The sequence below is a fragment of the Rattus norvegicus genome, chromosome 1, assembly GCF_021556685.1.
Source record: "Rattus norvegicus strain SHRSP/BbbUtx chromosome 1, alternate assembly SHRSP_T2T, whole genome shotgun sequence".
Classification (NCBI taxonomy): domain Eukaryota; kingdom Metazoa; phylum Chordata; class Mammalia; order Rodentia; family Muridae; genus Rattus; species Rattus norvegicus.
In genome coordinates, this window is record NC_141534.1 from 98,661,240 (window position 1) to 98,947,683 (window position 286,444).

General features: G+C 48.7%; 4 protein-coding genes, 3 long non-coding RNA genes and 1 other non-coding gene across 9 annotated transcripts; 5 read left to right on the plus strand and 3 right to left on the minus strand.

The window, feature by feature from the left end:
- Positions 1–21,523: 21,523 nt before the first annotated feature.
- Positions 21,524–22,011, plus strand: Ndufb4l3 (NADH:ubiquinone oxidoreductase subunit B4 like 3). Its single transcript, NM_001401863.1, is given in 1 exon segment — positions 21,524–22,011. A coding segment is annotated over 1 exon segment (390 nt). The 5' UTR covers positions 21,524–21,561; the 3' UTR covers positions 21,952–22,011.
- A 56,323-nt stretch (positions 22,012–78,334) lies between these two features.
- On the plus strand, positions 78,335–216,921 carry Pepd (peptidase D). Its single transcript, NM_001009641.2, has 15 exons — positions 78,335–78,363; positions 87,068–87,251; positions 89,626–89,753; positions 106,481–106,544; positions 114,690–114,737; positions 117,602–117,663; positions 127,991–128,035; positions 141,945–142,020; positions 143,962–144,008; positions 193,767–193,835; positions 195,009–195,086; positions 204,444–204,592; positions 213,060–213,244; positions 215,913–216,104; positions 216,468–216,921. The coding sequence occupies exons 1-15, from the start codon at positions 78,347–78,349 to the stop codon at positions 216,600–216,602; spliced, it is 1,479 nt and encodes a 492-aa protein (NP_001009641.1). The 5' UTR covers positions 78,335–78,346; the 3' UTR covers positions 216,603–216,921.
- On the minus strand, positions 116,022–116,153 carry LOC120102039 (small nucleolar RNA SNORA17). Its single transcript, XR_015655941.1, has one exon. It is a non-coding gene; the product is annotated as a small nucleolar RNA SNORA17 (small nucleolar RNA).
- A 2,779-nt stretch (positions 216,922–219,700) lies between the features above and the next one.
- On the minus strand, positions 219,701–228,483 carry Cebpg (CCAAT/enhancer binding protein gamma). 2 transcript variants are annotated; one of them, XM_087631998.1, is made up of 3 exons: positions 228,300–228,483; positions 228,179–228,181; positions 219,701–222,974 (listed from the first exon to the last, which is right to left on the minus strand). In XM_087631998.1, the coding sequence occupies exon 3, from the start codon at positions 222,876–222,878 to the stop codon at positions 222,426–222,428; it is 453 nt and encodes a 150-aa protein (XP_087488124.1). In that variant the 5' UTR covers positions 222,879–222,974; positions 228,179–228,181; positions 228,300–228,483; the 3' UTR covers positions 219,701–222,425. The 2 variants fall into 2 exon arrangements, with proteins under 2 accessions (XP_087488124.1, NP_036963.1); NM_012831.1 differs by lacking the exon at positions 228,179–228,181 and having other exon boundaries at positions 221,704–222,974; positions 228,296–228,454.
- On the plus strand, positions 226,926–229,610 carry LOC148007325 (uncharacterized). Its single transcript, XM_087603353.1, has 3 exons — positions 226,926–226,935; positions 227,020–227,113; positions 227,904–229,610. Exons 1-3 carry the CDS (start codon positions 226,926–226,928, stop codon positions 228,502–228,504), a joined length of 705 nt encoding a protein of 234 aa, XP_087459479.1. The 3' UTR covers positions 228,505–229,610.
- Positions 229,611–246,385: 16,775 nt separating this feature from the next.
- Positions 246,386–247,786, minus strand: LOC148007326 (uncharacterized). The gene is made up of 2 exons (XR_015646323.1): positions 247,543–247,786; positions 246,386–247,197 (listed from the first exon to the last, which is right to left on the minus strand). It is a non-coding gene; the product is annotated as an uncharacterized LOC148007326 (long non-coding RNA).
- An 18,903-nt stretch (positions 247,787–266,689) lies between these two features.
- On the plus strand, positions 266,690–271,700 carry LOC148007327 (uncharacterized). The gene is made up of 4 exons (XR_015646324.1): positions 266,690–266,914; positions 269,568–269,646; positions 270,347–270,559; positions 270,884–271,700. It is a non-coding gene; the product is annotated as an uncharacterized LOC148007327 (long non-coding RNA).
- A 3,532-nt stretch (positions 271,701–275,232) lies between these two features.
- Positions 275,233–278,409, plus strand: LOC102555648 (uncharacterized). The gene is made up of 4 exons (XR_015646325.1): positions 275,233–276,031; positions 276,329–276,476; positions 276,913–278,042; positions 278,143–278,409. It is a non-coding gene; the product is annotated as an uncharacterized LOC102555648 (long non-coding RNA).
- Positions 278,410–286,444: the final 8,035 nt, after the last annotated feature.

The window sequence follows — 286,444 nt, forward strand, 5'->3', positions numbered from 1 at the left end:
TTTCTTCCTACCGGTGCCTGTTCACACTGATCCACAGAAACACTTCCCATGCCGTGCACCCCTAACCCTCAGAAGCCCTCCCCTATCAGCCATTCGCTCTTGTCCAGTGTCCTTTGAGCATTTTAGCCTGTGCAATATGTCAAGAAAAAGGTATAGACACAAAGAGGAAAGGAAGGTAATTATTTCAAAGCACTCAATAAATTAAAAAAAAAAGCAGAGAATCAAAAGCAGAGGTGGAACTGAGATCCACCGTTGTCTGTATGCAAATGATAACCAATTAAATATGTTGGGGGAAGGGCTGTTCCATTCACCATAGCAACTAAGACATAAACTATCCAGGAATAATAAAGCAAAAGAAATTTATGGCATCTGAATTTTTAAAAAAAATCTATAAAATGACTGTGGGATACAAAATATGAGCTTCATAAACAGAGAGACATGTTATAGCCTACAGAGACTTGATGGTAAAAATATTTCAAACCCCTCCCTAAACCAATCTCCAACTGTATTTCCAATAAAGGGCCTAGACGGTTCAGAAGGAAGAAGCTGGGAAAAATCAATGAGAAGGAAGCCAATAACTAAGATGAGCTCAGAATTAAAAGGAGGAGGAGGAGGGGGAGGAAGAGGAAGAGGGAGAAGAGGAGGAAAGGAGGGGAGGAGGAGAAAAGGAAGAAGAGTAAGGGGAGGAGGAGGAGAAGAGGAAGAAGAGGAAGAAGAGGGAAGGAGGAGGGAGGAGACTTTGGAGAGATGGTTCAGTGGTTAAACTGCTCTTATAGAGGACCCAAGTTTGGTTCTCAGCACCCATATGTCAGCTCGCAACCATCCATAAGTCTGGTCTCATGGGATCCAGAACCTTCTTCTGGTCTCCTTGGGTTTCTCTATGTGTATATGCACAGACACACACACACACACACACACACACACACACACACACACACGTGTGTGCGCATGCACACACATACATGCACATAAAACACTTTTTTTTAACTTAAAAAGGAACAGTAAAAGTAGATCTGTGCTAGTGGATATCACGGTGTAACAGGAGATGCTCGTTGGAAACAACAATGGATAAATAAATTGGTCCTCTCTCCTGTGTAAAGAGCTGGGGTTGCCAACAACCGTAATGAAAGTTGGCCTAGGGATTTCCACCTGCCAGGCCTGGGGCTAAGGATCTTGTCTATTATCTCACTTAAATCTTGACAATACCCTGTATAATGATCCTGAGCTTACAAAGAAACTAAGGATGCTAATTAACGACCGCACAGAGCATTACAGAATTAGAAGGAAGATAAAGTCACCGAAAAGGGCACGGCGTCATTTAGAGGTTTCTTATCTCACGTACTAAATTGAACCCCAAATGTGGGTGACTGGTATTTTATAAGAAAATTCAAGCCTGGGATGGTGGCATAGATTCCTGCTACTCAGTCGGTTAGGGCTGAAGAGTTGAAAGTTCAAGGTTACCCTGGGCTACGTGGTGAGATCTTGCTTCAAAACAACAAATGGACAGAGATAACTCAGCAGTAGAGCACCTGCTGAGCTGTGTTCAGTCCCCCCAGACCTCATCAACCCCCAAAAATCAGGCATGGTAGACAGTCATAGCAGTTTTATTAGGAATAGCCAGAAACACACGATACAAATTACTACCAACTGACAAATAATTCAAGTGTGGTCTATTCACACCAGGGAATCATATTTGGCCAGGAAAAGTGGATGACATTCTGATATGTGCTTCAACCCAGTAGATCTGGGAGACACCGAGCTAACTGGAAGATGCTGGACCAAGGAAACCAGATGTCCTATGATGCCATTTGCATGAAACCTCGATTTGAGAGAAATCTACCAAGACGCAAGGCAGGCTGTCAAGGGCTGTGGTGGAAAATGGAGAGTGATTGCTTTAGGGGCCCAGGTTTCCCTCTGGGGGTGATAAAAATGTCTCAGGACTAGATAAAGAAGAAATGAATATACTAAATGCTGCAGCATCTATATATGTGTGGTGTGTGCCTGAAGTCATTTCGCTATATAAATTTTACCTAAAAGAGAAATTCTGGATGCCACTGTGAAATGACGGGTTCTAATAATTTAGACTGTGGGTTATTGTAGCAATGGCATCCGATGAATCATACTGCCTTGCCCTGTGCCTGTCTGTCTGCCTGCCTGTCTGTGTGGCTTTGTGACCTTTGTATCAAGGAGTGGACTCCACCTTTGAACTAGAAGGGCTTCCATGCCTGCTTTGACTAACAAAGAACAACCCCTCCCCCACTACTGCCCCTCCCCCCAGCTCCCCGCCCCACACTGTTTGAGTCTTCCCCCTTAAGGGAAATACCATCTTCCACCTCGAGAGACACTGCGGGACACAAGCAGTGCAGAGCGTGCCTGTAATCTCAGGAGGCTGAGCCAGGAGGATTGATGCAAGACCAGCTCCCAAGCTTCGAGTTCCAGGACCAAGGTTAGTTATCCTCCTCTCAAAACAGGGAAAACTCAAGCGAACAAACAAACAAAGAACAAATTGCAACTTTTTTGCTTTGCTAGCCTGGAGCCATCAGACCACCCATTGTGCGGAGGTGGAGCGGTGGAGGGATCCCGAACCACCTGGCAGCCTCATCCTTGTATGTGTTCCGGGTTGAGTCCAACAGAGACGGCAGCCATCCAGATAGTTCTATTAAAAAGTGCGAGGTCATTGTTGTAAGCTACGGTGCTTTCCAGTGAGGATTGATGGGCAGAGATTGAGAACTGATGTATTTAAGCTGTTGGGGGTCCATCCCCGGCTCCAGTGCAAAAATAAGATAAATTAACTATTTGAAAAAATAAGATGTTGATTAGATAAATCACAGGAAAATAAAACCCTTTTAGCCAGTGATATCCATCCTGGGAGGTGTATCAAAACTGCCTGGAAAGCGAAAGTTCTCAGACAGGGCTGTGAGAGAGGTACTGAGGAGCACTGCGGGGGAGTCTGGAGTTTATTAGAAGAATTATCAACACACTTAGGGCTCTCACAGAGTCCTTGGATTCAGTTCTCATCATCCTCATGGCTGTGCTACCAATAATTCCAGCTCCAGGGTATTTAGCGCCCCCTTCTGGCCTCTGTGGGAACTGCACTCATGTGTCATGCCCATACGAATACACAGACACACAAACATGACTTAACAAAATAAATCTGTAAAAAGGAAGCACCAAACAGGTAGTGAACAACATACGGACGCAGGATGTTCATGATCCGTTAAAATAACACAGATGCCAATTAATGGAGATTCATAAAGTCACGGGTATTGAAAGACACTAAAGCAAGTTTCCGAGCATACAGACTCTGATTGGACCCACTTTTGGCAGATATTTATGCCCCATCTGGCAAGGGGTGGGGCGGACCGTAGCATCAGAATATCCCACCGGGCGCCAGGGGCTGAAGATCCAACCGAGCACATCAGCCTCATCAAACCCGAGGCTGATTTTCTCTCCATCTGTCTGATTACTGTATTTTATTTTTCAAAACACGGTGGAGAGAAAAGGGCATTGTTTATCGCACACCTCAAATGCCAACAAACCCCTCATCTTCTCTTCTTCATTCACAATAGGCTTGATTTGATGAACCATTAAGCCCATCGTTTAGCAACCAAAAACCTGGTTACCCTTTCTTTCCTCAAGGGCAGGAAGGGTTCACTATGCAGACCTTCCCAGGAGGGGATGTGAGAGCTTGCATTCGGTCTCTCTGATGCAGCAGGGAGGACAAGAAAAGTCAAAACTAGGAAGTCTTTGTTAAGTAGGCTAGATGTTCTTAGTCTGCTACCTGGCAAACATAAACTTTATTATAAGTACGAAAGCATGGTGGGGGAGCGCAGGCAGGAACCAGAAGGGTGTCCTCTAAGACAGAAGCAGAGGAAGAAGTGATCAAGGGCGTGACAGCAGTCTTCAGAATGGATGAGAACCACGAATCTGGAATCAAGCTGTCAGTCACACCCATTGCCAAACTGGTGAAGAGAAGTGGACAGTCTGAGAAATAGTTTTGCTAAGGTCTGGCTGGGTGTCTCTCTCTGGATTCTGAAAATGTAGAAAACAACAACAGCCAAAAAAGAAACCCCTAAACCCTCACTTTTTAGCCAGGGGTCCTAACAGTGAGGAGGAGGAGGAGGAGGAGGAAGAAGAAGAGGAAGAGGAAGAGGAAGAGGAAGAGGATGGAGGAGGAGGGACGAGGAGAAGGAAGAGGTAGAAGGAGGAGAAGGAGGAGGAGAAGGAGAAAGAAGAGGAGGTGGTGATAGGAGGAAGAGGAAGAAAAGGGAGAAGGAGAGGGAGAAGGAGGAAGAGAGGGAAGAGGAGGAGAAGGAGGTAGGAGGAGGAGGAAGAAGAATAGCTTAAACTCATCAGCTTGAGCTCAACCTGGACAACTGGGTGAAACCCCGAGAGAGAAACTTGTCAACCTAGTTGGATTGAAGATATTGGGGATTGGGAAAACATAGTTTTTCTCAGTCTGTCTATGATGACATCCCTAGGGAGGATTTACTAAGCAAGGAAGACCTACACTGAATATAGGCAGTGCTATCCAATAAACTAGGGGCCAGGGGGAACTGAAGGGTGCAAAGGAGGAAGTCTTGGCATTCTTTCCCTCTCTCTGCTTCCTGTTCACTATAAGGTAAGCAAGGTTCTATATCCACACCCTTCCACCATGGTGTGCCATCTCATCACAACCCAGAAACAAGAAAACCAGCTGGCTGTACTTTGGGCCTCTGAAACCACAGGCTAAAATAAATCTTTTTCACCTTTAAGTTGACTGCCTGGGGTATTCTGTCATAATGATGGATACAACCACGTCAAAGCAAGCCAGAGAGCAAACAAATACATGAACATGGTATTGAGCCTGCTCTGATTGCATGATGTCACGAGATGCACGTTAACAGGCATCGAATTTGGTACCAGAAGTGGGATTGTAAGTAAGCGGTCTCCTTGAAGGACAATGGTCTGACTGGGACAGTATGGGAGCAAGAAAGTTTCCCACCCTACACTGAGACACCTCTCCAATGGATTTACATATTCCAGAAGTAATCATTGGTGCTTGTTGGCTCCTGGCTCCAAGAGTAGGAGCCCACAGAGAGTGAGGCGGTAGGAGGCACCTGTAATCAGGCAAATCAGGTTCTCATTAGAGATGTGTTAGCAGAAAAAGAAAGGAAGAACGAAACCTGGCCAAGAGGAACTTGTGATTCTGAGTCCCTCAGGACATCCGGCTCGCTCTGGGAACCCTCCCCAGGGCTTCTCTGCAGGGTGATCCCACAGGATTTTGGGTAGAGCTTGCTTCCTATGCCCAGCGGAAAACCCCAGGGTCAACAGTTCAACAGAAAAGAATCATGGAAGGGCAAAAACCAACTTGTTCTCTTACTGCCTCATTCTCTCTGGGCAGGAAGTGACGTTACCAGCTTTGGAAAATGAGTAGACTGGAATTCTGTTCTGGAAGGTTCTTTCTTGTGATATTTGGAATTGAATCCAGCGCCTTGGGTATGTTAATTAAGTACTATACTGCTGAGATTACATCTCAGACAATTCCAGAAGCTTCCTCCTCCTCTCTTCCTCTTCAGTACTGGGGATCAAACTCAGCCTCGTGAGATCCTGGGAAAGCATGCTGCCATCAAATTATGCTTCTGTCCCTCGAAGGCTCTTTTTTTTCGGAGCTGGGGACCGAACCCAGGGCCTTGCGCTTCTTAGGCAAGCGCTCTACCACTGAGCTAAATCCCCAACCTCCCTCGAAGGCTCTTAACATAGCTTTTCTTTCTTAAGATTTATTCTAATTTTCTTTAATTTTGTGCATGCGTATGTGGATATGTGCACATGAATGAGAGTGTCCGTGCAGGTCAAAGACATAGAAACCCCTTACAACTGGAATTACAGGAGGTTGTGAGAGGCCCATCGTGGGTGTTCAAAACCAAATCTGACTCCTTTATATGAGTACTACACACTCTTAACCACTGAGTCATCTCTCCTGTCTAACATGACCTTTCTTATAATAAAATTCTCTATGTCCATGAAATATGCTGAGATTTCATTAGAACTCAACCTGTATTTGGCACCATGGAGACCAAGCTCAGAGGAAGTGGGCAAGTATTCCCTCCAAGACAGCAATGAGCTCTATGCCCAGTAGGGTGGTCAGAGATGTGTTTCAGACACTTTCTGTTGACATCAAGTCATAACAGGTGGACAGGCAAGAGGGGACACCCTGCAAGTTTTATACCTCTGGTCCTTGGACTCCCAACACTGACTGCCCTTCTAGAATGGGCTTCAGAATGACTTTCAAAATCATTCCAAAGGGCATCCAGGTTGGGTGTGGTGCCATCTGCCCATAATCCCAGAACTCAGACAACTGAGGGGAGAGGACCACAAAGTCAAGTGTCACACAGTGAAACCTCACACATTGAACAATGCCATTACATTGTTCCTTGTAACTTACAGGGTCTTAGATTTTTGTTTGTTAGTTGTTTGTTTTTTTTTTTTTTCAAGACAGGGTTTCTCTGTGTAGCCCCAGCTGTCTTGGAATTCACTTTGTAGATTAGGCTGGCCTTGAACTCAACATCTGCCTGCCTTTGCCTCCAGGGTGCTGGGATTAAAGGTATGCACTACAATGCCTGGTGAGTCTTAAAGTTTTTAATTAACTCATTTTCACTAAAAGGTAATAATTGAACACCATAAAGAATTAAGGATTCTTTATGAACAACAAATAGGCTTCCTGTCTACACCAGACCCATGACCTATGATGTGTAGGCAAATGCAACTGTCACCTTTATAAATATTTTCAGAAACTGCCCATGCACACAGAATCTCTCTTATGCATGTATGTATGTATGTATGTATGTATGTATGTATGTATGTATGTATGATGTGTGTGTACAGTGTGTGCACGTGTGTGTGTGTGTGTGATATATATGCTTGGTCCAGGGAGTGGCATTATTAGGAGACGTGGCCTTGCTGGAGAAGGTGTCTCACTGTGGGCTTGGGCTTAAGACCCTCATCCTAGCTTCCTGGAAGCAGTCTTCTCCTGTTTGCCTTCAGAACAAAATGTAGATCTCTCAGCTCCTGAAACTCCATGCCTGCCCGGAAACTGCCACACTCCTGCCTTGATGATAATGGACTGAACCTCTGAACCTGTAAGCCAGTCCCAATTAAATGTTGTCTTTATAAGCTTTGCCTTGGTCATGGTGTCTGTCCACAGCAGTAAGACCCTAACTAAGACTGTGTGTGTGTGTGTGTGTGTGTGTGTGTGTATGGTGTGTGTATGTATGGTGTGTGTATATATGTGTGTATGTGTGTATGGTTTGGGTGTGTGTGTATGGTGTGTGTGTATATGTATGTATGTGTGTATGGTTTGTGTGTGTGTATGGTGTGTGTATATATGTTTGTATGTGTGTATGGTTTGGGTGTGTGTGTATGGTGTGTGTGTATATGTATGTATGTGTGTATGGTTTGTGTGTGTGTGTATGGTGTGTGTGTATGTGTATGGTGTGTGTGTGTATGGTGTGTGTATATATGTGTGTATGTGTGTATGGTTTGTGTGTGTGTATGGTGTGTGTGTATATGTGTATGGTGTGTGTGTGTATGGTGTGTGTATATATGTGTGTATGTGTGTGTGTATGGTGTGTGTGTATGGTTTGTGTGTGTGTATGGTGTGTGTGTATATGTGTATGGTGTGTGTGTGTATGGTGTGTGTATATATGTGTGTATGTGTGTGTGTATGGTGTGTGTGTATATGTATGTATGTGTGTATGGTGTGTGTGTGTGTATGTGTGTATGGTGTGTGTGTGTGTGTGTGGTTTGTGTGTATGTATGGTGTGTGTGTATATGTGTATGTGTGTATAGTTTGTGTGTGTATGTGTATATGGTTTGTATGTGTGTATGGTGTGTGTATATATGTATGTGTGCATGGTGTGTGTGTGTGTGTGTGTGTGTGTGTGTGTGTGGTGAGCAGATAACTCATGGGAGTTGGTTCTCTTCCACATGGAGGAAGGAAATCCCTCAGGTGGAACACAGGTCCTCAGGGTAGGTAGCAGGTGCCTTTCCCCACTGAACTACCTCACCATCCATTCTGTAGGTATTTCTTGAAAACAAATAATAGTGGAGAAATGTGACTCACATCTGTAACTGCAGCACTTGGGAGGCTGAAGCAGGAGGATCAAGGTCAGCCTGAGATGCACAGTGAGGTCCAGGCTGGCCCGAGTTATACGGCAGGATCCCGTCTCAAGACACCAACCAACTAAACAAGCAAACAAAAACAAAACAAACAAAAGCAACAGCTCATTAAACCCACTGTTCCGCCCTCTTACTTTCCTTTTTACTTAATAATATCTTGGGGATTATTTCGTGTACTAATTTATTTTTAATTTAAAAATTACACAGATAAATAAACGGCGCTGTGATAATTAACCGTTTATGAAAAAATATTAAATAGATTTTTCCCTTATATCATGTACCAAAATGAGTTTCAAGTAGTGGATTAAAGATCTCATGATAACAAATGGAGATCTCAGAAATAATGCAGGAATCTGTGGGCGGGCAATCCTTGTGCTGCCCAAACTTGGGTGGGAGAAACGTCTTCCAGGTTGACAAATTAAGTTTCCCAAACCCACAGAGATGAACGTGCATGGCTCAGGGGTGTCTGTATTCTAGTTTTTCTCCTTTTAAGTGAAGGGTCTCAGGTCGGGCAGAGCCTCAGACAGAATATCCACAGACAGGGCAGGGCAGGAAAGGGCAAGGAGCCATGCAAGAGTGGGATCCAGCAAAGCTGTCGCTGTCCCCAAGAGGCAAGGGAACTGGGATCTCTTCCCTCTACCTCCAGCTTTCTCTAAGAGGTACCCAGGGGGACCTGAGCTCCAGCCTTCTCCACTCTGCCTCTCAAGAGCAGGGCGATGGTCCTCCTCCCAGGAATTGTAGAGGAGCAAAGACATCTATAAAGCAAGGCACAGGGAGCCTAAGGTTTTCTGGGAACAGAATACGCATGTCCACTGGTGGTGGCTCATTTCTGTAACTCTGGTACCTGGGAGTCAGAAGTGGGAGGCACGTGAGTTTGAGGTCCCCAGTCTGGGTTCCATAGTGAGATGCTATCTGAAAACAGAGTGGGTGGGAGGAAAGGAGCCACCGTAGAATTCACTGTAGGCGGGCTTCTTCATAAAGGTCACAACTGTGGAGGGCTTAACAGGAAAAATTCCTGAGCAGGCAAGCCCAGCAAGTGCCTGCTACCTGCAACTGCCCAGTTCCTCCCAGTGCCCAGAGGCATCCGAGGCTTGACTCTCTCTCTACATTCAAACTGACCTGGAGCGGGTTTACACTTGCGCCAGGCTCTCTCAGGAGAGATCCCCGTGAGGAAGTGATTATGAAAAGAGTGTGTTGAAAGAGATCTCATCCCCCACCCCTTTATCCCCTCCCACCCGGTCCCTGTCTCTCCATCCCCAGCCTTGACCTCTGTCAAAGCTGCCCCAAACAGGAGCAAGAGGCTCGAGCCTTTTGTATTCTCATATAGGGCAGGCAGTCTTTGGAACTGGGGTCACCCTCAGAGGGGTTGTGACCAAGAAGCAATGCTTCTCTGCCCAGTGAGGAAACTCAGCTAGCACCAGATCCAGGATTCTGAGCTGGTCCACCCCAACATCTACCCCACCTATGGGCTGCTGGAGCAGGTGAAGGGGCTGGTCCTGCAGATCCAAAGCTAGAGGATCTCCGTGTCATGGGGCAACAGCAGGATATCTCAGAGGAGCTCCAGTGAGGGTCCAATATTGATGGCGCAGCAGAAGCCAGAGGCCTCGATCCAGACCAATCACTCATTGCAATGAACTTTTGCAAGTAAAGCTGTTTGGACAGAGCTGCCACGGTGAGATGTTTTTGATTGCTTTTTTTGTTTTGTTTTGTTTCATTATTTATTTTCATTTAGTGGGGAGGTGACAAGGGTGGAGGGCGGATATGGAATGATTAGGAAATGGGTAGGATTGGGGTGCGTGATGTGAACTTCACAAAGAATCAACAACAATGAGAGAGAGAGAGAGAGAGAGAGAGAGAGAGAGAGAGAGAGAGAGAGAGAGAGAGAGAGAATATTCCTAGCAACCCCAAGGACAGGACTGTCCGTCAGCCTGTAAATGGAGGACTGCTGCCTGAGGCTGGTCTCCCGCATCGGATCGGATCGGATCGTTGCTATAAAGTACAGAGCCGGGTGGTCAGCCGGACTGAGCAAGATAGATTTCTTCAGGAGAACTCCTTGGCAAAGGAAGGCCCTGGATCACATTTCTTTCTCCAGAACAGACTCACCTGGGGGCAGAAGGACCTGGCTTGGGAGTGTGCTGGGAATCCAGTTCCAGTATCAGAAGAGCAGAGAAAGGGGTCCGGGGATATATATATATAATGAGCCTGTGAGAGGCCAGGGAGTTCATGTCCGGAGTTCTGCAGAACCCAAGCCCCATCTGTCATCTCAACAGCTATTAAATAACTGTATAGACAGCCAGGCCTGGTGACACCTGCCTGTCATCCTAGACACTTGAGAGGCTGAGGGAGAAGGATTATAAGTTCAAGGTCAGCCTGAGCTAGTAGGATTGTACCTCAAAGGGAGGTAGCTCTGTGGTAAAGGGCTCGTTTGCCTTAAGATGAGTAAGGCCTCTAGTACAGCAAGGGTTCATGGGAGATGACTGGAGCTACAGTATTCCACACATGCTACAAATGGGAAACTAAGGTTAAGGGATGTCCTGGGACCCCAGGGAGACAACAAAGGAAGCTAGCACCTCTCTATGCCAAATGGAGCCACAGCTCAGGGTCTGATAGGAATGAACCCCTCAAGAAGTAGGCAGAACAATAAAAGCAACCCTGTGTGGTGGCCATCCCCCCACCCCGCCCAGGGCTGGACCAGAGCCGGGATCTCAGGAGGACTTGGCTTTGGATCTGGTTGCCAGGATACGGCACGGCCATGCCTGAACATCCCTGGAAAGCCGGCTTCCGTGTAACACCCCCAACCAGAATTGGAATGGAAGGGCTGAGCCTCATTATGGGCTGAGCTGATGGTTCTTAACAAATTGTCTTCAGCAGGCTTGACAGACAGGGCAGCTGAGCCATGTGAGATCGGCTAGGTTTAGGGACCTGAGACTCTGGGAGAGGGGCTGGCATCTATCAAGATCAGGGAGGCTGCCATCCTGCAGGATAGATCTGTATTTTTTTTCTCTAGCACTAAACCCAAGAACATCAACCTTGGTTCCTGCCCTGACATTCCTCTCCCCAGCACCCCCTTGACCCCTGTGGAACCAGGGAATGGGAGCTGAATTATGGATCACATCCCAAACCAGGAAGGACAACCAACGACACAGGACAAAGCTGTTTACACTGGTATCGATCGGACCTGGCAGTGACTTAGAGGCCAGAGAGAACCAGAAGGGCTGGCGGGAGGTGAGAGTTTCCTGACTGGTGGGATGTGTACCAATTCAATAAACACGGAAATCTTCCTGAGGACGGCGTGAGTTCCCCTGCTGCTCCACCCTGCTCAGAAAACCACAGAGAGTACCCTTGAAGTTCAAGCCCAGCCCCCAAGAATAAAGGGGTTCCACTAAGGACTCAAGGATCTTGGAAGTGATTTATAGCTTAGGGAGGACCGGTTAGCCAGCCTGGGTACATCCAGGGTTCTGTTCTGGGAGGAGAAGGGAACATAACACCAGAATGTGATACCAGCCATAAATCCCCCAGGTTCCTAATGCTGCGTGCAAACCTACTATGTTCAAGGGTATCTAAGGCACAGATGCAGTTGGCTTTGGGTATATCCACCCTCAGTGCCTTCCCCTCCCATGGCCTGTAGGAAGGTTTCTAGAAGGGAGTCCTGGTCAAGTGGGCTGTTGGGAGTAGGAAGGGGAGGGAGTCTTCCTAATAATTCCAGTGACCTGAATGGATGGGGACAGTTGTGTCTGCCTAGGCAGCAGGTGGGCAGGCTCTGGAGAAAGCAGCAAGCAGTCCTGAAATGAGGCCTCCAGAGGCTGGCCAATATGATAAAGTCTGCGGAAGTAGGCTGGGCAGTGGAGGACAGAGCAGGCTCTCCTGGCCTAGAGGAGTCCTTGCCATTCAGGACTTCTGATCCTTCTGTCCTTCTAACTTCTCCTCCAAAGTCCTGGGGTGTCGTGGTACGAGTGTGTCTGGCCCTCAGTTGCAGAACCTCTTTCTCAAAAGTTATTTTAATTATTTGTATGTGTGTGCGCCCATAGGAGTCTATATGTACTATGTGTACAATAGCCTGAGCAGGCCCGAAGAGGGCGCCAGAGATCCCAGGATCCCACAGCCAGTTGTGAGTCACCATGTGGGTGCTAGGAACTGAGCCGGGAACCTCTACAAAATCAGTAGGCACTGTAACCACTGAGCCACCTTGCCAGTCTCCATCGCATAATCTTTTGAATATGGAGTCTTGTTGGAAGACATAGAGCCATGGGGTAGGAGGCTTATGGGTTATAGTCCTGACCTGAGGTTCCTACTTCTTTTTTAGCCGTGGAGATATGAATAAGCTGTCACAAATAGGCACTCTTGTGGCCACCGCAGCCAGAGGCTACTCTTGCTGCTCTGAATACAACCACAAAACGACAAGCTAAAACAAACTCTTCTTCCCCTACATAGCTTCTGTCGGCGTTTTTCAGTGATGAGAAAATTAAGTAATAAAAGAGGAGGGCCGGGCGAGACCTGGGCTGGGGTGCTGCCATCAGTGGTCATTGGGGGTATTTCCTAGGCAGTGCTGTACCCAGTATGCTCTCTCCATCGCCAGCACGGATTTGCTTTGTCACTTAGGCTGCACATCTCCCTAGCACCTTCCACGGACTTCTTTTTGCAGTGTCTGGGGGTTGCACAGACCAAGGAGTTATTTGAATCCACTGCCCAAAAGCATCTTAATTCCTTTCAGAAACCCACCCTGTAAGAGTCATGTCCAGGAGCCTCCTAGCTATGGCTCCATCCTGTGTCAACCAGCTGTACCTCTCCAGACCATCTGTGTAGACAACGGTGCCTCACTAAGAGGGATTCTACCTCAGATAACCACCCAGGCTGGAAAAAAAATACACAAGTGTCTTTCCTCCTATTTGTTTAGGCTAATGCAGCAGTGACAAGGCTGGCTTCTGTAAACTAGACTCCTGGGACCAACCAGGCAAAGGAGCTTGGAGTTCAAATCCAAAAAATTCCCTCCCTGCCCCAGCTCCAGGCTCGTGTTTTGCTGTTTGCTGCCCAGCAGGTGGCGCTATTCTGGAGGCTATGGCACCTGCAGAAGGTGGGCCTCAGTCACTAGCTGATCAGGCCTCTGGTTTCCTGTCATTCAAGATGTGAGGAACCTAAGCCACGTGCTCCCACCACCATAGATTCTGCCATGCCTCCCCTACCATGATGGACTTGAAACCGTGAGCCAAAACAAAATCTGTACTTTCCTACTTCCATTAGGCATCGGGGCCATAGCATCATTAAATAGCTAGTATAAACTGACATAAATGGTACCCAACACATAAAACATTTGGCAAGAGGCTCCAGCCTGGAGCTTTCCCAGAGTCCTTTGGGGTTGCCGGAGCTGGTGGGAGTGGGGGGGTTCATCGCGGTGTCACTCCCATCCTACTGTGATGGGCGGCGCTGCGTAGTTCACTGAGCAGACAGAATGAGACGCTACCAGTTGTGGGAAGAGCTCTATGGTCACCAAAGTGCAGACTGATGTCTGGCTGTCGCCATGAACCCTCCCTGTGGCTCTCATGGTCATCAGTGTGTAGAGAGAATGATCAACAGCGGAAGAACTGTGACAGAATTGTCACCCTTTCTGAGAGGTGGAGCTGGGTGAAGAAAAGACCATTATAGGCCTTGCTGTAAAGTTCTCAGAGAGCAAACTGAGTTATTCAATTTTTTCCATACAATATATTTGATCAGATCCATCCCCTCCCCCAACTCCTCCCAGCGCCTCCCCCACTTTCCTACCCACCTAGCTTCATGCTCTTTCCCCCTTTCTCTCTCAAAGAAAGAAAGAAAGAACAAACAAAAACCCCTTAAGACAAAAGATACCAAAACAAAATTAAAAGTGTGCACACAAAAGCCATGGGGACCATCCTGTGTTTACCAGCTACTCCTGGGCACAGGCATGCCCTAGAGTGTGGCTGGGAGAAAAAAACCTTATTTCTCCCTTCTCCGTGGGTATCAATTGCAAACAGCTTCTTGGTTAGGGGTGGGACTTTTTTTTTTTTTTTTTTTTGGTTCTTTTTTTTCGGAGCTGGGGACCGAACCCAGGGCCTTGTGCTTCCTAGGTAAGGGCTCTACCACTGAGCTAAATCCCCAGGCCCAGGGGTGGGACTTTATATCTACCTCTCCCTGGGTGCTGGGATTTTTATCTGGCTTGACCTGTGCAGGGGCTCTGTGAGTTCATGCCGGCATCAGTCCTGTTGCGTCTGAAAGATACTGCCTTCCTTGGAGTTATTCATCTGTCTGACTCTAACAATCTTTCTATACACAATCCTGGGGGCTTTGATGAAGACATCCCGCTTACAGCTGAGAGTTCTGAACTCTCTCACTCTCTACACATTGTCCAGCTGTGGGTGTCTGTGTCAATTACCATCGACTATAGGAAGACTCTTCTCCCAAGAGGACGGAGTGAAGCTCTTAGTCTTGTTTTGTGTTTTTGAGTCAGGGTCTTGCTATGTAGATCTGGCTGACCAGGAACTTACTCGCTTGTCCACTCTGGCCTCGAACTCTGCATGCTGGGGTTACAGAATGCACCACTCACCCAAGGGTCTCCTTTCTGTTTTCTTCTGCACTGGCCCTTATGCATATGTATGTATGCATCCATTTCAGGAGCTGGGGACTCCTGGAAGCAACTTCTAGTACACAGTGCAAGGAGTCAGTGGGCCCTGGCATCGGGTGGGAGCCTGGGCTAGATGAGAGGAGAGGTGTGCCCTGGTTAGATGTGGGGGAGAGGTGTGCCCTGGTTAGATGTGGGGGGAGGGGTGCCCTGGCCAGATGTGGGGGAAAGGAGTGCCTAGCAAAACAGCTCCTTCCAGAGGTCAGTAACTCTTCTTTCCCAGTTGACTTGGAGAGGCTGGGCAAGGTATAAGGAGTAAATCACAGAGGTATGAGACAGCGAAGAGGGAAAGAATTAGGCAGAGTCGGTGGCCCGGCCAGAAGGGCCATGAGAGAGCAATTCATCTCCCTCTGTCAGGCTCAGCTCTGTAGGACTCGTGGGTGAGTTATAAGAATTTTGGGTGCATGTGAAGTAGAATGTAGATTGAGGGACACCTGGGTCGTAGCTGTGAGGGGTTGATGTTGCCTGGCTTTCAAGTGTTGTTATCAAAGCCATGCACACACTTGGCCTGGAAATCAAAAGATGTACATGGGGGCAACAGTCCAACTTCTGTATGCCTCGGTACTCCTTATAGACAACTCTCTTTTTTTTTTTTTTCTTTTCTTTTTTTTCCGAGCTGGGGACCGAACCCAGGGCCTTGCACTTGCTAGGCAAGTGCTCTACCACTGAGCTAACTCCCCAACCCCCAGACAGTTCTCTTTTGCACTTCTTTTGGTAGACTGAGTTTTCCAGATTTCTTATCTTTCTGACCCTCTGGGGTCCGAGTCTGAAACTGGTTGTGTGGCTTTCCTCTCAGCCTGCTTATACCAGAAGAAACGGCTAAGTGCTAGCCCAGAGCTTGTGGTGTCTGTATACATGTAGTCTCCTTGTGGGTGTATGTAATGTATATAGTACATCAGTGTGGTTCATGATGTGTGTATGTGGGGTTGATGTGGATGTGTGCATTGTGTGCAGTGTATGTACTGTGTGTATGGTGTATGCATAGTATAGTGATTGTTTTTAGCTTTGTCTATGTCCTTGAATGTGGTGTAATACGTGTGTGTGTGTGTGTGTGTGTGTGTGTGTGTGTGTGTGTTGTAATATGTTTGGGCGTTTTAAGTATGTAGTGATGGGTATGTGTGTATGGCTGTTGTGTGTTTGACTGTGGTGTATATGGATGGATGAATATGTGTATGGATGATGTATATTTGTACACATGGTATGTGGGCATGTGTACAAGTGTACTATGTATGTATAGGTTCAGTGGGCATATGTGTGTGTTTGTATGGATTAAGTATATGTGTGTGAGTGTGACATGTTTTTATAGATGTACCATGTGTGGACATGTGTGGTTTAGTATGAGTATGATGTGCATATATATACATGTGGGGGAGTGGCATGTATATGATTGTGTGAATGTATTGATGTGACCTGTGGGCGTGGTGTGTTTATGTTGTATGTATTGTATGTATACACAATAATAGTATGTGGATGGGGGCGTGGCATGGGTATGGGCACAGTCAGTATATGCGTGGGTTCAGTGGGTGGATGGATGTGTATATGTGGTGTCTTAGTTAGGATTGATATTGCTGTGATGCCTAAAAGCAACTTGGGGAGGAAAGGATTTATTTCATTTACACTTCTGTATACCAGTTTATCATCAAAAACAACAAGGGCAGGAACTCAGACAGTATGGGAACCTGAAGGCGGGAGCTGATGCAGAGGCTGTGGAGGGGTGCTGCTTACTGGCTTCCTCCTCAGGGCTTGCCCAGCCCGCTTTCTTATAGAACCCAGGACCCCAGCCCAGGGGAAATACTACCCACAATGGCCTAGGCCCCCCCTCCCCCATTAGTCACTGGTTAAGAAAACACCCTATAGGTTCGCCTACAGCCTGATCTTACAGGAGGCATTCTCTCAATTAAGGTTCACCTCCTCTCACTTGACTACAGTTTGTGTCAAATTGACATAAAACTAGCCAGAATGGTGTATGCATGTACATAGTGGGTCAGTATGTGGGTATATGTACATAGTGGGCCAGCATGTGTATTTGTGGGTGGGTATGGGGTTGTGTGATGGACGACATCCCATCTCTGGCCAGTTGGAAGTCCGGCCATTCTTGCCATCCACAGGCCTCTCTCCTCTGTCTGATGAGTTGAAGTTCAAGTCCTTGGCTCAATTCCCTAACAAAATGAATCTCTAGCCGTCCATTTCCTGGGTGGAGTGCCAGAAGAGAGGGTTTCCTCAGCCCTTTCATTGTAGCTTTCCTCAGTTCTTGATTTTTTAACTTCCTCTTTTTGCTTTTTAAAATTTTTGGCTAAATGCACACAAACATGAAACTCACCTCTTCCTTCCTTCCTTCCTTCCCTCCTTCCTTCCTTCCTTCCTTTCATTTGTTCTTCCTTTATTGCCTTCCCTCCTCCTCCTCCCCTCCTCCTCTTCTTCCTCCTCCTCCTCCTCATCTTCTTCATCCTCCCCCCTCCTCCTCATCCTCCTCCCCCCTCTTCTTCCTCCTCCTCATCCTCTTCCTCCTTCTCTCCCTCCTCCTCATCCCCCTCATCCCCCTCCTCCCCCTCCTCCTCCCCCTCCTCCTCTTCCTCCTCCCCCTCCTCCTCCTCCTCATTCTCTTCCTCCTCCTCTTCCTCCTCCCCTCCTCCTCCTCATTCTCTTCCTCCTTCTCTTCCTCCTCTTCCTCCTCCTCCCTTCCTCCTCTTCCTCTTCCTCCTCCTCCCTTCCTCCTCTTCCTCTTCCTCCCCCTCACCTTCTCTTCCTCCTCCTCCTCTTCTTCCTCCTCCTCATCCTCTTCCTCCTTCTCTCCCTCCTCCTCATCCCCCTCCTCCCCCTCCTCCCCCTCCTCCTCCCCCTCCTCCTCTTCCTCCTCCCCCTCCTCCTCCTCATTCTCTTCCTCCTCCTCTTCCTCCTCTTCCTCCTCCCCCTCCTCCTCCTCATTCTCTTCCTCCTCCTCTTCCTCCTCTTCCTCCTCCCCCTCCTCCTCCTCATTCTCTTCCTCCTCCTCTTCCTCCTCTTCCTCCTCCCCCTCCTCCTCCTCATTCTCTTCCTCCTCCTCTTCCTCCTCTTCCTCCTCCCCCTCCTCCTCCTCATTCTCTTCCTCCTCCTCTTCCTCCTCCCCCTCCTCCTCCTCATTCTCTTCCTCCTCCTCTTCCTCCTCTTCCTCCTCCCCCTCCTCCTCCTCATTCTCTTCCTCCTCCTCTTCCTCCTCCCCCTCCTCCTCCTCCTCCTCCTCCTTGATTTTGGCTTTTCAAGACAGGGTTTCTCTGTGTAGCCCTGGTGTATGAAGTAGGGATTTTGACATCAGATATATAAAGTGAGGACGTGACCACTCCAAGCTATGGTTGGGGGCAAGGGTTTCATTCTAGATATGAGGAAGAATACACAACCAGGGTCATCTGGAAGAATCCAGAGCAAGGAGAGAAAGTAAACTGGATATGACCAGCAGACCGACTCAGCCCGCCATGAGGGGAGGGCGGAAGGAGCAAGACAGGAGGAGAAGGAAGCAAGAGGTGAAGAAGAGGACCAAGGGAGCCAAGGGCATGCATGGTCAAATGGCAGGGTTCCACGGGAATGAGAAGTTGGAGGAGGGAAGCCTATGGTCTGGAGAAGTTTAGGGTAAGGGACAGGGCAGGAAGAGCTGAGAGGAGCCAGGATGTCGGCATGGTCTGTGTAATAGGTGCTTGCAATGCTGAGGGAGCCTGGAGGCCATCATGGCGACACCATAGTAGCCGTTTGTCCCAGTTTTTAAGGATCTGATCCTTGGTTGTCCTGGAACTCACTCTGTAGACCAGGCTGGCCTCGAACTCACAGAGATCTGCCTGCCACTGCCTCCCAAGGGCTGGGATTAAAGGTGTGTGCCATGGCCATCTGGCTCATTTTCTATTTTTAAAAAGTTTATTGATTCTTTGTGAATTTCACATCATGTACCACATTCCCCCTCGGCTTCCTGTGTCTTTGAATCAGCCCTCTGCCCTTGCAATCTTCCCACAAAATAAAATAAAATAAAATACAAAAACCTTGTTGTGGAAGCCGCGGTGTGTCACGATTGCAATGAGACATTGGTCTGTTTCGAAGCCTCTGGTTTCTGGGACACCATCACTACTGGATCCTCACTGGGACTCTTTGTTCACTGACATCCTGTTGTTGCCCTGTGTCATGGAGATCCTCAGCTTTGGATCTGCAGGCCTGGCCCTTTCATGTACTCCAGCAATTTATAGATGGGGTAGATGTTGGGGTGGGCCAACTCAAGGGCCTGGATCTGGGCCTGGGAGGTAGCTGAGTTGGTCGGCCCTCTAGCTGTCCTGCATCTGCATCACCAGGGTGAGGTCGCCAGCACAGCTGGCCTGGGTCACTCAATGCCGCAGCTGGCCTGGGGCAGGCTCAGCTCTCCCGCTCTCGAGCCTGTGAGGGCAGCTCTCCTGTGTCTTTGCTCTCAGGGCCAGCTAATGAGGGTGGGGCCAGTTCTCTTGCTCTCATGACCTCAGGCCATTTTCTATTTTTAAGTGTACAATTCAGTGGCGTTAAGGGTGCTCTCAATGTTCATAGCCTCCACTCCTATCCATTTCTAGAAAACTGTCATTATCCCACACAATATCTCTGTACCTCCTGAGCACTGAGTGGGGTCCACCTTCGCCTTCTGCTCCTACTCCCTAGAACCTTCTCTGTGTGCTCTAGGTGTTTCCCGGAAGCAGAGTCAGACAACCATATAACATCCCTTCCACGCTTGGCTTCTTACTTACAGAGTCATGCTTCCTGTGTCCGTAGCCTCTGAATTCAGTTACAGGTGAGGTTACGTTCCGCTGTGTGCAGAGCACATTATCTTCATGCATCCATTTATTGATGGAGACCTGGATTGTTTCCACTTTCCCACCGTCCTTGAGTAATTGGCACACAGATATCTACCTCCTTCTCTATTTTCAGACATTTTAGACATACAGTCAAGAACAGAATTGTTGGTCAATATATGGGAACTCGGTTGCTACGCTTAAAAACTTTTTTTTTCATTTTACGTGTATGAGTGTTCGTCCTGCATGCGTGTCTGTGTGCCATGTGTGTGCAGTGCCTGCGGATGCCAGAAGCCATGTTGGATTCCGTGGGACTGGAGTTACAGAGGGTCGTGAGCTGCCGTGTGGGTCCTAGGAATCTAACTCCAGTTCTCTGTATGAGCAGTCAGTACTCTTAACCACTGAACCAACTCTGTGGCCCCTCAACCTTTTTTTGAGGAGGAGAAAATTTTTCCAAATTTATGTTAATGGAAGGAAATGCATTTTTAAAAACAAAAATGAAGCCAAGGATGGTGATAATATGTCTGTGACCTATTGGCGAGACCCATGCTGGAGGATCACAGGTCTGAGGCTAGCCTAAGCTACACGGTAAGCTTGATTAGATGGTTCAGCGAGTAAAGGTGCTTACTGCCTTACCAGGCAAGCTTGACAGCCTCATCTCGCTCCTCAGAACCCCTGTAAAGGTCGAAAAGAGGAGTGATGTCACAAAGTTGACCTCTGACCTCCACATGCATCCCACTCAACAACAACAACAACAATAATAGTAATAAATACATATTTTAAAGAAATAGGTATTAGTAGAGTTGGTGGGATCACTAAGGAAACACATTTAATTTTATGGCATAACCCAGGACACATTAAAACCAGTCATAAATATTCTACAGCTAGTTCAATAGCACAGTTATGGAAGACACCTGAGTGCAAAATGGAGTCTCTTGTGTCAACCCAACCCCTTGCTACCTTTTGGAGTTAGTTAAGTTCCAGACTGGTTCCCACTGGGTTTCACGCTACTGCTTTCCATGTAATGTTCTTCTTAGGAATATCCATGAGGTTTTGCTTTATCTATGCTTCTGCCAACAGTTGTTATTTTTCCATTTTAAAAAACCGAGGCTGGAGAGATGGTTCGGTGGTTAAAAGCACTGGCTGCTCTCGCAGAGGACCTGGGGTCGATTCCCCGCACCCATGTGGTGGCTCACAACCACCTGTAACTTCATATCCAAGTGACCTAATGTCCTCTTCCAGCCTCTGAGAGAGCTGGATGCATGGGATGCATTTGTTTAGTTTATATTTCTCGCCTGCATGTATGTCTACATGAGGGCATCATGTATGTCCACAGGAGGGCATCAGATCCTGGAATTACAGACAGCTGCGAGCTGCCACGTGGGTGCTGGGACTTGACCTTGGGTCCTCTGGAAGAGCAGCCAGTGCTCTTAACCACTGAGCCATCTCTCCAGCCCGGTATATCTCTTTATTAAGATGTTTGTGTCTGACGTTCTTCACAGCATGAGGAAAATAAGCAATAGAAATTGGCTTTTCTGTCACACTTGAATCCTGCGACTGTTCAGCTACAGGGAAGAGTCCTGCACAATTGCTTTGGACAGCTGTTGCCAGCTCAACAAAGGTTTGAGTAAGAGACAGGTCCCTGTGGCTGCCGACACTGTCACTGTCTATGACATCACTCATTTCTCTTGTTGGTCACCTTCTGTAACTTCACTTCTCTCTGTTTGTCTTCCTCCTAACCCTTTCTCTCAGCTCTGGCTTCCAGAACCTTCCTAGCCCTCTGTCAGTGCCTAGGAATCTATGACCAATGTGCTCACACCTCCTGTTCCTCTCTGAGTTACTGCAAATGTCACTTTCTCTGCTCTAGTCAGTCAGACTGCACTCTGCCCTCCTCATCTGCCTTCCGAAGTCCAGCAAAGTCTGTCATTACTGTCCTGACTCATCTGGTCCTTTTCCTGTTAACTTATACCTTTCTTAAAAGACTTGCTTTCGGGAGCCAAGATGTCGTTTTCCAAGTATAAGCCTGCACCCCTGGCCACTCTCCCCAGTACCCTCGACCCTGTCGAGTATGACATGTCTCCGGAGACCCGAAAGGCGCAGGTTGAGCGCATGAGCATAAGGGCCCAACTTAAACGGGAGCATCTGCTTCAGTACAACGATCCCAAACGCCAAACGCATATCAAGGATCCTGCCTTGATTCGTTGGACCTATGCAAGATCAGCAAATGTTTATCCTAATTTCAGACCCACTCCCAAGAACTCACTTTTAGGAGCGGTGGCAGGTTTAGGGCCTCTCATCTTCTGGTATTATGTTATCAAAACAGACAGGGACAAAAAGGAAAGACTTATCCAGGAAGGAAAACTGGACAGAAAATTTAGCATCTCCTACTAAGTTCATCAAGGATGCCTCTGTTCTTGCATCAATAAATCTCCTATTAATTAAAAAAAAAAAAGACTTGCTTTCGTAGTGACAAGATTTGGCAGAGGGGCTATCAGAGATCTATCCCATGTGTCCCTAAAGGGGGTTTGTTTGTTTGTTTGTTTTACCATCGAACATGTTTTTATGTGAGAAACAGCCATTGTGAGAGATTGCTATTATGTTTCTCCATAGACGGGCTCTCACAGTCAGAAGTAGCAGAGTCCTGAGTTTGGAAGGGTTTTGCACATCACTGTGGCCAAGTCATTGCAAGAGGGTCAGCTACGGCCTACATCTCTGGGAAGCTGCTTCAAGATGGGGTGGCTTGGGCTCCTGGACATATCACAGGAGTTCCCGGAATGCTAGCTCTCATGCAGGGCAGAATTCAGTCCCACAGAACTCCGGAGCAGTCTGCCTCTGGGTCTTTTCTCCAAGCAAAAGAACCTTGAACCAAGTGTGTGACTATCAGGTCCCACACAGACGTGGGGGAGACACCTGAGCCTTCTGGGTCCAGGAACGGCTCAGTCTCTTCTCCATCTAATTGCAAGCATGTGCCAATCACTCTCACCTACCGAGGGAAGGCATCTCTTTCTTCTGTCCCTTAGCGTTTAATATTGCGTCTCAGCCCGGCTTATGATCTCAGCTGCTGTCAAAGGACCCACAGCAAAATCCGTTTTTTATTGAGGCAGAAAAGGTCAGCCTTCTTGGACGTCTCCATGGTGAGAATAATAAATGCAACACATTCATACCCTTATGGCATTTAGGCACTCCAGCTGCAGTGACCCCTGGGAAAAGGCATTGGAGATTTTAATTACGTCCCCTGCAGAAGAGATCGAGTAGTGGCCTACTTCCTTCCTGTGTTGGGGAATTCACCCCACTATGTAGCATTTGGCTTAGCCTGGATGAGGTGGCAGCGTGCCGTCTGGCTCCGGAGCATGCCGTACCCATTTGGTGTGTGTGCAGCATCCATTCGGTAAGCATGTGGCACCCATTGGATTTCAAATGGGCCCCCAAGGCAATGTGGCGTGGCCAGCTGAAGCTCCAGAGGACTCACTCGCTGCCTGAGGCAGATAAATAGCCCCAATTTCCTGATGACAGGCCCAAAACAAATGCAGTAAGCAGAGATTAAAAAGCAGAGGAAGCTGCTAAAAGGGCAAGGAGAGGCCACGCCAGCAAAACAGGAACAGAGAGAAGCAGGGAAGGAACCCAAATCCAGACCGTTTTAACACCCGGGAGGTTTGACCATGGGTTGTCTTAGTCCATTTGTGTCACTATAACACAATGCCTGAGACTGGACCATTGTTTCCCCCTCTTCTCCTCTTCTTTCTCCTCTATCCCTCCTTTCTCCATTTCTTCCTCCTCCCACTGAGAGGGTCTCTTAGGATCTCTTTATGTAGCCCCTGCTAGCCACAAATTCACTATCCTCCAGCCTCGGCTTCTTTTTTTTTTTTTTTTTTTCCGGAGCTGGGGACCGAACCCAGGGCCTTGCGCTTCCTAGGCAAGCGCTCTACCACTGAGCTAAATCCCCAACCCCAGCCTCGGCTTCTTAAATGCTGGGATTACAGGGTTGCCCCACCATGCCTTCAGGATTTGGCAATTTACAAGGACTCTAAGTTAATTAGGCTTATGGTTCTAGAGCCACAGCAGGATCAAGATCCTTGTGTTGGCATCTGCTTGTCTCCTAGTCAGTGTCTATATCTTACCACTGCATTGGATAGCCCATGGTAAGACAGGGTTCTTAGGATAGCTCCAGTCTCTCTCTTACTCCCCCAATCATGTGTGTATTTATGTGTGTGCATGGACATGAGCACATGTATGTGCTTATATGTAAAGGCTAGAGGTGGAAATCCGATGCTTTTCTCTATTGTTCCCCACTGTATTTTGGTACAGAGTCTATCACTAAGGCTGGAGCTCACTAATTGAGCCAGACTGGCTGGCCAGCCAGCTCTGGAGATCCTTTAGCATCCATCCACCCCCGACTAGGATTGCAGGTTTATGCCACCACCTCTTGTAGGCTTAGATTCTTTTCAAAACCTACTATAATTAGGGTTCTTAAAAGCTTCAACCTCCTTTCTAGCCCACTGGCTAGAGGTAGCAGAAGATGGTTAATAAGACAAGGGGGGTGTGGGCCTGCTTAGAAGTAGTTCTTTGGGGTGATTCCAATCTTCGTTGTCAGGATATCAGCAATCCAGTCCAAAACATCAAACACGAATCAGTAGCAGAAATCCAGTCCAATTGGCAAACACCAAGCACGAGTCAGTAGCAGCAGTCAATCCAGAAGAAACTGTGAGAAAGGCTCCATGGAATCAGCACAAGTCCGGGAAGGCAGCAAGAAGTGGCCAAAATACCTTGAGAAGTTCTCTGGTGAGTTTTTCTCTACAAAGTCACAACAAGGGAAGATCAGCAAAGACCAGCAAAGCTTGCAAGGTGAACCAATGCCTCTCACTGTGTATATATATATGTGTATATATAATATTTATATTATATTTAATATTTATATTCTTTCTAAACATCACGTATCCTCTCAAGCGTCCACTCTAGCAAAATATCACATGCCCTTTCACAAGACAGCTTTCAAAAATACGTCCTGCGTCTGTCCCAGCAAAACATCCTCTCATCAGACAGCTTCCAGAAAAACTTCACAAGGCACCGCCAAGTCTTCAAACAAACCAGAAATGTATACTTCAACCCCTGCCCCTTCACATCCATGCTGGCGATTCAAACTCAGCTTCTCATTCTTCTTGTGCCACAATCACCTTTCCAGCTGAGCCATCCCACCTGCCCCTTGTCCACTTTTCTAAAGCCACTAATATATGATGTCAGCCCCACCCTCATGACCTCTTCTAATTATTTACCTCCCACAAAGGCTTCTCTCCCAAACAACTTTAACGTGGAATTTGTAGTTAAGTTTATAACACATGCATATGGGGCACACTCAAACCCTAGACGTTTTATTAGTTCTGCGTGTTATTCAGAGGGCTCTGGCAACCTCCAGGTGGAGAGCTGCCTTTAGTTCAACCAAGTTTTCTTCTCTTTATGGTGGATGCTTGCTGCCCCCCACCCCCGCCCGTTATACTATTCTTTATTAGAACTCCTTATCTTAAGCGCAAGGCCATGGTTCGGTCCCCAGCTCCGAAAAAAAGAAAAGAAAAGAAAAAAAAAAGAACTCCTTATCTTGACAGGGTTTCCAATGTTTTCCCTTCAGATGTGTTACCTTCTCCTTACTTCCCTCATCTTTTTGGAGATTTTGAAATGTCAGTGTCCACAAGGCTTTACTATATACTCACAATCAGCAGGATTTTGTGGGCTTTGTTTGTTTTTTGTTGTTGACTTTAAGAACTGTTTAGGAACGAGTGTAACTCAACAGTGCAACGCTTGCCTAGAATCCCCCAGTAAGGAGCTGGGGGCGTGGCTCAGTGGTAGAGCCCCTGCCTAGAATCCCCCAGTAAGGAGCTGGGGGCGTGGCTCAGTGGTAGAGCCCCTGCCTAGAATCCCCCAGTGAGGGGCTGGGGGCGTGGCTCAGTGGTAGAGCACTTGTCTAGAATCCCCCAGTGAGGGGCTGGGGGTGTGGCTCAGTGGTAGAGCCCCTGCCTAGAATCCCCCAGTGAGGAGCTGAGGTGTCACTTAGCAGTTGAGTACCTGTTTAGCACTGCCTGCAGAAGGCCCCTGGGCTCCATCACCATAATGCATGCACACATGTGAAAACACACACACACACACACAAACACACACACACACACACACACACACACACAAACACACACACACACATGGCAGGAGGGGGTAAGGAGGCAGCCTTTTGCATATGAACCTCTTCCCACAAGGAAGCTGCTGGCCCGAGAAGACCAGTATCCTTAGGCTGACTCTGTGGCCAGGTTCTTCTTAGACTCCCCTTTGCACTACATTGAGCTTAAACTGACCTCGGAGTCCTTTCCTGAAAAAGAGGGGAGCAGCCTCACAAATGGCATAGATAATCCACTTTGACGGGCAGAAACCTGAGTAAGAGTAAACTCAGCCATTCAGCACCTGAAGAGAAGGCAGATGGAGCAGAACACTGTGCTACAATAATATTAAGAAAGGAGAAAGAACAAAATTCCAAAAATATTTACTCCAGGGAACAGATTTTGTCATTGTTGTTTTGAGACAGTCTCTCTGGGGAGTTAGGACTGGCCTGGAATTCATCATCCTCCTGCCTCAGCCTGCTGCGTGCTGGTATTACAGGTGTGTTTTACCACACCTGGCAAGACACGGGGTTCTCTTTGTTTTGTGGCATATGGTAATTGACTCTGAAAACCAAAAGACAAAGAGAAGATGAAAACAAGCTGTGATAAAATGAAGCCAGAAGCTGGGTAAATAATCTGAAGAAAAACCGCCGAATTTTGTTATGTTTGCTTTTGTTTTTATTGCTTGTGCTGAAAGGATCAAACTCCGGACTTGAATGCACTAGATGTGAGCTCTTCCACGGAGTTACACCCCAGCCCCTCACTGGGGGATTCTAGGCAGGTGCTCTACCACTGAGCCACACCCCCAGCCCCTCACTGGGGGATTCTAGGCAGGGGCTCTACCACTGAGCCACGCCCCCAGCCCCTCACTGGGGGATTCTAGGCAGGTGCTCTACCACTGAGCCACACCCCCAGCCCCTCACTGGGGGATTCTAGGCAGGGGCTCTACCACTGAGCCACGCCCCCAGCCCCTCACTGGGGGATTCTAGGCAGGTGCTCTACCACTGAGCCTCGCCCCCAGCCCCTCACTGGGGGATTCTAGGCAGGGGCTCTACCACTGAGCCACGCCCCCAGCCCCTCACTGGGGGATTCTAGGCAGGGGCTAACCACTGAGCCACGCCCCCAGCCCCTCACTGGGGGATTCTAGGCAGGTGCTCTACCACTGAGCCATACCCCCAGCCCACCCTTTCTTTTTAGTAAGATACCTGGTCATACTAAGTTGCCTAGAAAAGACATGAACTCACTCTGTAACCCATCTAGGGTTTGAACTTGTGATTCTCTTGTCTAAGCTTCAAGAGAACCTGGGAATACAAGCCTGCCCCATCAACAGCACTGTTACAGACTCTGTTGTATCTAGATCACTTCCCCAAGGTAAGAAAAGATAACACCCATGAATTCCTCAACCTAAGGAAATACCCAGGTCATGGAAACTTTCTATCCCTTCAAGCTAAGGTCAGCTAAGACTATCTATAATCCTGGGGTACTAGCCACTGAAGTCCTTGAAACATAGCAGTTTGTGGCCACATACTTCCCGTGACCATGCTCACTGACTAATCGGGACAAGAAGGGATGTGTGTGGTGTTCCAGCATGTCCTGTCTGCCTGTCCCCAACACCATGCTGCCTCTGGGTAGAGAGGGACCTGGAGCAACTTCAACCAACCATCTCCACTCTGGTGTCTGCTGCCCTGCACCTAGTGAGACTCCTTGAAATCTACCGTTAGAGTTTGTATAAGAAGTGTCCCCAAAAGGCTCGCATACCTGGAGCTCATATATCACTGCTCAGCACTGTCTTAGTTGGTTCTGGAAATGTTGAGAGGCTGGGCCTGGCTGAAGGAAGCAGGTCTTGGTTGTATCTTGACCTTTATCTCTGTCTCTGTCTTGCTCTCATGCTTTACTTCCTGTTTGCCATGAGGTATAGAAGGTCCCCTTGCTATGCATGGGCTTCTAATCCCAGTTCTCAGGCACCATCGGCAGTCGGATCTACATAGATTGAGGCACATATATACATACATACAAACATACATGCATGTGTAGAACCTCCTCTACACAGTGAATTCCAGGATAGCCAGGGCTACATAGAGAGACTTTGTCCTCAAAACAAATGAAACATGACAAAACTTTCTCTGTCACACTCCCATCACCATAGTGTTCTACCCACATGTATGGTGGTTAGCAACCACAGACAGAAGCCTCTGTGAGCCAAAATTCATCTGCACGCACCTCCCCCTCCTCTCTTCTTCTTTTAAGTTGTATGTGTCAAGTATTTTTGGTCACATTCACACAAAAGTAATGTGACTGCAAACTGGAGTCAGTGCTGAAGCTTTCGTCAGGCTTCCAACTTGTTTTCCCCCCAATTATTCTCATTTTGGAGAGGAGAGGAGAGGCCTTTCCTTGACACTACCCTCTTCATTTACACACCTCGCACCTGATAATTGGCACACCCTGTCAGCCATGGCTAAGAAACCTAGTGAGTCATTTTCCCCACTGAGACTTTAGGAAGGGACAAAAATACTTTGTGTGTGTGATAAAAGGCTGATGACATGTTTGGGGAGAGAAGAAGGTTGTCTTGCTCTGAAGACAGGGAAAACAATAGGACATACTTCAGGTTCTCTGGCGGAAAGTAATTAAGAGAGCCTGTGCCTACAAAGCGCTGAGCTCAGTGCCCTGCATGGGGAGATGGGTAAGCAGCTCTTAGGCGTGCTATTTACTCTATGAAAACGATCGCTTTTATTCTGGTTGCAACTCATGCTCTCAGGTCAAATCACATTCTGTAGTTCCAGCAACACGCACAGCAAATCTCTAAAATACAAAAGCGCCCTAAGGTTGGGAATCGTCCTCTTGCCCCATGTTCAGAGCCCAAAGACCTTCGATTATAGACCACTGATCGGTAGGCAAGCCACTACTGAGAGGACAGAGGGACCGCTGGACTGGCTTGGCTTATCCCACCGAGTGAATCTTGTCCCAGACTCTTTTGAGAATAAAGGAAACATACATGTTTGTGGGTGTGTTGTGCAATGATATTTCCTTCCACGACTGACCACGAATGTGACAATGGTCTCCCAAGGTTTTAATGGAACTGGTATTTTCTGTCACCTGAGGATGGTATAACTGTCACATCCACAGCAAGATGTACTGGGCTCCTGACATCTGTGGTCATTTCGGTGTAAACCATTTTTTTTCTTTTCTTTCTTGCGGAGCTGGGGACCGAACCCCAGGGTCTTACACTTGCTAGGTAAGCATTCTACCACTGAGCTAAATCCCCAACCCCATGTGTAAACCATTTTTAAAGAGCCCCTGCCTGCTGTTTAAAAATACGGCAACATGGCGACGTTCGTGACTTTTTCCCCTTTCAAAAACACATCCTTATGTGTTCTGCCTCATGTAGTTCTGTGTACCATGTGCATGTAGTGCTTCCGGGGGTCAGAAGAAGGCCTGTGTGCCCTGGAATCGCTGTTCCAGATGGTTGATAGCTACTATATGGGCACTGGGAATCGAACCTGGGTCCTCTGGAAGAACAGCTAGTGCTCTTAACTGCTAAGCCACGTCTGTAGCCATGTTTTTCTTTTCCTCGTTACTTTTAATTAGCGTGCAAATATGCACACGTAGACATATGTAACATGCACTGTTATTTTTCTCTGAGATGGAGTTCTCATTATGTTATGCAGGCTGGCCATAAACTCCTGGACTCAAGCTATCCTCCTGCCTCAGCTTGTTCATCAGCTAGTCCCACAGGCCCCAGCATTGCACTTGTCTGCCTCCTCTCCTCCATTGCATTCCTGCTGTTCCTTTTGGAGACAGGGTCTTGCTGTGTGGACCAAGCTGGCCTCAAGGTGAGAATCCTCCCCCTGTCTGGGAATACAGGTGTGTACCTCCACATGCGGCTTATTTTATGTATTTTTAAAAAGATTTATTTTTTGTGCAAGCACAAGTAGTTTTAATGTTTTATAGTAAATAAGAGTGAAGTTTAAATCCATTAGGGAGAGATGAAAATTACAAGCATTTCTATAGAAGAAAGTACAATCTCAAGTGTTAAAAGCTTAACATAAACCATCTGCATAAAAAATCACACATTTAGAGCACTCAGAAATAGGAATACTACTAGGGATGAGGAAAATAAAACGAGAGAGATGGGGTGAAGCAAGAAAATGAGACATGAACAGGAACCCTCAAAGGCATTTTAAGAAACCAGAAATCATGGCAAGAGACAGACACAGATCTCACCAGGAATGAGGCCCTGGATGCAACGCCAGAATCGGAATAAAAAGAAAATAAAATAGAATAAAATACTGGGCCATCCAACTCCCCCTTCCCCAAACCCCGTTCTAAAAGACTTAGTCCAGATGTTACCCTTGCCCTGCAGACTCAGGATGAAATGTGAGCCAAATGCAGGCAAGGGCTGTGGACTTTCAGAACTCTTCAGCCCGGAGAGCCAGCGTTGAGAAAACATGTTGTGCACATACCTGTTGACATGCCAAAGTAGCGTGTTAAAGGATTTATGCAAGGTGCGGCTTCAGATGATCAGCAGACCCTCAAGCCTTTCCTAGTCAGTGGATCTTGAAATGACTGGCTTCCCAGCCTCCTGACGCTCTGAGCAGTTTTACCCTGTAGCTCTCAAGCTGCCCTTTTAACGTTTTATTTATTTTTATTGTATGTACATTATATGAGTGTTTTGTCTGCATGTGTGTATGTATGTATGAGTGTGTGTGTGTGTGTGTGTGTGTGTGTGTGTGTGAATGGTGCCCATGGCTGTCAAATCTCATGGAACTAGAGTTATAGAAGTTGTGAGCTGGGGGTTGGGGATTTAGCTCAGCGGTAGAGCGCTTGCCTAGCGAGCGCAAGGCCCTGGGTTCAGTTCCCAGCTCCGAAAAAAAAGAAAAAAAAAAAAAAGAAGTTGTGAGCTGCCATGTGGGTGCTGGGACAGAACCCAGATCCTCTGGACATCTATCCAACCCCCTCGTTTGTATTTTAATCACTATTTTACAATATTCTCCCTTATGTATTAAAAAATGTTTTCTGTAAAACTCTGCAGTGCCAGGCTATGCCAGCTCCATGCATCTCTTGTGCCATTTTCTGTGACCACAAGGAGTGCTAAGTGGACTTAGATCATCTAGACTTGGTGTTTGTGTCACCAAGCCACCAGGTGACACACTTCTTGGAATGTGGTCCCAGTTTTAAAGGCTGCCTGTCTGTGACACACATGCACACATGAAAAGGGATGCCGCTGCCTTCGCGGAGTTCACCTTTAACCTCCACAAGATCCAGCAAGACAGGATTCTCCCTTGGGAGCCAGAGTCAGGCTCTTCTCTTGCTCAGATCCCCAAGTCCCTGAATGCAGCCTCACAACCCACATACAGGCGTTCTTTTCAAAAATTAAAAAAAAAAAGAACTTCCCCCTCAAAAGGACAATTGGCAAATGGGCATTATTTTGGCAGGGGTTCTTCTGCATCCTGTGGATGAGAGGGAAAGAGACAGTGTGTGCTCTTTAGCATCATGGTGGTCCAATGTCTGTATCAGGATGCTACTGCACCATGACAGGTGAGCCCTGATACTCCCTTTTCTATGGGTGTCAGGGACAGCGCCTGCACGTATGCATGTGCATCAAGTGTGTGCCTAGCGCTTACATCCCCACTCCCTATGGGTGTCTGGGTCTACGCCTGCGTGCATGTATGTGCACCATATGTGTGCCTGGTACCCGCGGGCCACACCTTTTCACTTGGCTATGTCCTATCCTCTACTGCACTTCTGCTCTTGTTTTGGGAGGGGCAGGAGAGGAGGGCTGCATGGAGTAGTCACTATGGGCTCGTGTGACTTCAGTGTTGTCTATGCTCTGACCATACCTGGTGAGTGGCTCTAGGCAGCTTCTCAACTTCTCTGAGCTGCCATTTGTGGGTCTGAAAAATGGGTACCTATGGGGAAAGGCATCATGCAGAATCTACTAAGTACCTGCCACTTTCCTGTGGCCCAGTGGCTTGTCTACCTGTCAAATCTTTCCTTTACTTAACTATCTTCATAGATCCTCCTGCTTAATTAAGTCAGGTTTCTCCATGAGGTCTATTCTAGCCCAGTGGTTTGACCTCACCCAATTGGAGTGGCAATTTCCACCCACTGAGTCACCAAATCCACCCAGGCCCCAGCCTCCTCCACCCCTGCCCAATCAGCCTGGAGGAGGGAAGCAGAAGCAGAACTCCAGTTTTTTTGGAAGCCCAAGAAACTTCTAGAGACCCAGTAATGATCCCTGCACTGCACACCTGCCACTAGCCAAACCCCAAGCAAGCCAGTAAGAAGGGAACAGGCACCCGGCTGATGGTAAGTTCCTATCCCACTGTGGGGTCGTATAGTGAGCCCTGGAGTGTGTCCTGTAACAACTGGACACTCTCTGGAGCCACGAGCACAGACTCTCCCCTGATGGTGCCAGCCCTGGAATGTCTGGGCTAGTGTGAGGGATATCAAGAGCAAGATGTCTGCCCTGCTGCCCTGTGGTCACTGACTTCAGTTCACTTCTGGGTTACATTAGTTAAGAAGATGGTTGGTTGTCTTTGGAGAAGGAAACAGGATACATTGTATACATGTAGAAGAATATCTGCAACATGGATATATGCTTACCCAGGTATGCACACCCTCATGTTCACACATATTGCACATATACACCCTGCACACATACCCCTGTGCATGTCCTCTTAAATGCTATGAGCATTCAAATATCTTTCTCGTCCTCAAGTCTCCCCTTGGCCAGGGTGACACCCATCCCCCGACTCTAGTGAGCCCCGATAGCAAGAGCAGGCTCGCTATCATTAGATGCCTGCTTGTACCAGTGCCCTGGGCTTGGCCTGGGCTGTTCCAGGAGGCAGACACTGCTCTTTAATTTCCCATTTTCTTCTCTTCACCAAGGAGACCTAGAAACCTGAGCTGCCTGAGGGCATGAGCTGTGCGTGGAGCTGTATGGGATTCATTTCAGAATCTCCAGCGGTGGTGTCAGACTGCGTCAATTCCGGAGTGTCAGACTTTATTAAAAAATGAAAAACAAAACAAAAAAGCCCCACAGTCTGGTTTGGTATAGACTCTCAGATAAATGCAGGTGCCTGTGCACACACACAAATCTGCCAAGCCACACATCCTTAAAGTCATGCAATACATATCCACCCCAGCATTCCTGTTTACATGTGGAAGATACATACATCGACACACATACACACGCTCACACATGCAAACATGTATACGCATTTCCACAAACGCTAATAAAGAGACACATGTTTGCATGGTACAAACACATGTAGACAGACGTTTGCACACAAAGCATGCACATGTGCATGCATGTGCAGTTATACTCCTGCAGCAAACCGTCATGCATGTAGATTCAGACTCAAGTGGGCTAAGACACTGCTGGCATTCTACAGCTTGCTGGAAATCCCTCTACTCACTCTCCTTCTGAGCCCCTGTTGCAGGAGAGTACTCTGTTACAATTTCTGTTTTGTGGCTATGATAAAATACCCTGACCAAAAGCCACTTAGGGAAGAAAGGGTTTATTTGGCTTACGATTCAAGATTATGGTTGCAGAAAGTCACAGTGGTAGAAGCTTGAAACAATTGGGCCTAACACATCCACAGTGGAAAGCAGAGAGAAAGGAATGCACCCACATTGCCTACCTGCTTGCCTCTAGCAGTCACCTTTTCTAGAGTTCAGGACACCTCCTCCCACCCTGCCCTAAACACACAGAGAATGGTGCCGCCCACCGTGGGATAGATATTCCTACACTAATTAACAACCAGGTCCCCACAGACATGCCCACAGGCTAAGCTGATCTCATCTGAGCTTCCCCTCCCCCACCACCACCGTGGGATTTTCAGTTGTGACAAGTTGACATTTCAAAACTCGCCGCCATAGACCCGAACGGACTTGAGACCTCCAAGGAAAGGGGAGGGGAGCCGACTGAAGGACTGACCTTCTAGTTGCCTGCCGGCCATGTCCCCACCGTCCATCCGTGCTCTGAGCTGCAGAAAGCCCCTCAGTGAGGAGAGACGTCTCCTCAGCTGCACTCCACCTCATCCCAGCCTTCAAACCAATAGCACCCTGACTGGACAGGAAGTCAGCTGTTTGTATTCCATGCTCCCAGAGTGGCTCACCCCCCACCAACTTTTAACTTTCCCCTTTCCTTTCATAGTTCAGGATCAACACAAACTGGGAGTCTATTGTGGGGGGCACTTCAGATTCAAACCACAATACTGTCCTTGTCATGCTGAAGACTCTCGAGACTCGGTTGTGTCTCCCTTGCCTTGACTACGCAGGGAACCCGGCTCAGAGTAAACCCTTTGTGAATAGATGCCAGCAGCACCAAGGTGCAAATACATCCACCACCGCTGTTAAGTCGAAGTTGGTTCTGTTCTGTTTGGAGATGAGGACCTGGACAGTTCTCTCCTCTACGACGCATGGCTTTCTGAATTCAGCCATGTCCCAGGGAGCAGGATCTTCCTAGAGACCTCATTGAGGGAACAGTAACCCCTGTTCATCACAAGCTGCTTCATCTGGAGGCTCCACTTTCTAAGCAAGAGGGAAAAATCAAAGCAGATGTCCTGTGTTCAAGGCTGTGCAACTCAGATAGCCAAAATTGAAACTGTTGTTATCCAGCTGTGGCTCGGATGGGATTTCCAGCTGCAGGAGCATGGGAAAGTTCGGTAATAGAAGAAGCATTCTTGTGGTTGGAGTTACATCCCATAGTCCCCAGAAGCCAAACTGGTGCTTGGTGGGCAAACTATCATTCAAATCACAGGAGCCTTAAAGAACAAACCTCCCTTTCTCACCCTCCACCATGTCCACTCATTCCAATCCAAATACAAGACTCTTGCCTTTTAAGGACAGTTCAGATATTTTTGGGCCTAAGTTCCCACATTTATCATTAAAGCAATTATCAGCTGAAGATTCTCAGCTCCCTAAAACAATGCAATCAGAGAGCAGGAGGGAGTTGAGTTATAAATAACTCCCCACCCCCCGCCCCGCCGCCCCCGCTCATTTGTGGCGCTATATAAATCTTTAGGTGTGTGAATTGCATCATTACTAATGTTCTTTAAAATGTAATACAACTTTTCTCATTAAACGCAGCCAGCCAATCAAAAGACGCCGCACCTCACAGCCCCTCAGGCGGAGGAGTTTGCGGCATTTGCATTGCAGAAAAACTGTAATTTTATTCATGGCTTGGCATCACCTCAGCCCATCAGTAATTAAACACAGAACAGCTGTCACTCTGCGGCATCCTAGGCAGGCAGGATGAAATAATGAGCTAGTATCGATGGGTTCAGTGGCAGGGGGCTGGTATGGCTGGGGGAGTGAGATGTGCTTCGGAGGGACTGGCGTGGGCAGGGGCTGATATGGTGAGGGATTCCTAGGCCTGAGCTCAGGGCCGTCCTTGGCTCATCTGCACCCTCTCCTTAATCCTGTAGAAAGAGTGGCTGATGATGTGTAGAGGGAGATGGGACTCTGAGAAGGGATTTGTTCAAGCAGAAACACGCAGCCTGGAGACCACTTGGGACCTGGTAGAGGTAGGCTTGGGAGGATAGGGGACACTTCCGGCTTCCACTTTGTATTTTTTTGAAACTGGTTGAAGTATGTTAACAAGCAAGTTGGCATTCCCTCTATAACTCAGAAGACTAATTTATTTAAAAAAAAAAATCAGTGTTGGGGACTGAACTCAGAGTCCCGCATATGCTAGGCAAGCACTCTACCGTGGAGTTATATCTCAGACCCTCGTGGAGCTAATTAAAAACTTTTTTTTTGCGTTTCTTTGTGTGTAGACTCGTGGGGGGTGGGGGTGGGGTGCACGCACCCTAGTGTACTCTCGGAGCCCAGAGGACAGTTCGCACGAGCCAGTTCTCTCCTTCCACCATGTGAATCTGCGAGATTGAGCTCAGGGCCTCAGGCTTGACAGCAAGCATCTTCACCTCCTCTGCCATATCCCCAGCCTTAACCCAGAGCTAGTGTTTTAAGACAGTGGCTCTCACCCCGTGGGCCTCTGAGAGTCGAATGACCTTTTCACAGGGGTCACACATCAGCTATCCTGCCTATCAGATGCTTACACTATGGTTCATGACAGTAGCAAAATTACAGTTATGAAGAAGCAACTAAACGAATTTCATGGCTGGGGGCGTCACCGCACTGTGAGGAACTGTATTAAGGAGTCGCGGCATTAGGAAGGTTGAGAGCCACTGTTTTGAAAGGTCTGTGTACTGAGTATCAGGGGCAGAGGGAGGAAGGGGAGCTACTGTTCATTCCCAGGCTTGCAGGGAGGGGGTCTTAAAATATGCTTATCCCAGCCACCATATGCACTAGAGGTCTTGCGAGCTATGGCCAGCAAACTTTTCTCATCGCTGTGGCGGAATGACTGACGAGAAGCAGTTGCAGCAATTGAAAGGAAGAAGAGTTGATTTGGGTTCTTAGTTGGAAGGGTTCAGTCCATCCTGGGTGAAGATTCAGGGCAGCAGGAGCCGGAGGCAGCTGGTCACAGGGCATCTCCAGCCAGGAAGCTCACTTGCCTTCTCCTTTCTACTCAGTCCAGGATGGCAGCCTAGGGAATGCTACCGCCCACAATTAAGGTGAACCCTTCTGCCTCAGCTAACCTAATCTAGGTAATCCCTCATGGCTATGGCTGTACACTTGTCCCCAAGATGACCCTAATCCTATCAGGTTGGCAAAAATATTAAGTATCGCATGACCCAAGACCTCATCTTGCTTATGAGGGGAACTGAGGGTTGAAGAAGGAAGTGACTTGGAGTTATGGTTCAAGAGGCTAGCATGCCCAGGGAGAGGCCTGGGTTCTGGACTCTTGTGGTGGAACCTCAAGCAGACACAACACCTCTGGGCTTCAGTGCCTCCTCCAAACCTGGAGTAGGGAAGGGTGTCTTTAGAAGCATCACCTCAGAGGTCCTAGGAGCAGTCTTCTGGAGTTAACCCATTCATGACCATGGGGCACAAGCCTGACTGTTCTCTGCCTGTCCATCTACCAGCCTCTACCAGCTGGGTACCCATAGGATCTCCCCCAAGCTCCAGACTACAAAAAAGTTATCTGCATGTCAAACTTCCCTCCCTCCCTCTTACTTCTGCCTGCTTCCAGGTTATCTGGACCAGCCCAGTAGCATAAGCAGGGGAAAGGAACAATGTTTCCCAAAGTCCCACATCACGAGTCCAGAAGCAATACCTGGGGGTTCTGTATTCCTGCAAGCATGGGTCTATGACCACCCTTAAGGCCATGATGTAGCAATGTCCCCTTAGAGGACCTTCTGTCCCACCCCAGGCCTCCTGCCCAGAGGAGGGCCAGGGATGTGGTCTTCCTCAGGTAAGCCCCGTGGCCTGTCTGGGCCCTCTAGGTATCTTCTCTGCCTGTCACTCTGGAGTTTGGGAAGGGCATAGCAGCCCTGCTAAGGTTGGGAGAGCCAGGGGTCCCTCAGTGGGGTTGTGTTGGCCCAGTGATGCAAGCATGGTGAGGTTGCCAAGGAGTGCACAGAGTGTGCTTAGGCTACTGCCAAGGTCTAGTAGATCCATGCCCTGTAGCCACAGTGACAATGAGAGGGAGAGACCCTGTGCGATACCACAAGGGATACCACCTGCCCTGAGAGTGCAGATGGTGGGTGTGTCATTTACCTTGTACATCACTGTGATAAAATTCTCCACAGAAAAACTTCAAGGGAGGAAGGGTTTATTTTGGCTCAGGACTGTTTGGGTAGAGAAAGTCTGTTGGAGTTCATGGTGGCACAAACCCAGGGCTGGGCTGCTGCACATCTCAGTGGCTCAGGACACATCAAATGCTGGCTATAGCCCTCAAGATAGCCCCCATCCCATGGCCCATCTCCTACAGAGAGGCCTTTTTAAAGGTTCCACAACCTTCCCAAACAGCTCCATTAGCTGAGGACCAAAGGTTCAAACGCATGAGCCTGTATGACATTCTAGCAGCCAGAAAATAAGTGTCTGGCTCTGTGGGAGGCTAGCTGGAGGGTATCCCAGAGGGAGAAGGTGATGCCTGGTGACCTGTGGGGTCATCATCACTGGGGAAGAGGTATTTAGGCCATTGCTAAAAGACAGTTTGGGATCCTACTCCAAAAGGGAAAGTATGAGTGTGCTCCTCACCCATGACCACCACACACACTGGGGCTATACCAGAGGCTCTCCTGGATCTGTTATCTTCCTGAGACAGGGTTTGTGTCCTGCTGGGTCAGATGTCCTTGCCTAGGCCAGCAAAGGTGGCTGGGCCATCTGTGATCCGATGACAAGATGCTGGAAACCAGAGGCCTTCTTGTGAGGCTCCTGGCGATGGGCAAGGAGACTGTCCTCCTATAGGATAGGTGAGGGTCAATATTTAAAGAAACAATGTATGCTAGGACCTTGATGAGGGGAGAGGGCACAGTCACAAGCAGTGGTTGGTCTCCCAAGCTGGCAATAAACAGTGCCTAGAGTTTGTGGATTCTATGGAATACCATGAAGGGACATGGCCTAGGCTGTTCTATTCTGCCACTGGAAAGAAGAGCAAGCATTTTGAAATGTGTGTCATTGTGCCTACATATTGGTCTGTGCACGTATGAAACTGTATACACATGTGAGAATGTGTGTTCACTTGCATGTGTGCGTACACAGCAGCATGTATGTGCACATGTGTATTGAGAGTGTTTGTGTGTGTGTGATGGTATGTATGAGCGTGACCATAGGTTGGTATGTATATGTGCACCTGTGAGAATGTGCCTGTGTACACTTGAGGGTCATGTGCATGGTGCATGGATATGTGAAAGTGTGTGTATAGGTGAGCATGGGCTTGTATGCATATGTGATTAATGTATTGTGTACATGTGTGTGTACATGCAAATGTATATACATGCATGTGGTGTACATGTATATGTGAGATGTCGCTATGTGTGGCCATGAAAGGATGTGTGTGTATACATATATGTGTGTGTGTATATGCATGTGAGAGTGTACATTTGTATGAAATGTCCATATGTGTGCATATATATGTATGATTGTGCTTATGCACAGGTGAGAGTATATTACTTGCATGTATATATGAATGTATATATGTATATAAAATGCAAGCATGCTGGTATATGCACATGACAGTGTATATGTATACATGTAGGCACATATATAAATGAACAGTGTATTGTGAGCATGTATGCTGTGTATTTGTAAGAGTGTGCATGTGTGTACACATTTGAATGTATGCATATGTGGGTAAGTATGTATGCATATGAGAGTGTACATGTGTACACCTGTGATCTGTGATGGTGTGCATATGTAAGTACATATGTGTACATGCTTCTGTGTCTGCACTAAATCATGTAATCAGGAGGGCTTGGGGCTCTGAGAGCTGACTGAAGTTCTAGCTCTGGCCAGATGGGAGATGTGACAGACAAACTAGTGGAAATAGAGGTATCCTTCCCACATGTGGACAGAGGTGGCTGTCCCTGAGACCTTCATCACCAAGAAGAACAGGGTTTCAAACTAATGAGGCAGCCTTCTTGGGACAGCCCTGTTAGTGGCTTTGACGGATGTGTGGCTTCCACGGATGTGGAAGAGAGCATCTGCTCAGAGCAGTGGGAGTTTGGATGTCTTTCTGGCCCGCTGCGCCTGGTGGTTCTGGGCAGTTGATGGGCACGCAGGCCACACACCACACAGCTGTGTGTGCAGGAGCCCTGGGTATTCGCAGACCGGCGGGCATACAGAACACAGAGTGCAGGGATTGCTAAGGAGGCCCGGGACCTCCCACTGTGACCAAAGCCCCAGAAGGTCCACTATCCAAAGTTAGATCCAAACATGATGGGGTGTACCCCTCTTCCCTCTGCTCCAGGCATTCCTTTTAGCCTGTGCTTTGCACAGAGGATCAATGCCGAATTGACTTGGGCACAGTGAGGGGCCTTGGCTGAGTGCAATCAATAGGCTTAGGCCTGTGGAAAAGTGCTCCTGACCACTGCGGGTCTGATGGGCGGGGCCTCTTCTTGGACTGTGGTATCTCCTGGTGGTTCTTTTTTCCACATCATAACCCATCCCCTATCATTAGTCAGTGCCACTGTTTATTGCGCAGTTCTTCCGATCAAGCCTTGTGCTTGGTGACTTGCACAGGTAACCTCCATGTGCGGCCATTACCACGAGTCCTTTGTCTCTCGCTGTGCTGCTGGAGAAATGGACGGTTGCCCAAGTCACAGCAATAGTGGCTCACGTGGTGACAAAAGCCTCACTTCACCAGGCTGAACTAAAAGGGGGAAGGGTGTTGCCACAACAGCCAAACCTCCAGGTCCCAATGCTCAGATATTCCATTAGGACCTTCTCTGTGCCAGGTCTCTCTGCCTAGCTCTTCTCCATGTCAGCTTCATGTGAGGACAAAATGGCTGACCCTCGTTCCATACTGACATGGATTCAGAAGTAAATGGGACGGAAGAACAGTTCCGTTGTTTTATTGGCTCAGAATGAGTCACATGGTTAGGATTGATCCAATCACCTTGACTGGGGAATGCAATGCTCTGATTGGCTTATCCCAGAGTTGAGTTCCCTACAGCCACCTACAGAACCAGAGAAACTTAATGAGGAAAGGAGGGTGGAGTGAATGCAGTGAAGAGAAAACAAAAGAATCTATGCTGAGTAGAAAAGTACAGACGCCTACCACAAAGGCCAGAGGCCTAGGAGTGTTCCCCAGTGGCCCGTCTTGCCCACAATTATAGCATTTTAGGGTTACTGGGCAGACATGGCTGCCCCGTTTTACTACATGTTCCCAGGAAGGACCCTGACTATGCCTCAGACCTTAGGGCTCTATATCAATCAACATCACTTCTGCTTGAAATGTATGAGAAGCTTGAAGGACACGGAAGATCAGAAGATGAGGGGCCCCCAGCATAGGTCCTTTAAGATAGGGACCCTGGGGAGCCCAACTAAATTGCCACTGCCGTTATATAACTTAAATATATGGGACATAATTATTTTTAAAAATATACCCATAAAATTGTCTCTGATTATTTTAGTCACAATACAAATAGCCTCAATTAGATCAGAAATAGGGCGCGGGTTTATGGCGCCCATGAATCTGTGAGTAACCTTGGCTCCAAGGCAGAAAAAGCCTGCAGCTCCCTGCCTGCCCTGCCATGAATTCTGCGGCAAAATGAATCCACATCTAGCGTGGAGGCGGCAGGCAGAAGGAGTCAAGCGTTTCTGGGTCATTAGTTGTCTGGACTCAGATCTGTCTGTCCATACCTCTGTGGTAGATCAGTGGCCAGAGCCTCTTAGCATACAGACAAAACTCATATGACACAGAATGACTTTTATTTTCTCTTGGGCCTTCAGCCTCCGGTCTGGTCCACACAGCCCTCCTGAAAAACTGGGCTTCCAGGTTCCCTTTTTGAAGACTGTAGTGGCCCTAGCCAAGCTTTCAATGACAAATGAAACCCAAGAGTGGCTGGGAAGCGTGCCTTCCATGTTCTTTCTGGGCTAGGGTAGGGCAGGATCCTTCTGGAGAGGAGCTGCCTTCCCCAGGCTGAGGCACACAGGTCATCAGTACGTAATACATTGATGTGGCCACGCCCCTTAGCCTGGTGGCATCTGCTCTGTCCAATGAACTTCAGCATTTCCTTTCACTCTCCTATGGCAATATTTTTGGGACCTTAAGGATTCGAAATGATAACTTTAAAAATTAGATGCTGATAAATTTATAAAAAGAACTGGTGTCTTCAATAGTGCGATGTTTCAGGACGGGGGGTGGGCAGGCATCTCTTTAATGAGGCACATCTTTTGGACCTTTTAAAGTGGTGTTTGTTAGTTGTTTGCTTTTCTTCAATGTGTCTCAAATTTTTTTGTTACATCTATATGATTTATAGCTTCGTTCTAGTTTCTTCTCTATTGCTGTGGCAAAATACCCTGACCAACAGCAACGGGGAGGATGGAGGGGTAAAAGTGTTTATTTGGCTTAAAGTTTCAGCCTTCGGTCCTTATTGCGGGAATGTGAGACAGGCTGGTCACACCACACTCTACATCAAGGGCAGAGAGAAACAATCCGCCTGCTTGCTCCTCCGTTTGCAATCTCCACTCTCCTACAGCCCTAGGTCCATGACTAACAATCAAGACAACCCCCACAGACATACTCACAGGCCAATCTGATCTACGCGACCCCACACTTAGGCTGTCTTCGTTAGCTTACAGGCGAGTCTGCTAGGCTCCTCCCAGGGACCCAGCAAAGGCTTACGTCATCACGTGTTGTTAATACCTGCCCCCTCCAGATGGGTTTGGGAGCCCCCGCATATAAAAGAACTGCTTGCCACCCCAGTTCTTTCTCTCTATTCCCCATGCGTTTATGGCCAGTCTTATTCTCTCTCTCCTCTCTGTCCTTCTCTGTCCCGGCTTCTCGGCCCTCATGACTCTGCTCCTGTCCGTCTGCCTCTACCCCTTCTCCAGGCCCTCACTCCCCTCTCTTCCCCCAAATAAATTCTCTCTATACCAGTTCTGTTGCATGGCATGATTTCTCAGAGGGACTCCTTGGTATGGGCGCCAGGTAACCCCTCGCCGCCATTATATTTAAGAGCACTCATCTTCTGTGATTCTAGGTTGTGTTAAAATGAACCAGCACTAACTCTATCGGTGTATGAATGACGGTTTTGTTTTCCTTTATAACTAGTAGCCGATACCTCCTCGGCACACGGGGAATCTATGGATCTTTCTGGGTATTATTATTATTATTATTATTATTATTATTATTATTATTATTATTGGTTGGTTGGTTTTTGTTTTGTCGTTGTTTTGGTTTTTTTGAGTCTGCCTTGTTATGTAGCCCAGGGCTGCTCGAAATCCTGACACCTTGGTCTTCCTAAGTTCTAGCATCAAGGCATAAGACGCCCCACCACTAGGGTAATCCTAAGGTACTTTTTCTACCTGATAGTTTTGCAATTAATTCTCTTGGGTTTTCTAAGTAAATATGAACGTGTTATCCGCCAAGAATGATAATTTCCTTTTTGAAATCTTTCTTTTGTGTTTTGTTGTTGTCGTTTTATTTTATTTTTTAGTTTTTAGTTTATCCTGTCTTACTGTACTGGCCCCTCACTTTTGATGTCTGGACAAAGGTGTCACTTGCAATTTCTCAGTGAGGCCTCAGAGATGAGCCCTGAGGGCTCTGGAGTCTTGTCCAAGACTCCCACTGCAACAACCCTGGATATGCCAGCCGCTTCTGTCTGAAGTCCAGGCATGATTCTAGAAGACATCCCAGGACTGCCTTCTATCTTGAGAGAATCCTCCAGAGCTAGGATCTCATTCAGGCTCATGCTGGGGCGGAATATGCTGCCAACTCCTGTTAAGCGATTCCTGCTGCCAGTTGAGGTTTTCTTGGCTTTGTTCTCAAATTCTCCACGTGCCTGTGCGTTTTGTTTTGGCCTTGTTTGTTTACTGATTTGCTCTGAGAGGCTGTGTAGCCAGGGGCTGACCTTGAACTCATGAGCCTCCTGCTTCTGTCTCCTGGGTGCTATGTCACAGCTGTGTACCACCATACTCAGCTCCTAAGGACCTCCATCCTGTGGGTTGTTGCAGCGCTGGCCATAAAAGATGAACCTGTTTTCTGATGTCAGAGCCTAACAAGGGCTGGGAGGAATCTTGGTCCCACTTTGCAGTGCATTCCATTCATCATTCAGCTCACCATTTGCAGCTCCCAGGGCAGCCGCTGAGCCTAAAGACAGAGCAGCCAAGAGTCAGGGAGTCCTACAGCATAGCTGGAGCAGCATAGCCAGATCAGCATAGCCAGATCAGCATGCTCCTATGGGGTCAGGAGAACTGCAGGGGGTGGGGGGAGGTGGGTGCTGAGGCAGAAGTAACCACATCTGCTTTGCTTGTATCATGGCAGAGGCAATGTGAGGGGTGTGTAGATATTTAGGTGGACGTGATGGGAGAGGATGCCTGGTGAGAACCAGGCAGCCTGGAAATTTCATGGAACACCATCCGGGACCCGGGCTCCCAGTGGGACAGAAGTCAAGGGTGAAAAGAAGAGGATACAAGGATAGGAAGGTACAAGTAGAAGGCTCAAATGGTATCTGGAGGGTCTTACACCGAGAGGAAGAAGCATTTCTAGCATGGTGTGGTGGAATGCACCTGTCATCCTAGCAGTCAGGAGGCTGCAGCAAGAGCAGCAAGTTGAGGCCAGCCTGGGCTACATAGTAAGACCTTGTCTCAAAAGACAAATGAGCTGCAGGGAAGTGGCAGTGCAGGGCAGGGGCGGTGCAGGGCAGGGGCAGTGCAGGGCAGGGGCGGTGCAGGGCAGTGGTGGTGCAGGGCAGTGGTGTGCAGGGCAGTGGTGTGCACAGGGCAGGGGCGGTGCAGGGCAGTGGTGTGCAGGGCAGTGGCAGTGCAGGGCAGGGGCGGTGCAGGGGCGGTTCAGGGCAGGGGCAGTGCAGGGCAGGGGCGGTGCAGGGCAGTGGTGTGCAGGGCAGTGGTGTGCACAGGGCAGGGGCGGTGCAGGGCAGTGGTGTGCATGGCAGGGGCAGTGCAGGGCAGTGGCGGTGCAGGGCAGTGGCGGTGCAGGGCAGTGGCAGTGCAGGGCAGTGGTGTGCAGGGCAGTGGTGTGCAGGGCAGTGCTGTTCAGGGCAGTGGTGTGCAGGGCAGTGGTAGTGCAGGGCAGTGGTGTGCAGGGCAGTGGCGTGAAGGGCAGGGGCAGAGCAGGGCAGGGGTGGTGCAGGGGCAGAGCAGGGCAGGGGCAGTGCAGGGGCAGTGCAGGGCAGGGGCAGTGCAGGGCCGTGGCAGTGCAGGGCAGTGTCGGTGCATGCCTTTAATCCCAGCGCCCAGAGGCAGGCCAATCTTTCTGAGTTTGAGGTTAGTCTAGTCTGCAGAGCTAATTTCAGGACAGCCAAGACTGTACCAAGACACCCTGTCTGGGAAAACAAAATAAATACAAATACAAATACAAAAACGGACAAAGAATCATGGTTGTTTCTGGGATGAAGGAGTCATTGGAGCTGGAGTAGGAGGGCATCCTGGGGGCTTATCCCCCCCCTTGACCCCAACCCCAGACAAGGGAGAAAGTGGTCAGCTACTTCCTACTGGTAGACTCCCTGTCTGTGCCATCCCTGTTGTGACTTCATTTGCACCCTGCCTCTAGGCCAGAGGAGGCTGCAGACCAAGAGCCGTATTCTCCTCAGGTAGGTTGTCACTGTGGAACTACACTGTATACTAGTAACATTAAAAGGAAACTGATGGCCCTTTTGGTTTGGGGGGTGGGGTTGAAAGTGAGGTGTACTGGTTACTTTTCTGTCACTGTGATAAAATACCATGACCCAAAGCAACTTCTAAAAGAAGACTTCCTTTGGGCTTATACAACCCAGAGGGAGAGCCCATAATGGTGGGAGGGTCCATAGCGGGGTGGGGAGACAGCAGGTGGCCAGAGAAGGAAGCTGAGTTACCCATACAAACACACAGCAGAGATAGCAAACTGGAAGTAGGGTAGGGCAATAAACATGCAAAGCCCCGCTCCTCCCACCACCCTTCCTCTAACAAGGCTCCACCTCCTAAAGGTTCCATAACCTCCCCAAATTGCGTCACCAACAGAGGACCAAGTGTTTACATGTGTGAGCCTGTTGGGGAACATTTCTCATTCAAACTAGATTTATAGCAGGAATTAGATTCACCTCTTAAAAACGTTTGGGGGTGGGGGGTCTAGGCCATGTGCCACAGAGCACACGTGTAGGCCAGAGGATAACTTGTTGGGATCCGCTCTCTCCTTCCACCATGTGGGACCCAGGTTCAACCTTAGGTCATCGTGCTTCTTGGCAGCCCCTTTACCCACTGAGCTTTCTCGCTGGCCCAATATTCACATTGTAGCAGTTTCCAACAGCGTGCCTACCTTTTGGAGGGAAACCCTTTACTCAAAGCCAGGCCCTGGCTGCCATGCTTGTGACTAAGACCCTGCCAGATGGATTCTCCCAGGGACCACGGCTGATTATACTAGAGGCCATGAGCATGCTCAGAGCCAGGGCATGGAAGAGAAAGATTTCCATCCCTGGGGCCTTCTGACATCTCTGAATTCATCAGTGTTCTCTTCATTTAGAGCATGTGGTGTGAGTTGAATTGGAAATGCCCAGCACTCATCCTTCTAGGGGTCCTGACTCACTCTTGAGAATCTCCACTCCCATGTTGTAGGTGGAGCTGTTCCCCCATAGGCAGCAGCATATTGTTGCTGTAAAATGAATTTTTAAAAGCCTTTTTTTTTTTTTTTACCCCACACTAGATCCGGCTCCATAGTGCCCCAAGATATCTGATAGATATCTTCATCTGAGTCAGCAAAGCGTCTCACCCGCTCTATTCCATCCCATATCACACTGCCGATGGCTTCTCTCTGAGCCTGGCAACAATCTCTCTACCCATCTAGTTCCCAAGGCAGGTTGCCACCATGCCAGAAATACACATCCCAATTCCATGGCGGCCCAGTGTCTCCAGCCACTACATACTCTCTTGAACTTAATTCGCCGCACAAAAGGGCACACACACAATAACCTCTGATCTAATTGATAAGCTATAATCTCCCGCCTAGACATACAAAGCCCTGTACCAATTACATTCATCCCTTAAGAATATTCATAACAACTTGTAGATGTGCAGAGAGGAATCTTAACATCAGCCTCCATGTTCTCTCTGCTGCTTCTCTCCCTCCTCGGTTCCAGTCTCCTCCTCTCTAAAACTTTTCTCCAGCCCATCCTTCCTTCTTGTCCAATGGCAGACCTCGCCTCGTTCTATCTTATACCTGCCTACACCTGCATGATAACATCCTACAGCGTATAACCCAGGGGCCTTGTTCATCACAACATGGCTGTCCTGTGGACATAGTAATTGTACTGAGTATATGACTTCTGGTTAAATGATCAGGCCCTGTTGAAGCTAACTCTGTCTGGGAAACTTGGAAGCAGGATCCAAAATACCCTAAGGATTCCTCACTGGACAGGTGCAGGCAACTAACTCATCGTTGTGTAGAGTGTGGGGACATCATCATCAGAATCTGCCTCAACCTGGAGATTGTGTCTGTATCCAGTGCTGCTTTTACCTAGCCTAGCCTGGTCGGAGTCTCCTTGGCTCAGAGACTATATTCATTTTGAACAAACATTCGACAGAAAGACCTTAAGGCAGGGAAGGTTGGCTTTGGCTCATGTTCCAGAAAGGGTTCAATCCATCATAAAGGAGGAGGCCTAGAAGGGCCAGCAGATTCCTCATATCACTATAACATAGCAGCCGGGACAGAGAGGAAGCAGGTAAGAACGATAAGTGGATATAACTTTCAAAAGCCTGCTCCCAGCATCCTACTTCTGCAAGCCAGGCTCCATGTCCCCAAAATTCCACAACCTTCCAAAACAGAGCAATCAGCTGGGGACCAAATATTGAAGCACACCAGTATGTGGGAGGACATTTCAGTGTTGAAGTGTGGCTTGAATGTTCCTGCTCCCCGCCATTCCGGGAGACCATGCTTACGTCCGTCATTTTCCAAACAAACGGACCCCTTCTCTAAGTGAGCCCAAAGTGGTTTCTCTTACCTGGTGGACCAGGCAGCCTGGTGGTACATGGTCTGTAATCCCAGTTACTTGAAAGTCTGAGACAGGAGAATGGCAGGTTGCAGTGGTTGAGAACAGCTTTTTGACACAATCTGGAGCCGGCCATTCCCTAGAGTCCTGACAGTTCAGGGAGAGATACGTCTGGCATTGGCTCTTTGGGGAAAAGGACAGGAGGTGGGATTTCCTGAAGGAACCCCTATGACAGACCTGGACCATAGAGGGCTAAGTGACTTAAGTCAAGCCTCGGTGGCATTTGGGTGAGAGGTCACACACTGGAAAGGAAAACAAATGGGCCCAGGGTTATGGGAGGATAAAATAAGGAGTTTTAGATCCCTGATTCTAGCCTGGATTAGAGGTGGGTATAGCCTAGTGAGCAGGTTGAGCAGTTCGGACTTGACATCTAGGGTGTATAACGTCTTTGCGATAAGATTTACTTTGGAGCAGAACCTGATAGCTTAGGCCTAAAATTCCAGCTACTCTAAAGGCCGAGACAGGAAGAGTCCAAGTTCACTACACAAGTTTACCATGCAAGTTTAAAGATCTGCCTAGGAAACTTAAGGAGACCCTATCTCACCAAGTAAAAGAGAGGGCTGGTAACATAGCTTGGTGGGAAAGCATTTGCCTGCAATCTACCGGCAAGATCTTTGGGGTATGGCTCAGTGATAGGACATTTGTCTAGGACCCACTGGTAAGGGGCTGGCAGTGTGCCTCAGCTGTATACAGCTTGCCTTGCAACTGCAAGACCCCTAAGTTCAATCCTTAGTACCACAGAGGGGGATAAAAAATGATTTACTTCAGATGGGTGGTCATTGATTTCATTTCTGACAGGTGCACTATTCTGGAACCTGACAAAGAGAAACATTAAATCCAGAAGTCCCCATTCTGCATGGAGCAATCACATTTCTCTCCGCCCAGTCAACTCTCCAGCCCAAGTACTTTTGTCCCCTCGAGGGAGTGAGGATGGATTTGAATTGGCCAGGAAGTTCCTTGATTGCTATTTTAAGACTTCTCTCTGGTACCTGGCCTGACATCATAATTACCTGCCTATGATTTATCTCAGGCAGATTATGAGTGATGATAGGTTTTGGGGTGCTAATTGAGCGGATCCAGCACCTCGCCTCCTCCCACTCATTCACTCTGCAGCAGCTGATGTCCCCCTTGAACACTGGCATGCCCTGCTGCACAGTGGAGAAGGTGACACAATGAGCTTTGCAACTGCAGCTTGCTGTGGCTGGTCCCACAGGTCTTAGCCTTGACACTCAGAAGTCATCCCACAGATACAGTCACAAACCAGATGTTAAACTTGACCTAGTTCTTTAACAGTTAGTGACTGGATCCCACCCACAGCCAACTCTGCTGTGGACACTCATCCAACAGAACAAAAAGTACTCTCCCTATAGCCTGCTCAGCACGGAGGGTGGAGGGGTGGAGTGACCATGACCAAATCAACAGAAAGGGTCACTTCAACAGGGACGACTGGAAGACAGCACAAGAAAGCTAGGCATAATTGATTACAAAGATTGCTCAAGCATGGAATTGAGGAGGTCGCTCTGAGAGGGGCCATTGGGGGTGATAGCAGAATAAGTCACCATGGACAATTCTGGAAAGTCTGGTCCACACAAAGAGCATAGCAGGCAAGGCTCCTAACTTTGCAGAGAGGTGGATGGAATTAGGAAAATGGGCACGGCTCTGACAGGCCCATAGGGAAAGTGAATTCAGAGGGGTCAACACATTGGAGGGGTGCCCTTCCATAGGCTTCCTGTTAGGTTATGTTGTCTCCCTAAAACATTCGCTTGTCTAACAAGAAAAGTTGGCCAGATGTGGTCATGCACACCTGCCATCCCAGTACTCAGGAGGCAGAATTAGCAAGATTGTCACAACCTCTTCTGGGAGTTCTAGTCTAGCCAGGACTGCATAGTATCACCCTGACTTTAAAGAAATTCCCAGGGTCTGGGCTCCGTGACAGACAAATCTTGAGACCGAGCCTATGGCATTGTAATTTGTTTAAATGTGCAGCCATTGCCAGGAAGGTAGAATCAATCTTCTTTAGGGGTGGGCTTCTGGGTGGTTTGATCATGTTCTAGTGGGTAGTGCCACACTGATGCATATGTGTACGAAGTAGAACTTTCTGGTTTCTTCGGAGACTCCGTTGTATCATGTGATGCTTTTCTGCAAGCTGTCTTATGAGAGGATGTTTTGCTGAAGCAGACACTTGAGAGGACACGTGATGTTTGGAAAGAGCGTAAGTGCGACCCAGTAGACAGTGATCATCGCTCTTGCATTGGTTCACCCTGCAACACTCTGCTGGTGTTTGCTGAATCTTCGCTTGTCCTGATTTTGTGGTGAGAAACGTGCTGGGGGAACTTCTCATTGCTTCTTACTGCTTCCGTAAGATTCAGCAAGGCCTCATGGTTTCTTCTGGGTCAAGCCGCTGCTACTGATTCATGTTTGGGTTTTTCCGATTGGACGACCACTACTGATTAATATTTGATGTTTTGGATTGGACTGCTGATATTCCGACAATGAAGATTAGAATCAACCCCTAAAGAACTACTTCTAAGCAGGTCCACACCCCGCATTTCCTATTAACCTTTCTTTAACCCTACTTCTGGTTGGTGGGCTAGAAGGGAAGTCGAAGCATTTAAGAAACCCTGTTAAAGTAGGTTTTGAAAAATCTAAGCCTACACATGTACAGCACCAATTACACTCAGAGGATTATTTTTAAAAATAGGATATGAGGTTGGAAGGGGCATAGGAGGATCTTGGAAGAGTAGAGGAGAGGAAGGGGGTAAATATAGTTGAAATATATTGTATGTGTGTGTGAGATTCTCAAAGAATAAATTTAAAATCACGTATAAAGATATATAGCCAAGGTTGAGTCCGAGTAATGCTGGGCTGCTCTCACTGAGTGTTGGGGAGTAGGGATGGTGAAGAGAGGTTGGGGAATTGGGACATTGAGGTGTCGAGGAGATAAGAACCATAAACCGTGACAACAGCTCTCCAGTTTCGGGTGGAGAGTGGCCACATGGGTAGTTGTTCAGTCCTAACAGGCAGGCCACCTAGAGGTGTCAGGGGACCCTTGAGTTGTCTAGCTGTTCTCTACCTGTGTTGAGTACAGGGATCAATTGTGCATGCCACAGAACTAGAGAGGGCAGGGAGTTAGGGAAAGCAGTACTGACCCCCATGGACATGAGAGGTGCAATGGCAGGAGAATGGGGTCCTTGCTAGAAAGGCGGGAAGGGCACCCAAAGCAGTCTGGGATGGTAAGGTCTATCAGATATGCTGGTTTTTAAAGAAAGTTTAGTTTACTCTGTGTGTGTGCGCGCGCGTGTGCAAAACTGTCACGTGCAAGTCAAAGGACAACTTGAGGGAGTCGGTTCTCTCTTACCAGCGTGTTTGTCCCAGAGACTGAATTCAGACCTTCAGGCTTGCCAGTGAGCACATTTACACAGCGAGTCATCTCACCTGCTCTTGGCTTCTTTCCCCTTCTATTGTAGGACAGGTTAACACTCCTCGTACCAGGGTCTTGCAGTTTAGCTTAGCTGTTCTTCAACTCGCTCTTCCCATCTTAGCCTCCTAGATACTGGTAACATCGCGCCTGGCTCTTCAGTCCCTGAAACCTAAACCAGGATCCTTTTTCTGGGAAATAATGGAACTGACCATTAAAAAGAGGTCATTGAAACCACAGTCGCCGATGACCTCTTAAGCTCGTCTCTAAGGCACACAGGCAGATGGAACAAGTGTATGGGAATGAGGAGGGATACCCTGTGGTAACAGAGGGGTGGTCATGATGGAAGGGACAAATGGAGAGGCTATGGGCTTTTTATCAAACAGCCTTCTCGCCAAACAAGACTTCTGTGATCATCATGAAGACCAGGGTGTGATGTCTATAATCTCAGTAGACTAGAGGCTGAGGCAAAAGGATCATGAGTTTAAGACCACCTGGGTTACAACTACCTTCTCTGAGAGAAGGAAAAAGAGAGAGGTGGGAAGGCAAACATGGTCACTCTGGTTGTCTTAGCACAGGCCACTGGACCCAGGCACCCTCCAGTCCCCTATCTCAGACAGCTACTTACTGCTATCCCTGGTGGATTGTCTTAGTTAGGGTTTTATTGCTGTGAAGACATACCATGATCAAGGCAACTCATAAGGGCAAACATTTCATTGGGGGGTGGCTTACAGGTTTAAAGGCTCAGAGTTTCAGTCCATTGCCATCATGGCAGGAGGTTTAGCAGCATGCAGGCAGACGTGGTGCCAAAGAAGGAGTCCTGCATCTTGATCTAAAGGCCAACTAGAAAGACTGATCTCTGGAGGCATCTAGGAGTAGGGTACACTCCACACTGGGTGGAGCTTGAGCACTAAGAGACCTCAAAGCCCGCCTACACAGTGACACACTTCTTTCCACAAGGCCACACCTATTCCAACGTTATTTCTACTAATACCACTTCCACGGGCCAAGCACAGGCAAAGGATAAAGGGACTGTGCCACCCTAGAGTCGTGACTGGCAGAGGCATAGCATCTCAGCAGCTGAGAATCAGGTGCTGCTAGTGTTGGGATGGGCAGAGTGTTGGGGGCCAACCCCCCCCCCATACCTCCTGGCTCAGCCTGGAGGCAATGTGCTCTTTGAAGGAGTCCTCAACTCCCTTGGGCACTGGCATCCGTTTGGATGAGCTGGGTCATGAGACCTCCACAAGGCACACACGTGTCCCTTTCAAACGCCACTGTTGAATTCACGGAGCTGTCCTGCTAAGCCAGGCTCTACTGGCGCACCCCTCGTCCATTGGTGAAACAAGGCAAAGGCTCAGTGCTGGTCTCCTCTCGTGAGCCTTTCAGCTGCAGAGCTCCTGGGAGCTTGGCTGTGACATCATCAGGTCTCAACCAGAGCCCACAGCTCTCCCTGCCTGATGGCTCCCACTGGTCTCCTTCACAGAAATCACCTCTGATGAACCTGTTAAGTATCTAAATCCATCATCACGGCAGCTTCCTGGGAGGCCTGCAATGAGGAAGAAATGAGAGAACTTGAAAGCGGATACGGAAGTCTAATGAACAACCACTGCACTGGGCTGCCATCCATTCAGAGCAGAGAATGTACTGCCTGGGGTGCTTTCCCTCAGGCAGCCTGAGCTGGGGTGGTCTCTGTGCCACGTGCTGCCCTTTCTTCTGAATGAAAGCTATGGGCCTGCTTGTCCTCAGCTATGACTAGTCCCAGGTTGAAGATTCCCAAACGTGGGTCAAGAAGGGTCCAGCAGCTTCATGGGGAGAGTCACCCACACACACACCACACCAGGCTGGTGTGCCAGTGCCCACAACCTGGCATGATGACAGAAACTCCTGGAGCCTGATGCCCAGGAAGGACACTCTCCGGAAGTGGCCACAGAGTTCCCGAAGACACATAGGCCTTGCTGTGACTCCTACTCTGCCTGGGGAGCCCTGTGTCCCCAAGCCATGGGCTCTGGGGCCCTGTTTGACTGGAAGAGCAAGTTGGGTAGAAGGGTTTGGCTTGTGGGTGCTCATGGTCTTTGCTGAAACAGTAGTGCATTTCTGAACCAACTCTTAGGAAGCTTGAACTCTGCCTGCATTCTGCCACCGGCTTCTTTCCTGTATGACCCTAAGGAAAGTATCCTTGAGACCAGTGAGATGGCTCAACAGATTAAGTCACTACCTGCTGCCAAGCTGACGGTCTAACCCAGAACCCATTTGGTAGAAGGAAAGAATAGATTCCCTCAAGTGGCAGCACATACACACAATCCCAACATTTGGTCAACCGAGGCAAGAGGATTATTAACTTGAGATCAACCTGGGTCTCATAGTAAGACCTTATATCCAAAACAGAAGAGGCATTGTTTGGGCCAAGGAGATGGCTTAGCAGTTTAAAGACACATGCTACACACGCCTGGAGACTTGAGTTTGATCCTTTGAACCCATGTAAATGTGGCAGGGGGTAGGGGAAGGACTGTCTCTACAGAGTGGTCCTCTGACCTCTATTCATGTGCTATGAAGAATCTGGTAGATGAGGTGACAACAAGAAGAAATAAAATAAAATTAATTTTAAAGTAGAAAGAAAGATATCATTAGTTCAGCTCAGCCTCAACATATTTAACTGTAAAATGGGTGTAACACCTCATTGTCACTCCAGAGCTATAGGGAGACGTGTGAAGGACTTGGATCAAGCAGTCACTGGGTTGGATGAGGTTGGAGTCTTGGGTAGATGATTCTAGTGACCTCAGATTTCCATGTGACCTTCTGGTTATAGGAGCAGGGTCATTGAGGATTATGCCAAGTATCAAATAGGAGAATTACAGTTTGGACCAGATAAAAGCATAGGTCCTATTCAACAGACCCTCCAGACCTCTTAGGTGTATTTGAGTGAAAGAAACTAACTCCTCCCCCTCGGTTCTGGGGTGGGACTTGACCCACATCTGGCCAATGAGATGAACCCATTCCCTTAGCTAACTTGAATAGTCTGTGTGCAATGGGCCTGTGGTCTAAGCCAGCTAATCAGGGTCCTGCCTGGGCCTTGGACGATGAGATGCTGTCTTTTATCTGAACTGAGGAGGTGATAGGTAGAGAGTGACGATGGAAATGAATGTGACTGGTCGCCACAGGAAGTCAGTCTTCCTGAGAACGAAGCGGATAACACAAGAAAGTGTCGCCCAAAGGGGTCCTCCTGGCAGTGTGCTGGATCTATCTATTCCTGAAATAAAAACCTATTTGGACTCTCAGTTGTGCAAGTCAATAAATGCTCTCTTTTCTCACTCAACAAATGATACTTTGAACACTTGTTTAAGGCTGGGGAATTTATCAGACTTTGTGAAACAACATGAGGGAAAACAGACATGGTTAAACACTTCGGGAGCGTGCGGGTTGATCAAGAGAGTGTTCCCCCCCAGCCATGAAGCCAACAGGAGTTTGTCAATTGGATCCTTGCAAGGGATGTGAGAAACACAGCAGATGGTGTCTGCCAGTGCAGTTTTAAGAGAAAAGGCAGAGAGAGTCTTCATGTGAACATTTTGTCTATTGATCCTTGGCAGAGGCTGGGAGCAGAAGATGGGGCTTAGCTAAAAAAAAAAAAAACAACAAAAACCCTAGCTCATATGAAAGCTGAGAGTCACAGCGCCCAGTGTGCCTTTCTGGCAGTCTGACTTGAAACAGGAGAAACACTGCTTGGAGCGGCCTTGAATAGTTGGTTTGTCCCCTGAGCAGACAGACGCTCTTGAATGACAATTATCCTAGCGCTCTTGACAGAAGCAACTAGGGAGAGAAATGTTTAGATTTAAAAAAAAAAAAACTAATGCAGACAACAAAAGCACATTAACAAATGTTTGGGAAAAGAGAGAAGACTATGCCTTGGACTCTCAAAACCTTGTACTAGCGTTGTTGAGGTATACAACTTTTCAGTCTACGTACAATGACCTACACGAAGTACGTTTTGTTCTGTTCTTGGCTCACTGGGAATCTGGCGTCACATGTGAGGAAAAGGTGTCCAAGAGAAATAAGAGCCCCATTCTTCTAAGAACTGTGTGACCCTGGACCATTTACTCTTGTCTTTCTGAGCCTCCATTTCCCCAGCTATGAGATGGATGAGACAAGACTGAACCGGTAACAGAAATTAGGCTCCTAACTGAGGCTGAGCACAGACACCATTGGTGGTTTTTCTCAAGGCTGAGGTGCATTAGCTCACAGAAGCTAGTTAACTTCGGAGGATTTTCTGTCAGTTCAAAGGGTACAGTACATCATGGTGGGGAAAGCACGGCAGTCAGAGCAGGTTGTCTTGGGGGCAATGGAAGACTGTGGTGGCTATTCACACCATAATGCCAGACAGGGAGCTGGAAGCTCAGCCAGAAAGAGAAGTAGATATCACCTTCCAGTCCTGGCCCAGATCCTAATTCCTCCAATCTCCCAAAACAGAGCCACCAGTCGCTGGGCCTTTTTGTTTTCCAAGCACTTCTACCTCTATCCACAAACTCTCTAGTGTACAGCCAACTCTGCCATCTTCTCTAACAGAAGAGAATTGTCAGCTTCCCCCCTGAACTTTTTCAAAATAGGATACATGAAAACTATGAAGCAAAGCCAGCAAAACTCCTTCTGGGAGCAAGGCAGGAACCACCCAGTGGCAATGGCTGCTTTTTTGTTAACCTCCTTAAACAACATTGCTAACTGACTTAGTTAGGGTTTCACTGCTGTGAACAGACACCATGACCAAGACAACTCTTATAAGGACAACATTGAATTGGGGCTGGCTTACAGGTTCAGAGTTTCAGTCCATTATCACTGAGGTGGGAACATGGCAGCATCCAAGCAGGCATGGTGCAAGAGGAGCTGAGAGTTCTACATCTTCACCTCAAGGCTGCTAGCAGAATACTGGCTTCTAGGTAGCAAGGAGAGTCTTAAAGCCCACGTCCACAGTGACACAGCTACTCCAACAAGGCCATACCTACTTCAACAGGGTCACACTTTCTAATAGTACCACTCCCTGGGCCAAGCATATACAAACCGTAACACTAACCCATCAAAACCTGCCTTTTCCTCTACTGTGTTAGAAGCAGAGTTAACCATAATGCCTCAGCCACATTGGGTACCACATGCAGGCTTATAGTTTTCAAAACCTACTTTAAAAAGGGTTCTCAAATGCTTTAACCTCCCTTCTAGCCCACCACCCACCAGAGGTAGTGGAAAGGAAAGGATAATGGAGCAAAAGGAGGATGTGGGCTGTTTGGAAATTTTTCTTTGGGGCGATTCCATTCCTCATTGTCAGGATAGCAGCAGCTCAGTTTGCACCGATCAGATCCAGAAAGATCTGCCAGAGTCTGTCATTCAGTCTAAGTCTGAAGAAGCAGTAAGAAGTCACCAGAACACCACCAGAAGTTCTTTGGTGAGTTTCTCTCTGAGAAGTCACAATAAACAATGATCGGCAAAGAAGGCAAGGTGAACCAATGCCGCAGTGTCGTCCACTGTCGGTTGGTCACACTTTCTATCCTCCCCCCCCCCCCCCCAGTTGGGGACCAAACCCAGGGCCTTGCGCTCGCTAGGCAAGTGCTCTACTGCTGAGCTAAATCCCCAACCACTTTCTATCCTTTTTAAACATCACGTGCCCTCTCAAGTGTCTGCTGTAGCAAAACATCACAGGCCCCTTTTTCCAGGCAACTTCTAGAAAGATACTATGTGTCTGTTCTCAGCAAAACATCCTCTCATAAGACTTTCAGAAAAATGTCACATGACTCAACTGAGTCTCCAAAAAACCCAGAAATATTCAATTCAGGTCAAGTTAAGAATAGAGAGGCCCATCTACCAGGGCCTTAGTGTCATCACCAAGCCTGCAGTGTGAGGAGTTGGGGGATGAGACCCAAGTGCTAAACAGCTCGGTGAGAGCTGTATAAACGATTTGGTGGCTTTCGAAGTTACACTGCTCAAAGGATGTAACTCCCACCCAGATTCAGAGATTAAGCCGAGTTTAAAATTAAGTATAAACGACCTGAACTGGTTTACATATTTTTGTTTAGACTTTTTTTTTTCATAACTGGAATGGTACGGTGGCCTATGAGACTCACCATTCAGGTTTATGGATAGGAGAGGAGGGCTCATGGAATCAAAGATCACATCCGTTTTGGTTGTAAGCTTCCTTCACTAGCTGTTTTAACAGTCTTGTTTGAACACTTCCTCAGAAAAGAGAGTGCCGTCTTTATGGTGGTGATCTTCAGGTTGGTATTGATTTTTGTCAGTTATGTTGAAGTTTTGATTTCCAACAGATAAGAAACACAAATCAAATGACAGGGATTGAGGGGTTCGCTTCCCTTCGTGTCGATACATGCCATTGCCTTTTGTAGTCATTGTGGAACTGATGCTTTTTTCCCTATACTGCTTCCCAAACATGGAGGACCCTGTTAGTGCTAGAAGGCAGCTCATACAACATAAAATGTTTCAATGTGGGTCTGTTTGAAAAGTGTAGCTGTGTTTGGCTACTCTGTGGGGCTTTTTTCTTTCACCCTTCTCCACCCTTTTTCCACCCTAACACTAGATAGGAGAGGAAAAAAGGATAGAGGGAAAGGAAAGGGTGCAATGCTATCCTTAGACTACTTCCTGCTGATTAGTGGCATCGAGATCCTTGGGGCAAGTTTGATCTTCTCCATCAGGATATCTAATGTCTTCTTCTTGTTTCTTCTTTGTGCAGGACTTCTTAACAAACTGTTACCAACAGCAACCAAACAATAACCAACAGCCCATCCCACCTGAGTAGGGCTGTTAGGCTGTATGGAGCCTGGAGGTCAGACTGCTGAAGTTGCTTGCACTTGAATAGAGCTGAGAATAAATGTCTGTGGTAAAACCTTGGGACCCTGTTATTGGATGGCGGTTGGGGACTCATTAATTGAAGAAGATGACCTAGGTGGCAGACAAAAGTCAGGAGAGGGAGAGAAATAGGCACACAGAGAAAGAAAGTGGAACAAAAAAGAGGTCTGGTTGTAGCACAGATGTAGAACAGATGACTAGCCCATGCATGGCTCCCCAAGACCAAGTGGAGATAGGAAGGAAGGAAGGAAGGAAGGAAGGAAGGAAGGAAGGAAGGAAAGAAGGAAGCTAAGTAGGTCACAGTGGAAAAGTGCACAGCAGACTCCAAAGGATAAGGAGACTAGGGCCAAGCCAGCCTGGCTCCTCTCCTATGCCTGCCTTCTAGCTCCAAGTTAAGGCTCTTGAAGTTTGCTTCTCAGGTGCAAGCAGGGGAGGGGTGGGTGGACAAGCAGAAGGAAAGAGCCAACGGTATACCAGTGAACAGTTGGCTTTAAGACACTGACCTAGGTTTTCTTCTTTACTGCCTTGGAAAGAAAGAATGCTAAATGTTTCCCTCTCCTTCTTTGTCCCTCTCCTCAAGGGCAGTGGGGCCAAGTATGTCACATGTTCATAAGGATGACATGTGTCCTGAGAAGTGGACACCTGGTAACATACGGCTTTGTGAGTTTCCACAGCTGAATACTCTACAGAAGGATTAGGGTGAGTTAAACTCCCTGCCCTTGATCATGAAAGTCCCTTTGTGCCCCTCTTCTGGCCTCTACGCGCCAAGGGTGGCCATTCTTCTTCTGAATTCAGTAGCTTCCATTATTGTTATCTGTGTCCTTCTTTAACTTTAAATATACAAAATTTCTGAGGGTGGAGGTGCCGGTTTGTAATCCTAGCACTTGGGAGATGGAAAAAGGAGGAACAGATGATCAAGGTTGTCCTCTGCTACATAGTGAGCTGAAGGCTAGCCTGGGCTACATGAGAGAAACAAACAAACAACAGCAATAACAAAACCTATGAGCTAGGGAGATAGGAAGTGGTTAAGACAATTCACTGTTCTTGCAAAGGATTGGAATTCAGCTTCCAGCACTCAATGGTGGGGTGCTCACAATCCCCTCTAACTCCAGCTCCAGAGGATCTGATGCCCTTTTCTGGTTTCCATGGGTAATTGCTCCATGTGTACATACCTCCACATAGACACACAGATAGGCACATAATTAAAAATAAAATCTTGGGCTGGAGAGATGGCTCAATGGTTAATATCACTTACTGTTATTCCAAATTCTATTCCTAGCACCCACATGGTGGCTCACAATACACCCTAACTCTAGTTCCAGGGACTCCATGGGTTCCTACTTTATTAACTGTCTACCACCAATGGTATTTGGGTTATTAATCCCTAAGATGGGAGCAGAAAAACCACTGACCCAAGTCAACATTGATAGGTTTCTCTGCCATTGAAATGAACCTATTAAAGATGAATCAGAAGTACAAACATAGGTTTATTGAGAGGCAGCTCTTGGGCAAGTTCATTGATCTCATAGGTAGTGGTCAGGGAAATCACTTGCCTGGGCTAAAGCAAGAGGGTTCTATGGGTTTTGGAGGTGTGGGGTGATAACCTATGAGCTAGGGGCTGGGATTATGCCCATATAAGGTAGCTGAGTCCCTTGGCAGCACTCATGGGTAGATAGACAGAAACACAGAGACATGGAAAGGTGATATGTTAGCCTGAAGTTTTCTTCTTGTGGGCGAGGTTGGGAGAAGGGCAACTGTTGCTATGGAAGTCTGGAAACTGTTGCTGACCTACTGTCCTTGCCTCAGGCCAGGTTGCAAGGCCTGGACTTGCCTGGACTGACCAGTTCTTGGAAACAGAGATTTAGGCCTAGTCTATTTGAAGCCTGTTATGGAGTCAGCCTAGCCTGTCTCAGCCATGAGGGTTTGAGAGCTGCCCCAATGGAACATGGCAAATTATAACTGTGGGTTATAGGGAAGTAGCCAAAATAGCTTAGAGAGTTGATACCTGCCCAACTCAAGTGCTTTAAAGGCTTATAAATATAAAAGTTGCATATTTTTAGTCTAGAAACTGAATGATCAAAGGTGTGGTAGAAACCCCTGATTGAGATTAATAATTAACACAAGCAAGCTTTTTTTATTCATGTATAGGGCTACCTTCCCCTAAGGTGGAGTTCGAGAGGTCAGCATTGGATGTGAGGAAGTCAAGACTTTTTATAGCTCATTGGAGTTTCCAAATGGGGCATTTGGTGGGCAAAATGGATGGGGTTATAGGAGCAAAACATAAGCATAGCAATTGGTTCCACCTGGGCTACTGAAAGAAAGACATGGTTGCAAGGTGAGTGTGACAACAGGTGGCCATAACAAAGTATCCATGAACAACAACCCCTTTGAAACAAAAGTAGGGTTGCAAGATGGTTACAAGCAACTCTTTTGAAACAAAGACATGATTGCCATTCCTGGAACAGGCAGTACAGAACCACTTGTAGTTAAGGTTACAGGTAGAGCAGGGCCCAATCCTTGAGAAACGGAGGTTTAATCATAAACAGGAATGAACTAGTTTGTCTTTACTATAAGATGGCTTTCAAGCCTAGGGTGGAGGCAGGTTGGTTCTTCCGGGTGCTTTCCGATGTGCTCTTTTGACTGGCTTAAGGGCTCTGTTGCCTATCTCTTGGTAGACACATGCCCACCAGCCTTTTGGATGTATAGCCAAGAGTGGAGTTTGTGGGTTATGCCATGTTCTATTTGAAGGTTGCAAGTGGATGATGGACTTGGGTCTTTGAGTCCTTCAGTCTGCGTGTGAAGTCTATGATGGGATTTGGGTAAGTATTGAAGGGACACAGAGGCCAGGCATGGGAGGGACCTGGAGCAGCTCTCAATGAGACGCTGGTTTTGTGGTTGGTCAAAACTGAGTCTGCCTGTTGGAGCCCCATCTCCTTAAAGCTCCACAGCCTTCAAAAACAGTGCCACAAGTCAAGACCATAGTGAACATTTCTGATTTGTAGAGTTGGTTTGGGCTTAGAGGCAGCCCTGTACCACTCTCCACCAACAAATCTCTTGTGTGAGGTCTGTTGCATGGTGTGACTTTGCGCTGTTCCTTGCCCCCCAACCCCATCAGTCAAAACCTGCCTGGAAACCCTAACACCCAGGGGAGGCTGGTAGTGACACTTTTGGAATTTTGGTTTTTAAAAAGAAACACAGGTATGTACCTGAGCATCTACAGGCATGTACATTTGCACTCGCATGCATAAACATGTGCACCCACACATACAGAGGCACTCACCCACATGCTAATTCATGTACATCACACCCACAAACACATCTCAGAGAGAGAGAGAGAGAGAGAGAGAGAGAGAAAGAGAGAGAGAAAGAGCCGAGCAAGCCCCCCTTCCCCGCCCGCAATGACTACACCCACCCCTTCTCTTTTTTCACTGGCTCTGGCAAAGTGGGGTGGGGGTGGGGAGCCAGTAATAGCCCAGTTGCTTTGGCTGGGGCTGCACTGTGCAGGCTGGACACTCCCGAGTAGACAGACAGTGACCACACATTCCCCTCATTCTCTTCAGTGGACCAGATAGTTTTGCAGATAACACCGGAGCCTCAGAAACAAAGGACCCATAAAGTTCCTAGGTAGGATTGGGAATGACCCAATAATGTCCTTGGCCTCTTCTCTGACCTGTCTCCTTATAGTCTCCCGAATGTTGGAACCCAGGGCTGTCTGGACCCAGGTCTTAGGATTTGAAACATAACAGGGTAAGAGGCTTAGGGCAATGGAAGGATTTGAGGCAATTCTTTCAGCCAGCATACAGTTTAGACAGTGTCCCTCTTGTGGGGGGTCACAGTCAGCAAGCTCTGCCTGTCCCTCAGTGAGTTTCTTTGATGTTGGGTAGCAGCAGGGAGCAGTCTTTCCTGGAGCTCTTCCATTCCCACCCCCCAAAGGGAAGTGAGACGTGTTGGGTACCAGAAAGTCCCCAACACCTCCTGGGAGGGTCTCTAGAGGCTGGGTCAGTGAACGTGTGGAACTGATTCAAAGCTTTTCCCCTCCCCCTCCTCTAGCCACTGGGCCACTCCCTCCTTTATTTCCTCCCCCTTCCCTTGGGACTCAGGTGCTAGGAGCAAATCTCTGAATCCATGGAAACCAAGAGAAGGCAGGAAACCAAGAAGGGGGAGGGGCTGAGAGCTGTCTTGCGAATCTTGGGCAAGGCAGGGAGGACATTCCCTTCTGAAAAGCCAAAAATACCATTTTCTCTCTCATTGGCAGACACCCCACTAAAAGGCTGGCTTCTTTCCTGAGGAGTTAGCAGGCCCTGGCTGGAGAGCAAGATCAGGGGAGAGGCAGGTGTGAAGAGAAGCCCTTGAGAAAATAGAGGGTCACAGACAGTCCTTAGTAGAATGGAGGTGGGCGTCAGAGGTCAAAGTTCAGGAGTTGAGATTAGAGCTGGAGTTAAGATGAGGGGCTCTCTGTAGTGAAGGCTGGTTAGGATTTGGTCGGTGGAGGCAGGAGTGTGAAAGACTGCGAGGGAGGGATAGAGGTCGTTCAGAATGGGTACAGAGGGTCTGAAAGTCCATCCAACAAGGCAGGTCCACTGCTCAGAGCCTCAGCCACCCCGCTGGGATCAGCCAGGAGAGCTGTGTCTACGATTTCTATTAAAATCTTCAACACACAAATCTCTGGACCTCCTCACTCTGGATAGAGTTAGACTATGGAGCCAGGAACTGAGAAAGGACAGGTTGTGGTCAGGGTCCGAAAGGGGTGTCTGGAACAGCTCCATAGATTCTAGGCCCAGTGGACTCCTTCACGATGCCCTCCTATGTCCCTGAAAACAATCCCTTCTGTGAATTTTCTCCTAGACTTTTAAGTGCTTTAAGCACGTAAGCCCATGTCTGTGAAGACTCCCCAGTCGCTTGCTCTGAGGACCCGGCACATACACTTGCCGCATGATTGCCTGTCATGACCACTGTGTAGCCAGTTCTCTTTCGGACACCTGCAGACCTAGGACAGGCCGTTAGGTCTCACCAATGTCCCAAGAGACAGGCAGGAGTTCACTTATCAGAGACACACACGGACTCCATTTTTCCTCCATCACAACCACAAGCTGTTACTTTCAGTCTCCTTGAATGAGGAGGCATTTTTCTACTGGAGATAATGGAATTGAATCACAAGGTCAGAGGTTTAGTGTCTCCATCCCTCCCCCGACCCTCCCTCCCTTCTTTTCTTTTCTTTCACCCACTTTGGCTTCAACAGATAGTCCCAAAATGCCCTTGATCCAGAGTGGCTGTTCTAGTGGATTTCTCCAAGTCCTGACACAATATCCAGTCTCAGTGAACTTTTAATCGGTGCCAGTCTTATGATAGGAGCAGTCCAGTGAGCAGGCTCTAGACAGCAGGAGTTGGGCTCCAGATGTATGTACTCCATATAGCCCTAAATCGGGCCTTCTCTTTTTTGAAATGTATTTAATTTTATATGTATGAGCCTGGGTGTATATATGTGCACGGTGTGCATGTGTGAGCCCTGGGGGGCCAGAGGAACTATAACTCCTGGAGCTGGAGGGACAGGCAGTTGTGAGCCATCATGCAGGTGCTGGCAAATGAACCCAGGTCCTCTGCAAGAACAAGCAGTGCTCTTAACCACTGAGTCACCTCTCCACCCTTAGTCCTGGCTGGCCTTCCTATCTGGAGTATTAGGAAGACATAGGAGACGGTGTAGGAAGATGTCGGATGTAAAGAGTTTCTTCCTGGAGGAAGATAAGGAATTAACTAGAAGGAATAATGAACTTGGAGTTCATGTTCACTGCCCATGCTTCCCCTCTGGAGAAGAAGCCTCAGCAAAATCGTGTCCACAGAGACTCAGAGCACAAGTATGGGCAGTTTCCTGCTGAGACGACATACCCAGAATCTGGTCATACAGTATCCAGGTGCACAGGATGGAGCCCAGCTCTGCCTGTGGGCAACAGGGCTTCGCTCCTCAACAACAGCACCAGAAGGAGCGTGGAACTCTGCTCTCTGGATAGCTTTAGAAAGGGCCCTTCCTCTTCATGCAGTCGTGTGGTTTGAATGTGAACTGTGTCCTTCATGGCATCATGTGCTGAGAGTGCTGAAACTTCAGGAGGCATATCCTAGTTGGAGGTGTACCTCTAAAGGTTATACCTTTTTCTTTCTCTATTTTTTGTAGTATTATAGTAGAAAAGCCCCCAACACACACACACACACACACACACACACACACACACACACACGCACATATGCATACGTACATATATATATGCACACACATATACATGTACACAAACATGCACACGTGTGTGCACAATGCATGCACACATACAAACACACATATGTGCACATAATGCACACATCCACACATGTGTGAGCACACACATGCACACATACATACACACATACACACATACACACCACACACATGCATGCATATACACATTCACAAACATACACATACACACATATACATGTACACAACACATACATACATGCATATACATGCACACACACATGTGCCTGCACACCACACACACATACACACATACATGCCCGCACATACAACATACACATACACATGTACACAACATATACATACACACATGCATGCCTACACATGCGCACACACACACACACACACACACACACACACACACACACACACACACTGAATGTCATGACGATCTTCCACCAAAACATGTTGGGTAAAGCAATCATGGATTAAACTCTGTAAAACTGTGAGCTAAAATAACTTTCCTCCTTATAAGCTATTTCTGTCTGGCATTTGGTCACAGCAACAATAAAAACCCAGACACCAGCACGTGGTCCCTGGTGATAGCACGGCTGAGTTTTGCTCTGGACACAAGAGACAGAAAGTTTTCTGCACTGTGGAGTTCAAGAACATCCACATAGATTAAGTGAGCTCTTCTCAGTCTAACTTTGGCTACCCCCTCCTTTCAAACAGAGGTGCTGTGTGGTAGAGATTTTAGGTCAGTTCCCCCAGGTTCCTGTGAACAAAGACTTGGCTGCCCACCTCCACCACCCTCTGTGCTGGGAGGCTCTGAGAATCCCATTAGTGAAGCAAGAAAGCTTGGAGAGGCCTGGTGCTAAGGTAGACAGCTGGCTCTGCAGGTGGGTTTGTGGTCTGGGCACCATGATCAGATGTCTCTTTGGAGCGCCACCTGTGCTGGGGCACCGGCCTCTGGCCTTCCCACGGTCAGACAAGCTTCAATCCATTCTCCCTCAAGCCCTAAATAGAGAGTGTGATATTGATCTTTGAGATCCGGATAAAATCGTGATTTTCCCACAGGCTGTTTGACCTGAATGTCCAGAAAGAACAAAGAAGGAAGGGAGGATATTGCTAGCTTGCCCTGCAGCCTGTGAACTTGGCTTCTGATTCTGAGACTGTACCGCTGTCTGAACAGAGCTGGGCAGTGGCAACTTCTCAAGTATCTGCTAGCTTTGCTGAGTGATGATTGGCATGTAATAGCTTATATTCTGGGTAGGGTGAAGCCCCACCTACCCCAGCCCCTGGGAAGAGGGAACCTCAGTGGAGTTTCCTCTAGAACCTCTGGGCAAGTCTGAGGGGGCATTTCTTTTTTTTTTTTTCTTTTCTTTTCTTTTTTTCGGAGCTGGGGACCGAACCCAGGGCCTTGCACTTGCTAGGCAAGCGCTCTACCGCTGAGCTAAATCCCCAACCCCTGAGGGGGCATTTCTTGGTTAGGAACATGGACAGTGACACGCCTGAGCAGGTAGGCTGTATAAAAAAGCAGGATGAGGAAGCCACAGAGAGACAGCATTTCTGCATAGCCCCTGCTTTGGCTCCTGGCTCAAGTTCCCTCAGTAATAGCATGCGACAGGGAAATATAAGACATGAATGGATTTTGCACATAGAGTTATCGCAGAAAAAAAAAAGTAACCAGGGGAGTGGCCATTTGGCTCGGTCAAACCTTTGCCGTGGGTCTCAGCTGCAGGGCCCTTATCTTCAATGCAATGGGCATAGCACACCTCTCCCTTGGCTCTGTGCTTGGTCCCCTGTACGCTCTGATCAAGACTAGTCTAGGGATAACCTCTTGATTCCAGTTATCTCCATATTACCCACCCTGGCCACCCACATCGAATCCCCTACAGTTTGGTTTGGATCTGAACCATCAACTGCAGGCCTGTTTTGGACGCTTGGTCCCTAGTTGTTGAGAACCCCACAAGCCTCGTGACTGGCTGGGAGACACATGGGGTGAAGAATGAAACTTGAGTCGGCACCATTTTTTTCAGGTACTGGGTCAACACATCCAGAGACTGACTTGACGGTTTATTCTTTGTACACACTTAAGCTTAGTAAGACTCTGAGGGCAAGGGTTGGGAGTGGGGAAGGTTTCCGCATGACAACTCTCACAACAATACTTGAAGGACATCACAATTCCCTTGCAGAGTAGAAAAGTACCCGTGACCTTTGTGATAAGAATGAGTTTTCCTGGCTGATTAAATACAGCTCAGGGGGGTTGGGGATTTGGCTCAGTGGTAGAGCGCTTGCCTAGCAAGCGCAAGGCCCTGGGTTCGGTCCCCAGCTCCGAAAAAAAGAAAAAAAAATACAGCTCAGGGCTAGGGCCTGGTGACCGCTTACAGGCCGTTCAGATAGGCTCCTCCCAGGAATTAGTCATAAGCCAAGCACTGCCAGATGCACATGGTCTGGCAGCTTAGGAGAGGAGAGCTTGCTATCTTGACTCTCTCACTCTGTTTCTCTCTGTTCTCACGTGTTTCTGACTGGCCTCTCTTCCTCTCTTGCTGTCCTTCTTTCTGTCCTACTTCTGTTCCTACTTCTCTGCTCTCATGGCTCTGCTTCCGTCTGTCTGTCTGTCTCTACCTCTTCTCCAGGTCCTCACTCCCCACCCTTCCCCCAAATCAACCTCCCTTATACCTGGTCTGTCACGTGGTGTGATTTTTTTCAGGGGGTGCCTTGGCATGGGCTCGCCAGGTACCCCCTTCCCCCCACCCACCAACTCATTATATTCCATAACACCTGGAATGGAGGGTCTGTAATAGGCATAAGGACAGATTCCATTAATGGAGGATGCAAAGTACTTGTGACCTCTTTCATTGGGGTGAGTTCTACTCACAGAGACAAATCCCAGGATTAGGACCAAAATGATGCTCAGGATGTTGCGGGGAGGAGGACTCAGGTGGAGGCTGGCTCCTGATGGAATAGCAAAGGATCACCAGGTCCATTGACTACTCTCCCTGGCATTCCCCGTGACCAGGCATCATCCATTTCTCACTCTGAAGAAAATAGCCTGAGTGATTGACACCCCTGGTTCTCCAATGCTTACTCTAAGCCGTGCTTCCTACAGCTAGTTGATGGTGCTCTTTGGGGAGGATCTGGAAACAAGGTCACAAGGTCAACAGACCCCAGAGGGTCTGTTATCTCTATTCTCTCTCTCTCTTACTCTCTGCTTCCTTGTCTATCAGAACCTAACGGTTTAATTCCACATGCTACCACCATTATGACATAAGCAGCTCCACCATGCCTTTCCTTCTACAATGGACTGAAATGCTCTGTGAAAGGAAAGAAATCTTTCATCTATTTTTTTTATTTTTTATTTATTTATTTTTTTTGGTTCTTTTTTTCGGAGCTGGGGACCGAACCCAGGGCCTTGACCTTCCTAGGCAAGCGCTCTACCACTGAGCTAAATCCCCAACCCCTATTTTATTATTATTATTATTATTATTATTATTATTATTATTATTATTATTGCCAGGCACTGTAGTCACAACGCACAAAGCATCTAACGTACGATTGTATACCCCACACCAGTCTTGTTTGTACCCCCTCATCTGTGTAGGTGGAGTCCACACACTTGTCTCTGTGGCTTCTTATGCTTCTCTCTCTCTAACCCAGAGATCATTCAGTCGTAAAACCCTTCTAAGTATCCCCGGTGGTCCCTGGAGTGCTTTTTCTAGAAGCTCACAGAATCCTGATGTGTTTCAAGTCTATTGCCCAGGAAATGCCATTTGGAATGTTCTCTTCCTGAATGGCCACTGCCTGACCCCTATAGTACCACATAGATCTATGTGGGGGTGCTGCCTTCTGGATCCCCCAACATAGCACAACTCTCAAGTGCCTGTGTTAGTTACTTTTACAATCTCTTTGACCTCCAAGGGCGGAATTACTTAATCTGTTCCACTGTCTCGGAGTTCTCAGTCCTTCAGGGAGGGGTGGGCCTGGGGGAGCAGAGTAGTTCCCATCATGGCAGCCAGGCAGCAGAGAAAAGGAAAATGGTACACTAGAGCTTGGCTGGTTTTCTCCTTTCTTCCACACTATGCTCTGGGCTAAGGTCAGAGGAAGAACATACTTTATCCCCAGAGCTGTAGTGACCTGCCCCTCCCTGATTGGTTTTATTGCAAAATAGTCCTTTGCATCATCTAGTCCCAGGAACCTCTCTGGGACAATAGTCTAGGGTCCTTTCTTTCTGATCTGGGTCACATATATTATTCCCTTCTCCATAGAGTGGCTAGATGTCACTCATGAATCTGGAGCCCACTTAGCTGGTCTCCATAGGAGTTATTTATGGCTCCGAGACTGCTGTGGGGTTGCCTGGAGGATAAGTACCTTAAGATGGCCTTGCTCTCTTTTTTTTGGTTTTTTTTGTTTTTTTTTTTTGTTTTTTTTTTTTTTTTTTGGAGCTGGGGACCGAACCCAGGGCCTTGGGCTTCCTAGGTAAGCGCTCTACCACTGAGCTAAATCCCCAGCCCCCCCCCCCAAAAAAAAAGATGGCCTTGCTCTCATGTCTGGTAACCATGTGCATCACCCTCTGTCAGATTAGCTAGGACATCTTCCCATGATTGATGTAGCATGGCTTCCACGCATGGCAAGAGACTAGACCTGACGGGTGAGCACACACTTTCTAAGGCCCCTGCTTTTGCTAACATTTCATTATTTAAAGCATATGCCCGAGTCACTGCTTTCCACAGTCTGGAACTGGTAAAAATAGATGCCATCTTGGGATGAGAGGACCCAGGAAATCAATGCAAGGGCATGGCTACAGCCAAGAAAAAAAACTATGATGTAAACTTTGGAATCTATTCCATGACCTTAACCCTCTTAGAAAGCCAGCTTGGAGACACTCCCTCCCCAAACACAAAACCATGGTTATATAAGTAGCATCCTGTAGACTGAAGCTTCAGGCTGGGATAGATAGAGGTGCAGAAGAAACCCCCACTGCCCCTGAAGTCCTTCAGCATCTCAGGCGAGATTGACATCCCATGGGCTTGCGGGGGGTGGGGGGATGGTTGTGTAGCTCTCAGCCCATTTAATCCCTGAAGGAGCTGTGATCTGGCCACTTTGGTTTAAGGTGGTAGACTTGCCCCTTTCAATCAAGGTTGCTTTGTACATGGACTCAACTGGAGGGGTGGCTTGCTCACTGTGATGAGTAGTTTTAATTATTGACTTGATACAACCTACAATTATCAGAGAAAAGAGTATCAGGGAAGGACTGTCTGAAACAGGTTAGCCTGTGGAATTATTTTCATTAAGTCAGTTGCTGTGGAAAGACTCAGCCCACTGTGAGTGGCATCATTCCCTAGGCAAGGGGTCCCAAAGTGTATAAGAGTGGAAAAATCATGCTGAACACAAGCAAGCCATTACATACATTCGTTCCTCCCTGTTCTTGACTGTAGATGTGACCTGACTGGATGTTGTAAGTTCTGGTCTTGTAGTTGCTTGTATTATAATACTAATTGGGTCGCCCAAAACTATTTGCACAAGTGGGTCTGCACGTAGCTTCTGGGAATCTGCCCCCAGTTAATTTTGATTGGTAAATAAAGATACTAGCAGCCAATAGCTGGGAAGGACAGACATAGGCAGGAGTTTTAGGTTCCCTGGTCTTGAGACCACAAGGGAGGGAGGAAGGATGTTATTGCTATGCCTTAGGAGTATGTGCAGGGGAGGAGAGAAGATAGATGCCATAGAAGGGTAAGAACATGCAGAAGGGAGAACCAGAGCTGCCCCATAAAGAGGCCAAGAGAGCTCGGCCCAGAGGCTGCTTAGTTGGGTCAAAAAGCAGCCAAGATAAAACATAGAAAGTAGTAATAACTAGGAGTTATGGGTGGAAGGTAGATTCTAACAGCATGGAGGTTAGGCAGTTGTCCAGCTATTGTGATGTTTAAGGAATATTGAAATATAAAGGCTGTGTTTTTGTCTTTCATTCGAGAACATAAAGCACTGAGGTAGTAACAACTCCCTCGATGGGATTTATTAAAGTAATAATACTACATTTTCTCCTTGACTTATCCACAATGGTGGACTGCCATCTGACATCGCGAGCTGAAATAAACCCCTTTCTCTCTGAAGTTGCTTTCAGCAGGGTAATATGTCACACAACAGAAATGAAGATAGAGCGCCGCCCTCCCACCTTGAGGATAATATCCTGCTGTCCCCCCACTTCTCAAATGACCATTTACACAACAATGACCTCATCACAGACCTGGGATTGAACTGGAGGATCTTCTGGGACCAGCCAATCTCACTGACCCTCTGAGCTGGAGCCTACCATTTTCATTTTGTTGATGAGAAAATAGGGACTCAGAGAGGTTGGGTACTTTTCCTAACGTTGCACAGTAAGTGAACAGCAAAGCCAGGGATACAAGTCTTTACATTCGTCCTTGTAATAGCTATGTTTGCTGTCAACTTGACTACATGTAGAATGAGCTAAAACCAATGTGACTGGGTAAAACTGTGAGGGATATTTTTTTTTCTCAGTTGAGTTATTTGAAGTAGAAAAACCTACCTGAAATCTAGGTCTTTTGAGGTGAGAAGATCTGTCTCAGATCTGGGTCACACCTCTTTCTGGTGGTGGCCTACGTGAAGGAAGAAGGAAGCACTTGCTCTTTGCTGACTTGCTTCACTGGCATTGGAGCCTGCTTCTTGGGGAGTCTGACACACCCTGAAGACCAGCGGAGACACCCAGCCTTGTAGATTGAGCAGTTGCTGGATTCTTGAATTTTACAAGCCGTTGTTGGACTAGCTGGGCCAAAGTCTATAATAAGTCTAATAAAAATAATAATTCAATATGTATGCCATATATGCTTAATATGTATTTATATATTATATAATATACACATAACATAAAGTACATATAACATTTAATAAATATATTTATACTTATATATTATATACTAATATTTTATGTAAGTCAATAAATATATATTTAATATATATGGGATATATCCAATAAAGAGAGATTTATTATATATTTATAAATAATATTATAAATAAATTAATATACTTATATAATTATACATTTATACATAAATATATTGTATATATGTATTCATTCTATCAGTTCTGTTCCTAATACAATGTTCCTCTTTACTGTACATGTTCTTTCATAATATTTAATATCACACTAAGGAAAAAAATACTCCATTTTTATTGTTTTAAACTATCCCCCAAGAGCCCTGGTATTCAAAACTTTGTCTTACCCTGAGATATTTCCTTCATAGGAAGCAAAGACCACTTGGCCTCAAAACGGGAACCTGAAGACCAGACGTTCCCTGCCTGGACTCAACACAAGTCTGTCAACGCTGTAGTTCACACACTTCTCTCTCACCACAGTTTCGAGTGGGCATTCATGACTGGGGAATCTTTGTCTAGCAGTGATATGGAGACAGAGCCACAGAAAAACTTCACAGCCAATCAAGAGACATGCATGTATCACCACATATAAACTGAAATTAAAAATCATATCAAACTGTGAATCGAGAATCTTGAAATGTAAATAGCTGAGTTTGGGACTTTGTAACTGCAACATTTAGTGTAAGATTACGGGGGAAAGCTCTTCAATATCTTATATGGAGGGGTGCTTGTACCCCAAACTGATCCATCACTGTGCTGTTGGGCTTTGTGCATATCTGTCAACATCTTCTTATTTGGAGACTAGGACACAATGAAGTGCTGTATAGTTCAAATTTGAAATGTCCCCAACATGCTTTCATATACTGAGAGTCCCCAGCTGGGGGCGCTGTATGGGGAGGGCATTTAAAAACAAGGATTCTATGGTCTGCTGGGGATGTAGTTGGTTAGGGTGGGCCCCTTCAGGTATTGTGTCTCCACCCTCCTCCCCCTCCCCCCTCCCCCTCCTCCCCCTCCCCCCTCCCCCTCCTCCTCTTCCTCCTCCTCCCCTCCCCTTCTCTCCTCATCCTCCTCTTCATCTTCTTCTTTTTTTTTTTTTTCTTTTCTTTTTTTCGGAGCTGGGGACCGAACCTAGGGCCTTGCGCTTGCTAGGCAAGCGCTCTACCACTGAGCTAAATCCCCAACCCAATCTTCTTCTTGTTGTTGTTGTTTATTTGAGACAATGTTTCTCTGTAGCCCTGGGTGTCCTGGAACTCACTCTGTAGACCAGTCTTGCCTCAAACTCAGAAATCTGACTGCCTCTGCCTCCTGAGTGCTGGAATTAAAGCCATATGCTACCACCAGTGGCCTCTTCCTCTTTTTTCTCTGTGTTTCACACTCACCACAAGCTGCAGAAGGTTCCTGCCACACTCTGGTGATAATATGTTCTGCCCAAGCAAATGAAGTCAAGCGACTAGGGAGTGAACCCTTTAAAATGATGAGACATTTTTTTTCCTCCTCAAAATGTTTTTTTTTTTCTGTATGTTTGGTCACAGCAATGAGAAAGCTGACAAACAGATGACACATCTGCCCCTCACCTCCATCCTCCCCACAGTGCAATGTTGTACTCAGGGGCAGAGGTGGTGGTAACTGTCTTGGCAGCAGTAACATCTGCTGTGGTCCCAAGAGTCACACTTGGTTATCATCCTTCCTGGGTCCTGTCTGTCCTTCCCTTCATGTGTGTGTGTGCATACGTACATGCGTATGTGTGATGTGTGTGTGATGTGTGTGTGGTGTGTGTGTGTGTGTGTGTGTGTGTGTGTGTGTGTGTGTGATGTGTATAGAGACCAGAGGTCAATATTGGGCAGCCCCCCTCCATCACTCTCTACTTATTTTTGGAGACATGGTCTCTCTGAACCCTGAGCTCACCAATTCCCCTAGGCAGGCCAGGTAATGAGCTATAGAACTCCACCAACCTCAACTTTCTCACTCAGTGCTGGAGTTACAGATAAATACTCCATGCTCGATGTTTACTTGGGTACTAGGTAGGTGTCCCACCAGCGGGGACCCAGTTATTCAGGGTCCCGAAGGGGCGCTACCCTTGGGCCTAAATGGGGGGGCGAGAGAAGAAGGAGACCAAGCAAAGTTCTGTTGTCAAGGTCTTGTTTATTGGAGTGAACGTTACAACTTTTAAGGCTTTCAGGTAGGGGGAGTGACCTTTGTGAAACACAGAGGAGGGGGAGATGAAGATATAGACAGTGATAGCTGGAGGCAGAGGTCAGGCAGTAGACGATGATGAGGTCAGGGGATAGAGACACTGGGTGTTGACTCAAGAGATAACAGGTATCTGCTCGAGCTGAGGCATCCCTTGAATGTTATCTTCCTGTGCCGTAAATTCATGGGAGAGGCCTCTGTCCAACAATCTTAAGACTTATGGCAGTCATCTTAGGGGTGAATATCTGTGGCCAAACAGCCCAGAGTCACCTAGCCACTTTGAGCCATGCAGTCAAAAAGCGGCTAGGCCCAAATCCAATATGGCTCTGTACAGGTAGGGAAGTGAATGTAGGTCCTAGTTCTTACACAGCAAGTATTACCAACTGGGCCATCTCTCCAAGCCCTCCCCATCTCTTTCTTAAATCTCTTCTATGCTATGTGATGTGCCCCTGCCCCTACCAATGCATCCCTCTCCTGAATGGGGGAGCAAATTGAAGGTCTGTTTGCTGTTGAAAATCTCTGAGGAACGTGAGGTCTTGAGATAAGCAGAGATACAGCTACGCGGGCAGGCAGCCAGAGGGCCTTGGTGGTCACACAGGGAAGCCACAGAAGAGATGGGCCATCGAAGGGAGGGGTCATGGAGGCGAAAGGTGGTAGAAGGCAGAAATCATGGAAGGCAGAGATCATGGAAGAAGAAAGAGATCACAAAAGGAAAAGGCCACTGAAAAGGAAGGTCATGGGAAGGAGAGTTCATGAAAGGAAAAGGTCACAGAAGGGAGAAGTCAAGGAAGGCAGAGGTCATGGAAGGGGGAGATCATGGAAGGGAGAGATCCCAAAAGGCAGAGGTCACGGAAGGGGAAGGTCACAGAAAAGAGATGTCATGGCAGAAAAAGATCATGAAAGAGAGTAGTTATGGAGTAGAATAGGTCCTTAAAGACAGAAGAGGTCACAGGGAAGAGAGACAAGCCCTGAGGGGGATGAGTGGATAGTATAAAGGGAGCAGCAACTCCAGCAGGAGAGGGAAAGAGACATGGCTATGACCTCTCCATCTTTATCGTCACCATTGTCTTTACACAGAGCTCTGTAGCTGTGGTGGTTTGAATAAGAATGGTCCCACAGGCTCACATATTTGAATGTTTAGTCATCAGGGAGGGGAACTCTTGAAAAGGATTAGAAGGATTAGGATGTGTAGCCTTGTTGGAGGAAGCATATCACTTGGTGTTGGCTTTGGGGTTTCAAAAAGTCTCTCTCTCTTCTTGCTGCCTACAGATAGGATATACAACTTTCAGCTACTTCTCCAGCCCCATGTCTGCCTGTGTGCCACCACCCTCCCTGCCATGATGACAATGGACCAAGTCTCTGTTAAACAAGCTCCAATTAAATGTTTTCTTTTATAAGAGTTGCCTTGGCCATGGTGTCTCTTCATAGCCACAGAACACTAACTACGTAGTGTAGTCGTCAGTATCCTAGTAGACCAGGTTGGCCTTGAATTTGTGATCCTCCTGCCTCAGCCTCCTGGGTTCTGGGATTACAGGTGTGCCTCACCATCCCTGTGTCATAGATGACCCAGTCTTGATATTGGCACAGATGCAAGGATAAATGACATCTGAGTACACAGTATAGAGGGGCTCTTCCACAGGGTTGCCTTAATGAGAGTCCTCGAATGGGTCACCTTCCAAATACCGCCAGATGCCTACTTATTGTCCAACAAAGGCATCAGTAACCTGGGTCTGGGCAGAGAGATAGCACACCCTTCAGGAGTTTCTCTCCAGCATTCACCCCTGCAGAATGAGGCTCTTCCTACTCCAGAACTTAGCAGTCTTAACTTTTGAAATTAGGAATTACATTTGTCTTTTATTTTTTATCAAGATCTTAAAATAGGATAATGGAGTTTCACCAACGAATAGCCCAGCACAACACGGGCAATGCAACAAAGGGGGAAGAAATAAAAAGTGGACCTCCAGCCCCTCCACACTGATTCAGCTCATTTTAAGAAATAAAAGTAATTATCACCTGTGCAACCCGGTCGGCCAGCTCCGCACATGGGGGAGGAAAACAATTTCAGAACTTTATTTCCTATATTGAATGTCGATAATTGGATGTATTTATAAGTCTCGCTGGAAGAAAGCGGCTTGTGATTTCAAGACGAGAAAACGGTCTTCCAAACACTGAAAAACAATATATTCCCCCATTTTCGCACACACAAAAAGAGCGTGTTTCTTCGAGGTGTTGAAGGGGCTGCCGGAATGATTTGCTTTTCTGAAGCTGCCGTTCCATTTCTCATCTAGAATTGCCTCATAGACCCTGGCAAAGCACCCAGCTGGGACCACTTCATCTGACACAGTGACGGGGGCTTCCCAGGGAAGGCCCCTCGGCTGCTCCCTGCCTCTTTTCTGTAGGAAGATGGATGCCCAGATGAACTGGGCTAGGGAAGGAGGGCAAAAGGATCGGGACGTGATGGAGGGCCTTCCTGGGGCTGAATATGTGGTCCTGGAGAACACTGCAGGCCACATTGGCCTTCGAAATAGCGAAGTTAAGGTTAGCCCAGCCACAAAATGCTAGTATTGTGACAGGACAGCCACCTAAGTAGGTGCTGTGGTTTGAAGGAGAAATGTTCTCTATAGACACGTGTCTGGCCACTTGCTCTCCAGATGATGGTGCTGTTTTGGAAGATTGCTGAACCTTTGGACTGTGGCCTAGTTCACAGGAGCAGGTCTCAGGGGTGGGGGTGTTTGAAGGTGATAACTACTTCTCGTTCTGGCCTGGGCTTTCTGCTTCCTGATTTACTGATATGTTAGGAACTACAGCCCTCTGCTCCTGCTGCTATAGATGGAGCTGTCCTTGGAGTCATGCATCCCTTCTGTGAGGGACTATAGCCCCTTGTTCTAGTTTTATTTCTGGTGTTGTGATGAGTACTCTGGCAGAAAGCAACTTAGTGGAGAAAGGGGCTTTTTTTCTGATAATGACTCTAGGCTGCAATCCACGGCTTTGGGGAAGTCAAGGCAGGAACGAACGTCACAAAGCTAGTGGCATCACATTCACAGTCCAGGGCAGAGAGGCATGAATGCACTCATGTTCACTTGCTCAGTTATGCTTGTGCTCAGTTCTGTATCTCATATAGGTCAGGATCACCTGCCTAGGGGATGGAGCCACCCACAGTAGGCTGGGCCTTCCCACATCAATAAACTTAATTCAGACAATCCCTTCCTGTGAGGCATAACTCAATTTAAACAGTCTCTCCCCGAGACTCTCCAAGTGATTCTGGGTGACAGCTCAAGAGAACCATCACAACCTCTAGAGACAATGGGCCCCACTGAACTGTTCCTCTTTTAAGTTTCTTCTGTCAAGTTTGGGTCCGCAGCGACAGGTAAAGTAACTGGTACTATTCTGTATGTCGCATGCCTTCCTGTCCTATCTGGAAGAAATGAGGATGGAATATATCCTCCTGTCCCCCTATCTAGTCGAACATACGCCATGCTGACCTGAGTCCGTATGAGCCAGAGACCCAGTAGTCAGCAATGTCCTCGGAGCTATAGGGAAGTGGTGGCCTAGGCAATGGGGGTGGGGTGGGTAGGGCAAGGTGGTTTAACATAGTGCCACAGAGAAAGGGAGGACCATGGCTAGGATGGAGCTCCTGCAGGGGTAGCTAGGGCAGGGTACTTCTGGAGAGTAATATTGCATTGGCAACTGGGCTAAAGAAGCAGGTACCTCTCAGTCACCTGTAGGCCATCATGAGGCCAGACCTTGTTTAAGAGGACCCATGACCTTCGAGGTGAGGCACAGTGTGAGGCATGAGCACACTGCCTGGCTCACTTCCTCAGCTGATTTACACACTCCCACGCCGCCGACTCTCTAAAATCAATCTTTCCCCAATTGCCTCCTGGCTCCCAGCAGCGTCTGGGTCTGCCCTGCATGAGTAACTCAAAAAAAAAAAAAAAAAAAATTCTCCCACACCCTGAGCAGCTTCTCCTGGAGTCCCTGTCAGAGCCTCTGGTGGGCAGGAGCAGGGGAGGAGGAGCCTCAGCCTTCCATAGGGAGTTATGATAAGTGGCAGGGGGCATGATGGAGTCAGAGGGAATTTGGTCAGGCTTGCTGGAAAGGGTCTTGAGCAAGTGCGGGGGAGGAGCCGTCATCACACTGGAGCCTCTGAGGGGGAGGAGCAGGGAGAGGCGGCAGGTGTCTGACACACAAAATTACTGTCAGAGCAGACCCTGCCTCAAGGCCCACTGTGCAGATGGGCCTGGGTGGGCAGGAGCCGTGGGCAGTGATTCCCTGTTACAACTACAGAGAGAGTGCTCCGTTCAATGGCTGGGTGTTCTCTGCCTCTCTTTTGTAAATATTTAGAATAATTACTTCTTTTACACATTAATAAGCATTAAGCTGGCAGTTGGCTTAATTTTGACATATTTTATGTCAAAAGAAGTGGGGCTGTGATTAGCTGGGGGCAGGTTTTCCTACTACAAACTGACACGAATAGCTCTCTGCACATCCTCTGCTATTTTTAAAAAGTGTCCCTCATTAGGGAGTCGAGACTCTTTAGTAGCTGAAGATGGAGCTCTCTCTCTCTCTCTCTCTCTCTCTCTCTTTCTCTCTCTCTCTCTCTCTCTCTCTCTCTCTCTCTCTCTCTGTGTGTGTGTGTGTGTGTGTGTGTGTGTGTGTGTGTGTTTCCAAGTTCTCAAGAACCTGTGAACTCGTGTGAGCTCAGGCATTTTACTTACGCTTCAGAGCCTTGGTATCCTCCTCTGTAAAATGGTGCTAAGACAGTTCCTACCTCATGAGACCTCTGTGAGCAGTAGTGCTAACATCTGCAAAGCATTTGAACCAGTGCCTACAAGTGCTGAGAGTAGGGAGTGAGACGTCTGCCTTCTGATGCTCCTTTCTCTGTAGGACTTTCCCCTATCACCAGGGTTCAGCTCTGCTATTTCCCACCTCATCCTCCCCTTTCCCCTCCGCCTCCACCCCAGCCTTTCTTTCTTCAGTCCTTCCATTCTGCACCTGAGGAGGCTTGGACTAGATTCTATTAGATTTAACTCCCCAGCTTACATACAAAGCCCTAAAGGTCTTGCTTATCTCTCAGCCAGAGACTTTCTCCCCAGATTCCCTTTCCTGAATGCTGGAGGCTTCTATTACTCCAGTTGTCCCAGCTCTCTGTCATCCTTGGCAATCCTCCTCATGGTTTCTTTATTCCTGTATGTTTTTCCGTGGGTGGGCTACTACATACACATAAGGTCAGGGGCTAACCTAGAATCAATTGATCACCTATCTCAGGACACTTCTTCCCGAGAAGTAAAGCCTTCTGGGTTGCTGCTCAGGTTCCTCCTAGCTCCTTGCGGAAACCTGAAATGCCAGCGCAGATCCTAATCTGCTCCAAGGCTACTCCACTTATGGGTGTGTAATCCGGAGCCGGAGTGGGAGGGACCGAAGCCGCTCCGCCCATTTAAAATCCCGCCCCTGGACCGCCCCGTCCGCCTCAGAGGAACCCTGGCAGGTTCAGCTGACGCCGCACTCCACGTGACGCTAGGGCCGAGTGAACATGGCGTCTACCGTGCGGTGAGTCTGAGCTTGTCCCTTGTGCTGCCCGCGCCCCGCGTAGAGGTTGCTTGCTTTGGTGTTCCTGGTTAAATAGTGTGTGACAGCCCCCGAGCTCTGACTGGAGTTGCTGTGTGGCCGCGGGCCGCGCGCTTCTTGTCCGGGGCACCGGAACCGAGAGCCAGGTCGGGCGAGTGGTACTTGCAGAGACCCTGCACGCTCGCGGATGCCCACTGGCCCTGGGGCGACTTCTCAGGAGCCCAGGGTGGGGGGGCCTCACTGTGTGTGAGCCCGGTGGGAGCCTGACAAACCTGTTCACTGCCACGCCCCTCCGGTGAGTTGGCCAGCCTGACCTGGACGCCAGATTTCCAGGCACTTCCCCAAAAGTGAGGGAAAGTATGGGCAGTATTTAGAGTGGCCGTGGAATACCCGTTAATCAAGCCAGTACTTTCTTGATTCTTTCCTGGCCCAAGTGTCAGATCCTTCAAGACACCTTCCCTTAACTATCTGATCAACTCTAATACTGCCTGATTTTCTGTGTGTCAGTTGTCTCCTCTCTAGCTCCAGTGCAGGCTTCATGCAGGGCTTCAGTAGTAGCTCAGTGCATTGCTCAGTTTAGGCTTGTCATAATTCTGTATAATTAAAGGGTCGGTGGTCCTGTTGGGAGGAAGTTTAGATAGATGGACTCTGTTCAGTGTTGCAGAAGGACAGTTGATCAAAGGTTAAGAGATAAAAGACTGAGAGAGTAGGGTATCCCTGAGCTAGTAGGTATGGCGCTCAGTGACCTCTCTAGACTTTGTCCTGGAGGAGCAAGAAGGATTGTTACCTGGAATCTGCTTTTTAGGAATTTTTAGACAGGGTCTCACTATGTAGCACAGACCAGCCTGAACCCTTTTGCTTTGCCCTTCAGAGTGCGGACATTACAGGCATAATAGCACTACACCCTGCTTGGGAATTTGTGCCGCCCCCGGGCCTCCGGACAGGGTTTCTCTATAGCCCTGACTGTCCTGGAACTCACTCTGTAGTCCAGACTGGCCTTAAATTTGGAGATCCACCTACCTCTGCCTACCGAGTGCTGGGATTAAAGGTGTGTGTCACTACTGCTTGGCTTCTTAAGGAGCCCGATAGCATGAGCTCAGTGGGAGAAGGTGTTAGGAAGAATAGGGGTGATGAGAGCAGTTCTCCACATCCTGAGTTAGGAGCTGAGAAAAGTGCGTTGAAATTAATGGAGCAAATGCATCTCTCTATAAAATGAAGGCCGTGGAATCATAGTGCCATCGTAGTTGGCTTCCAAGGTTGGGAGAGTTTTGAGCACAGCAATCCTTTACTGGCTGCCTGCAGTTTTCTAGGAACAACACTTGGCCCTTAAGGCTGATGGACAGGTGGGATTCTGTCATCTAACTCTGTGCCATCTAATTCTGTCATCTTCTAACTCAGATCTTGGTCTGTGCCAACAAGAGGCGTGTGCTCTAGGATCATGGGATGGTCTTTGTCCTGGGAGACCTTTGTGCTTGGGGTGAACTTTAAACATTGAGACACACTTAGGGTGGAGAACTGTGCAGGCAAAGCCTTGGTAGGTCTCCAGGAGGCCAAGACCAGCCTTTGACCCTCTGTTAAGAAGCACAGTAAGCAGTAAGTGTGGGCAGGTATCTGTCTGTAGGGTATCATCTGTCCATCTGGGCTGGCCAGGTGGTCACAGATAGTTCCAGCAGCTGTGTTTGGATTTGAGACTCCAGACTGGCTCAAGGCTTGCTTCTTTCTGGAAGATTTCCAGTCTGGGATAGGAACTAGTCAGATCCTCAAAGGAAGCCTCTTGTAGCCAAACTGATTCTCTGGGGTCAATCACACAAGATAATTGAAAAGTAACACAAATCTTGGGGAGGCATATTTATTAAGAAAGCTGAGTGGAGTCCTCTAAGGCCTTAAGGGGACAAGAGATTGGAGGAAGTTTCATAGAAAGCTTGGCTCCCTGCTGCTGCCTTCATGTGACAGATCAGCATGTCAATTGTCTTCTATATGGGGGAAGTGCTTAGGTTACCAGGACTTGCTTGTGACAAGCCAAGTGTTCTCCCACTGAACTGTATTCCCAGATTTCTTTTTAATCCAGTCTTTTCAGATAAGGATTTGCCCTATGTGGGTCTTGAACTCATGATCCTTCTGCATAAGCCTCCAGGGTAATGGGATTACAGGCCTACACCACCGTGTCCAACTAAGAGTGTCTGGTATAATGAGCCTCAACTCATAGCCATGGGCTTCCAAGGAATCTGAGTTGTTTTCTTACAGAGTCCTAGTAAAACCTGGGAACAGGAGGCTCGTGAGAATCTCAGATGTACCCCATAAGGAATTGGGGAGCAGTAGGAACCCTAAGTAGCATCTCAGACTCACAGTGAGAGACTCCTCTAATTCTGTGTACTGGTGGAAGGTAGTCCCTGCTTTTTCCTTGAGTTTTCTATGTACAGGGGCTGAAGGCTCTTGGCTATAGCTGGACCCGTCTGCCTTTGATGCCCTTTGTTATCCTTGTCCCAGAGCTAGCTCAGCTGATGGCCCTGGGATGCTCTTGTCCTCTAACGTGATTAAAAGATTGTTCACAGATTTGCAGGTCCAGCCCAGATGGCTCCTCCTCCCATAAACAGGCCCCCCATTGAAGGGCTTCTGCTCAAACCCCTAGAGAACCCCAATTAGCACACGTCTTCACCGCTCCCCACCGTGAACAGCTGAGGGCTCGGTTTCTCTCATCCCTTTCCTGGCATCTCTGGAGCCCGGGGAGCTATTTGGTTTGTATCCATGAGGCCACCGACCTGATGTGAAATGGTACCATTCAAATGACGGAGACATTAACCATATGAATTATTCCAGAATCCTGGGCTGCATTCTTGGGAGACAGCAGTGGCCAAAGGAGAGGGGGTTGTGGATGGGAAGGGGCACAGAATTCCAAAGAGTAGGATGAAGGACCGTTCCTCATTCTTCATCTGAGCCACTGCCCACCACCGAGGAGCACCACGCAAGCTGCCCTGGGCGTGCGTCTGACCAGCCACCTGCCGTTGCTGGAATAAGCATTCCGAACACAAAATGCTGTCAGGGTCAAAAGCTGTCACACCCTTATGTGAACCTTGTGCTTCTGGGCCAAGTCCTCATGTTCACCCAGGAAAATGGGTGAGTCTGTGGAAGCCAGGCTGGCCCAGGTGTCCTTAGGGCACTCTGGTTCTTCCCTAGGCTTGGTCCTCTCTCTACTTAGTCTTTGTCCCTAGGTGTGTCCTTGTTCTCCAGTCCTCAGGAGGGAGGGAAGTGGCTATGTGGCACTTTCCCCCTGCCCAAAGCCCCTCCAGTCAGGGATATCTTCCTGTAGTTCAGCTAGTGGCTACTGAACGTCTCAATGCCTGGTCCTTCTTGGCTGGCCTCTTTCTCTGGGAGCTTATCTGTGTGTCTTCCCATGGTAGAGCAGGGATCTCCTGGGCCTTGCAGCTTGTGAGCATTGGTGAAGTCTATATCTTGTCTTAATCTGTTCCCTGATGCTGTACCTGAATACCCAAGGCTGGTACCTTATAAAGGAACTAGTTTTATTTTGTCTCACAGTTCCGGAAGCTACGTTAGCTGACAGCATCTGGTAAGAACCTCACTTGATGTTAGAACTTGGTGGATGACATTGCATGGAAGGAATACATATGAAAGGGACTTGGTCATAAAAGAGAGGTCCCGTGGCAAGATAGCCACCTTGTGACAAATCTCTGCTTCAGTAACTGTAACAAGTCCCATGAGACCTAACTTGTTCCCTTGAGACATTATTAATTCCTAATCATCTCCCAGAAAGCCCCAGACCCTTTAAAGGTCCACCACTAAAGTTACGCTGTAGACTAAGCCTCTTCATGAACCTTAGCAACAGACCAAAGCAACATCCTCCTTTAATGCCATTTATTTGTTAGCTTAGTATATGCAAAGGATTGCAATTGTGTAGCCCAGACTGGCCTTTGAATTTTAATCCTCCTGCCTCAACCTCCCCTAGTGCTAGGATGTCGCCACCATGCTGCTGGGTGTAATGGTTTTTAAAACCATTAAATAAATAAGGGATCACAAGGAAAACAAATTGTATGGAAACGAAGCCGGCAAGATGTTAAGTGAATCTGCGACGTGGTCATGCACGCTCTTATTGACACCTTAATTAGATAAGAGGAGCCCGGAGCAGGTCTAACAGGCACCTTGATTTTGAAGTCTTGACAGATAGGAAAGTGTTCCAGCAATGCTGTGAAGTAAAAACACTGGTGAGCGCTGTGGGAGGCAGAGTCCTGGGCGTGGCCGATACTTAGCCTAGTTGTTTGCACCAATAGTGAATCGAATATAAATTTGAATTATAACTTAGAGAAAACAAATTATTTCTCATCAAGAAGATGAGGCGTTAATATTCCATGCACGGCTTTTCATCTGCCTGTAGCCTTCGATCAGAGACCTACAGGTGGCCATTGAGGGTAAAGGAGAGGGTGGTTATGCTGGCTAGTTTTAGGTCAATTTGACAGGAGCTAGAGTCATTTTGGAAGAGGGTGCCTCATTAGAGAAAATGACCGCACCAGATTTGTCTGTAGGCCAGCCTGTGGTGCATTTTCTTGATTGATAATTGATGCGGGAGGGCCCAACTCTCTTTGGATGGTTCCACCCTGGGCTGGTGGTCTTGGGTGGTATAAGAAAGCAGGCTGAGTGATCCATGGAGAACAAGCCAGTAAACGGCACGCCCCCATGGCCTCTGCATCAGCTCCTGCCTCCAGGTTCCTGCCCTGCTTACATTCCTGTCCTGGGTGTTGAACAATGATATGGAAGTGTAAGCCAAATAAACCCTTTCCTCTCCAACTTGCCTTTTGGTCATGGTCTTTATCACAGTAATAGAGACCCTGAGACAATGGCTCAGGGAGTTTGGGGTAGGGGTGGGCTGCAGGAGCTGTGGCATCCATCGCACACTCCCTGGGGTCTGGCTCTGTTATTAGTTTGCTATTGGCCCCGGGCTGCCTTCTGGGTGTTGGTCGTTGGCCTGGGAGGGTCTCTGTCCTGTGCATGCCTTTAGCCCTGAGCTGGTCTACTGGCCACTTTGTTCTTCTGAAACACATCTATGCCCTGACTGCGTGCAGTGGATTGTACTTTGTTCCGGGACTCAAGAATGACATGCTTGTGGATTTGGAATTCCAAGGGTCAGTTAACAGCCAACCAACCAAGGAACAAACAAACCCCTTCACCAGAAGTTAGTTGGACAGCCAGGCCTAGAGGAAGCCTCAGGAGTCTGAGCAGGAGGATTGCAAGTTCAAGAACTTCCTGGCTGACAGAGCAAGTTCAAGACCAGTCTGTCTCAAAATAAAATGTTAAAAAGGGGGATGCCTGGGGCTATAGCTCAGGGGTGGGGTGCTTGTCTAGGATGTGCCAGACACTGGGTTCAATTCCCAGAATCACAAAAGAAGTGAGCCAAGGACGTTTCATTGGAACTACATTAGACGGATTTACAGAGAGAAGTCACTTTTTGCTTTGGCCCTGACTATCCCTCGGAGGATTTGGTATCTCTGTAATCTTTGATCCTGAGAGTGTCCTGGAGTACTTAGGGTCTGGGGCCCATGACCTTGCCTGCTGGCTCAGGCTGAACTGGCTTTCTTTAACCCAGATAAGGCGGGTGGTGATGTGATCGAGCCCAGGGGAGGGGTAAGCAAGTATTTCAGGGGCTTGTCCAAGGAGCCCCCTCAAATACCAACATGCTCAGATGCTCAAGTCTCTTATATGAAATAGGCAGTAGGCCCCAAGTCTGGGTGTCCAAAGGAACTATGTGACAGTTTTGGATAAGAGGCGGAGAACCTTCTAGATGGGATGATCACATGCCAGGGACAGTGTCACTTGTTAGGCTTAAAGAGGTGGGTCACATAGAGGGGAGCTGTAGGAGGCAAGGAAGCTCAGTGGAGCATTTCAGCCAGTGGTACTGTGGGTGGGGGGACTTGGTCCGAGCCCACCCATCACAGGAGTCCTTATGCATTTGCTCACGAGTCCCCCTCCTGTGCTGTGCTCACCCCCTTCCATGGGTGTAACGGAGTGGGTAGGAAGGGGTTGGGAGTTCCCTGAGTGTGGGTTGCTGGAGGGTGCACTTTCGGTTCCTGTCAGCCAGGCCAGCTGGGAGCCACACTTAGAAGCTGTTACTAGGCTACTCCTGCCCTTTCATCCTCACAGCTGAGAACGGCAGATATCAACCGCAGCTTTGTGGAGGCCCTGGCTACTTGTGCCCACCAAACCTCCCACTCAGTCTCCTGGGAGGAAGGAAGGGCGGGTGCTGGGGGGTAGGAGTGGGCACTTAGACCGCCAGTATGTAGAGGGGCTCATTCCTCCACTCTTCCTGCCTCCCAGCTGATGGATGGAGCTGATGTGGCACCTTCCAATCTGCACAGTTGGCGTGTGGCCCCAAAAGCACTTTCGGTGTGTCAGACATTGTGCTAGTCACAGGGCACAGTGACTCAGACAGATCTAGGTCTGTCTCCTGGAGGGCCGGCCAGTTAGGGCCCTGGTTGGTACCAGGAGTTTGCTGCAACAGTGGTTTTACAGAACCACAGGAATGGAAAAAGAACCTGAAGGAGAGGAAGTTTCGGCTCTGCTTTGAGAGACTGACACAGGCCATTTAGTTTAGTGGCTTGCCATGGAAGGGGTAGAGGGAGCTCTATGCTCATGTTTTACTCCTTCCCCTCCCCCACCTCTCACACCTCTCATAGGCTCAGCCTACCTGGAATCGGAGCCTGGGGGCAGGCCAACAGACCTACGAAACTCACAGTCTTAGGTCCAATGTACTGTGGGTGGGCTGGATCTGGAGGGCAAGTGGGGAGACTGGCTTAGTGCTATGTGGGGTGAATGATGGTGGTGGTGGTGGTGGTGGTGGTGGTGGTGGTGGTGGTGGTGGTGGTGAAGAAATGAGTCTAGGAATGCTTACTAGGTGGCACTGGGACCGAGGTATATAGGAGGTATGTGTAGGGTGTGAGAGTCACTTCTTCATGGCTCCCCTGCAGTGTGAAGGGAGGCTTATCATGGCCCTCGTTCGGAGCCTATGCTGTTGGGGTAGCTCTGGCTTAAGCCTGCTCCTCTTGAACTCTTGCTACTTCCCCTGACTGGAGACGTCAGGGGCTCCCTGTTGCAAACCCACCCTTGTCTGACTTCTAGCTGCTTTGCTTGGTCTGCCTGCCTTCTAGACATTGGTCCAGTTCTGTCTTTGTCTTGCCACGTCTCATGTTGCCTACAACAAATTAAGTCTGTGCTTTGCACAGAGGAGGAGGCTGCTAAAGGGTGGGGAGTTAAGACCAAGAAAGCGGTGGAGAGTTTCTTAAAGTTGTTGAGATGGAGGTGGATCTGGGTCACTTGGGCTAGTCCCCTGATAGGTATGCGAGGGTGATGGAGCAGAGGTGGAATGAGAAGGCAGGGATGGCTTGAGCGCCATCAGAGTACAGCTCCCTCTAGTGGTAGGAGGAGGCAAGGCTCAGGTCTTTGTCATGCTAAGTCAGAGGGCCAAGGGCCTCTGCATGTAGAGGGACATCATTGGCCTGTAGCAATAGCTGGTACTTAACGCTGAAGCATTGAATCCACTCAGCTGTGCCCAGTGGAAGGAAGAGTATGGACCTAATCCTGGGGTTCCAGTACAAGGCTGGCTTGGAAATGATGGGGAAACAGGATGGAGGGACCATATCAGGTGGAGTTCAGCAGTATTGTGTACCAGTGTCATGGCTACAGAAAGGCCTGGTGAGGACTAGATCAGGACCCAGTGTGCATTTAGGAGCATAGGATCATTGTGGTCAGATGTACTGTGTTTGCTTAGGCGAGCGATGTGTAGGCCTTGGGCTAAACTGCGAGCATGTATTGTCAGGAGTGCCAGAGCCTTGGTTTCTCTTTAGAGTATTAACCGCACAGTGGAGGAAGAAATGGATTGCTGAGAGGACTGAAAGTAGTTTTCCCTTTTTTAGGGTCAGGTTATTATATGTCTGGATATTGAAGGTGCTCCAGCAGGGGAGAAACTTGTTGCAGAAGCAATCTGTGAATGGCCATGGGGTGGGGAGGCTGTGCACAATCTGGCACGGGACTTGGGCTTAAGCTATCTAAGAAACCTAGGGAGGCACATCTCCCAGTGAAGCCAGACCTGGCCCTTCCCAGCTCCAGTAGACTTTCCAGAACACCAGCCTTGCCATCCTTGAAGTCCGTCCGCCCTGTACAGTTGCTGGTCACAGGGGCATGGTGCCGTGGGGCTGCACTGTTGGTGTATACTAAGGGGTTGAGCATTGTTGAGCACGGGAACTACTAATTCAGGCTGTAAGGCTGGGAATGGATGTGAAAGGGGGCGGAATGGTGAGTGCATGGTAGTGCTGGCCAGTGCTGTCGGGTCAGATCTCGCCTTTCCCACCTGTCCTTGAAAATGCAAAGCAGATACAGACCCTGAAGGGTGGCACATGAGGGCTGTCTCCCCTGCAGAGGCTGTCCCACATAAGCCTTGCCTGCCTGCCTGCCAGCCAAGTAGGTACAGTAAGCCACCTAAGCCAGGCACTCAGGATGAGTAGAGAGTATGGTGGACAAGCCTCTATAGCCTTGGTTGGCTCAGTGGAGGACTGTCTCGGGGTCCTAACAGGTTAAGCGTAGGCTGGCTTACTACAAGTTGACCAGAGTCCCTCTGCAGGCCCAGACCACAGGTAACGGACACATGCGGGTAGGTGCTAACCGGCCTGTGCCCATGTCTCTGCAGCCCTTCCTTCTCCCTGGGGAATGAGACCCTGAAGGTGCCGCTGGCACTGTTCGCCCTGAACAGGCAGCGCCTGTGTGAGAGGCTGAGGAAGAATGGAGCTGTGCAGGCCGGCTCAGCTGTCGTGTTGCAGGGCGGGGAAGAGATGCAACGATACTGCACCGATACCTCCATCATCTTCCGCCAGGTGAGCAGCCGCACCTCGCCTTCACAGCCTGCCAGGCGTGGGGCGCAGGGCTGGGCAGGGCTTGGTTCCAAAGGCCCCAGAGGCAGCATGGAGGCAGGGATCCACATCTGGGGTAAGAACCTCCAGCCTCACCTGTTGGGCAGAGAAGTCAGGATACAGAAAGGTATCCTTGTAGGCTCAAGCAGGCTGGGCTTCTTGGAGGAGTTGGTGTTCGGAGTGAGCCTGGGTGAATTTGGACAAGCAAGAAGGCAGTTTGCAGAGGAGAGGGTAGGGTGGTCTGGGCCACTGGCTACAGTTTAGGGGGACAGCAGAAAGTGAAGCTACAGACGAGGGGTTGAGTTCCTGGGAGCAGATGCTGGCAGGGAGGAGAACTGCAAGGGTTGTGTGACCTGCCTGTCCAGAAGTCTCAGCCTTCATTTGGTTTGGCCAGTGCTCACCTTTGGCGCCCTAACTGGGCCTTGGTCATGTCCTCTTCTCCCAGCCCCGTATACATATTAGAAGCTCATTGAGGTTCTAGAGCTCCAGTGTACAGCCTAGACCCTGTACTTAGCTGAGAATTACTGCAACACAAAGTCCTCAGGAGGAACAACACTTGCCCAGGATGCTACAGTGACCCAGAGTTGGGCTTATGCTCATTGATGCATCATACCCACTTTACAGAGGAGGAAACTGAGGCCTGGGGGAACCAGATTGTCAGGAGATAGACCTGGAATTAGAACCCTGTCTTCTAGCTGGACCTGGTGAAGACCTGTAATCCCAGTACTTGAGAGAGGCTTAATTAGATCACTAGTTCAAAGCCAGCCTGGGAAACTTAAGGAGACCCTACCTTGGAAAGAAAGAAAGAAAGAAGGAAAGAAAGAAAGAAAGAAAGAAAGAAAGAAAGGAAGGAAGGAAGGAAGGAAGAAAGAAAGGAAAAGAAAAGAAAAAAAGAACTGAGAATGTTCTGTTCAGTGTTAGAGACCCTGCCTCAAAGCTATCAGTGAGCAGTGGGGGCATGGCTCAATGGTAGAGCCCCTGCCTAGAATCCTCTAGTGAGGGACTGGGGACATAGCTCAGTGGTAGAGCACCTGCCTAGCACATAGTAGGCTCTAGCTTCAATCTCTAGTACAACTATCACAGGTGCACACACACACACGCACACACACATGCACACGCACACATACACATGTACACATACACACACATACACACATATGCACATGCACACACACATACACATGCACACATACACACACATGCACACACACGTACACATTCACACATGCACATGCACACATACTCACACATACATATACATACACAAACTCATACACATGCACACACATATATGCACATACACATGCACACACGCACACACGCACACGCACACGAACATGTGCACACCTATGCACTCACACACTCCCAGCTATTTTTCTTTGGGTTGTTTTCTCTCTCCGCCCCCAGACCTAGAACTGTGGCCAGAACCTTTCTTAGAGTGGAAGGTGGGGCACAGAGGAATGTGAAGGGGCAGGTTGTATGGAAAGGAAGAGGCAAGGTCTGGCTGCCAGACCCCAGCCACTGCAGCAGAACACAATTTTCTATGATCCTCTTGCTCATGGCCCCATTGTCCTTAGAGCCTCAGGCTTGCCGTCCCCAGCTGCTAAGTTTCGTGGAGGTCTTCTTTTGCCTCATCTTGAAGCTTCTAGAACTTTATATATTTGTAGCTTAAAAATCACTTTCCTAAATTCAGCTGTGGGCTCCCCGATTGATGTCATTCTGGGGTCGTCTGAGAAGAGCCCCTCCCCCACTTCATACCGTGGTGACACCAGCCCAGTGCTTACTGCTGAGCGTGGGGGTAGGAGGGGGAGAGTCCCCACTTGGGTAAAGGTATTCTGTGTGGGTTTCTGCATTGAGCTTGTGCTCGGTGCTGTTGGCTGCTGGCTGCCATGGTTCTAGGAGGTGACCTGCAGGTGATGAGGCAGGGACATGCAGGAAACCTGAATCGTTAAAAATAGAAGGCACGAGTTAGGCCAGGAAAATAGCTCAACGGCTAAAAGTACTCGCTGTGAGGCTGGACAACCTGAATTCTCCCCGGGAGCCATAAGGTAGAAGGGTTAACCTCTTACATCCATGAGTGCTGTGACACACAGAGACATAGACGGTAATTAGATCAGTGTAATAGAGAGGGGTAGGAGGCAGGGTCGGAGGGGCCCCTGCCTGCTCTGGACAAACAGCAGCATGACAGGATGGACGACTGGCAGCTGGACTGGGAATCAGGCTGTGGCCATTTCCTAAGAGGACGCCTGAGTCTAGGAGGGAGGCCTCAGTCTCTGCCTCCAGAACCTCATGCTTCTGGCTGGTCATTGGGTAATGATGTCCCTTGCTCCCTCCACAGGAGTCCTTCTTTCACTGGGCCTTCGGTGTCATCGAGTCAGGCTGCTATGGTGTCATTGACGTGGACACTGGAAAGTCAACCCTGTTTGTGCCCAGGCTTCCTGCCAGCTATGCCACCTGGATGGGAAAGTAAGGAGTGGTCCCTGCCTTGGTGCCAAGCCTGCTGAGGGAGAGGATGGGCTGGGGACAGGAGGAAGGGCCTTTGCTGGCAAGCTCTGAGTCACGTCCCTGAACCTCAGTTGAGAGGAGGGGTCAGAGCAAACCTATAGGTTGGAGGCATGGTGTATCGGAAAGCCCAGATTCCCTGAATATTAAAAATACCTGTGGGTTGGGGATTTAGCTCAGTGGTAGAGCGCTTGCCTAGGAAGCACAAGGCCCTGGGTTCGGTCCCCAGCTCCGAAAAAAAAGAACCAAAAAAAAAAAAAAAAGAAAAGAAAAAGAAAAGAAAAAAAAAAAGAAAAATACCTGTGGCCTTTAGACTTCTGCGTGGGCTTGCTGGAGGAGTGTGTGCTGTCTGGGCCCCCTTTCTGAGGCTTGTTACTTACATTTAGAGGTATTACTAATGCCTACCCCTGGCCACAGATGGTCTGTCCATCCCTGACCTCTCTGTGAGGATTGGGGCTGTCCATGTGAGGAGTTTGGGACCAGAGGCGGGCTGTAAGCTCCCTGGGAGAGACTGGCCCACTTCTGTTCTCCAAGATACCTGGCAGCGCTCCTACCTCCTCACAGCACCGAGGCGTACACTGTATAACCAGGGATGCTTTGAAGTGAAGAGAGAATCTTGTCTTCCAGTCTGTCATTTCTGCCTGGAGAGTGATTATTCCAGACTAATGTGTAAATTACAGCCCTTGCTACTTGGTGCCCCATCGCGCTCATTACCAGGAGGGCTGCTGAGTCTGTGGCTGTTTTGAGTGACGTGGCACCTGGCTGGCACAGGGACTCTGAGCTCTTTGTAGAGGGCCAGGGCCCCTAAAGGGTTGTCCTCCATACTCCCTCTGCTTCATGTGCTGTCCCTCCTGCTCCAACCAGACAGCACAGCATCCGTCGCTGGTCCTGGCATCTCACTCTCCGCTGCCTCTGGAGGTGGAGGTCAGCTCCACAAATTGGCATCAGTTCTGCTTCTGGGTCACTTGCAGCATCCCAGGCTGGCCTTGGGCCATCAGCTGTGCTGTGGAAATGCAGCCCAGGCAGAGTTGGCAGCAGGAGAGATGCAAGCTCTGGTCACCCTGTGAAGTTTTCTTGGCTTGACCCTTGGGAGGGACCAAGGCAGGGTGGGGGAGTTGACATGTCTTGCTTAGCTGCCTTTGGAGTAGAGAGCTGGGCTGCTGGGGAGAGGCCATGCTGGATCCCCCCTCCCTACCTCATATTCCATATGCAGCCAGATCCTTGCCACTCCCCTGCTTTAAAGAGGAAACAGGTTCAGCGTGCTAGGGAGATTACCTGTCCAGCACTCCAGTCTATTCTGTAGGAGCTCTGATTAGAAGTAAGGCTTGTCTGCAGTCTGTCATGGCCTCTACATGATGGCATGGAGCACCAGTGAGGAGTCTAGCCACTGCTCTAATTCCTTCCAGGATCCACAGTGCCATTGCAGTGGTGTGTTGGTGGGTTGGTTACATCGGAGAGGCCAGCATGAGGTGATGATGTTGCTAGGCGTGCTTATATTGTCCCTGAATGGCTGATCTGGAAGTCACTGTGCTGTCCCAGGTTGGCAGTGAGCTTGTAATCTTCTATCTGGCTAGAGTGGTGGAATCTTCTTCAGTCCTGCTTGACCCTGGTCAGTACCACAATACGGGATGTTGATGCGGTTCTCTCTCGTGGGATGCTCTACCCAGGAACACAGCTGCCCTACCATGAGGGAGACACACCCACCTGTGTGGAGAGCCTCTGCTGGTGCAGCACCAGCCATAAGCCTGAATGAGCTTCAGATGACTCAAGGCTTCTGCTGAGGTCGCAGAGTCACGGAGTGGAGGTCAGCAGTGCTGCCTGCCTAAGCTCTGTCTCACTTCCTGACCTTGAGAGTTCACACATTAGTGACCCTTCTCATTTCAACAAAATTCCTGACAGAAGCACCCTAAGGGAGGAAGGACGCATGTTGGCTTAGTGTCTCAGAAGGCATGGCTCATCACGGTAGGGAAGGCATGACGTGACAACAGGCAGGAGTGTGACGTCATGTCATGGCAGCAGTCAGGAAGCAGAGATTGGGACCAAACATGTGGTCAGGCTTTAACTCTCACAGCTTGCCCCCAGTGTACAGCTAATAAAAGTTCTGCCACTTTCCAGAATAGTCCTTAGTTGGGGACTGGTTGGTCAATCACGTGGACCTCTGGGGGACAACTCAGATTCAAACCACAGCAAGGATAAATAGTTTTTAGCTTTTGTTCCACTCAGTTTTAGGGTTGAGTACTACTCAACTGTAGTATAAAAGTCATGTTTTCACTGCTATGACAAAGTACCTGAGAGAAACGAGTTAAAAAGAAGAACGGTTGGGGCTGGGGATTTAGCTCAGTGGTAGAGCGCTTACCTAGGAAGCGCAAGGCCCTGGGTTCGGTCCCCAGCTCCAAAAAAAAAAAAAAAAAAAGAAGAACGGTTTATTTTGGCTCATGATTTTAGACGTTTCACTCTGTGGTTTGCAGGCTTCATCACTGTGGATCTGACAGGAGACAGCATACTCTAGTAGTGGGAGCATGGTGTATAGCTACCCTCATAGTAGCTAGAAAAGAAGGGGTGGGGGAAGACAGATGGACAGATGGATGGATGGATGAACAAGGGCTCTAAAATACTGTTTTAAGGATATATCTCCTAGCGCCTTACTTATCCAGTTAGGCTTGGGCTCCTAAAAGCCCACTGACCTATTAGTCTGTCAATAGTTAATCTGTTGATGAAGCCAATACTATAATAAGTCTGAGCATTGCCTCACAGGGGAGTAAGCCTTCAACATACATGTCTTTGTGGGACCCTTCTTATCAAAACCATAACACCTAGAAACTGAACCAGCCTTGAGGAAGTGTTATATCTCATCTCCATAAGATGCTCCCAGAATGCCTCCTGCACCCCAAGCTGTCCTCGTGAACAGAACTGTGGCCGTTTGAATGAAAATGGCCCTCATAGGCTCCAGGGAGTAGCACTATGGCCTTGTTGGAGTAGCTGTGACCTTATTGGAGGAAGTGTGTCTCTGGGGGGGTGGGCTCAAGCCAGGTCCAGTGTCTCACTCTCTTCCTGCTGTCTGCTGATCTAGCACCACGTCTGCCTGCATGCCGCCATGCTTCCTGCCGCGATGATAACGGGCCAAACCTCTAAAGTTTAAGTCGGCCCCAATTAAATGTTTTTCTTGATAAAAGTTGCTGTGGTCATGATGTTTCTTCACAGTGATGGAAACCCTAACTAAGACAGAGGTTGGTACCAGAGACTCAGTGGGGTATTGTTGTGATAGGCCTGGCCATGCTTCTTCCTGGAGGAATATAGAACACTTTGGGACTTTGGACTAGAAGTGTGATTGGACACTTTAACCAGGGCTTAATGGGCCATCCTAGTAGAAGAGTGAAAGACAGTGATATTGAGGGTGATTTGAACTGTGGGGGCCTGGCTCAAGAGGCTTCAGAGGAGAATATTATTAATACGTGGCCTGGAGATCAAGTCTTGTGATATTTTGGTGAAGAATGTGGCTGTTTTCTTGCCCCTCCGAGTGATGGGCAGAGGAGATTTCAAAAAGCCTAGTGTTGACGAGTGGCCAGTCTCATGGAGATCTATAATGAAAAGGCACAGATTGAGCAAGGAAAAATTCAGAATGTATAGTTGGTGGAGAAAAGGGACACCAGGAGGTGTAAACAGATTAAAGGAAAACCTGCTGCCAACTGGAGTAAAGGGAGAGGTGACCTCAGAGCAAGACCCTACCCAGCAAGACTCGCAGCCTGTGAGAAGGAATTAAAGAAAAACTTAATAGCAAATGCCTTTAATCCCAGCACTCTGGAGGCAGAGGCAGGCGGATCTCTGAGTGTGAGGCCAGTCTGTTCTACAGAGCGAGTTGCAGGACAGCCAGAATTAGGTGGTCAAGGAAACCACGAAAACCAGAAAGCCGGCGAAAGTATTTGAATGAGGGTGCCCTGTTCCAGCCCTAGGGAGCTGAAGAACTTGGCAGCTTCGGCCACATAGTTCTGGCTTTAGAGTCGAGAATAGAAAAGGGGGTTTATGAAATCTCCCTCTGTGACTAAGGAGGGTCTCTGAGGTCAGACCTGTGGCAGGGGTGTCCCTGAAGGGAGGCCCAGAGAGGTCATTGGATGAAGCTGTGAAGGTGAAGCCTGGATTGCTTTGGAGACCCCAAGATGTTAAGAGTTGCCAGAGTCGTGGGATACCTGCCGAGGAGAGCTCAGACGGGTGCGGAACCAGCCCAAAAGAGAGAGAAGTGTGTGTGTTGCAGTCAACAAAGCTGAAAGATGTTGGAGATCCGAAGGGTGTTTAGATATTAGACTTAGGGATGTAGAGCTTGGAGTTTGCCCAGCTGATTTTCAGTCTTGCGTTGGTCCAGTATTTCCCCACCACGTCCCCTTTCCTCCCTTTTGGAATGGTAATGTGTATCCTGCACCATTGCATGTTAGAAGTATGGGATCTGCTTTTTCATTTGATTTTTACATGGGTTACAGTCAGGAGATTGCCCTGAGTCTCAGAAGAGTCTTGAAGTCTAGACTGTATTAGTGTGGAGACAGTGATGGACTATGGATGCAGACTTTCGAAGTTGGACTGAATGCATTTTGCATTATGATATGGCTATATTATGATGTGACCTATGGGGATCCAGGAGTGGAAGGTGGTAGTTTGAATAAAAATGGCCTCCATAGGCCCACAGGGAGTGGCATTGTTAGGAGGTGTGGCTGTGTTGAAGGAAGGGTGACACTGGGGATGGCAGATTCAAATGTTCAAGCCATACCCACTGTTTCACTCTCTTCTTGCTGCCTGCAAATCCAGCACGGTGTTGGCCTGGACACTGCCATGCTTCCTGCCCTGATGATAATGGACTAAACCTCTGAAACTCTAAGCCAGCCCCAATGAAATGTTTCCTTTATTAAGAGTTGCTGTGGTCCAACAGAAACCAAGACTACATGGCATCATTGGAGCCCAATTCTCCCACCAAAGCAAACACGGAATATCCAAACACACCAGAAAAGCAAGATCTGGTTTCAAAATCATATTTGATCATGATGCTGGAGGACTTCAAGAAAGACGTGAAGAACTCCCTTAGAGAACAAGTAGAAGCCTACAGAGAGGAATCGCAAAAATCCCTGAAAGAATTCCAGGAAAACACAATCAAACAGTTGAAGGAATTAAAAATGGAAATAGAAGCAATCAAGAAAGAACACATGGAAACAACCCTGGATATAGAAAACCAAAAGAAGAGACAAGGAGCTGTAGATACGAGCTTCACCAACAGAATACAAGAGATGGAAGAGAGAATCTCAGGAGCAGAAGATTCCATAGAAATCATTGACTCAGCTGTCAAAAGATAATGTAAAGCGGAAAAAGCTACTGGTCCAAAACATACAGGAAATCCAGGACTCAATGAGAAGATCAAACCTAAGGATAATAGGTATAGAAGAGAGTGAAGACTCCTAGCTCAAAGACCAGTAAATATCTTCAACAAAATCATAGAAGAAAACTTCCCTAACCTAAAAAAAGAGATACCCATAGGCATACAAGAAGCCTACAGAACTCCAAATAGATTGGACCAGAAAAGAAACACCTCCCGTCACATAATAGTCAAAACACCAAACACACAAAATAAAGAAAGAATATTAAAAGCAGTAAGGGAAAAAGGTCAAGTAACATATAAAGGCAGACCTATCAGAATCACACCAGACTTTTCGCCAGAAACTATGAAGGCCAGAAGATCCTGGACTGATGTCATACAGACCCTAAGAGAACACAAATGCCAGCCCAGGTTACTGTATCCTGCAAAACTCTCAATTAACATAGATGGAGAAACCAAGATATTCCATGACAAAACCAAATTTACACAATATCTTTCTACAAATCCAGCACTACAAAGGATAATAAATGGTAAAGCCCAACATAAGGAGGCAAGCTATACCCTAGAAGAAGCAAGAAACTAATCGTCTTGGCAACAAAACAAAGAGAAGAAAAGCACACAAACATAACCTCATATCCAAATATGAATATAATAGGAAGCAATAATCACTATTCCTTAATATCTCTCAACATCAATGGCCTCAACTCCCCAATAAAAAGACATAGATTAACAAACTGGATACGCAACGAGGACCCTGCATTCTGCTGCCTACAGGAAACACACCTCAGAGACAAAGACAGACACTACCTCAGAGTGAAAGGCTGGAAAACAACTTTCCAAGCAAATGGTCGGAAGAAGCAAGCTGGAGTAGCCATTCTAATATCAAATAAAATCAATTTTCAACTAAAATTCATCAAAAAAGATAAGGAAGGATACTTCATATTCATCAAAGGAAAAATCCACCAAGATGAACTCTCAATCCTAAATATCTATGCCCCAAATACAAGGGCACCTACATACATAAAAGAAACCTTACTAAAGCTCAAAACACACATTGCACCTCACACAATAATAGTAGGAGATTTCAACACCCCACTCTCATCAATGGACAGATCATGGAAACAGAAATTAAACAAAGACGTAGACAGACTAAGAGAAGTCATGAGCCAAATGGACTTAACAGATATTTATAGAACATTCTATCCTAAAGCAAAAGGATATACCTTCTTCTCAGCTCCTCATGGTACTTTCTCCAAAATTGACCATATAATTGGTCAAACAACGGGCCTCAACAGGTACAGAAAGATAGAAATAATCCCATGCGTGCTATCAGACCACCACGGCCTAAAACTGGTCTTCAATAATAATAAGGGAAGAATGCCCACATATACGTGGAAATTGAACAATGCTCTACTCAATGATAACCTGGTCAAGGAAGAAATAAAGAAAGAAATTAAAGACTTTTTAGAATTTAATGAAAATGAAGGTACAACATACCCAAACTTATGGGACACAATGAAAGCTGTGCTAAGAGGAAAACTCATAGCGCTGAGTGCCTGCAGAAAGAAACAGGAAAGAGCATATGTCAGCAGCTTGACAGCACACCTAAAAGCTCTAGAACAAAAAGAAGCAAATACACCCAGGAGGAGTAGAAGGCAGGAAATAATCAAACTCAGAGCTGAAATCAACCAAGTAGAAACAAAAAGGACCATAGAAAGAATCAACAGAACCAAAAGTTGGTTCTTTGAGAAAATCAACAAGATAGATAAACCCTTAGCCAGACTAACGAGAGGACACAGAGAGTGTGTCCAAACAAAATCAGAAATGAAAAGGGAGACATAACTACAGATTCAGAGGAAATTCAAAAGATCATCAGATCTTACTATAAAAGCCTATATTCAACAAAACTTGAAAATCTGCAGGAAATGGACAATTTCCTAGACAGATACCAGGTACCGAAGTTAAATCAGGAACAGATAAACCAGTTAAACAACCCCATAACTCCTAAGGAAATAGAAGCAGTCATTAAAGGTCTCCCAACCAAAAAGAGCCCAGGTCCAGACGGGTTTAGTGCAGAATTCTATCACACCTTCATAGAAGACCTCATACCAATATTATCCAAACTATTCCACAAAATTGAAACAGATGGAGCACTACCCAATTCCTTCTATGAAGCCACAATTACTCTTATACCTAAACCACACAAAGACCCAACAAAGAAAGAGAACTTCAGACCAATTTCCCTTATGAATATCGACGCAAAAATACTCAATAAAATTCTGGCAAACCGAATCCAAGAGCACATCAAAACAATCATCCACCATGATCAAGTAGGCTTCATCCCAGGCATGCAGGGATGGTTTAATATACGGAAAACCATCAACGTGATCCATTATATAAACAAACTGAAAGAACAAAACCACATGATCATTTCATTAGATGCTGAGAAAGCATTTGACAAAATTCAACACCCCTTCATGATAAAAGTCCTGGAAAGAATAGGAATTCAAGGCCAATACCTAAACATAGTAAAAGCATATACAGCAAACCAGTTGCTAACATTAAACTAAATGGAGAGAAACTTGAAGCAATCCCACTAAAATCAGGGACTAGACAAGGCTGACCACTCTCTTCCTTCTTATTCAATATAGTGCTTGAAGTTCTAGCCAGAGCAATCAGACAACAAAAGGAGGTCAAGGGGATACAGATCGGAAAAGAAGAGGTCAAAATATCACTATTTGCAGATGATATGATAGTATATTTAAGTGATCCCAAAAGTTCCACCAGAGAACTACTAAAGCTAATAAACAACTTCAGCAAAGTGGCTGGGTATAAAATTAACTCAAATAAATCAGTAGCCTTCCTCTACACAAAAGAGAAACAAGCCGAGAAAGAAATTAGGGAAACGACACCCTTCATAATAGACCCAAATAATATAAAGTACCTCGGTGTGACTTTAACCAAGCAAGTAAAAGATCTGTACAATAAGAACTTCAAGACTCTGAAGAAAGAAATTGAAGACGACCTCAGAAGATGGAAAGATCTCCCATGCTCATGGATTGGCAGGATTAATATAGTAAAAATGGCCATTTTACCAAAAGCGTTCTACAGATTCAATGCAATCCCCATCAAAATACCAATCCAATTCTTCAAAGAGTTAGACAGAACAATTTGCAAATTCATCTGGAATAACAAAAACCCAGGATAGCTAAAACTATCCTCAACAATAAAAGGACTTCAGGGGGAATCACTATCCCTGAACTCAAGCAGTATTACAGAGCAATAGTTATAAAAACTGCATGGTATTGGTACAGAGACAGACAGATAGACCAATGGAACAGAATTGAAGACCCAGAAATGAACCCACACACCTATGGGCACTTGATTTTTGCCAAAGGAGCCAAAACCATCAAATGGAAAAAAGACAGCATTTTCAGCAAATGGTGCTGGTTCAACTGGAGGTCAACATGTAGAAGAATGCAGATCAATCCATGCTTATCACCCTGTACAATGCTTAAGTCCAAGTGAATCAAAGACCTCCACATGAAACCAGATACACTCAAACTAATAGAAGAAAAACTAGGGAAGCATCTGGAACACATGGGCACTGGAAAAAATTTCCTGAACAAAACACCAATGGCTTATGCTCTAAGATCAAGAATCGACAAATGGGATCTCATAAAACTGCAAAGCTTCTGTAAGGCAAAGGACACTGTGGTTAGGACAAAACAGCAACCAACAGATTGGGAAAAGATCTTTACCAATCCTACAACAGATAGAGGCCTTATATCCAAAATATACAAAGAACTCAAGAAGTTAGACCGCAGGGAGACAAATAACCCTATTAAAAAATGGGGTTCAGAGCTAAACAAAGAATTCACAGCTGAGGAATGCCAAATGGCTGAGATACACCTAAAGAAATGTTCAGGGTTGGGGATTTAGCACAGTGGTAGAGCGTTTGCCTAGCAAGCGCGAGGCCCTGGGTTCGGTCCCCAGCTCCGAAAAAAAGAACAAAAAAAAAAAAAATGTTCAACATCTTTAGTCATAAGGGAAATGCAAATCAAAATAACCCTGAGATTTCACCTCACACCAGTGAGAATGGCTAAGATCAAAAACTCAAATAACAGCAAATGCTGGCGAGGATGTGGAGAAAGAGGAACACTCCTCCATTGTTGGTGGGATTGCATACTGGTACAACCATTCCGGAAATCAGTCTGGAGGTTCCTCAGAAAATTGGACATTCAACTGCCCGAGGATCCAGCTATACCTCTCTTGGGCATATACCCAAAAGTTGCCCCAACATACAACAAAGAGACATGCTCCACCTTGTTCATAGCAGCCTTATTTATAATAGCCAGAAGCTGGACAGAACCCATATGCCCTTCAACAGAGGAATGGATACAGAAAATGTGGTACATCTACACAATGGAATCTTACTCAGCTATCAAAAACAATGACTTTATGAAATTTGTAGGCAAATGGTTGGAACTGGAAAATATCATCCTGAGTGAGGTAACCCAATCACAGAGAAACACACATAGTATGCATTCATTGATAAGTGGCTATTAGCCCAAATGCTTGAATTACCCAAGATGCCTAGAACAAATGAAACTCAAGACGGATGATCAAAATGTGAATGCTTCACTCTTTCTTTAAAAGGGGAACAAAAGGGGGCTGGAGAGATGGCTCAGTGGTTAAGAGCACCGACTGCTCTTCCTGAGGTCCTGAGTTCAAATCCTAGCAACCACATGGTGGCTCACAACCATCTGTAATGAGATCTGATGCCCTCTTCTGGTGTGTCTGAAGGCAGCTACAGTGTACTCATATACATAAAATAAAATCTTAAAAAAATAAATTTATAAAAGGGGAACAAGAATACCCTTGGCAGGGAATAGAGAGGCAAAGATTAAAACAGACACAGAAGCAACACCCATTCAGAGCCTGCCCCACATGTGGCCCATAGATATACAGCCACCCAATTAGACAAGATGGATGAAGCAAAGAAGTGCAGGCTGACAGGAGCCGGATGTAGATCTCTCCTGAGAGACACAGCCAGAATACAGCAAATACAGAGGCGAATGCCAGCAGCAAACCACTGGACTGAGAATAGGACCCCCGTTGAAGGAATCAGAGAAAGAACTGGAAGAGCTTGAAGGGGCTCGAGACCCCATATGTACAACAATCTCAAGCAACCAGAGCTTCCAGGGACTAAGCCACTACCTAAAGACTATACATGGACTGACCCTGGACTCTGACCTCATAGGTAGCATTGAATATCCTAGTAAGAGCACCAGTGGAAGGGGAAGCCCTGGGTCCTGCTAAGACTGAACCCCCAGTGAACTAGATTGTTGGGGGGAGGGCGGCAATGGGGGGAGGATGGGGAGGGGAACACCCATAAAGAAGGGGAGGGGGAGGGATTAGGGGGATGTTTGCCCGGAAACCGGAAAGGGAATAACACTCGAAATGTAAATAAGAAATACTCACGTTAATAAAAAAAAAAAAAAAAAGAGTTGCTGTGGTCTTGGTGTCTTTTCACAGCAATAGAAATCCGACCTAAGACACTGTTCTTTCAACATCCCCTTGGCCCTGCCTCCTCACTCAGACCGAACTTGCTGAGATGAGAGACAGCTCAGAAGCTGGCAGATGCTTTCAACTGTGAGCTGTAGGGATGGACAGTGGAGGTCCAGGTCCGGGTCAGCTGGCTCCAGCTTGTGCTCACTTCTTCCCTCCTCCCTCTCCCTCTCCCTTTCCCTGTCCCTGTCCCTCTCCTCCTCCCTCTTGAGATAAAATGTCACTATGTAGCCTAGGCTGGCCTCAGACTCATATCTACCTGTCTCCTCCCCAAGTGCTGGGATTGCAGGTGGCCATTACCGTGCCCCGCCAACAGAATTATTTGGGTAATTGTATGTATGCAGAGAGGGGTGTGTGTGTGTGTGTGTGTGTGTGTGTGTGTGTGTGTGTGTGTGTGTGTATTTTGCTGGGGTTGCATAACCTAGGCAAGAGAATTATTTGGGTAATTGCATGTATGCAGAGGTGTGTGTGTGTTTTGCTGGGGTTGCATAACCTAGGCAAGCACTCTACCACTGATCTGTTCACCTAGATATTTCCTTATAAAGAACTGGCTCTGGCAAGAAAGGACTGATGCTGTCTCGGAGCTGACAGCAGACATCTGCAGCTGGTCCACTGGAGGACTGTGCTTGGCTAAGGGACTCTACCCCAGTTGCTGAACCCTCAAAAACTCCCCGTGTCTTCTACAGTTACATCCTGGGGATTAATTGCCCTTGACTGAAGGGCTTAGAGCCCAGGACCTTGATTGGTCAGGTATCAGCTGTTAGCAGTCTGCTTTTCTCATGCACTTATAGTCTTCAAGAATACAGGAACTCCACAGCTGGCCTGAGACTATTAAAGCACTCTTTTAGTCTGGCCCTGCTTTGCTGAGGCAGCTCATTGTCTGGTGCAGAAGAGAGCCTCGAGTAACCTTGAGGGTAGATTCGTGTCTGCAGGGTTGGTCCCCCTGGTGTTCGAGGCTGTGTGTGCTGTGCAGGTCAGGCCCAGCAGCTGTGGTCTCAAGGGAGACTGACATCACAGCCGAGACAGTTTCCCCAGCAGACCTTTCCTTTCTGTGCTCTGGGCTGACTCACTGTCTCTCTGCAGCTGAGTGTTTGGGAGGGAAGGCCTGGTTGGAACGGGCAGGTGACAAAGGGGCCAGTTGTCTGGGCTTGAGCTGGGAAGCAGCCAGATCTGATGTGCACGGCTGCTTCCAGACGCTGCGGTAATCAATAGGGCACCGGGAGCAAGGCTGATGGGATTACCTGGCCTTTGCAATCAAAACCCACCAGACTGAACATTTGACCTTAAGCTCCTCAGCTTCCTTTGGAGTCTCTATCTGATGGCTTTTGAAAATCCATCTGGCAGGTTCTACAATCCAAAGTCACTCAGGGAACCTGAGGTCTGTTGTAGGATCCACAGCTGTGGGCACAGACTTGCCGTCAGGGTCACAGATTCTGGGGGAGGAGATGGGAAGCTCAGGGCAGGCCTGTGCCTCACCCTACACTCTTACCGAAGCAGGAGGGTGGGAGCATCTGATGTGTTTGGAGTCTCTCCAGAAGAAAATTAGCTGACCGTGGCCCTGGCCTGGGCATCTGGAAGTTTCTTCTGTGACATACCGTACCAAGTAGCTTCAGGGACATGGAAAGTAGGCAGCTTGGGGTATGGATAGGGGATCCTCTACATTCCTTTCTGTCCCTGACCAAACCGAAAGGACGGATAGTGTGCCTGGCCTAGGTTTGCAGGGAGGTGGTGATTGGCCTCTCTAGGACCTGTCTGGCCCCAGACTACCCAGGAATGTCTGTCTGGTGGAAGAGTGCACATGGGGTGATTTGCGATGTTTGAGACAGGCTCTTGCAATGTAGCTTGCGATGACCGTGTATCCGAGATCCTTCTCTCTCAGCTTCCTGAATACTGGAGTCATGGCGTGTGCCATTGCACTTGGTTTTATGTGGGCTGTTTGTGACATGAGATATGGTATGGGGGAGGTGGTCTCTTGCATGGCACTGCCCCATCCCCCCCTTGAGTCACAAGGAGGGAGGGCTTCCTGAGCGTCTGGGGCAGGACTGTGACTCCTGCTGTCATCAGGAGGAAGGATGGGCTCTTTGAGGGAAGCGGTCTGGAGGAGGAGCTAATGGGTTCTTTATGGCTCCTCCTAAGCGCCTGCACCTGACTCCCAGCTCTAGGGATTAGCCAGAGCCCCTAGCTTTCATGGGTGCATGGGCAGGTTTGTCTCAATCACTGAACCTCGCAGTGTGGCTGTCCTCTGCCTGGCTTTCCTGTGTGGAGATCATCCCAGAGGCTGCACTGTAGCGGCCCCAGCTCACACATAGGAGCGGTCTGCGGGCTCAGACACTACTCTGATTTGCAGAGGGCTACCTCCCTCTTTGACGACTTAATGACATCTTGACATGGTTGCTGACTTGGGCTCTGCACGCACTGTGTTGTGCCAGTAGCAGAATAAAAGGCAGCCACATTGTTTGGAGCTGAAGGCAGGCGCCCGGCGCTGGAAACGGATGGCGGTTGCTGTCATTTGGCCTTTTTTACTTATTCATTAGCCACACACAGGTGGTCAGCTAGCCACTAAGACCTGCCCTTTAAAATTCCATTTTCTGGAGGGTTCCATCATGTCTGCATCATGTGGCATTAATTTAATGGCTCCTTCTCACCCAAGGGCTTACACAGGGCTTTGGGGCCCATGGTACTGTGACCAAGCATCACTCACTCTGACTCTGGGCTTGTGCTTGGGCCCAGCTGCTGGCAGAGCACAAATCCCGGGTACAGGGTGGGTATCCTGTCAAGGGAGACAACCTCTGTCTTCTGCCGGAACCGCACCGTGCACTGGAACGAGGAGTATCCAAGTGAGCTCAGCTCCTCTCCCGATTTGTCCCTTTAGTCTGGTTCTTTCCATCTGGATCTCCCATGTGATGGGGCCAGGCATGAGCTGTGCCTGCTCCTCACCACATGCCAGCAGGATGTAGATCCTCTAAGAAGCCACTGTGTACCCTATCAGCACCCCCGCCACCCCAGTGCATCCAGAGATTCCCAGTGACCCTCCCCGCCAGGAGACATGTTACTCCTTTTCCCATCAGCTCCACTAAGTTGTGGCTGCCAAGAGTTCCATGGCTGGTTTGATCTTGCCGCCTGGCATATACGTCCCTCCAGGTAACGTCTAAATGATTTTACTGTAATTAACTCACAAACACAAAAAAAAAAAAGCAAGTACTGTTCAAACTTAATTATCTCTGCCCTTTCTAAGAATGTAATGTGCAGAGTACCCGACAAAATGCCCACAGCTCTTCGTATTTTATACCTTGGCGGTTATTTCTGGCAAGACGACGCATGGGAGGTGCATTAAGACCCAGTTTGCACTCAGTCTAGACTGTGGCATCTGCCTCTGTGAGGAGAGCAAGTGCTGGGCAAAGGCCTCCCTTTGCTCCACCTTGCCATCCAGAGACAGTTTGAATGTCGGTTGTCCTCCGTAAGGTCATGTATTGAATGCTTGGTTTTCCTACCTGATGGTGCTGTTAGGAAGGAAGACTTCAGAGGAAATGGATCACTGGATGTGTCCTCCGGGGTGCCATCTCGTCTCAGGCCCCTCATCTCCGCTGTCAGCTGCCCATCCACTGCAAATGGAACAGCCTTTGCTGTACATGGCCTCCACCATAGCGCCCTGCCTCCCCCATTCACTCAGGCGTAGTGGAGCCAAGCAACCCTACACTGAGCCTCTGAAACCAAGAACCCCGAGAAGTGAATAGTTCCTTTCTTACGTTGCCCGGCAAGGCACGTCTTCGTACTGATGTAAACGTGAGTTGGATAAGCACCATGTGGGAGTTTGGAGGTGAGCATGCAGGAGGGACACCCAGTGTTCGCAGCTCACTGCTATCACCTCCTTTTTGCTGCCACTTCCCTTGGCTTCATAGGATCAAGCCTGGGGATCACTGCTTCCAGATTTCACCTGTCTTCTCTGGCCTGGCAAGTCTCTGATAAATCCTAACTTGTAAGACTCCAGAAGAGGACAGGCAGATGTTTCCTAGCGGCTTCTTCTAAAGGACACTTTTTTTGGAAAGAGGCTTCAGGTACCCTATGGCAGTGGATATGAAAAGGTTAGGGCCCCCACTTTAGTGGCTGGCCTGACCCCTGTGCAGAGCCCTGGAGGCTGAATCAGATCTTTGTGCTTCTGAATCTGTAGGGAGTTTGCTTTTCATGCCTGTCACAACCCATGTTGACAAAGTGACTGGGGCTGGAGGTAGGGCGGGGCTGTGCTGGCACAGCTGGAGAGCAAGTGACAGCTAGCAGCTGTCTTGATGGTCTCCCTGCCCCTCGCTTTCCCAGTCTGCACCTGGGACTCCCAGGATCCAGTTGAAGTGACACTTCCTGCCTCAGCTCTTGAGGCCTTTTGCTAAGAGGTGTCAGATCTTGGCCGGTTAACTTTTGAGCCCTGTCTCATGGCAGAAGCTAATGTGACTGAATTGTGCAAATTTAATTTAATGGCAAGACCTTGATGCCCAGTGAGTTTTTCAGAGGTCAAAGGGAGGTGGGTCGGGGGGCAGAGAGCATTCCATGAAACCACAGTGAGATCAGCGTTTCTCAGACTAAAGTGGGGTTTCTACCTGGACTGTGACACTCTCTCTCTCTCTCTCTCTCTCTCTCTCTCTCTCTCTCTCTCTCTCTCTCTTTCTCTCTCTCTCTCTCTCTCTCTCTCTTTCTCTCTCTGCTGGTTCCATTACCCTCCACTATCCCCTGATTCTCTAGTCTGAACCTCTGATAACAAGCTTTACCTGTTTGGGTGGAAAGAGATTGATACTGGGCCAGAGAGCTGTGGACTGCAGTTCCCAAGCAGTGCTGTGCTATGACACATGGGCCTTGGAGCTCTGAGGACCTCCTGGTTCCATCCCCAGATGAATTCCCACACATCCCTCATGGCCCTGGTAGATATAAAGACCACCTGTTGTCCGGTTCTGAGACCTGTGGGATGGTGCACCTGCCGTGAGACAACAGTAGGACGGGAAGGGGTGGGTCTGTCCCCTTACTTTCCAGGTGTGCGGTAAGTAGTGCCCATGGCATGCATATATATATATATATATATATATATATATATATATATATATATATATATATATGTGTGTGTGTGTGTGTGTGTGTCACTGGATGTGGCACTTGACAGTGACCTCACCCCCCCATGTGGTGACTGTTCTTCCATATGGGAGCCCACTGCCCCCACCAGCGTTGACTCATCTGGGGTGGCACTGCAGCCTGCTGAATCCAGGGAAAGCATCCACAGTCAGGCAAGGGCTGTCTCACCTCATCTACTCCATGCTTTCTCCTTGGCTAATTGTTTTAGAGTTGATGACTAAGCTTAAATTCTTCTCCTCACATTGAGAAATACTGATATTGACTTCTTTAAAGCGTTCACGTATTAACCTTCCTTTAAAGAGGTACAGCTGGGAAGTCACTTACTCCGTGCCCCTAAAGGCGAGGCACACAGGCTGACTGCCTAGAGGGTTAGTGTGGGGGAGGGAACGAATGGAAGCAGGGACCGTATTCTCCCACTGTTTGCTGCCCGCAACCAGGGGCGTAGTGGACTGAATCAGAGGTCCCAGGGTGGCAGGCGTAGTTCAGCGGCTTTGACACCCTTTCATCAACTGCTGGGTGTATATGCTTGGTGCTGGGTCATCACACTGTATCAGGGATGGACCAGAGCTTCATGGCTTGGATTTGGTAGGCAGAAGGTGACCAGGCTGGGGCATTGCCAGGCCCTGACCATGGTTTCGTTGTGCTTTCTTTTCAGGATCCATTCCAAGGAGCATTTCAAGGAGAAGTACGCAGTGGACGATGTCCAGTACGCGGATGAGGTGCGTAGCTGAAGTGGCACTGAGGCATAAGCAACCTGGGTTATGCTGACCCGTGAGGTTCCTCCGAAAGGATGTCTCTGAGAAGCGACCTGCCTGCAAATGGTACCCCGCTCCAGTCAAAAGTGCGGTGGGTCCGGCCTGGGCCCTTGTGTGTTGAGGGGTCTATTTGTAAGGAGAGCCCCAGGTTGTGAATGGCTAGTGCGTGTACGTACAGGAATTGGGGAGTGCCCTGACTTAAATCAGCCTTCCAGCCTGGTCACCCAGCCAGTGTTGGGTAGTGTGGGTGGATGTGTCTGTGTCCTCCCGAGGCTGTGAATCCGACCCTTGTCCACGCTGATGAGAGGGGCTCTTTCAACCTCCACTGCCGACAGTGGCTAAGCAGAGTTGGGCGCACATCTCAGAGCTACACGGTCCGAGTGAGCAAAGTCCTCCAATACCGTGGCTACTGCCTGGCACACAAGAGGCCACTCTGTTCCATCCCTGGATGCTGTCACGGCTCCAGGTTCTAATCCCACCCCACTCTTTATCATCCCCATCCATCAAGGCCTTGCCATGCTCTCCAAGTCAGAGCTGGATGGAAGTCAGCATCTGCCACTGGCAATCCAACCTGGGCCTGGCTGGAGCAGCTGGACAGGGCTCCACGACCGCATTGCCCTAGACAGAGCTCGAAAGCGCACACATGCTAAGAGCTGGGGCTGCCAGGCTTTGGAAGCAGCTTAGATGCCTGTCGATGGATGAATGGAGAGAAGAAATGTGCTGTATGTCTGCAGCAGACTGTCAGTCATTCATGAAGTCATTTGCAGGAGAATGGATGGCACTGGGGATCTTCATGTGACTGGAAAGCAGCCAGGTGCCCCGAGTTTGCCCTCATGTGGAGTCTAGATAAACCTGCCCATCTGCCTGTCTGCCTGTGTGCAGGGTGAAAGCAGAGGCACTGTTGGGAAAGTGGGAGGGGAGGAGGAAGGGGAGGAGGGAGAATAAGATCAGAGGCCTTCGAGGTCATACGTGAATACCTCATATGGAAGCACAACCTTGAGCTATGCTTGTACGATACTAATTTCTTTGGAGAGACCTTGAAGCAGAAGACGTAGTGACAGGAGAGGAGAAGAGCCTTGAGGCCCAGGACTGGGATTGCAGGGTAGAGGTGGTTATAAGATCCGTCCAGTGGAGATCAAGCAAAAATCTGTTCCTCTGGACAGGACATAGCTATGCTGGGGTAACAGCACCAGGTGAAGAAGCAGGTTTTGAGGGACTCTGGTCAATTACATTGCATGGTGAGGAGCCTGCCTGTCTCTGCTCAGTGTTCCGTGCCTGGCCTACTGGCTCTGGGATAGACAGTTCTCCTTGACCTTGGGCAGACCAGCTTTGGCCTCATCCTGTACAGGGGCAGAATGGTCCTGCCTTGAGTTCTGTAGCCTGGAGTGCTAAGACCCCTCCTCCCCCACTCTTTATCAACCATGGAGGCCTTGCACTGGTCCACACTGGTGCTCTCCGGATAGCGTGTGAACATCAGCTGGCCTCCGCTCTGCACCCGACGTTGTCCCGTCGCCATCTTGAGAACCTGATTGTTTGCCTTGCCACGTCTCTCCTGCATTCTCCGTTCTAGTCCCAGAGATGTGCAGGATATCAGAGGTGTTCAGATCCACAGCTCCACCTAGCAGCACAGGGTGTGGGCCAGCACAGGAAGTGAATTCATGGGCGAAGTCAGTGAAGCAAAGTAGAACCCTGTCAGGTTCCCAGGAAAACCTCAGTGAAGGCAAATGCTCGCAAACCTGTACCTGAGTCTATGTCTTCTGTATCTTCTGTCCTGTTGGGCCAGGGGGAGGTAGGTAATGTGTTAATTTTTTTCTGAAAGGTTTAAAATAATTATTAGCGTATGTGTTTAAAAGGTATAATTTATAAGTATATGTAGATGTCTGTGTGTATGGGCATGTGCATGCAGTACCTATGGAGGCCAGAAGAGGGCATCGGATTTCCTGGGGTTATGAGTTACAGGGGGTTGTGACTGCCCAATGCGGATACTGGGGACTGTACCCTGGTCCTCTGAAAGAACAGCAAGTGTAATTAACCACAGAACCGTCTCTCCAGCCCCGTAGTGTATGTACATTATAGAGAAGAATAAGCTTCCTTCTTATGTTTTTATGTGCGCACTGTGCACTATGATGGTAAAACCATGTTTGTCCTGCCCAACACTGACCTTCTTCTCCTCATGTAGTTCCCCTTCTACTTCCTACTCTTTATTTTTTTTCAACTGTAGATTCTGCAGATGAGAGGAAACACACCATGTTTGCCTTTCTGAGTCTGGCTTAGCCAGATGATCTCTGCTGGAGAGGACACACTCTTCATTCCTTGTGTGGCTAGATAACACCCAATTGTGTGTACGTACCACACCTCCATTCTCCATTTGTCTGTTGATGAGCACCAGACTGATTGCACGTCACTGGTGTGAATTGTACCACAGTAAGTGTGGGTCTGAAGCGCGTCTCTGCCCTAAGCTGATTTAGCTGCTTTGGGCCGTATACCTAAGACTGGTGTAGCAGGCTCATACATAATTTTGTGGAGACCTTCATACTGATTTCCATGATGGATGCACACATTTAAAGTCCTACTTGTAGTGTATAGGGTTCCTTTTCTCATACATTGAGAAGCCGCTTTTGATGGATCCTCTTGTCATGTGGCTTCCAGTTTTAAGAGAGACTGAATGTTTACGTGCCCCTAATGAGGCCATTCGCTTGCTACATTGTATCTTTAAGCATTAGAGGAGATCTGTTCATCCTTCTCCCTGACTTTGGTGCTGATGCTGTCCTTTGGCCAATGTATCTCCATTACCCTTGCACACTATATCATGCATCTCAGTGTCATTGCTCTATTGGGCCTTGACCTCGGCACCTCCCATCCTCAAACCGGGAGAGAGAGCTAGCATAGTCTCTGTTTCAGGGTTTTGAGAGTCCTGCATTTGGCTGGGCTTTACCTGCTGCTGAGTATGATCCCTTTCTGGGCTGTAGCCTCAAGAATTGTCATTACTGGAGGGAGGGGAGAATTCAGCTCCCATTTACCCTATGATTTCTTGGGGAAGAAAGCAGCCCTCCAGATGTGGGACATTAGAGGACATATTGGGGCAGGAAGTCCTTAGTGAAGGGTTAGACAGACCAGCTTGCTCTTAACCTTTGAAGGCAGAATGTTAAATGAAGGCATCACTAGAGGTCAAAGGGCAGAGCCCCTTTAGGGTTCTGGAGTCCTCTGTCGGAGCAAGATACTCATTACCATCGTTGATCAGATCTGTTGATCACAGGGCCTTGGACGTGCCAGGCAGTACCACTGAACCACACCCTAGCTTTACTGCTGTCCTAGGTAAAGTAGGTGCTTCACTCTGGGGCTAGTCGCTGTAGGAGGCTACCCTGTCCTCCAGTGAACCACAGGTCCAACCCTATTTATAGACCAGGAGGTCAAGTCTGAGAGGCAGAAGACCTCATCCATGGCCCCACAGCCAGGGCGTGGCAATATTGTGACTCGAAGACTTCCAGGTTCCAGAGGCTGCCTCCGTCTCTACACTTGCCTACCAGTAGCAGAAGGCTGGCTTGTGGGAGGCTTGCGTGTGCAGAGGTGACCCAGGCTTTCAAGTCCCTGTGATCTCCTGAAGCTGGGAATGAATCCCACCAAAAGGAGCAAACTGCTGCTTCAAGCCCCATGGGCTGGAAGCATTTTCTGATGTGGGCAGCACCATGCACAGTCCATCATGGAAAGTGACAGGGAGCTCCTTAGGCAGGTAATCCCAGGCCAGTTCTACAGTGCTCAGCCCTGCCCAGCCTTGGCCATCCTTGCCCATCTTCATGAACCAGACAGCTAGCTGCAGGTGCGAGCTTGCGCTGAAGGAGAGTGGGAGTGGCCTGGGGCACAGCTGATCCCTTGATGTCTTATATGCATTTATATGTAAAATGCGTGTGTGTGTGTGTGTGTGTGTGTGTGTGTGTGTGTGTGTGTGTGTAAAATGCATGTATCAGAGGACGGCATGCAGGAAACCCCGAGTTCAATGCCCAGAACCAAATTAATGAAGCACGCCTGTAATCCTAGCCTGTAGAGGGGGGAGGCAGGAGGCTCGGAAGATCGAGATCATCCTCAGTTATTTAATGCTTTCAAAGGCCTGGGCTACATGAGACCTTGTCTAAAAACCTGCAGATGTCTGAGATGACAGGCCTGGTTTCCCTCCTACTCCTAACAGGAGAGCCAGAGCTTAATTACTGAAAAGGGGTCACTCAGGGGACCCCTGGGAGGGGGCTCCACAACACTGCTGTGTATACGTGGTGTAGAAGCTAGTGTCTAACTAACTGGGAGCTGGCAGGGCAGAGGATGACTTTTGTATTTGCTTTATGGCAGATGTTTCAAGGTTCCAGGGTCAGTTAGCCAGGCAGAATGTAAGAGCTGTCCTGTGTGTGTGTGTGTGTGTGTGTGTGTGTGTGTGTGTGTGTGTGTGTGTGTGTGTGGCTTCAGGAAGAGGGGTCTTTGATAGGACCTTGCCCTGAAGGGGCTGTGTACTCTGATTGCTCAAGAATAGTCAGACAGCCATATTGTTGGTGCTATTTTGATTTTAAAAGCAGATTCAAAAACTTAAGGGCATTTCAGGCCACTGGTGTGTATGCACCGGTGTCTTGGGAAACTGTCATGGATAATGGCTTGTTTTCTAGAGTTTCAATGCTGGTCGGGCAGAGCCCTGCACACTGGGGCCACATGGGCTTTCCTCAGCAACAGAGTTGAAGCGTGTCTAATTCCTTTGTTAAGAGTGACTCACTGGCTTGGTCAGAGTTCTGGTTAGGAGCCTCTGTAAAGTTCCCTTGGGCAACTCCTGGATTGTCCCCTGGGCAGGATCTGGGCCCACAGGGCTCTGATAATTCTTCTGGCCTGTCCACCTAGTCAAGGCTGCCTGGGAGATGGATGCTGGCTATGGCCTGCAGCAAGACAGGAACATTTAACAGCCCCACTAGGGAGAGCAGATGGGTCCCCTGTGGCTGTGCTCCTGGAAAGTAGGCCCGGGGTTGTTAAAGCTGTGCTGTCTAGTCCTGGGGCTACATTCAGAGCCAGCGACACAAAACCGAATCTTGTTCCCTTAATTTTTGAGGCACAGCCTCCAATCGGTGTGCTGATGAGTGTAGCACTAATGGGTCTCCACGGGGAAGGCAGATGGAGCCGCTGGGCTGGGAGAGGTTCTGCAGCCATAGAGGTAACCAGGGCCCACTCAAGCAGCTGTGATCAATAAAAGATGTTACTCTGCCAGGACTCACGACGCCTGGCCGGCTCTATCGGGCCTCCATGCATCTGAGCGGCAGGCTTACAGCGAGGGGGGTGGGGGGCTTCCCCTCCATTATTCCTAACCAGCATGTCCAGAGAGTCATTGTGGAGAGAAAAACCATCAGCCCACACATTTGTTATCCAGCTCCTCTCTCCTAAGGACAATAGCAGATACAATCCCCAAGTGCCTCCTCGCTCTCTGATTCTGCCGCTGTAATTGACGGCATCGGTGTGTGCTGATGAATGTAGACCCTTCATGTCAACGAAACAACACACCCAGGGCCTGACACACTCTGCTCTGTTGGTTTTAATGAGCCTCTCTCCCCTCCAGGAGGGGCAGGCTGGGCAGGCAGGAGGAGGGGACGACGCATGCCTTCATTTGTGAAACACAGAGGGGCTCAGTCATTCTCCAGTTACTGAGCAGGGAAGGAGAGAGGCTGCTCCTGGAGAGCCAGTGCCTCAGCCCTCTTGGCTAGACCATGGTGTGGAATACTGGCCTTTGACTCCGTATTCAACTAGGTCACTTCATTCATAATTTTTTTCTTTTTATTATTACCCCTTCCCCCTTTGTTCTTTCCTTCCTTTTAAGGACGGGTCCTGGGGACTCTGTGCTGGCCCTGATCCTCCCACTTACGCCTTCCAAGTTCTGGGGAAATAGGCACATACTATGCCCCTGCTCATTTAATTTTCTTTTAAAGTAAACTCCCCCCCCACCTTAGGAAATAGGGTTTCATTGTGTATTCCAGACTAACCTTTCCATTCTTTTTTTTTCTTTTTTTTTCTTTTTTTCAGAGCTGAGGACTGAACCCAGGGCCTTGAGCTTACCAGGCAAGCGGTCTACCACTGAGCTAAATCCCCAACCCCCCAAACTAACCTTAAACTCACAATTCTCCTAGCTGAACTTCCCAAATGCTGGAATTATAGGTGTGAGGCACCACACTGTACCAGGAAACAAATCCTTAATATATAAATATATAAAAAACTATGTAGACCAGGATGCTCACACAGCATTATTTGTAATAATTCATCATTAGAAATGATTTACATGTCCAGAAAAGGGAAGGATCAAGTAAATGACATGTAGTCCATTAAGACTTTTCTATAACCACGTGTTAAAACTGGGCTTTGCTACTTCTTTTTAAAGGTAGGTGTCTGTGTGTGTGTGTGTGTGTGTGTGTGTGTGTGTGTGTATGCTCATGGAGGCCATGAGAGGGTGTTGAATTATAGGTGGTTGTAAGGCAACAGATATGGGTTTTAGAGACCAACTTGGACCTCCCAGAAGAGCAGTCAGAGCTCTTACGCCTTGTGCTGTCTGCCTCTTCTGTCCTGGCTTTGCTATTCCTTAGCTGTGCTTTTAGGCAGGTTCTGCAACCCTCACGCAAGCTGTTTTATCTGTGAGTTCCGGATGTCTGTGCCTTTATGGGTGGTTAAATGAGGTGATGTGTGTAAGATGACTGACGCAGGCCATAATCAAAGACTTATTGAACGTTTACCCTCCCCAGCAGTAGTGACTGCTAAAAATTACGTGTTTGAAGAATATTTAATGACAGGAAATAAGCGAAGCATGTAATTTCATATGATCCAAATGTCATTACAGTTCTGTTTCTGTCTCTGGGGATGGGATGGCAGGTGTATTTTCTCTTTCATGGCTTCCAGTGTGTTCCAGCTTTTCTCCAGAAACGTTTTAGTATTGAAGAGTGTGTATATGCTACGTCAAAACCTATCAAAATATCCACCTTAAATGCGTACGGCGTGGAGTGTCTCAGCAGTAGCTCAGCCAGCCCGTTGGCACAGCCCACCCTCCTCTCCTGTGTTGAGGGTATCAGAGAGCTTAGGGCGGGGATGGGGAGCATGACAGACAGTCAGCCCAAGGATCAAATTGCTCCTAGCAATGGTCAGCACTCTGGAGTGCAGGTTTCCTAGCTGGTGTATGATGTCAGGGGATGGATGGCAGCCGGCTGGGGGTGGGGGGAGAGAAGGGAGTGACTGAATCTGCTTGCAGGCTGGGGTTCAGACCCAGGTAGGATGTGATAGACTAGTCAAGATGGTGGGAAGATGATCCAGCCGTAGGTGAGAGTGAGCAGAGGTGTGGGCAGGCGAGCCTAAGTCTGCTCACACAAGGTACTGGGGAGGAAGCATTCAGCATGTAGGGACAGGAGACGTAGCCGGCCAGGGTGGAAGCCAGTGAGTGAAGTTGAGTAAAGCTCACTCCTTTCGGTTTAGCCAAGGAGATCGGTGTCAGTAGGGAGAGAGGCATCTGCTCTGAGGATGGGCAGCACTGGGGCTTGTGCCTGACAGAACCAGACCTTTCAGGAAGAGCAGGAAACCACACACACAGATGCTGGCCTTGGAGAGTGGGCAGGTCTGGCTCTTGGGAGCCAGGGATCTTTGAGGCGCCTGGAGGCAGGCCACATGGTGAGGAGGGTGCTGGTTTATGCCCTCTACTGTAGGGCTTCCTGGAGTCCTTCCACCTCCCGGAGCCTGTTTCCTCATCTTAAGGGCAGGGTGGCAGTGGTATCTCCTGTCTTGAGAACCTGCTCCCTCCTGTACCCATGAGGTTGTGATTGTGTATCATCTCCATTCCACTCCTCTGCTGGGTTAGTCACTGGATGAGAAAGGAAACGCTTCAGTCCACAGTGGGTGCAGTTCGAGATGGCAGGAGCTTGTGGTGGAGCAAAAGGGCACCCATCACAGCAGACCAGGATCAAGGCAGAGATCAGGGACTGCCAGGCCCTACCTCCTAAAGGATGTGCAGCCTTCAAAATAGCCACAAACTGGCCACGTCATACCTCAGTCTGTCTGAGACATTTCAAATTCAAACCGTAACTCTGCTCTAAACTGGGTTTCCCTTTTGATTTTCAGATTGCCAGTGTCCTGACTTCACGGAACCCCTCTGTCCTCCTCACTTTGGTAAGTGACCGGTCTCGGGAGCCACGCAGTACTTGGCACCCTGCAGCACAAGAGGGTTGATTAAAAAAGAGGCTGAAAAGAAGTTAGGCATAGAGGAATGCAGACTTGGGATGCTGAGGCAGGAAAATGGCAGTTAGAGGCTAGCCTGAGCTACATAAGTGAATGAAAAAGAGAAACTGAGAACCGGTCACCTGTGGTGAGTAGGGACACCTGTTTTGTGTGCTAATGACTAACCGTGGAATGTGCTGTGTCTGGTCTTGTGGCCACAGTGGGTAAGGTACTACCAGCAGTCTGGGCTTAAAACCAGACTTGGACATAGAACTGTGTCCACCTTAAGCTCGTGGCATTTCACTCTTTATTAGCTCTTTAGATTGTCACTCTCTATTCTCATCTGAATGCCCTATGATAATACAATTTGGAAATCAGACTCTCCAAATCAGACCTTAAGGGGGTGCACAGCCTGGGGTGAGGCAGGGGTGTAGGGACTGGGCTATTGTACTCTTCTGCCTTGCCCACTCTCTCTGTCTCTGTCTCTGTCTCTCACATACACACAGACACACACACACGCACACACACACAGACACACAAACACAGACACACACACAGAGACACACAAACACACACACACACACACACACACACACACACACACACACACACACACCCCACACGGAGCCCTTCATCCTTCCAGAATGTCCCTTCTCTCCTTTGTTACTGACTTACATGGGAATAGCTCTCTTCTCACTGGCCCAGGTTTTTGTTTTGTTTTTTACCTTTTATTGGTTCTTTGTGAATTTCACTTCACGCACCCTAATCCCACTCATCTTCACCTCCCCTCATGCCTGCCCTCCACCCTTGGGGGACAGCCCAGATCAGGGATGTCCACCTTTGGTGGTAACAGACTCCCATTGCTGCAAGGCCACAGACCCACATGTGGCCCCAGTGGCAGCACAGGCCAGGACCCCACCATGGCCCCAGGTGGCATCCCCGGCTACTCACATCAGGCTGTTCCTCACTGCCCTACCGCTCGTCATTGTGCCCACACCCTCTGTTTCTCTTCCCCTTCTATCTTTCCACCACTTCCTTGCTCCTCTTAGTAGCACCAGGGGTCACTCAGTGTCTAGGGTTGTCTCAGACGTGACCTCAGGAGTGGTGCATTATGCCTCAGGGCAGGGGTCATCTCCGACCTGTGCTGCACTAGACTGGTGGTCACCTCAGGCTAGCCCCCTGTCCCGGCCCCCTGGTGCTGGACTGGTGGTCACCTCATGCTCACCTTTTTCAGGGAACGTTAGGCTATTAATCATTCAGATGTCCACAGGTCAGAACACTGAGCATAGCCATAGCCTCTCTCCTCTCTGCCACCTACTGACGCACGTGTGTCACAGCAGCCACCCCTGCCGTGCCTCTAGGGACAGGATGGCCCAGTGTGTCTTAGCTAGGATTAAAGTAGGGATCAGCCTGAGATTCTTGAGGAAGCTGTGGCTGCTGAGAGTGCCTTCCCTCTCTGAGGTGGCTCTCTTTTCTCTGAACCCCTAGTTTAATGTATGACTGAGTTTCCCGTTGGAGAAGGATGGAGACAGATGGAGGCTGAATCTATAGTTGTCCCTGGGTATCCATGGAGGGTTGGTTTCCAGACCCCTGGGGATCCCAAAAGTACAGATTCAGGAGTCCCTTTTATTACATCAACCCATGCACACCTTCCCATACCCAGCAAATCACCTGCAGGTTACCTGTAGCACTACAGTGCTAAGTGCCTGTGCTTAGGGTTTCTGTTGCTGCGATAAACACCATGACCTAAAGTTATGTGGGTAAGAAAGGGTTTATTTTGTCTTATCCCTTGTGGTCCATCATCCAGGGAAGTCAGAGCAGGAACTCAAGCAAGAACAGGGAGCTGATGCAGAGGCTGCGAAGGGGTGCTGTTTGCTAGCTTGCTCCCCAGCTTCCTTATGCCATACAGAAACCCTGCCCTGGGATGGCTCCACCCACAATGGGCTGGACCTTTCCCCCTCAGTCTCATAATCAAGAAGATGCCCTACATCTTTACCTACAAGTTAGTCTGGTGGGAGCATTTTCTCAACCATGGTCCCCTCCTCTCAGACGACTCTAACTTGTGTCAAGTTGACGTGATACTACTTCTCTGTGTGTAATAACACACTGTCTTCGTTAGGAGATGATGATAAGAAAAAAAAAATCTGCAGCTGTAATTGTCTCTTGGTTCAGGGATTTTGTTGTTTTCTTTTTTCAAATGTTTTTGATCCGTGATGGCTGGTTCTGTGGTTACAGAATGGTAGTGTGAAGGGCAGGCTACATTCCTCTGGACCTCACACTAGTGGCAGTGTGTGTGTGTATGTGTAAGATAAAAGATAAGGAGCCTGGAGAGGGCAGGTGGGGGCGGGCAGAGAGTACATCATGTATGTGTGGGTGGAGAAGATATCTCAGGTCCTTGATTTTCTTGCCCAGCCCCTGCCTGGACCTGAGTGTTTGAGCAGTGTGAGCTCTGGTCCATTCATATCCGCCCTTTGCTGTGTACCCAGGATGCTGCAGCAGACCTGCCCCTTGCTGTGTCCCTTGCTCTGACCCAACCAGGCTATTCTTGAACTGGTGATTTCCGCTTCCTCAGTCTTCCCAGTGCTAGAATCACCAGCATGTGCCACTGTAGCTAGATCTCTCTGCTTTTCACATTGCACTAGGGGGGAAAAAAACCTTCTGGGGCCCAGCTTAGAGCCACCTGAGGAAAGGGCATACTGGGCTGTGGCTCCATTGGAGTCCTATCTGGAAGAGGCAGATCCTCCTAGGTAGGCTCTGGGGATGCTTGTGGCCCTTGTGTGACACACCTCTTCTCACACCTCCTCTTCTCTCCACAGCGCGGTGTCAACACAGACAGTGGCAATGTCTGCAGGGAGGCTTCCTTCGAGGGCATTAGCAAGTGAGTCTGCCCTCAACCCACTTCTACCTTTCCCAACTGATCTTTCCCAGGCCGGCCGTACAAGACATGAAATATGGGAGTGTGCTGTGGATAGGTTGAATCAACTGTGTAGTGAAATAATTTGTCGAAAATCACTTCCCCTTTTACTTTAAGGAAGACACCCTTCCGTGTTGGGCTCCCTCTCAGAAGAGCCCTGGGGCCCTGGCCACTGTGGGGCAAGAGTAGCTGTTTTCTTTGTTTGTATTTTGTTGTCTTTTGCATTGGCTGATTGATTTTGTGTGTGTATGTGGAGGGGGGGGGGTGAGTGTACATGCCATGGTGTGTGTGGAGGTCAGAGGACAACCTTTGGGGGCTGTTCTGTTCTCTCCTTCCACTGGGTAGATCCTGGGAATCGAACTGAGGTTGGCGGGCTTGGTGCAGAGCAAGTTTACATTCTTCACATTGTTCACATAACTAGCCTTGTTTTTCATTTCCGATTTAGCCCAGGCTGTCCTAGGAATGGCCTTTGCATTGACTAGTTTTTCTGAGACCAGTTTTGTTTTTTAAGTCAACACCAACCCCTCCTCCCCGACCCTTCAGACCCCACTAGTCCTGGCCCAGCCCAGTTCTCATGATCTCTCTGTGTCTCCATTAGCCTAGTCTTTTGCTCACTACCTAGTTAAGCTCTGGGTTTGAGTCCCTTAATCCCTACTCAGGAAATTAGTCCCCTCTCTGGGCAGGACGGTAATAGGTCTGTCTCCTTGTCATCCATGCCCCCAGAGAACACTGCCTGCTAGCTGTGGCCAGGCCAGGCTGTGTCCTGGGAGGTCTGCTGGAGTGATTGGACAGCCCTCAACCATGCTCCTGCACCTGGGGCACAGTGACAGATTCCCCACCACAGATTCTCTGTGGGCACTTTGTCCTCTGTTGTCTTTTTGTAGGCCAAGGTGGTACCACTGGAAGAGACTCCTTATAATTATGTATGAGTCGGGCCCCAGGAGGGAGGGAACCCGTGTTTGTGCGGCAGAAGGGTGATTAGAAAGGATTATGAGCTCATGAATATGTATCATTTCCCCAGTGATAAGAGCTGTGGGGCAGGGAGATGGGGTATCTATATCTAGTTTGGTTCTTTCATGGCACAAACTGCTGTATCCTTTTGGAATTTCTCCCTAAGCAGCCTGGTGATGACCAACCCAGCTTGCTGAAATGTCGCCTGCTAAGTTTGTTTTCTTCTCCCAGTTCCCCAGCACTGCCAGGTGCCTGTTCCCCAACACCCTCTTCACCTTTCTCAACCCATACCATCTGCAGCCTCCGCGTGGGTTTCAGCCACGTTGAAGTGGGTGTCTTGGAGGGCACCTCACTGACTGACTCTGTGATGACTTTGGTCACCACCACTAATGTGCAGCACTGCTTGGGTGGTGGGGACCAAAGGAGACGGTCTGTGGCCAGAGCCTGCACAGTAGCTGGCTGCCTGCTACAGATCCTGCTCAAATCTGTTACCCGTGAGCCTTGGTCTCCCCATCTGTGCTGTAGCCAAGTGAAGCCAGCATGGTCAGTGGCCAGATTCATGCATAGGTATAAGCTGTGGCATCTGTTTCTGCCACAGAGGATGCTGAGTTTCTCCTAGAATGGGATCCTGTGGATTATGTGACTGGTGAGGTCCTGGAGTGAAGCTGCTGAGGCCAATCTCTGCTACACTGGGAAAGTTTACTGGGAAAGGCCATCAGTGGCCACTGGGAACCAGAAGTGGAAGCCTTATCCTGCCTCACTAAGAGGACTCTGGGCTGTAAACTCCAACCTTGCTCTCCTCTGAGCAGATCCCAGCCTCTGCCCCTGCTCCTCCCCTGAGTCTTCTCAGGCCTTCTCAGGACCCCAGTGAGCTTGTACCCTGCGGTTCTCCACCGAGTTGACATCTTGGGACTCATCTTTCTGGTTTTGTTTTTGAGACAAGATCTTGCTCTATAGCCTAGGCAGGCCTGGAACTCACAGGTCTCCCATTACAGGTGTGTACCAACATGTCCAGCATGGAACCCTTTTCTTGAGACCGAGGAACTGTCTTCCACAGTTTGTCTCACTCATGGGATGTATATATATGGTAGGGGACTACTATGGTGCTCCCCAGGCCTATGGCAGCTGAGCTGGGCTGGGACCAGCTCTCCATGCTGGGTGTGGGCTGGCTTTGTTTCTGCACGTATGTGATAGCTAGAGTCTGACTCCTCACCTCTGCTTTGGAATATCTGACCTATATGTGGGACCCCTCGTTGGTCCAAGGTCGGTTTGTCCCTCACTCTCCTCCTCTCTGGGCCTCATCTCTCATTCTGTCATCCTTTGTGTAATTTCCTGGTGTTCTATGCTAGGACAAGAGCCATCATCAGGTGTCCTACCATACTATCAGTGAACACTCACTTGGGGTCCCGGCCATCGGCTCAAATGTCCCTAGTTCCTCCCTGTTAAAGCCATGTCTGTGTTCTTGGGCTCTAGGCTGCAAACACCTCAGGACTTGGTGCCAAGCTGGGGAGAAACCTTGTCCTCAAGGGCCACCATGACACAGGACTGCACTTACCTGCCTGCCGAGAGACTCCTGCTGGTTGCTGGTTAATAATAGCCTTTTTCCTAAGCAAGATGAATCTTTCTGTTGTCCTAGTTTCCAGTGTGTAACTGATCTGTCCCCGGTCACCTTTCACTGCCCAGATGAAGCTCCACATTCCTGGGACGTTTGCTTTTGGCCCCTTTAAATGTCTCAGAAATGCCTCAATTTTGGATCTCTGTTCTACCTAGATTGATACATAGATTTAGCCCTGTCTGTCTGTACTGAGGACCTCCCAGGCTGCCTTCTCCCCTTGGCCCACATGAAGAGGGGCTGGCAATGGCCTCAGTAGCCTACCCATTCCAGACCCTCTGAACTGTGGTCCAGCCAGGTCGTTAGTTGGTTTGTGGCTTCATAGAATTACCACTCTGGTGTACTGTCCCATATGTGTGGGGCCTTAGCCTCAGACCAGAGCCACAGCAAGGTGTGCACCAGGTCAGAGAGTGGTGGGGGCAGTAGAGGAGCAGAGAAGAGAGAGGTGGAGGCAAGGGAGCTGATAGACAGATGCCAGAGAGATCTTGCTGGAGCCATAGGCCACTGGGTTTCCGAGAGACTAAGTCTTCTGATTACATTGTGATGTTGTGTTGAGCGAGAGATCTTGCCCAGCCTAAGGTGCCACATTAGGCCTGTTGCATCAGACACACATTCTAAGAACATTTAGAAGAAGGCCTCTCCATAGACTCTGGTAGGCCTATGGTGGATGGGAGCAGGGGTCAGGTTCCCATGGCCAGGCTCTGCTGTGGGTACAAGGGCTGCTCTGTAGGCTGGAGCTGGGAGAAGCAGAGATAGGGAGGGTAGACCTGCAGCAAAGAGGACTTGAAACCTGCCTTCTGGACACCGGTGCCCAGAGCCCCTCTAAGCAAACTTGTCTCCAGTACATGACCAAGCCAGGAGCCATGCATCTTCGTTAGTGCCTGAGGAAGTAGATCTTAGGGCAGAGTGTCCTGAAGTAGGGAAGCTGACCACGAAGGCTCTATGAAATGGGCCTGTGGCCTAAGCTGAGAGCCACCCATCCATCAGAATTGAAAGAGAGGTAGTGGGGATGTGTCCCTGTACCAGACCAGTCCCTTCCAGTCGGGCAGGACCTGTGTGTATGAATTCTGGGTGGAGACAGCCAATTACAGAGTCCACCGTTTCACGCCATCATCTGAGAGAGAAATATGGTCCTTATTCCACATCAGCTGGCTATTGAGAACAAGCATATTTCTTATCTTTTGGCATTTAGTTAAATTGCCTTGCATATTTGAAGACAATTGGTTACAAATTAATTCCATTTAAATAAGCAGTTAAATATGAAATGCTGAATTTGGGACTTGCTAATGCAAGGATATTAATATTCAACGATGTGAATTTTAAAACCTAGGAAGTTAGAGGGACATTATTAAAACTTGACGATTTACAGCAAAATGCCAATTTGTGGTTTGGGGACCATGACTTTTGGGTAACGGTTAACTCGCACATCAAGTTAATATTTAGGATTGAGCTTCAAATTATGGCCCATGGAAATCTCCATGAAGGGACAACCTTCCCCAACGCCCTGTTAGGAAGTGTGTGTGTGTGTGTGTGTGTGTGTGCGCACATGCATGTCCTTTAGTGGATTAGAAACTCCAGACCCATGGTGTAGGGTGAGAGAGGCCTGCCTCAGAGGCTAGCCTGCCCTGTTCACTCTTCCAGTTTCTACCTTCCACTCCTAGGGTATCCTCTCACCCCCACAGACATGGTAGCGTTTTGTTGTCTTTGCATAATGAATAGATTCTTATCCTCGAAAGAGCTACTAGTACCCAGGCCACAGTGTGGAGTAGCAGAATGTCATTACTTAAGAGTTGAGCCCATCCAAAGTCCTTCGAACTCTTCTGTGAGTGTCTGAGTTTCTCTGTTTGGAATTCTGTGTGTCTCTGGGCCTATGCCTTGGTCTATGTGTGTCATTTGTGTCTGTGTGTCCTTATTTGTGTCCTGTGGGTCTTTGTGTGTGTGTGTGTGTGTGTGTGTGTGTGTGTGTGTGTGTGTGTGTGTGTGTGTGCTGGCTGTCTGGATATGTGTACATGTATGGATGACCTTGTACCTTGTAAGCGCATGTGCTACAAATGTCTTTCGGTATCTGGGCAAGTAGAATAATCCCTCCTTTGCAGTTTTGACTTTTACCATCTCACTCACAGTCAACCACAATCTGAAAGCATTACCTGGAAAATTCTAGAAATGTGTAACTCATAAGGAACCCAAGTCAGTACTTAATAGCATTCAAGATAGAACCCCCTTTGAAGGCTCCTGTCCCAGCAGAGGAGCCCCTGAAAACTGTACAGTGAGGCAAGAGAGTGGGAGGTGAGGCCCAGGCAAAGGAGGCTCAGGGGTATAGACACGGGAAGGGATGGGAATGTTAGGCACAGGCCAGGCACTCCAAAGCACATGTCCCACCACTGAACTCTGTTCCCAGCCCTCACTCACACCCTGCAGTTTTGAGATAGGGTCTCACTTTGTAGTCCAGGCTTGCTTGTCCTCTTACTCCAGCCCCCTGCATGGCTGAAGTTGCATGCATTACCATGCATGTCCAGTTCATGAGTTCACGCTGTTCTTCAAAGCATCATCCCAACTTGTATCATTTACTTGAGTCACAAATTATCCGTGGCACACTCACCTATTAGTTTCTCAGTAGCCATCTCTCTTATCAAATCAGCCATGTGGTATCCCAGTACTTGTGTTTAGATAGCCTTTCTTTTACTTAATAATTAATTTTTTTCAAAGCATGAGTCTAGTGATGCAATTTTACTATAGCATGTTGTAATTGTTCTATTTTATTATTACTTATTACTAGCTTCCTACTGTGCCTAATTTATAAATTAAATTTTACCATACTATTCATGCTTGGTGAGAGAACCATGGTATCCCCAATGTTCAGTACTGTGTCCTCAGGCACCCATTGTGGGGGTCTAGGAACGTGTCCTTCCTAGAACATAGGTGACATCTCTGTCCATTTGTGTGTGTCTCTGGTGTCTCTTATGCGCACGTCTGTATGTTTTCTGTCCAGTCTGCTGTCTTTGTATGTGTGTGTTTCTACAGCTGTGTCTGTATGCCATCATATTAACCCCGTTTCTCCTTCTGCATGTGTGTGTGTGTTGCGTATTATGTGAAATGAGATGCAGCCAGCTGTTGAGTAGCTAGGCCAGTGCTTTCTCCAAGGTCATAGTGACAGCTGGCAAGATGGGAGAGTCTTGCTTTATGTGAACTGCTGCTCTGGTCTTTGTTCTGGGCCACATCGGCTGTCTCTAATCTCTTTGATACATCACAGGTAGGACTTTGACTCTTTCGTTCGTAGATTTGTTTATTTTTATTTTATGTCTGTGACTGTTTGTTTGCATGTATGTCTGTGTACCACATGCAAGCAGTGCCCTCGGAGGCCAGAAGAGAGCCCTGGATCCCAAACACAAATGATTGTGTGTTTATAGGTGCTGGGAACTGAACCCAGGCCCTCCGTAAGAGCAGCGAGTGACTTAACCACTGAGCCATCGCTCCAGCCCCATTCTGACTCTAAAGTATTTAAGTTGATTTAGAACCAAGAAGCTTGTTTGTGTACTTCAGAATCTTCAATGCTTCAGAGATGAAGCCTCTAAGAAAGCTGGTACCTTTTTGTAAAAGTATCTTTTATTTGCCTGATTTAATTTTCTCCTTCAAGGCTCACTGCCTCCATCTGCTGAGCTAGGCCTAGTCCTGGAAGCTTCTAGACTCTGTACAACCTAATCTAGGCCTTCAATGTTTTCAGCCTCTGAGACTCACTGCTGAATAAGCTCACCTTTCCGAGCTCTTTCTGAACTCTGGCTCCCCCCACCCCCCTCTCTGAGTGAATTGTTCTGCTTGGCCTCAAACTTACTCTAGCAACCTGTTCAAATCTTCTGGCTCCTTCTTCTCTGGCCCGTTCTGTCTTCACCTGTGTCTGGCTTGTTTTCTCTTCAACCTGTCTCTGTAAAACTCTCCCAGTCAAACTGACTGAACAGAACTGACTAGCAGTCAGAGATCTGCATGCCCGTCTCCTGAGTGCTGGGATTAAAGGTGTATACGCCCACCCCTGGACCTAAGCTTCTTTTTTTAACCTGAAACTTGCTCTATACCAGGCTGGCTTTGAACTCAGAGATTTGCTTGCCTCTGTTTCCTGGGATTAAAGGCATGTCTGGATTCCAGCCAGATCACATAGACCTAGAAGGTCTTTGGATGTAATCTCTTGCCAGAGCAGCCACGTTCCGAATTAAAATTACTCTACCCCTTTTCCTGACCACCCCGTTCCTTGATTAAAGTAAGTGGCCCTACAACCATGACATTGGATCAGTTCAAACTCCAGGAGATGTGTGACATCAGGAGCTCATAGCTCTACCTGAGTCTCCATGGAGAGATCATAGGATCCAGAGGGTCAAGGGCTTACCCAAGGCTTCTGTTGGTTCTCGTAAACAGGGTTGTTGGTATGCTCACTGAGTTGTATAACCACCCGTCATTATCAGTTTGGGAACATTTTTATCACCGAAAAGAAGGCAGTGCTGTTTCTCCAGGCCCCTCACCCTACACAGTCCCTAACCGCCTCTGTCTTTCTGTTCACCTGATACTTGATGTCAGGTCATTTGTGGGCATTTGCATCTGGCTTCTTTCTCTTGTCAGTGTGTGTGTGTGTGTGTGTGTGTGTGTGTGTGTGTGTGTGTACACAAGTATGTGTGCATGCACATTCACGTGTGTATGTGTGCATATGTCTGTTGGTAATTTTTCAGGACTTATAAGCAAAAGCTATATTTCCACTGTCTCCATATTTGACCATATGGTCATCTTTACTAGTGCCCACCCCTCTCAAGATTTATTTTTCTTCATATTGATATGTATGTCTGTGTGAGCGTATACATGTGTGTTCAGTGCCTGCAGAGGCCAGAAGAGAGCATTAGATTCCCTGGAACTGGAATTACAGGAAGCTATGAGTCACCCAAAATGGGTACTGGGAATTAAATTCCTTTCTTCTGGAAGAGCAATACACAATCTTAACCCCTAGGCATTTCTGTAGCACCAAACACTGCCTTTGAAAAAACAAACAAACAAACAAACAAACAAACAAAAAACCCTCACTTTTTTACATTTGTGTGTGTGTGTGTGTGTGTGTGTGTGTGTGTGTGTGTGTGCGCACACATTCATGGTGTACATGTTGAGGTCTGAGGACAACTTGCAAGAGTTGGTTCTCTTCCACAATGTGGGTCCCAGGAATCAAGCTTGAGCAGGTCTCAGGTAATCACTCGTACAGCAAATGCCTTTACCCCTGAGCCATCTCCCTAGCCCATCGGTGCCTGTTTCTTCATTTGGCTCACATTTGGAACTGTAGTGCCAGTTCAGTCTGAAGAAATTCTTTGTGGGGTAAGTTTGCTAGCAATGATTCCCTCATATTTTGTTTGTCTGTGGAATTTTAATTTTCCTTCATGTTCTTAGCAATACAAGGAAACTGTCTGTTTTGGAAGGATTTTGCCATATCCATAGTGAGCACACTCCAAGCAGCTGTCTGTTCTTTTTCTGCATCCCTGTCTTTGTAGGAATTGATGCCTACTTCTTTGTGATTTTTCTCTAGGACAACCATATCCTCTGGCCTCAGAGAACTTACCTCTTCCGTGTCCTTACCCTGATACCAATGCATAAAAGTCCCCTTAGCATACATCAAGTCAAACTTGTGGTCCATACAGGCCCAGCCCTCAACAACAGCAGCCATGTTGCTCAGAATACTCATGGCACATTACATGCTGTACCTTGGCCAGATGCCTAAGCACCACACTGGGAGGCAAGTAATTGATAACAACCTGAGGCCCATGGGCTAGACACCAGTCCACAAAGGCTGTTCTTGGTCTTGATGGCAGTGATGGCAGCATTCACATCCCTGTGTGGCACATTTCCACAATACATGGGACAGCAGGACATACACTTGGCTATGCTGGGGATCACACTTTCCATCTAATTGGAAGGCTCAATTGGAGCAGCTTGGTTAATCCCTACCATCAACAGTCCTTATGGCAGGCCTTCTCTGCAGAGATGACTGGGGCATAGGTGGCCAAGGGGAGGGAGACAAAAGGGCAGGCCAGAAAGTTGGTCTAGAACGCTGTCAGGTTCATGCCTGAGGCCCTTTGGAAGAGCAGAATAGCTGTGTTAGAGGAGGCGGTTTGAGGGATGGGGCGACTGAGACTGGTTTCGGTTGAGCGTCGGAGGTCATCTATGGCCTCATTGTCCTCCATGAAGAAGGCACAGTCTGAGTGCTCCAGAGTGGGGCGGGTGATCCACAGCTGTAAGCACTTGGGGCACTGCATAGGTCAAGGACCGCAGTCAGACATCTTGCCACACTCAATAGAGACTGCTCCATCAGCAATGATGTGGAGCCAGAGTCCTCTCCAAAGCTGTGGAAACCCAGGAAGCCCCGAGTCCAAGCTGGCTAGGTGACCTTCTTGGCAGTGACGGAGTTACCACTGACACAGTTGTCAGTGGCACCCTTTGGGTCGGAGAGCTGGCAGTTTGGGTCATTTCAGATCTCACCGATTACTGTGGCTCCAGATCCACAGAGGCTTCCTGTGACTCTGATTTCTGGCACCAGTTTCTATCAGGCTAAATCCTGTGTCTGACAGTCAGACTCACAGCAGTCTTACCCATCCGGACATCTGAACTGAGAGACATTCACACCTGATGAACCCTGGTGGTGCCTTTCCCATCGTCGGGGTCATAGGTCACAGTGGGACCCTTTCCCTTCATTTTTGAAGCTTTGTTGGAACTTTGGGTTCTCAAATTTTTTGTTTGTTTGTTTGTTTCAATCCGGTGTACATTATCCCATCGCCCTCTGGTTGGCGTAGTTTCTGATGCAGAATTGGCCCCTGATGAGAGCTTACCAGGAGCACACCCCGTGTGGGTGCTGAATTGAGTGCTTCTCGATGCTTGCAAGATGTAGAAGCTCCTTCATTGATCGATGTGCTATATCTCAGTCAGCCTTTTGTAAGGTTAGAAAGTGAAGGTTGAACCTCTCAGGTGTGGATCCCCTCATCACACCACAGTCAGAAGACTGAAAAGACCCAAACCCCCCATTGTGAGTTCAGGACCACTGGCCCATGCACTGCTGTCTGGCGGTTTGGCTGTGGCAAGTCTTCAGATTTGTGCTACTTAGAGACTATGGAGCTTTAAGGGGCTGGAGAGATGGCTCAGTGGTTAAGGTCACTGGCTGCTCTTCCAGAGGATCTAGGTTCGACTCCCAGCATCCACATGGTGGCTCACAGCTGTCTGTGATGTAGAGGATCCAGCACTGTCTTCTGACCTCTGCAGACCACTAGGCACGCACGTGGGGCAAAGATAATACATGCAGGCAAAATACCCATGCACATAAGATGGATTTGTTCTCTAAAAAGGATGTGTAGAGTTTTGGTTTTCATCAAATTAGTGAAACATTCACTAGCTTCCTCCAAATATTTTTCTTTCTCCCCGATTTCTGGTACTCCTGTTGTGTGTTAATGCACTAGATAAAGAGTCTGCCTCTTGGGGAAGAAGGAGTGAGCGTTTTACAGTCAGCGTGCTTGCCCTCCAACTGAGGTTAGAGGTGGCATCCCAGGCCTCCAGGCCTGAACGAGGGAGGACACAGTAGCTTTTCCTGGGCCAGGGAGCCAGGAATTTCAAAGGTGGGGGACACTCTTCGTCATGGCATGTTTGTGTTGAACGAGATGCTTCTAGCTGGGACGTGATAGGCCATGCATCTAACGCCATTGGTGTGCCTTCTCTTTCCAGGTTCACTGTCAACAACACGATTCTTCACCCAGAGATCGTGGAATGGTGAGTGCATGGCTTGCGCCTACCTCTTGCTAATTGCACTCAGCTCGTGGAGGAGGAGACAGTTCCTTCCACAGTCCGTGCTCTGAGTGCCTGCAACTCTTCCCTAGACAGCTCTTAAATACAGCACAGCTGCTTTGTCGGTGGCTTTGAGGTGAAACTTCTCAGCCTGGGGTAGGCTTCTGTGTGCCATCACTTTTCTTCCCAGGCCACAGAGCTGCTCTTTGATGGTGGCAGAACAGTTTTTCTTTGTTGAGTGGCTTCACTTACTGTGGAGGTAGGAGAGAGCCTCGGCAGAGCCTATGCTGGCTCAGACTCCATGGGGAGGCAGGCAGAAGGCTTCTCACTTCTGGGCCTGAGTCTGTGTGCAGACACTTTCCAGCCTAGTTGAAAACCATGGGACTACTGTGTCCTAAATACAACAGAGGTGGGGCTGGGCCAAGATGAGGTGGGGTCAAGGAACAAGGGCTAAGGAATCCCTGTTCAAGGACATCAGGGAAAAGGGCGGTGGCCTTGGGTGGCTCTTTGAAGCCAGGGAAGTGGATCCTGGGTGACCTGAGGGGCATCTTTGCTTGTCAGCTTTTTCAGCTTTCTCCTCAGAGGGAAAAAAAAGAAAGACCCAGGAAACTTTTGAAGGACTTAGGAGAGTACAGATCACATTTGTATTCCCAAAACCTATTTTAACCTCTAACTAGAGTCTCAGCTAGAGGCAGGAGTGGGAACCAATGCCGCTCCAAGAGCTTGGTGACCATGGAAACAGCAGGGTGACAGCCAGGGGGCCATGGAGACTGACAAAACCAAGAGCAACAGATCTGAGATTTAACCATGTACTGAGTCAGAGGCAGGCGCCTGTGGGAGACAGGTAGAGATCCAAGAGCTGCTGACAGGCGTTGGTAGTACCACTGCCAGGTACAGCCGCACTCTGGGGATGGAGACTGTGTCCTTCAGGTTCATGGCACCTCTTCTTGTTTGTGTCAAGGAACCAAGGGCCGCCTCTGTAGTTCACTCAGCAGGACAAGCCCCGAGTACTGGGAATTGGCCCGTGTTCACCATCTCCTGCACCGTGACTTTCCCCTGGGGTCATTACAGTGGGGACTGTGTTGGAGACCACAGCTGGCTTGTGAGCTCCAGCATCTCCCTGAGGGACGAGCCATTAGTTCGTCACTTTCGAGCAGGCTCACTTTAATTCCAGTGACATTTGCAAGGCTCCGAGGTGGAGTCTGCGTTCATAAGCATACCTCTCAGCTTTATTAAAGTGAGCAGCAAAAAGGACTTATTTGGCATTTGATGGCAGTAGAACAATTTCAGAAATGTCACATTGTCCTTGCCGCCTCAGGGGTGTGTTTTAATAGCACAGGGCCCAGTCTCTGCAGTGATACAGTTGATCTTGGCAGATCCATCATAGCCACAATTATTGCCCTCCTTGCCGGAGCCCAAGGAGGGGCTCTGGGTGCGACAGCGGCGGACCCTTCATCTCCCAAAGCAGTGGACTTCCTGTGATATTAAATTACCACTTGGTGGTACATCTCTGAGAGTTCCTGGGTTTTGCTTACATGTTTGGTGGCGGTGGCGATTGGTCTCGGTTGGTCTTGGTTGGTCTCAAGCTTGAACTGCTCCTACCTTTTCATCCCAGATGCTGGGGTTGTAGGCACATCGCGCAACTCTCAGCTCCCCCCAGGTCTCGAATGCCCTGGCTGCCAGTTCTCTCCCTCTCCACCCCGTGGAGGGTATCTGCCCAGGGGAGACTGTCCCCTCAGGCATAGACTAGCCCCAGTCTCTGTCTCTTCCAAGACCTCTGACCTTCTGTCACTGTTGCTGTCTGTGAGGCAGCTGTGTTCAGACCCAACGTACGGTGAGAACGGTGAGAACGGAGGGATTTGCCAAGCATGTGACTGGTACAGTGACGGAAGTCAGTTGCTGGATGTCTTAGTAACGCTGGCCCTACCAGGACTCTGCCTGTGAGGCCCGCGCTAATGAGCACTCGCCTGCCTCTCTGCTTAAAGAGCTTGCTGTTGTCGTGTATAAGGCAGCTTCTCTAGTTATCCCCATGCTACAGATAAGGAAACTGAGGCACAGAGTTAGCCACTCACCCAAGGAAAAGCCAGGAGGAGTCCAAGCTGTTGGCTCCACAGTCTTCCATAGCCTCTTGTAGCTCAGCAGAGCACTCTGGAGTCAGGAACCTGTCCCTGTGCCAGCCTCCTCAGCTCACTCCTAGCCCTTCTGCAATGCCGGCTGACTGCAGTCCTCGGAGTAGGTCTCGGGTCAGGTACCACAGGGCTCAGAGCAGGGGCTGTGTAAGGTGTCCCCTGGCATCCACACAATACCCCAGGCCCAGATTAGCATCCTGGGGCATGTGGGGCCCTTTTAGGACCAGTCTGATTGGGAGGCAGAGGGCAGCCTCTTTCCACATGGGGAGCTGGCGCTCTCAGGTTTTTTTTTTCTTGGGGTTTGGTTTTGGGTAGCATTCATTTTCTTTGTGTGACTGTTTTATTGTTTTGCACCCTCTCAGGCAGCGCCTTTTGTGATTTCCTGTAAATTCCTCCGTAATTGTACTTTCCCACAAACACAAGATCATAAACTGCACATTTCTGTGCTTGTGCTTCAGTATTGGCGGCTGGAACGCGCAGGTCAGAAGTTGAAACTTACTAAGAGCAGGCATGTCACTGCCATAATTCAGCCCGGGCCCCGGCTCTGCTGTTTTGTAGAGGATGAAATTGATCTGGAGGTAGGGTAGGAAATAAAAGAAGATGCCTTCATCCCGCCCCACAGCTCCATGCCGGGGCACAGCATCGTGGAAGAGTGAGTGCGTCCGCGGCTGCTGTGCTTCTCCCCGGGTTCTAAGTGAGACTGTTCGCTCCTCTGAGTCAGAGGCCAGTTTTAGAACTGTTAATTACGCGGAGTGAAAGTGGCCTGCATGCATTAAAACGCAGGCTGTGGGTAATGTAGCTACTTCTACTCCCCTGCCAGCAGCCAGCACAGGAGGTAAGGTGCAGAGAGAGGGCTTCAGGACAGAGGTGCACCCGACCCAACATTTTGGGTACCAAATCCCAAATTTAAAAATGTGTCCAGAATTAAAAAAACACAATGACCTAGATTGTTGGCCTACGGGAAGTGCTGCCGCCTGTCGTGCGCTGAGCAGTCCTGGCACGCTTCACGTAGTGACGGGGGATTCCCAAGGCAGAGAGAGAACTTGGTTCCTACACACCAGAAGGCAGGAGACGGGATGGGGGAGTTGTCACTGTTCCCAGAGTCCCGTGCCAGGCACCTGACCCAACGAATGAGGTCTGGTCACCGACCTCAGAAACCAAGTGGAAAGGGGTATAGTCACCATGGCTGTCTGTATTGGGAAGGTGGAGAGCAAGAGGCCAGCCATTGGTGGGCGTTGGCATGAGTTTTAGGGAGGGCAGGGCAGGACAGAGAAATCTACACAGTTGAACAGTCTGGGTCAGCTTGTGGTCTGGCTGGCCCTGTCTCAGCTTGTGGTTCTGGCCGGTGACTCCAGAAAGTCTTACTGTCTGCGCCTCATGAGATGTCTGTTCCTGTTTTGGGGGAGGGGAGACACTTCCTTTCTAAGTTTTGTCAGTCTTTGAGGTACTTTCCCCCATTCTCCAGTCTGAGAGGCTGCTGTTCCCGGAATGCGAAGTGACTGCAGGTTTAGAACAGTAATTGGAGATACTAAATGTCTTTGGAGGGTGTCTTTTTTTTGGTTCTTTTTTTCCGGAGCTGGGGACCAAACCCAGGGCCTTGCGCTTCCTAGGCAAGCGCTCTACCACTGAGCTAAATCCCCAACCCCTGGAGGGTGTCTTAATTAGGTTTTTACTGCTTTGATAAAACCCCATGACCAAGGTAACCTGGGGAGGCAAGAGTGGACTTGGCCATACTTCCACAGCACAGCCCATCACTGAGGGAAGCCAGGGCAGGAACTGAAGCAGATCATGGAAGAAAGCTGCTTACATGGCTTGCTCCCGTGACTTGCTCCATTTGCTTTGTTATGTAACCCAGGACCACCTGCTTAGGGACTGCATCACCCACAGTGGGCTGGTCCCTTCCTCGGCAGTCATCAGTGAAAGCAATACCCCAAGACTTGTTTACAAACCAACCTTATGGAGACAGTTTCTCCGTTAAAATTTCCTTTACCCAGGTATGTGTAGGTTTATGTCAAGTTGGCAGAAAACAACCAGCACGGGGGGGGGGGGGGTCAGAGTAGGATGTTGTAAAGCTCACAGGACCTTACCTTAGTTACCTTTAGTTTTGTTTTTGAGACCAAGTGTCACTATGTAGCCCACATTGGAAACTTGAGCTTCCTGCTCCCTTGAATCTAAATATCTTAGTTACTCTTTATGCTCTCAGCCTTGAGGAGTGAATGAAATAGGTCAGGTTTCATTCTAGACAATCAGATTTTAGACGAACATTCCTGCAGTCGCTAACAGTGTGTGGCCTTGAATAGGAGTCTGACCCAGAACAAGAGCAGAGACGCCAAGCTTCCTCCTGCTCCAAGTTTGCAGAGACGCCCAAATGAGGAGTCTGCAAAACCCTGAGTACCTGCTCTGTCTGCACCGTGGCATGCACAATCAGGCCCTGTTTCGGTTATAGAGTGGACTTCCCCTGACACCCGCCTGTCCCCATAACCTCTCTAGGGGCCGAGCTTGGCTCTGGTTTATTTATGGACTTCTGGTAGAGCCTCCAAGGATATGTAACTCCATGCAGCCCTTTCTTGCCCCTCCATTACTGTGTGGTTTTCTTCCTACACTCAGTCTCCAGTGTGGAGGGGATGTTGGGGGCAGGGCCTAGGGAGTTCTTTGGTTTTGAACTCTTGCCCACCTGGCTACCGCAGAGACATTGCCTGTGCTCTGGGAGAGCTTTGGGAGAGATGGAGTTCCTGGCCCTTTAAATGGATTTTATTCAACAAGCTGGCACCTTGATGCTTAGAGACTGATCTGGGAAATACTTCATCCTGTCTTGCTACTATTTTAATCAGTGCTGCATTCAGACCTCAGTTAATTGATGTCTTAATCCTGGGTTTAATACCTAGAGGCAGTTTTGTGACCTGTGAATATTTAAGGGGAAGAAAAAGATTGTTGCACAAAGAACTCTCTGCCTAGTGTAGTTTCTGTCATTTCAGGCCTATGGCGGAGACTCTGGTTTCTGGCTCCAGAGTGAGGCCTGCGATCCTCATCTTCTCACACACGTTAGTGCCTCTGTCTGTATGGGAGAAGGGGCACATGTATGTGTGTGCACAGCTACTCTAACTACCAAGCTTCATATCCAGCCATTGGGTTTTTGCTATGCCCAGGCTGGCTTCAGACTCATGATCCTCCTGCCTCTACCTCCTGAGTGCTCAGGTTCCAGCCCTGGTCTGCTCCTGCCTGTCATTGGAGCGGCCCCCTGAGTATAATGATGCTCACGGCCATCACCAAAGGCCAAACAGCACCCACGTCTCCCAGCACACATCACCTGTACCCTGTTGCCCATCTGAGAACTAGAGCTGCCTACCGCCCTTCCCCGGCTTCATAAGGAGCTCATGTTGTTCTACCCTGAGCCCTGCTCCTTGGTTTCTGCCCATAGGAGGTGGCTTTGACCTCCCGTGGTGATACCAAACTGGTGGGTGGATTATATATTTTCAGTAGCCATCTCATGCTTCCTTGGACAGATCAGAATCCTTCCCTTTGGTTCAGTAACCTACAAAGTACAGAGAACCCCCTTTCCTTGCTGAGACATAGTAGAAGTGATCTCATCACCTACAGAGAAGCCGTGCAACCTGCTGAACAGACCAAGTGTTGTCTGTAGTATCTGGGCTTGTGGTTTGGAATTAACAAACCAGGTAGGATAGGCCCTGTCTCCCTGGCATCTAGGAAAACCCACAGACCAAGAGCACCCAGGGGCTACATAATTGGTTACATTGGTCTATGCAGATATCTGCTTTAGCTTAGATTAAGTCGGAGGGGACCAACTAGGCCTCTGAGTACTGCCTTTCAAGGATAATTTGCCTATGTTCTGCTTTTCTTTGTTTGGTTTTGGTTTTGTCTATTTGTTTTTCAAAACTCCAGGTAGCTCAGTCTGCCCTCAGATTCCACTTCCCTGCCCCAGACTCCTGAATGCTGGGGTTATAGGATGGTTCACTACTCCAGCTAGAGATCCAATGGCAGGGCTGAGTCTCCAGCCCCACTGGCTACACATGAGCATAGTTTCTGCCTAGGAGAGCATTCTGTGGGTCTGTTCTTCTTTCTCTCGCCATGGGAATGGTAGGCCACTGTAGGGAGAGCCCAGGGATGAGTGTGGGGAGGGAGTGATGTAGGGAGAGCCCAGGAATGAGTGTGGGGAGGGAGTGAAGGTGACAAGGGCTCTAACCTGGGTCTCCTCCAGGGATGAATAAGGGCTCCAGTGGGGAGTAAGTGCTCTGGGGTTCGGGGTGGTTTCTAGCCTGGGCCTCTTCTCTATGGCCCAGCAGCAGTTCCCAGGAGGCTGTGCTGCTGGACTCCTCCTGTTCTTATTGGGACTGAAGAGGTGCCTGGCTAGAACTAGGAAGGCAGTGACTCTGCCCCACTCCCCCTCCAACCCCTGTGCAGCCCAGGCTAGCTCCAAATTCATGCTCCTCCTGCCCAAGCCTCTTAGATCCTGGGAGTACAGCTGCATGTTTATGCCTGCCACCTCTCTTTTTCCTGAGAGTGAGCTGTCCAGCCCATGTGCTGCCTGCCTGTCTGTCTGTCTTCTCCAGTGGTCGTGAGCAGCACACTCCTCGGCTCTGCTCCCAGCCACAGATGTCTGTCCCGTGGCTCCCTGCTCTTTCTGATCCATTCAGCCTTTTGAAAGACACTTAGATTTTCAGTGCATTCATTCAGGGACTAAAGGGGGGGCTCTCCAACCTTGAAAACGCTGTTTTCTGGTATCTGGGGGCCAGTGAGCCAGATGAAAGGGCAGAGAGAGGAGGGAGGAGGCTGTGGGGGAGGCTGCATGCGGGTTGTGGGTGGGAAGCAGAATCGTGTATTTTCCCTCATCTAGAGGATACCTAAGGTTACTGGAAGCCAGAAGTCAGAGTGTTGCCCTGCCTTACCATGACCCCAGGTGCTACGAGAAGCAGGCAGAGCTGGAGATAGACAAAGGGAGAGTCTGGGGAAGTTCTGCCTGTGAGGGGCAGCCTGGAGCCATGGGTTGAATGTGGGCTACCAGTGGACCAGAGGGAGAGGTGCCAGGTATTTGCCTTGATCAGCAGGAGGGTTGTAGAGACCAGAACACGGTGGGAATTTTTGCATGCTAGGTCCTAGGTACTGGGGACCTTCAACAGGAGATCAAGTCCAGAGGCCTATGCCAGAGACTGGGGGCGGGTAGAGAGGGCAAAGTGAGGGCCAGGAGGGCAAAAACGGATGGGCCGTGCGCGCATCCACTAGTGAGCCCTAGGTTCCAGGAGCAGGTGAGAGGAAGGTTGGCAGAAGGGTGAGGGTACAGGATAGCCAGAAGGCAGAGGGAGGGGAGGAGGGGAGGTTTGGAGCGAATGAAGAAGCTGCTTTTGAGGAGCTTAGCTGCAAGAGAGTGGAGTGAGTACAGGACGTTTTGCTGCAAGGGAGTCCAGTTACAGTGGCCCTAGAGCTGCAGTGAGAGGCATGTGGGCAGCTGGTGTGGTGCGTGCCCATAGCCCCAAACTCCTGCCAAGTCAGTAAGATCTAGAGTCCAAAGCTAGCCTGGGCTACATGGTAAATTTAAGGTCACCTTGAACTGTAGAGTAAGATCTTGCATCATAAAAAAACAAAAACGAAGAGGATAAAGGAGTTGGCAGGTGGGGTTGGGGATTTAGCTCAGTGGTAGAGCGCTTGCCTAGGAAGTGCAAGGCCCTGGGTTCGGTCCCCAGCTCCGAAAAAAAAGAACCAAAAAAAAAAAAAAAAAGAAAAGAAAAGAAAGGACTTGGCAGGTAGAGAAGTAAGCCATCAACAGGAGAAAGGGGAATACGTGTCTGGAAGCACAAAACTTGGCAACATCGGAAGGAGAGGCAGAGTGGCCCGCCCCCTAGCTTGGTGTTTTGTTGTTCATCTGCTGAAAGAAGCCTGTGCAGAGAGGTAGAGTAGGGAGGAAGAAACTCAGAGTCTACCTCTTCTGAATGCTTCCCCAGAGATGAGGACCAGATAGTAAGCAGGTGAGGCAGGTGGCTGCAGCTTCCCTGCCAACTGCCCCTCCTGGTCCTGTGCTCTGCCCTGAACTCAGCAGCAAACAAGGTGGGGCCCTGTGGATGGGTGGACACAGCCTGAGGGAGTGTGACATACAAGCAGGAACAATGGTGACAGTCTCAGCCCAGTAGAAGGGCCACAAGCCAGAGACACCTATGTCCGATTTAGTTGTGGCTTCACTCATCACTGCATCCAAGAGATGCCTGCAGTCTGTGAAGGGGGGCAGTAAGGAGTGAGATGCAGCAGTCACAAGGTTATCCTGCTTGTAATTGTGGACCTCCAGTTACCTGGGGCTGCTTCTCTGAGTCCCACCTTTTTTCCGGACCTGCTCCTCAGAGGTGGGGGTAGGAGAAATTCCAGCAAGCATTCTGGTCCCTGCTGTGGAATCAGAGGTCCCTCCGACAGGCAGACAGACCCGACAGTGCAGCTGGACTTCAGGAAAGGAAGGGTGTCTATCTGGGAGCAGTCTCCCAAGCTGGGATTGTTCTGCCCACCTCACTCTGAAGGAAGGCTGTAAAGCCTGTGGAAGGCAGTAGCATGCTGCAGGGCCTTCCTCATTTCATGGTAACGAGTGGCTTGCTGACCCAGATGTAGAGTGCATCATGGAGACACAGCTGCTTCAGTGCTGTCCTGAGGGCTGGCTGTCTCTGATGAGTCTGAGAAATGACTGAGTTCACAGCAGCCAGAGCCCTCCTGTTCCTCCCCCTGGCTCTCTCTTGTGGGTAGCAGAGGACAGGTGGGTGACTCATAGGTCTCCCTGGGCAGAGACACAGGCGCTGACTGGAGGGTGCTGACTGGCCTCTCCAACTGGCTGATCTTGAAGGTGCCTGATTGTTGCTTGTTTAGAGGGAACAGTGAGGTGCCCAGCCTTCTGCAAAGGAGCTGAACTGGCCATTAAACAATGTGCAAAGGACCCTCAGCCTGTTCTCCAGTCTCCTCTGCCCAGTCTGCAGGTCTTGCTGTGGGAGGACTCCCCCTGGGTGCATTGGGAGGAGTCTGGATCCTTTCTGTCATCTCCTCCTGCAGAACCCAGACCTTCCCATGATATACTATGTTATAATTGCCTTTTCTCTCTCCTGAGTCCCCAGGTTTTGAGAGAGGGACATTTTTAACTTCCTAACTGGGAATGTCAGGTCGGCACATCCTTACTAGCAAGGTGAATGCACATTTACCATGGGCGCCCCCATTAAAGGTTTAAAAGTGTTGTCCGAGCAGTATGTGTACCTTGTCAGAAAACTCGGCTGGCTTTTTTGATAGATAGCCATTCTGGTGGAGTGAGGTGGAATCCTACTGCATTTCCCTGATGGCAGAGGTTGCTGAAGGGTTTTCTCACGTGCTTATGACCATTTTGTGTTACATCCTTTCAGAACATGCATTTGCCCATTTATTGATTGAGCCATTTGTCCTTTCAGTCTTGATTTTATTTATTTATTTTTTTTAAAGAATATTCTGGGTAGTAATCCTTTGCCAGGTGGTTTTTCTGCCCCTCTATAGGCCATCTCCATTGGTGGGAATGTAAACTTGTAAAGCTCCTATGGGAGTCAGTATGGAGGTTCCTCAAAAACTCAAATAGAACTACCATATAATCTAGCTGTACCACCCCCAGTAAATTCTCCCCAAAGAGAATGCTACAGTCGGAATACTACAGACACACTTGTGCACCCGTGTTTATTGCTGTACCTTTCACAACAGCCGTGACATAGAATTAGCCCACCAACAGCTGAGAAAAGAAACCTGGTGTATGCACACTTAGGAGTTTGGGTCACTGCAGTGAAACATTGTCATTTGCAGTAAAATTGATGGAACTAGAGACCATCATGTTACGTGACGTTACGTGCAGTAGGCAAGGCTCAGAAAGGGAAATAACACACCACACGTTCCCCCTCATGTGTAGATTTTAGATTAAAACTCTGTGTGTGTGTGTGTGTGTGTGTGTGTGTGTGTGTGTGTGTGTGTAAGGGAGACTATTTAGGAAGATGAGGTGGTTCAGCATGAGGGCAGGAAAGGAATGTGGAAAAGTCAGCATGTCAAAGCACATTACACACATGCATAAATAAAACGAGGTATGATGAACATGCTTTTGATCTGGTCACCTAGGAGTCTAAGTCAATCAGAGATTCATGAGTTCAAGGCTGGCCTGCACTACTATTAAAAAAAAGTACAAAAAGGTCAAAATGAAACCCATTATTTTGTATAATTAATGTATGCTAATAAATCATATTAAAAAAAGAGAGAGGTTCCCATAATGCAAAATAGTGTAGGGACTGTGATCAAATCCTGCCCCCATCCCTCACAGGACGCTTTAGTGCTGTGGTTCCTTTGCTCTTCCCTGGGTTTCCTTTGCCAGTTGCCACACAAGGGATTGCTGATGGCCTGTTCTGCGCACTTTCTGCACCGTCTTCCTCCCGCTAGCAGGCTGAGGCTGCAGGACCCCACATCACCTCCCACACCGCACACTGCTGTCCCCGCCGCTGTCCTCACTGCCAACTTGCATCACAGTTTTTTGGGTTTTGGGGGTCAGGATTCTTACCATTTCATCTGCTCTTTATTGAGCAGTAAATCTTCCATGTTTTGGGAGTGAGGAGGTAACTGTAAAAGGTAAAAATAAAAATGAAAAAGCTATAAAATTGGGTTTGCATCGACATTGCTATGGTTGTGGTCCATGCCCACGTCAGGAATGTTCCCCGGAGACAGCGCCTTCCTGTCCTAACATCACCATCCAGCCTTCCCCAGGGCAGGCCTCTAGTAGCAAAGCAAAAAGATTTTTTTCCCCTTACATAACCGCCAGCTGCAGACCTCCAGCTTGCATGCGGCTCTGCAGTAGACGCCTAACCCACAGGAGGCCCTTGGGCCCATTCCCAGGACCACAAAGAATTACTCCATATTTTATACCCCTTTGGTATATCTTTTTTGGAAAATAAAAACCCTTTTTTAGGGTAAAAGTAGCATTTGTATACTTTTAAAAGTTAAAAAATATAACCAGAGTGTGGAAGGAATGTGTGGAAAGATGGAGAGAGTGGCTAAGAGGCACAGGGGTGCAGTTGAGTAGATGTGATTGCTACCAATTAGTTGAATAGTTGGAACTAGCTACTGGGGAGGAGTTTTGAATGTTTTTAATATAAAGGAATGATATATAGCTACACATGCTAGTACATACCTGTGACCATAGCACTTTAGGACCAGAGTCAAGGAGATTGCAAGTTCAAAGCTAGCCTGGGATACATAAAGAATTGAAGGCCAGCAGAGTCTACATAGTAAGACTCTGTCTCAAAAGAAAAGAGGAAAAAATTATGCCTGAGGTGATAATACTGTTAGGATCATTAAAAAATGGAAATGCACTGGGCAGTGGTGGCGGCGCATGCCATTAATCCCAGCACTTGGGACGAAGAGGTAGAGGCAGGCATATTTCTATGAGATCAAGGCTAGCCTGATGCACAGACCGAGTTCCAGGACAGCCAGGGCTGAGAGAGAAACCTCCCGTGTGTGTGTGTGTGTGTGTGTGTGTGTGTGTGTGTGTGTGTGTGTGTTCACGTGCACGCACACGCATGTATTTTGCTATACCCATAAAGTCTACATGTCCATGTAAATGATACATTTACACTAATAGGGAGGGGCTGGAGAGATGGCTCAGCCGTAAAGAGCACTTGCTGCTACTCGTGCTGGCTAATTTTATGTCATCTTGACACTAGCCAGAGTCATTTTAGAAGAGGGAAATTCAATTGAGAAAGAAAATCTCTGGCCCTGTGATCAAGCATGTGGTACATTTTTAAAATTGGCGATTCATGTGGGATAGCCCAGGTCACTGTGGGTGGTGCCATCCCTGGGCTGGTGGTCCTGGGTGTTATAAGAAAGCAGGCTGAGCAACCCATGGGGAGCAAGTCAGTAAGCAGCTCACCTTTATGGCCTGTGCATCAACTCCTGCCTCCAGGTTCCTACCTTGAGTTCTCTGGATGCTGGAGTTAAAGCGGTAAGGTGAAATAAACCCTTCCCTCCCCACATTGCTTCTGGTCCCAGTGTTCTATCTCAGCAATACAAACCCCCAAACCTTGTTCTTACCGAAAACCTGGGCTCAGTTCCTAGCACCCATGTCAGGTGTAAGCGCCTGTAACTCCAGATCCAGGAGGTCCAACACCATAGCCAGGGTTCCACAGGCACGTGCACACATGTGAGACACAGACATATGCTCAGGCACATATACACACACACATAAATACGTCTGTAAAACATGTTAATGAGGAAGTCTATTTTTTTAAGTTAGAAAACAATTATAAACAGGAATCCCCCAGTTGTCCTCAGCACATTCAGTGTGTTCCCTGGATACGGTGACAGTTTCTTACCAATGATCAATGCCCCTGTAACAAAATCCCTGAGACATCCAGCATAGCTGAGGGAAGGCCCCTCTACAGGGACAGCTAAGGTCTGGATGGCAGCCCTGACCTCTGAGAAGGGTGGTAGAGCATTCTAGCTTCTGGATTTGTGTTGGAGCATTTCGTGGGCCCCTTCACATCCATGTCTCCCGCTGACTGTGTGCAGCATATGAGCCATCACAGGTGGCACACGTTGCTTACTGCACTCCATTAGGATGCAAACAGTTCTGATTTGTCCTCCCCTGCTCATGATGCTAAATCCACCATGAGACTCCAGCTCCCCCTTGCACAGGAAGGAGATGTGTGCCCTGGCCTCAATGCCTGGCAAGTCACTGCAGCTCCTATTTAGTCCTGAGATTCATTCGCCTTTTTCCTCTCTTATGGATAGGAGGACTTCACGCCTCATCTACCACATCATTGAGCATTCTTAAGTATCCCGAGTGTCTGTGTGGAAATGAACCCATCCGATTCTTGTGGATGTTCTCAAAGCCACATACTTTGAACACCGGTTTTTACAGTTTATTTCCTTGACTTGCTGGCTGCTTCACCTTCTGCTGCTTTTAATTACTTCCAGACCAATGCCACCTCCTAAAAATATCCCAGGGGAGATGTGGAGAGATGGCTCAGTGGTCAAGGATGTGTCCTATTCTTGCAGAGGACCTGAGTTCCCGGCAGCCACGTGGTGGTTCGCATCTACCCGTGACTCCAACCAGGTGGATCCAGCATCCGTTACTGGTCTCCGTCTGCAGTGACACATGCACAAACTCACACACGGACATTCTGAGGATTTAAAAATAATAAAAATAAATCTTAAAGCTATCCCATTATACCCGTTCATTACCTTTTTTTGGCTGGCCTATGCCTGGAACTATTTCTTTCATCCCTGAGCTTTTGAATGGTTGACTGTGACCCTCTGCTATTGGATTTGATCAGTAGTTTGGGTGTAGAGTTCTGGTTTTGTGTGGAGTGTTAAGGACAGGGGAGCGGTTGAAGCACAGTGGGCCATGCAGCCTGCCTTTGATATTGTTTTGGCTAAGACTCAGTTTGCCTGACTGCAAAATGGGAATGAAGATGCCTTTACAGGCTGTGTTCCCTGAGAAGCAGGCCTAGCTGGGCTGCAGACACACTGTACAGGAGTTGGTCCCACCAGTAACATCCTAATGACGTACGGAGTCAGCCAGACGCCTGGAGAGAACTGGCTGGCTACCAATTGTCTCAGATCTTGAGAAATGAGCGCCTTGGTACCTGAGGAGGTGAGTTAAGGCAAAGCAGCCAATATCTGTTGGGCTTCTCTGGCCTAGTCCCCAGGGGCGGTGATCAGTCTCCCTGGGGAAGTCTTCTCAGCCCTGCCAGATCACTGAGTTGGCCCTGTCTTTCTCTTCTCTGCAGCCGAGTGTTCAAGACAGACATGGAGCTGGAGGTTTTGCGCTACACAAATCGGATCTCCAGTGAGGCCCACCGTGAGGTGAGTTGGGCAGTAGTACATTAGTGACTTTGCAAATTGCTGTGATCTAGCGCCTGACAGGAAGTGACCTCAGAGAGGAGGGATTTGTTTTGGCTTACACTCTGTCATGGCGGAGTGACGGGCGGCTCTTTGGAGGCAGGAGCATGCAGAGATTACTCATACCTCAGCCCACCAAGAAGCAAAGAGACTGGGGTGGAAGTGTGGCTGGCTGGGCTGCAGCCCTCAGTGCCAGCTCCCCAGCACCCGGCTTCCCCCAGCTAGGCCTCCCCTCCTAAAGGTGCTACAGCCTCCACCAAGCAGCACCCCCCACTGGAGCCCAACTGTTCAAACACACTAGTCTGTGGGGACATGGCTTTAGGCAGGGTGAGAGAACTGTAAGGAAGATAAATGCACATGGAAAATGAAGGTGTGAATCCTCTCTCTCTCTCTCTCTCTCTCTCTCTCTCTCTCTCTCTCTCTCTCTCTGTACCTGTGGATGCAGGGCACAGATGGAAACTCTCTGCTCCCTCTTTTCATCCTAAGGTACCCACCTTCCCACCTTCATGAGGGCCATGATCCCAGTCCTCTCGAACTGTCCAACTAAATGGCCCCACTTCCAAGAGAGCAGGACTTCCCTGACATCCTGGACTTCCCAGCGCCTGTTAAAGCATCTTCCATCTGTAACTGTAATTCCAGCTCCTGCTGCTGCCTGTCTTGGTGCTCTATAGCTGTGAAGGGACACCATGACCACGGCAACTCTTACAAAAGAAAGCATTTAGTTGGGGCTGGCTTACAGTTTCAGAGGCTCAGTCCGTTGTCTTCATGGCAGGAGCATGACGGCACGCAGGCGGATGTGATTGATGCTGGAGAAGTTGAGAGTTCTGCATCCATATCTGTAGACAGCAGGAAGAGTGAGACCGGGCTTGGCTTGGGCTTCTGTAACCTCAGAGCCTATCCCAGCGGCACAGTTCCTCTGACAAGGCCATATCTCCTAATCCTTTCAAATTGCCACTTTCTGGGGACCAAACATTCAAATCTATGATTATATGAAGCCATTCTGTTTCAAAGCACACCAACTGTCATTTTTCTTTTAATTGAAATTATTGTTTATTTGTGTCTGTGTGCATTTGCATGTGTGTCTGTCTATGTATATGTGAGTACACTACCCCTGGAGGCCAGAAGAGGGCATTGAATCCTTTGGAGCTGGAGTTCCAGACAGTTGTGAGCCCAGTATGAGTGCTGGGACCCAAACTCCAGTCCTCATGAATGAGCCGCAGGCATTCTTTAATCATTCAGCCATTTTTTTCTTTTCTTTCTTTTTGTTCTTAAAGACAACATCTTGCTATATATCCCAGGATGGTCTTGAGCTCATTATAGCCCAGGCTATCTCAAAGCTATGATCCTACCACCTCTACCCCGCAAGTTCCAGCATTGCAGGTGTGCTTTACCAAGTCTGCCCATCCCCCCCCTTCCTAAGACAGCTCCACATGCGAGTAAAGGAGCCAGTATTTTAAAGGCCACTCAAGGTGCCTGCTCAGGGACCGTCACAGTTTAGTGTTACAGATGACACCCATAGTCAAAAGGCCATGTAATCTCTTGTTCCGGCTAATTTCTCTGTTTATATGAAAATTAGGTAAAAGTAAGTAAATAAATAAGACCCTCTCTTAATATTCAGGATCCGCCAAATGTTTCGGTCAGACCTTTTATCTTTAGGTTTCTGGCCACCAGCACGCCATGGTAGCATGGTGTATCAGCCTCTGGACAAGGCAATGGGCCACGGAACCTCTGTGGGTCTCGGAGCTGTCACAGAGGTCCGTCACTTTCCTGTGCCACTGTGCGCAGATCACCCCCCTCCCTTTTCCCTTTAAAGAGGAGCTTTTGAAAAAGTGTCATACATTATTTATAAGGCCGTGTTACTTATCTGCTTAATACAAATGTCTTTGCTTAATGCCCGTCCTCTAGGTGATGAAGGCTGTAAAAGTGGGGATGAAGGAATACGAGATGGAAAGGTAAGCTGTGCGCCTCGGGGTAAAAATTAAGATGTAAAAAAAGACCCAGCAATTTATGTTCCCCAAGCAAGTAACAGATGAGGGGCTGGTGCAGCACATGCGATCAGGTGGGGATTATACGCGGCCTTGGGATCCCAGGCAGAGATTATGGTCCCTCTGGTGGCCGCCACCTCCCTGGCTCCTGGCAGAGTGTTTGATGGTAATGGGCCTTGATAACTTTCCAGGCTGCTTTAGTGGCCCATCATTCCACTCCCAGACTTTGTTTCTGCAATTTGTGGGGGAAACTTTACCCAACGGCCACTATTGTGCCTCCAGAAGCCACCAGTAAAACAGCTTGCTATTTTTATGTGTAAACATCACCATTATGTCTGCTGTGCTCGGGCGACTGGGTCGAGGGATGGTTAAGTGGCTCCTAACGCTCCCCGGAGAGCCCCATCCGCCTCCAGCTCCAATTAGGCTTGCCGCTGGCTCGCAGGTCCACAGGTCGGCATGCCCAGGTGCTTCCTAAGGAAGCCTAGCTCTGCTCTAGGACCCAGACCAGATACCCCACCCCATCCGGGGTCTCCCATCAGTGACCACACGGTGACCCACAGCACTTGTCGCCATTCCCATCCCAAGTTCCTTTTCCTACCTGGATGTGTATGTGCTTGACAACTGTTACCCCATCTCCCATGCTGACAGCCCCCAGCCCCTCTTGGTGGCCGTCAGACCTGCCCTGTGCCAGGGGAAGCCGATTCTTTTCCGCTGTGTCTTCCAAGGGCTCCTGTCCCTGAAAGGACATTGAAGCTGGCTCCACAATGTGGTGATGTGACTAGAGTTGGGCCTTTGAGATGGGGCTCTATCGAGAGGCCCTCGTGTCACTGGGAGTCCTGTACTCAGAAGTAGTTCTTGTGAAAGGATTGCTGTAAGAAGGGCCAACCCAGCCACACCCAGATCTCTGACTTCTTAAGTGGCCAAACAAGCGAGCCTCATCTTGAACTTTTAGCTTCCAAAATTATAAGCTATACAAAACTCTTTTCTCATAAAATAGCCCATCTTGGATATTTTATTACAATAGCAGAGAAAGGACTATTATGCTGTCCCAACCCTCATGGCCTACATCAGTGTAGATGCACACTGAGGCACACAGGCGGGGCCAGCAGCAGCCAGCATGACACGTGTGTTCACGGTGGAAACAGAGGCCTTTTTCAGAGTTTAACCCTGAACGGCGAGCTGAGTATCTAGAGTCCTCTTCCTACCCTGAAGGACACAGAATTGTTAAAATGGCTTTCCTCAGCTCCTATGATATCCCAGGAGGGGGCATGTAACCAACTGTCTATCAAAGCCGAGGGAGCCTCTGTCTCACCAAGGACACTGGGGAAGGGCGTGCACAGCCTCTTTGATTACAGTTTGCACAACATCCCCCCTCCCCCTCAAGGATCTGAGATGAGAGCTATCAGGCTAGCCCAGGGTGGAAGGCGGAGCAGCGAGCCCCTCAGACTGGCACTGGCCCAGAAACCTGTTCCCAATTGAGTTGACTCATAGTGACCCATAACAGATGCCTCAAACAAAAATAACCAAGAAATCAGAGCAAGAATAGCACATCGCAGCATGGGGCCCCCATCACCTCTGCCTGTCAGTCAGCTGTGCCCTGTGTTGTAGGAGGTTGTCCCTTGAAGGGACCCTAAGATACTCTTTCCTCAGCCCTGACCCTAACCCTGCTGCCACTCATAGGCAGAGCTACATGGGCTTTGGGTCTGGAGCAAGGAATGCCTTGGTAGAATGGAGGGGTTTTATTTTTCAGAAATAAAAAGGTGTTCTTATAGCATAATGAACCCCGAGGTCCTCATCCATGGTTGTTTAGTGCTGTGTTTGTGTTTTGGTTTGCTGGCGTATGTGAACAGCCCAGACATCATGCCATTTCTCATGTAAATATTTCAGGAGATGTCTCAGGCAGTGAGACGTTTCCCTTTCTATAACTACCCTGCCATTATCCCATCTAACCATATAAATAAACAATACAGGCAGATTTCTGTACGTGAGCATCCTGCATCACGGATTCAGCCAACCATGGCACTGACTTTTATTTAACTTGAGTCAGTAACTGAACACTCATGAGCCATTCCTTGTCCTTCTCCTGCAGGCCGCACAGTGCAGCCCCTGTGGACATCGTGTTGGGCCTTATAAGTAACCTCCAGTTGGTTTGAAATGTTAGGGGACGAGGTGTGGGTACGAGCGGCTTGGGTGTCTGGGAAGGCTTCTTGGTATCCACAGGGTCCTTAGAGTCAGTCCCTTCTTCTGCGAGGACTGACTGGGACTTCTCAAAGTTAGTTAGTGTAGTACGTGTGTGTGGGCACACACATACCTAAGCATGCCTATGGAGGTCAGAAGATTATCTCTTCTTGCTCTTGAGTCCCAAGGATCAAACTCAGGTTGTCGGGTTTGGAGGCAAATCATGTTGTCAGCTCTCTCTTATGGATGTTTGTGTGTGTGCATGCGCGTGTGTGTGTGTGTGTGTGTGTGTGTGTGTGTGTGTGTGCGCGCGCGCGTGCACATGTTAGTTTATGTGTACCATGTGTATGCAGGTGCCTGAGGAGGGCAGTGGATCACTGAAACAGGAGTGACAAGCAGTAACTCCACCTGATGTAGGTGCTGGGAACCAAATCTGGGTCCTCTGGAAGATCACTAAATGCTTTTGACCCCCAAGCCCTCCCTCCAGTGACCCGACTATAATTTCTTAGCATTATCCTTTGTCTACACTGATGTAAGTGTCTTTCCTTTTTGGATTCCTTGGTTTCCTTAAACCAAGATTCAAACAGAGGCCATGTATTACACTGGGCTGCTAGGTATCCTGGGGAGAGCTCGGTGACTGGATCTCTGAGTTATGGGCACAACAGTCTGAAACTTCGCCAGCACGCTAGACATCGTGTTGGGCCTTGGCAGTACAGAGAGTGCCAAGTGCAAAGATCTGGAATGATGACCAGCTAGTTTTCTCATGTATACCATGTATGCCACATCTGCCTATGGCCCATAATAGAAGTTAGATGGCTAGATTCTAGAGCAGTGATTCTCAACCTGTGGGTCTCATCCCCTCTGGGATTGCATATCAGATGTCCTACATATCAGATACTTATATTACAGTTCATTATAGTAGCACAATTACAGTTATGAATTAGCATCAAGATACCTTTATGATTTGGGGGTCACTACAACATGGGGATCTGTTTTAAGAAGGTTAAGAATCACTGCTGTAGGGGTTAGGGATTTAGCTCAGCGGTAGAGCACTTAAGCCCTGGGTTTGGTCCTCAGCTCGGGGGGTAGGGGGAGAATCACTGCTGTAGAGGATATTGCATCTGGCTATGGGCCTCAGCCAGTGGGAGCACCCGATCACTGGGTCCCTGAGAACTTAGCATAAAGGGGCTGGCGAGAGTGGGCATACAGGGGAGAGTGGAAGAGGTGCTAACAGGAATGGGATGCAAAGTCTGCTCCTGGACATAGTGGAAAGACAGTGGTCCGTGGATGTCATCACATCTGAAGATGTCTCCACCCAGGTTTCAAGCGGGCACTCCCCTGCCCCTTAGACATCTGTGGCCATGAACTAGGTCGACTCTTAGTCCCAAGCTCTCTTTCCACAGGCAGGCCTGTCTGTCACTGCCTGGGCCACTTCCTGGCACCACTGCAGTCTATGTCCATGAGAACCTGGAGGTGTCGCAGGAATTGTGTCTCATCTTTATTCAGTCACTGGTATGAGGAAAAATATCTGGGTTGGATGGATGGGTAGATGGATGGACAGATGTGTGGAAGAGAGAAAAAAGGGATTTGAGCTATTTTCCTAACATCCTGCATGCCACTGGAGACTTGAGGATTATTCTCAAGTTGAAATCAGAGCCTAGAAGCAGGTGTTGTTGGCGACCCAAGGCATGTGGCCCTTTTAGCACAGACTGGACCGCTGGGTAGACATATCGGTCAAGGTAGCCCTAGTGTGATGTGGGCTGTGGACTCGTGGGGGCAAAAGGAAGCAAGCTTCCTTTTCCAGTGTGCTGATAGTGCTCTGCACTGATGGCAGGCATCCTTCAAACCTGCAGGGCAGGGATGGGGCAGGAAGACTCCCAGCCAGGACTGGAAGCTGGGGTGGAAGCCGGGCAGCACCAGACAAACAGCTTTACCCTCTCAGGGATACCAGCTAGGGACCTCAGTCTAAGCCCTGCCTCCCTCCCCCTTTTTTAATTATCAGAGATTTATTATACAATCTTGAGGGCATGTTAAAAAGGCGTAAGCTAGCTGATGTCGTTTATGAAGACACTGCCTTCTCCTCTGTGCTACGCCTGCCAGCAAGGAAATGAAAATCATTTTCCAAAATCGAGGTGTAGTAAATTGTGTTAAACCAATAAGACGTTAATGTTTGAACAAATCGGGCTCGCCCAGCATCTGACTCCGGGCCCAATCAGGCGGTCCGTTTTACCACCTCATATTATTTAATGTTAGTGGCGTAACTGGCTTGTAGCTGGCTGGCATGGGGCTGGCAGCTGAATCAATTACCTGCAAACACTAATTTAGAGCATGCTCAATTGGCTGTGTAAGCAGGTCCCGGTTCACATTTACTACAAGGAGATTAATAACTTGAGGACATTGACAGCCTGGGACCTTAATTGGGATTGCTGTCTCCCTCACTCCCATCTGTGAAGGGGCGATTTGGGGCCCTCATGGCAGCTTGTGAGGGTGGGTACTATGTGGAACTTAAAAGACAGGTTCTGTGGGTGTAACCATGTCCCATGGCCTTACCCCCCACCCCATTCTCCCCAGTGAAGAAATCTGTCTTGACAGTCTTCAACCCTCCTGGAACCGCCCCACTAGGGCTGGGTTTTTCTGGGTTCCTGTCACAGGCAATTGCCCACAGTGGTAGCCTCCTGTTTTCTTTTAGTGTTTCCAGTGTTAATGAAGAACTTGCCCAGCTGCGCGTTTTTAAAATGAAAGGTCTTATTGCTTTTTCCTGCACTTTGGACAAATGGAATGAGTCATGTGTCTGTTGTCTTCAGGGTGCCTGTTATGTCCAGATTGGGGAGGTGGGGGAGGGACACAGCCTGAGGGACTTCCTCTCTGTATTACATGGATGTCACACCTTTACACACTATGCACTGATGCCTGCCACACACATCCCTACACCCCCATGCTCCTGTATACACCGCACACACACGTCTTCTGTGCGCCCACCATGTTGCACACTGTGCACACATCACACTTCACACTCACTAGCACGCTCACACCACACATCTCAGAGATACACATAAACCTCTAGTAACCCCCCTGAACTCACCCCAACCTGGATACTCCATCCGAGTCTCCAGGTGCTGGGACCTCCAGTGTACCAAGCTCTCAGGTTGCAAAACCCTAGCCATGTTTACTTTAAGCAGGCCAGGTTCTTTTTGTCTTTAAGGGATTAAAAACTTTAGCTCCAGTAAGGATGGAGGGAGGCTAAGGAGGTCAGAGCTGCAGGGAAGCAGGCAGTCTGCAGAACATGGGCACTGTGGGCCCTTGGCTGCACCCCTCACTCTGGGTAGGCGAGCACTGGCTGCTCTGGCAATCTGCTGGAGCTGATTCCAGATCTCTGGAGTCATGATTCTCAGGCTTCCCTTCTCCCTCCTCATCTTCCTCCTTCTCTCCCTTCTTTCCTCTTCCTCCTCCTTTTCCTCCTCTTTTCCCCTTCTCTTCCTTCTCCTCTCCCTCCTCCCTTTCCTTCTTTCCCTCCTCTTCTTCCCCATCTTTTCCCTCTCCTTCTTCTTCCTCATCCTTCCTTCCTTACCTTCCTCCTGTCCTTTTCTCATGGAGATGAAACAGGACTGAGCACACAGACAAAACACTGACATGGCCCTCAAAGTCTGACATGAAACTCAAGAGCTTTGCTTTGTTTGTCTGGTTTTAGACGAGATCCTCCCTTCCTTGTTCACCCGTCCCTCTAGGCACCCTGTCATCTCTGAAGAATGACCTCTGTGTCCACACTGCCCTCCTCTTGTTCTGTGGCTTTCCCAGATGCCTTGTTTACTGGCCATGAGGTCAGACCCAGCCTTGTATGTCCATAGCCAGGGTCGGAACTCCTCCTGAGTCATTCAACAAGATTGGTGGTAGTGTGGTGGTGGTGGTGGTGATGGCCGTCACTCAGGGGTCTGTTTTCTTCCTAGAAGACTCTGGAGATGCCCAGTTTCCAGCTAAGGGACATTCTGACCTGATCTGGCTCCAGCCTGGGCATAGCTGGACATCAGTGAGGCTGTTCCTAGTTTACTTGACTGCCCCTTGTAAAGGATACTTGGGTTTTGTAGAGAAGGAGGTATTGGGGACAGATTTGGAGTGCAGACTGTCTCAGACCTGGTCACCGGGTAAGAGTTGATTAATGTCCCTTCTCTGTGAGCCTGGTTATATTGCCCACAGGTGGTTCCAGTACTTTCCATATCAGACATAGCTGCTGCATTCAGCCAGAGGTGAGGGGTGAGAGCTGTGTGTAGTACAGCTCATTCAAAAGGGATGGTAGTCCACCGGGAGCCCACATCTGGGTTCGGAAAACCCTTTATGGCCTTGGTGGCCTGATGTTGGTTCCTTGCCAGCACTTCCTTGGTAATCCACCAAGACAAAGGTCAGAAACACCCCCACCCTACCTTCACCCCAAGTGCACTCATGAGTGTGCAAGCATGTGCTCTCTGTAAAGGTGTAGTCAGGTAATGAACTGGTCCACGCTGTAGAGTCGACACCATATAAAGCAGGCATTCTCTCCAATGCCAGAGGTGTCAGAACCACAGGAGGGACCCTGTGGGTGCTTTTGTGGATCTGTGCTGTTTCAACACTAAGGGGGTTCTGTTTATTTCAGATAATAGATAATGTTTATCATAAGTTTAAGGAAGCCGTCTTCCTGGCTTGCTTGGAGATTGTATCAGGAAAGGATGCAGAATGCTATCAGCTGCCTTTTAAGCTTCTTCCTTGGCTGAGGAGGGAGGGAGGGAGGGGGGGGTAGGGAGGGAGGGAGGGAGGGAAGGAGAGAGAGAGAGAGAGACAGAGACAGAGACACAGAGACAGACAGAGACAGAGAGACAGAAACAGAGACCAAGACAGAGAGATTGAGAGATTCAGAAAGTTTTCATTTTTTTAAATGTCTTTAACATTTTTTATAAATTTATTTTTTAAGATTTTATTTTATTGTATAAGTACACTGTCGCTGCCTTCAGACACACCAGAAGAGGGCATCAGATCTCATTACACATGGTTGTGAGCCACCATGTGGTTGCTGGGATTTGAACTCAGGACCTCAGGAAGAGCAGTCGGTGCTCTTAACCGCTGAGCCATCTCTCCAGCCCCCTGTCTTTAACATTTTTATCTTCTCTATTTATGAGTGACTATGTGTGAGTGCATGCCAAGTCTGGAGTGTCCCCTGGAGCTGCACTTAGAGATGGTTGTGAATCACCTGAATCGGGGCCTGGGAACCAAACTTAGGTCTTCTGCAGGAGCAGGAAGGGCTTTCAAGTGTGGGTAGAGAGAGCTGGGAGCATAGGAGAGCGTTGTTGGCACACTGCATCAGCTTCACCTTTGCTAAGATTGCTGTGGAAGGTTTGGTCCCTCAGGAGCAACACTGATAGCTGGTTGCTGTTATCCGATCTGCTCTGGTTTCTCAGCTTTCACCCAGTGTCTTCTCCTGGCTGAGGAGACCCTACGGAATCTAGTTGTTCTGTGTCCCAGTGCTCCCCTGAGCTGCGGCAGTCCCTCGGCCTGCCCCTGTTTGTGATGACCTTGACAGTTGTAATGAGCCAGGCTCAGGTGATGGAAGGGCATCTATCTCCCCATTTCAGCTCCTCAGGCTTACTCTGGGCTTATGTGATACTTGGAGGAAGTACCATTGTCATCAGAAAATAGCGAGGCCGTACGTAGCTGTCGCTTGATGTATGCCTGTCGGTGTGGACCTGGTCACCTGCCAAGGTTTGCTTTGGCTTGTTTGGTTTCTGCTGTGAGGTGACTCCCACCCTTCCCTTCCCATTAGTTCGCTCTGCTAGAGGGCACCGTGCACAGGCTGCACATAGGCATGGGGCGGGGGTGGGGGTCAGTTCCACCTCCTTGAGGGGGACCTGAATGCCTTACTTATGAAGTCTAGGCGCACGGTGCTCTCTTCTCTCCTGGTTATTTACTCAATGTTTTATACTCATTTCTATTTAGACTCTCGGATGCTTAGTTTAGATTTTGGATTGCGATCTGGGCTGAGGCCATTCATCTCAATGCTCCAGTCGTTCTAACTCGGGGAGCCGAAGTCTCTTTCATTTGGCTCTTGTGTCTCTTTGATAAACACCTGTCATTTTGCCTTGCAAGCACTCCCCTGGCTTTCTCTCTGATTGCAAGCTGCTCCAGGCTCATTGTGTATGTTCTTTGTTCAAGCCCCCGAGGGAGACATTTCTCTAAGGCATGCCAGTTGCTGTTACTGGAGAATCATGTCAGAAACCAGGACTGGGGGCTAGAGAGGTGGATCAGCCAGTAAGAACAGCCGCTACCCTTGCAGAGGACCTGGGTTTGGTTCCCAGCACCCACGTGGTGGCTCACAACTGTAATTCCAGTTCTAGGGGATTCAATACCGTCTTCTGGTATCTGTGGGCCCCTGCACACCTGAGGTATACATATGATTACATATAAGTAATGTCTATGTTTTTTTAAGAAAAGAACCAAGGTTTAGAAGTAAGCATGCCTCAGGTGATTGACAGTAAACTTTTGCCACAGAGCCAGAATAGCATCCCAGTACACATTCTGTTCTGCTGGGTACATTGCTGTGTTTAATAAGCTGAAAATGTGTGGGGGGTGTGAGTGCGTGCACATGCGTATGTGCGCGCGCGCGCGCGCGCGCGTGTGTGTGTGTGTGTGTGTGTGTGTGTGTGTGTGTGTGTGTGGGTGTGGGTGTGTCTGAGTGTGTGTGTATGTGTGTGTGGTTGTGTGTGTGGGGATGGGGTGGGTTGTGTGTGTGTATATGTGTATGTGAAGTGTGTGTGTGTGTGTCTGAGTGTGTCTGTGGGGGAGTAGGAGGGTTGTCTTGTAGTGTTGTGGTTAGAATTCCTAGAGATGAGTGTTCTGGATTTGGGTCCCAGCTCTGCCACTTAACCAGCTGTGTAACCAGGCAGGCTGATAACATTGTACCTCCGATTCCTCATCTGAGATCTTTGTTACCAACCCTTCATGGCCTGGTTGAGCGGATTCAGTGAGTGTAGACATCGGTACTGTGACTACCACCATTCTGATCCACCATTATGGGGTTGGCTTATTAGCATTCTCCATTCACATTTTATATAGTCTTAGAACTCCAACCCTTAGCCACATTTAAGGTCGTAGTATAGTTAGGGCAAGCCCACCTCCACCCCCAATTTTCTCTTCTGGAGAACAATACAGAAAGCATAAAAGGCTGGCATCCTGTGATACTGTCGGACTCTGTGTTGCAGATGGGCTTCCTACAGAGCTGAGCCTCTCACTCTGAGGGACAGCTTAGGATGGCTTCTTGGAAAGGTTTTACTTTCACCAAGGACTTTAAATTACCCGTTTTATGCTCCCGTTTTTAAAGTCTCTCCTTCATATCCTCAGGTATATTTCTTTTCACTTTCCTGCTATGAATCCATGTTATTCCTCTATAGATCAGTTTGTAACAGTTGGGTCTGCTTTATTGATCTCTGCGTACAGTCAATCCGTTCCTAAATTTCTTTTCTGGGTCCGTTGTTTGTTTGACTCATAGATTTCCAATTTCATCCTTAACTCCTTTCTTTTCTTTTCTCGATGCTTCCTTTGAATATCCATGTTTAAGCCTGTTTGAATGAATTTTAACTCTCTTCTCAGATAATAAATTGATTTGGGCTAATTTGCTATTGAGCACCCTCAGTCATATTTTAGTAAGTTTTGATTGATTTGGTTTTTGACCAAAATGAACTAATTCGTTCCAGATTGATGTGTTTGGATTTTTCTTGGTTAACTTTTTGTTATTAGTCACTGCGTTAGTCACCATTTGTGTTAAAAGAAAGAAAGAAAGAAAGAAAGAAAGAAAGAAAGAGAGAAATGAAAAGAAAAATCACTTTGAGATTTTTCTTTGTGGCTTATTTTATAGTATTTTTGTCAGTGTTTTGTAGAGTACTAAACTTGTTTAGTTTTTTTTTTTTCTTTTTTCTTTTTTTCGGAGCTGGGGACCGAACCCAGGGCCTTGCACTCGCTAGGCAAGCGCTCTACTGCTGAGCTAAATCCCCAACCCCTAGTTTTTAATTTAGAGTAAATATTTCAGTGCACACCCATCGGGTTCTGGCCCCATCTCTTCTCCTTCCTCTTCTCTCCTTGCGTTTGCTCTCAGACAGGGAGATGTACTTATGGGCGCCCCTCATGAGTGGCGGGGTTTGTTACATCCGTTCCTGGCTAGTGGTTTGAGGGGTGCAGGCTGCTGGCTGGTAAGTGTTTACCATGGTTGACCTTTTCACATGCTACAAGAAATCTCTGTTAACTATTTGATCAGAGTCCTGAATTTTATTTGTATCTGATTTTGTTAGTGGTGTTATGCTTCCCTTGTGTTCTGTTTCCTGCCGTCTTTGTTTCTGTTTGTTTGTTGTTCGTTTTTTGGTTTTTGCTTTCTCGACTTTTTGAGACAAGATCTTGTTATGTAGCCCTAGTTGGCTCTCCTGCCTCTGTTTTCTGAGGGCTGGGATAGAAGGCAGGCGTCACCACATCTGGGTTGGTTTTTCAGATTTGTTTGTCTGTTTGTTTTTATGTGTGTGCAAGTTTGGCCTGCTTGGAAGTGTACCACATGCATACAGTGCTTGTGGACACCAGACGAAGGCGTTGGCTCTTCTGGAACTAGTTTAGCTAGTTGTGAGCTGCCCTTTTGGTGCTGGAAACTGAACCCAGATCCTCCTCTGTGAGGGCAGCGAGTGATTTATTTTATTTATTTATTTATTTATTTATTTATTTATTTATTTATTTATTTATTATATTTATATGAGTGCACTGTAGCTGTCTTCAGACACACCAGAAGAGGGCATCAGATCCCATCCCAGATGGATGTGAGCCACCATGTGTTTGCTGGGATTTGAACTCAGGACCTCTGGAAGAGCAGTGCTCTTAACCACTGAGCCATACCTCCAGCAGTGAGTGTTTTTAACTGCTAAGCAATCACTCCAGCCCCATGTTTCCTTGCTTGCTTATTAGTTGTCATTTATTTTGTGGTGCTGGGGATAGATCCCAAGAACCTTGTACCACTGAGCCACACCCCTGCCAGACCTTTTTTATTTTATTTTTGAATGATCTTCTCATTGTCCTGCAACTCACTGTAAATGCTAGTTGGCCAGCAAGCCCTGGGTCCACTTGGCTCCTCCTCCCCAGCTCTAGTCGTATAGAAAATGCCACGCCTGGGTGCTTTTGTTTGTTTGTTTAATATAGATGGGTTCTGGGAATTGAACTCAGGCCCTCATGCTTGTAAGGCAAGCACTTACTTCTAAATCAGAGTTTATCCGAAATAGAAGGGTCTTATTGTGTAGCAAAGCCATTCACATTACCGTAATGGGCTGGGGTGTAGGTCTGTGGTAGAAAAGCTTCCCTGTGAGTCAGAAGAATGTGGGGTCAGATACAGAGGTCAAGGCACCAGGCCGTTAGTGATAACCCAGGGTCCTTTTGGCCCTAGGCTTGCTCCATAGTAACTGTGCTTTGCTCTGTCAAGGTCAAACAGGCTGCCAGATCTTTAACACAAATGGGCCTCTTCAGAGACTTTCAGTTTGTGTAAAACCCCGTTCCTACACCGGTGGAGAGTTCCAGGTTCACTTCCTATAACCTTCTTCCCCCTGGTCTACGGCTCCTGAATTGCCGACAGTTTGTAACCGAACCCCTCCCAGTTCGAGCCCCACTGTGACTGTGCTCCCACATGCTAACTGCCCACCTCACACTCACCACCAGTGTGGCACAGAGAAACAGGAGAGTAGAGGCAAGTAACCTGCTAAGGCAAGTTCCCTTCACAAAAGAGACTCATTAGGATCCGAACCTGCGGAGCAAGTACAGGAGGTGTGGAGTTCACTTCCTTTTCCTCCAGCGCAGCCGGGACTCTCAGCCCCACTGGTGGGAGCTGGACCTCAGAGTCTGGCACAACTGGCTGATTCGTAACAGGCATGAGGGGCAAGGTATGATAGCACATCAGGTCTCAGGAGTGTTCAGGGTCACCACAGAGTTTTACAAGATGGAGGAGGTTACGGGAATATTTGTCCTCAGCAGTCTCTATCTTTGATAGGAAAAAAAATTTCTCACATGCTGAAGGCTGTCTAAACTTCCTCCCACTTCGACTAAAACCCTGAGGACGGCTACACTAGAAACAACTGATCTGGGCTTACAGTTTGGGAGATTTCAGTCTGCGATCCACTGAGCCTTGCTTCCGGGCCATGGTGGAAGTTTGTGGAGGAACACGGCTATCCACGTATGGAAGCCAGGAAGGGGAGCCCAGGGGAAACAAGGGCAGGCTCTCTGCACAGACTTCCTTCCTCCAGCTAGCTCCCACCTCCTCCTCATTGCCCAGCCATGAGCTCACCAGTGACAACGTTAATGTCCTATATCAGCAGGGCCTGCTGGGAGCAGAGCCCACAACACTTGAGTTTTGGGGGAGACGTTTCTTATTTTACCACAACAGACATTGTGGCTCTGGCTCCATCCACTCAGCTGACCGAGAACTGTCAGATGGGCTCAGGATGCCTTCTGGAAGTGCTCAGGTACAGAAGGGGGGTAGGGGTGTGGAAATTTAAGATTGTGGGGAGTGACCCCAAAGAGCTAAGAAGTGGGGTGTGAGCTGCCCGCATACCTCCTCTCCTCAGACATCTTCACCAGCTGGGGTTGGCTTTGCCTGCCTTTTCTTTAGGGCAGCTGTAAAGGTAGTTTGGCTCCTGTGGGCCAACCTCTGAGGGAGGGTGGTTACCTAGGGGTCTTCACACCTTGTTGGTACCCTCCTGCTAAGCCACACCCCTGCTCCTCCTGCTAAGCCACACCCCTGCTCCTCCTGCTAAGCCACACCCCTGCTCCTCTGTTTACTTTTTTGTTTGTTTTCCGGGACAAGATTTCTCTATGTAGCCCTGGCTGTCCTAGAGCTCTCTCTGTAGACCAGGCCTCTGCCTCCTAGGGTCTCACTAAGCTGTCCAGACCGTTCTCTCTCTTATTCCTTAGCTCAGGTAGGCCTTGAATGTGCTACCCTCCTGCTTCTTCCTCCTCAGTAACTGAAGTGAGTGATAGGCCTTTACCACCACGACAACCCCACGAGGGATCTTTTATCACAGCAAAGGCCAGAGTTTATATTTTGGTAGCCTCTGGGTTCTCCTTAGTAGACATCCTCAGTTTGGTCCATACAATGTCTTTTTTTTAAATAGTAATTTTTAGGGTTTTTTTGAAATTGTAATTATGTCACTTCAGCCGGTCATGGTGGCGAACACCTTTACTCTCAGCACTCAGCAGTGGTGACAGGACATGGCCTTCCCCTACTCTTCCCTCTACCAACCCCCAATCTTTTCCTCCCCAAGTCCCTTCCCACCTTTCTTCCCCCAACCCCTCCACCCCCCACCCCTGGACTTTCTGTCACACTAAGAATGTTGATTCTCTCCTAGGTAAAAAAAAAAAAAAATTTCATTCCAATGTCTCTATTAAGAAGAACCAAAAAAAAAAAAAAAAAAAAAGAAGGGGTTGGGGGGGACTAAAGGAGCACACATTTTAAAAAAGAAAAGGGCAGTGCTATGGGCGAAAAATAAAAAGGCTTTGTGTTTTATGCCTAAATGCCTGGTGGGCTCTGCTCCTGCCAGGGCCCTCTGGGCCTCTGAGTGAGCCTGCTCCCACCCCAGGAGCCCACCCTTCCTAACACACTCCCAAAGAAGTCCCCTGGTAGGTCAGAGGGGTGCGGAGATCCCAAGCCCTTCTCAGAGTGGTCCTCCCTCGGTGGTGTCAGGAGCCATTGTGGGACCGTGGGGGGTCTGAGGAGGACTGTCCCAGAGGAGAGGTGATGTCAGCTTGGCTCCTGGCGCAGGCAGACAGTTACGATTAGCCGCCAGTTTCCTTGACGATTTTAGAGAATTCTCATCCAGACCTTGTACACGCCAGTGCAAAACGACGTTCCCTGTGGGAGCAATTATTCTGGGCTGGGAGTTTTTTCCCTCCCAGCTCTGAATTCTGTGGATGTCATGATGGGTTTAACCCTGGAACTTTGAAAGGCGTTTCCATATCCACCAGTAGACACATCTGCTCCTGAAACCTGGAATCGGTTTTTGTGGCACACAGGGCAGGGCGGGAAAAGGATTCCTCCAGCCCACAGTAGCCACTGCCCTGCCCACGGGTCAGGGTGTGTTTGGCTTGGCTCGGTAAAGGGGCATAGGCGGTGAATGTTGGGGGCCCTCTGGGTTCTTACAGCATCTGTCCAAGAGCATGTCATAGTGTGGGACCCAGACTCCCATGGCTACCCTAGAGCAAGTAGATGAAGAATGCCTGTGGCAGCCAGTCAGCATGTCAGACCACCTCCCTTGTTTAGACACAGCTGCTGTGCCTGCAGCTGCCACACAGTGACTCCCCACTCACTGACTCTGACACCCGAGGGAGCCAGCTGCTGATGGTGGTGGATGGTACCCAGTGATGTTCAGACGCCTCCAGCCAGGTACTGCACTATCAGGATCCTGTCCTGCCTGCAGGATAATGTGTTTGTCAGGTATCCTAGGTTGTAGCAACATCAGGAGCCTGGTAGGGGGTTGGGTAGAGAACAGGGCCTGTAGCAGTTACCTGCTGCTTGCAGACCTAGCCAGCTACCTTCACACAAATTCTACAGTCTTTGACAATCTGGTTCTGTGGAGAAAGTCATGACCTCACCTCTGCATCCCTACCTGGTCCTGCATACACACACACACACACACACACACACACACACACACTCTCATTCATACACTCACACTCATTCATATAGACTCACACATACTCATGCACACTTATATACACACTCACTCATACACTTATACACACTCCCACACAATCACACACCCATATACATTTATACACACACTACCTCACACACTCTCATGCATACCTCTTAGCACTCATTCTGTAGACATGGAGTCTCTATAACAGCACTCTAATAGCATTCTGTCTGTCTTTTCGATTTATGAGGGGCAAGGCCTGGCCTTCTGTGTCTGCCCTGGGTTGGAGCGGTTCCTAGGTCACTGTGGCTGTTCAGGGCCTTCTCTGGGCCATCCTATCTAGGAACAGGAGTGTGTGCCCTCCCAGTATGAAGTTCCTGGAGCTGCTTGGGAGAAGGCTCTTCATTTCCTCCCTGCCCCCAGGCATGGCAGGGGCCTGGGTGGCAGAACCTGGCTGTTATTCTCTACCGGTTCATCAGGCAAGAGAAGCAGATTCAGTTCCTTCCTAGACAGCTGATGGCAGTGGAGAAAACTGTGTGGCCTCTAATAGGTGAGGAAGCCCAAGTAGGACTGTGAAGGAAGGAGGCAGAAGTCTGTCTGCAGAGTCTCAACCCCTGGACAGGACGAGCAGCTGAACATGCCCTGTGGTGGGCCGAGGGCTTGCTCTCTAGGCAACTGGGTGCTAGCAGCAGGACTGGAGAGAAGGTTCCTTTTGGATACAGTCTGCAAACGGGTGCCTCCTCCCTCCCTCCCTCTAACCACAGTCAGTTGGCACATGCCCTGAGATTGTCGGTGGCACTGTGCAGGAGGCACAGGGGCTTGGCCACGCAAGGTGCACAGGCCTCATCAGTCTACACCTGAGAACACTGCAGAGAGCGTGTAGCTTCGGCCAGAGCGGCAGTGGCAGGCAGTGTGCTAGCCAGCGCTGGTCTCCCTTATGCTGGCTTATGCAGAAGCAGCCTTTACAGTCTATATATTTCTAGCAACAGCCAGAGTCTTTGAATCATTTATCTCAGCAGCTCGTCTTAAAGCCAGAGAAAGGTGGAAATTCATCTGGGTTCAGAGAAAAGCACCTGGAAGAAAAAAGTGTCTGGTGGCTGCCGTGATGGGTGGCACGCCTGGAGATAGCGCTGGTGGCTGGGAGATCAAACAGCTGAGGAATGGTTTTGTTGGAAGAACCTGGGGAATTCTAAGTAGATAATGAGGAGTGACTCTCTCTTGATTCATGGCGAGGCTTGGCAATCAATCTCAAATGCTTTGAAGAGGAAAGGAGCAAATCCAACAGGCTCAAAACCTGGCTGGGACCAGTAGTCTTTGCAGGGTGGAGTGGTCAGAACCCCCGCTGGGGACGAACAGGTCCTCTCCTCTCTCCTAAAGATCCAGGTCTCCCCTCCACACTATGTCAGGGACTGACCTGGACCAGAGGGCTCCTCTGCCTTTTTTTCCGACTCCTGTTAAATAAGATGTTAACTTTGACCCAGGTATATTTTAAGTTTAGAATTCAAGTGAGGGTGATTCAGGCCCCTGTGGTTTGTGGCCACAGCCTACCTGATGTATCTGGGGACCCTTCTGTCACCCCTCTGGCTTATAGGTACAGACAGGCATTTTTCAGCTCAGAGTTCAATAATAAAATACCATAGACTGGGAGATTTAACAACAAAAATTTATTTCTCATGACTCTGGAAGCTGGCAGTCTAGAATCAAGGTGTCAAGCCATGTCCAGTTTTTTATTGTGGTCCTGAAATCTGAACTCAGGGCCTCATGTTTACAAAAGCAAGTACTCTTACCCACTGATCTATCTCTCTAGCCCCATGTCTGTGCTTCTTCAAATACAGTCATATTCTGGGATCTGGGACTCCCCATGTGTGAATCCAGGAGGATCTCTATTCATTATTCGACAGTGTCTCTGCCACCTGCAGAAACCTGCATGGGAGCATGGTCACTGCTCCACACTGCTGGCTCAGCACCCTCTACCTTCTAAGAGATTTACTTTACAAAAAATCATGTGTATGCATGTATGCATGTGGAGTTAAACTCAGGTCCTCAGCAAGAACAGTAGGCATTCTTAACCACTGAGCCATCTCTCCAGCCCTCAGTATCATCTGCTTTCTTCAAGGCTGGCCTTTGAGGCTGGGCACACAGATGACATCCAGAAGGATGACATAGGGAGAATGTCTTAGTCACTTTTCTCTTGCTGTGAAGAGACACCACAACCAAGGCAACTCTTATTAAAGAAAGCATTTAAATGGGGGCTTGCTTATAGTTTCAGAGGGTTAGTTCGTTATAATCGTCCCAGGGAACGTGGCTCTGGAACAGTAGCTGAGAGCTGTGTCTTGATCTGTAGGGGAAGGGAAGCTTTTGGAACTTTGGTTGAGCTTTTGGAGCTCAACCCCCCTCCCCTGCTCCAGTGATACACTTCCTCCAACAAGGCCACACCTCTTGATCCTTCTCAAACAGTGCTATTCTCTAGTGGCTATGCATTCAAATGTATGAGCCCGTGGGGTTCATTCTCTTTCCAACCATCACAGAAGGAGAATGTGCAGAGTGAAAAACATCTCTGTCTGAGGAATCGAGGAGCCGGCTCTGTAGTGCCACAGGATGGGAAGGTGAGCAGCTAAAGGAGTGAGTGAGGCCTTATGGGGAAGGGAGGCAAGGGCAGCAGAGCCAGTTCTCAGTTCCTCCCACAGCGAAGAGGACTGCAATCCCATCAGCTGGGGTTGGGCTCTTGGGTTGCCGGCAAATGGAAGGATGGTGATGAGGGGGCTGGTGAGTGTGTCTGTGCAAGCTGAGCATTCCCCTCAGACATGGCTTGGGTGCTGGGGTGAGAAAAAAGGAAGAATGGTAGTGAGTCCCACTGCCAGGTAGTAACAGTCCAGCTGTCAGGTGGTGGCCTTGCTGGTGAGCATGACCTGTCCCTTACCAGAAAAGGTGACCCAGGAAGTCCTGGGCACCTGCCCTTGTTTGACTTGATCCCCTGCCTCCTATGAAAATCAGAGGCTCTGCCTTCCCACTTTACCTTTATGAGCCTCACGCATGTGGACACACACAGGCGCGCGCGCACACACACACACACACACACACACACACACACACACACACACGGTGGTGGTGCATATCTATGACAATGCTCATGAAACATACTCTGTGTCTGCCCTACTCTCAAGTCAAACCATGCTGCTTCCAGCCCCACTTATTAGCCTTGCAAACATTTATTGATCACTCCGATGTATGGGATACTGTTCCAAAGTCCAGGGATATGGTCCTGGAGAAAGGGTCTTGCCCAGTAGAGCACGGTTACACCGGTTGCTTTTTCCATCTATATGACAGGTAGAAACCACTTCAAGGAGGAAAGGTTTATTTTGGCACACAGTTTAGATGTGACAAAGATCTGTGGCTGCTTCATATTATGATAAATCAGGAAGCAAAGAGCTTGGGCAGGAAGCAGAGATAGATACCTTTCAAGGACCACCCCCAGTGAGCTAGATACCTTGTTCCAAAGGTCCCAAAACATCCCCCAAACAGTGCCAATGGCTAGGGACTTGGTGTTCAAATACTTGAGCCTAATGGGGGAACATTCCAGACTCCATAGCAGCAGTTCTTGGGACTTCCAGTGGACATTGCCGAAGACCTGCTTACAGGCCAGCTCTGGTCTGGACCCCATATGTGTCTCATTAAATGAGGGTGTGATCCATCAAATCCTCAATCGGCCCTGAGAGCACGGTGGCCGTTTTAAGCTGCTTTAATGGGTGAGGAACAAAGAAGCTGAGTAATTTGTCCACGTTCATGCCAGGGGCAAAGTGGGGAACCAGGATTAGGAGATTGGCTTGTCAGCCCCAGGGCCTACCGCAGGGCCTCTGGTGAGGCCTGCCACCCAGTGGGTAGCCTGTAAGCACTCCTATGAAGAGAAGGAGTGAGGCTGCATGGGGAGTGAGACCCACAGCTCCCCACCAGACACCAGGGCAGGGGCAGGGGTGGCTACTCAGGGGACATCAGATCTGGATCATGATCATCACCTGGGTCTCTGTGCCCTCCAGCAGCCATGCTTCCTGGGGATGTGGTTGTCACAGCCCAGTGGTTATCGAGGAATCAGGTCCACAGTGCTGGGATGGCAGATAAAGGGCATGTTGTTGGTGTTGCAATGAGGTATGTGTGCCAGTTGGTCCCTCTGGGTTAGACAGAGGCCGCAGCCTCACCAGAAAGATGTTAAATGCCTGCATGTGCTTCTGCAGACACTGTCTCAGGAAGTCTCCAGGCTAATGTCTCTGGGCTTCCCAGAAACAAAAGAAGCCACGGGGTTCATTTTTTCTTCAAGAGCAGTGGGGAGAGTCTGTCTGTCTGAGACTGGGTCATGCTCTGTAGTCAGATAGTCCAGGCTAACCTCAGACTCCCAAGCTTCCTGCCTGTGAGTCCTGAGTACTGGGTTTATAAGCGACTACCATACCTGCCCACACTAGGAGTGTTCAGGATTGTTTCCACCGACCCTAGGTGACCCCAAAATTGGCCAGGAATTACATCCAAGGCTGTCTGTTTCAGAAAGCAGCCCGTCTGGTTCCTACTGCCTGTGCTGGTTTGTTAGATCACAGACACTTACTGTGTAATGACAAGTGTTAGGCCCTCTTCTGGGAGCTGGGGGGACAGAAGCAAGGAAACTCTATCTGAAGATAAATCAAGTAAACAAGTCAAATATGGCATGTATTTGGTGTCAAATTAATTCAGTGCCAAAAACTGAAGTTGGGGAAGGCAATGAGGGGAATATTGGGAGACGTTTGCCATTAGTTTTAAGAGGGTGGTTGCCTTAGCGTGCTGTCCCTGGAACAGTCCCGAGGTGACCAGCCTGGAAGGAAGAAGGTTGTTTTGGTTCACGGATAGACTGTTCTAGTCCACAGTCTAGTGGTTACATTGCTTTGGGCCTGTGACAAGGCAACATTATGGTAGGAGCTTGGGGCAGAACAAACATGTCCACCCTGTGGCTAGGAAGCCACAAAGAAAAGAGACAGGTGTCTCACTGTCCCCACTAAGTCCATATGCCCAGCAACCTGAAGGTCTCCAGCCAGGCCTACCTCCAAAAGGTTCCATCACCAAAGGGACCAAACTTTATCTTGTGGGCCTTAAGTGGTGCTAAGGGCCTTCTGTAGGGGTGTGAGTCCAGTGAGACCTGAAGTGGGTAGGAGGCCCCAGGCTATCAGAACAGAAAGGAAGGTTAAGGATAGGAGACCAGGGCGGAGGCACAGGTTACAGAGCAAAGACTTGGTGAGGCTAGAGCAGGGGCAAAAGTCAAAGCATAGAGTTTGTGGAGGGGCCTAGAACCAAGATGGCAGAGATGAGGATGGTTCAGTGTCGGCGCCTGCACCGACACGGTAGCGAGAATCGGGCGAAAGCCTGAGGGATTAAAGAAGCACGCATACACACACACACACACACACACACAACACACACACACACACACACAACACACACACACACACACACACACACACACACACACACACACAGGTTATTCGTGTCAAGCCAGAAGAGGAAGGCCTCCCCTAACTTTATTCACCAAACTATATACCCCAAGTACACCAGTTAGCAGGTATCTGTGAAGCACAGTTGGAAACCCTGGGTTCGAGACTTCGGTAACAAAAGACTATGAGACCTGAATAAATTAGGGAAATAACCAGGAAGGCCAGCCTAAATCTGACTCAGGTGTGAAGTACCAGGCCTGACTGCTCCTGGTAAGGAACAAAAGGCTTCCACATGCATCAGCAGGGCTCAGCAGGGGTCAAACCCTGCAGGAGACCCAGAAGAGTCTTGTTCGGGCTGGAAGCATTCTGTGATTGTAATCTTCTTGTGCTGTAAATTCATGGGAGAGGCTTTTTGTCCAACAATCTCAAGACTTATGGCAGTAATCTTAACTGTGGCCATACAGTCACAAAGCGGCCAAGCCCAAATCCAATACGGCTCCCGACAGTTCAGGGGCTGAGGGTAGGTAAGCAACCCTACCCTTTCTCTCAAGGTCTCGAAGACACACCGAAGGAGGATTTCACCCTTACCAGACACACAAGTGCGGGTGAACCGAAAGCTCACCCAGCATAGATGGTCACTTCCCTTAGCCTCACAGAGACAGCCCTCTAACGCCTGTCATCCCCAACATTATACACTCTAGCACTTCCCAGAGACCCAAGGCATGTGCAGGTATGCAAAAATGGGTGGGAGGAATTGCTGGATAGCCAATACTCCAGTGCCCCTCCCCACACCCTGCTTCTCAGAAGGAGTGCTGTGGTTCACAGGCTCAGTCTTGGTGGACGTTCCCAAGCAGGCACAGCCGATCTCACGAAGCTGTCCGTACGTAGTTTGGCTCTCAGCGCCTTGTAACAGCTGTCAGGGTGGAGAGGAGAAATGGGGGTGGGGCCAGCTTTTCGGATGACTGAACAGCTGCACGTGTCCGCAGCTGCTGAAGGAAGGAAGAAGGGGCCCAACACCTCCCTATTGAGGCAGCAAAGGAGAGACCTGGAGAACATACAGTGGAAAGGTTTATTTCCAGCCTAAGGTACCACCCATGCCACACCACATGGGATTTCACTGAGAAGGACTGCATGACCCAGTGCTGGGCCTGAGGGGAAGACAATGGTGAATTTGTATTTCAGAACATTTCTGGGGGCCAGTGAGTGGTTCGGCAGATAAAGGTACCTGCCACCAAGCCTGATGACTCCAGTTCAGTCCCCACATGGTAGAGAGCTGACTCCACAAAGTGTCCTCTGACCTCCACACATGTGCTATAGTGGGCACACACACACACACGCACACACACACACACACACACACACACACACACACACTCACACACAAAATAAATAAAATTATTCTTTTAAAAAGGCATTTCTTGGAACTAATGTTTGCCATTCAAACCAGAGGGTTTGTGGGAGGCTCACAGGTAGTAGCACCTTCAAGGTTGTGACTTGACTTAATCACAAGACCCTTTACAAGGCAGGGATAGTCTGGCAAGAACAGCACTGCTTATTGGATCCGTGGTTACTTGAGGATCTGTCTGTGGTGGACTTTGGTTTTTCTAGAGCTTTTCTTAGTTGCGTGTATTGGGAGGAGAAGGGTTCCGTGTGTACATGGTACAGCTAGGTGTCCTTGGAAGCCAGAACAAGGCATTGGATGTCCCCGCGGCTGGAATTACAGACACTTGTGAACTGCCCAGTGTGCCTGCTGGGAACGGAATTCAGAGCTTCCATAAGAGCAGTATTTGATCTTAGCCAGCAAGCCATCTCTGCAGGCCCTGTGGTGGGCTTTTGGCTTGGTTCTTCTTTTTTTTTCCTTTTCTTTTTTTCGGAGCTGGGGACTGAACCCAGGGCCTTGCGCTTGCTAGGCAAGCGCTCTACCACTGAGCTAAATCCCCAACCCCAGGCTTGGTTCTTCTTAATGAGAGATTTCCTTCCCAACAAGCTAAGATGGGGCTGGGCCTAGTGGTACATTTCTGTTATCTCAGCACTTGGAGATATAAGCAGGAGGATTGAGAGTTCAAGATCAGCCTGGGATGTGTATTCAGACCTGGTCTCAAAGAATACTAGTTATCGGTATTTAGTCTTTTTCCATCACGCGAGGGAGGATCCTTTGACTTTCTTCACTGGTCCTACAAACACCATTTTTTAACAACCACAAAGTCCAGGCATGGGCCTAGGAGAGGAAGCAGCCCATTCACTGCGTTGGCCTGTAGCTGAGCAGTATTGTAGATGGGCGAGCTTTCTTCTGCTGAATGGGTACAATGTGATCCCAGTGAAAGTTGGGTCATAGAGGGCAGAGGGCATCTTTACTCACGCCCAGCACAGTGAGCAGAGTCTTCCCTAGTTCTTGACACTCCTCAAGTCTCCTTGTCCGTGTACATTGGTAACATCCTTTAGGCCTGTGTCTGGGCACTGGGTCAGCCTCAGGAGTTTGGGAGTGACCTCCAGTCATCAGGGGGTCACCCACTGCTTCCAGGCCTCCTTCCTCATCCACCTTCACATACTTCACCTTACTGTTCTCCTGCCATTTCTTTTTCTGCCCTTTCCTTGACTCTACTGGGCCTTGGCCATTTCTGGGAACAGGGTAGTGTGGAAGGAAGGCCACGTGATGGGAAGTGGTAACAGTCAGTGAGAAAGCAGACCCTCAAGCACATGTGCCATGTGACGACGCCTCACGCCTGAGAAGCTTCCCATTCACCTGCAGTGGGCAGCTCGGCTGGGTTTATGCCAACAGGCTCCTCGCTCAGCAGTTAAGAAAGATATTTGTCATTTTGCTATAAAACATCAGCCTGCCATGACCTAAACGATTATGACAGCAGAGGGTTCAACTACAGTCTAAAATTTCAGCTTTATTTATGATGCTTGGAGGTCTGGTGCCTACAGTGTCTCCTTAATCCAGTCTACATCCAGAGTACTGTCTCCTGGGCTTGCCCATGTGTCTCCCAGGGCTGTTAATAACCGCTCCTCCAGGCGCCCTGTTTGCCGACGGAAAATCCATCTGAGGTTTTACATGTCACGTGGCTGTTAAAAATTGACATCTCCTTATTGATGTCACCAGTTCCTGCCAGATACTCAGGGACAAATAAAAGTGGCCGGACTCAGAGACAAGCAGAAAACCATTTGTTCATGAAATTGCCAGCCAATTGATGTTGGCAGTTAAACAAGCCATCATTTAAAAGAATCTTGAAAGGAAAAAGTTGACAGTTGTGAGACAAGATTGTTCACAGTTCTGAGCCAGGCCCAGGTGATGATGCCTTTCTGTGGGTCCAGTGAGCCTGGAGGCCTGTTTTCAGGGTGTGTGTGTGTGTGTGTGTGTGTGTGTGTGTGTGTGTGTGTGTGTTTTGATACGGTCTTACTGTAGTAAACCAGGCTGGTCTCAAACTCAGAGATCTGCCTACTAAGTGCTAGGATTAAAGGTATGTGCCACCATGCCTGGCCCAGGCTGCATTTTTTTTTTCTTTTCTTTCTTTTTTTTTTTTTTTTTTTGAGGACCCCTGGTATGATCTCTGCTTCTCTGATACACCTCTGGATTCCCATTTGCTAGTCCTTCTGAAAGTGTCACCAAATCCAGGGGCTTCCCTCAAGGCCCGTCCCGTGGCTGTGTTCTCCCTGCACATAGCTCCTGTCTTGTGATGTTTCCCATCCATGTGGAAGGATTCTCTTCCACAGCCTCAGAACATGGGGTTTCCATGTTGACATCGTATTGTGTGGCTGGCACATCGTAGGTGTACAGCTGGCTTGACTACACACTTGACAGATGAGCCACAGCGTCTCATGCAGAGTGCGGCGTGAGAGCTATCAGCCACAGCTTCCCTCTTGGGATCTGCTGAGATGTCCCTACCCCTGCTCCACTCTGGGAATGCTGGCCAGGTTCAGCCGTCCTCCATAGTGATTGCTGAAGGCAGGCAAGTGTAGGAGGAAGGCACGAGTCTTACAGCCAGTTTTACCACACGGTGTAGCTTGCAGTGGAAGAGCCCTCCTGGTACTACCCCAGCCCTACTCCCCCGTGAGCTCTGGTCGTCTGGAAGAAGACAAAGGATATATTGGGTGAGAGTTGCCTGAGTTGCCCATAGAGTCTGGGCCTGTGGCCCAGGGCCACACATAGTGAGGCAGTTGACTCTTCAGCCTAGCGTGTCTGTAACAATCCTGGACAGGCAGAAGAATCCTGGTCTGGACCGATAGAAGATGCTGATGTGATGTGCTCGGGGCCATTGTTCTTGTTTCCTTTTTCCTTCTTTCTTCCCCATCCCCTCGTCTCTGTTCCCTTTCCCTCCACCCTCGTCCCCCCCACCCCCTATCACCCTATCACACTTCTCATCTCAGTCAGAAGTGGTGAGGTGGCCATTCTGTAGAAGCTCGGGCCCAGTGTTGAGTGTAAGTGGGTGTGGGGCCTTTATCAGGGCGTGGCTTATTCTCCGAGAGTGAGCTCTGACTCCTGTGGGGCACAACTGGTTCATATGGGAAAGGCTGTTACGAAGTGTGTCTGGTATCTCTCTCAGGCTCACTCTTACCCATGTTCCTGCCATGTGATGTCATCTACTATGTTGAAATGCAGCGAGGCCCTCACCAAAAGCAGCCAGTGTCTTCTTCGGCTTCCAGACAATGAAATAAATCTCTTTGCTTTTTGGGACAGTGCAGAAAGGTGGTTAGATGTGTGGCATGGTGTGAGGGCCTGTGTGACACAGTATGCCTGCAGCCTTTAACAGTTCCCACTCAGGATCCTGTGAGACTTCAGGGCCATCCAAGTGGACAGCCTGGAGGCACACAGCCCGTAGTGACAACCCAAGAGCACTAGTGTTCTTACTGACAAGGCAGCTTGTCACTGAAGTCACTAGGACATGCTTGAAGATCTAGGGCCCCACCACCCGAACAGCCATATCCAAAACCAAGGAAGGGAGTGGGTTCCAGGGCAATTGGGAAGTAATTCAGGAGCCCCAGACAAACTGGATCCCCCAAGACTCTTGTTCTTGGCTTTAGCTTACAGAGTGGCTTGTCTCCTGCTGACCCCCTATCCGCTGTGAGGGGCTAAGTGGTGGGAGTGACAGGAGCTCACCCACCAGCTCACTTGTCCTGGGGCTTCCGCTTGGCTCCAAAATTCTGGTTTCCATTATACTAATTACATTTATTCATAAACTGCCGAAACTGGCTTCTGGGGCCCCAGTTTCCCAGGCCCCAGGCTGTCACAGCCCAGGCTCCTCTGTGTCCGCTTGCCAAGGGTCCCTTATGGTTTTGGGTCAGGATCAGACATTTGCATAGCCAAGGGGGCCTTGGAGTTTGGAAATGAAAACAAAGGATGGGCCCCTCTTAGCAGCTTCTGCAGCCACTGCAGAGGGTGCCTGGAAATGCTGGCTGGGTGAGGAGGGCCACCCCTACCCATTCTCACCCAGCCTCATCCTAGTCCACTCCTGCCTTTGATCATCTTTTTCCCCTAAATTTTGGGTTTTAAAAGTTTTGGAGCAGTGATGGAACGCAGGGCCTTGCGCATGCTTGGTAAGCTCTCTCGCTACCCCTACACTGCACCCTCAACCTCTGTGACTTTGATCTTCTGAGTCTTTGGGCCTGGACCCAGTCTCCAGAGCTCTGTGGAAGCTAGCATCCATTTCACATCCTTCCCTCCAGGCTGTCCTCAGATGTTTGTAACTGTCCCACCCCATGGATGCTGTATCTGCTTTTTGTTCTCAAAGCCAAAGGGCTCAGGTCTGGGTAGGCAGGCCTCACAAATGATTTGCTGGGCTTTCTGAAGCTCCTTCTGGCTTCTTTCTAACCCTGTTCCCAAGGTCCTTGGACCACTCACTGGGCATGACCTTGCCCCCTGCTGGCAGCTCTGACTTCCTATTGAACTTTGTGAGAATCTGCTCAACCACAGGGAAACATAAACAACTACTGACTCTTTGCAAGGCCTCAAGACAATACAAGGATAGGTCCCATTGAGGTTCACCCTGGGGAGCCAGTGAGCTTACTGGGCTTAGCACCACACAGAGCTTGGGTGATGGGAGGGACCACGTAGGGGAGAGTGAGGAACCTCCGGAAGTATTTCACTGCAAAGTCTTTCCCCAGGGTGAGAGATGGAGTTTTTCTTCTGTACCTAGTGTCTCACAGGTCTGCAAGGCCAGTTAGACAATCCTGCAGTCAAGGTAGAACTGCATACAAATGACTCAGAGAATCAGCTGGAATCTCAGAGCCCAGTGACCTAACCACCCCTTCCTTTTCTAATGGTCAACAGGCCTGACCTTAGGGGCCTCTTGCAAATGATCCTAGAGTATGTTATGTGTGTGCTCTCCCCCGACCCCCAAGATTCCATTTCTATGAAGCCTCTACTTGTAGAAAAATCCCTGCCAAGAGAGAGTCGCCTGCTCCACCATCCTGTTTCCGCCTGGTGTAAGGAAGACAGCAGTAGGAATCCCGTGGAAACGAGCAGTCCCCAAGCATGGTGAACCCCACTGACACCTTGCATTCCAGGGCAGGCCCCAGGTTCATGCAAGTGATGGATATGAAGGTTTAGTTTCTGTCAAGGGAGAAAGCAAACAGGAAATAGAGGTTCTGGAAGTTTTGCTGAGAAACAGCTGTCAGCAGCTACTGAAACTGAGCATCACCCCATGTCTGACGCCCCAACAACCCCAGCGAGCAGACAGCACCTAAAAAGAATGTGTAAGCACACTGGTCGCACAGACCAGGATAGGTCTGAAAGTGGGCAAAGCTCGGGCCTGTTGTTGATGGGTAGAATAAGCATGCTACAGTCACACCATGGAGACCCAGGCCTGGAGAGCAAACAGATTGCTGCTATGCACAAGAAGGTGGATAGACGACTCTCGGGAGGGTAATATCAAGTGACAGAAGGCTGGACTCAAAACAGGCCTCTGTATAAAACAGGTCTCATGCAGGTAAAACCCTTGTAAATGAGGAGCAGGGATCATAGGGGAGGGGACAGCAGGGCGCCCCCAGGAGACCAGAAATGCCCCTGGTCTGGGCCTCAGAGAAAGGCTGTAGAACTTTCTGTCTGGACACCTGAGATGCTTGGGCACTGAAGGAGTTGGTGAGCATTTCAGCAACTGAACTACAAAGCAGTGCCTTCCTCTGACTCACAGGCTGAAAGGCAGCCACATCCTTCGCCCTGAGTGGTCCTCATAACATCCAGACTCACAGGTGTCCTCCAGAATTACAGGCTGACACAGCGAAACGACCGCTTGACCACTGTCTGAATTAGTCTGCTGACCCACACAGAAGACGTAAAGTTAAATGCAATCGAGGGAAGCAAGCGCTGCCCCTGCTGTCTGCTAAGGCCAGGGCCTGGACACCAAGTCTATTAGAAGCAATTATGAAAGGGACAGCATTTCTTAATGTTTCTCATTTGACACGAGGCTTCTTTAAATATGTGGCATTAGTTAATAAAAAGTCCCCAGAAGCCCAATATAATATATTACCTAATTCCTTACAGCTCATAGCCACTGGAATAGGTAAAAGGGGGATGTAAAATTAATATATAGTTATTATTAAAATTGCCTTATAAATTAGTTAAGACCCCTAGAGGGACAAAGTAGCCATCATTATTCTAGGATCGTCTCAAGGGCTTCTCTATGCCCTGAGTGTTTGCAGAGTGGGACTTCCTCCTGTGCAGGGTGGGGCAGGCTGGGCCCTGTGGCCTAAGGTTGAAATACTTGCTCCCACTGTGGAACCGGCAGCCAGGGTGTAAGCACTCCCTAACAGGAGCTCTTCCTTGGTTATTGAGGTTTCTAGGGGAGCACACACTCTGGCTATCATCCAGCAGATTCTATGCTGGAGGCAAGGGCTGGGCATGGCCAGAGTGTGTTTGTGTAGCTCTTAGGGTCTCGGGGACCCACTGACTTATCTCAGACCTGGTAAGGTGGAAACAGGTTCCTGAAAGGATGCCCCAGTCACAGGTAGTATGGGAAGGAAAGCCTGCATTTAAGCCAGCGCACCTACAAGATGCTATGGCTGAAAAAATTGAGACTGCCCCAAAAAACAAGACAAAGACAAAACCAAAACCAAAACGAGAAGAATCTGTAGGTGAGACTTAGGTCATACCCTGGCCACTGCCTTCAGGCCAATGCCTGAGAGCCTGGCTGGGATCCTGGATCTCCCAAGCTTTGCCATGCAACCATCCATGCATTTAATTGGGGTGTGCGGGGGTGGGAGGGGTGGGGGGGTGTTAGAGGTTGGGACTGGAAATCCTTCCAGATCGGGCTGTTTGCTGAATCTCAGCTTTCTGTCCCAGAGGATTTGACCATGTGATGATACTCTGTACAATTGAGGTGTTTTGCCTAGACTGGTTGAATCTGCCTTGGTAGCAAGCTGGAGTCCACAGAGTGGCCTGGTCCTCCTGGTGGCTGGTGGCCACTTCAAATGTACTCACCAGAAAGCCAAAGAGCAGTGTCATCCCTAGAGACAGGGTAGGGTGCCTGTCTTTAGGCAGAAGTGCTACCAAGTATGTGTAATAAGAGGCTACAAGGAGAGTCTCTGAGGATTCTGTCCATCCTGGGCAATTTCCATGCCCAGGAGACGAAACCTGGTCAAAATGGAGACCATGAAAGAGGCTTTGAGAATATACATTCTGAAGAGTGCCCCTGAGGAAAGTCTCTGTGTAACTCCTGGGATGATGAGCCTGGGACCCCAGTGCTAGCCCCCAGGGGCCTTCAGCATCTCCAGGTTTCCTAATTTGGAGTCACGTCAGATGTAGGCCTGGACTGCATAAGTTTTGTCGGTAAAGCTCGTCTAGAAAGCAGATGGTCCTCACTGTTAACCTACAGGTATTTTCAAGGTGCTCCCAGCTGGAGGCTGATGGTGTGCACGAGCGACCCCTTGTGGCAGCCTCAAAAAGTCATCCCGGCTCTGGGGAGGGACTCACTGCTGGCCAGTTTTCCTCACTCTCTGGAAAGTGTTCAGCAGTGAAAATAGCTTTACTCTGATAGCGAGGTAAAACCTCTGCCTGTCTGTCGGCCGGAACACTGTAAACTAGATTATGGGAAAGCGGCCGCCCCGAAGCTCACCCTCTGAGCAGGATCTCAGTGAGAGGACATGTCCTTCCTTCCTTTCAGACCTGGGCACTCTGAAGGAATCCACGTAGCCCACCGTCCAGTCCTTTGCCCAGACAGTTAGGTAATTGCCAGTGGGACTGAAACTGTAATGTCTTCAGCTTCCGCGATTTCATGAGGGAGCCTAACTGGTGGCTGTTTTGGGGTGGATTCCTACAGTGAAGTTTCGGGGACTATTCCAAAGCACAGAGAACAACTGCCTTTCAGAAAAGCTGCCCTACCCACAGCGGCAGCTGGCAGCAGTGCTGGTGGGCAGCTGCTGGGGCACTGGGATCTTCACTAACCCAGTGAGGGGCGAGCAGCAGCCACTCTGCCTAGTGAGACGCAAACCGCAAACCGGGAGGAGCCAGGTGAGCCTTCTCCAGAGGCACCGTCCCCACCACCAGGTTGGCCATTCTAGGTATGGCCATGTGCCCACGAGACCTCAGGAGTTAGGATGCTGTCCCTATGCTGATTCTTCTTCCCCCTGACTAATAAGTGTTTCCTGCCATCTTAGTGGAACTGCTGGGGAAGTTCATCTCTGCCCCATAGCGCTTTTCTCCCAGCCTTGTCCACTCTCTGCCCTGTTTGCTAGGGGAACTGTACAGGAGACAGGCTGATCTGCAAGAACACCATACAGTAGTAGGGTGGGGGCCTCACGTTTTGCCTATATTTTGAAAATATGTTTCACAGTGTGATATCAAGAAATTTTACATGTCAACTTTGAGACAGATCCTCTCCTGTGTTAATTCACACCTCTGCTTAATCACATTTGCACTGTTACTGTTTGCACTACCGCAGTACAACGTGTGTGTGTGTGTGTGTGTGTGTGTTCCAGTCCTGACAGTTTTATTTAAAGATTTAAGTTTGTTATTTATATATGAAATTGTATTCAAATACTATGTCATATACTACAGCACATGGACTTACTTTCGTTGTTTAAGACAAGGTCTTGCTATCTAGCATAGACTGACCTTTAATTTCAAGTTTGTGGATTCATTCATTTGACGTGTATGATTGTTTTTGAATATTTTGCTTGTATTATGTATTTGTATTATGTATGTGGAGGTTAGAGGAAAGGTTTCGCACACTGGAACTAGGGTTTTGAATGGTGGTAAGCTTCCATGTAGGTGCTGGGACCTGAGCATATAACCCCCATAAGAGCAACAAGTGCTTTTAACCACTGGCCGTCTCTCCAGCCCCTGGCCTGGGATTTTTAATCATCCTTCCTCGGCATCCAAAGCACTGGGATCGCAGGTGTGCACTACCATGCCCAGCAGTTTTACATTCTAATATTGAGCTCTCCATCCAAAACCTCACTTAATTACAGGCTGGGGAAATGGCTCACTGAGCAGTGTATTCTCTCTGCAAGCATGAGAGCATGCATTTGGTCTCACAGCCCACATACAGAAGCTGGATGTGTGGTCACAGTTGTACTCCGCGCACACTGGGGGTGGGGGAGGTGGATCCCTGGGCTCGCCGGGCAGCCAGCCTGGCCCACTTGGTGAGCACCAGGCCAGTGAGTGACAGGTGCTTCTGTCCCAGAGCTTCAGAGCTTGGTTCCCAGCACCCCCGCATCAGACGGCTCACAACCACCTATGACTCCTGCTACAGGGGTTCCAGTGCCCTCTTCTAGCCTGCTTGGGTGTCACCTTGTGGCATACATACCCACAGACACAAAAATAAGGACAGATTCTGAGGAATTACACTTGAGGTTGGCCTCTGGCATTCACATGCATGTACACATACATAAACATGCATACCCGCGCATGCGCTCACATCACACACACACACACACACACACACACACACACACACACACACACCATGTGTAAACAAGGGTCTGGCTGTTTTGCCTTAAGAAAATGGCCAACTGGCCCACTGTCGTTTGGATAATGTGTCTGCCCAGTTGGTTTAAAACTCTACCTGTTCTAAATGTGCATCTCCTAGTCAGCAGAGAACAGCCTTTGCTGAGTTAACAACAAAAAACAGCTTTCATATGGCTTAGCACAGTCAAGGCTTATGCCTTGCTCCTGTTGCTGCCTGCAGCTGGCATGTGACTGTTCCCAGCAGAGATTCCAAGCTGCTGCCGTTTCCTACCTGTGCCTACTCTGAGCGCAGGAGGGAGAGCATGGCATACATACCCCTGCTCTTAAAAACCACATGTTCTGGAATTTCTCTTCGTATTTCTGCTGGAAAGAAACACTCACATGATCTCCACTTAACAGCAGAGAGGCTCAGAACCGGGCCCAGAAAGGGAAAGGAGGGCTGGATGGCCCATCACTGCTCGGGTGGAACTTAAAGTGTACAGGGGTGAGCACACACATGATTGTATGCAAAGGTTCTGTGCTGGTCGTTATGCTTGGTAAGGCCAGGTCTTCCTGCCCTCTGCGGTCCTGTCATCACATGCTTTCTGAGGACCTGTTTACTCATCCTTGTGCCAGCCCTGGCTGGGTACAGCTGGTGTGACCCTGCATTTAGGAACCAATCCGGAAAGATACCAGTGCTGTGGTCAGCTTCATGCCAGGTTGAGAGCTCCTTGGAGTAGAAGTGGAGCTGAGCTCAGCCATGCAGGGCTTTCTGTGCGACAGGAGGGAAGGGGTGTCTGAGAGGAGAGAGGCCACATGAGGAAACCCAGGGAAGTCTCTAGAGAGGGTAGTCGGGCCTGGTATATGGAGGGACACAGGGCAGGTGATCTTGGTGATGAATAAGAGGTGAAGGTACTCAGCTCCCAAAGACTTCGAGCCAAGTAGCTTATGCTGAGAAGCCACTGAGACCCTCCACCCACCACCTCCTGGGTGCAGTAGGCCAGAAGGGATATAGTTAAGATTGGGAGATTACCACGATGGGGTGCTGGTGGCAGCTGGGTTTTGAGTTGTTCACTGAGGGAGAGCTCGGGCATGCTGGACAAGTATGCGGATGTGTGTACTTCCCACCCTGACTGAGCACAGCAGATGGGAAAGCGGGCCTTCCATGGTGTGACCTCTGCACCCTCCAAGCCCTCCTTTATGCTTTACAAACTTATCAATTTTGATACCTTGTGTGGCTTGTTCTGCTGAGGGCTTACAGGCCAAGCAGCAGCAAATTCCAGGGATATCTTGCTCTGTGGCTCTAAGGAGGGCTCTAGGGAGGGACATCATGGCTGCTCCCGCCTTAGAGAGCGACTCCGTAGACAGCAGGAGAGCTGACTTCAGTCCCTGTCTGTAAGGAAGGGGTACACTTAGGCACCCCCTACCACTCCACAGGCCACTGAGATGGGATTTTATGCATGGAAGAAATCCTTCCAGTGTCTACTGGCTTCAGTGAGCAGTGTTATTAACATAAAGAAAGAATGTTTAACTTTGCATCGATAGGCAAAGAATAATTAAAATGTAATTAAAAGCATGAAATCTTCTAATTATTGGCTTTGTATAATGTGTATTTAAAAACAAGACATCTGCAAATGCTTCCTTTTGAATACATCCAGAAACAAGAGAAGGTAGCATTTTAATTAAAAATGGATTATTTCAAAAACAGTTTAATCATCCTGTCATCAAAAGATGTAGGCCTTATTAATTAGCTATTGATATGCAGGCCTAAGTTACCAGAAATTTAAATTCTTGGGGGGTTGTCTCTGATAACCTCTCTTGGAAGAATTTTTTCAGATCTATTCTGTGTCTTTTGGATGTCAGCAGGAGAAAGGTCTGGGTCACATGGTTCTGACTCCCCTTTCCTAACCTTACGGACCCCAGTAGACGTCCCCGGACAGGGAAAGATGGGGAACACCATGTGGCAATCCCACCATCCCCACCTGCCTCTGGTCGGCATGAGTTGGTGCCAAGGTCCTGGAAGGCGGCATCTGCCCACAAAATGTATCCCCCCTACCTGAACCTGGCCTGAGGCCCCTCTGACAGGTACAGAATGTGCTGGAAAACACTAGCCCTGCAAGTCCTAAACCCCACTGAACCGTGGCCAGTAACATCCCCTCTTTCACAGAGCTGATCTTTCTGTAGGGGCAGGGTGAACGCAGCCCCCATCCATCATCCTAAGTGGCTAAAGACTTACAGGATGATAAATACTATTTGTGTTGCTCCCTTGGCCTGCTGTGGCTAATCTAATGCTCAGAAGTCACGCAGAGCCATGAGCAGGGGTGACACAACAGGAAGGCTCAGAACAGCTCTTGCCTGTCCACACTCAGCACGCCAGCACATTGCTACCACACAGCCCCATTCAGGGTGGAAAGAGGCCCCTCCCAGGACTCACCAGGGTCTGGCCCTGTACATCAGCCTCCCTTCCCTGAGGTCCTGGGTCTGTCTTGGGCTTTAGAGGTCCCAGGTACTTTAAGGAATTTCTCAAGGGAGACACACTTTCACAGGTGTGTGGAAGCTGGCCTTCTTGGCCCTGGCTCTTATTTCCTGAAGGTGACAGGGGACTTGACCTGCTCCTTGCAGGTCCCTCCAAGCTGGCACGGCCTCTTGATACTCACTCCACTGACCACTGGGCTCCCACTGACTCCGGGGTGACTAGATTCTTATTTTCAGTCCTGTACTTAATAGTGTCTCTGGTGACTCGTGTCTCTGCCTGCCTGCAGGTTAACTGAGGCTGCTTCCCCCTGTGACCCCTTCAGTACTCTTTGCAGAGTTGTGTGGGCTTGGAACCCGGGAGGTAGATCAGAGTGTGGGGGGCTGCAGAGTGAGAGCTTGGGGTGACGTGTGCAAGACCGTGCCTCAGGAAGGCATTCTTCCAAAACGACGTTTCCTCAGAGAAATAACTCACAGGTTTTCACATTTATAAAATATTCTAGATAATAAGGCTGAGAAAGGAATTGACTGTCTAGAAATAAAGTGTCACTGGAGTCTTTTAAAATGAAACGAACGCCCTAGAGGAGTTCACAAGGCAAACGCTTTCTTCCCTAACAGGGGTGATTTGGGTTTGTTGTCCCACCGCCCCAGCTGGAACTCGGTGTTCCGGTATTTCGGAAACATCTGTCTGCCAGAGGATCTCCGGTTTCATTCCCAAAGAGAAAACACAGAGTTGGGGAGCCCTGAAGGATTCCCCCAGTGGAGTAAACAGCCACTGGGCACTAGTGTGCTTTATAGCCTTGGAACCACAGCCTGATAAGCCCGATGATTGATGCTTTGCCCAGGCCCTGTCTAGTGACCCGATCTCGCGGCGTTGAATAAAGCAGATGCAGCATTGCCAGGCGTGACTCCTGCCAGCACTCTGGGCTGAGGGAGGCACCTGTGCCAAGCCTCGTTAGCAGAGCAAGTCATCCTCGTAAGGATTTGGCTCCTGCTTACACAGAGCTCTCAGCCTCCAGGTTTGCTCAGAGATGACTTCAATCCCTGACATCCCTCAGCTCCGCAGGCCCAAGGATGAAGAGGCCTGTTTGGCCTCTGTCCTCTCTGGCCTACTGTCCCATGCCAGCTGAGCCAGGCAAAGGTGCAGGCTCAGACACTGGGGTGAACTTGGAGTTCATCCCACAGCTGCCAGATGGAAACTTGAGAGCACTGGAAAAGGGTCCAGACCCAACCCTCTCCTGTAGAAGCAAAGCCAGGTTTTTCTTCCACGACACCTCAGAGCAGAGCAGCCCGGCCCTGGCCAGTTGCTTGACATTTTCTCCATTTCAGCCAACTTCACATCCCACATCTACTATTTGCTATTTCCTGGTTTTCTTTAAATTGTTTTCCCTGTCAGTGTGCTGTTTAAAGATCTAGTTTTGTTTATACGTATGTGTGTGTCATGGTTTTGTACACCACATACATGCAGCTGCTCCTGGAGGCCAGGAGAGGGCAGCAGATCCCCTGGACCTAGACTTAGAGGCAGCTGTGAGCCTTGATATGAGAACCATCAGCAGGCTGCACGCCCATCTTCCTTCCCGGCTGCTGTCCAAAGCGGGTGCTCTCCTGCTCTGGGCGCCCTCCTGCTCTGGGCGCCCTCCTGCTCTGGGCGCCCTCCTGCTCTGGGCGCCCTCCTGCTCTGGGCGCCCTCCTGCTCTGGGCGCCCTCCTGCTCTGGGCGCCCTCCTGCTCTGGGCGCCCTCCTGCTCTGGGCGCCCTCCTGCTCTGGGCGCCCTCCTGCTCTGGGCGCCCTCCTGCTCTGGGCGCCCTCCTGCTCTGGGCGCCCTCCTGCTCTGGGCGCCTGTCCCCAGATGGATTCTCAGACCTGGAATTTCCCACCTGAGCCGTATACTATGGGCTTGGAGCTTCTGCCTCCTGTGTGTTGTCACCCGATTGCTGTCATATGTGTCCCATCACTCTGAAAATCATCAAAAAGAATACTGGAGAAAGTCAGTGTGTGCTGTGCCAGCTGCATGGGGAGAGGGTGGTACTTACCCTGCAAGTCCCTGTGAGGACAGGAGACCGTCCTTGCACTCAAGCACAGACAGTTGATGGAGGGGCTGAGTGCACACACAGGCACACACACATACACACATGAGTGTGTAAAGAACTCGTCTTTTAACAAGATAATGAACTGGGTCACTATGCGAGGACAATTTGTGAGAGAAAACAACCGGGTACAGTTATGGTTTGGATCTGAAACTTCACGTTTTAGATGTGCTGCCCCTGGGGATACATCGGTGGGTCTGGCTGAGGGCAGTGGGTAAGTCGAGGCATCCTTGGAAGAGTCTTATCTGCCCCTGGCTCCTGCCTGCTCAGTCTGCTTCCTGGTCCACAGCCATGTGAACAAGCCTCGACCTCAACCTGCCCCCGCTACCACCACCATAGCACACCACCTCCCTTCACTCCACAACAGGCCAAAGCTCTCAGCACATTGTCCAGATTAGCCTACCTCCCTCAGCTGTTTTGTCAGATGTGTGGACACAGCAACATTAAGATGGCTCACTGGGCCCTTCCTCAGAACCTTAGTCCAGTAAACTCAAGGCTGGCTGAGAAAGTAAGTAGGGAAACAGAAGCCAGCACACCCCGCGAAAAGGGAGAGTTTATGTAATTGCAGGGAGAAGATAGAACAGTCTTAAATATGATGCCAAAGGAAAAGGCCATAAAGAAAAAGATCAACACCAGACCAATAAAAATGTAAATGATCTGTCCAGAAATACCGTAAAGAAGATTAAAGAGCGGAGGAGAGAATGTTACATGGATGAGAGGCTGCAACCATCGCCTAGAACCCTCCATATATAAATCCCGTAAGGATCAATAAGAAGATGAACGCCCGCATTTTTCAAAAAAGGAGCAAACCATTCACAAGTGAAGAAATACGAGGACTAAGCACTTCAGAGTCACCAGTTTCTTACTAAAGTACCTGGCGTTCTGACGACCAGAAGCCCAGTCCTGTGAGCAGACAAGGCCCCAAGGTGTGCCGCCGTTGATTGGGACCTGGAGAGTCTTTTCTGAGTGTCCAGGGAACTGTTCACAAGACGCCCTCTGAGACTAAACGCCATACATGGGCTCAGTAACTCCACGGCTAGGAACGGAGACTGTGCCAATGAAAAGGCCGGTGTCCAGGAGCGTCCATCATAACCCAGGTGGACGCCCGACAGCATGCGGCTGGCAGTGTAAATCGTACACTGCGCACTGCCAGCTCCACTATTCACATTGTAACTCAGTCACTCTTCAGACATAGAGCCCAGATATCGTATGTGCTATGCACTATGTGAGGTCAGACTGCAGTGAACAAAACATAAACCCCAGCCCATAGCAGGTGAGGGAGGGAGGATGAATGGTGGATGGATGGGCAGACCAGTGGTAAGTGGGTGGATGTATGATGTGAAGATTAAAGCAGAAATGAGATACCCTTTACCCAGACTCAGGACTGGTTTCCTGGGAATGAGTCATTAGAAATGATCCCTAGAGGGGTTGGGGATTTAGCTCTGTGGTAGAGTGCTTGCCTAGCAAGCGCAAGGCCCTGGGTTCCGTCCCCAGCTCCAAAAAAAAGAAAAAAGGAAAAAAAAAAGAAAATAAATGATCCCTAGAGAAGGCAAGAATCCATACCAAGGATTTCTGAAGGCTCTCTGCACAGACCATGGGCCATACCCAGTGGCCCAGAGGCAAAGGTCACTTGGCAGTATCAGGAACAAGGAGGAAAACTAAGAAAATGAAAGGAACTAGGACGTGGCGTTGTGCTGGCAGGCGCTGCTGCAGTGTCAGGGAGAGCGTGACGGCAGAGTTGGGCTGCAAATGTTGGATTTAAGCAGAGGAGCCCTGTGGTATCCTCAAGGAAAGGAGCAGAAGGTGACCAGGAAGGTCACCAGTGACAGGCAAGAGGGGAAGGTGCCTGCAGGGGAGGGGCAGTGACAGGTGGAGAAACAGTCGGTCCTAGGCACGTGGCATTCAGAACGGAACTGGACGGCATAGACATAGGACTCCTGACAAGGAGCAGAGGTTTGACATCCTTGGGTGCTCAGCCAGACCAGGCAGGCTGTTTGTCTGGAGACCTGTCTGGATCAGATTGGCTCCCTGCACAGGTGGGAATTGGAAGGAAAATCAGAGGCTCCACGCAGGTGGCTATCTGGAGAACCTCTTACTCTTTCTCTATTAAAGCTGAACCCACACAGGACCCTGTGACATCATACTTCTACTCCCAGATGTCAGCTTAACAGAGGAGCACGTACAAGGTCCCAAAAGACTAGACGGCTCCTACGGTAGCAGCATTCATAATGGCTGTGATGTGGGAGCAGCCGGAAGACCCACAGCTAGAGTGGAAAAATACACTGGGCTCCACTCAGCCAGAGACCTGACCGAGATGGTTGTTTTTAAAGATGTATTTATTTTATCTTATGTGTTTGAGTGTTTTGCCAGCATGTATGTATGTGTGCCACATGTGTGCCTGGTGACCATGGAGGCTGGAAGATCCTCTGGGACAGGAATTCAGGGATGGTTGTGAGATACCTTGTGTGTAGCTAGGAACGAAAACCAGATCCTGTGCAAGAGCAGTCAGTGCTCTTAACCACTGAGCCATCTCTCTGTCTGGCCCCAGTGATTATTCTTTTAAATGTGTGCCCGTGTGTGTGTGTGTGTGTGTGTGTGTGTGTGTGTGTGTGTGTGTGTTCGTTCATAGAATGTGTAATAGCATGCATGCCTATGTGTGAATATGGCTCTACATATACAATGGCTCAGGTGTTTAGGTCAAACAAAGGACAACCTTGAATATCATTCCTAGCTGTGTTGATACAGAGTCTCTTTGTGGCTTTTGGATGTACACACTAGGCTCCCTGGCCCTTGGGTTTCCTGGGGTTCTTTCTCCACATCGTCTCCCTGAAGGAGTGCAGGGATCATGCATACTTCTGGGTTTTTTTGTTTTGTTTTGTTTTGTTTTGTTTTGTTTTGTTTTTTTGTGGGTTCTGGGAATTCTAACTCAGGTCTTCACGTATGGATGGCAAGGAATTTTACCTGCTGAGCCATGTCTCCAGCCCTCTAGTGGTTAATCTCAACTGTCAGCTTAGATGAATTAAGAAAGCTGCAGATTAGTGAAGCCCACCTCTGGGTATGTCTGTGATGGCGTGACTAGAAACAGTCAGATCACCAGGGCTCCAGCCTCTTGATGGTGTCATTGTGTTGCTTTTGCTGGGAGGCATTGAGAGATGGGAGTTGGGCCGACATAGAGGAAGTACTCACTGGGGCCAGGTCACTCGGGGTCTGCTTGGGACAGCCTCTTGCCCTGGCCTCTTCCTGTGTGCTCTTTCTCTTTGCTTGTCCACACTTTAAAGGCTCCCGAGCCCTACCTGCCAACCTCCACCATGATGTTCTGCCCGGGTCATGGGACCAAGCAACCAAAATAAACCCTTCAGCACTTACAGTGCTGGTGTCCCGTGGCTAAGTTCCAGTGATTCCAAAGCTACAGTAAAATGCAGGCGTGACAGGACAGACAAGAGCTCCCGCCACCCACACACCTCACGCTCAGGATGCTGGGTGGCAAGAGACGCCAGACGCTGAGGAGAGCGTGCCGCCTGAGCCTACTTTCAGCAAGCTCAGAAACCAGCAAACCCAGTCTGCAGTGTCAGGAGTCAGACCGCGCGTGGGCAGGACCGGCCGACGAGGGAAAGGGGCACTTACGTGGTGCTAGTTCATTATGCTGCCTCCGTAGGATCTGAATCCCGCTACGTGGATGTCATATTTCAGTAAAACACTTGACAGCTAATTATATTTTTAAACCTGCGTTTATGCATCTTAAAAATGCCTAGAAGGATGCTCAAAATATTTAATAGAGGTTATCACTGGCTGATAATATTGTGTGTGTGTTGAGTCTCACTATGAAGCTTTTGTGAGCCTGAGCTCTCTGTGTAGACCAGGCTGGCCTCAAACTCACAGAGCTCTGCCTGCCTCAGCCTCCTGAGTGCTGGGAGTAAAGGCGTGTGCTGCCATGCCAAACAATGTATTCAAATTTTTAACAAGGTTTACTTTAGTTTAAGAGTATGGGCATTTTGACTGCATGTATTGCAAGTGGACCACATGCATGAAGGCCAGAAGAAGGCTTCAGGTACCCCTGGAACTGGAGTTACAGATGCGAGTTGACACATGGGTGCTGGGAACTGAACCCACATTTTCTGGAAGAGCAAGTGCTCCTAACCACTGAGCCATCTCTTCAACTCCCACTGTGCATAATTTGTCTAAAAGTTAAGAATGTCTTAAGAAGTTCTAAGATAATGTGTTTGTGTGTGTGTGTGTGTGTGTGTGTGTGTGTGTGTGTGTGTGTGTGTATGAGAGAGAGAGAGAGAGAGAGAGAGAGAGAGAGAGAGAGAGAGAGAGAGGAGAATTTTAGTAGTGTACTGCAGCCAGGGCTTTGACAAATTAAAGCAACCCGTTGAGCTCAGTTTGGCATATTTTTTTTTCTTCTTCCAATAACTGATACGGACAAAGTCAGAAACTCAGCTTAATCAAGCATGTCGAGAATAAAGGGGATGATTTGTTAATTGAATGTCATGTTATGTCCTCGGTTATGCTTAGTAGAAGATAGGCAATTTAGAATTCCCAATTATCCAATTAAAATGCTAATTATCCCGTACCTTGATAAGGCCTTTCCAATTGAGGGGAGTTGCTACACAGTCACCGTTCACCTTCCTGCCTTCCGCCATGACCACTGCAGACTCCGAGACTGCCCTTGCCTCTGGTTAGTGAGTCTGGTCCTCTGGGGTTCCCACATCCCAGCTGCTACTTTGCACCAGCCACCTGGTGTCTCTTCCCCCCCTAGACTGGGTGGAGCCGTAAGTCCTCGAAGACCCTGAGCACAGATGTAGAGGGTGTCATCATAACACCTTCTGCCACCAGGATTTATGCAACACAAAGTCCTTCCCTGCATGAGCTCATTCAGTCTTCCCAGGAAGGGTCTGCAGAAGGTGCCATCCCAACCCGCACATCTGACAGGTCTGAGGCTTTGAAAGCATTCAAATCTGAAACTCTGCAGACACCAAACCGGAACCCACTGGCCTCTATTCTTCTAGGATAGGACCTTAGATTGCAAGTATCAGGGTTAATCTTCACTAATATCTTGACTGGAGTTAGGATCACACAGGGTGTATCCGTGAGGGTTTCACCAGAAACAGTTATCCAAGGGAAGAAGTCCCATCCTGAGTGCGGACAGCACTGTTCCATGGGCTGGAGTTCTAGATGGAAAGGAGAAAAAGGCCAGCCCAATGCTAAGATTGCCCCATTTGTGAATGAGCTAGCTCTCAGCCCTGCCGCCACCATGATGAACTGCACCCTCACATCTGAGGCAAAATAAGGCCTTCCTTCCTACTGCTGCTGCTTATTGGGTGTTTGGTCACAGTAGCAAGAAAAGTGGCCAATGCCCAGAGCTAGCATACCCATCAGGAGCAGAGAAGTTAGGACAATGGCTGAGGTCTATTCAAGCCCAAGACGGATGCCCTACCCATAGCCTGTGGTAAGATTGGCAGGACCTTTGTGAAGTTGAGCTAGGAAGGCATTTCCATAGTCCTCTTGACAAGTACTGGGGGCTTGGGGGTTGGTGGGAGGAAGGATTATGGAGCTTTGGGGAGCCCCAAGATACAGAAGAGGTTGCTAAAGGCCGAGATACCACCACTGTCATTGCAGCCACATCAGTGCAGCGTGTGCTGTGATGCTGCCAGGCCCTCTCCTAGTTAGTACTGGTTTCACTAATAATGCGTTGCTGACTTTCGCCTAAGGCTTTACACCAGACCCTTCTTGGCAACATACTGTGAATTCCACTTGATCATTAAAACATACACAGAACCTAGGATGCGCAAGGCCCTGGGTTCGGTCCCCAGCTCCGAAAAAAAAAAAAAAAAAAAAAAAAAAAACATACACAGAGCCCTGGCGGAGGCCAATCTGTCCCTAGCCTTCTCTGGGTCTGTCCTCATCTGGAGTCTGGAGGCAGAGGAGACCTAGGGCAGTACCCCAGTTCACTTGTCCCAGTGTCTGTCCTACAAAAGACCACAGAAAATGTGTGCTGAGGAGCTGGAACCTGTAGGCAGTGGCCACAAGGAGGTAGAGCCTTCTGATGACCCTTGCTCACCTCAGAAGAAAGGAGCACAGGGCTGCTTCCACTGTCCCACAGGGAAGAGGTTTCCCTTCTGCAGACATACTGTGACCTAATGTCCCATACAAACAACTCAGAAGGAATGTGTTTGGATTCACAGTTCAGTCCACGGTGACAGCAGCATGTGGAAGAGTTTCTTCTTCAATTCTGAGCTGTAGTAGAACCACTGTAAGCTTACAAATATATAAGATTCAGACTATGCTTATTTTATTTGGCTTTGACAACTATTGGGGGTTAACCCCTAATCTACCGTCCTGACTGCTGGCCTGACTTCCTCTCCAGCGGTGTACCCCAGATACTTGCTGGTTCTGGCCGTGTGCTCATTTACCCTCCATCTCCCCTCATAGCGGCTTCCTCCTCTCTTCTTGTTCTTCCTCCTCTCCACCTCATTTCTCCTCTTGCCTTTCTCTTCTCCACCCACAACCAGAAAACCTAAATCCCACCTACCTTTAATCCCTCCAGTAATTGGCTATAGTCAATTTTATTTAACCAGTATTTTTAAATCAAAAAACCAAGGTTTGCACAACAAAAGAGTGAAAATGTAAATATTTACTCCTGAGCCTAGGCTTTCCCTTCATGTATAAAACTTAACATTAGAAATGTAACAACAGACCAAACCTCAACCCTGGTTGCCTGGGACCCACCCATGGGGTAGGCCCAGCCACCGTCAGGAAGGGCTGTTTTTCCCACAGCAGACCCTCCCTGGCACACACCATCCAGTTTCCTAAACGATCCTGAATGAGGTTAACTGACAGTGAAGATTGGCCACACACATTTCAGCTCCTTGAAGCTGCTGCTTACACGTGAGGAAACAGGAAACACTCCGGTGTCTTTTGAGATGCATCTTAAGGCTCTTCTGTGATGGACTGACTGTGTCTCTCAGACTCTGAAAAGGTCTCCCCTTCTTACATGAAAAGGGCTTCATTTAGTATAACACATTTGTATGTAAAGCCTTTCTTACTTTGAACACACCATAGCCAATATATAATATAAATATGAATTAAAAGTTAGTAACTTGGGTTGGTGAGCCAGCTTAGGGCAAAGTGTTTGCCACTCAAACCCGATGAGCTAAGTTTGACCCCTGAAATCCCTTTAAAGGTAGGAAGAGAACCCATAAAGTTGCCCTGACTTCCACATACACACATTAGAGCACTGCCCCGTCATATACACAGTAATAAAAATAAAGTGTGTTAAAGATGAAGCAGCCAAGCCCGGGGGCCTGACGAATATTCCAGGGACCCACAGAAGAGAACCGACTCCTGCAAGCTGTCCACACACACAGAGTGAATGAGTAAATGTTTTAAGATGTTAAATAACTTGGTGCTGACACAGATACAACACCATTGTTACACACACACACACACACACACACACACACACACACACACAATATAAAACATGACACCTCACATTTCCCTCTCTTCCCTGGGACTCTTGGATCAACCCTACCAGAGGCCATCATGAAGGGTCAGGAAGCCCTTCCGTGAGCATAAGTCCTGGGGCTGTGTGAAGCCACACATTGCCTCCTCCGTGTATGTTGGCCTGTATGGGGGTGGGAGTGGGGGTTGCTGTGGCAACACTGATGCAGGAATGGGTGTGGGTCTGTGCAGGTTTTCTTTGGTTCTTGGGAAATGGCCAAGGCCAAGGGATTTCAGGGGTCAAACTTAGCTCATCGGGTTTGAGTGGCAAACACTTTGCCCTAAGCTGGCTCAGGCATGGTGGTGCATATCTTTAATCCCTGCTCTCCAGAATCGGTGAGTTCAAGGCCAGCCTGATTCACATAGCAAGCAAGTTCCGGGTCAGTCGGGGCTGTATAGCAAGACTGTATGCACATGTCCAGGTCTGTTTCTCAAAGCCCAGTGTTAGATGGCCACAGACTTTCCATTTCTCACAGGAGAGGGATCTACCCTGTGAGCTCCCCCTAATACTTGGGGTGGGAGACTCCTCAGGCCACACACTTTTGCCTCTACCCAGCTTTACAGCCATTGTCCAGAGCATTCACTCTCCTAGCCCTTCTGCGTGGCCTTGTGGCCTGCATCTCCCCTGCTATCTTCCCTCCATGTGCCTGCTCATGCCATTCTCCAAGTCTTGATGTTCATCAAAGACCAGCCTGGGGGATGGTGTAGCCAGAGATATCTCCTTAAGCTGCCTCTGCTGACCTCCAAGGCCCCAGCCTCAAGAGCTGCCAGTCTGGGTTTAAAAACAAGCTCGGCTGACTTTCGCTGCTAGGCCGCGCCTTCTGCTGTTCTCTTAGTCAACTGGTGCATTTTCCAGGACTGCTTCTCCTCTCCGAGAACCAGAGCAGGACCACAGGCCCAGGCGCACTCCCAAGGCCAGAGAGGCAGGCCCAGAATGCTCTCCCCGGGGACACAGTCTATACAGACACAGGCCTGGGCATTTGCTGGATTTTGCCCCATTAGTCATCTCCAGACACTGACAAATGGCCCTGAGTCCATTCTGTCACCGCAGTGACTCCATCCACCTTGTGATTCACTGCACAGATTCTCCCAGGTTACCTTAGGTTCTCATTTATGCCTGGATACAGTGCAAGTCTTAGCTGAGGCTGGCTTGGGGAAAAATTATGGCAAGGCTATTGGAGGAATGGCCAAGCAGACAAGAGCCTCAGGAGCCCAGGCGGTAGGGGTGGGTGGGCAGTAGGGACGGGTGGGTAGCTGGGACATTGGCAGCCCCTTTGCAGTCAGAAAGCCCTTTGGTCGGCACCCTAGTGCCTAGTCAGGATGCCTGTCTTAGTCACTGTCCTACTGCTCTCCTAAGAGAGAGCATTTGGTTGGGGCTCACTTGCCCTTTTAGTCTGTTAATCGCGGGAAGCATGGTGGTGAAGGCAGGCCCTGGAGCAGTAGCTGAGAGTCCAAACTGATCTGTAGGCAGAGTGAGAGTCTGGGCCTGGCCTGGGCTTTGGAACCTCAAAGTCCCGCTCTCCCACCACCACCAAGAGTGACACACTTCCCCCAACAAGGCCACACTTCCTAATCCTTCTCAAACAGTGCCACTCCCTGTGACAAAGCATTCAAATCTGTGAGCCTGTGGGGGACATTCCCACTCAAACCTGCACGGTGCCCCATTCTTGATGCCTCCAGGAGAGCCAGAGGAAACAGGATTAGCAGCGGAATCCAGCACCATCCCTGTTGTGTGTGCAAATCACAGATTTACAGGTTTCCCCATGACTGTTGTACTGTCTGTCATCCTCTAGTGGGAAGACTGGTCACTTCCAGTTCTTTCCATTCTGTCCATTTGGTTGTTTGTTTGTTTTTTTTCCCAAAGTTTCTCTGTATAACAGTCCTGGCTGTCCTAGAGTTTGCTTGGCCTTGAACTCACAGAAATCCACCTGCCTCTGCCTCCAGTGCTGGGATTAAAGGCATGTGCTCTATGCTGTCCTTTTAGGTATGACTTATACCCTATGTGTTTAGGTCTCAGGTATTGTTTTTGGAAATCCTTGGGTTGGGGAAGGTCTCAACCTGCTCTTTGTCATATGTGAAAATTTTGTAGCATTGGTCATTTTGGGTGTGTGAGTTCATAGTGCGCACAGGGCGTGGCAAGTGTGTTAATCCACAGTGGTTGTAGGGGTGTATTATGGGTGTGTGAGTTCATGGTAGTGGGGTTGGGATGTGATGGGAATGTGAGTCTAATGTGGGGGAGGGGGCATGATGTGTGCGTGCCGAGTCCATAATGGGTAAGGCATAGTAAGTCTGTGAGCTCATAGTGGTGGGGTTTAATATATATTTATTGTGTATGAGCATCACAGGTGTGTATATGGCCTATGCCGTGTACTCTCCTGGTATCTAGAGTATGCCGTGTGTAGTATGTATGGTGGGTATGTGTGTGTCATGAGCAGGTGACTGTATATGTGTGATATGTGTATGGTGTGCATATGTGAGAACTGAACTGTGGTTTGTCTATGATGTGTGTGATATGTAGGAATGCTGTGTGTGGTACGTATATGATGTGTATAAAAGCCTGTGCTGTGCATGCCTATGTGGTGTATGAGTGTGATGTATGTGATGTGCTGGGTGCCTAAGGGTGACAGATGTATATATAAGGCCTGTGCTGTGACTGGACCTGTAGTCCTTGGCTGGCCCTCTTGAGGCTGTGCAGTTTGGATCCGTGTGCCCTCCTGCTAATGACTCCATCAGAGGCTTGGGTAACCCTGAAGATCATTCCCATTTGAACAGGGAAACGGGGGCAAACGAGCCTGCATTTGAATCCTGAGATACACGTGCCTTGCATAGCCCAGCAGGCATCCAGCTGCTCGCTTTGTTACCTGGTCGCTTCACACCCTGCCTTTGTGTGTGTGTCACCATGCAGGCCCAGCTCAGCGTGTGGACACCCTCACAGATCTAAGCCTCTGCATCTTGTGCGCCCACGTTGTACTTCAGCTGAAGCTTCCGTGTGCCCAGGCTGACCGTCTGGCCTGCACACCTTGCTTTCTGCCCCACCTGTTGTGTTTCTTTTTTTTTTTTTAAGATTCATTTATTCTATGCATATGAGTACATTGTCCCTGTCTTCAGACACACCAGAAGAGGGCATCAGATCCCATTACAGATGGTTGTGAGCCGCCATGTGGTTGCTGGGAATTGAACTCAGACCTCTGGAAGAGCAGCCAGTGCTCGTAACCACTGAGCCTTCGCTCCAGCCCCATGTGTTGTGTTTCATGCTGCACCTCAGTGTGGGAAGCTGCAAGGTTTCTAGCAGCAGCTCTCCATCAGTTTGCATACTGCACTGCCATAGGGGCAGCTGGCAGCCTATGGCAGATCATGACCATGGGCTTGGACCGTGTGATCAACTGAGCAGTTGCCTTTCCATTACTCAGTGAACTAGACCCTTCCCTGCCTCCCAGTTGACCTCTTTTCCCTGAAGCTTCAGAGAGGCCTTTCTGAAGTGCCCTAGCATATGATATGGGGGTCAGGTTGCTCTGCCCTCTGGCCCATGTTTGCTCATCAGCTCTGTCTGCTGAGCTCAGACCAACCCGCACCGAGCCTTGCATTCTCCATGTGGCAACTATGGCTCGGTTCAAAGCAGTTGCCTCTCAGTACTTACCCCTTACAGACCATGAGCACAGCATATTTCACCAGGCCCCTGCCTCACCCTCGCTTACCTTAGAACTTGGGCACCTTTACCCATCACAGCCCCGGCTAGAAGCCTGCTTCCACCCGTGCGTCCATGTTCTTCTATCAGGAAAAAAAATCCGAATACCAAGTAGTGAAGCCTCAAACGTATAAGGGCTGGATCGTGCATTGGCTGCTTTTCTTATGACTGTGACAGCATAGCTGATTGAAGCAGCCTAATGGAGGAAGGCTAGAGCCCAGTGTGACAGAAAAGATTGCGACAAGAACAGCTCCGGCTGTGGCCTCGGGAGGCATCCTTCTCATCCTGGAGGATCAGCAGGTGGAGAACTGGACTCAGAGTAGGGTGGGCTACCTCAGGCCCACTCCCAGTTAGCCCGTATCCACCAGCAGGCCGTGTTCAAAGGTTCCATGGCCTCCCAAAATACTAGCAGCAGCTAGCAACCAGGTGTCCAGACAGTCATTTAGAACACAGCATGTCGCTGTCCAGTGTGAAGTCCAGCTTTAGGGTGGATGTTCAGCATGGGGTGGGGGGTGATTCTCCTCCCTGGATCTCCTGGTGTGGGACTGTGGTGTCATACATGTGGCTAGAAGATGGCCAATGTTGGGCTGAGGCTTACCGCCGAAAACTGGGTCTTCGTTACCTTTCTGTTAGACACTGCCATAAACCAGGCCTCGCATTGGGTGTTGCTTTTTTTCTTCCACAGAAGCCAAGGATACAAGGAAGGTTGGTTGTCTCTGCTGAGATTAGGCCTCCAGGCTCCACCTGGTAAAATATGTTTGCCGCCTGTTCATGTATGCCAGTGGCATGGCTGTCCCTCTGCCTATCCTTTCTGAAGCCAGACAATCCCAGTAGCACCTGTGGTCATGTCTGGGTCACCTGTCTCCACCCGCCGTGAACATAGCCATGTGACCCCCTGATGTTTGCGGAAGGACCAAGGCTCCGAAAGCTGAGGAGCATTGAAGTTCCATGGGTGCCTTAGAAGCTTGCTGTACAGAGGGGGAGCTATTTTTGAGGCTGCCTGTCAGGGATTTGTAGCGGGAGGCTGACTGCCCAGGGCAGGTAGAGTCCTAGGGGTGAGCTCTCTGGCTAAGGTCCGACTGTTCATGGCTTATATGCTCCCACTGTGACTATGGGACCAGCTAAGGGAAGGAGTGAGTGTCTCCCCACCCTCCCACAGCTCCTCAAATTCTTTGTGTTGGGGAACATTTCACTTGTAAGACACCCAATTATCCTAGGAGGTTTTTCGAGGCAAGTCTGAAAGCCGATCGAATCCAGTGGAACCATTTCTGCATAACAACTACTTAATACCCAATCATAACAATTACACATAATTTGTGTTTACGGTGCCTAGAAGATTAAACTCCTCCGCGTAGACACTTTCCAAAAACAGTCTAGAACGTGCAGGGCAGGCAGGGCTGCCTCTGGTACTCTGCAGGTGACAGGAGGCAGGAGAAGTCCTAGGCTTGCTTTTTGGGGCGGGGTTGAGTCAGGAACCAGCAGGGAGAATGTGCTGGGGCCTCTGGGATGGAGTGAAGGCAGCTGCACACCATCATCCCCTTACCAGCTAGGTTCTGCAGAGGCCGGACATGTTGTGTCCTGATGCTGAGGTCCAAGGCCTGAGGTGGGGCATTCTAAAGCTCTGAGCAGTGCAGCCTCCCTAGGATTCAGCTTTCTTTATTTAAAAAAAAAAAAAAGAAGTCAGGCTGGCGGAGCTTGCCTTCAGTCTCAACACTCAGGAGGTAGAGGCAGGGAGATCTCTGTGAGTTCAAGGCCAGCCTGGTTTAGAGTTCCAGACCAGCCAAGACTTCATAGTGAGGAGCTGTCAAGGGGAGGGTGATAATTATTTTTATGTATGTATATGAGTGTTTTGCCTGCCTGCCTGCGTGTATGTATGTGTATCACGTGCATGCCTGGCGCCCGTGGAGGTCAGATGAAGGTGTCTGTCTCCTGAAGTGGAAGTTTCAGACAGTTTTGAGCCTTCTAACGTGGATGCTGGATTTACTGTGAAAACAACTTGCTGCCCCATCTGAGCCTTCTCCCCAGCCCTAGCTTTCTTGTGTTTGTTCTTGTTTGGTTGGTTTTGGGTTTTTGAAGACAGGATTTTGACATGTATCCCAAGCTTATTTTGAACTCAAAGCAATCGTCCTGCTTCAGTGTCCCAGGGGCTGGGATTCCAGGTGTCTGCCACTGTGCCCTTCTGATACGACGGGTCTGGTCCATCCTCATGCGGACAGCCTCCTGAGTCTGTCCAGGGAGTCCCAATGTGAGGAGGCAGCTCACCGCCCCTCCCCCAACACACATGTTCTCAGTGCTGAGCCTTCTAGAAGACCGGGCCACTTCTTGGCCTCCTTGTCACTATGCACACTCTAATGATAGCCCACTCTCCCAAAGGCATCCCCCTTGGCACTGGGGTCAGGCCCATCTGTCCTTTCAGCCCTACATGTTAGACCTACATGTTTTAAGGTGTATTTCCTGAAGCCCAGCTCCTCAACTCCCTAGAGATTGCCCTGCCTTGCCCACTCGCACCAGCCCCGCTATCCCATCTGCACAGCCCTCTCTCCGATCACAGATTCACAGGGAGACCCCTGCAGCACCAAGAAGTGCGTCCCTCGTCACAGCTTGTCTCTCAAGGGTCAAGCTCCAATGTGCTTGCCCAGGAGTCCTGACAGTGTAGCTGCCAAGTTCCCCGAGCAAGGGTCTGTGCTCACACTCACTGGAAAGCTCAGCAAATCCATGTAGGGGATCTGCATCCAAAGAGCAAGGCTGTACAGACTCCAGTAACATCCCCGCCATGTCTCTCTCTCTCTCTCTCTCTCCACAGCCTGTTCCAGCACTATTGTTACTCTAAAGGTGGCATGCGCCACACCTCTTACACCTGTATCTGCTGCAGGTAAGTCTTGGGCCCAGGACTCATGGGAGGACATGCAGTGGGGAGCACTCCTTCCTCTAACCCCTAGCTCAGGGGCACTTGCTCACTCCCATGCCCCAACCAGTGCCTAGAAGTCATCTTGCCCTCTACTCTTGGCACTCTATGCTCCATCACATGTGTGCACCATAGCAAAAGACAAACAGGGTAGCCTACAGGTAGCATGCAGCAAATGGGTGGATTGTAGTAGGGGATAAAACATGAATGGAGCTGTATCAGTAGAGGGACTGTAGTGTTGAGTTCTTTTACAGGAACGCGTGCATGGTGGGAGGCAGATGCTGGGCTCTGCGTAGGTGGGGCACATTGGAGCTGTCACCTGCACATGACAGGATATGCTTTAGTGTGTATATGTTGTAGAACTAACCGTGGCCATAGGGACCGCCATTGGCTCTGACTGCATTGGTGCGGTCTCGGGGCATGCATAGCCGTATGAGCGGCTGGTTGCAAGTGTGATTGTATCTGTACAAACAGATTGCTCGTCTGCCCGAGCCTCTCTCATCACAGGCGTAGGCGGCCTCTGTGTCTGGGCTGGCACAAGCTCGCCTCCCAAGCTCTGCCCTTCCAGCCTGGTCCCTGTGCAGCCTGGACAGAGGCGGGTGCTCTTGCTGATACGAGTGAGCATCCTCGCACATGAATAATACATCCAGGCACCTCAGTCCCTGGAAATGTGCTCCTCTGGTGGATAGCGAGAAAAATCATTATTTCTACTTTTATGATTCCTGAGACTCCCGAATGGAGCCATAAATATTACACCCAGGTGGGTCGGGCCCTCCTCCCCCCCAAGACAGACTTGTAAATTCTTCCTAAAGGGTAGCTCATTAGGGCAGCTACACGGGACAGGGAACAAGGAGCTATTGGCCCCGGATAGGACCAAGATGTTCCAGAGACCGCCAGCACTCTTCCTGTGAAACGTCCCTGCCTTTAGCCCTTCTCCAGGCCCATGGGCCTTTCTCTGATCTTTGCATGTGCTGACTACACCCTCAGCCCAGAAGGCAGCTGTCAGACCCAGGGAGCTGCTCCCAGCTCTCTGTCAGGCAGGGACACCATGTTCCTCTACTCCTGGCTGCGGGCCTGGGCCAGCCTCCGGGGCCTGCTGGGTGACAGTGACCTCCTCACCACCCTCTGTGCTCTTTACAGCGGTGAGAACGCAGCCGTGCTGCACTACGGCCATGCCGGGGCCCCCAATGACCGGACGATCAAGGATGGAGATATTTGGTAAGTGTGGCTGAGCTGCTGTCACCCCACTGTGTGTGTGAATAGCCAGGACAAAGGTAGACGCTCCACACTGGGTCAGCCAGAGGCCTCTGAGCCCCTGTCCCAAGAGGCTTAGCTCCAGCAAAGCCTTGGGCCTGTGTTCAGCCCAGGCTTCTCTACTGTAGCTGTCAGCCTGAAGGCTGACTTCTTCAGGCCTAATACCTGCACCCTGTAAGTAAACAGTTGCCTGTAGAGTGGGAGTGGGAAGGGGAGCTTTTTTTTTTTAAAAAAACTATCTCCCAGCTTCTTCTAGGCTGTCCTTTCCAACCATTAAGTTTCCCGTGTTTGGTGCTCCCCATCCTAACGCCTATTATCCTTGACCCCCGTCTCCTCGTCACACACAGCCATTGCTTCGGCTGCCGTACCCTCAGTTCCTCACAAGGCCACATAGGGCAGACGTGAGCAGAGCATCCTTGGGCTTGGAGGGCTCTGTGCTCACTGATACAGCTGTTCCTGTCTCTCCATGATCCCCACCAGACATTGACCAGGGCTAGCTCAGGCCACACCGGGCTGCAGAGGGCTACCTTGTCGTCTGCAGCTTGATCACGAGCCATACAGCCTTCCTGCCTTAGCCATCAGAGGTGATGTGAGCACCAACTGACCAGAAGGGCTCCTGTCCTGCTGGTTCTTAAACGTCTGTCTGTGTTTGTTTTGTTTTGTTGATAGACGGTCTAGCTAGAGCTGGCCAAGAACTTAGCAGTCCTCCTGCCTCTACCTCCCATGTGCTGGGATTACAGGCATAAACCCTGCCTGGCTGGTTCCTAGACGTCCTTTGGGCTCCTTGGCAGTAGCATAGTCTACTCTTGGGTTGGCTGGGGGTGCCCGGCTGGACCATCAGTTTCCTTCTCAGCCATTTGCCATACTCATCCCCTGGCCTTGGGTTCCTGTGATAGCCGCTCACTGTGTACCCTGCTGCAGGTCTGTGGGAGCCCATGTCTACCTAGGGGGAGCACACATGCATGGACAGACAGATAACTAGCTGTAGAGAAAGACTCCATGCTTTGAGTAGTGACCACCAAATATGAGACAAGCACCCAATCCCAGGGTCCATGCTGGCACATGACTGGCCGGTCTGCCCACAAGGCTCAGCAAAGCAACTAAGACTTCTCTCTCTGCCTCGGTTTACCTATCTGTGATAACATACACATGCCAGGACTCCCATGATGATGGCAGAAAGGGACTATGAGGAGCAGGGTGTCTGATAGAGACCTCTGCCTGGGGCCCAAGCCAATAAGCCAAGTGGGAGCCATGAAGAGAGGAGACAAGAGGTGTAGGACCTCAGTCAGTGTGAGTCTCCCTGTCTTGTCTCTTGTAACACAAGCCCACAAAACAGATGTCTGCACAGAGCCTTGGAACAGTGGCCTGTGTGTAGGCCTGTGAGCTGGGAGAGCTGCCTGGAGGAGGCAGGCTCGATTGGGTGCTGGCTGGGGCTGGAGTGGCTGAGATACAGCAGGGCGCTGGGCTCATGTATGGTGCCGTAGGGATTGGGGATAGGATTGGCTGCCTCAGATTTGGCTCAGTGTTGACGAGGAAGAGACAAATAGGCCCTCCCTTGTAGGCCATGGTGGAGCCAAAGGCAGCTAGAGAGGTTACTTGGTCTCTTCAGGCTCTGTGATTGCCCCAAGCTTCCCCTTCTCTGACTTCCTCTACCCCTCACCCTGGCCTCACGGCACTCCCTAGTACCTGGAGCCTTAAGCATGTTTGGCAAGTACTCTAGTGTTGAGCCGTACCTATGCCAGCCCTCTTCTCGCTTGTTATTTTGGGACAGTCTTACTAAGTCTTCCAGACTCAATCCTCCTGCCTCAGCCTCCAAGGAGCTGACACCTTGGCCATACCACAAATTCCCACTGCTTTTCCAAGAGCTTTTCCAATGCTCTCTGGGTTTGGCCTATGCTGGCTAAGACTAGAGGACAGGGCGCTAGAATTCAGTCCTGGGGGAGCTCCAGTTGGAGCCCACCTTGGCCCTGGATTTGACTCTTCCTGAGCTGAGCACACCCCAGGGGAAGCAGCTACTTCCCCTTCTACTTTACCTGTCCAAAAGGGGGTTCTTGCCCTGTAAGGCAGCCAGCCCTACTGCATTTCTGGGAATCCCAGAGATGGGCAGGAGCCAGCCAGGGCCTACATACCTTGGGCCTCTACGTGGTCTAACGGCTGTGGCCTCAGCTCTCATGGGCAGCAGGTGGCACCTGCATCTCCTGATACAGCTGTGGACAGGAGTGATGTGAGGAAACCCAGGGACTCCATGCCAAACTCAAATTGGCGATTTTGTTTCTCTAGTGCTAACTTTGAAATGCAGCCAGTGGAATCATTATGAGTTTATTATAGTCAATTTATTATGCAGCATTTAGAACATGTTTTGTTGATTACTGCTACCGCCAGATTGCTGGCGGCATTTATAATCCATTGTTTTATTGAAATTGATCTGCCAAGCACCTAGCGCGTTTGGTAAATAATAAATCACACTGTTATCCTAACACAAAGCCGTGATACTTCATTGTGAGGTAGGAGACCAGAATATGTGTATAAACTGGAGGCCGTCCCAAGGCCCCTGGGACAGGGCATGTGGTCCAGGCACCGGGCACAGGGACGGGCTCTGCGTTCTACCTAGCTTTCTGACAAGAAAGATGTTAACAGTAATGGGGCTCTTGTGGGGAGTCAGAGCTGGTTCAGAGCCATGAGGGGGGAGGTGCTGAGTGACAGCCCCTTCAGTCTCTCACTCAGGACTGAGTGCATGCACAGCACTCAGCACATACCCACACCAGAAGCCAGAGGCTCCTCCCTCCCTCCTCAGGTTTTCTGTCTGTCTGTGGGGTCCCGGCTCCAAGGGGTCAGAGTTCATAAAAGCAGAGGCAGAACGGCAAAGCTTCTGCTTTCTGTGTCTCTCAAGTGTATTTTCCAGCCCCAGGCTAGGGTAGGACACAAATCAGGCCTACTTTATTTGGACATTTTTTTTTAACAGTTTAACTAGGGTCTCACACTGTAGCCCAGGCTGGCCTTAATTTATAGCAGCACCCGCCCCACCCCCAGCACCCCGTGGCCTCCCAAGTGCTCGGATTACAGGCACGCACCACTGTGCCTGCTCATGTAAACCTTACGTGGAGCCAGGAGTCAGCTAAGGCCACTTAGCTGTGGGCCACATCCGTCATGCGTGAGGTCTAGATGCTGCTCAGGCTGGTCTGTGCTGCAGATCAAGTTTGTCAGCCAAGAGCTTCAGGCCATCCCACATCCCAGCCAGTGGCTCCCCGGTCCCTTCCTGTTTCTCTAGGCCAGATCCCATACCCAGCTGCTCTGTGTGGGTCCCAGGGAAGGCATGGAGATACGCGTGGCTTCAGAGTCTGGGCCTCTTGTCAGCTCAGCTCAGTGCCATGAGGCCTGTGCATGGCCTGTGGCTGCTGTTTAAGCCTCTCAGAGTTTTCCTGTTGGCTCCCAGAGTCCCTTCCAGCTGTGTCCCTGGAGTTCCCCCTGAACCCGCTGGTCGGGTCACTGTCCCGCAGGAAGCATCGGCTGCATCTTGTTTTCTTTTTCAAGGCGGGCAGGCAGGGCCGCAATGACCTGGCTTGCCAAGTGTGGCAGTCGGTCTTGTTGGTTGGGGCTTCCAGCTTGTTCAAATGAAGGATGGTGCTGACAAGGTCACAGGAGGCCCTTCCGACACGGGAGGCCACAGAAGATGCTCCACATTGCATCTAGCTCCAGGCAAGTGGGTGCGAACACATCTGGCCTAGAGAAGCAGGGAAGGAGACATGGCCCACTGGCTCTGGGTAAGGAGTGGTCCTCAGATACTCCTCTGAGCCCTCCACAGCCAGCACCTAAGCCCACAGACAAAAGCTGCATCTTGGCCAACAGGACAAGTACCGTCTGTGCCTAAACCCACCAGGAAGCAGGGCATCCCAGGTTGAGTCACTCTTGTGCAAGACTCTTCCACCTCCTTCTCCTGACTCCTATGCAAATTCACCCCCAATGGCAGACGATGTCTCCTCAGTGGAGGCTCTAATTTGGGAAGCAGGCGGGTATGTCCCCTCAGCTGCCTGCCTGCCACCCTATAGAATAAGAGGTTCCATGACCCATCCCTAAACCTATTAAATAAAGCACACATGCTCTGGCTGGTGGTGTACAGGGCTTTCCGGCACTGGCCAGAAGAGGGCAGTGTAGCCTCAGGACTTGGCCAGGTCTTCTGGGTTGTGGTTTGTTGTGCTGACCTGGGTGTGGGAGGTGGGCCTGCAGTCCACCTAGGGACAGGCCTTTCCTAGCCCTGCACTTAGCAGTTTGCCAGTGCCCCCTCCCTATTCATCCCTGCCGCGGCCTCCGGTCTCATCTGTCTCCCTGCTCTGGTAATGGCCATGTATCAGAGGTCACCACAACCCAGGGAAATGAGGGTAGTTTCATCCCAGAACAGTTAAGGGCACCCAGAACTATGCCACTGTCACTCCGTCTGGGTCACAGCTGGAGCCAGGGTGTCATACAGGCTGTCTTGCAGAACTGTTGCCATCACAGGCATGCCGACTCTCAGCCCTGGGCTGCATGCAGATCCAAGGGCTTCAGCAAAACCCTGCAACTCATGAGCCCTGCACTGGGTAAGATGATTGTGCCTGTTCCAGTTCTGTGTCTTGCTGCCAATTGTGGCCCCAGGCAGAGTGAGCCTGTGCCCCAGACTCTTCCCCTGCTGCAGAAGGCCTGAAAGGGGCGTGGGGTGGTGGGGATCCAAGGTCATCTTCTCTGTGCCTTGTATTCCAGTAGACTTTAGAGAATGGCATGCCGGGCTAGCTGCCTGCTGCTGCCAGGCTCAACTCCTACCGTCCAATGCCCTCCCCACCCCACCCCCGCCCCCCAGCCTGGTTATTTATAAAAAGATGTTTGGTGACCACTAGGGGGCCCCTCCCAGAGCTTTTCCTAGGGAGAAGATAAGTGGGTGAGAGAATTCTCCTACAAACACAAGGACCTGTCTGGATGAGTTGGCTGAGGCCTCCAGCGTCCTATCCCAGAAGACTGTTAGCCTTCACACTAGGGCTCATATTTGCAAATATGCCTTCTGGCCATAAGCAGAGGCCCTTCTCAAGTGCTCTCTGTCCCTTCTGTTTACTTTTGTCACTGTTTTGTGGCCTTGCCCACTCCATTGACGTCACAACCCCTGGTTTAAAAAGCGCTAGTCTAGACAGTGCTCACAGACATCACAAGACACTGGTCACCCAAAAAGTGAACCGAAGCATGTGAAGCATGTGCTGTCTGCGTGATGATGACTGCTAGCCTCCTCCTTCCCCTCCCCCCCACTTACTACAGCCACAGCCCTGGTGCCCAACCCTGGGCCCACAGGGCTGAGGCAGGCAGCAGCTGATCTGGGCCACAGTATGGTGCTCTCCTTGGACTTGACCTGGCCCCAGTGCAGGTTCTCTGCAGACATAGGTGGACCCGCCATGGTACTGTTCTCATTAGATTCTACACTGGGGAGTTGGGGGTAGGGATGCGCTGCTGGCATGGAGGACCATCCCTGCCTACCTAGTCCCTGAGGAGCTCTGTAGGAAGAGGTTCCCTCCACGGGTCTACCTGTAACCAAGGGGAGTACTCGAGGGATGGCTCTGCTGCTGGTGGTGGCCATCCCTGAGGGCTGGCATGCGCAGAGGCCTGGAAGGGAGCTCGGGGTGGGCAGCTGACCTGTGAACTGGAGAAGCAGGTGCCACTGTGGCCAGCCTGGGGCGCATGCACTGCTGCAGAGACAAAGTGACCAGCTGAGGACTGAGCATTTTCCCGCTGTTCAGAACCCCACCTCTCTCCCTCCTCCAGCCTGGGCTGCAGACTGGGAGTCTGCACAAAGCAAGCATGCTTAACACACGTGCATGTAAGATGTCAGTCTTGGGTGAGAAGCAACCGAGTGTGTGCTGCATACTAAGATTAAAATGAAGCTACAAACTGAGTACAAAGTGGCCCTTGTCTAAACACTGCCGAGTTTCCCTTGGAGCCCTCCTGCCTGTGGGCTGGCTGGCCCATGCACAGGGCCTAAGGGAGTTAAGCAGGACCTGAACAGGGTCTGGGTGGGCCAGTGGTGGCAGGTAGCCCAGGCCTGGAGCTGCCCCGTGAAGAGCCAGCAGAAGACAGGATCATCCGTCCCAGCCAGAACCACAGCCATAGGAACACATGTGGGGAAAGAGACGCCAGCACATTGCTTGAAGACATGTCATCTCCCAGATGTCTCAGATTATCACACAGACCCACTCGGCTAGTGATGGAGGTGTCCCTGGTGGGTGTCCCTACACAGCCAGGAAGGGGAGATCTCGCATTCTCGATGGAGCCAAGAGTGACTGAATTCCCTATCATAGTTGTGCCTGGAAAGGGCAGGCACAAGAGACAGAAGACTGGAGGGAGGTGATTTATAAAAGTGACGGCTTTCTTCTCTGGATTCCAAATGGCTTGAATTGGAATCACTTATGCATGGAAAAGCACTGAGGGAGGATTTAAAAACAATAAACAACAACAGAAAAAAAGGCAGAAAATATGGGGAACTGAGAACACAAAAATAGACTCAAGCCCGTGCCCAAGCGTCGCCGGGCAGGATGGAGCTAGCTGGCTGGGTGTGCACTTCCTTCTCCAGAAAGTGGATGAATTTAACAAAATACAAACAAACAAACAAAAAGAGGTGAAGTCTTTAGAAGCTTGAGAAGAAAGCCTGGTTGGCTGAAGGACCAGCTCTACCTCTGTCCTAGGGAAGGTTTGGAGAGCTTGGTTCAGTCTGCTGTGCCCCAGAGAATCTTGTTTGTCCCATTCTAGATGACTCTAGCATTTCATGTCATCTTGTGAGCTTCCTGGTTTTTAAAAATAGCTCATTTCTGTTTTCCCTTTAGGCCAGCACCAGTAGACTCTTCTTCCCCAGGGGCGATTGCAGGTCACCCTTTATGTGGCACCTCCCAGGATTGAGTGTCCCCACGTGCCTGGCCCTGGCCTGTCTGAATCCATCAAACCATGAAGCACTGTCTCCCTTACTGACTCCAGAAAGCCCACATAAAAGTGTTGTTTCCCTTCAGCAGCAGGAGACTGGGACACCATGTATCTCACTGCAGCCTGCTCTGCCTTACACACCTGCAGCCTGCAAGAGACAAGTTCCCACTTCAAAGATGGGAAAATGAGGTCAACACAATGTAACTGAGATGTTTACCCTCCTCAGCTGAGGGCTTTGCTAGGTCTATTCACAGACCTCCCCCTGAGGCTTCACTGCCCAGTCTGAGGATGAGTGTACCCGCACAGACGTAATCCTGCAGGCAGTTTCCAGCCCTAAGGGCCACAGTGCGCCCCAGGGAGCAGACCCTGGGTGTGTCTCCAGTGCCTGGTGTTCCGAGGCCCTCTTGTAACTAAGTTGGGTGGGTCCTCCTGAAGTGAGGCCCAGGTCCCTTGAATCTACACTACACAGGGTCCTCCCCAGAGACTTTGACCCAAGCCAATGTTCCCAGTCATGCTGGGGTGAGGGGAGTGGAGGGCGGCTCCCCAGGAGTCACCTGAGATATTATCTGCGCTTTGCCTTCCGTACTGTTGACCCCGTTTATGGTGTTTTGCAACCAGAAGAGTCAGGAGATTAAAAAGCGCCTCATTGAGGACTTTGGATTCCAGTATGGTGTCCAAGCACATTGAGCACTTTAAAATCAGCAGCTGCCATGCAATGGCCAGTGCTGTCTGGCAAGCCATGTGGGTGCAGTCCATGCTCTACTGCAGGGCAAGGGGCCCACCCTGCTCCCTTGCTCTGTCTCTCAATACAAGCACACAGGCAGCTTCTGGAATGTTTGTGGTTACCGTTAGAGTGGAATTTGGGTGAGAGGCTCTCTCATAAAGGAAGCCAGATATGCCCTGGGCTCAGGCTAGACAGCATGTGTGTGGCTACAGATGGATAGAGCCGTCACAACCACCACACTGCACAGAGCTCCACTGATGCAGAAAGACTGGGGCGTGGTCCCTCAGCCAGTTTCATTGGGATTGTCTGGACCCTCCTGTGAGTGCTAAAGGGGAAGGGGTCGGGAAAGGGTGCCCTATGTTTATACCCTTTTGCCTTAGTCACACCAGCCTTCTGAGGTGACCCTTACCGTGGGAGACTGATCCATGTCCTGAAAGCCAGGCCTGGACCCCCAAGCCTTCTTTTGCCCCATCCCAGATATTGCACAGGGCAGGGTTCTCTGCCCACAGTGTTGAGCCCCATGGTCTGATAGGTGGGCTCTGCTGTACAGTGATGTCTCCATTCTCCTGACCCAGCAGGCCTGGCTGTTTTCCACCATTATCCAACTCCACTGGCTCTCAGGGCCTCTGGGCCTCTGCTTCCTCTCCTGCAAGACCTCTCTGTCATCTCAGCCTGCACGGCCACCCACATGGGGATCGTGTGGCAGCACCCTCTGTCCAGGCCCCAGGAAAGCACTGCTAACTAGGGGGCCACTCTGATGACTCCTCTGTGGCCCTCTTGGGTGTTGCTGAGACCTGTGTCCTACCTACCTGAGCAGGGAAGGATGACAGCAGGCAGTGGAGCAGAGCCAGAGGCACCAACCACTTGCTGCTTCCTCCTGAACTTGGTGGGCCTAACAGAAAGGCTTGGTGCAGCTCACCCCACTGACGAATATGGCAAACATATCCTGGGCACAAGCAGGGTCCCCACCTTGAGAGACTCTCTAGACAAGCTCATATGGAAGGCGTGACATATGGGGATCTGGAGACCTAGCTATCCTGCGAGTCCTCCCCTATCCTGAATCGGTCCCCACAGCTAAGGCCATGCTTCTTCCTTGGCTTTCCCTGGACTGGCTGGGCCAGCTCTTGCTCTTTCCCTCACTCTCCTCTTCCCGTCTCTCTTTCCTTCTGTGGTTCTGGAGGCTGAGCCTAGGATTTCATATTGCTAGGCTAGCACCATCTACTAAGGAACATCCCCCGTGCTCTTTCTACTTTTTTCCTGAAATGAGGGTCTCACAAAATTTCCAGACTGGCTTCAAACTTGCTCTGTAGCCCAGGCAGATCTTGAAATTGTTTCCCCCACCCCCTGCCTTGCTCTGTAGACTAGGTTGGCCCTGAACTCAGGGATCTGCCTGTTTCTGCTTCCTGGGTGCTGGAATTAAAGTCATGGGCCACTATACCCAGCTCAGTTTTAAAAGTTTCAATCCTCCTGCCTCCACCTCTCAAGTCACTGAGGTGATGGACCAGCACCACTGGGTCTAGCTCCCTACACTGGTCCCTTCTGGTAAGGAACATCTGATGTGACCTCAGCTCCCTGCTGCAGCCAGCCCCCAGCTGAAAGAATGAAGGGGGCTTGGGGGCTGGCACCTCTGAACAGCTGCCCACCCGCCTCACAATGCCCTGTCCCCACAGCCTGTTCGACATGGGTGGAGAGTACTACTGCTTCGCTTCTGACATCACCTGCTCCTTCCCTGCCAATGGCAAGTTCACAGACGACCAGAAGGCCATCTACGAAGCAGTGCTCAGAAGCTGCAGAACGGTCATGAGCACTATGAAGCCAGGTGAGGGGCAGGAGGGTCAGCTGAGGACCTGGCTGGTAGATGTGGGGAGCATGGGACACAGACCCTGACTGAGGGGCACCCACAGGAAGCAGATCCTGAAGTCTGCTTGGCCAGTTAGATTCCAGGTGATGTGACATCCCCAGAGCACCCTAAGGACACAGCGTTGACCAGGGGGCTGGATCTGGAAGTTCAACCCCTGGTGACCCCGTGTCCTATCCAGTCACATCTCCGTACACATCCCTCCACCCACACTGGTCATTGGAACATCAAAATGTCCCCTGCCTTATCCCAAAACAGAGTTCACCTGAGGACAGGACAGGCCAGCTTTGGATACTGGCATCTGGTTGAACTCCAGAGGAAGCTCTAACCCCACTCAGAGGCCACGACCTTGAGTCATGAAGCAGCTCCTTGGGCTCGGTTTCTGCCTGCATGTGGGGAGACAGCACTCCATAAAATCTAAGCTGAATGTTAGGAAGTACTTGAGACTTCCAAGCCAGAGTTAGCCTCTGTTATGGTCACTGTCCCTGGTGTCCTCTCATCATCCAACTAGCTTCTCCCCACTTCATTGTATGGCTGCCATGTATGGTCTTTCCTGTGCACCTTCATACAGCTCTACCCCATGACATCTCACTGCGTGACAGTTCTCTGTGGGGAAGCAGTGACACCAACTTTATAGCCTTCCTTCTGGTCCTAGTTCAACAACTGGTGGACCACGGGAGGCCTGATGAGTCTACCTTCCTCCCCAGTGTTGAGATGTGGGATCAGGCACCCACAGCATCGAGTTACAACTCTGGCATTGGCTGTTTCAGCCTGCCTCAACTAGGAGCATCAGGGAGTCTGCCTTTTATAAGTACCTCAGAGGAAAGGGGAGCATTTAGGGCTGTGTAGGGCTCTACTGGATTCTCACTTTGAGCCCACCCTGTGTACATCCTAAATACAGCTTTTTTTTTTTAAGATTTATTTAATTATTTATTTTATATATATGAGTACACTGTTGCTGTCTTCAGACATTCCAGAAGAGGGCATCAGATCCCATTACAGATGGTTGTGAGCCACCATGTGGTTGCTGGGAATTGAACTCAGGACCTCTGGAAGAGCAGTCAGTTCTCTTGACCACTGAGCCATCTCTCCAACCCCTAAATACAGCTTTTAAGCGCCAGTCACCCCCAGGCCAGGCCCTCTAGGGACACATGGCTACTAGACACTACCTAAAAGTCTGTTTGCTGCAGCCAGGCTTTCTCTGGCCATGGGGCAGCTTGCCCTGTCTGTCTCCTACCTGGTGATTCACCCACACCACCCCTGGCATAGATGTCCCACTGAAGCATTGGCCTCTGCTGCCTTTGCCTGTAAGCAGCAGGGTTAGGTCATTGGGTGGTCACAGGCCCAAAGAGGTAATAGCCTGCCCAGGCCATCCTTAACCCAGCTTCCTTCTACATGAGGCCCCCGTGAGGGCTGAAGGTGGAAACTTGTGGTGCTAGCTCAAGGTATTGTGCTACCCAAAGCCTGCTTCCCTGCCCCCATCTCATCTCAGAGAAGCAGCTGGCCCTATGACAGTCCAAACTTCCCTGGAGGGGGTATCCCAGACATCTCACCAACACATTGGGGTCCAAGGCACCCAGAATGCAAGCCCCAGCCCCAGCCCAGTGGCATGCTTGTTGCAAGCTGGGCTTTAGCCCTGTGGTTTCCTTGTACCCCAACCAGCAGGGTAGTTCCTGTCCTACTGCAGAGTCCACTCTAGGGCAGACTCTGCCAGCTCTGGTCCTAAGCATCCACACTCTTCTGAAGGGCCAGGGAGCTGGCTGCAGCCATCCAACTCTTCTGTGATCTGGAGGTGCTTTGCGTCTGTGGTGGACCAGGGGAGGCCTGAAAGCTGGATTTTCACAGTATCTCTAAGGACTTAGTGGCCAGACTTGCACATCCCATGGTGCCCTGATTTAAAAAAAAAAAAAAAAAAAAAAGGAAAGAAAGAAAAGCAAAAATGACTGTAAAAGCCCCAGGATGTGGTGTGACATCCACAGCTTGCACCAGAACTTGGTGGTTCAGCATTTGGCTAAATAGTCCCCTGTGGCCTCATTTCCCATTGTTGGGATGATTTACATTGTGATCTCGGGGCCCTGTTCAGTAGTGGTGGGACCTCAATATCAGCCATTTTCAGAGCACCCATTTTGAGAACAGCCCTTCAGTGTGGACTAGCATTCAGGGCTCCCATCAGAGGCCAGGAGCTGCAGGCATCTGTGGTGGCAGGAGGACACCGGAGCCAGGAGTCAACCCTACAGCCCCGCACCCTCACTCAGCATGCAGAACCAGAGCTCGACAGATGGACGAGTCCAGGACAGAAGGTCAATATGCCCTAAAAGGAAGACAAGGAAGATCTGAGAGCAGAGCCTTATGAGGGCATCAGGACTGACTGGCTCACCTGGGCTTTGCAGGGCGTGGCAGCTCAAAAGCAGCCATGTCTCTCTGGATTAGATAGAGCAGTGCTGGGGCACAGAAGTGTGGCCCTCGCAGCCCCTTGACTCAGGACAGTCCGGGAACGTGGGTTCTTATTTGTGGTAAGGAGCCCTGGAGGGACTTGGAGCTGGAGACTTTCTTTCCTATGTCCCTTTTAAAACTGAAGTCAGGGGACGGTTACCTAAGGGGCACAGAGTCTTCTGTCTTTACACCACAGGCAAGCATTTTTGCTCGTTCTGCTCATTATTTAAGTGATTGGTATTTCAGAGGATATAGTTTTGGCTGAGAAGTGGGGTAGAAGGTTGTCTGCCGTGATGTGTAACTACGGCCACTCTACCAAGGACTGGGCAGTCTCCCCACTGAGGGCTCTCCACTGGGCAGAGCCCCTAGGATGAGCGCTGGGGCCTCTGCCAGCCAGTGTCTGACACTAAGCTCAAGCCACTCTGCAGACAGCTATGTCGTGACGGGCCTGAGCTGGCAGTGGCCCTGTCGTGTCAGGTGCCATCTTCAAACCCCTGCAGGCAGCAGTGAAGTGTGGGTGTTGGGCCAGGAAAAGCTGCTCCCGCTAGTCAGAGCAGAGCCTGCTGCTGCTTAACAGCCCCAAGGCAAACCTGAGCCCAGCCAGCCTCACGTCATGATGAAGCAGTGGTCATCGTGGGAGCATGGAGCAGGTTCTTCAGACCTCCACACAGGAAGGAAGGGCACAGAATTGTCTTCCATATGCCACAGTGGAGGCTGGAGGAGAGGCTAGACCTCAGGAGCATGGACACAAGCAGGGGCAAATTAAGAGAGGAGTCCCACTTGTGAGCGCAGCAGTGTGTCTCCATCTGCTCACCCAGGAGCACCAAGGTTCCGCCCCTCTAAGCTACTGAGTCTTCGCCACAGCAAAGCCTGCTGGCACTACCAGCTCAGCCTACCCCAGTTGTCCACAAAGTGGCCAGGCTTACAAAGCCAAGCCCCACTTGCACTCAGGGAAGCTTTTGGCTGGATACCCACACCCACCTGGCCACCTTTCCTCCTTATAGACGACTTGGGGCAGTCACTAGGCTAGATCATCCAGACTCAGCTCCTGTGGGGACCACATGAGGCAGAGCTGCCCTACAGACCTACTCTTGTCGATGCTGGGCTATTGTAGGCACAGAGTTGGCCTAGGAGAGCTCACACTGGGGGGCTTGAAGCTTCCCTGTGGGAAGGTAGAACAGAGCCCCCAGCTGTTCCATAGATATGACACTCCGAGGGTCTGCAAGGGCAAAGCTGGACTTGTCTGGTCACACAGTGTAGCCCTGGCCTGCAGGGCTCAATGTCCTGTGTTTACAGAGAGCTGCTCAGCAGATGGGGACAGACCACCTCACCATAATAGTGAATTGGCAGTGGCTAAGTCAGCCCCCTGCCCATCTCAGTGGAATTGCCCCTGGTTTGTGGGTTCAGCTCCTGAGCCAAGACAAACGCCCTGCTGAGACTGCCCGGCTGCTTCCTGAGACCTTCCAAAGAAGAATAAATAAAGACAGGCAGGAAATCACACAACGACGCCCAGGGGAAAGGCAGGAACGAGAATGATCAGAACACACTTGGACCAGCAGCTGCAGCCCCGGGGGATTGAAGAATGCAGGCCTTGGCTCCTTGTCCCGAGCCAGGAGGAGGAGCAGGGAGCAGGCTCTGTCACTCAGAGCAAGGGTAGGGTGAGCTTCACCAGGAGGTCACCGGAGAGTCTGCAGGAGTGTGGGCAGGGTGGGCAGGCCACTCCAACACCTGGGAGAATACTGTTCCGAGTGACTCTGGTGTCTTCAGGGCCAGCAGCCCATACTGCTGCCGTGCAGACTGCCCACCTTGAGATTAGCGGCGTGAGCCACCATACCCAGCTGGCTCCTGAAGTTTTGGTCCTCCTATCAGGCACTGGTGTAGGCACTTCCCAGGAGCCGGCCTTTCTCCTTATCCTGTGCAGTCCCGCTTGAGCTGCTGTTGGTGAGAGCTGCTGTGGTCCTAAATGTGTGTGTGTGTGTATGTACACAGAGGGTAACATGAAGCTGAGAGGACTGTAGGTGATGAGCAGGTAGGGTAGAGAAGAACACAGGGCAGTGTCCACAACAGCTGACTCCATATGTCAGAAGTGTTGACCGTTGTATGGGAAGAGAGACAGACTCCCTCCTACCTGGACAGGTAGGGCGAAACAAAGTGGCTAGATTTCCTATCGTTCCTTGTCCTTAGAGATGGCGAGGAATATGGAGATTGTGCCATTAGTGGTACAGGGACCTCGTGTTACCCTGGGGTGCCCTTTGCAGGAGCCAGACCTGGAAGGGCCTCCTGGGGCCCACTGTCCACCGCTCACACACTGGTTGCAGGATGGAGAGCAAGCCCCCTGCTCTCTGCCTATCTCCCAGCACTTGCATGTGCTCTCAGACTGCACAGGCAAGAGCTTCAGGAAGTATGCATACAAGGGCCCCGCCTCCGTCTCAGCAGCAGCATCGAGGCGCCTGCCGCCTGGACACATGCTGCTTCCTGCCCCTCTAAGGGGTAAATGAGTCCCCAAGGTCCTGAAGCAGACCCTGCAGGGTGGGCTGGGCTAGAGGCCCTGGGCCTGACGCCAGCTTGGCTTGACATGCAGCTAGCTCACTGCAGCTCCCGGGGCTGCCCTGAGACCTGGGCTGTATGCCTTTGCTCCCACACCCCACAGGCCTGGCTCTCACATCAACCATCCCGTGAGGGCCATTGTCCACATATGAAGTGAACTCTTTGTCTGACCAACTCGCCTGGGGGCAGGAGAGGGAGATCTGCTGCCTTCCTAGCTTGGCTTGGGAGCCCCCCCCAGGGCTGTCACACTCCGGGCAGGAAGCCTGTGGCTGTGATGGATGCTGCTGAAGCTCTTAGAGGCTTCCCTGGCTCCAGCAGCAGCAGGCGCCAGGCCCACTGGAGTGCTAGTAAGGAAGCCAGGTGGGGCAGGGAGCCAGCAGAAACCATCCTGGAGCCTGGGCACAGGACCCATCACCTCTGGGATCTTGTCATTATTAGGTGGTGTGGTGCTAACCTCCAGGATAGGCTTCCCACCCTGCGCTCTCATCTCAGGAGGGAGTACAGGTCACTTACGTATTTCTGGTCGGTGAAAAGCCATTGGGCAAGGCTAGTGCTTTGCTTACTCTCCACACATAGTGTCAGACACAGAGCAAGGCTCAAACCAACCCCACCCTCTCAGGACCAGGCTTTGCTGCTGGGCTGTCAAAGATTGGCTTTGGTAGGCCAGGAAGGACTTCCTGGAGAAAGCCTCAACTAGAAGCTCAAGATGAGGAATAGGAGCTTGAAGAGGCATCTCAACCATGGGGCCTCCAGGTGGGAAGATAGGTGAGACCACAGGAGGGATACAAGTTTGTCTGTTGGCCCACCAGTCTCCGCATGCCTCTGAGCAGTACCCAGGGATGTAAACAGTACTGCTGTTTCTAGAAAGCCAGGGTGAGATTTAGTAGCACTAATGGGATGAGGTAGGAGAGCAAGTTAGCACCCCCAATCCATAAAGGGTACTATAATGTCTAGAATGGGCCTGTTGGAACCCAGGGATGCCCCCCAGCTCAGGACCTGGGCCTTCAAGGTGCCTAAAGGCTGTAAAGGTGGAGGGAGAGCAGGAGTGGTTTGTGCCCAGCCACAGTCTTGCCTGAGGAAGGCAACCTTCACATACTTCAGGGGCCCCGCCCCAGCCATGGGTGTCATAACTACCACCCATGTCAAACGCTGAGGCCAAGTTGCTGGAGGTTTAATCACTGTCACAACCTAACTACACAGGCACAAAGAAAGCCCCCACTTACAGCCAAGAGAGTTATGCTCTGCATCTGAGGATGTGCAAGCAAGGAAGATGGAACCCAGTGGCCCAGGCCCTATGTCTGGCAAGTGCCAACACCCACTCCCCCTTAGGAGCCACCATGAAGCATGGGTCTACCTGATGCCCCTTCTCACTTGAGGCTCAGCCAGGCATAAGCCAGGCTCCGAGGCAGACTATTTCCTGGGGCTCTCCTTTGGTTCTTCCCACTCGGGGAAACCGTTCTCTAGGATCCCTGTGTGGGGCTGCCTTGGGGCTGAGTAAGCACAGCTCTTTAGATACTTGTAGGACCTGAACTCAGAGCATATGGACCTGAGGAGCACATGCTCTGCCAAGCCAAGTCCTGGAGCATCACAGGGAACACCACCATTCTGGTGAGAACACCTGAGAAGCAGCTTAGCAGATGTTATCAGGGAGTGTACAGCAGCACTGGGGATGAGGGCTGCCTTCAGAGAGGCAACTTGGATGCTGGGACATCACCACCCCACAAGGATAGCTTAACCAAGGCCACGGCCCCCTGTAACATGTGCTTCTAGAGCAAACGTCAACCTGGTCTCTGAAGAATCCTCCACGAGTGGGGCCAGTGGGGAGGGCAGAACTATCCAGGCCTGGCCACTTGGGTCCTAGGAAAGAGCAGCACCCAGAGGTAGTGGCGAGTGCCCTGGAAACGAGACTGGAGCCGGCTCTCTGGGGCCAGTTTTGTGGCTCTTGGACAGAGGCAGCACCTGTGAGTCAAGGAATCAGGAAAGCATCCTAGGTCACAGCACAAACAGCAGCTAGGTTCCAGTTACCTAGCCTCCACTCATGAGTTCCAGCCACTGGAGAAAGACCTTGTCCACAAGGGTACAGACTGGGTCAGCCAAGAAGCTATGTATGTCCAGGAGGCCCCAGATGTGAGAAACAGCTCAGGGCTGCCTGGTAGCAGCCTATCTAGACCTAGGAAGGCTAGTCCAGCCTAGAGACAAGGAACTCCCGCCTCTCAACACATACAACCTGGGCCATGCGTCACATAGCACTGTGAAGTAGCCCTGCAGCCACACCACCTGCTCAAGACCCCATACTGTCAGCCTTGCGGGGGGACCATCTCTGGCCCTCTGGACAGTGTACTGCTGTGACCTAAGCTCAGCCTTTGAGTTTAAGACTTCCCTAGCCTAGGGTCTTGTCTGGTCTCCCCTAGAGCAGAGTAGCTGAAGCCGCTCTCCACAGCAGGCAGGCAGGGCAGCCCTATACTGCCTGAAGCCCTACAGGGACCTCCCTATTAGTGCAAGCCGTGATTTCTGTTCTTAAGCCTTAGACCCACAGAGCCCATCTGTGTCTGGAAGGTGTCTTAGTTAGGGTTTCTCTGGCTGTGATGAAGCACTATGGCCAACTTGGGAAGAAAGGGGTTTATTTGGTTTATAGAGAAGTTTGTTGAGAGAAGCCAAGGCAGGAACCCAGAGGCAAGAACTGATGCAGAGCCCATGGAGGAGTTCTGCTTACTGGCTTGTTTCTTTCTTTTTTTTTTTTTTTTCTGGCGCTGAGGACCGAACCCAGGGCCTGCTCTACCACTGAGCTAAATCCTCAACCCCTACTGGTTTGTTTCTTACAGCCTGCTTTCTTATGGAACCCAGGACCATAGGCCCAGAGGTGGCCCCACCCACAGTGGTCTGGGCCCTCCCCCATCAATCACTAAGAAAATGTCCTATAGGCATGCCTACAGCCTGATCTTATGGAGACATTTTGTTGATTAACTGCAGCCTGTGCTAAGTTGGCATACAGCTGGCCGGCACAGGAGACTCCACAGTGACCTTTGCCCCAGAAACATGGGGTAGGGATGAATTTGATTAGTAGCCTGGGCTTAGACATCCAGGCCCACCAGAGGGTGAGCCATGCCAGCTGTACCTTCACCCAGAAACCTTTGCCCACAGCAGCTTCCAGACTGAGTCAGCCATTCCCGAGTGTGCAGGGTGCCTTCTCCCGGGCCCCAGCCCTTTCCTGCCCCACCTCCAACAGCAAAGCCTCAGATGAATCTCTGAAGCTTCCTTTGAGCCTGAGCCACTCATATCTGCTTTTGAGTGGACAGAACCAGACCCCCTGGCTTTGAGGGGAAGAAACTTGGTCCCCACAGTGTGATGATGCAGTCTCAGGACCCTGAGCTTCAAAGGCAGCCTGGGCTACAGCACTCACCCCTTTGTCTCTGGAGCCCTGGCTTACCATAGCCTCCTTAAACCGCAGGTGTCTGGTGGCCTGATATGCACCGGCTGGCTGACCGCATCCACCTGGAGGAACTGACACGCATTGGCCTCCTGAGTGGCAGCGTGGATGCAATGCTCCAGGTCCACCTGGGAGCAGTATTCATGCCACATGGACTCGGCCACTTTCTGGGCCTAGATGTGCATGATGTGGGAGGCTACCCTGAGGTAGGTGTGCACGGTGGCCTCACTAAGCCTGGCTGGCCCTCACTGGAGTAAAGAGGATTTGTTTGGAGGATTTAGGAGGGGGAAGGTTGCTGGGGATATAATTTCCCTATACACACAATTGGGGTTCTGGACACCACAGGGTGGATCAATGAGTGAAGTTCCCCAGTAGCTGCACAGGCCTCAGGCTTGGAGGCGGATGCCTCTCCCTACAAGGTCCCAAGACATGTTTCGTGGTAAGTTCTGTGCACGGGTTCCCCAGTTAAACCAAACCGTGTACGTCCTTCCCTTAAACTTACCTCAGTCTGCAGAAGCTCAGTAGCAGACCCCTTTCCTGCTCCCTTCCAGGCCACTGGAAGAAGGTTTAAAGGGCATCTTTCGACAGGGCTTCCTCTCCCTCTCTTACCACCAGCTCTCAAAGGACCACCCAGTGGGTGCCTGAGGGCTCCTGAGAAGCCCTACTGGGCAGGTGGCTTTAGCCCCTCAGGGCCTGTCCCTGCTGCCCAGCCTGGCCCAGTGCCTACAGTGTAGGGGGCTGATTGTGCAACTGGTGCACGCCCTGGGGCCCACCAGCCAGTTAGCCAAGACTAGACCCAGCCTCTTGGCTGTGGGGTATTTTGAAAGCACTGAGAATGACTTGGGGGGAGGGGGAGATTGCTCAAGAGAAGCATTATTATTCAATTATTTTTTCTCAAGTGTAAACAGTTAAATTTGGAGAAACAAAATCAGTTTTAATTTCCTAATTTCTGTCCATCCTATTGTGTGCAGGGAGCCAAGAGCAGGCCCTTCCAGACATTGTTAGTTGAGGTTCCTTATTCATTAGTCGCCAAAGTCCTTTTTTTCCACCAAAGAAAATTGGCAGCAAACTGTTTTCATCTTTTCCAGTAAGCAGCCTTTGTGCTCGGTCTATTCTTCTGACAGATAAACACTGTGGAAAAAATATGGCTTTTCCTATAAAAGTCATTTGTTTTATTTCAGGCCTACAGACAGACACATCTGGGTCTCTTCTCAAGAGTCCAGTACAAGTTGAGGCCGCAATGAGCTCTCTGCCCAGGCAGAGAAGCAGGCATGGCCACCCCTAGCAGAGCTGGTATCCCTGACCAAGAGGAGAGAACCCACACTGTCCCCGTCCTGGGCATGTAGTCACTTGAACTGGCTCACCATCGTCTTCTGCTGTCTGTTGAAGGCTAGTCTGTAACCCCCAACCTAGCAGACCCTTTAGTCCTCACTGCAAACTCTTTACATCATCCCCATCCCAACTGGAATAATTGGTCCTAAACTTTCCTGGGTGGCAGGAAGCTGTGCCCTACACACCCATGGAACAGGGTGGAATGGGCCCACTGGGTTTAAGGTCAGTGGCAAAGCATTTAAGTAGCATGCTCAAAACCCTAGTTCCAGCACCAAAACAAACCAAACTAAAAACCCAAGCCTGACCATGACCTGGGTCAGGCCTTGCAGGCTTGCACAGCCGTGGCTTACAAAGAGGAACGAACACTTAAGGTGTAACATGAAGGAAAGGGACAGGAATGAGGTGCCTAGGAAGGTACAGGCTCTCGGGGCAACTGGAAAAGTCTGGAGCAAAAGCCTAGTACAGCACAGACAGGAAGCAGGCTCCTGCCTTTGATAGGAGCACCTCTCTCACCTGAGCACAAGCCTGGGGCCTTCTGAAGAGCATCCACCTCCCCCAGAGCCTTCAAGCTTGCTGGCCCAGAAGTGTTACAAGGCACCAGCCAGGGTTCTTTCCAGAGCATGACCCACAAGAAGCATGGTGCTTTGTGTCCTATCACTACCTCCACACCAGGCCATAGTGGCCATCCCTGCCCTCATGAAATCCCAGCCAGCCTTCCTTACTGTGCGCAGCCTTGGAGGCTGAGCCAGCCTGTTGCTGGTCACCTTACATGAACCCACTAATTGAAGTCTGATGTTCTTGGCCCCCAAACAGTCATAAATGACAGCTCCGTTTCCAGCAGCTGGGGGAGAAGCAGAGCCTCAGCAGAAAGCAATGACCACTGTTCCTTCAATGGCCATAGAGCTGTTGCTCAGGGCCCAGGTGTAGGCTAAACACAAGCAGGTACTTACAGGCCAGTACTGGTGGTAACAGGCCAGTCCTGATGTCAGCACCTGTCCCTTTCTCTATGGAAAAGGTTGACTTCACTAGGACCAGCCATTTCCACTTGAGTTGACTTGAAGAAAAAAGAAGGAAGTTCCTGCAGGCCCTGCAGCCTCCTAAGAGCTTTCCTGGCTTCTGTGGTTTGGCTTCCTACCTGCAGAAGGGCTGGAGCAGCCAGACACCCAGCCAGTCGTTGGCCTCCCGGGGCAGCTTGCCCTGCATGTGTGCATTATCAATGTCCTTAGGCAGATCTGAGGGTAGCCAGGTTCAAAACGCCGAATACAGAGGTGTCTGCAGAAGGCAGAGGGTTTGGGTGGCCCACACCAACAGCATTAGACTGGGCTGGAGCCAATCCTGTCCGGCTGCCTCTCAATAAGGCAGTGACCCTGGTAGCCACCCCTGGGACTATCAGTTAAGTTCCCCCACCTTGGGGTTGGGGATTTAGCTCAGTGGTAGAGTGCTTGCCTAGGAAGCGCAAGGCCCTGGGTTCGGTCCCCAGCTCCAAAAAAAGAACCAAAAAAAAAAAAAAAAAAAGTTCCCCCACCTTTCTTCTCTCCACAGGGTGTAGAGCGCATCGATGAACCTGGCTTGCGAAGCCTGCGTACAGCAAGGCACCTGGAGCCAGGCATGGTGCTGACTGTGGAGCCAGGCATCTACTTCATTGACCACCTCCTGGACCAGGCCCTGGCAGACCCGGCCCAAGCCTGCTTCTTTAACCAAGAGGTCCTACAGCGTTTTCGCAACTTTGGTGGGGTGAGTACCTGGGTGCCCCACGTTCTTATTTCCAGAATGTCCAGCACCGCACAGCTTGTCACCTTTGCCACAGGAAAAGGTGAACAGACAGCACTGTGTGCTTAAGGCCTGGCCAGCCCCTGTATGTGGGCTGTCACCAAACAGGTGCTTGCCTGTCAATAGGCAGAGATTCTAAGCTTGTACTACAAGCAACAGTCCTTGTCTTCCCCAGAGGCCCCGAGACCAGTCTGTGTTGTCACAAAAGACTAGTCCTATCCCTCGGAAAGCTTCTCCAGGTGGCATGGTCAGGCTGGAGCAGGTTGGCATCATTAATGTGGCAAATTAAGCCAGTGCTGATAATGGCATCCTGTCTGTCTGGCCCAGGTCCGTATTGAGGAAGACGTTGTCGTGACCGACAGTGGCATGGAGCTGCTGACATGTGTACCCCGGACTGTGGAAGAAATTGAAGCATGCATGGCAGGCTGTGACAAGGCCCTTGCACCCTCTGGCCCAAAATAGAGTCAGCTGGGACACTGGGCCCTGACCTTGTAAGCTTCCTGTAATGTTAGCCTGCCCATGGCACCCCAACAGCAAGATCCTGAAGCTCAAGTTTGATCCTAACAAAACCACCGCTGCTGCGGTTTCTGGGAGAAGCAAGCATTTATTCACCTGCAAGATCACATCCCTAACCTTGACTTTGCTTAAGAGTGCTGAATGAAGATCCTGTCCCTAAATCATAACTCAATTCTTTTGCTCAAGGAAAATGCACTTGTCTTCTTCCAAAAAAAAAAAATCAATATGCAAAATGGAATTTGAAATAAAAGCTTTTCTAAAAATGGCCCTTTGTACCCAGCCTCCTCTTTACTCCCTCATAGAAGAGAGCATAGCGCTGTGGCCCAAGATGGCGGCTCACCAAGTGTCAGCCTTGAGTCTGTGCCCAGGAACAGCATGTTAGCACAGGCCCTGTGCCTTCTGTTTCTTCCTTAGACTGGCCTGGGAGAGCCAGGGGAGTCCTCTACCACAAGCTCTCACTGAGCTCCAGGAATTCCCCAAAGTTAGTGCAATACTGTTACCTGCTGTCAGGATTCCCATACAGACAGGAACCAGAACCACTGGAGCATTCGGTAAGAGGTTCTGGGACCTTCATCTTATTTTTATACTAGCAAAAATAGCTAGCACGTGTCAGCAGCACAGCCTAAAGCAACAGTGTGGCAAAGAAGGGCCTACTTCACAATCTGTCAGTCCCCCATCCTATACAGCCCAGAAGTCTATTGCCCCAATTCCATTAGCTATGCCCATGTGAGCCACCTGTCCTCCTCTCTGCTTAACAGCGTGTCTGATGCTCCTAGATACTTCCTAGCCCCAGAGCTGGCTTATAAACATCTGACAAAGTTCCAGGTTTCTTTACTGGGAGATGAAGAGCAAGTGAGAAAGGTTCCACCAGCATGTGACTCAATAGGGTTCCTTCCTAGCACAGACATGCCTGTTATCCCAGGACTTGGGAGGCTTGAGGAGGAGGATCAGGAATCCAACATCATCCTTGGCTATACAGTGAATTTACCAGCCTGGGACATGAGACCCTATCTCAGAGGCAGGCCCAAGCAAGTTCCAGGCCAGCTAGGGCTACAAAGAGATACTGTTAGGAAGGAAGGAAGGAAGGAAGGAAGGAAGGAAGGAAGGAAGGAAGGAAGGAAGGAAGGAAGGATAGACGGACGGACGGACGGACGGACGGGGAGGGGAAGGGAGGGGAGGGGAGGAAGGGAGGGAGGACGAACCGTAATAAGAGAAAAAAACCTGGTCCAAGCTAGAGACTTCAAGCAACCACTGAAGGGTTTATTTACTACAAATTGGCTTCTTCCTATGCTATGGCAATGACAAAAAGTGCTTATGATGTGGCCACATGAAAATAAAAGCCACCAAAAAACAAATGCCAAAACAAAAAGTCCCAAAACACCATTTATCTCATTTACTTCTTAGGTTTACAACACCCATTCTTAGGGTTCTTGCTGGTACAGATGAGCCCATCCCCTCAGCTACCCACCAGAGACACAGCAGTCTGAGTAAACACAGGCTCACTCTAGCCCATGTTCCCGAACCTGTATCCATTTCCTCCAACCTCCACAGAAGTTTGTATAGCTTCAAAGATGGATTAGAGACTTTTCCAGAAAGTTCTACAGTGCTAAAGCCTTCCCCACACCCTAGAAAGGCCGGTATTGAGTATCTACTTCATGAGATATGAGCACAATCTGACAGGAATGACCTTGTACTAGACTTGTTTAGACCAAGACTAAACCAAGAACGGTCTGAAGTGAAAAGCAAGACGTTGCACTCCAAGCAGAAAGACTGCCAAAGGGAGCAGGGAGAAGGGAGCAGGAGGGTCTAGAGAGCATGGAACACACTGACCCAGGAAGAACCACAGGCACCAAGTGCATGCAGGAGAGGAGGGGGGCTCTGAGGGAGGCAGGACTGGCTGCTAGGTCCACTGAGGTAAAACTTGAACTTGGTGCTGTAGAAAAGCACCTGACAGCTACTTCAAAGGGAGAGGCTATGAGGGACTGGCTGGGGCAAGGACAGTCTAGGGGTGAGGGTTTTCTTTTTTTTTTTAATGCACAAAATAGTTACAAACTCTTCAGACATGTGCAAGCACTTCAAAGAACTAGTCATTCTAAAATATTTTTTATTAAGACCTGATTTTGTCACAAAGTATAAAATTTTCTAATACAAGTTATTAGGAATAAACTAACTAGAGCAGGAGATAGAGCTCTGTTGATAGCATGCTCACCTAGCACACACAAAGCCCCAGATTCGAGCCCCCGTGTCATATAAAAGCAGATGTAGGGTACATACCTGTAATCCTTTCACTTGAGAGGTAGAGGCAGGAAGGCCAGAAGTTCAAAGTCATAAACTGCATCTCAAGTTGAAGGCTAGCGCTGGCTACAAGACCATCTAACTCAAACTGAAAAACAGACAGTTACAACTAACGCAAAGGAGTAGGGCAGAACATACACAGAAATCATTACTTTTTTTTTCCCTCCATTTTTAAGACAGGGTCTCAATGGTACTCAAACTACCCTCAAACTCAACCTTCATCTCTGTAATGCTGAGGTTACACACATGCACCACCATACTCAGCCACACAAATTCACAACCACGTAACAAATTCAGAAACTAAAAGGACCAGAGAAAAGCACCTAAATGGCCTTTCTCCCCAGAAACACACAATTCAGACTGGTTTCTTAGACTCCCAGTATTTCTGAAATCAGCCAATGTACTTCCAGACCCAGGCATATACCCTATATAAGTAAAGATGGTGTTCATACTCTAATAGGATACGCCTCAAGTGGAAACCACAGGCTAGGAACCAGGACACGGGCAGCCCCTTCCATCGTGCCCCCGACACCAGGATGCAGCTTTAAGCTAGACCAAACTGCAACCAACCTAAGCTGCATCCCAAGTTTCCCCGTCCACTCAGGGAAATCCAAACCGGCACAAAGCACCCTGCTGTCTACACTCCAGCCTAGACAGCAGCAAGAGGCACCTTGCAGGCTCTTTGGGGCCAACTACAAGTGAACTTCTTGCTCATGTCCAAGATAAAGAAACCCACAAAGAAAAAGTCATTGTTCCAAAGGTGTTTTTTATTTTTAAATTTGTTGAAAGAAATAAAATTATATTTTAAAAAAATAGAGTAATCTCGCAAACTGAAGGCCAGGAACAAATAGAACAAGTTAGTATTTTTCCTGAGGCAGATCTGATTAGCTGTGGAATGGAATCTTCCCCAGCCTGTTACACAAACAGGCTCTTTCTGATTTCTAAGGCATCAGGAACACTCTAAGCGTTCCATGGGTTGTCCAGGCACGAAACTTCCCTGGAAAGGAGCGGGAGGGGTTAAGAAACATCAAAAGCAGCTGTATCCCTTTCTTATCAAACTGTACATGTTTCTACTTCCATAAATTGAGAACTGTAAAAAAACTAAATGGGCTCATGACCTGGATTTCAAACACCCAGTCATATTTTAGTTAAATCCTTTCTGAGATTCCAAAGTCACCTGTGACTAAGGCCAGACACAGAGGGCAGCTCCGATCCCTCCTCTGTGCTCAGAACTAGTCAAAGGGCAGCCATCCCAGGAGACACACATGGCTAATCCACACTACAGTTTGACTCCTAAGCCACCAACCTGTCTGTCCACAAGGCAGATCAAACTCTAAAGTTCCCCAGTAACAAGACTTTCAAAAGTCACTCTACAATTCCCAAAGCCTTTAGTTTACCCATTTCCCAAACCTAGTTCCCCAACTTTACAGAGAATCTATGGAGCTAAACACCATTCTCACATGAGTAATAAACTCCAAACACCAATTAACATCTGCGCTCAATGTGGAACAACTGGGGCTAACAAGCTCATTTACAAAGGTAAGAGCAAAGCTGGAATTCACTTATACATTCTGATTTCGAACATTGAGCACTGACTTCCCCACAGCTTTTTAAAGTCCTAGCACTAGAAACCACAAATTCCACAAGAACATCCATTTGTGAAAGCTGGGGTTCAGAAGTAGGAGTTTCCAAAGTCTGCCTAACCTCAGGTACATACACATTCAAGTGGGACCTAACTGCATCACCAATTAAATTCATTACATAATTATCAATTGGCTGGTGAAGATTAGATGTATGGGCGTGCCCTTGTTAGCCAAACCATCTCTCAATCTTTATGAGCAGATGGCTATTCCAACCAAGGCAAACTGGTGCTGAGCCCTAATTTCTAAAACCCCACTCATTTCTTGGCTCCTCAAGAACAATTTTGGCTCCTGTCTTCAGCTCTGCTGAGCTCCAGGACCCTGACAGCTTCTGCCCAGAACAGTCAGCAACTTCCTGCCTTGCTAAGTAGCAATCTGAGTGACACTGGGGTTACCAAGTCCTAGTTGGAAACAGGGCCAGAAATGACCATATTCAAACAAGATTCCCAGAAACCCAACCTTTGATCACACAAGACCCGTGTTTAGTGACCATCTCAGGAACCAACAGACTGGCTCTGGAACTGTGCGCAAACCATGAGTTACCAGATGCACTAAGAACAACAGTGATAAGTGCAGACCCTACTAACACCCAGCTCTCCCGTTTCACAACAAAGAGTCACTATCCTGAGTTTTACCAGCATTCCCTCTCTAAAATAATTTACACAGAACAGAAAAGCAAACTAATGGAAGCAACAGCACATGAAGGCCAGGAGAACAGCCCACTATGCTAGAGAAAATTCCCCAAAGAAAGAAAATAGATTGAGGAAATAAATTAAAGATTCAAATCTCATACTTTCAAGTTTTCTTTGACTAGTCTTTTGAGAGATGGCATGATGTTAAATCATTTTTCTAATAATCGTTTAGTTGAGATCAAACACCAAAAGGTGCCTCTTCACACAAGCACACACACAAAAACTTTACCTTTAAAAATCATGGCCCCCGTTGAAAGTTATTCTGAACAAACACGAGAAGCCAAACGAATCTGCAGTACTGTGACTCATGGTCTGTGCCATCAAGCCAAGGCATCTGACTTACTACCTTGGCGGACAAAAAATGCTTTCTCCCCCAAACCAAACGCTGCCTTTACTTGCATCCACAGGAACTAAAATGTCAGTACACGGTGGCTACTGTCTTTTAGGATACAGATAATGCTCATCCAATAAGCAGAAGGCCCCCCAAAGTTCAATCACACTCTATGCCCTTTAAAACAAACAAGGGGGAAAAGCACAAAACCACCTCTTTCCTTCCTAAACACAACTTGTATTTTTAACCACCTCTCGACGTGACCTGATGGGATTTCTTTACTTCACCTAAGGTCATTTTTTAAAATGTGTATGTGTTGGAAAAAACGATGCTGATTATGCTAACACAGGTTTATACATCTATAAAATTGGGCCAAATTATTATGGCTGGTTTCTATAGCCCTAGAATTTATCATACACAATTTAGAATAAAATCACAAATTGAAGAACACAGATGGAATTCAGCTTTTCCTAGTCCAAGGTATTATCTCATTAGAACCCAGAACCTTCAATATGACCTTCCATTTTCCCCTTCCTACAAAAGAAGCATTTCTGGGGAAGTGAGGATTTATTAAGAATATTAAAGGCCAGGAATTTTATTTTAACCATAAACCCTAAGTTTTCTTTTAGTGCTTCAAAAATCCATTATCATTTAAGACCAGATAAATTACATGGCTAACCAGCTGTCCAGTGCTGAGCCTAAAAAATAACCTCCAATGGAACAAGACCGAGCTCAGCCACTGAACCAAGGGGTGCAGGGTGGTCACACCTCTCATGTTCAAGTCACAAGGCTGTGGCGCCTGGAAGGAGATCTACTGCCCTGTGTTATCAGAATTTGCCACCGTAGTTTCCGTGCTGATGGGCTGCACATTGTCTGCGAGGTTGTGCGCATGCTCAAGAAACAAGTCTTTCAGTACACTTAATTCCTTTGTCAGCAACTTAATTTTGGCTTCCAGCCGCTCGTTCTCCTCCTTGAGCTGGTTTACTCTCTGCAGTGTATCTTGAGCTTTCTGCTTGCTTTTTAACCGGCTCTTTTTCACAGCCATATTGTTCCGCTCTCTGCGCTGGCGGTACTCATCGCTATTTCGATCCATGGGTGAGCTCTTCTTGCTTTGCTTGCTTGGAGGCACAGCTTTGCCTCCTCCCCCAGGCCCAGCGGGCACCAGCTGAGGAACCTGCTGTAAGCCGCTGGCATGTGCCTGAGTGTGAATGACACTGATCCCGTTCACTCCTGCAGTCGAGGCTGGCTGCGACAGCTTGCTCATTTGGGCCCGTTCCTCCACCAACACAGAACACGTAGAAATCAGAGCAGTGTGATCCGAGAAGGCCACACTCAACTGCCAAAAAATCTTCACATGTACCTAGTTAGAAAATAAGTTGCATTAAAATATTTGAAATGATAGGATCAAGTCAGATTAAACCTGCATGGACTTAACACAGTAGGCAACCTACTGGTTTGCTGACAAGAGCAACTGCAAATTGTACCAAAGTTTCCAAACTTGAAAAGGTAACCTGGTTCAGAAGCATCATAAGCCGACCAGTCCACCTGTAACTATCAAAAAGGGAAGGGAAAACCCAAAGCATAGCAGGAAATACTAGGTAGCACGTGTGAGCTAATATCGCTGGACAATCTGCCAGGGAGAAATCTGAGCTGTTTAGGGTAAGCATGGAAAACAAGTTCAATTATTGCAGAATAGACACTTGCATTTGGGGTGTGGGAAGAGCATTTCAAGTCAGGTTAGACTGCTGGATCAGAACGCTCAGTCTGCAGAATCCATGAGGGGTCTAGATGTGCCTAAGATCCTGGCAAGTTCCTTATTTAATATCCAAGAAGAATTAGCAATGCCTTCACCTATTATGTTTTTTTGTTTTTGTTTTTTTTTTAAAGATGGGGTTTCTCTGCTTAGCTCTGCCTATCCTAGAACTCACTCTGTAGAGCAAGCCTCCAACTCAAACAGATCCTCCTGGATGCTGGGATTAAAAGCGTGGGCCGCCACCACCACCTGGTCTGTGGGTTATTTTGCATTGATTAGTTGATTGGCATTTTTACATTCTAGTGACCTACGACAAACTAAACAGCTGAACCAACTGTCTCCTTAGGAGACTCAGCACCCTTAGAAATGTAGAAAGTGGGGCTGGGGATTTAGCTCAGTGGTAGAGCGCTTACCTAGGAAGCGCAAGGCCCTGGGTTCGGTCCCCAGCTCCGAAAAAAAGAACCAAAAAAAAAAAAAAAGAAATGTAGAAAGTATTGTTACAAACCACAAAACTATCCTGTTCTCTTTTCCCAGAACTGCTAAAATGCCCTTAGTGGACAAAGTTAGGGAAGTTAGTTAGAGTTAGGAAAATGCCCCCGATGAGCACACCCTTGGTTATTAAGAGAAGTTCAGTCAGTAAACATCAACAACTTTGGCCAACCCAAACTTTGGCCAAGTCTTTCTTCAAGCATGCTTATTAAGTTGGCTTTTTTATTATTTATTACTATTAATCTTTGTTTTTAAATATCCATATATCATTACTTTGGTTTTAAAAGCCACTCGGCCAGCCCTGAGCGAGTGGGACATCTGTTCTTGCTCCAGCACTAAGGGAAGACAGAAAGCTTCCTCCCAAGCCATGATGGATATGGACGCTGAGTTACGCTCACAATGGATATTTCACAACTTCCCTTGAAAATGATTATGTGGCCTAATTTTTCTCCCACTTAAAAGGTGGTTGTTCAAAATAACGAAAGTGAACAAATTAATTAAAAAATAAGAGTTGGCCATTCAATATTAATTTAAGCCATCCGGACTGGCATTTAACACTGGAGCTTATCAAGTTGGTATAGTGTATGTAACCCAATTTTAAGAACTTGTATAATTCAATACCTCTCCTGGGATTGCCTCAAAAATCATGTTCATCTTAGTTGCCTATTTCCTTGTATTCTTACTCTTCAAAACTAATCTCTACAGTCAATTTAGCCAAGCTCAAAGATGGCAATGATCCAAAGAAGTACAGGCTAGAAGCAAGATCAAATTTTTCCTTGGCATTGGCTCCCTCAGTTTTATAAAACCTAGACACATCCCTTCCCTCCTGTGAGCTTCGGCTTCATCTGTACAGAAGGGATGTGGAAATGATATGATACACCAACTCACAAACTACCAGGAGCTCTAGTCACTAACAACCCCCAACTCACAAACTACCAGGAGCTCTAGTCACTAACAACCTAACAGGCTCCAGATTCAGGATATTCTGCCTGTTTCTGAACCCAAAGATAACAGGAGTGGGGTAAGGTTCTAACTAACTCTGCTAAGTCAGTAACCAGAACAAAGGATAGGTTTTGGGTGAGCCTTTTGGCTAGAAAAACAAGACCATTTTTTACTGAACCTACAAACTTGCAAGAAAAAAAGGAGAGTAAAAAATAATTATTTTTTTAAAAGTAGGTTGGTCAATAGTGGTGCATGCATTTAAAGCCAGCCTTGGGAGGTGGAGTCAGGTGGATCTCTGTGAGCTTGAGGCTAGCCTGGTCTACATATCGAGTTCTAAGATAACCAGGGCTATGTAGAGACCCTGTCTAAAAAAGAAAGATTGAGAGACAGAGGAGAGGGAGGATCAAGGAGTTAACAAGCTTCAAACAGAACAATTTTGGTTTTGCACTGAACAAAGAAAGACGCTTGTCATCTATGCTTTTGTTCCTTTCCACAAACATTTGCTGAGTTCTACAACAAAGCAATCTTGATTTAACTCTAAATCAAGGTCTGGTTCCTGGATGGACTAATATACTCCAAAGTTCAATCTACAGGAAGCAGGGTGGTGCCTTTTTCCTCCTGCTTGTCAATCACCCAAGAAGAGGAAAGCTGAGGGCAGCTATTCCCAAAGTGGTTCCTGGACCAACACCAGCAATTTTTACAAGTCCCAACTCTCTGGCTGCCAGTCTGAGGAACAAGTTTTGGATGTGGGCTTTCAGTCTTGTTTTAGGGGAGCCCCCAAAAAGATTTGGACGACTCAATGGAGAACCTTGGCTGCATATAAACAATGGATTTTAGGAATATGAGGCTATGTTTAAAGAGTAAAACTTTCTTCAAATGCAAATTTATTAACTAAAGTAATAATGTTCATTCAAAAGAATAAAACAATGAAACTCTGGAATGTTAGAATAGTAAAATAGAACTTGTCTAAATTTTTACTTGGAACAATAAACCTGTACAGAACTTCCCTAGCTTGTCACTTTTTTCCATAAACCTAGATAGAACCATGTATCCCTCCATTAGCCCCCCAAAATCAAATCTTCACTCAATTTCCTTAATGAAGGTTGAGTCTTCAGGTTTACAAACAAAAATATCCCACATCTCTTGTCGTTCCTAATGCCACAGAAATTACCTCAGGTTGACATCATCTCCCAGGAGCCCTAGCCTCTGGTGTAGCAGCCTGAGCTCCCTCCAAGCACCCACTATCTAGATTATCTAGAGCAATAGTTAACCTTCTTGATGTTTTGACCCTTTAATACAGGTTCTTCATGCTGTGGCAACCCCCAGCCATAGTTATTTTCGTTGCTACTACATAGCTGTAATTTTGCTATGGTTATGAATCATGATATAAATATCTGTTTTCGGATGGTCTTAGGTGACCCCTATAAAAGGATCAGTCATTTGACCTCAAAGAGTTTGGTACCTGCAAGTCAAGCAGTCTTCCATTCAAACCTAACAATGTCACATCTTGCTACTAAAAATCAATGTCTGTGACTACAGGATCAAAGCCAAGATCCTAACCCTCTCTACAAGTTCTGCTCCCTAAAGCATTCTAAATGGTCTCTGTTTTCTCTTTGTGCCTTTTGTTCAATCTGCTCCCCCAGTCTCTTTGGCAATCCCAGCTCCCTGGAGACTGTAGGAGGCAGAGTCCATGAAGGAGAGGAGACTCCTTCAAGGAGTTCAGTGTAAGTGGTCCACTGGAGTTGTGAAGAAAACATAAGCTTGTTTGGATGTTATCCTTTACATCTATTTATAGTACTATTTAGCACATTCAAAAATACATTGTTTATAACTATATTTATTAGGAGTTCCTGTTCACTTTTTTCCCTCTCTTTAATGGCAGGGCACAGCAATGGACTAGAGAGAGGACCAATAAACTTGCTAGTGTAAGAACCTATGCAACCACCCCTCTGAGGGAAACCTAAAATTGCTACAGTACTCATTATTGTGACTGTGGCAACTGTCAACCAGGTCCTGTGTGTCTTCCCATGATCTCAGAAGGGAATGCTCCCAGGGACTTTCCTAGGGAGCATTTAATTCGCTAGGGATGAAAGGACCTCTCCAAGATCACAGAGCTGGCTGGCAATCATGACGTGGTGTGAGAATTTAAAGGATATTGGGGGAGGGGGAGGGAAGTCTGCTCCCACCTATTTGTTTCTGATAGGTCATAAAAATAACTGAGTCAGTCGGGCATGCCCATCGGACTCAGGAAACAGACTCAAGTATTTCTTCAGCTCAGTAGCGTCCTGCCATTATCTACAGTTTTTCAGGAACAGGTAAGAACCGCAGGGATAGCTTATTAATACTACTCAAATGACAACAGCTGAACGGACCTTAGAGCGCTCTGAAGGCTAGGGATGCGGCTCAGAGGTAGAGTGGCTTGCCTACCATGCTCTGAATTCTTCTATGTTGAATTTCTCAGTAAAGACAGGGTGCTTTATTTCAAAATTTCCTCTGTGAGACAGGTATGCATTCAATGATAATATATTCAAGTAAGGATTCAAGCGGGTGGAAACTCCAGAGACACAGGCCCCAGCTGTTGTGCAACTCACAAAGGTTAAAACCTTTCTAAATTTGATACATCTTATGAGGCGGCTTACAAAGAAACAAACAAAATACAACAAAGAGCAGAGCAAAACTAAGCATGCCAGCCTTCTTAAGACCAGAAATACACAAGCGCACTTAGAAAGAGAAACAATCCTCACGCACGCCGCCCAACTTCTCCACCTGTATTCGTCTGCTGGCTCTTTTCCCGAGTTCCCTCCAGGCGAGCTAAGGAAAGGCTTCATGGCTTGACCTTCTGCGTCTAGTGAACCGGTGCGCTATCTAGGATGTCCTTCCCCTCCCAATGAACTACAAGACACGCGGCCGCGTCCCAAAAAACAAACGAAATCTCCCTCTTGCAGCGCTAAGTGTTTAAAAAATCAAGTGCCTTCCCTAGATGACCACTAGGTTATTAACTCCAAATAGGACCCGGGCCCTCCTCCCCCAGACCGAGCCGTTTGGGAAGCGACAGAAGAGTCCTAGGTGGCTCCAAAGTAAGATTCGGTCCATCTTCTATTCTAGAAACTCTCCATTCCCAGGGGCCAATGCGCGCCAGGCTTGTCACGCTGCACGTCGCCGGGGAGCAGGTTCTGGAGGGGCCACCTGGTACTCCATCCCTTCCCCGACTGTGGTGAGGGGGCGCCTGGGGGAGCGCGGGGGTCGGCGCCCTGCGCGGCGGCGCTGGGCCGCGGCCAGGGATGAGCTCAGCCCCGCCGGGTGTTGCCCGCAGGTTGCATCAGACGCCGCTCCCGGTCCCCGCCCGCGCCGCCAAGCCGCCGGGGGCCTTCCGGGCCAACCTGCTGATTCCGGCAGGGCCGGGTCTCCTCGAGCCCGGCCGGTGCCTACGCGAGCGGCGGGCTCCGCTGCGGCCTCCTCCCCCAACCCCTCCGAGCTAGAACCCGCGGCCTCCTTACCTGCGCCTCCGGCCGGCCCGCCCGCCCCCAGACGGCCTCCACTCCGAGCGGCCCCGCGCGGCGCGGTCCGACCCTACCCAGGCCTCGCAGCCTGCGAGTCGGCGAGGAGGAGCGACGGTTACGAAACCGGCAGCCTCCGCCCGTTCCGCCACCGCGGCCACCGGCTTTCCCCTCCTCTTCGGGTCCGCGCGCTGCCGCCGCAGCCGTGACCAATAGAAGCGCTGCTCGGAGAACGACGCGCTCGCTTCTCAAGACCGGCAGCTCCACCAGCCAATCACAGCCAGGGTGGCAGCAAGAGGCGGACTTACGGCGGAGCGGGCGTGGTGGGCGTGGTAGCACCGGCGCTGGCTGGAGGCGCGCTCCGCGGTTTCCCCCTTAGGCTGTCCGTGGTGGCGGGCGGCGGCCCTGAGCGATGGGAGTGACCGGTAGCGAGAAAAGTTCTGTCATAGTAATGAGAGTCTCACCTGCCTTAGGGAAATGGCATTTCCTCGGGTGGATTTTTGAGTTAGTGATTTTGATTTTTTTTGTTTTGTTTAGGCCTCGCGGCCCTAGGGCGTCTGCAAACTTCATTTTGACAAAAGCACGTTAAGGAAAAACTGTCCAGTGCTAGGGTTAGCACTTGTCACACTCTTGAGAACAGTAGACTGTGGCTCTCAGACAAATCACGATTTCCAAAGTGTGCTCGTCTCTGTGAGAGCGGATGATGGACCTGAGGTGCTGTCTTAAAAGTGACAAGCAGTCCAGCCTGGTTCTCCCAAACAGTTCACAAAAGAATCAAAAAGCTGGTTTTGTTGGGTTTTGTTTGTTTGTTTGTTTGTTTTTGTTTTTTGAAGTACAGGAAGCAGCGTGCTGGGTGGAGGGCAGAGCCTGAGAGATAGGTTTGATTGCTTCCTCTTTAGCAATGCTTATCATTCAAAACTCACTGGCTTTCAAAAAGAAATGTTTCTTCATCCGCGCCAAGGCCAGGAGAGCAGCTCTCCACTTAAGACTTCCAGGAATCCCTGAGAGATGAGAATACCTACAAAAAAAGAAAAAAACAAAAAAACAAAAAAACAAAAAACAAAAAACAAAAAACAGGCAAACACAGAGAATGACTCCTGATAACCCTATGCACATTTGGGGAGCTGTCTCAAAACCAGTATGTTTCTTTAGGTTTGGATCGCTGTGTTAAGAGCCATTTTTTTTTCATGACTCTTAGCACTATCAAAGATGAACTGTGCTTTGTTTCTCACAAAATAATCATGATCTTATCCCTAATATTTTCTAATCATATAAAAACTATAGAAAATAAAAATATCCTTGTATGTCATATGTACATTGAGGTAGACTCTCTTTTTGCCAGCTACCCTCCCTGACAGCTGCATTCTGTGTTGGTTCTTGGCAAGCCTCCCACAGCCAGCAGTCAATGCCCAGGGGTCTTGAGATTTCCTCTTTAATTGATAGCCTGTGATTCTTTTGCTGTTTACAAACATGGACCAGCTATGTGGTGTGGACTAGGAGTCAGCAATGAAGAAGACGAACTTGCTGTCCCTGCCCACAGGGAGCTTACTCTGAGAACCAAAGAGACATGATTCAAGCCCCATTTTCACAGACGCTTAGGGAAAGAAGTCCAAGATGCTAGGAGAGATTGTAAGAAGGCGACCAGACCTGATCATCAGAGAAGGCGTCTGAGAAGGCTTAAAAGACGAGGAGGGTTTGGCTTTGCCTAGAGGCCCTGCGATGGCTGGAACATAAGGTCACTGGCTGAGGCAAGAAGCTCCAGTGGGGTAGTGAGCCCAACAATGATTCTGATGGGGGGCAGGCCATTGAGCACAGGGGATAGGCACACGCAGGATAACACTCCTCTACCACTGAGTCAAAACCCAGCCCTAGAGGACCTTTTTTTTTTTTTTTTTTTTTTAACCATCAGCAATTGGAAACATTCAGCATAAGGACATGAGAACCCGGTGAAGACTCTGCCTCTAGGTTGAGGAAATCTAGGTTGTTTTTTGCAAGTCACAAAGACTCAAGCCATCCCTATAAAGGGGAGTGTCCTGTGTATATCTGTGCCCTGCTAATGTCCAAATATATTCTAGAAACCCAAAGAAGTCGTAATCCAGCAGTATAATAAAACCTTCCTCAAGGGACTAGAGAAGGAGGAGATCCTGTTGGCTGAATAATTTAGCCACTTGACAGCTGCTGTGACTAACCACACGGATTGCCAAAGTGCTGTGGTCCCAATCCTTACATCAGTGGTTCTCAACCTTCCGCCACTGTGACCCTTTTAACGGTTCCTCGTGTTCTGGTGACCCCCGACAAGAAAATCACATTGCCACTACTTCATAACTGTAATTTTGCTGTTATGAGTCAAAATGTAAATATCTATGTTTCCCAATAGTCCTAGGTCACGCTGGCGAAAGGGTCCCTCAACTCCCCGAAAGGGATGGGGAACCCCAGATTGAGAACCACTGTCCTGCATAGACGTGTGACCTTATGCAAATCCCTTAACCTCTGTGTCATCTGGAGTGGGGAAGACAACAACAGTGTTACTGTAAGGTCTGAAAGAATATGTTGGGTCCCTGCCTCATACATGGCGAGAGCTGTTCATTTGAAGTATTGGATAGCATTCACACGATGCGAGCATGTAAAAGAACACACTAGGGGCTGGAGAGGTGGCTCAGCGGTTAAGAGCACCGACTGCTCTTCCCGAGGTCCTGAGTTCAAATCCCAGCACCCACATGGTGGCTCAAGACCATCTGTAATGAGATCCGATGCCCTCTTCTGGTGTGTCTGAGGACAGAGACAGTGCACTCATATAAATAAAATAAATACATCTTAAAAAAAAAAAAAGAACACACTAACAGAAGTTGAGCGGACTGCAAACAGCTCAAAGTTAGGTCACACTCGCCTTGCTCTGATGACTCAGTCGCTCAAATACATACAATATTGAAGAGGTTGATACGTGCCCCATCAGGGTTTTTTTTAACAGTAAGTTTAATTATCATATCTTCATTTGTTTCCATAAAATAAGAACAGGGATGGGGGGCTTTTTTTTTAATGTATTTTCCTTTTAAGATACATTTTTCACTTAGATGTTTACGTCTGCATGTTGGCACACAGTACCAACCGAGTACAGTAACTGGGGAGTCCAGAAGAGGTCATTAAATTCACCTGGAGCTGAAGTTACAAAAACTGTGATCCACACAACCTGGATGCTGGGAATCGAACTCCCAGACCCCTGCAAACACAGTAAAGCATTCTTAACCACTGAGCCATCTCAACAGCCACTATTTGCTTGTTTTTAAATTGTACTTTTATCTATCAATTCATGTATCACATATATGAGTGTTTTGCCTGCATGCAGGTGTACAATGTGTGCCCAGTGCCTGCAGAGGCCAGAAGAGGGCGTCAGATCTCTTGGAACTGGAGTAACAGTTGAGACCAGCTATGTGGGTGCTAAGAACTGAAACCTGGTCTGCTGACAGAGCAGTAATTTTTCTGGGTCACTGATTTTCTCTCAAGCCCATTTTTTTGTTTTAGATATGACCTCACATTATAGCTCAGGCTGATCTAAAACTATGTATTTCAAGCTAGCATTGAACTCACCAGAATCACCTTTCATTCCCCTACGCACTGGTTTTACAAGCATGCACCCCCAAACCCTGCTTGAAACCTCTGAAATCCAGATGACGACCACCAAGAACAGCTGCAGTACGGTCAACCAGAGCCTAGAGTGCTACAGAGGGCAGAGCTGGAGATGTGATCCAAACCCTTTGGAGGAGCCTGGAAAGTCATGTGTAGATCCCAGACATTGGAACAAGAAGCTGTAAGGCTGACGTTTCCTTGGATACCCCACTCCCACTCCTGGTACAAACTTCTATCTTAGTTAGGGTTTCCATTGGTTTCCATTGCTGTGGAGAGACACCATGACCAAAGCAACTCTTACAAAGGACAACATTTAACTGGGGCTGGCTTACGGGTTCTGAGGTTCAGTTCTTTATCATCATGGAGGGAAGCATGGCAGTATCCAAGCAGGCATAGTGCTGGAGGAGCTGAGAGTTCTACATCTTATTCTGAAGACTGGCTTCCAGGCAACTAAGATGAAGGTTATTTATTTATTTTATGTATGTGAGTACATTGTCTCTCTCTTCAGACAGACCAGAAGAGGGCATCAGATCCCATTACAGATGATTGTGAGCCACCATGTGGCTGCTGGGAATTGAACTCAGAACCTCTGGAAGAGCAGACTTAGCACTGAGCCATCCCTCCAGCCCCTAGGATGAAGGCCTTAAAGCCCATCCCCACAGTGACACACTTCCTCCAACAAGGCCACACCCCCTAATAGTGCCACTCCCTGGGCCAAGCATATTCAAACCACCACATACCACTCCCTGGCTCCCCATAGGCTTGTTCACACACATGAGTCTATAGAGGCCACACCTAGCAACAGCATAATGAAAAATACATTTAGTCCAACTTCAAAAGTCTCATAGTCTGTAACAGTTTTAACAATGTTAAAAGTCCAAAGTTCAAAGTCTCTTCTGAGATTGGTGTAATCTCTTAACTGTAATCCCTCATAAAATCAAAAGCAAAAGGTAGATCGATTACCTCCAATATCACAAGATATACATCATTCCCAAATACCATAGTGAGGAAATACTGGACCAAAGTTGCTTAGAAATTAATACAACAAGCCATCTCAGCTGGTGGACTGTCTGTCATACACTGAGAACTGAGGGGCCTCGAGTCTTGGCACATCTTATCTGTACTTTATTACCACAATTTGAGATATTAATTGGGCATTGAATAGGGATCTTTTGATTAGAAATAAATTGGTTAGTTGGGTTTTTTTAAAAATTTGGTTTCTGTTTGAGGGTTTTGTTTTTTTGTTTGGATTTTAAATTTTGTTTTGTTTTGCTTTTTTAGGATCAATCTATACAACCTGGACCTGGAGCTTACTCTGTAGACCAGGCTGACCTCAAACTCAGAGATTCACCTGCCTTTCCCTCCTATGCCCTGAGTTTTTTGCTTTGTTTTTATACTGACTTTCTATTAGAGCTCTGTGGCATCAAAGTTTCAATCTTCCTCCATTCACCTACATAGTACTAGGGGTAGAGACTTTACCACCCATGCCCAGAACCTGGCCTCTTAAACAAACAAAGAAACAAAAAAGCATTTGAGCAGTGGTGGCTCATGCTTTTAATCCCAACACTTGAGAAACAGAGGCAGGTGGTCTACAGAATGAGTACCAGGACAGCCAGGGCTATACAGAGAATTGTCTCGGGAACAAACAAACAAAAACCACCTGCAGTGGGGCTTGATGTTGCTCATCTCTAATCTTAGCATTCAGAAGACAGGTGTAGGCCTTTGTAAGTTGGAAGCCAAGGGGGTATACAAAGAGAGTCCCAAGTCAGGTAAGGCTACACAGTGAGACCCTGTCTAAGTGTGTGCATATGGGGGTCAGTTAATCAAAAATCGTGCTCTTCATTAAATACCCAGATCATGTCAGAACCAAAACCAATCTCTCTCTCTCTCTCTCTCTCTCTCTCTCTCTCTCTCTCTCTCTCCCTCCCTCTCCCTCTCTCTCCCTTTCTCTCTCCCTCTTTGCACAACCCCCCCACTCCCGACCCCTTTCTCTTCTTTCTTCTCTCCTCCCTCTCTTCCTCTCCCTCTCCCCCTCCTCCCTTTCTCTCCCCCTTTTATTTTTCTGCTTGCACTTATGCTGGCTACTGGCAACTTTGATGTTAACAGCCCCAGTAGTAAAGAAACATTTTAGAGTTCTTGTTCTATGAATTCCAGGCAAGGTCTCTGAGATTGGCCCAGCTGGGTTAAGTGCTCCTCCATTCATAATTGAATGGCCAAGAACTAACATGGCAGCTCTGGAGAAGATGGAGTAACTGTTCTCAGTGGAAACAAGGGGGCACTGAGCCAACAAACCCATAAATACCATTTGAAATGGCAGGTCTTTCTGTTGGATGCTTTAGTCAATCTCACTGACTGGTAGGTATGTTCTTTCTCCTGACACATGGTCCCCATCTCTTTAAGTTACAATTTTATTGCTGTGAACAGATACCACGGCCAAGGCAACTCTTATAAAGAAAAACATTTAATTGGAGACTAGCTTACAGTTTCAGAGGTTTAGTCCATTGTCATCGTAGTGGGGAGCAAAGCAGTGTGAAGGCAGACATGGTGTTGGAGCTGCCGAGAGTTCTGCATCTCCATCTAGGAGCAGCAAGGAGGAGACAGGCTTCTGTTGGCAGCCATGAGGAAGGTCTCTTCCACACAGAGTGGAGCTTGAGCACTAGGAGATCTCAAAGCCCTCCAGCACACTTCCTCTAACAAGGCCACACCTCCTCCACTAAGGCTAAACATCCTAATAGTGCCACTTCCAACGGGTTAAGCATTCAAACACATGAACCTATGGGGCCAAACCTTTTCAAACCACCACATCATCTTTGAGGTTTCATCCCTGGGGTAAAATCTCTAGAGTTCTAAAAGCTATTATTGCTTAGGTCAGCCTCAACTTCATACATGAATGCCATGCAGAACATAGAAAAAGCCAGCAATGCAAGCTCCAGCAACTGGCAAGCATTATCAACATGTATGAAAAATCACTTTCCCACATGCCAAATATCATCTTATGCAGTAGGATGTCATCTGCACACAGAGGGCCGACGCGTGCCATGTGAGCGCATCTGAGCCTGTTGTCTTTGCACATGAGGATAAATGCTTGCCACCTGTGCACATAAGGGAAGAGGTAATGACATCTCTGTCCATTAGGACTGATACCCCACTCCTGATACCAACTTCTAAAATACCATGACCAAAGTGACTTATGGAAGAAAATGTTTATTTTGGCTTACGGTCCCAAAGGGATTGTCCCTCATAATGGGGGAGGGGGTGGGGCACATGGCAGCAGGCTGCCAGAGCAGAAAACTGAACAACCATATTTACACCCACAGGGATGGATCAGAGAGGGAACTGGAAGTGAAGTGGGGCTCTAAATTCTTAAAGTCAGTGTCATACTTCTCCAGCAAAGCTATATTTCCTAAAGATCCCATGACCTTCCCAAATAGCACCACCAACTGGAGGACAAATCACCAAATACCTAAGCCTATGGGGGACATTTTCCAGGCAAAACACCACAATCCATTCCAAGGCCCCCCTAACCTCATGGTCATATCATAATGCAAAATGCATTCAGTTCAGACTTTAAAAACCCTCAAAAAATGTATTCCTTATGGATCTGAGAGGCTCTCATTTTGTGTCTTCCCCTCACAGAATAAGCACAATCCTCTGTCCCATAATGATTATGAGGTAAATTACCACAGCATCCGTGACGTGTATTAGCAGTAAAACGGAAGATAAGCAGAATTTTGTCGGTCTGTGCTGTATGAGATACCAGTGTCCATCATAGAGGTGGGATGGGTTTGGAGACAGAACTGGGCAGTGCTGGCCATCATTTAACCCAGCCAAACCTCTCTGCCTATCTGTAGAGTGGACAGTCACCCTGAGGGTTAGGACAACAGACACGGAAGGAGCTAGTGACTGCCCGCAGAAGGCCCAGAATAACTACCTATTTGCTGGAAAGTGTCAGTTCCCAATTACCACTCTCCAATAAAAGGAACCATGTTCGTCAGAGAAGTTCCTGATGCTAGGAGTAGGGTAAGAAACGTAAGTGTGTAGCTTGTACAGACAGACGGGAAGAGCTCAAAAACAAATCAGTGAGGATGTGTCTCTGGGTGCGTGCAAAAACAACAACGCAAGCTGCTGGCTTAAGTAAGACAAGTTAATTTCTCAATATCTGATTGCTGGGAGGCCCCTGAGACTAAAGTGTTGACCTTTTGCTGTTTGGCTTTATTATGTTGTAGGTTATTAGGGGTTTTGATGTTGTGTTTATTTTTATTTTTAGGTTTGTTATTTGTGTATGTGCGTGAGTGTGGATGTACTTGTGACATCCATGGGCATGACATTAATGTGAAGGTCAGAAAACTTTCAGGAACCAGTCTCCTCCTTGCACCATTTGGCTCCTGGGGATTTAAACTCCGGTCATCAGACTTGAGGACACGCACTTTTACTAGCAGGGCCATCTCTCCAGTCGGATTTCTATTTTAATGTGTATGAGTGCTTTATATGCATGTATGTATGTGCACCACGTACATGCCTAAGTCTCATAGAGATCAGTAGATATCAGATGCCCTGGAACTTGAGTTAGGGGTGGTAATGAGCCACTATGTGGAACCCAGGATCCAAACTTGGGTTCTCTGCACGATCCAACTCTCCAGTCCCTGGTTTGTTTAATTTTTTGTTTTTGTTGTTGTTGTTTTGTTTTTGTTGTTGTTGTTGTTTTGGTTTTTTTTTTGTTTGTTTTTGAGACTATCTTTCTCTATAGCCAAGGCAGAGACCCCCTTGCCTCAGCCTCAGAGTTCTGGGGTTGGCAGGCATGTGGTCCCACTGTGGTAGACATAATCTTGAGACATGTTTCTCTTCGTTTCTCAGTGGCTACCAATTCCTCGTGAGGCTATATGACCTCTGTATACAGGTTGGGGAGAAGTTACAGGACATCAGAGGGCAAATTCCTCCACATCTCTCCTCATAGGGGCACTAACCTATCAAGCAGGCACAGCGTCATGGTGCCGTCAGATCCTCCTTAGCTACCAGCATATTGCAGGTTAGACTGTCGGCTTGCATGCAGGTAGGGACCAGCATTCCCACAGTGTGTCAAAGGGTCACAGGACCCAGGGAAAGAGCTTTCTCTGTCCAAGGCTGAGATGGCTTGAGGCAAAATAAAGAAGGTAGTACTGGATTGTAAACTGGAATATAAAACTAATAGCCATGAGTCTGTACAATTAGCAAACGATTGCATAAATGGCAAAGAGGAACTAAATCTGCTATGTGAAATTCCTTATAATCTACTTAACTCTGGATTCTCAGGAGCCAGACTAACTCCTCTGTGCATGCATACATGGGAACATGTGTGGGAGCGTGCGTGTGTGCATGCATGTGCTTGTGTGTGCATGCATGTGCTTGTGTGTGTGAGGGTGCATGCGTGTGTGTGTGTGTGTGTGTGTGTGTGTGAAGTATGTGGGGCTCTGATGACAACTTGTGAGAGTCCACTCTTTCCTACCACAATATGGGCCCCAGATGACTAGTCAGATTACATCAGGTCCTCAGTCTTGGCAGCAGGAACTCACACCCCATGAGCTCTCTCTCCAGCCCTGCCCCCCAATTAAAATAAATAAAGAGAGAAAACAAGACAGGTGGCAGAGTGTGGTAGCACACACCTTTAATCGGAGCACTTGGGGAGCAGAGGCAGGCTGGTCTGTGTAAGTTTGAGGTCAGCCTGGTCTGCATTGTAATTGCCAGGCCAACTAGAGCTAGGGAGTGAAATCCTGTCTCAAAAAACAAACAAACAAATGAAAAAAAAAAAAAAAAAAACAACCCACCTACCCACCCCCAAAAAACAAAGATAAAAAATGAGGTAGGGCGGGAGGGAAGGAAGGAAGGAAGGAAGGAAGGAAAGAGAGAGAGAGAGAGAGAGAGAGAGAGAGAGAGAGTTGTTTTGCAAAATTAAAAACCCGCACCTGGGGGTTGGGGATTTAGCTCAGTGGTAGAGTGCTTGCCTACCAAGCACAAGGCCCTGGGTTCGGTCCCCAGCTCTGAAAAAAAGAAAAGAAAAAAAAAAAAAAAAAAAAAAAAACCCGCACCTGGAAAGAACACGGTTTAGAAAATGAAAACACCGGGGTGTTAGGAGAAGCCCCGGACAAAAGTAGCCCTACTGTGGCAAAGCCTGGCAAGCACAGGAGCTAGGGTGTCAGAGTCAACAGCAAAACTCATAAATCACGGTGGTACCCATGAACTTGACAGGATCCGATAAGAGACCCTCAGCTTCCTTGTTGTCCAAGCCGTGGCAACCTCAGTGTTACCTTGGTAAAAGCTGGCTGAACTTCGGAGGGAAGCATTCCACAAGGCTCCCAAGCACCCCTCACAACCATCAAGACCACCATGGGGAAAGCCAGGAGTGCCCCAGTTCCTGGCGTCCGCAGATGTGACCTGGATCAGAAAACAAGCAAGCAAACCGGAGGACACCATGCAAAAATTCAGGAAGGACAAATAGAGTAGGGACGTGGGTGAATTATAAGGCATCGAGCCGAGTGTCCTGCGCTAACCAGGAAGGTTGACCGGACTAAGTTGGATGTGAGTGAGCGAGCGCAAACTGCTCATAACCTTCTTGATCTGTCAATTGGAAATCATTTGGTGTGGTCTAAGGGTTATTCATTTTTCTGTTATTTTGTGTTTTTGTCTGCATGTGTGCATATGCAGCAGGTCTGTACTTGGTGCTCTAAGGCCAGAAGAGGGTGTCGAAGCCTCTGCAACTGGAGTTACCAGTGTTTGTGAGTTGTTTTATAGGTACTGGGATTTGAACTCGGTCTTCTGATAGAGCAAGTGCTCTTAACCACTGAACCATCCCTTCGGACCTCTAAAGTGGTGGATTTTTAAAACTATTGGAACGTCCTGCAGTTTGTTTGTTTTGTTCTGTTGTTTGTTTATCTTTTTCATTTGTCTCAAACTTGAGCTCCCCCTGACTATTCCCTCCCCTAACCCCAGTGCTGGATGACAGCCATGTACACGACCACCCCACCCCTCACCCCTTGCACTCCACTTCACCCACCTAACACAAAGAGAATCATGCCCAACCCTACTGCAGTTTTAGCATTAACTGAATCACTTTAAAAAAAAAAAACATTAATGAGTCTCAGGACTAGAGATGACTCAGTGGTTAAGAGTGCTGCTTCCTGCTTCCCCAGACAACTAGAGTTCCATTCTCAACACCCACATCATATGGCTCGCAATAGCCTGTAACTCCAGCTCTAAGAGATCCAGTGCAAAAGTTAATGGATCTGACCTGAAGCCCAGAATTTCACCAGTAAAATTGAACTCAGCCAATGAGCTAAGGCTGAGTCCCATTTCCTTGCATGAGCCACTAGTAGTGGCTGTGTTGACAAGGAAAAGAATGGAGAGAGCAGAAGGGTAAAACAGGACAGGAGGAAAAGAAAGTGGAGAGGAGGAAGAAGCTGAAGAAGCTGTGGGATGAGGCCACAGTGGAGCTGCAGGATGAGGGGGAGCACAGGCAGCCATCTTTGTGCTGGGGAAGCCAGTCCTTACCCAAAGCTTCAAGGCTGAAGTGGAAGGACTGAACTGGAGGCTAGCTTGGGCTATGTGGTGAGACACAGTCTGGTGAAAAGGGGTCCTACTTCCTAGGCAGAGGAAGATGGGTGGAAGCTGTCCCGTTTCTCATTCTGCCCACCACCGCAGAAGCTGCCTCCCCCACCCCCGTCATCATTTAAATCTGTCTCAATCGATAGATGTTTGTTGAATTTCCACCTCACCACACACTGTCCCAAGTCCTGAGGATCATAAAGGAACAAGGTCTGGACTCTGAAGTTGGGGAGCTGTTACTCAATGCATATAAATAAGGTCACGGAAGCTGCCAAGTTTAATGGGCTTGTGGGACAGAAGTCCTGGGCATGGAGCCAGCTAGGACTTTGCGTTCCCTTCTATGCTTTTGTCATTGCTTCTTCCCCCTTCCGGTTTATTTTTTCTTCTTCTTTTGAGATTCTACAGTAACCATGGGTTCCTACGTGAGCCTGAACTGAGGGCTGGATGTGCTTGGGCTTGGAGAGTGGGGCCATGAGCATTTATTAGGGTAAATGTTGGTTGGGATGAAGGCTACAATAGCGGGGGTGGGAGGACTGACATTTTCTTTTTCTCAGAAAAGTGTTCTTGGGAGAAGTCTGAGTTGGGCTGGAATTGGGGGGCGGGATGATGAGGGCTGCTTGCAGTCATTACAGGGAGTGACGTTTCCCTCATTTCTATGACCCCAATGGGAAGAAAGATGAATACAGAGTCCCTTCAGTGTCTTCAGGACCCGGTGTTTGTAAAACCCAGGAACCCACGCCTTAGCATCTGCTCTGTGAAGTTAAGTAGGAAGTTGATGGGGGCTGTCCTAAGAGACTTAGAGAGCCAAAGATGTTAATGGTACCTTGTCAGTACCTAGAAATAGACAAAGCACCATTCAAGGCTACACTCTGAGATATTGGGAGGCTGGAGCATTGTCCTGTGACTGGTAGACCAGTCGTCCCGGTAATGAAGAGTCAGGCCCACAGTTGTGGTTTGAATAAGAAAGGTTTCCTACAGACTCACATGGACATCGGAAGCGGATCATGAGGACGGAGGTTATAAAGGCATGTCTTTGGCTCCCCCTTACCCCATTACAGGCCTACCCCTGCCAAACACACCTCTTCTGCAACCTCCCTCCTCAGCCCATTCATCAGTTAAGTTCTGCCCCTCCCCACTGCACAGGCAGTCTATCTCCTGGTGATCTCAGTCTGGGTTCTGTGAGCCACTGTGGAGACATTTCCCTTCTCACTTCCTCCTCTGGGGTCTCACTTCCTAGTGCTACCAGATTGTCTGGCTTCTCCCATCTCCAACCCCCAGGGCTCCTCCTTCCCACCATGCAAGTTGCCAGTTCCTTTAGGAACTTGACACCTCATTTCTCAGTGCTCTCAGGGATGCACTCTCCTGCCTGACCCCATGGGCTTCCCTCCCGGCTACACACCCAGCTCCCTAGCCCTCCTGTCCCTCACCTCCTGAGCTCAAACAAGGTCGAGAAGCAGACTCTATAGCTCTATAGCAAGGCAGCTCTATGGTCTTGGCAGAGGAGAGGGCCAGCGAGGCTGTGCTGAGCCAAGAGTAATGTCTGTTCCTGAAGACCACAGTGTACTCTCAAAGGAAGACCAGAGCTACAACCTGTAACCTCGATATCAGTTCCACCAAAAGAGACATCCTAGCCCTCTTACAACCCAAGGCCCTCCAGAACCTCGGTACACACCTATACTGAAAGGAGAAAGGCGATTTTAGCAAAGAGAAAGATGCAACTGGCAGGAAGGTATTTTTCCTATGCCCCCTTCCTGTCTTCCTCCCTACTTCCTCGCTAATTTTAGATGAGCAACTTGGACAGCCTCCTGTCTCTATGATGTTCGGTTTCCTCACAGGCCCATAGCAACGGAGCCAGCTGACCGTGAACTGAAACTGTGAGCCCAGACAAACTCCCCTCCGTTAGGTTGTTTCTTTGAGACGTTTGTCATAGCAACCCAAGGGCCAGAATGGAAGTCAATGTCTTGGCTTCGCAATGGATGAAAGCAATTGTGACTGCATCCAGAATGGCTTCTGAGATGGGACTGTGTCTAGGTCAGAAAGGAATGGGGGACAGGTGGGGAGAAGAAAAGCTATAAGGGTCCACCAACAGGCTGGAGGGACGGCTCTGTGGTTAAGAGTACTTGCTGCTCTTGCAGAGGACCAAGTGTGGTTCCAAACACACCCACAGGGCCGCTCACAGCCAGCTATAGCTCTAGTTCCACGGAGTCTGATCGCCCTCTTCCCAGCTCCATGGCTACCAGGCACATATGTAGAACATGTGCATGAATGCAGGAAACACTCCCAAATGTTAAATGAAAATCAATAAACCGAAACAAAAATAGAAATATCTACTGAATTTTAATGGACGGGCTGGTGGGCCGTTCCCGCCCAGTTCCCACGTGTCCAGACTCTTTCCTATTCCTTGGTCCTCTGCCTTCATCTAAGAGGAAGCCACACCTCTGCACTGTGCCCATGGAAGACGAAGGGCACATGTGTGCCAGCTAGGGTTTCTTTTATTTTTTTAAAGATTTATTTATTTATTATATTTAACTACACTGTCACCGTCTTCAGACACACCAGAAGAGGGCATCAGATCTCATTACAGATGGTTGTGAGCCACCATGTGGTTGCTGGGATTTGAACTCAGCACCTCTGGAAATGCAGTCGGTGTTCTTAACCACTGAGCCATCTCTCCAGCCCCCAGCTAGGGTTTCTATTGCTGGTGGCCAGAAGCAGCTTGAGGAGGAAAGGGTTTGTTATGCTTATACCTCTCCATCACTGTCTGTTATCTATGGAAGTCAGGGCAGAAACTCAAGGCAGGAATTTGAAGGCAGGAACTGAGGCAGAGGCCACGGAGGAGCACTGCTTACTGACTTGCTCAGCCTGCTTTCTTATAGGACCCAGGACGACCAGCCCAAGGGTGGCCCCACCCACAATGGGCTTGGCCCTCCTGCATCAGTTACTAATTAAGAAAATGCACACAGGTTCACAGGCCAGTTCCAGGAAGACATTTCTCAACCAAGGTTCCCTTTTCTTGGACAACTCCAGCTTGCGTCAAGTTGATAAAACAACAACAGCAAACAAACAAACAAAACAAGACAATATGACCCAGGGAATGAATGAATGTCCCCACCCTGACTGGGGGCCTGAAGGATCCATCCACCATGACATCTTCAGCAGCCTAGCTTTGCCTTGCCCTGCTTGGAAAGTTAGCTACTCTGTGAATAGCTTCTCTGGGTTTCAAGATGGCCTCCTGTGTGCATTAGAAAGACTTCATGTCACTGTGACAAAACAAACAACGGACCAAAAAAAAAAAAAAAGTGATCTTGGGAGGGACATTTTTATTTTAGCTCACAGTTCTAAAAGTGCCAGTCCATCAGGGGATGGGAGGCAGAGCAGAGAGGAGCAGCTTACATCATGGCAGCCAGGAAACAGAGAGAGATGTGTGCATTTGTTCTCTCTCTCTCTCTCTCTCTCTCTCTCTCTCTCTCTCTCTCTCTCTCTCTTTTGAGAAAGAGTCTCACTATGTCACCCTACCTGGTCTGGAACTCATTTTGTGGACCAGGCTGGCCCATAATCTACAGAGATCCACTTGCCTCTGTGTCTGTAGTGCTGGGACTAAAGATGTGTGCCACTGTGCTGGGCCATGCCTACATCAGTCCGCCCCTGCCTGCAGCTCATTGGATGGTGCCAAGCACATGCATTAATGAACCCTCTTTGAAAACACCCTCGTGGGGCTGGAGAGATGGCTCAGAGGTTAAGAGCACTGACTGCTCTTCCAGAGGTCCTGAGTTCAAATCCCAGCAACCACATGGTGGCTCACAACCATCTGTAATGAGATCTGATGCCCTCTTCTGGTGTGTCTGAAGACAGCGACAGTGTACTCATATAAAATAAAACGTTTAAAAAAAAAAAAAGAAAGAAAAGAAAACACCCTCGGTCATGACCCCTAGAAGGATGCTTTGCTCTCCTCCTGAGCGTCTCTCAACCCAACCAAGCTGTCGATCCATGCATCATCACATGTCCCTTCTAGAGAAACGTGGGAGACGAAAGCCAAGGGGTGAACTGCAGTCCAAATGGAACAGTGGCCCCTGTCACCATCTGCATCTATACAGTCTACAGCCCCTCCGCCCTGGCCAGCTTTCTAGTCTAAGTTGTTCACCAAGTTGGGTGAAACACTCCAGAAAGCCTGGAAGACGTCTCTGTTTCCTTACTATGTCCTTCTTGGGCCTTGGCTGTTGCATATACCTCAGTGTTGAGAAGGGCATTGTGAAGGCAAGAGAAACGCAGCTCCTCAGCCACAAGGAAAACATGCATCGAAACTACACTGAGGGCTGAAAAGGTGGCTCATCAGGCAAAGGCACTTACCACCACACCTAGCAATTTGAGTCTGATTCCCCAGGCCTGCGTGGTGAAATGGGAGAACTGACATCTGAAAGCTGTCCTCTGACCTCCATGTTCTGAGTTACATGAAATCTTACACACACACACACACACACACACACACACACACACACACACACACACAGAGCAAATAAAAAAAACTAAATCTAAATAATTTAAGGCTTTAAATCTAATTAAAGCCTGCCAAAGTTGTCATCTAAAAGTGAGAAAAGTGGATGGTTGTGCTTCCTCAAACAGGATGGGTGTGTGCTCAGAGTTTTGATGTGTTATTATGATTTAGTAATGGCACCAAAACTTAGAAAGCCAGAAAGTATAGACATAAGGGTGCGTGTGGTGTTACATGTTTGCAATCCCAGCACTAGGGAAGTGGAGGCAAGAAGATCAGGAGTTTAAGGTTAACCTCAATGATACAGTATGTTTGAGGCTAACCTGGGCTACATAAATCTCTGTCTGGCCAGATATAATAGTTCATGCCTTTAATCCCAGTAGTCAGGAGGCAGAGGCAGGCTGATCTCTGAGTTCAAGGCCAGCCTGGTCCACAGAGTAAGTTTCAGCACAGCCAGGTCTACATAGTGAGACCTCAGTCTACACAGTAAGACTTCATCTCAAGAACACCCCCCCAAATAAAGTAAAAGGCCTTATCTGAAAAAACATAAGTAAACAGCGAATAAACAAGTTACAAACCCAAGGGAAATGCATACCAAAGCCGTTTTATTTTCTCACGATACTTCAACATGCTTCTCATTCATTCACATGAGTGAAATGTTTTTAAAGGGCACAGAGCTGAAGGGGCCAAGATGGGTGAGAGACCACCAGAAAGTTCCAAGCTCTTATAAGCATACACAAAGATCTAAAGAAAACTGTGCTTAAAGAGTTAAAGAGGGCCAACTAGATGGCTTAGCACATCGAGGTGCTTGACACCAAGCCCAGTGCAGAGTTTGATCCCTGAGAAAACTAAAACTGTTATCTGACCTCCACACATGCACCATGGCAGATGCACCTATGCTCTGTCTCTCTCTCTCTCTCTCTCTCTCTCTCTCTCTCTCTCTCTCTCTCTCTCTTTCTCACACACACACACACACTTTTACACACACATACACACTCACACATACACACACTCTCTTAACACTCACACATACACAAACTCTTACACCCATACACACTCACACATACACACACACACACAAACACACACACACAGTAAAACAGAACACAATGAAAACGTGGTTGAAAGAGTTCGAAGAGCATTGAAGGAGACGACAGCATTACTTCGGATAAAGACTATCCATGCATTGAAATTATTTCATTAGAAACACAGAGGAATCTGAAAGTGAAATAGACCAGATGTGGTAGTGCACACCTTTAATCCTACCACACAGGAGGCAGAGGCAAGTGAACTCTGTGAGTTCGAGACCAGCCTGAGAACTATATAGTAAGTTCACAGCCAACGAGTACTACATACTGAGACTTTGTGTGTAGAGTCTCATTTTTTCAAAGGGGTGGGGGAATAATCCAAATTGAAATTTCAGTAGAAAAACTTAAGCAGAAGATTTCACAATTTCACAAATATGGCAAGTGGAATTGAACACAGGTCAGTGTTGATCGTCGTCCAATTGTTTTTCTGGCTGTGATAAAATACCTGCTGCCAGATGGTGGTGGTACACGCCTTTAACCCCAGCGCTTGGGAAGCAAAGGCAGCTGCGATTTGAGTTCAAGGCCAGCTTGGATTGCAGAATGAGTTCTAGGACAGCCACGGCTACACAGAGGAAACCCTGTCTCAAAACTTCAACCCAAACCAACCCCATATACCTACTAAGCCAAGTTAAGGACGAGTTACTTCGGCTCCTGATCCAGGGTTCTATGCTCCATTGCTATGGAGAAGCCCTGGTAGCGGGAAAATTTACAGCCAGGAAGCAGACAGAGATGAGTGTTGGTTCCCCACGCTGCCTCCTCATCTGGTTCAAACTCCAGCCTTTGGAGGGATGCCCGCCTGCCCTTACTCAGAATGAGTCTTCCCACCTCAACCCAAACCAGAGACTTTCTCAGACGTGCCCAAAGGCTTGCTTCTAAGGTGGTTCTAAATCCCATCCAGTTGACAAGATTAAATACAATTATGTGGCCAGAAGTACAAAGCCTAGTGAGAGGGGACAGAAAGGAACATTAAAAGTATATTTTAAAAGGATCTTTAAAAAGAATCACAGTGTTTGAAATTTCCCAGATTCAAGCTGGCCACAGCGCTAACACTTATAATCCTAGCACTTTGGGAGCAGACACAGAGTGAAAAGCTCTCAGGGAGAACTTTCCCTCGGGATGGAGACCCTCCAACTCCAAAGACCAGACCGAGACACCACAGGATGTAATCAGCAAGAGGATTTGGTTTATTGTCGGGATACACAGGCACAGGCACCTGCGGGCGCTTCAGTCACTCGGGGGACTGGCGCGCCCCATGGAACCAAGGATGGGCTTTTATAGGATTTTGGGGAGCAGAAGCAAGCATACAGAAGCAGATTCATGGTTACAGGGATATAATTGGTGGATTCTAATATGGCAAGGGTTTAGCCCGGGGGCAAGTTTCCTAGCTACCTTCTAGAAACATAACGGCTGACTCGGCCCCCCAAGGGTTCAGCCCGGGGGCAAGTTTCTTAGCTACCTTCTTGGAACATAACGACTGACTCGGCCCCCCACCAGGGTGTGGGACCTCTCCTGGGGCTTTTTTTCATTGTCAGGTGCTCAACCGAAGTCGTCCTGTTGCCAGGCCTTCAACCAAACATATCTTGCTTGGCAGCCGCTGTGTACTCAGTGTTCTAACCTTTCCCTGAACCAGTCATCTTAAGTACAGCCTTGCAAAATGGCGTTACTGCTGCTAAGCTGGGGTCTTTCATTCCCCCATTTTTCTTGTTAACTTTGAGTGAAATCTTTCACTCGACTTGGTCAAGAAATTTCTGTCTGGTGGGGGCTTATTCCCCCACTGACTCTAGGCCACAAAAGGGCTAGGAGGAGCCACGTAGGAGTTTTAACTTTAAGGGGTTTGGAGTGCGCTGAACTCTCCATGTCTGGGGTGTAGTGTTGTGATTAGTCAATTCCTCAGACCGGACTGTCTTGACGTGTGGTGTGTGGATCTCAGGAGGACGGTGTAGGGTCCTTTCCACCGTGGCTCGAGATTCTTGGTCTGGTGTCTGTGCACCCACACGGTGTCTCCAATCTGGAACGGGTGTGGCACCACCGGATGCTCAAGCTTGTCCTGGTAAGCAGCGGCCAAAGGTCTCCAGACGTCTCTCTGCACAATCTGTAGGGCCTGTAAATGGGCCCTCAGAGAAGGGCTGTCAGCAAAATCAGCAATGTTTGAATCAAAGAAATGGACAAATGGGGGTGGTGTTCCATATATTATTTCAAAAGGAGTTAGACCATGGGGGCCCGGGGTATTCCGGGCCCGATAGAGAACTAGGGGAAGGAGGGCCACCCAATCCTTTGAGCCAGTTGCAAGCGTAAGTTTGGATAAAGTCTCCTTAATTGTTCTATTCATGTGTTCTACCTGACCTGAACTCTGGGGTCTATAGGCACAATGTAATTTCCAATCAATCCCCAGCAATTTGGCCACCAACTGACTTACTTGGGAGACAAAAGCGGGCCCGTTGTCCGACCCCAACGCTTGAGGCATGTCATACCTGGGAAAGATTTCCTCGAGGAGCTTCTTGGTGACCATTTTTGTAGTCTCGTGTTTTGTGGGGAAGGCTTCGACCCATCCTGAGAAGGTGTCTACAAACACTAGGAGATACTTGTATCCATATATACCTGGTTTAATTTCAGTAAAATCAATTTCTCAATGGATGTCGGGACGGTGTCCCCTAGGACGAACTCCTTGTCCAATCATGGTCCTTTCCGGGTTAACCTGAGCGCACGCTTTGTAATTCTCAGTCACCTTTTGTATCGATTTGTCCCAATTAAAAAAAAACACAGATTTATCTCTTCTCGATCTAGTAAGGTTTTTATCTTCTTATGTAAAAAGGAGATCAATTCAAAAGTCCTTTGTAGACCCACTGTTTTAGTTGAGGGTGGTAGATGGCCCCCATTTTTTCTAGGAGCTCTATGTCCTCATGGGCATAAACCCAACTGGTTTGTCCCACTGGTGGGGGCGTGGGTTGGTCTGGGCTATTTAAGGGCAAGATTTATTTGCTCATGGCCACTTCTCGAGCCGTGGCATCGGCCAGCCGGTTTCTTCGTGCCTCTGGGTTGTGCCCTTTCTGGTGTCCTGGACAATGTATAATACTCAGTCTTTTGGGCAAGAATAGGGCTTCTAAGAGGGCCAGAATTTTAGCCTTATTTTTAATATCTTTATCTTTAGATGTGAGCAGCCCCCGCCTCCGGTAGATCTCCCCGTGGATGTGTGCCGTGGCAAAGGCATAACGGCTGTCTGTATATATATTTAGCCTCTTACCTTTTGTCATCTTGAGCGCCTGAGTCAAGGCGATGAGTTCAGCCCGTTGTGTGGAGGTACCAGCAGGCAGGGCTCTCGCCCAAATCACTTTGTCCTCCGTAGTGACCGCAGCTCCAGCCTTTCACTCTCCCTCTGCCAAGAAGCTGTTGTCATCCGTGTACCATGTGTGGTCAGCATTCTGAAGAGGCTGGTCCGATAGGTCCGGCCTGGTTCCATGTACTTCTGCGAGGATTTGTAGGCAGTCATGCTGTTTTGCCTCCTCTGGTAGAGGAAGCAAGGTGGCAGGATTGAGGGCGACTACGGGCCCAAACTGAACCCGTTCTGTATCCAGTAACAAGGCTTGGTGCGAGAATTAGAGAGCCAGCGGTCTGGGGGCTGCTTTACCAAGGCCTCCACTGCGTGGGGTGTTAGGATGGTGAGTGGCTGTCCCAAAGTCAATTTTCCAGTGTCCTTGATCAGGACAGCAATAGCAGCCACCATCCTTAGGCACGGTGGCCAGCCGGAGGCCACAGGGTCCAATTTCTTAGACAGGTAGGCCACAGGGCGTTTTCAGGGTCCCAACCTTTGTGTTAGGACCCCTTTAGCATACCCCTGTTTCTCATCGATGAACAGTTACTGAGCAAATTGTAAGGGTTTGGAACAGTCGGATGAATATCTTCTATCCTCTTGTTGACCTTTCTCAAGTCTTGTACTGGCCTATAATCTCCAGTGTCGGGTTTCTTAACAGGCAGAAGAGGCGTATTCCAAGGCGACCGGCAGGGGATTAGGATGCCTTGATCTAGAAGCCTCCTAATGTGAGGCCTTATACCTTGATAAGCTTCATGTGACAGGGGGTATTGTTTTATGGAGACTGGAGTTGTAGTGGCCTTTAACTGTGTAATTAAGGGGGGCTGTTGGAGTGCCAACCCCATCCCACCAGTCTCTGCCCAAGCCAGTGGAAAATTCGTGACCCAAGTGTCTATTTCTAGGGATTGTGGCTTGTCCTGTCCCAGTTCATATAGTCTATATTCATAGAAATTGAAGGGGAGTTCCGTGGGGGCCAGTTATTTGGGCCCCTCCTTTCTCAAAATGAATTTGTGCTTTTAGTTTGGTGAGAAGATCATGGCCCAGCAGAGGGTACGGGCAGTCTGGAACATGTAAGAAGGAATGGGTCACCTTACCAGTAGCCAGCTGAACCCGGCGGTCCGTAGTCCATCGGTATTGTTTCTCACCAGTAGCTCTTTGTACCCAGGCCGTCCGGTCGCTGAGTTGTCCTGAAGCTTGGGTGAAGACTGAATGCTGGGCTCCTGTGTCTACCAGGAAAGTAACCGGCTGCCCCCCAACTTTAAGCGTTACCCTGGGCTCAGGGGGGGGGCTCCTGGCCCTGACCTCCCTAATCTTTATCTAGAGCCAAGAGGGAGGTTTGTGGTCGAGGCTTTCGGGGTCCGCCAGGCTTCTTGGGGCACTCTCTGGCCCAGTGTCCTTTTTCTTTGTAATAGGCACATTGATCTTTATCTAGCTTCAGCCCCTTTCGAGCTCCCCCCCATCTCCCTTCCTTTTTTGGCCCTGAACTACGGCGGCCAAGATTCGACTCAATTCTCTCTCTTATTAAAAATCTTTTTAGCTTCTTTAAGTAAATCCTGTAATGTATAGCCCTGCAAATTTTCTAACCTCTGTAACTTAGTCCTGATATCTGGAGCAGCCTGCCAGATGAAGGACATAGAGACACTCGTCATTTGTCTTGGGTCATCTGGGTCATAGGGAGTGTACATACGGTAGGCCTCCTTAAGTCTCTCTAGAAAGGCGGAGGGAGTTTCCCCTGCTTCCTGTAATACCTGTTTTACCTGAGCCAAATTAGTAGGGCGTCATATAGCCCCTTGGAGACCCGCTAGAAGCAACTGGCGATAAAGGCGTAGGTGTCCCTTACCTTCAGCTGTATTAAAATCCCAGTTTGGTCTCTTAAGTGGGAATGCAGCATCAATTTTTTTAGGCAGCTGGGTGGGACGCCCATCATCTCCCAGAACATGCTTTCTGGCCTCTAGGAACACTCTTTGTTTTTTTTTTTCTGAGGTTAAGAGGGCCTGTAAGAGCTGTTGGCAGTCATCCCAAGTAGGCTGGTGGGTAAGTAAAACAGATTCTATTAGGTCGGTGAGTGCCACCGGATCTTTGGAGAAAGAAGGGTTGTGTTGTTTCCAATTGTAAATGTCAGCTGCTGAAAACGGCCAGTATTGGGTCTGGCCACCGGTTCCCTGTCTAAGTGGGAAAGCCTGGGAGGTTGAATCTGGCATCACCTCGCCCTTATTGCGCAATCTCCCTGCGACAGGGGAGAAACCCTTATCAGACTGTGGCCCGGCAACTGATCTGGCCGGCGGCTCTGCCTCCTCCGTTTCAGCCGGGCCTGTCAGAGAGAAGATCTATGAGAGGGGAGTTTGGGTCTGCCGGGAGGACAGGTTTCTTAGAAGGCTCTGATTTCACAAAGGTAGAGAGAGGAAGACGTGGCCGGCGGACCGGACGGGGCCGAGGGGACAGGCTGGGGGTTGAGGGGAGGCCAATTCGGGTCCACGAAGGGTTCCGCCCGGGGGGGGGTGGTTAAGGCGAGACTCTCTCAAGTGATAATATAAGGAACCTGGTCAGGATGTCCGTGGACGACCCGATCTTTAACCTGTAAAATAATGATCTTATTAAATGTGCCATTCACTGGCCATCCCGCTCCGAGTCTGTCATTTTCCTTTTTTTTTTTTTTAAACCTCGACGGACTGGTTGTGTGCCCGGTCGTGGACGTCTTTCTAATGATCAAGAGTGAGACTTAGGGGCGTTGTTAGGGACTGTCCCATGTTAGTTCTAAGGAAGATTAGAACACAGAGAAAACAAACAACACCAACAGTCAAACAAACAACAGACAGGCGTGCTGCACGGCTTTGGTACCAAACTGAAAGCAAAAAGTCAGATGGAGGTGGCAAAGGTCCGGGGCCCTCTGAAAGCCAAAAATACAGACAGAGGTGCCGTTAGTCCGGATCTTTCTCCTCTCCCAGATTGGGCCCCGAAAAGTCGGGCCCCAACACCCTTGGAACGTCTTCCAGGGCTGCGGGGCGAGAAGTCCGAGCTAGTCAGCTCCTTCTTCGTCCCGCCCAAATTCCAAACAACCTGGCTGAGCGCTCACAGAACAGACCTGGCTGAGCACTCACAGAACAGACCTGGCTGAGCGCTCACAGAACAGACCTGGCTGAGCGCTCACAGAACAGACAGAATAAGGCAGAACGAGACAAAATCAGACAGACAGACAGACGCCGGCCGGCTTACCTCCCAGTGGGTGGTCGGTGGTCCCTGGGTGGAGGATCTCCTTTCCCGGCCAACGCACCAAATGAAAAGCTCTCAGGGAGAACTTTCCCTCGGGATGGAGACCCTCCAACTCCAAAGACCAGACCGAGACACCACAGGATGTAATCAGCAAGAGGATTTGGTTTATTGTCGGGATACACAGGCACAGGCACCTGCGGGCGCTTCAGTCACTCGGGGGACTGGCGCGCCCCATGGAACCAAGGATGGGCTTTTATAGGATTTTGGGGAGCAGAAGCAAGCATACAGAAGCAGATGCATGGTTACAGGGATATAATTGGTGGATTCTAATATGGCAAGGGTTTAGCCCGGGGGCAAGTTTCCTAGCTACCTTCTAGAAACATAACGGCTGACTCGGCCCCCCAAGGGTTCAGCCCGGGGGCAAGTTTCTTAGCTACCTTCTTGGAACATAACGACTGACTCGGCCCCCCACCAGGGTGTGGGACCTCTCCTGGGGCTTTTTTTCATTGTCAGGTGCTCAACCGAAGTCGTCCTGTTGCCAGGCCTTCAACCAAACATATCTTGCTTGGCAGCCGCTGTGTACTCAGTGTTCTAACCTTTCCCTGAACCAGTCATCTTAAGTACAGCCTTGCAAAATGGCGTTACTGCTGCTAAGCTGGGGTCTTTCAAGAGGATTTCAAATTCTACCCAGGCCACCCTGGTTGTCTACACAAAATGACTCTCTCTGTGTGTGTGTGTGTGTGTGTGTGTGTGTGTGTGTGTGTGTGTGTGTACATACATACACACAGAGACAGAGAGACAGAAGAGATGGACTCATGGTTAAGAGCACTGGCTGCTCTTCCTGAGGACCCAGGTTCAATTCCCAGCACTAACATAGCTGCATCACAACCATCTGTTGTAACTCTAGTCCCAGGAGATCAGACACCCTTTTCTGACTTCCTGAGGCACCAGGCACGTGTGCTGCATAAACATGCATGCAAGCAAAGTACACACATAAAATAATAATAAAAAAATAAATGTAAGGAAAAGAATTGAAGTCAAGGGGTAGGGCTGGTAAGATGGTTCAGTTGGTAAAGGGCTTGGTGCACACGCATGTAGATGTCACTTAGATTCCAGACTCCACGTTAAAAAGCCCAGAGGAGGGGGCTGGAGAGATGGCTCAGCAGTTAAGAACACTGCCTGCTCTTCCAGAGGACCCAGGTTCAATTCCTAGTACCCACGTGGCAGCTCACAACTGTCTGTAATTTCAGCACCACACACACTCACACAGATATACCTCAGGCAAAACACCAATCACTGCTGATAAAATAAAAATATATTATTTTTAAAAAAAGCCCAGGGGAGGGTGGTTTGCGCCTTCAACCCAGTGCTGGAGAGACAGACACAGCTGCTTGGTGGGGCTTGCTGGCCACCAGCCTAACCTGTTTGGTGAGCTCCAGGCTCCTGTCTCAAATACTTAGAAGAGATGATTCACTGGTTACTGTACTTGCTGCCCCTGTTCAGGACCCTGGTTCAGTTCCCAGCACTTACATTGGGTGACTCACAACCATCTATAATTCTAATTCCAGGGGATCCAAAGTCCCCTCCTGGCCTCCACCGGCACTTGCATGCACACATGCACATACATAGACCGAGACACACACACGTAGACTAAACTAAGTGCAACCAAATAAAACTTTTAAAAGCAAATAAAATAAGATTTTAACTTTAAAATAAACCATACGCATATGTCTATTAGCATAGTAAATACTTTAAAAATGTAGTGGTTTGGGGTTGGGGATTTAGCTCAGTGGTAGAGCGCTTGCCTAGCAAGCGCAAGGCCCTGGGTTCGGTCCCCAGCTCCAAAAAAAAAAAAAAAAAAAAAAAAAAAAATGTGGTGGTTTGAAGGAAACTGTTCCCCACAAGTTCACAGGGACTGGCACTATTGGGGGGTGTGGCCTTGTTGGAGGAAATGTGTCACTGGGGTGGGGAGGGAGCTTTGAAGTCTCAGAAGCTCCAGCCAGGCCTAGAGGCTCACTCTCTCTGCCTGCTGCTTGCCAATCTGAGTGTAGAACACACAGCTCCTCCTGTACCATACCTGCCTGGATGCTGCCGTGCTTCCTGCCATGATGATAATGGACTGAACCTCCGAAACTGTGAGCCAGCCCCAGTTAAATGTTGTCCTTAAAAGAGTTGCCTTGGTCACGGTGTCTGTTCGCAGCAATGGAAGCCTCAGCTGGGACAAGCAAGTTGTATTCAAATAGTAAATGTTCTGCCAGCCAAGGAACGTACATTCTTTTCCAACATTCATGAAACATTCAGTTAAACTGATTTCATGTTGGGCAGCAAGAGAAATGCAAATCTATTCCAAAAGAATTCAAATCCCAACGATCTACAATAAAACCAGATGTAAAAGAAAAAGGGTCAGAAAACAATCAAGTAACTGACCAACCAAAAGAAAAATAATCTTTTTTTTTTTTTTTGGTGTGGTGCCATTGAAGGAAAAACAGTATTTTAAAATAGGTGCATATGTTTTATGGATGTGTTTTTAAAAAGGCAAGTTTAGTTGTAATTAGAAAATAAGAATGAGAAGAAAATGAATTAACTTTTGGAGCCGTGGGCCAGGCAAGACAGCACACGCCTTTAATCCCAGTCTTTGATCAGGAGTCAGAGACAGAGTAGGCTGCTCGAAACCTAAGGCCAGCCTGGTCAACATAGTGAGTTCCAGGCTAGCCAGGACAACACAATGAAAAACTATCTTTTTAAAAAAGAAAAAGAAAAAGAAAAAGAAATTGGGGGCCTAGAGTCAAAGCTTAGTTGACTGCTGACCCACAGGGGAGCCATTTTGTATAACATTCAACCACTTTAAAGGGTCACTCTCTTGGGCCATGGGGTGAGTCACAGGACACACTCAAAGCTACAAGGCTTGGATACAACAGTGTGTGACAGTCATACTGACAGCTCGAGTCACAAGCACAGCCAATGACTTAGGTGGATGAGACAACCCTCACACAAACTACAGCTGTAGACAGGAAACCAATGGATGCAGGGGCTTGGCAGCAAATGGAGATGCTGAGAAGACTGATGACAAAGCCAGGCGTCACATCTCAACTGCCTGTCAAGCAGCTGCCATCTGTTTCTTAAAGTGTGAGATCAATCTGACACTTTTGTTAGACTCTTCTAAGCCCTCCAGGTAGAGACCTGATTGTATCTTTTCTCACCCGTTTACTTAAATTGGTTTCTTCTCCTTGTTTGCTGTTGTTCTGTTTTGTTTTTAAAATCAGAGTCTCACTGTATAGCCCTTGGCCACACCCAGCATTTTATGTGGGCCAGGACTCTGGGCTCAGGCTGGTGTGCTAGTGGAGCAAATCCTCAGCCTTGGCTACAGTCATCTGGGAAGAGGGGTTCTCAGTCCTGACAATGCCTCCAATAAGATTGGCCTGTAGTCAAAGTCTATCAAGCATTTTCCTGATGAATGATTGATGTGTGAGGGCCCAGCACACTGTGGGTGGGGCCAACCCTGGGGAGGTGGTCCTGGGTTTTATAAGAAAGCAGGCCGAGCAAGCCATGGGGAGCAAGCCAGTAAGGAGGCCTCCTAAGCGCATACTGGTGATATTCTTCATCCTGAAATAAAGTTATATGTCACTTAGTCTTTTAGTGATCTCTCTCTCTCTCTCTCTCTCTCTCTCTCTCTCTCTCTCTCTCTCTCTCTTTCTCAATTAAGGCAGGGCTTTACTATATGGCCCTGGGTAGCCTGGAACAAATCACTTTTTAGCCCAGGCTGGCCTCAAATCCAGTCTTCCTGCCTCTGCCTCCCAAATGCTGGGATTCCAGGTACACACCACCACAAACTATAGCAATGAGTCCTTTAATGTGACTTCCCTTTTCTGGTGGCAAAGATAGGGAGCAAAGGAGATGAAGGCCTTTGGGATTGGTGAGCTGACTCGTAAATGGAGTTAGTACCGTTCCCTCCGGTAAGGGTCCCCATTAGAAGGGCCAGGTGCTCCTCAGAGGAGGGGCCATGATGTGGAAAGGGCAGCCTTGCCAGGTCACAGGCCTTCCTGCTGCGCCTATCCTCAAACCTCATATCTAAACACTGATCTCTCCTGAGTCACCAAGGAAAACCATGTCAGTCTATGCTATACCAAAACAATACAGGCCAGGTAGTTTAGAAAGAAGAGTTTATATAGCTCATGGTTCTGGGAAGCCCAAGCACGCAGCGGTGGCATCTGCCCAGCTGTTGCTGAGGGCCTCTGGGTGGGTCATAGCACCGTGAGAGAAAGGGAGGTGAGGTGGGCAAGGGGGGTGTGAGCCGACTTGCTTTCTAACACCCTGTTCAGTTACCAACCCGTCCAGTCAAGAACCCACTCGCCCTGGCAAGAACAGCATTACTCACTCAAGCATAGAATCCCTAAGACCTAAATACCTCTTCCAGTTCCTCTTAGGGGGAACTTGAGGGGAACTGGGGACCACATCCCAATGCAAAGTTTGCTGGGGTTCTCTGTATTACTGTATTTAGTGTGTATGTGTGTATATGTGTGTATGTATGTGTGTATGTGTGTATGTGTATGTGTGTGTATGTGTGTATGTATGTGTGTGTATGTGTGTATGTGTGTATGTGTGTGTATGTGTGTATGTGTGTATGTGTGTATGTATGTGTATGTGTGTATGTGTATGTTTGTATGTGTGTCTATATGTGTATGTGTGTGTATGTATGTGTGTATGTATGTGTGTGCATATGTATGTGTGTATGTATGTGTGTGTATGTGTGTATGTATGTGTATGTGTGTATGTGTATGTATGTGTGTATGTATGTGTGTATATATGTGTGTATGTGTGTATGTATGTGTGTGTATGTGTGTGTGTGTGTGTGTATGTGGTGTGTGTGCATACTCGTGTATGCACAACTTGTGGAAGTTCGTTTTCTCTTCTACTATGAGACCCAGGGATTGAACTCAGACTAGATTGAAGACTCAGGTCCTCACACTGGGCAGCAAGTTCCTCTCCCCCACTAAGCCATGTCACTGGCTCTAATGTAAGGTTGTTTTGTTTTGTTTTTTGGGCTTTTTATTTTGTTGTTGCTGCTGCTGTCATTGGTTGGTTGGTTGGTTGGTTGGTTGGTTGGGTTATTTTGCTTGTTTGTTTGTTCGTTGAGTTTTTTGCTTGTTTTTTTTTTTCAAGACAGGGTTTCTCTGTGTAGCCCTGGATGTCCTAGAACTTGCTTTGTAGATCAGGCTGGCCTTAAGCTCGGAGATCCACCTGTCTCTACCTCCCAAGTGCTGGGGTTAAAGGCATTCGCCACCACTGCTCAGTTTACATTTAAGCTTTAAGAGGTGCAAACTATAGGAATAATTAAGTGGAAATCAATCATTTGTTTGATTTATTGTTTTGGTTTGATTTGCTTTTTGTTTGACTGGGTTTTTTGTTGTTCGTTTGTTTGTTTCGATTTTTTTTTAGACAAGGTCAGCTCTGTAGCCCAGGCTGAAACATACAATTCCTCTGTCTGTGTCTCTAGATTTACCGGCAAGCGCCATCACACCCAGGCTGTGGAAATCAACATTTTGGCCTGTTCCGTCCAACTTTTCTGTTCAGATCCCTCCTTCAGCTGCTCAGTTCTCTTTTCTGAGAGTCAGAGACTTCCAGTCCTGTGGGAAAGGGGCCTGGGAGGTGCAACATGGGTGACGGTACCCATGCCTCCCAGCGCCGGCTCTCCTGCCTTTTAGGAACCATGTGAGTCACATGATGAACGCCTCCGAGCTGCTGGCTGCCAGTATCGGTGTCCCGGGTCGGGATTGACAGGCATTTGTTTCCTTGGAGCTGCACATTCCAACTCCGGTGCCAAAGAAAAGACCTGTTTGATGCACACACAGCGTGCCCAGGCCCGCTCCAAGCTTATTTTTGTTTTTGTGTTCCAGAACTACGTACCACTTCTCAGCGCGGCTCCGATAAGGCACGTGGTATTTTCTCTCTTCCTTTCTTTTCTCATTTTTAAAAATGGTTGGTTGGTTTTTGGCTTGGTTTGGTTTGGTTTGAGACAGAGAGGGTCTCACCACATAGCGCCGGCTAGCCTATGGAGACCAGGCTGGCCTCAGACTCACCAAGATCCACTGGCTCTGGCTCTTGACTACCAAGACTAATCGTGTGTCCCACCATGCTTGGCCTTATATGTGACATTTTCTAAAAGTGGCCACAGCGTGTTATGGACAGCGAATAAGGGGCGGGGGGGTGCCTATACTGACAGAAGTGTGATTGCTGTAGTACCTTTTGCCTTCCTGCAGGCGATCTAAGGGTCTTTACTGAGAAAGAATGGGAGATCAAGTAATGGTCTCTCTTATCCTATTTTTCAAGTTTACCCGTATGTGGGCAGAAAGTGTGTGTGTGTGTGTGTGTGTGTGTGTGTCTGTGTGTGTGTGTGTGTGTGTATAATGTACATATAGACTATATACATATATAGACTGTGCACATATATAGACTATATATAAACATATATACAGAGACTATATATAGTCTCTATATATTCCCTGTTATATTCCCTCTAGGGGCTGGAGAGATGACTCAGTGGTTAAGAGCATTGACTGCCCTTCCAAAGGTCCTGAGTTCAATTCCCAGCAACCACTTGGTGGCTCACAACCATCTGTAATGGAATCGATGCCCTCTTCTGATGTGTCTTAACACAGGGACAATGTACTCATATATTCCTCTCTATATAGAAAAATATTTTTGTTTTATGGGTATTTGCTTGCATTTTGTAAACACACATATTTATGTAAAGACACATAGAGAGAGAATATCATGTATCCCAGGCTGGCCTCGAACTCCTGATCCCCTTGCTTCAGTTTATCATATGCTGGGATTACCACACCTGGCTCAGAAAGTAAATTCTATTTAGTGAATTTCATGTTTAAGTCAGACATTATGCTTGTTATTCTAGCTTACTTATTCTGTTCCATGTTTTAGACAAGGCTTTACCTTGTAGTTCAACTGACCTTGAACTCTTTAAAATATTTTTTTTAAACCTTTTTTTTTTTTTCCCGGAGCTAGGGACCGAACCCAGGGCCTTGCGTTTGCTAGGCAAGCGCTCTACCACTGAGCTAAATCCCCAACCCCCTAAGATATTTTTAAAATTGTGTATATGTATGTGTGTACACACGCTTGTGTGTCTGTGTGTGCACATCTCACATACATGTACATGCATGAGCATGTGAGGGTGGGTACCACCCAAAGGCCAGAAGAGGGCATCCTGTTCCCCAGAGCTGGATACAGGCAGTTGGGAGCCACCTCACATGGTTGCTGGGAACTGAAGTTGTATCCACTGAAAAAGCACCAAGTGCTCTTAACCCCATCCAGCATGTCTCCAGCCCCTGACCTTGAACTCTTGATCTTCCAGCTTTAGCCTCTGGAATGTTGAGATTACAAATGTATACCATGGTCACTGGCTTTCTGTGTCCATCTTGTGCTTGTGTAGGTGTTCATGTGTACATGTCTGTGTGTCTGCCCATGTGTGTGAACGAGTGTGTGGAGGCCAGAGGTTCTGTCTGGTATCTTTCTCTCCACCTTGTGTTTTTTAGACAGGGTCTCTCCCTGAACCGGATGCTCACTGACTGGTGAGACTGGCTGATCAGGAAGCTTCAGGCATCCTCCTGTAGCTGCTGCCCCAGCTCTGAGATTACAGGTGTGCACAGCAAGCACTTTACCCTCCGGGCCACCTCCTCTGGGCCTTAGGTGCTCATTTTCTCATGCGCACACACCAATGAGGTACACCCAGCCCATGTGAGAGTCTCTCAACACAAGAAGCACTCTCCACTTCTTGCTGGCCTCTGGCCTTCAGCTTTCCCACTGTTCAGCATCTCTGGGCTTGAGCATTGATGGGGTCATCTGACCTCTACCATTCCTGGGATCGTTCTACCACTGTTTATTCCCAGATGTAGGATTTCTAACCTCATGTATAGTCAAAGATAATAACAGCAGCCCGGGAGACGGCTCAGCAGGTAAGAGTACTTGCTATTGAGGGCTGGAGAAACGAACGGCTCAGTACTTAAGGGCACCCATTGCTCTTGCAGAAGATCTATGTTCAGTTCCCAGAGCCCATCTGGTAGCTCACAACAGCCTTGTAACTCCAGTTTCAGAGGATCCAATGATCTCTTATGATCCTTTTGGGCACAGGAACACACGTGGTACACTCGCGTGCGTGCAAGCAAAACACTCACAAACATAAAATGTGATAAATGAATATTTAAAAGCACAATGCTTGCTATGCAATTATGAAGAGCTGAGTTCAAATTCCCAAAACCCATGTAAAGGTTTGGCATGGATGTGTGTGCCTGTAACTTCAGAGAGAACAGGCACAGAGGCAGGTGGATCCCAGGCACTCAAGGATTAGTCAGGCTTAGCCAGGATGGTGAGCCTTAAATCCCTGTCACCATGGGACTGGAGAGATAGGCTAGTATACCTAATGTCCCCCTCTGGCCTCTGCACACACAGATACACAAATACCATTCACACACCTTCATCATCATCATCACCATCACCATCTTCATCATAAATTATTTTTAAAGTGTCAATGTCTTTGGTCAACTTGACCTATGTGGTTTTATTCTTAGGTACCCCCTTTGGGTTTCCAGAAGCCTTCTATCAACTTGTGACTATTTCATGCATGACCAGAGGGTTTACTCACACCTAAACAAACAGAACTTGATTTCCCTCTTTGGTTGTTAGAATTCATCCCGAACATATATCTGTCATGGCCCCGAAGGGCGTGTGCAATTATTCCAGTGTGGGAGAATCTCAGATAATTAAGGCCAACCTCAATGTTTTGAAGGTGTGACTGTTGTGGGAAGAGGCAGATAATTAATTAGATTTGAACAATCTGTGTGCCCGGTGTCTGTCCTTGAAAGTAATTGAAGCCCTTCCAAAACAGAAAAAGGGAGAAAAAAACAGTACTTGTGTCCTTCAGAACATTCATCAAAAAAACTTTAAAATGTTTCAATAATTCTTAAAATGTCCATAATTGCCCTAGTTCCTTGCGCTTAAAGGGATTTATTAAGAGTTATTTTCCCATGACAACTTAAAATGAAAAACTCCAAGCTGAAAAAATGAACTGCAGTAATTGGCTTTGATGAATTCAAGGCGCTATCCCACACTGTAACTGTGGGTGCGGAGAACTTAAAGGCACAGACGTGCCCCAAAAATAAAGTGGCGGATGAACCCAGGCACTATGGAAGGGAACCGGGGTTATGGTCGGTATTTACCCCGTAACTGTGTCATCCTGAGCTTAATTCTTTCATGGTTTCAGGATCAGGCGCAGCACAACTTTACAGATAATATCTCAGTTCTTGAGCCAAACTACAGGAAAGCCTCTCCCTGCCTCAGTCACACAGAACCAACCCGTCGGGATGCCCGAAGCACTGACACAGCCCTCCTAGATGCCTGGGCCGGAGCTCAAGCCCAGTCTGGCTTGCTGTCTCCTGTGGCAAACAGAGGGGCTTTCAGCTCCGGTCCTGTGGCTTCCTGTGCAATTAGCAATCTTCGAGTAGATCCCTGGAACTAAAGGAAAGAAACTGCCATTTTCCAGCTTGGTTGAGAAAGACTCAGGCAGCCTTTGGCCCGTGGAGGGAGGGTCAGAACTAGTAACCAGTTTCCTTTTTGTTTTTCTGGTGGAATCAAAAGCCTCGCACATGGCCGGCTCACACTCTCCCACTGACTTCCTCCCCACTCCCTCACCAGCCCAAACCACAGTTTTCCTTCCAAAGAGCGGGTTTCACTTTCTGTCTCCCTAATGATTGCTACACAGGCTTCCTGAACTGTAATCATCCACGCTGAAGACGGAAAAGATAGTCTTGACCAAAGAAGACAGGCTAATAGACTAAAGAGCAAACCAAACACACGGGGTTCTGGAAGCTTCCATGAGCTCACAGGTTTAATGGGAGCCGATAGGCAAATCTTCTTTCAACCGGCTTGGCCATTGGCACCTAGGAACGGATGTGTTCTCAGGTTTGGCCTCTGCCTGATATAGTCACTGCTCTCTGGTGATGGCTCATGCTCTGTGTCACTGGGCTTCAGATCCAAGATCTAACAGCGGGTCTGGGAGATGGTTTGAGTGATTTGTGCTCCAATGCATAGGTTGAAAAACTGGTTCTCACGATGATGGTATTGAGGGCTGGTGGGACCTTTAGGAGATTATCATGTCACGGGAGCTCCACCTTCTTGAAGGGATTAATGTATTTAATTCCTTGGGGGTGGGGTGGAGGAGTTAGTTATCTCTAGAGCAGGTTGTCATGAATAGAACCTGGTGTCTCCACTCACTCTTTCACATACGTCCACCAATCTCCAGGTACACTGTTGCTGGAAGATGTCACATGTGGTGCTGTGCGTGCTGTGCTATGAAACAGCTTGCAGACCTGGAAAGACTTGGCTACTGGGTTGGGGATATGGCTCAGCAGACAGCACCTGCATAGAATCTCCCAGTGAGGTGCTGGGGTATGGCTCAGTGGTAGAGCCCCTGCCTAGAATCCCCCAGTAAGGGGCTGGGTGCGTGGCTCAGTGTTAGAGCCACTGCCTAGAATCCCCCAGTGAGGGGCTGGGGGCGTGGCTCAGTGTTAGAGCCCCTGCCTAGAATCCCCCAGTGAGGGGCTGGGGGTGTGGCTCAGTGGTAGAGCCCCTGCCTAGAATCCCCCAGTGAGGGGCTGGGGGCGTGGCTCAGTGGTAGAGCCCCTGCCTAGAATCCCCCAGTGAGGGGCTGGGGGCGTGGCTCAGTGGTAGAGCCCCTGCCTAGAATCCCCAGTGAGGGGCTGGGGGCGTGGCTCAGTGGTAGAGCCCCTGCCTAGAATCCCCCAGTGAGGGGCTGGGGGCGTGGCTCAGCAGACAGCCCTACCTATAATTCCCCAGTGAGGGGTTAGGGTGTGGCTCAGTGGTAGAGCGCTTGCTTGGCACTTACAAAGCCCTGGATTCCAACACCAACGCTGCAGAACAACAACAACAACATTAACTGTTTGGGGCTCGGTGTTGTAGCACATGCCTATATTACCAACATTCAGAGAGCTGAAGCAGGAGAATATGGGCCAGCCTGGGCTACAAGGCCAGCTTTGTCACAAAACAAAATAAAAGATATAGCTGCCCAATTTCAAACCTCTCAGCCTCTAGAACCACAAGCTGAGATAAACCTCTTGCCTGAATAAACTACGCAGCCTCAGGTGTTTTTGCTTTAGCAAGAGAAAATGGACCAAACCCGCATCTGACAGAATTTGGATCTCATGTTTCCCCCTACCCCCAGCATCCAAGAAAATAAGGGTTTGCCTCTGTACTTCAGATGAGGGAAGGGACAGTTGAAATAAAAGACGAGGGCCTAGCGGTACCCCCATGCAGAGATAATACAGCAGGTGACGGGTCAGTCCTAGTGAGGATAGAGATTCCACCATGAGGGGAGACAAGATGAACATCAAAGTCCTCTTCCTCCTCCTCCTCCTCCTCTTCCTCCTCCTCCTCTTCCTCCTCCTCCTCCTTTTTCAGAACTCCCTAGGCATCTACAATGGACCCCAGTCAGTTGTCACATCCTATCCTGAACCCAGGGCTAACATGCACCTCCCAGTGAGGCGTTGGGCTTCCTACAGTGATCTCCGAGGAAGCCTGCACACTGCCAGGGACACGACAATTACTAAAAACATATGTGTTGACCGGGAACATGAAACCATGTGTGCGGTGTCATGCTGTGCTGTGTTCTGGAAAGTGAGAAGACCGTCTGGAGAGAGGCTCGAAGGAGGAGCATCTAAGGCTCCCACTCAGCTGGGGTCCGTGTGACCTTGGGCTGGTTATCTCTCCTCTCTGGGCCTCCGTGTCTCCCTCTGTAGACTTGCTGCATGCTAACATTCGCTCTCAGAGAAAGGCAGAGGCAGACAGACAGGGTGTCTGGCAGGAGTTTGGCATCCAGTTCCTGACTTGGTCCTTCTAATCGCCTGTCAGCCTTTTTCACGTGACGCCTTAGACGCTTCACGCCATGATTAAAGACAAATGTATGTGTTGTCTTTCAATTATCCTTCAGAGACTCTCCAGTTAACCCCCAAATCACTTTGTGTTGCAGAATAAAATTTTTCCAGGATTTTATATCTTGCTATTAGGAGGTTAATATTTACTGATAATTATTTTTTAAGATTTACTTTTAGTATTGTGTGTGCATGTGTGCGAGCATGTGTGTGAGTGTGTGTATGTGTGAGTGTGTGTGTGTGTACCTGTAGACATGAATGCAGGTACCTGCAAAGGCCAAAGGACTCAGATCCCCTGGAGCTAGAGTTGCAGGTCATTGTGAGTCACCTGACATGGGGTGGTGGGAATGAAAGGCAGGTCCTCTGGATGAGCAGTTACCTCATGCTTTTAACTTCCTAGCCATTATTCTAGCCCTCATAATTCATTTCTAAATGGAACCAGAATCAGAAACAACACAACCTGATCCAGTATCTTTAAAGTCTATTAACGATATACTTTGGGGTAACACTAAAGACTTTTTGTCCCTATTTTACAGAGATGGGAGGAACCCAGAGCCTTGTGCTTGCTAGGCAAATGCTCTATCACTGGGTTTGAGGCCCAAGCCCTTTGCAACAGCTTTCTTAAAGTTTTTAATTAATTAATGCAGACATGAACATGCCACCTTGAGTGTGAAGGTCAGAGGACAGCCTGTGGGACTCAGTTCTCTTCTTCCACCATAAATAGTTTCCTGGGATCAAGCTTAGGTCGTCAGGCTTGGCAGCAAGTGTCTCTACCCAGTGAGCCATCTCCCCTGCCCACTGCAAAGACATTCTGATCAAATGTCCCAGTTTGAGTGGAGGCAAAAGAAAAAAAATAATTAAATTTAAAAGGCTTGGTATTTTATTAGTTAAAGTCCTGGCTTTTCAGTTGCCTGTGAGTATTTATTGAGTGACTACTGTATGTGAGGAATAGTGTTAAGCACTTGCTATACACCAGGGAATAAAGCAAGTAGGTCCAGCTGGCCTCCCCTGGGTTTATTTTAGGGGAGGGAGACAGATACAAACAATAGATAAAATAGGCGAAGTGAACATTGTATCCAAGTCCCATGCTGGGGAAATCCCAGGAGGCAGAGGAGTTTCTCGGACTGGGGACACAACCCAGGGGCAGCGAATTGACCCTGCTTGGTGTTTGAAGTTGTGGGTTTTAGCTCCAGTAGTGTAATGCAAGAGTCAGGCAGGCCACTGTGAAAGAGGTGGGAGCAAAGCAAACACATAGGACACAGGATAAACCCCCAAGGCCACACACACACACACACACACACACACACACACACACACACACAGCTTCAAAATACCCCAAATAGGTTTTCTGTGGATGTCACATCACCTAACAATCACCATGCTTTCTCTTCCAGGTCCCTGCTACTGTTGACCTAACCGCAAGTTCTTTTGAGAACGGTCCCCTTCTTGCCCTCCTTCCTGCTTTCTGAGGACTGCATATAGGATAGGTACTCAGAGAGGCAGAGAGCTGCTCCTTAGAAAAAAACTAAGGTCCTTGGTCTAAAGATGTTTGTTCCTGGGCTAGGGAGATGACTCAGTAGGGAAAGAACGTGCTGTGCAAACATGGGGAACTGAGTTAGGATCCCCAGGGCCAGTGTGGAAAGCCAGGCATGGTACAACTTGTGTGAAAACATGGCACTGGGAGACAGAAGGCTCCCTCGTGCTTACTGGTCAGCTAGCCTGGCCAAACTGGTAAAAGACCCTGTCTAAAAACGTCAAGTGGAGAGCAGGACACCTCTGGCTTTCCACACACATGTTACATTCATGAACACATACACATACGTGCTCACATTTCCAACGAAATAATTCTGCTCCCGTGGGATTTTTTTTGGGAAGACAGTTTTTGTTCTGTTTTGTTTTACAATTCCATGTGGATTTTGTCTGCGTGTGTATCTTTGGGCACACCTGCCACAGTGCATGTGTAGAGGCCAGAGGCCAGACTGTGGAAATGGTTGTATCACTCCACTGTGTGGGTCTTTTTTTTTTTCTTTTTTTTCCGGAGCTGGGGACCGAACCCAGGGCCTTGCCCTTTCTAGGCAAGCGCTCTACCGCTGAGCTAAATCCCCAACCCCCCACTGTGTGGGTCTTAATGGATTGAATTCAGGTCCGGTCAGGTTGGGTGTAGCAGGTTGTCGTTAGCTGCTGAGCCACCTCAACGCCTTCGGAAAGTGTGTGTTTGTTTGTTTGTTTGTTTGTTTGTTTTAAGGTTAAAATTTTTAATTACATAAATGTATTTATTTAGTAGTGGCAGCTGGGTTCGTGTGCCACAAAGTGAGAGTGGAGGTCATAGGACAATTTTCAAGTCAGTTCTCTCCTGCCACTCAGTGCGTCTCTGTTCAAACTCTGGTAGTCATGCTTAGCAGCAAGCTCCTTTATCCCTATGCCATCCCATCAGCCCTTTTTATGGTTTTGTTTTGTTTTGTTTTAAAAAAACAGGATCTCAACTAACTAATGATCCTCTTGAAATTCTGATCTCCCTGCCTCCACCTCCCAGATGAGCCTCTCTGTATACCAGTATACCAGTATGCAGGGATAGGGAGAGGGGTAGGGAGGGGAGGGAGGAGGGAGAGGGAGGAGCAAAGAGGGAGAGAGGGAGAGGGGGAGAGAGAGGAGGGGGGAGAGGGAGGGAGGGGGAGGAAAAGGAGAGACGGAGGGAGGGAGGGGCACCTGGGTGTTTTTACTTAGGATTAGAATTTTAAATAAGAGCCACCCAAGCTAAGCACTTAGCAAATCATCACTACTACTTAGGGCACCTGAAAATGGATGCTGGGATCCCAGCGGACTCACATCCTGTGCCAGAGCAGCGAGTTCTTTAACCACGGTGCCATCACTCCAGCCCGAATTATTATTACTTTTTAAAGGGCCCATCGATCTAAAACTTGTCCGAACAAGAGCTCTCAGGAAGCACCCGGGAATTGAGCGTGTTCTCTTGCTCACGGACGGGTTTAGTAGCTGCTACGCCTACTTCCAAAAACTCCCGTGAGACCTGCCAGGATGCCCTCCTCCTACGGGGAGGATGGAAGGACCGGGCCTTGAGCCAAGGAAGCGCCAGCTGGGTAGGAAATCCCCACCTGTGATTACTGGGGTATTCATTAATCCAGGATTGTTGGGAGAAAAAGAAGAAACCGAAGCTGGTTTTGACACAGAATTCTGCTAGAATCACATGAGGTCCGCAGATGCCAAATCCTGTTAAAGAGTCTAGGGTAAATCTGCAGCGTGCTCAGTTCCACCCACCCCCACGCCCACTCCCACACACCCACCCCCGCATCGGATGTAGCCAAAGCCGCAGCTTGGAGAGCTCAGCTCTGCCCCCCTGGGATAAGGAAGAAGAGGGTAAGGGTTGTTTTTGATTACAGGTTTCTATGGTAACTGGGACTAGCAACAGAGGGGTTTGGGCATAGCAACTGCAGACTCAGCTAGCTTTGGGACACTCAAAGCCTGAGTTCGCCTAAATAATCCGCGGGGGATAAGGAAACGCTGTCCTTAAGGGGAATCCATGATGAAAATTAGTTTTGGATTCCTCGGGGATAAGAACTACATCTGGGTAGCTACGTTCGGTCTATTCTTGTCTTGTTTTTCCCCAGGTTGCTTTTCTTCTTCTGAAACCTTTCTTCTCAATCCCATAATAAAAGAAAATACAGCTGACACTCGAGAAACCCAGGTTTGAATGGTGTGGACCTACTAAGTGTGGATTTAGGTAGTGGTTATTGGAGATTTTTGTCAACTTCAAAACATTAAGAAAAAAAAGATAGGCTATAGATAAATAAAATATTTGCTGGGGACATGATGTTTTATCATTTACTACCGTAAAATATATGCAGAGGCTATAATAAGCTACAGTTGATCAAAATGGACTCTTGCAGATGCTACGCATGACTGCACAACGCCATTTGCAACCTCGAGAAATGTAAACAACCACACAGATGCGGCATTAAATCATAATTGCATAAATTAACTGTAGTACATAGTACATACTGTACTGCTTTAATAATGTCCTAGCCTGTTGCTGTGGGAAATTTTTCGTGCAGCTTTTTTTTTTTTTAATGTGCGAGGGGCTAGCGCCTAGAACTCCCAGGTAATCCCTTAGCTAAGAACGTCAGCTGTTGATGTTTCTTTAGCCATAAAAACTGGCTTTATTGTCACTGCTGTTGAGATGGAGTCTCAGGGGCCCAGGCTGGCTTTGAACTCTCAGTATAGCTGTGGATGACCTTAAATTTCCAATCCTCCTGTCTCTGCCCAGCGCTTTGACTCCACGTGAGTGCTGCCACACTCAGCTTTATGTGATGCTGGGCATCAATCGAACCTGGGGTTTCATGGATTCTGGGTAAGCCCTTTGCCAATTAAGCTGTATCTCCAGCCCAGACAGTGTGGTCTTTGAGGAGGGATTTTGCAAGCTGCTAACAGTAGTGTTAATTAGAAGTGCTCTCGGTGGGGTTGGGGATTTAGCTCAGTGGTAGAGCGCTTGCCTAGCAAGCGCAAGGCCCTGGGTTCGGTCCCCAGCTCCGAAAAAAAAAAAGAAAAGAAAAAAAGAAAAGAAATGCTCTTGGTAGCTTGAATCTGTGTTCCTGACAACAGGGACATTTGTATTGTCCTGACTATGGTCTTTCGTTTGCTTTTTAATCGGATGTAGACCCTCAATAGACTGATTTGAAGCTATTTATTTATTTTTGAATTTTTTTTCCCGGAGCTGAGGACCGAACTCAGGGCCTTGCACTTGCTAGGCAAGCACTCTACCACTGAGCTAAATCCCCAACCCCTCTATTTATTTATTTTTAATTAATTTGTTTTAATTAACTCATTTGGAGAGGAAAATTGCACCACTCCCGAAAGTCACATGCTAAGTACAGGATCAAGGAACATCTTTTTCTCCTTCTTTTGAGACAGGGTCTGTGGACTGGCCTGGAACCCACTCTGTAGACCAGGTTAGCCTCAAACTCACAGAGCCTGCCTCTGCCTCTGAGTGCTGGGCTTGTGCCACTACAGCCTTGCTCTCCTACTATCAAATTGTTTAACATAATTATCATATGCATGAGGGGCGCGGTCAGAGATCAGCGCTCAACTGGGTTCTCTCCTCCCACCTTCATGTGGGCTCCAGGATTGAGTTCAAGACTGCAGACCTGCTGGAAAGTGTGCTTTTACCTGCTGAACCAAACTGTCACTAAACCCTCCTGCCTGCTTCCCCTGAGTGCTGGGATTACAGGCATGCACCACCACGCCTCCCTCAACACTGTGTTCATAAATTCTGCCTCTGTGGGGATGGGGTGGGGGTTGTGTAAGTGGCGAAAGAGCTCATTGTCATTACTCCGTGGAAACCCACTGTATCAGTATGCTCAAATTCATCACCCCACTCCCCTGCTGTGGGCATTTGGTTTGCCTTCATCTTAGGTTACTATGACAACCTCAGTGCACATCCCTGTACATGTCTCTGGATGTGCACCTCTCTATGGCATTTTATACCTAGGAATGGGATACCTGGACCAAAGGGTGTGCGTGTCTATTCGGTGGGCAGTATTGCCCAGCCGTTTCCCACAGAGTGACTCCATCAGGCCCTGCAGATCTGTGAGGTGGTATTTGCAGGTCTGTGAGGTGGTATTTGCAGGTCTGTGAGGTGGTAGTTGATCACGTTCTGCAGGAAATCATGCTCCCCCTTCACACCTCCAGTCTTGAAGGTCCAGCCCAGGTACCAAGAAATGTGACTACGGGACCAGGACTAGTGCTTCAGACCTGTAATTGCAGAGCTGCAGCAGGAGGTGGAAAGTTTATGGCCTGCCTGGGCTGCAGAGAGAGTTCAAGGCCCTTCTGGCTGACTCAGTGAGACAGTCTGGAAATCAAAAGGAGAAGACAAGTGGGGTCATATCTGAGCGGTACCTAGCATTTGTGACACCCCTAGTCCAATCCCTTAAACAAAACAGAGCAGAGCGATCAGCAAAGTCAGTGGGACTGGTGTGAAGATAGGGTTTAAAGTGTGTTTTACATTTTTTTTCAGGGGCAGGGACACCTATGTCAGAGCATGCAGGTGGGAGTCAGAGGACAACTCGAAGGGGTCCATTCTCTCCTTCTGCCATGTGAGTCCCAGGGATGGAACACAGGTCACCCGGCCTGGCAGCAATTGCCTTTGTCACATCATTGATAAACAATAGCAGTTTTATTTCTTTTTCAGTCCTTACACCTTGAGTGCATGCATGCATGTGTATGTATGTATGTTCACGTGTATGCAGGTACCTGTGTGTGTGCATGCATCTGTATATATGCATGTTCATGTAAATGCTGGTACCTGTGTGTGTGCATGCATGTTCACGTGTATGCAGGTACCTGTGTGTGCATGCATGTTCACGTGTATGCAGGTACCTGTGTGTGCATGCATGTTCATGTGTATGCAGGTACCTGTGTGTGCATGCATGTTCATGTGTATGCAGGTACTTGTGTATGTGCATGCATGTTCATGTGTATGCAGGTACTTGTGTGTGTGCATGCATGTTCATGTGTATGCAGGTACTTGTGTGTGTGCATGCATGTTCATGTGTATGCATGTTCGTGTATATGCAGGTACTTGTGTGTGTGCATGCATACATGTTTGTATGCATGTTCATATGTATGCAGGTACCTGTGTTGTGTATGTGCATGAATGTCTGTGTATGTGTGTTCATGTGTATGCAGGTACCTGTGTGTGTGTGCATGTGGAGGGCAAAAGTTGATCATGGGTAGTAGTCCTCAGGTGTCATCTACCGAGGGGTTTTGTTTTGTTTTGTTTTGTTTTCCTGACAGAGACTCTCATTGGCCTGGAACTTACCAGAAAGCTTCAGGAGGCCACCTGCCGCCACCTCTGCAGCCTGTGGTTGCAAGCATGAGCAACCACGTGTTTTTGTTTTAAATACCAGTTTCGGAGATTGAATTGAAGACCTAAGGCTTGCCCACAAGCATTTACCAACTGAACTGTCACCTACGACACCCTGCCTTTTAGAGACAAGGTCTTGCCAGGTAGCTCAGGTTGGCCTTTGACTTGCAGTAACCCTCCTGCCTCAGCTTCCTCCAGGTCAGAACCACAGGCTTGCACTACCCTTTTCTTTCTTTCCTTGCCATTGCCTAGATCCACTGGTGCAACTGTTAATCAGTATATTTTTCTTACACATTTTCTCCAGGTTGCCAATGCAAGTCCCACCCCTCCTCTCATTTGTAGGTATTTTAGGCATCCTACAAGCTTGCATTCAGTTTTAGTTTGGGAGAAAAATTTTTCCTGCTTGCTTCTCACTTGTGTTGAGAAAACACTGACTGAAAGGAACTTGAATTTTATTTGGCTTCCAGGTCACAGTTCATCATCGGGGGACACCAAGGCAAGAACTCAAGGCAAGAAGCTGCAGGCAGAGCCTGAAGCAGAAGCCATGGAGGAACACTGCTTACTGACTTGGTTTCCATGGCTCACCTATGTTATGTAGGCCAGACTCACCTGCCCACGGAGGGTTGAACCCTCCTCCTTTAATTAGCAGTCAAGAAAAATCACCCGAGATTACCTATAGTCCATGCTGACGGAACCACTTCCTCAACTGAAGTTCCCTCTTCCCAGGTCTGTCTAGCTGATGTCTGAAGCTGACAGAAAGCTTACCACAAATGAGTGCTGTGTTTTTTTATTGTACACGCTTCTGCTGCATCCACTGAGGTAACCATATGATTTTCCCTTTATTACGTTATTCTGGGAACTGATCATTTGTTTAAAATACCAGTGGTGGCACATGCCTTTAATCTCAACACTTAGGAAGCTGGGGCAGGAAGACTGATGAAAGTTCAAGGCCAGCCTAGGACACATCATGTGACCCTGACTCAAAACAAACAAACAAAAAAGACTATCCAACTGAGGTAACCCTTTTAGGGGATAAAGGTCATTCTGTCTTCCTATACCAGTCGGGAAGTGTTCCCCCTGTTAGCAGTTCCTGGAAAAACAAATATTTACTGTCCTTGACTGTTCAGTGGTATCCACTGCTAGGACTTGGCGTATCATTTCTAGGAAGAGATGCAGAGGTGACATTATTTAGGTTTTGCTTGCTTTTAATAGATTGTAGGGTTTTTTATTTTACTAGATTGTATTTTAACCTTCCAATTTATAAGCATAAAAATATTCATAGGCTCCTTGTTTATGATGCCTTCCGTGTGTGTGTGTGTGTGTGTGTGTGTGTGTGTGTGTGTGTGTGAATGTGTGCATGTGAATGTGTGTGAGTATGTGTAAGAGAGGGTGTGTGAATGTGTGCCTATGTGTGTGTAGTTTTCTATTTTTCAGACAGGACCTTACTAGTCCTAGCTGGTTTGGAGCTCACTATGTAGAACAGGCTGGCCTAGAATTCACTGAGATCCGCGTGCCTCTCTGCCTCTCAAGTACTGGGATCAAAGACCTGAGCCTCCCTGGCTGGCTCATACGTTTTTCATCCACTCATTGAATTGCTCTTGCTGAATACCCAGGTTCAGTTCTTAGCACCCGCGTGGTGGCAGGATCACAATTGCCAGTAACTCCAGTTCCGGGAGGCAGTGGGATCCAAAACCCTCTTCTGGCTTCCAGGAGTTCCTGTGGTGCACATAAACAAATGCCCTCTCTCTTCCTCTCTCTCGGTTGCGCACACACACACACACACACACACACACACACACACAAAAATAAATGAATAAACAAACCTCAAGATGTGTCTTAGAATTTTAAGGTCATAATATGAGTCATTTATAATTAATTGAGTGAGCTCTTGCAAGATGATTTAGAGTAGATTTAAGTAGATTTGAGTATTTTATCCTAATTCCACACTCCGCTAAGGCCCCTGGCACTACCCACTCCCTTCTAAGTTGGCTCAATTTACGGCTCCCTCGGTCTCTGACTCAATTGCTCCTGGGGGCTTTGGATACCGAGCCAGGAGCACTGAGCGGATGGACTAAGAGCTGGGAAATTAAAAACTTCCCAGAGTTGCGCCCCATCAATTAATTAGTGGCCATAGTTGTCAGATGCATATCACAGTTTCTGTTCTCTTCCTGTGGGGTTAACTCTCAGCCGCACGCTCTACGCTGGCTCCGAGTTTCTGAGCAGGGAGAAGCTCTGCTGACTCTCGGTGAAACTTTTTTGAAGCCTGCACTCTGGTTTTGCAGACTCAGCACTGACTCTCCCACTCCCTTCCCTTCCTCGCTCCCTCAGAATGAACCATCAGGGTTAGCTTCAAGAATACACAGCTTCAGCTCTGGGTTCGCTTCTTGGTAAAGTTCTTCAGCCCACTTTGTGAAAATCTATCTTAGTTTTATACAGTCAGCGTTTGCTTAGAGACTCTGTAGACCAGGCTGTCCTCGAGTTCACAGAGATCCATTTGCCTCAGCCTCCTGAGTGCAGGGACTAAAGGCATGCACCACCATGCCCAGTTGTTTATTCCTTAACTCTGGGATCATTTTTCTCTTACTTGAATTAACTGCTTTAAACACTGCTTTTGCCTTCTGTGGGCGGTGCACGAGTAGCTAACACCTCCAGTTACAGGCTGTCTAAACATTGTCTAAACACTCCACCCTCCTCCTCCTCTTCCTCCTCCTCTTCCTCCTCTCCCTCTTCTTCCTTCTCCTCCTCCTCTTCCTCCTCTTCTTCTTCCTTCTCCTCCTCCTCCTCTTCCTCCTCTTCCTCTTTCTCCTCCTCCTCCTTCCCTTCCTCCTCCTCTTTCTCCTCCTCCTCCTCTTCTTCCTCCTCCTCTTCCTCCTCTCCCTCTTCTTCCTTCTCCTCCTCCTCCTCTTCCTCCTCTTCTTCTTCCTTCTCCTCCTCCTCCTCTTCCTCCTCTTCCTCCTTCTCCTCCTCCTCCTCTTCCTCCTCCTTCTCCTCCTCTTCCTCTTCCTCCTCCTCTTCTTCCTCCTCCTCCTCCTTCTCCTCCTTCTCCTCCTCCACTTCCTTTCCTCCTTCCTTCCTCCTCCTCCTTCCCTTTCTCTTCCCCCTCCTTCCTCCTCCTCTTCTTCTTCCTCCTCCTCTTCCTCCTCCTCCTTCTCTTCCTCCTTTTTTGTAGACCTGGCGGGTCTCCAGTCCCCTGCCTCTGCCTCCTGAGTGCTGGGATTACAGGTGTATGCCACTATCCCCATCTTTCTTCACCCTTATCTCTGAAGCTTCCTTTCACTGGATGTGGAGCTCTAGGTTGGTAACTAGTTTTTTTTTTTTTTTTTAGCTGATTGAGGATATTGTCTTCCTGATGTGGTGAGACACACCAATTCAAGGCTCCCCTGGTTTATGTAGGGAAACCCTGTCCTGGCCCCAGGACAAAGAAGACACAGGAGGGCCTTGGATATGAACTTCAAGGGGACAGCAGGGATAAGGAGTTTATTAGAGCAGTTATTAATGTCACAGACAGATGGACAGACAGATGGATGGACAGACAGACAGACAAAAAAGCATGGCAGGAATTCTCAACAGAGTTCAGGCTCCAGTACCAGATAATAGATAACATGGTGGGGAGTTCAGACCCCAGCAATACAGAGAAAGTTTGGAAGAGAAGAATCAGGCCCACAGAGCAGAGCCCTTCTGGCCCTCTGAGGAAGGGGGTTTCAGAGTACATGTCTGTAGCTGTGCTCTCTGATTCCATGGCAGATGGCTGGGAAGGGGTAGGGAGCAGGATCACTGTCCAGCCGTGCTCTGACGTGAACTCACTTCCCAGCTGAGAGACGCCAGCACCAGAAGTCTGTGAACTACAGAGTCAGTGTCTTAGCAAGGTGCCGGCTAGTGTGTGAGAAGGGCGGGGCTGCCTCAGGTACAGGGTTCTGAGGTCTGCTCTTGCAGTGTCCTGTGTTCTCTCTTCCTAGTTTCTGTTCGCTCCAGGACAAACTCAGCTGTTAATCTTATTACAGCTTTTGAAGACTGTGTGCTTTTCCCCCTAGGTCTTTTGAGATCTCTCCCTGTTTACTGGTGAAATTATCCTTCCAGCTATTTTTTGGACAGCTAATCAATTTAACAATTGTTTATTAAACCAGGTTTGGTGGCACAAGCCTTTAATGCCAGCACTTGGGAGGCAGAGGCAGGAGGCTCTGTGAGTTCAAGGACAGCCTGGTCTATATCGTGAGTCCTAGGCCAGTCAGGGCTACACAGTGAGAACTTGTCTCCAACAAAACCAAACTTTTAAATCTCTGTCATATTGTACTAGAGTCCTTAAAAAATGTGTGTGCACACATGTGTGTATAAACAGATTAATTATAAGGAAACAGGTCACGTGACAACGGGTGCCTAAGAGACCCAAATTTAGAAGGGTTTATGATATAAGGTTCAGTTTGGGGCAGGAAAGATGGCTCCGTGGTTAAGCACACTGACTGTTCTAGATCCAGAGGTCCTGAGTTCAATTCCCAGCAACCACATGGTGGCTCAAAACCATCTGTAATGGGATCCAATGCCCACTTCTGGAGTGTCTTAGAAAAGCAACTGTGTACTTACATACATAAATAAATCTTTTTAAAAAAGTTTCAGTTTGGGGTTGGGGATTTAGCTCAGTGGTAGAGCACTTGCCTAGCTCCGAAAAAAAAGAAAAAAGAAAAAAAAAAGTTTCAGTTTGGGTTCCAAAGACAGGAGGCCAGTGCCTTTCATAGAGATAACCACTTCCCTACAATTTGCAACATCATTATTTAACATGGTTTAAAATTTATCTTTATGTTTAAATTGTGTGTGTGTGTAGTGTGTGTGTGTGTATGTGTGTGTATGTGTGTGTGAGTGTGTGTGAGTGAGTATGTGTATGTGGGGGGGGGAGTGTGTGTGTGTGTGTATGTGTGTGTATGAGTGCATGTGAGTGTGAGTGTATGTGTATGTGTGTATGTATATCTGTGTATGTCTGTGCGTGTGTATGTGTGTGTATGTGTGTGTATGTGTGTGTGAGTGTGTATTTGTGAGTGTGTATGTGTGTGTGGTGTGTGTGGTATGTGTATGTGTGTGCATGTGCATGTGTGCATGTGCGTGTGTGTATATGTGTGTGTGTAGTGTGTGTGTATGTGTGTGTGAATGTGTGTGGGAGTGTGTGTATGTGAGTGCGTGTGTATGTGTGTGTATGTGTGTATATGTGTGAGAGTGTGTGAGTGTGAGTGTGTGTGAGTGTATGTGTATATGTGTATGTATATCTGTGTATGTCTGTGTGTGTATGTGTGTGTATGTGCGTGTGAGTGTGTGAGTGTTTGTGAGTGTGTATGTGTGTGTGAGTGTGTGAGTGTATGTGTATGTGTGTGCATGTGCGTGTGTATGTGTGTGTGTGAGTGTGTGAGTGTTTGTGAGTGTGTATGTGTGTGAGTATTTGTGAGTGTGTATGTGTGTGTGCGTGTATGTGTGTGTGTGTGTGTGTGTGTGTGTGTAGGTGCCCATGAGTGCAGTGCCTGCCAAGGCCAGAAGAAGATGCTACTCTCCTGCAGCTGGAGTTACAGGGAGCCCACATGGGTGCTGGAAATTGAACTTGGGTCCCCTGGAGGAGCAACAAGCCCTCTTAACTGGTGAGCAGTCTCTCTATCCCCAATAATTTCATCCTTCGTGGCTGAATAAAGCTGTCTTGCTTTGTCTGGCTTTGTCTCTCCGTCCATCTCTCGATGGAGTGTCTCTGCTTCCATGTTGCTGAGGGTGGTAAATGGTGCCTCAGTAAACACGCTCTGCCCTGACACCACATACAGCTTTGCTTCTGTTAGTGTTTGTCGGTCAAACAGAATCGTGTGCGACATATTTGGTTTTTACTTCTGCATAATAAATTCACCCAAACTTCACAGTTTACATGAAAATATTTATTATTTTCACAGCGTCTGTGGCTCGGGATTCCACATGTGGTTGGAAACATCCCTTAAGGCTTCAGGCATGGCAGCTGAAGTCATCCTGAGTTTGTTCAACATCTGCTAAGCTCACCATTAGGAGGATGGTAAAGAGTTCACCTCACTTTGGAAGTTACCTGTGAGTACAGGAGAAAAGGTGCTGAAGAGCAAGAAGGGGTGGGGAGAGAGGAGGGGAGAGGAGAGGGTGGTACAGAGAGAGGCAGGGAGGGGAGAGGGGTTTACAGAAAGAGGGGAGAGGAGAGGAGAGAGGGGTACATAGAGGGGAGGGGAGGGGACAGAGAGAGGGAAAACGTGTAGAGATTCTGAGAACAGATTCTCCCAACAACCTGGAGTTGCTGAGACTACCCTACTTTAAATTGGCTGGAGAAATGCATATTTATCATAATTGATAGTGCATAGTTAACGCAGTCTGTTAATGATTGACTTTAAGACTGTTGTAAAACATGAAAAAGTAGGATCAAGTATAGTTACGAGAGAAGAAAGGGCAATGTTTTACAAGTTATTCTATAATTCAGCTTTCTCTGTCTTCTTTCTCTAAAAATGTGTGAGGCCAGACATAGAAAAAAAAATCCTGAAATTACCTTGGAAATACGAAAGACCCCCAAATGGCCAAAGTGATCTTAAGCATACGTCACAGTGCCAGATTTCACATCGCGCTGCAGGGCCACAGTGACACAAGCAACCCGATGCTGGCACGTGCACAGACATGTGGACCAATGGAGCAGAACAGCAGGCAGAGATAAAGCACATGGCTGTGTGCACCGGAAGCTCAGCGACGATGCCCAAAGCATGCCTCGGAGAAAGGACAGCTTCTGCTCAGATGGTGCTGGAAAAGTCAGACCCCCAGCTCTTGCTCAGCAGAAAAGCCAGCCCAGGATCCGTCAAAGGCAGCGGTGTCAAACTTAACGGTTTCAAAAAACCATCACGGGGAACATACCTCAAGACACAGGCATAGGCTTTCAGACTAGGACTTGGGTGGCCCAGGAGATAATAGCCAGCATTGACAGTCACACGAGATAAAAACCCACATAGCAAAGGGAACGATTTCTCGATCACTGCACCCCACAAGGCTGCTCAGGACTTCCTTGGAGTCTGTGAGTTTCTTCAGATTTACTTTCCTATACTCTTTTTTTTTTTTTTTTTTTCAGAGCTGGGGACCGAACCCAGGGCCTTGCGCTTGCAAGGCAAGTGCTCTACCACTGAGCTAAATCCTCAACCCCTCTTCAGATTTACTTTAACTACACACACTTTCTGTTTCTTGTGAGTCAGTAAGGTCAGCAAGTAAGATACCGATGAGCACCAATTAGCTAAGTTGTTCCTTGACAGGATGAGACGGAAGGGACCTCAGGAAGGCCATCTGGACAGGCCTTGTGCAAATGGTGTATGCTACAATGTCACCTATTAAGGCACTGAATGGGAGGCCTGGAGTGAATGTTCGGTGATTGAGAGCACTGTTTGCTCTTTCAGAAACTGGGGTTCAATTCCTAGCACCCACCCAGCAGTTCATGACCCAGGCCCTAGGGGTTAAGCACCAGGTATTCATGTGGTACATAGGCTTTGTCTTAGAGTTACTGTGGCTGAAACTCTTGACCAAAAGCAGCTTAGGGAGGAAATGACTTACTTGCCTTATACTTCTATGTCCATGTTCATCACTGAAGGAAGTCAGGGCAGGAACTCAAGAAAGGTAGGAACCTGGAGGCAGGAGCTGATGCAGAAACCATGGCGGGGAGGGGTGCTGCTTACTGACTTGCTCCTCATGGCTTGCTTGGTCTGTTTTCTTATAGAACCCAGGACCACCAGCCCAGTGATGGTACCACCCACAACGAGCAGAGTCCTTCTCTCTCCCGTAAATCAAGAAAATGCCCTACAGGCTTCCCTATGGTCTGAACTTATGGAGGCATTTTTTTTTTCTTTCAAATGAGGCTCCCTCCTCTCTAATGACTCTAGCTTGTGTCAAGTTCACATAAAACTAGCCACCATGACATATATGGTGGCTTAACGACCATACACATACAATAAAATAAAAAGAATTTAAAAAAAAAAGAAAGAAATTGAATGCATGACCAGGCATGGTGGCACACACTTGTAATCCAAGTATCTGGCAGGAGGATCATGAGTTCAAGGCTTGTCTGGGCTATGTAGTGCCACGTGTTTCAAAACCATAACAAAGAAGAAGGGAGGAGGAGGAGAAGGAGGGGTAAAGAGGAGGGATGAGGAGTGGGGGGAAGAGAGGAGGAAGGATAGGACTTGGATCCATGCTCTACTCTTTAAAAAAAACAAGAGGAGGCTGGAGTGATGGCTCAGCTGTTAAGAGGATCTTCAACTTTTGCAAAGGGTCCTAGTTTGGTTCCCAGTACCCATGTCTAACGGTTCTCAACTGTGTGGAACTCCACCTCCAGATTTGGCGCCCTCTTGTGGCTTGCTGGGATGTGCACATGCACACACACACACAGGTATACCTAATTAAATAAGTCTTTACAACAAAACTTTAAAGGCAGATACATTTTTTTTCTTTTCTTTTTTTCAGAGCTGGGGACTGAACCCAGGGCCTTGCGCTTGCTAGGCAAGTGCTCTACCACTGAGCCAAATCCCCAACCCCAGGCAGATACATTTATTATGATCCTATAGATACCATCAAAACCCCCTTTAAGCACCCTGTTCAACATGTTAAGCACATTCATGACATTCAATGTACAGGATGACTTTGTAGCTTTTCCCCCTGTTTTAAAATGGAAACTGGGCCCAGTGAACACCAGCTCTCCCTCCTCCCAACCCAGCATGCATCTCTCTAGTCGCTGATTCTATGAAAGTGACCCTTTTAGGAAACTCCCAGGTACAGGCATGGCCTTGTCGAAGCTTGTTCATTTCACTAGCTCAATGTCCTCAGATTTCCTCCACATGACAGCAACACCAGACTTTTCTTCCCACTGGGTGGTAGTACATGCCTGTGACTTCAACACTCGGGAGGCTGAGGCAGGAGGATTGAAGGTTGGAGGCCAGCCTTGGGTGAAACCAAATCACAGACAAATAAGTAGAAAGTATTCCCTTTTCGAAGCTTACTAGTGTGATGTAGTAGGCAACTCCTTCGTTTTTAGTTTATCCACTGTCAGCGAACACTTGAGTTGCTTATGATGTCTGGCTTCTGTAAGTAAGGTTGCTTTGAACAAGCATGTAGAAAATCGTCTTTGAGACCTTGCTTCCAATTCTCTTGGATATATGCCCTGAATTACAGTTACCAGATCATATGAAAATGAGGAATCTAATGTTGATGGTGCCATAGAAGCCAGAGACCTCGAACTAGACTCATTGTAATGGACATTTGCAAGTGAAGTTGTGTAGACAGAGGAGTGCGTTGTGGGACACACTGAGACATGTTACGGCACCCACAACGAGATGTTTTTCTATGGTTTGTTTTGCTTGGTTTGTTTTATCTGTTCATGTGGTTTTTATGTGTTGGGGGAGGGTTGCAAGGGCAGATATGAGGGGACAGGGGGATGAGTGGGACTGGAGTACATGTTGTGAAACTCGCAAAGAATCTACAAAAAAGGGCTGGAGAGATGGCTCAGCGGTTAAGAGCACTGACTGCTCTTCCAGAGATCCTGAGTTCAATTCCCAGCAACCACATGGTGGCTCACAACCATCTGTAAAGAGATCTGATGCCCTCTTCTGGTGTGTCTGAAGACAGCTGCAGTGTATTAATATACATTAAATAAATAGACTTAAACAAAGAATCAACAAAAAAATTAAAAAATTATTTCATTTATGTACGTGCACACCCGTGTGTGTGTGTGTGTGTGTGTGTGTGTGTGTGTGTGTGTGAATACATGCGTGTATGTGCATGACTGTGGAGATCACAAAGAGGTATTGATCTCCTGGAGGTATAGTTGCAATCAGTTGTGAGTCGTCCAACATAGTTGCCTGAAACCAGACCTGGGTCCTTGGAAATATGTGTGTGTGTGTGTGTGTGTGTGTGTGTGTGTGTGTGTGTGTGTGTGTGTGTACGCATGCACGCACGCACTCTTACTCACTAAGCTATCTCCCCAGCCCCTGGGAATTCTATTTTTAACTTTTGAGGAACTATTGTAGCTTTTCCCAGGCTGGGGGCATCATTTTACATTCTCACCAATACTGTGTGAATGCCCCCAATTCTCTACACCCTTGCCAACACTTCCTTCTCTACAAAAAAAGAAACCATTGTATGGCTACCTTGGTTATGCAGACCAGGACAGTTCAAGGCTTGCCGGTGATTTGCAAAGTGTAAATTCATAAAAAGCAGCAGAAGCCAGGTTTGGTGGCACATACCTAAAACCTCCAAGCATTTGGAAGACACGGGGGGGGGGGGGGGAGACAAGTTCAAGCTCAGTTTGGTTGAGCAGAGTGAGTTCTGGGCTAGTCTGGGGCTACATAAGGAGTCCCTGTCTTTTTTTTTTTTTTTTTTTTTTTGGTTCTTTTTTTTTTTTCCAGAGCTGGGGACCGAACCCAGGGCCTTGTGCTTCCTAGGTAAGCGCTCTACCACTGAGCTAAATCCCCAGCCCCAGGAGTCCCTGTCTTAAAGGGGAAATGCATAGTGCGGAGAGTGAAGCACAACCACATTGCAAAGGCCCTTGCAGGAGAAGGTCACATGCCAGTTAGCAGCCGCTAACCCAACAGAGCCAGCAGCAAGCTATGGCCACTGAGATGAGGGAAGTATGGTAGGACACCCTCCCAGCCCCCCTAAAGAAAGCCAACTGCGCCTTGCCACTGTTCTTTACCACAGGAATGCAGAGAAAAGGCTGGCAGAGCGCAAAGAGGAACCAGCGCTATTAAAAGAATGGAGGAATTAGCTCCGAGTCAAGTTCCGAGGGATGGCTAGGGTCATCTGTTTCCCTCTCTCTACGGATGCCCACAAGGGAATGTGATGGTGTCTCAAGCAAAATATACTAGGCACGGAGCAAAGCCTCTTTGGAAGGGGAGTCTGAGTTCAATACTAGACCCAAACCATCAATACTAAGCTATATATGATATGGGCTAGCTAGACCTGAACCCCAGGAAGTGTTACTTTTGGACCCCTCTGTGCTGAAAGTAGTTTGTCTTATTGGAGGGAAAGGTCATTCTCTCTACAGATCCATTGAGTAGCAACAAGAAACTCAGGCTCTGCCTTCTTGTGTGTGTGTGTGTGTGTGTGTGTGTGTGTGTGTGTGTGTGTGTGGTTAGTTTTTGTTGTAAAAATATAAAAAATAAAAAAGTATGGTTGTCTTTTATCCCCACTAGGTCCAGCACCACAGTGCCCCAAACTATCTGACATTCCAACTCCGTGGCAGCCCAGACCAGCCGCCCCACACTCCACTTCTCTTAAATCTACACATGAAAGAGCACACAACACTATAACCTTTGACCCAATTGATAAGATATAATTGCCCACCTAAACATACAAAGCCCAGTACCATCCATCCCTTAAGAACTTTAACAACCTGTAAATACACAGAGCGGAATCTTAACGCCTGGCTTCTCTCCCTCTCCCTCCTGTCTCTTCTTTTTCGTTCCAGTCTCCTCCTCTTCCTTCAAACTTTTCTCCCGCCCATCCTTCCTTCTCGTCCAATGACAGGCCTCCTTCTATCTTGTACCTGCCTCACCTGCGACATCATCCCACAGTTAGGTGTAATGGTGTGGGCCTGTTGTTTCAGCTTCTTGGGAGGTAAGGCAGGAGGATCACAAGTTTGAGATCTACCTGAGCAACAGCGTAAGTTCTAGGTCAGCTTAAGAAACTTAGTGTGTCAAAATGAAAATAAAAACTATAGGGTTAAGCACTTATCCCCAATACTGAATATGTATATGTATGTGCATGTATATGCTGTATATGTATGTGTATGTGATATATATGATATATGTATACATACACGTACATATACACGTATATGTATATATGTTCAGGTAGGCCAAATATTTTCTAGTTCCCCATTTATTTCAGTGAAGGATCAAACTGAAACAAGGTCATCCCCTCCCCTTTCTAAGGTGGTTTAAATGTGAAGTGTCCTCCACAGGCATTGAGGGCTTAGTTGGCACTGACTGGCCCATCTGAGGACTCTGACTTAATAAATGGATGCATTGAGCAATGGATCAATTCACAATTTAATGACCTCGTTTGGAGGTTATGGGACCTGCCTAAAGTCGGCCAGTTGTGGAGAATGGAGAAATAGAACATGGGCCACCCAGGGAGGAGCAGATGTAGAGGCTGGTTTTATTAGCTAATTGGAAAGGAGCAGATTGGAATGCAGACACGCTCCAGGCTCATAGGTGTCACTGTGAGAAACCACCTGGGGGACGAACAGCTGGCAAGGTTGCCTGCTGAAGAACAGTGTTCCACGAGGCACCGTGCACCGGGGCACAAGATACAAGTTTAGAATTGATCAGCCAAGGGATTACTATTTGAAGCCCTGGGGAGAGAGTGGGAGCCCATACCTTTATCCCCAGTACTCAGGATCCAGGGACAAGTGGATCTCTGTGAATTCAAGGTCCAGCCTGGTCTACCTAATAGTGAAGTCTAGGCCAGGGCTACATAGAAAGAGAGGGGTGGGGGAAGCAAAAGCCATGGAAAGATGCTGCGATTTGGATACTGTTTGAGCACACGCCCTCCACCCCACCCCCCAAAGCTCAGGCCCAGGAGCTTGCTTCGTGTATGGAGATGTTGGGAGATGGTATCTTGTGGAAGGTGGTTAACTCACTCTTAAGAGGGTGTCAACCAGGGTGAGATTAATGAAGTTTTCAAAGAGGATCTGTTCCCCCAAAGCTTAAGTTGTTAAGAAACAAATATATGCACAACAAGCCACCACCACCGCCACCATTACCACTACCAACAAATTACCCCACCACCATCAAAATCATCAACTCCACCACCACTGCCACCACCATCGTCCTCACCATCACCACCATAAACACCACCATTACTACTACCAACAAATAACACCACCACCATCACTGTCACCAACAAACCACCATCACCACAACCACCACCATCACCATCATCACCACCACCACTGCCACCTTTGTTATATTATTCTACATGAAGTCTTCACCACAGGCCAAATAGATGGGATTGTCAAGATTTGAACTTCCAGTCTACAAAACTCTGTGTGTGTGTGTGTGGGGGGGGAACCCAAACACCTCTTTTCTTTATAAACTACCCAGCCTCAGGTATTTTGTCACAGGAACAGAAAACAGACAAATGAAATAGAGAGGTTAACTAAGATGAGAATCTAAGAGAGGAGGATCTGATAAAGGGGCTGAGAAGCAATAGGTTGAAGGAAAAGAGAAGAAAGTCCACAAGGAAGAGTCTCAGTGTTGCCTGGAGGGAAAGGAGGTGGGGCCTGGGAGGAGGCTATTGGATTTGTAAACACAATGATCCTCTCACCAAGAGCTGTTGTTGGACTAAGATGCAAATATCCGTGGTGGGAGCAAGATGCTAGGCTTCCGTCACAAACCTGGTCCTGAGGGAGTAGTCGGGAAGGTGAGCCTGGTGTGGAGGCTCACACTGATAACCCTAATCCTTAGGAAGCTGATGCAGGAGCATTGCTGTGAGCTGGAGGCCAGCCTGGCCGTCACAGTGAGTTCTGGGCCAGTCTGCTCTAGGGATGGGATCCTGTCTCAAACAAGAAATGAACAAAACCTCGAGTTAAGTAGAACGGGTGTGAGAGAGAGATTGCAGATGTGTTTTCGTTTGTTTTGTTTTGTTTTGTTTTGTTTTGTTTAAACCGAGAGACCTTTCCACAGGGGTCAGTGCTGATGGGTGGTGCATGGAGAGGCTGAGAGAAAGTGGAGAGATCGTGAAGAAGCGGCCTGGCCTCAGGGAGGGTGGGTCACTATCCTTGCCCCAACAGTGGAGAGAAAAGAGAGCACTGGGGATGTTGCTCCCTGGTGGAACTCTTGTCTAGTGTGAGCGCCTTCCATTTCATCCCTAGAATGACAAGGAAAATGAGCGAAGGAAAGGTGTGTGGGTGATGATGAGAGGAGAGAGAGAGAGAGAGAGAGAGAGAGAGAGAGGTATTACCCACAAGGCAGTGAGATTCCCATTAGCATCAGATCTCTCCTTGGACATAGACTGATATTAGAAGTTGGAGTGCTGTACAGTTAGTCCTGCAAGTTACTCCCTATGTGAACCCTGAGGCTTCTGCCAAATCCATCCAGCCCTCAGCTAGAAAGCACACAACAAAGACATTTCCAGTTATCCAAAGACATAAAACTGAGGTCGGATGGGACCCCAGTCAAAAAATGACTCTTCGAGAAAGATGACTGACATTGAGACAGTACAGGAAACTGAGTGTGCGTGCACATGCATGTGTGCTTACAATTGAGCCTAGATTGTTGATGGCTTTTTGACTTAAAAATAAAGTTTTGATTTGGAGGCTGGGGAGATGGATTGGTGATTGTGGTGGTTTGAATAGGCTTGGCCCACAGGGAATGGCACTACTAGGAGGTGTGGCCTTATTCGAGTAGGTGTGGCCTTTTTAGGAAGTATGTTACTGTCGGGGTGGACTTTGAAGTCTCCCATGCCTAAGCCCTGTCCAATGTGGAATCAGAGCTGCCTCCTTCAGATCAAGATAGAACTCTTAGCTCCTTCTCCAGCACCATGACTGGCCCATATGCTGCCATGGATTCAAACTCTGAAACTGTAATCCAGACCCAATTAAATATTTTCCTTCATAAGAGTTGCCTTGGCCATGTGTCTCTTCAGAGCGGTGAATCCCTAGCTAAGACAGTGATTAAGCTGAGTTCCCAATATCCATCTCAGTCAGCGCACAGCCTCCTGTGACTCCAACATCATATCCGAGGACATCTAGATTCATGTGCTAGCACATACATACGTGTAGCTAAAAAATAAATCTCTACTTTTTAATTGTAATATAATATTTGTACATGTTTACGGGGTACAGGCTGGCTATTTTTTTTAAAATACAGTTTGAAAGCCAAGTTTAAATGATGTAAGCACCAGAGATGGGAAAAAGTCAGGGAAGCGAACACCACTAAGTTCTTTATCTTGTTCAAGGGAGGACATAGAGGTCAAACGCCTCTTAGGGCTGACAGACAATTGTCTTAAAATTGTGACTATAAGAGGAGGGCATGGAAAATTTGTAAGTCTGTGCATTCATTTTTTAAAAGCATCTCAGAAATATTTGAGGTTTTTTTCTCAGTGTGTGTGTGTGTGTGTGTGTGTATACACATGCATGCATGTGGGTGTGGTTATGCGTGCGCATGGATGCGTGCATGTGTGTGTTACCTACATCTATGTATGTGCACCACATGCATGCCTGCTGCCTGAGCTCAGAAGACAGCATCGGTTTCCCTGAAAATGGGGTTATGGATGGCTGTGAGTTTCCATGTGTGGTACTGGGAACCAAACCTAAGTCCTCTGGAAACATAACAAATGTTCCTAATCCCACCAGCCCCAAATTCTATATATTCTAATTCCTACAGGAAGTCAATGAAGAAAGCTGTCCTTGATGGTTTTATATCAACTTGACACAGCTAGAGCCAACTGAGGACGGAACCTCAATTGAGAAAAACGCCTCCAGAAGATCAGGCTGGAGGCAAACCTGCAGGGCATTTACTTAATTAGTGATTGATGGGAGAGGGCTCCGCCCATTATAGGTGGTGCCACCCCTGGGCTGGCGGCCCTGGGGTCTATAAGAAAGCAGACTGAGCAATCCAGGAAGCAGCACCCTCTATGGCCTCTGCATCAGCTCCTGCCTCCAGGTTCCTGTCCTGTTTGAGTTCCTGTCTGACTTCCTTTAGTGATGAACAGTGATATGGAGGTCAGTCCCTCCTCCTCAGCTTGCTTTTTTGGTCATGGCGTTTCATTGCAGCAATGGTAATGCTAAGACAAAAAGTCTCACTCTTTTAAAGCAGGTAAAAGTGTTTTAAGTGTAAAAAGATGTATGGGAGGCTGGTCTAGGAAGGTTGCAGGTTCAAGGACAGCCTGGGCTACCTTGTCTCAGACATTCAAAATAAGTTAATAAATAAACAAACATATTTCTAGCTAGAAATAAAAATAGAAACATCATAAGATAGCATAAATAAACTCAGACATACCTCACTGAGAAGAATAGAAGGGTG

Excerpts from the sequence above, each read along its gene's own strand:
- Pepd (NM_001009641.2), top strand. Across the intron at positions 106,545-114,689 it reads ATGTCCAGTACGCGGATGAG|ATTGCCAGTGTCCTGACTTC; the intron begins GTGCGTAGCTGA and ends TTTGATTTTCAG. Across the intron at positions 195,087-204,443 it reads ATCAAGGATGGAGATATTTG|CCTGTTCGACATGGGTGGAG; the intron begins GTAAGTGTGGCT and ends CTGTCCCCACAG.
- Cebpg (XM_087631998.1), bottom strand. The coding sequence starts at position 222,878 with ATGAGCAAGCTGTCGCAGCCAGCCTCGACTGCAGGAGTGAACGGGATC.
- LOC148007325 (XM_087603353.1), top strand. Across the intron at positions 227,114-227,903 it reads CTACAGTTTTTCAGGAACAG|AAACTCTCCATTCCCAGGGG; the intron begins GTAAGAACCGCA and ends CTTCTATTCTAG.